The sequence below is a fragment of the Onychostruthus taczanowskii genome, unplaced genomic scaffold (genome assembly GCF_017590055.1).
Source record: "Onychostruthus taczanowskii isolate IOZ18803 unplaced genomic scaffold, ASM1759005v1 scaffold195, whole genome shotgun sequence".
Taxonomy (NCBI): domain Eukaryota; kingdom Metazoa; phylum Chordata; class Aves; order Passeriformes; family Passeridae; genus Onychostruthus; species Onychostruthus taczanowskii.
Window position 1 is genome coordinate 255,650 of NW_024499184.1, and position 218,618 is coordinate 474,267.

The 218,618-nt window shown below is 54.3% G+C and overlaps 14 protein-coding genes across 34 annotated transcripts; 9 read left to right on the top strand and 5 right to left on the bottom strand.

Annotated features, from left to right (window-relative positions):
- Positions 1–18,700, top strand: B4GALNT4 (beta-1,4-N-acetyl-galactosaminyltransferase 4). Its single transcript, XM_041402218.1, has 20 exons — positions 1–281; positions 7,010–7,116; positions 8,658–8,768; positions 8,839–8,934; positions 9,149–9,239; positions 9,566–9,666; positions 9,975–10,042; positions 10,380–10,458; positions 11,702–11,768; positions 13,374–13,517; positions 13,687–13,796; positions 14,047–14,147; positions 14,371–14,453; positions 15,073–16,258; positions 16,365–16,672; positions 16,821–16,974; positions 17,284–17,356; positions 17,448–17,601; positions 17,820–17,946; positions 18,447–18,700. The coding sequence occupies exons 1-20, from the start codon at positions 131–133 to the stop codon at positions 18,559–18,561; spliced, it is 3,426 nt and encodes a 1,141-aa protein (XP_041258152.1). The 5' UTR covers positions 1–130; the 3' UTR covers positions 18,562–18,700.
- Positions 18,701–24,269: 5,569 nt separating this feature from the next.
- PKP3 (plakophilin 3) lies at positions 24,270–30,284 on the top strand. The gene is made up of 13 exons (XM_041402237.1): positions 24,270–24,489; positions 25,463–25,539; positions 25,655–26,361; positions 26,740–26,863; positions 27,046–27,250; positions 27,449–27,623; positions 27,772–27,889; positions 28,129–28,296; positions 28,635–28,820; positions 28,965–29,118; positions 29,323–29,515; positions 29,906–29,993; positions 30,249–30,284. The coding sequence occupies exons 1-13, from the start codon at positions 24,270–24,272 to the stop codon at positions 30,282–30,284; spliced, it is 2,451 nt and encodes an 816-aa protein (XP_041258171.1).
- A 1,939-nt stretch (positions 30,285–32,223) lies between these two features.
- On the bottom strand, positions 32,224–35,287 carry SIGIRR (single Ig and TIR domain containing). Its single transcript, XM_041402234.1, has 9 exons — positions 35,033–35,287; positions 34,522–34,838; positions 34,300–34,430; positions 33,997–34,137; positions 33,759–33,902; positions 33,585–33,687; positions 33,355–33,505; positions 32,568–32,754; positions 32,224–32,426 (listed from the first exon to the last, which is right to left on the bottom strand). The coding sequence occupies exons 1-9, from the start codon at positions 35,285–35,287 to the stop codon at positions 32,224–32,226; spliced, it is 1,632 nt and encodes a 543-aa protein (XP_041258168.1).
- Positions 35,288–39,410: 4,123 nt separating this feature from the next.
- Positions 39,411–54,584, bottom strand: ANO9 (anoctamin 9). The gene is made up of 24 exons (XM_041402236.1): positions 54,579–54,584; positions 50,591–50,656; positions 50,279–50,395; positions 49,899–50,035; positions 49,566–49,615; positions 49,256–49,314; positions 48,959–49,041; positions 48,133–48,267; positions 47,936–48,032; positions 47,588–47,648; positions 46,625–46,707; positions 46,244–46,348; positions 45,143–45,307; positions 45,026–45,062; positions 44,425–44,536; positions 44,200–44,257; positions 43,938–44,035; positions 43,631–43,797; positions 43,071–43,223; positions 42,710–42,857; positions 42,163–42,273; positions 41,975–42,068; positions 41,766–41,878; positions 39,411–39,438 (listed from the first exon to the last, which is right to left on the bottom strand). The coding sequence occupies exons 1-24, from the start codon at positions 54,582–54,584 to the stop codon at positions 39,411–39,413; spliced, it is 2,283 nt and encodes a 760-aa protein (XP_041258170.1).
- A 5,132-nt stretch (positions 54,585–59,716) lies between these two features.
- Positions 59,717–88,815, top strand: PTDSS2 (phosphatidylserine synthase 2). Its single transcript, XM_041402265.1, has 12 exons — positions 59,717–60,198; positions 67,050–67,151; positions 71,774–71,856; positions 76,472–76,539; positions 78,095–78,229; positions 79,020–79,070; positions 80,533–80,646; positions 81,299–81,417; positions 82,090–82,204; positions 83,939–84,084; positions 86,956–87,141; positions 87,931–88,815. The coding sequence occupies exons 1-12, from the start codon at positions 60,188–60,190 to the stop codon at positions 88,073–88,075; spliced, it is 1,275 nt and encodes a 424-aa protein (XP_041258199.1). The 5' UTR covers positions 59,717–60,187; the 3' UTR covers positions 88,076–88,815.
- Positions 88,816–89,591: 776 nt separating this feature from the next.
- SYT12 (synaptotagmin 12) lies at positions 89,592–101,455 on the top strand. Of its 3 annotated transcripts, none has more exons than XM_041402232.1 (8): positions 89,592–90,092; positions 94,421–94,484; positions 95,779–95,972; positions 96,280–96,672; positions 98,885–99,100; positions 99,172–99,292; positions 99,463–99,596; positions 100,175–101,455. In XM_041402232.1, exons 2-8 carry the CDS (start codon positions 94,448–94,450, stop codon positions 100,346–100,348), a joined length of 1,269 nt encoding a protein of 422 aa, XP_041258166.1. In that variant the 5' UTR covers positions 89,592–90,092; positions 94,421–94,447; the 3' UTR covers positions 100,349–101,455. The 3 variants fall into 3 exon arrangements, with proteins under 3 accessions (XP_041258166.1, XP_041258165.1, XP_041258163.1); XM_041402231.1 differs by lacking the exon at positions 89,592–90,092 and adding an exon at positions 91,359–91,885; XM_041402229.1 differs by lacking the exon at positions 89,592–90,092 and adding an exon at positions 91,359–91,515.
- A 79-nt stretch (positions 101,456–101,534) lies between these two features.
- IGHMBP2 (immunoglobulin mu DNA binding protein 2) lies at positions 101,535–126,203 on the bottom strand. 5 transcript variants are annotated; one of them, XM_041402227.1, is made up of 17 exons: positions 126,111–126,203; positions 125,448–125,617; positions 125,010–125,202; positions 124,394–124,491; positions 119,694–119,857; positions 118,775–118,975; positions 116,660–116,807; positions 114,798–114,972; positions 110,044–110,226; positions 109,504–109,622; positions 108,475–108,569; positions 108,082–108,205; positions 105,355–106,170; positions 104,798–104,970; positions 103,150–103,297; positions 102,357–102,430; positions 101,535–102,238 (listed from the first exon to the last, which is right to left on the bottom strand). In XM_041402227.1, exons 1-17 carry the CDS (start codon positions 126,182–126,184, stop codon positions 102,179–102,181), a joined length of 3,015 nt encoding a protein of 1,004 aa, XP_041258161.1. In that variant the 5' UTR covers positions 126,185–126,203; the 3' UTR covers positions 101,535–102,178. The 5 variants fall into 5 exon arrangements, 3 of the variants coding, with proteins under 3 accessions (XP_041258161.1, XP_041258159.1, XP_041258162.1); XM_041402225.1 differs by having other exon boundaries at positions 101,535–102,430; XR_005952483.1 differs by having other exon boundaries at positions 102,174–102,238; positions 102,357–103,297.
- A 52-nt stretch (positions 126,204–126,255) lies between these two features.
- Positions 126,256–137,916, top strand: MRPL21 (mitochondrial ribosomal protein L21). 2 transcript variants are annotated; one of them, XM_041402188.1, is made up of 7 exons: positions 126,256–126,314; positions 127,811–127,871; positions 129,095–129,180; positions 131,420–131,583; positions 133,197–133,249; positions 137,132–137,235; positions 137,708–137,916. In XM_041402188.1, exons 1-7 carry the CDS (start codon positions 126,284–126,286, stop codon positions 137,770–137,772), a joined length of 564 nt encoding a protein of 187 aa, XP_041258122.1. In that variant the 5' UTR covers positions 126,256–126,283; the 3' UTR covers positions 137,773–137,916. The 2 variants fall into 2 exon arrangements, with proteins under 2 accessions (XP_041258122.1, XP_041258121.1); XM_041402187.1 differs by having other exon boundaries at positions 126,275–126,314; positions 131,417–131,583.
- A 6,454-nt stretch (positions 137,917–144,370) lies between these two features.
- Positions 144,371–150,847, top strand: LOC121334755 (ras-related and estrogen-regulated growth inhibitor-like). 6 transcript variants are annotated; one of them, XM_041402192.1, is made up of 7 exons: positions 144,430–144,582; positions 146,661–146,793; positions 148,135–148,191; positions 148,824–148,897; positions 149,544–150,025; positions 150,221–150,311; positions 150,506–150,847. In XM_041402192.1, exons 2-7 carry the CDS (start codon positions 146,694–146,696, stop codon positions 150,764–150,766), a joined length of 1,065 nt encoding a protein of 354 aa, XP_041258126.1. In that variant the 5' UTR covers positions 144,430–144,582; positions 146,661–146,693; the 3' UTR covers positions 150,767–150,847. The 6 variants fall into 6 exon arrangements, with proteins under 6 accessions (XP_041258125.1, XP_041258129.1, XP_041258126.1 ...); XM_041402189.1 differs by having other exon boundaries at positions 144,431–144,582; positions 150,221–150,847; XM_041402193.1 differs by lacking the exon at positions 150,221–150,311 and having other exon boundaries at positions 144,431–144,582.
- Positions 150,848–153,796: 2,949 nt separating this feature from the next.
- LOC121334772 (SITS-binding protein-like) lies at positions 153,797–167,395 on the top strand. The gene is made up of 12 exons (XM_041402217.1): positions 153,797–153,953; positions 157,145–157,304; positions 158,104–158,604; positions 160,521–160,692; positions 161,368–161,572; positions 161,662–161,812; positions 161,901–162,080; positions 162,479–162,747; positions 163,179–163,315; positions 164,319–164,440; positions 165,682–165,861; positions 166,649–167,395. Exons 3-12 carry the CDS (start codon positions 158,146–158,148, stop codon positions 166,820–166,822), a joined length of 2,049 nt encoding a protein of 682 aa, XP_041258151.1. The 5' UTR covers positions 153,797–153,953; positions 157,145–157,304; positions 158,104–158,145; the 3' UTR covers positions 166,823–167,395.
- Positions 167,396–171,193: 3,798 nt separating this feature from the next.
- On the top strand, positions 171,194–190,593 carry DNAJC17 (DnaJ heat shock protein family (Hsp40) member C17). 5 transcript variants are annotated; one of them, XM_041402247.1, is made up of 12 exons: positions 171,194–171,316; positions 172,877–172,946; positions 173,809–173,867; positions 174,603–174,690; positions 175,058–175,140; positions 175,532–175,628; positions 175,979–176,028; positions 176,538–176,615; positions 177,610–177,690; positions 178,562–178,690; positions 185,042–185,174; positions 190,424–190,593. In XM_041402247.1, exons 1-11 carry the CDS (start codon positions 171,239–171,241, stop codon positions 185,165–185,167), a joined length of 939 nt encoding a protein of 312 aa, XP_041258181.1. In that variant the 5' UTR covers positions 171,194–171,238; the 3' UTR covers positions 185,168–185,174; positions 190,424–190,593. The 5 variants fall into 5 exon arrangements, with proteins under 5 accessions (XP_041258181.1, XP_041258179.1, XP_041258180.1 ...); XM_041402245.1 differs by lacking the exon at positions 190,424–190,593 and adding an exon at positions 186,195–188,757; XM_041402246.1 differs by lacking the exon at positions 190,424–190,593 and adding an exon at positions 186,218–188,757.
- CUNH15orf62 (chromosome unknown C15orf62 homolog) lies at positions 181,984–183,091 on the bottom strand. The gene has a single exon (XM_041402249.1). The coding sequence runs from the start codon at positions 182,497–182,499 to the stop codon at positions 181,984–181,986; it is 516 nt and encodes a 171-aa protein (XP_041258183.1). The 5' UTR covers positions 182,500–183,091.
- Positions 185,268–191,027, bottom strand: GCHFR (GTP cyclohydrolase I feedback regulator). The gene is made up of 3 exons (XM_041402250.1): positions 190,881–191,027; positions 189,724–189,818; positions 185,268–186,353 (listed from the first exon to the last, which is right to left on the bottom strand). The coding sequence occupies exons 1-3, from the start codon at positions 190,914–190,916 to the stop codon at positions 186,230–186,232; spliced, it is 255 nt and encodes an 84-aa protein (XP_041258184.1). The 5' UTR covers positions 190,917–191,027; the 3' UTR covers positions 185,268–186,229.
- A 2,321-nt stretch (positions 191,028–193,348) lies between these two features.
- Positions 193,349–214,554, top strand: RMDN3 (regulator of microtubule dynamics 3). 5 transcript variants are annotated; one of them, XM_041402238.1, is made up of 13 exons: positions 193,349–193,530; positions 194,554–194,770; positions 196,139–196,285; positions 199,430–199,700; positions 200,362–200,464; positions 200,838–200,855; positions 201,255–201,315; positions 207,972–208,047; positions 208,819–208,896; positions 210,073–210,171; positions 211,634–211,687; positions 212,619–212,699; positions 213,278–214,554. In XM_041402238.1, the coding sequence occupies exons 1-13, from the start codon at positions 193,386–193,388 to the stop codon at positions 213,329–213,331; spliced, it is 1,404 nt and encodes a 467-aa protein (XP_041258172.1). In that variant the 5' UTR covers positions 193,349–193,385; the 3' UTR covers positions 213,332–214,554. The 5 variants fall into 5 exon arrangements, with proteins under 5 accessions (XP_041258172.1, XP_041258174.1, XP_041258175.1 ...); XM_041402240.1 differs by lacking the exon at positions 211,634–211,687; XM_041402241.1 differs by lacking the exon at positions 208,819–208,896.
- Positions 214,555–218,618: the final 4,064 nt, after the last annotated feature.

A 218,618-nucleotide genomic window follows, 5' to 3' on the forward strand; every position in this document is an offset into this window, starting at 1 on the left:
AGCCGCAGCCGCCCCGCGGCCGGCCCGGAGCGCGCGGGCTGGACGGGCGGGGGGCCCCATGGGCCGGGGTTAGCCCGGCGGTAGCGGCGGTGGTGGTGGCGGTAGCGGCGGGGGCGATGCGGGCGGCAGGATGCCGCGGCTCCCGGTGAAGAAGCTCCGGAAGCAGCTGAAGCTGCTGCTGCTGCTGGCGCTGCTCACCTCGGCCGCCTGGTTCACCTACCTGCACATCAGCCTGGTGCGCCAGGGCCGCGCCCTGCGCCTCCCCTTCGCCTACGGCAAAGGTAACGGGAGGGGGGGGGATGCCCCCGGCAGCGGGAGCGGGGCCTCGGGGGGCTCTGGGGGTCCCCAAGGCGTGGTGGGTCTCCCCCGGCACTCCGGAGCACTTGGGGTGTGGGGGTCCCCAGGGAGTGCCGGGGCTCCCCCCCGCGCTGTGCTCTCAGAGCACCTGGGGTTTGGGGGTCCCCCAGGGGTTTGGGGGTCCCCCTGCCACGCTGGGGACCCGGAGCACCCCCCCCCTTTCCAGCGCTGGGTTTCTGTCCCGCATCACCCGCGTGGGTTTGGGGCGAGCGGGACCCCTCGGTGGGCTCCGCGCCCCGGCGTTGGACCTTCGGGAGGAGGGGACACCCAGGAGGGCCCCCGAACCGGCCGGGACATTCACTGTCCCCCCTGGAGCCGCTCCGTCCTCATTTTTCCACCCGCTGCCTTGGCTGAGATGACAAAGAGGCCATTTATAGGCGCTCGCCCTGCTGGAAGGGACAATCTCTTCCTTCCCATCCCTTCCCAACGTTCCCATCCTTTCCAACCCTCCCCATCCCATCCCGACACTTTCTCAGCCTGAACTTCTCTACTGTAAAAATACCAAATTTCCTTTTTTCTCCCTCCCTCGGGCAGCGGCCGGGATGGGTTCCGGGATGCTCCGCAGGGACAGGTGCCCCGGGGCTCCGTTCGTGTCCCGGTTTTCCCGGGGCAGGTGTCCCGGGGCTGCCCGGGGAGGCACAAAGCCACTCGCAATATTTGCAGGGTGAAACTTGAGCCGTGGCGTTCTTGCTGGGACCGACCTCGCCCAGCGCGTTTTGTCCTAAAAAATGAGAAAGGGACGGGATTTAGAGCCTGTGCAGGGAGGGAAAGGCTTTCCCGAGGGGGTCCCAGCGGTCCCGGAGGCTGGCAAAGCCTCCAGGCTGGAAAACCCAAAGTTTCCGAACGGAGCAGCAGCATGAGCCTGCAAATTTTTGGGCCTTACGGTAAAATCGGGATAATGGGAAGGAGCGAGGCAGGAAATGAGGCTGGGAGGGAGGGGGGGCACCGGGGGCTGCCGCTTCCCTGCGGGATCCTCCGTGCCGGGAAAGCCGCAGGGGGCTGCCCGGTGATCCCGGGGGGTTTCCCTGTGCTCCCACCATCATCCCCAGGAGCTTCCGGGGAAAATGGCTCGGGATCGCTGTCGCCATCCCTGGGAACACCACGGATCGGGGTCCCCGCGGGTGCTGGGGGGCGAGCCGTGGTTTTGCTGCCGGCAGGATGCACAGGGATGTTCCCAGGTGCTGAGCCTGCCAGGAGCCCATCCCTGCTCTCCCTGCGTGCCCTGCATCCCGGCCGGCTCCTCGGGATGCTCCAGGGGGAAGCCAGAGGTTGTGCAGTGGAAAGGAAGGGGTGCAATGGCTGGGAATGCAAACTGGGAATGGGGGGAGCTGGGCTTTGGTGGAGAACGAGGTGCCTGGGAGGTGGAGAGACAGATGGGAAAGTACTTTGGGTGAAGAAATGTTGCCCCTTGCACCTTCCCTGGCTGAGATGTGGAGAGGTGGGGGATTCTCCAGGGAAAGCTGGATCCTGCTGGGATGCTCCTTGCACTGGGATTTTCCAGTGGGCTCCTAAAACCCAGGTGAAGGTGTGGGAAAGGCAGAGTTTAGGTTCCACTCAGCCTTTTTGGACACAAAAAGGTGGAAAGGGGTTGGATGGAGGCTGGGGAAGGGTTTGGCCGTCTCATCCTGCTGCTGTCAGAGTGGGAGAGGCAGGGAGTGTTTTAGGTGGAAAAACATGGAATGGAGTGAAGAAAAAAACAAAACAAAAAAATCCCAAATAGGTAATAGGAAATAAACCATATCAAGGAAAAAACTTGTTGCAGGGGTCTGGGGGAAGAGCATCACCCCAAGGGTCTGTGCACCAAAAGGAGTTTGGAGATGACTTTGGGATTTGGCCACCATGAACCAGGACCTGTCTGTCTGTGCCAGGGGTGCTGCCCGGTTAATTAACAAGGAAGAAGGTTAATTACTCATTAAACAGGATGTCTGGAGGCTGCAGGTGCAGGGCATGGGGATTTTAGGTAGTTTTGGGGGGTGTGAAGTGGGGAAGACCCAGCCAGGTGGGGTTGGGAGCACAGTGGGATTATCCCAGGGCTCCCCTTGGCCCAGCATTGGAGACACCTGGGGCATCCAGGGGCTGGGCTGGGAGCTGTGCTGGTCCCTGACAAAACACCCTGCCTTTTCCTCACCTTCTCCAAGTAGATAATTACCCTCCTCTGCCTAATTGAGCACGCGGATTCCTCACTGGAAATAATGAGGTCATTACGGTGCTCTCCCGGCTGGAAACTGCGAGGCAGCGGGCTGGAAAAGGGGATGCACCATGTGGGGAGGAAAAGGATGAAAAAGGAAAAAAGAACTGGGGGAAAAAGGATAATAAAGCCCTGAAGTGGCTGGCTGTGGGGCTATGGGGCTTGGGGTTTGCTGGGATGTAGCATGGAGTGAGGTTTGGGGGAGCATGGGATGGGTGCTCAAGGGGGATAAAGCCAGTTCAGGGATGAAGTGGGGCTGTCTGTGCCTGCTGGAGATGGCATGGCCTGGGTCACCCCTCTGCCATGGTCCAGAGGGCTCCCAAAGCCCCTGATCCCGAGGCAGCCGTGGGATGGATGCTCTGTGTCCTGTCCTTGGCTCTTCTCCCCCCGGGGAACCTGTCTTTGGGGAGAGCAGGAGGGAGAAGGCTTGGGATGGTGTGTCCCTCTGGGATCCATCTCTGCAGATCCTTTGATTTTAATTGGGAGCCTGGAATGCTGCAGCCTGCTGCGAGGCTCATCCTTTTTGTCAGGGATGCCGGGAGCAGGTAGGGAAGGGGATGAGAAGAGCCCTTTGAAGATGAAGGGCAGTGGGATTTGGGACTGGGAGCTGCTTTTTCTTCTGCTGGCCTCACCCCACTCTCCTATCCCTGCTGGGAAAGGCTGCTTTGGGTGTCACTGGGGTCCTTTTTCCATATGGGAGTCCCTTCCCAGGCTGCCCCAGGCTCCATGCCCTGCTCCTCTGGGGTGCCTGATGGGAAAAAATTGGCTACTGCCTGTTTTGGGTTTTTCCAAGGCACAAATGTGTCTCTTCAGAGGCATGAGTGGCTTTGAGCCACCCAGCCTGGCTGTGACCCGGCCCCCTTGGCACCTGGAGGGTCCCCAAAGCTGTCCCTTGGAGCCAGGGGAGGTGAGGGATGGCTTCTCCCAAGCACCAGGAGCTCTTTGTGTTAGTGTTTGGGATCTTTATCCTTCCCAGCACTGCCCTGGACCTCCCCTCCATCCCTTGCCTGTGCCTGCAGCTGGGGCTCTCCAGAGCTGCTCCTTGGGAAGGGCTGAGCAGCCCCCTGGGGTGTAGTGGCCTTGGCACTGGCAGGACACAGGGATTTTGGCTGGGTGAGGAGCCAGGTGGGAGCCAGCTGCTGGAAGAGCCTGGGAAGCTGGAACTGGGATGGTGACCCTACAGGCAACGCGGAGCTCAGAGGCTGGAATGTTTCTGGGGTGAAATGCACCCTAAAATTCCCAGCATTTCACGGTGACCTTCTCCAGAGGCCGCATCCCAGGAAGCCAGATCTTTGTGCTGAGGGCTGTGAGTTGAGCATCATCCCTGTTGGGATGGAGCAGGGTCTCGTGGGAGCTGCTCCAGTTCTCTTTGGGGCTGGAGCAGGTGGGGCTGGATGCACAGTCAGGGATTCTGGGAGCTGTCCAATCCTGGGAGGGATTTGAGATGCTGACTGTGAGCATGGAAGTGTCGGAGCCGCCTCTCCTGGTGGGTGTTTGTCAGCTGGAGTGGTCTCATGGCAGCTCCATCGGCAGCCAGAGCCATTCCGCATGGATTTCCGCGGCTCCAGCTGAGAGGGCTGCCACGGAGTGGGAACACAGCAGCGAAGCAATGGGGGAGGCAGCAAAAATCCCCCTCGCTGCTCCAGTTCCCTCAGCAAGGCAGCGGCAGGTGCCAGCGGGCAGCAGAGCCCGAGGGAGGCAGGGCAGGGCTGTCCAGGGACTGCTCCCGTGTCCCCACGGTGGTGACAAACCCCATTCCCCTCGGCCCCACTGGTGTCACCAGCTGTCACCCAGCCCCTGCCGCCACCCTCTGTCCGGGGGTTGTGGCAATCCCGTGTTTCTGTGGCACTCACAGGGGGATTTGTGGTATTGATTCCTTTCTGGCTAGTTATAATTACTTAACACCTCGTTAGGAGGCTCCTGCTGGGATGCTCCTGCTCCGAGGGGGAAATTTTGGGAATGGAACCTCTGGGTTTAAGGAAGGTGCTGCCACCACCTCTGCTGCAGCTGTGGCGGGGTTTAAATGTCACCTCCCCCCTCTGCATGTCGAAGGGCTTGGAAAAGGGCCAGGAGAAAGCCCGGCCTGGAAGAAAGGGGCTGTGTTTGGAGCTGGGGAGGAGGAGGCAGGAGGTGGGATGTGAAAGGCTCTCTGTGCTTCCCAGCGGAGTTACAGGGCTGGGATAACGGGATACACTTCTCCCATGGGAGGCATCGCTCCATACCCTGCCTGGGTCCCTCGTATCCGTGGCCTTCCTCCCCAGGATGAGGATCCTGGCTCCCTGTCTGGAGGCTGCTGTGACTCAGAGCTGCTTTGTGCCATGGTCTGTGCTTCCTGCCCCCTCCTCGCTGCTCCCAAATCATCGGTGTCGCTCCAGGGAAGAGCTTGGAGTGCTTCCATCCCTTCCCTGAGCATCCCCATCCCATAGGCAGCAGGTCCCTGCTTGTCCTCAGACCTTCCCGTATCCCTGTCCTGCCCTCTCTGGTCCTTGAGAGAGGCTGGCTGAGGGAATGGACCCAGCAGTGCTGCTGTGCATCCTGGTGGGATGCTGGGAGGAGCTGGAATCCCTCTTCCTCCTCTTCTCCTGCCTCTGAGCTGCTCCTCCCGCAGGGCTGTTTTTGGGACTGAAGTGGCTCGGGATTTTTGGGAGCAGTGATGTTCATTGACACAAGGCACTGCCCATCCCCACCCCTCATCCCCATGGCACTGGTTCCCAGGTCCCCACAGCCTGACCAGAAGCCACTTTCCAATATTTAAATTGCCAGGGAATTGCATGGAAGCCCAGAAGCCTTTTCTGGAATGCTGCTGGTGCTTTTGCTCCTCCCTGGATATGGGAGCCCCTTGGAAGGGATGGGGAGCAAGCAGGGGGCTTGTGGCTTTGGGACCTGAGAGCTCCAAGGATGAGCCTGCCCATCTTGGATCAACTCCTGGTTTTTACCCAATTTAAATCAAATAATCTCCCACCAGTCCACAGGCCTGACATGGAGGAGAGTGAAGCAGGATGGCCACATCCAGCCATCCCTGTGGGTGCAGCCAGGGACGCTGCTGGCTCAGGTTGCCATCCAGGGAATTTTGTCCGTGGCAAATCCCACGGGAGGCAGGTTTATCTCCTCCAAGGCCAGGAGAGACTCCCTGAGCAGGTACCACAGAGCCACTCCCAGCTCTGGGCAGGTCCCCTGGGAGCACTGAGCTCCTCCTGACGGTGGTGGATGCTCAGATCAGAGCGCTGGGAATGCGGGAATGCCGCTGTCCGTGTGTGCTGCGCTGGCTCCCATCACCCTCCTGCCCAGGGAAGAGGGATGGCTGCGGGAATGAGGCTGGGCGAGGGGAGGGAGCAGCCTGGGGAGCTGCCAGGAGCGAGCTGGGGCTGCCAGGGGCTGAAGAATGGCCGAGAGCAGAAGAAGGGGCTTTAGAGCTTAATTTCCTGTCCCTGCCGTGGGGATGGGATTTGTGCTGCCATCTCCAAGGAGACGCCGGCTGCGCGGCCGCTGGAATACTAATGGTGTGGGAGGCGTGTGCCGGGGGGCTCCGGGCACCCCCAGCCCCTCCCTGGCTCTGGCAGTCACTCAGTCTGTTCCATTTTGGGGAGTGGGAGCCCCCAGGACTTGCTGATGGTGGGAAGGAGGGTGTGGAGGCACAGGGACATCTTTCCGTACCCTTGGGAGTGGGTCCGTGATCCCTTTCCTGCAATTCCCATGCTGGGGTGTCACTGCTCGGTGCACCCTCATTGCCACGTGGGGGTGGCTGGTTTTTGGGGAGCCACAGGCGTTTGTGGAGGTGGTTCTTGGACACCCACCTCTCCAAGCATTGCCTTGAGCTTGCCTTGACTCTGGATTGAGCTGTGGATCCCCCTGGGTTTTGGGGATGGCACAAAAAGAGGATGTCCCCCCCAAAGTAACACTTTCCAAGTCTGCACCGTTGCTTTGGGGGAAGTGGGAGTAGTTTAAAATTCCCTGCCCAAGGAAAAGGAGCTGCAGAGGAGAGTCAAAAGTTGTGGATTATTAACTCAGAACAGTAACGAAGCTGATGGGTCTGGGAGCAAGGTTTTGATGTGAGTGTGATTTTAAAGAGGGACATGGTTTGAGGGGATGATATTTGGGGGGTTTGGGGCTGGTGTGCTCTTGGCAGAGCTGCGGGATGCTTCGGGAGACCTGGGATTTGGAGGGGCAGGAAGCAGGGATGCATCCCTGAGGATGGAAGAGGATCAAGACCCCAACAGCTTATCCCAGCACCTCTTATGTAAAGGGCTGGGAGCTGTGGGGGGGTGTAATTTAACCTGCTGCTGCAGAGCTGCTTAGTGCACATGGAATGAGGGGAATCGCAGCCAGGACCCCCCGTGTCACCCCCTTTCTGTGTCCCTGTCCCCCAGTGCCAGCACCTCCCCTTCCCGGTGCCGCGGAGAGGGGTGTCCCCAGAGGAGGTGCTGGGTGGGGGGCTGTGGTGTGACCCCTCTGCTCCCCTGGCAGATGGAGAGAGGCCGGGAGAGGTGACGGATCCCGCGAGGCGGCCGGCGGCCCCGGCGTGGCGCAGGAAGGCCGAGGATTCCAGTGAGAGCCACGAGGAAGATCCCATGGTAACGGGGTGGGAAGGGGCTTGGGGAGGTCACTGAGAGCAGAGTGCTCCAAGTCTTGTCCAGCTGAGGGGATCCAAGGGGGTACATCAGAACCTCTGGTTCTGCCCAGCAGCCCTCACAGTGGATAAACCCTCTAATATCCCATTGGAACTGGGTGGGATATCCCTCCAGTATCCCACACTGTGCTCCACGTGCCCTGTCACAGCTTCCCTGGGCAGGGCCCAGCTTCATCTGCTCTGCAGTTCCTGCTTTTCTGGGCAAAGCCACCTGCTCTTGTGTGTTCTGCTCTGTCCTGGACTGGAGAGCCACTAAACCCCCCTTGGAGCTCCAAGCAGGAAGCACTTGGAATTGTAGCCACAGGACAGCCTGCTGTCCCTGTCCAGCAGGTCACCAATGTCCTGCTGAAGTCCCTGCTGTCCCTGTCCAGCCTGTTGCCACCAAGAGGCCTCATAGCAGGGCAGCCAGCTGGGATGGCAGGAGGGAGAAGCCACAGGGTGTTCCCTGCCCTATCCCAGCAGTGGGTCACTCCTCAGAAATAAGGGACAGATGGACAAAGGAGGAACCTCAGGTGCCCAGAGGAGGCACAGGCTGGTGCTGGGTAAGGACAGAGGGCACAGCAGGAATTGCATCCTGGCTTTTCCTGGGAGGAGGGGGAATCCCTTCAGTGAGCCTGGCACAAAACTCTCCCTGTGAGGTCTTCCAAGGGCACTGCTCCCTCCTCCGGGGCTCTAATGAGTTTGTTTAGGCAGTTTGCTAATTATTTCCCTGGCACTGTGCATCCAAATGGGCTGTGCTGTGGTGACAGTGCTGTGCCTGCCCTGGGGCGGGGAGCAAGAGGGGGATGATGCTCTGAGGAAGAGGGGAATGCTCTGGAGGGGCCCCAGAAGTACCTGGCTCTTCCTTGTGACCCATGATCGAGCTGGAGACAGGTAAATGCTCACTTAATCTCTGAATTACGAGATACAAGCAATGGGATTAACCTAATCCCCTTTAAAGGAAGAGGGGGAGTGAAGAGGCATCCTGCTGCCTCTGCTCAGGGTGTAGAGATCACCTCTGTGCTTTTAGAGAGAGGGCCCAAAATTCCAGCAGCCCCCAAGACTGGCCAAACATTTTGGATGAACAGAAAACTCACTGTTTTGGAGCAGTTTTGGCAGAGGAAGGGAAACAAGTTTAGCTGGAACATTTTGAAACTGCTGCCTGGGACACCTTGCCAATATTTTTGTGCCTCCTCCTGCTTTCCTTTGCCGTGAGCCGTGAAATCTTTTGCCTTGGTTAGGCAAGGCTCAAAATGAGGTGTTTAGATCGTGGAATCCTGGAATGGTTTGGGTTGGAAGGGATCTTAAAGCCCCTCCAATTCCAGTGCCTGCCATGGGTAAGGACACCTTCCGCTAGCTCAGGTTGCTCCAGCCTGGCCTTGAGCTTTTCCAGGGATGGGCTTCTCTGGGCAGCCTGTGCCAGAGATGCACAGAGACATGCCACAAGCACAGGACGTGCTGCCCTGATCACCCACCCGTGCCATCTCTCCCTCCGTGCCTCCACAGAGCGACGGGCAGGACGCGGATGGCTGGTTTTCCAGAGGCCAGCGCTCCAACCCAGCCAGCACCCACCCCAAACTCAACCTGACCAAGCAGGCCTTGCCCTGGAACGAGCAGGTGGGTGTGGGCAGCAGCCCGGGAGGGGATGGAGGAGGAGCCCCACTCAGCTCCCTCTCTTCTCCCACAGTACAAAGGGAAGGCGAACCTGCACGTCTTCGAGGACTGGTGCGGCGGGGCCGTGAGGCACCTGAGGAAGAACCTCCACTTCCCGCTCTTCCCGCACGTGAGTCCCGGCACCGGTGCTCAGGGCTTGGTGGGAGGGTCCACCCGTCCCTCCCTGGGCCCCCACTGCTCCTCCTCAGGACCCTGGCTCGCAGGCTTTGGATTGGGGAGGTGATTCCCAGCTGGAGGAGAGGTGGGTGGTGGGGGGCCCGCTCTGTGGGCGTGGGAGGCCGGGATACCATGGAGGAGGTGATCCATGCCCGTCTCCTCGGCAGACCCGCACCACGGTGAAGAAGCTGGCTGTGTCCCCCAAGTGGAAGAACTATGGGCTGAGGATTTTTGGCTACATCCATCCCTTCAAGGATGGTGAGTGACAGAGTGTGGCGTTTCCCCTATGCAGCAATGTGGAGATGCTGTGTCCTTGCCCTTCTGGCCACAGGAGGACAGACAGGCTCTTGGAATGGCCCCCAAATCCTGGCTCCTGGGCAGGAGGGTCCTTCTGGAGCAAAGTCCCTTTCTCCTGTGGCTTTGAAGGGAGGCAAAGCCCTGATCCCATCCAGGACAGAGCCATGACATGAGGTCTGTGGGGGCCCCATCCATGTTTCCCACCTCACCACGAGGCAGCAGGACAGAGCCCATGCCACCAGGGTCCCTGTGTCCCTTGTGGTGACCCTCTCCATGGCTCTCTGCAGGGGATTTCCAGTTTTCTGTGGCATCGGATGACAACTCAGAGTTCTGGCTCAGCTCCGATGACAGTCCCTCCAATTCCCGACTGGCTGCATTTGTGGGCAAGGTATGGCACCACCTCTGCCTTGCCCTGCTCCAGGGGGAGGGATCCGTGTGTGGCTGTGCTGGGGACAGCTCTCCTGCCTCTCTGCTCCTTTGGGAATGCCAGGCTGTTTCAGCCTGCTCGCATCCCTGGCCAGGCCTGGCTTGGCTTCCAAAGGAGCCCTTTGGTCCCATCTTGCTTGGAGCTGCCAGAGACCAGGAGATTTAATATTTATTCCCGGATTTTCTCGGGGTTAATTCCTGCAATGGGAAGCTGGTAGGGTCTGGTGTGGTGTCCTGCTGCTCTCATGCTCCTCCTTCCTTCCTTCCCAGCTGGGCACCGAGTGGACGGCACCAGGAGAGTTCACCAAGTTCAGCTCGCAGGTGTCCAAGCCCCTGCGGTGAGTGTGTCCGTGGGGATCATCCCCTGGGGATGGAGTCTGACACATGCAGCTGCTGCCTCTGACCTCCCTGGGCCATGGTGCTTTCCCAAAAGGCACGTGGGGCTGGGCAGGACCCCAGATCCATGGTTTGAAGGGGCAGGTGATGAGATGGGGATAAAGATGTCACAATGTCCCCCCAGTCCCATAAAAGCCCTCAGCAGTGGGGTGGGGGAGCAGACATCCTCCTCAGCTCCCTGTTTCCTTGCCTCAGGAAGGTTTTACCCACCCGTGGGCAGGACAGGGAGGCTTTCCCAGGCTGGCCCTGGGCTCTGACAGCTGTGTCCCCTCCCTGCAGCCTCATGTCCTCCCGACGTTACTACTTTGAGCTGCTGCACAAGCAGGATGACCGGGGCTCGGACCACGTGGAAGTTGGGGTGAGTAAATGCTCACCCTCCCATGCCAGGCTCCTTCCAGGACCAGAGAGCCATGCCAGGGCTTTTCCCATGTGTGTCCCCCAGTGCTTTATCCTGGAGCAAAGCCAGGTTTCCCCCTCCAATGGCTGCCAGTGGGAACAAGTCAGTGTCACTGTTTTGCTGGTCATTGCAGCACTGGGATGCTTGGAGTGCTGTTCTTTCCTGCTGGTGGTCTTTGGGCAGCCGAAGGCCCTGCCATGGACTCCCATGGGCAAGAAGAGGCCAGACAGGCAGGTCCCACCTTGCTGGCTGCATCCCAGCAGTGGGAGAGAGGTGGCCGAGGCAGTGGAGCCATTCTGTGTTTCCTTCTTTTCCCCCTTGGAATTACCATGGGTTTCAAATCTGAACTTGCCTGCCTTGGCAGCACAGCCCTGGCAAAGCCTGGAGCGTGTGTCAGGGGCTCAGGCTGGCTGAGGGCAAGATGTTGGCTCGTTAGCAAAGGTTTCCTTTCTCCCAAGAACTCATTAATCACTGGAATCAAACTGGTGCCAGCAAAGCATCAGGGAGGCCAGCTACACCCCTTCCTCGCTGGCTGCCTCCCTCCCTCCTCCCCATCCCCTCCTCCCCATCCCCTCTCTCCGATAAGATCTGCGTTTCTTTGGGCAAAAACAAAAAGTGGGGAAAACAAATAGATGGGGGAGATGTTTCTGAGATGGGATATTTTTGCTGGAGGGAGGGAGGGAGTGAAGCCTTTCAGCCGTGCAGAAAAACCTCTCAGCTGTGCAGAGAGAGACAACAACAACATTCACAACAAAAGCAGGACCCTGCTGTGTCTCGCCCCGGGGGCATTCAAGGGCTTGTCCCGACAAGGGCTCCGGACTGGCTTTTAAAATGCTGCAGCTAAATCAGGGCAGGCAGCTCTGGAGACCCTCTTAAATCAAGGCAAACTCTTCTTTATAAAGCACTGGAGGGAGGAAAGGAGCCCTTTGGTCACAGGACTTGTGACAGTCCCAGAGGGAACCATCATGAGCCTGTATCCTACCCACAGGAGCCTTTCCCTCTCCAGCCCTGCAGGGGTCTCTGCTAATCCCAAACCCTGCAGGAAATGGGGCAGGATCAGCCCTCTCTCTTGCTCCTCTTCTGCAGGGAAGTTTGTGGGAGCTGTGCACAGGGAGGACCCATCCTGGGGTGCTGGGGTGGGCAGCTGCATCGTGACCCCTGCCACCCCCGTGCTCATTCCCCATCTCCTTTTATTTTTTCCCAGTGGCGAGTTTTCCTGCCCAGCCTGAAGTTTGAGGTGATTGATTCCTCCTACATCTCCCTGTACACAGGTAAGGGCCAGGTGTCTCCTGCAGCCACAGCCAGCGGGCTCTCCAGGGGCTGCATGTGCTGGGAGAGATGGGAAGGAAAGCAGAACCTGGGAATTTGGGACCTGGGGGGACATCTCAGCCTCTGAATCTCCCCCCTTGGATTTCTGTGTGGTGTAAGGAGGGATGCAGGGACTGCAGTGGGTAGGATTGATGCTGGGAGCAAGATGAGATGCTGCTAAAAATGGGACGTGGAGTCAAAACAGCGTGGAAGCGCAGCGCTGCTGGTGCTCCAGCCTCGTCCTGCCTGCCAAGACCCCTCAGGCTCCGGGGCCTGGCCCTGAGTTACGAGGAGCTGTCTTGGAAGCGGGGATGGATGGCAGAAGGTTTAATTAAATCTATAGATCTTCTGCTTCCTGCCCCTGCCCTGGCAGCAGGAAAGGCCGTGATGGATGGGTCCTGGCCTGGCGCTCCGCACGGAGCGGGAGCGGCCATCACTCCTGCTTGGGGAGGTGTCAATAACGAGGAGGGGGCAGGCAGCAGGCAGGACACGTGGGGAGAAGAGGGATGAGGGGTGCCAGTGGTGCTGATGCAGGTGCCCATGAGATGGATGACGTGCAGATAAATCCCTGTCCCTCAGCACCGGCTCTTCCTGCTCCTCCTTCCTGCTTCCCGGCTCCCTCAGACCCAGCAGCACCCTGAGGCAAAGCCCCTGGGGAGCCCCTCCCTGCTGGGGGCTGCCAGCAGCAGGCAGAGCTCCTTCCTTTCCCTTCCTTTCCCTTCCTTTCCCTTCCTTTCCCTTCCTTTCCCTTCCTTTCCCTTCCTTTCCCTTCCTTTCCCTTCCTTTCCCTTCCTTTCCCTTCCTTTCCCTTCCTTTCCCTTCCTTTCCCTTCCTTTCCCTTCCTTTCCCTTCCTTTCCCTTCCTTTCCCTTCCTTTCCCTTCCTTTCCCTTCCTTTCCCTTCCTTTCCCTTCCTTTCCCTTCCTTTCCCTTCCTTTCCCTTCCTTTCCCTTCCTTTCCCTTCCTTTCCCTTCCTTTCCCTTCCTTTCCCTTCCTTTCCCTTCCTTTCCCTTCCTTTCCCTTCCCTTCCTTTCCCCCCACCCCAGCCAGCTGCAGGGACACATTTGGGAAGCCTTTCCCTGCCACAAGAAGTAGAATTTGGGGCTTGGGAAGGGGGATCCTGCTTCCCTTTGGCTCTGCAGCAGGGAAGGGAGCACCCATGGGAAGCAGCTTGGAGCGTGGCCGAGGTGACAGGAGCAGGGTGACCTCCTGTGGGAGCCTGGGGGCTGGTTGGTGGCCAAGGGTGACATGCCATCCTCATCCCTGGGTAGGAGGCAAACCAGCTTGTGTTGCAGGTACCTGCAGGAAGGACATCCAAGGTTTAACCCCTGCGTGTCCTTGGGGGTTTTTGAGGCCGTGGTAATCAGAGCAAGAGGCCTGGCTGGGATCAGCCGTGCCCTCGTCGTGTCCTCATTAGTGGATGCAATAATCATTAGGCTGATTAGTCACAGGGTCTCCGAGGTGGCTGGGCGGGAAACATTGCCTTCCCTGGGAGCAGGAGGGATTGGGCAAGGCCCCTTGGGGGATGCTCCCGGTGTGCCCGGGGGCTCAGCCTGGCCCTGGCCCGCAGATGAGTCGTCCCTGAAGATGAACCACGTGGAGCACATCCCGCAGACCTTGGCCAGCCACAGCGGGAGCCACCTCTGGGAGGCCCAGCAGGACGAGCACGGGGCCGACATGCTGAAGGCCGACCCCAGGGACACGTTCTTCCTCAGTGAGTGCCTTAGGATGCATCCGTGCTGATCCCCGGCGGGGTCTGGGGGAGGAGAAAGGCTGCTGTGGGCACCTGGGCCGTCCCTGCCAGCCTCTGCCCATCTCTTGAGTGGAGGCATCTCTGCTGGGGTCTGTGGGGACACGTTGGGATGCTCTGGGCTTCTCCACAGCCCCTGCCATCGAGGCGTCCCGCGTGGAGAACGTGCTGGTGCCCTGTGCCTACAGCCCCACCTACGTGGTGAAGGACTTCCCCATCGCCCGCTACCAGGGCCTGCAGTTCGTAAGTGTCTCCCTGGGGACAGGGCCACGCTCCCACGGGGACATGGCAGAGCCCCAGGGCAGGGATGTTCCCTGGGTAAAATCCAGCAGGAAGCATCCCTTGCTGGAGGGTCGGGCTGAGCTTGCACGGCTCAGCCTGAGAGGGTTGGGGTTAATTCTCTGTGTTTGAGGTGCTGGGGGTCACTTTGGTGTTGGTGGTGGCCTCGGGTCCCCAACTCCTCGGGGTGACACGGCACCATTTTCCCCCCCAGGTCTACCTCTCGTTCGTGTATCCCAACGACTTCACACGCCTCACTCACATGGAGACAGAGAACAAGTGCTTCTACAGGGAGTCCCCCCTCTACCTGGAAAAGTAGGTTCTGGGGCCGGGATTTTGGGATGCTGTGCAGAGGGGGCTGATGTCAGCAGTGCTGACATGACATATGTCCCTGTCCCCCGTGGAAGTGCCACCCCAGGCTGGCTCTTTCCCCATCTCCCAGGCATGCAGCAGCTTGAGTGCTGGCAGTGCTCCTGGATTTGGGAACCTCCTCACACCTCTCTTCTCCCGAGCCCTCACCCTTCCTCTCCATCCCCAGGTTTGGGTTCTACAAGTACATGAAGATGGATGAGGAGGAGGAGGATCCGCGGCAGCGAGCGTTTCTCTTCCTTGGCCCTGACAGTGAGTCACCGGCATCGCTGGGCACGGGGCCGAGCTCCCGGCATCCTCGCTGCTGGCAGCTCATCCCCTCTGAGCCGTGGCTCATTGGAGTGACTCCAGCAGTGCCAGAGGCTGCAGGAGGGCTGGGCTGTGCAGAGCAGCATCCCTCAGAGCACCCCTCCAAGCATTCTGCTTGGCATGACAACAGGGCGGTGCGGGCTGTGGGAAGCAGGACACTGGATTGGGATTTGCTCTCCCTCCAACATCTCCTGGGTTGGCCTCGGCAGTGGGCAGCAGGAACCAGACCCAGTGTGGAGTCTGAGGATGTCCATGGAGCCTGGGGGTGCTCCTGGGGAACCAGAGGCTGTTCAGAGCCTGCCTTGGTCAATTTGCAGTTTGACAAAGCCCTGGCAGGTTGGGTTTGCACCTGGATTAATTGGAATTGGTGCAGAGATCTGAGGTGGGGATAAGTGGCAGCAACTGGAGCTGCCAGCCCTGGTGGGTGTCCCTGTGTGGGCATCCCCTGGTGCCTCCACTCTGCTCCCTCACCTCAGCCACTCACAGGTTCTTCTCCTGCTGGGATCAGGCTCTGCCTCCTTGTCTTGGCCTCAGGGTATTAATCTCTGCCTTCACTCTCTAGATTTCCTGGACGATGAGGAGGAGGAAGAGGAAGGAGTGGACAGCCCTGAGCCTACAGACGCCCGTCCTGAGGCCAAGGAGCAGAGCTTTGGGCCGGCACCCAGAGCCCAAGGGAAGGATCCCGCGCCGGTCACCGGGGCTTACGGAGATGACCTGGACTACTACAGCTTCCACCGGCAGCGGGGCCGGGCGCAGGCCGGGGCGGGCACCCCCGGGCAGCTGGGGACGTGGGGCACAGCCAGCCCGCCGGCCGCTCTCCTGGGGGATCCCACGCCGGAGCGGGGCCCGGCCCGGGCGCTCCGTTGGCTGCCCCAGGACGAGGGCGACGAGGATGAGCTGGGGCTGCCGGCGTCTCCAAAGCACCGGGGCCTCCAGCCCCACCTCTCCATGCCCATCTTTGGTGGTAAAGCCAAAACGCCGGGTCCCAGCAGGCCAGCAGCTCCCAGCGAGGACAAGAAGGCCCGGAAAACTCAGGAGAAGGTCTACGTGACCCGGCTGCAGCCCGGGAAGCGCAAAGCCCCGGCCCAGGAGCCGGCCTTCCAAGGCATTTTCCTGCATCCAAAGCCTGTGAAGAGAGTCCACCTCCGCTCCAGGACCCCGCAGAAGCATCCCATCGCCCCCAGCAAGCTCCGGGCTATCCCCGGCCGCCGGAGCCCCTGGCTCCTGAGCAACATCTCCAAGGAGAGGGACCCTGCCAGGCGGAAGAGCGGCAGGAGGTGGGAGCGGCCGCCCAAGCAGCGGGTGCTGCCCGGCCTCCTCGCCCTGGGGACCGAGGGGCTCTTCAGCCACGAGGACACGACCCCTGCTCCGGGCAGGACAGCAGCCACCGCCGACTACAACTCATCCGAGGCCACCCGCTCCGAGGGGACGAGGGTGACATCCTTTCTGAAGGTGTCGGAGACAACGGCATCGCAGCAGGAGGAGGGAAAGGGCCAGGAGGAGGAGGAGGATGAGGAGGAAGAGGTGTCGGACTATTCCTACGAGGCGGGGGAGCTGCAGCAGGGCTGGCTGGAGGACTCCATCAACTGGCAGCGGACGTTCAGCGTCAGCTCCGTGGACTTCGAGCTGCTGCGCTCCGACTGGAACGACCTGCGCTGCAATGTGTCGGGAAACCTGCAGCTGGCCGAGAGCGAGGTGGTGGACGTGGTGGCCCAGTACATGGAAAAGCTCAACGAGAAGAACGGGGGGTACGGAGGGAGCGGGACGCCGGCGAGAATTCCGGGGGTGGGTCCTGGATCGCGGGAAGCAGAGCTGAGGATGACGGCGATTTCAAGGCTTCTCTTTTCCCGACAGGATCTACACCCTCCTGAGGATCATCAACGTGGAGAAGCGGCGGGACACGGCGCGGGGGAACCGGTACCTGCTGGAGCTGGAGCTGGCGGAGCGGGGCCAGCGCACGGTGCGGCTCTCCGAGTACGTCTACGTCCTCCTGCACCAGGGCAAGCAGGACGACAGCGCCGAGGCCAATCCCGACGGGCTGGCCCTGGGGGCCACCGAGCCCCAGCCCAGTGCCTGGAGCATCCTCTATGGAAAATCTGTCCTGTGCCAGCCGCTGCGGCTCAGCTGGAGGCAGGACGTCATGGTGCACTTCGTGGTGCCGGGTAGGTGACAGCAGGACGCGGCTCTCCGGGGTCTGTGCCGCTCCATCCAGCGGGATGAGGGTGTCAGCTCGGCTCAGAAGGGATTGGTTTGGCTTGGGGGGAGGTGCCGAGGGTGCCCCCATGAGCCTGAGGGACATGTCTCCGGCAGTGAAGAACCAGGCCCGCTGGGTGCAGCAGTTCATCTCAGACATGGCCGGCCTCTACGGGGCCACGGGGGACGCCAACTTCAACGTCATCCTGGTGGACTTCGACAGCGAGGACATGGATGTGGAGAAGGCCCTGCGGGACGCCCGGCTGCCCCGGTAACTCCCAGCCTGCAGCCTCGGGGTTTGGGGGGCTCCCTGTGGTGGGACAGGTGCTCACACAACCTGCTGCTCCTTCGCCACCTGCACAGTCCCTTCCCTCCTCCTCCCTCATTTTTGAGGGTTTAAATTACTTTTCCATGTGGATTTGGGGATGCAGAAACTTGACTCTATGTGGGGACCTCAGTTTGAGCTGTAGCACCTGGGCCTTCCTGAGAAGGCATCTTTGCCCGTGCTGGTGGTTCCTGTCCCCTCCTGGCTGTGTCCCTGTCTGTCCCCAGTGCTACCTGCCCTGTCCTCTCTACCCAGGTTCCAGTACCTGCGGCGCACGGGGAATTTCGAGCGCTCTGCCGGGCTCCAGGCCGGTGTGGACATGGTGGAGGTGAGTGGGAACGGGGACCAGCTCTGGCTGTGGCTTCTCTCCCGGAGCTCTTCCTCTCTGATTCCCCTGACCTGTGTCTGTCCCCTCCCAGGACGAGCACAGCATCGTGTTCCTGTGCGACCTGCACATCCATTTCCCTGCCAACATCCTGGACAGCATCCGGAAGCACTGCGTGGAGGGGAAGCTGGCCTACGCTCCCATCGTCATGAGGCTGAGCTGTGGCAGCTCCCCTCGGGAGCCCAACGGTGAGCAGGGACCCCTTTCCAGCTGGGAGCACCCCAAAACCAGGCCACCACCTGGTGCACCTCTGCAGGAGGTGGCACAGATGGGATGGACCTGTGGTGGGAAGAGGGATTGGGATGGGGAATCCCTGTGGCTCCCAGGTGGTGGGGAGAGCACAGAGAGGATGAGATGGGCATTTGGGGGTGCCCCCACCCCTCACCTCATTGCTCCCCCCCTCCAGGCTACTGGGAGGTGAACGGCTTCGGCCTCTTCGGCATCTACAAGTCGGACTTTGACCGCGTGGGAGGGATGAACACGGAGGAGTTCCGGGACCGCTGGGGCGGGGAGGATTGGGAGCTCCTGGACAGGTGAGCCTGGGGGTCCTGCAGCCCCTAAACCCCCGGGAGCAGGGTTAGCCACATGGATTCGGGATATCCATCAAGCTGGCTGGGGGCTGGATGAGGGGGTAGTAAAGGGGAAAACTTCCCTTTGGGAAAGCCACGTCCATCTGTCCATCCATCTGGAGCTTTGTCCCTCTGTCCATTTCTTGAGCTCCACCACTTCATTTCTCCATTCCCTGAGCCATGTTCCTTTATCCCTCTGTCCCTTGAGCCCCCATCCCTCTTTCCTCCATCTGTAGGGAGCCCTCTCCCTCCATCCCTGATCCTTATCCATCCATCCCCTGAGCCCTGTCCATCCATCCCTGAGCCCTATCCCTCTATCCATCGCCCTGTCCCTCCATCCCTCCATCCCCTGAGCCCTATCCCTCTATCCATCCATCCCCTGAGCCCTATCCCTCTATCCATCCATCCCCTGAGCCCTGTCCCTCCATCCCTCCATCCCCTGAGCTCCGTCCCTCCATCCGCAGGGTGCTCCAGAGCGGGCTGGAGGTGGAGCGCTTGCGCCTCAGGAACTTTTACCACTACTACCACTCCAAGCGCGGCATGTGGAACACCCGCAGCAAGAAGCCCTCCAAGGACTAGTGCCCGAGCCCGGCCCGTAGCCACCGACCCCCGGCACCTGCCTGTCCCCCACCACCACGGCCACCGTGCCAGCACGGGGGGCACCCACGCCCGCCGCGCTTTCCTGGGGAGGGGGAGCGGGGAGGGCCACGGCGGTGGTTTTGTTCTTAAGGGTCTAATTTAGTCAGCAAGGAATTCATTAACTCCTTAGTGCCGGTGGGTCCAGAGGGCTTTGTTGGGTCCTGGAGGGCTGTGCCAGGCTGGGGACACCGGAGGTGGAGTTGTGACATCCAGGATCCCTCTGCAGCCCCTTTCCTGTGATGCCCCTCCATAAAATACCCAGTGCCTCATCCCCGTGTCAGGCTGGGGAGCTGAGCTTTGGGGGGGCTAAGAACCCACTGGTGCTGCCCAAACCCTCCTGTTCCCCTTCCAGGAGCCACACAGGGAAGGGGAGGTCTGGCACTGGAGACATGCTGTGGATGGGGGGCAGAGCCCTGAGGCTGGCACTGCCCGTGCCGGGGGGGGCTGGGCTGGGGGGGACAGGCAGAGCCTGGAGCAGGTACGGGCAGATGACATTTCCAAGCTAATTTCTGTGAAATTATGAGGTAGGAAGCTGTTTTCAGGAAGTTTTTGTCTGTTTGGTTTGGTCTTTTTTTTATTCTTAAAAAATTAAAATCAATGTCTTGGCTGAGATTTCCCTCTGCTCCATCACCCCCACACCTGGACAGGGATGCAGGGCATGGGAGCCAGGATGGCCTTTGTCGCCTGATCCCCGAGGGTCCCTTTTCTGGGGTGGGAGTGGGCAGCAGCATACCAGGCCTTTGTCGCCTGGTCCCCGAGGGTCCCTTTTCTGGGGTGGGAGTGGGCAGCAGCATTCCGTGCTGTTTCCATGGGAGGAGGAGGAGGCAGCACCCTGTTTGATGCCCGGCCACACGCCCGGGCTTGCTGAGCCTCCACCCCACGCCTGGGCTCCACCCAGCTCCAGGGGGGGCTGCCCCGGTTCCCTGTGCTCCTGCATGTCCTGGCACACTTGTCCCTGCCCGCCCCTGTCCCAGCCCTGTGCTGGTGCTTCCCCTCTCCTGTTTGTGGTGGGTGTCTCAAGGGTTCTGTCATGTCCCACCTGCCACGGGCTCCTGCTCCTCAGCCAGGCCCCCTGTCTCTCAAATCCCCTGGGCTCCTCCTTGAAATAACCTTGGAGTTTCCCCCCAGGTGTTTCATCCCCCAGGCTCACTCCCAGCATCCCGAGTTTGAGGTGAGGGTGGAAAAGGGGGGCTCAGCCACCCAGTGCCATCAGCAAACAGCCAAGCTGGGGGCTTTTTGTCCCAAACTTGGTAGCTGTGGCCCCAGGCTCTGTTGGGAAGGGACCATCCTGGCAGGCAGGAGTTGTTTCTCCCCTCTCCTTGCCCTGCTCCCTGGTTTTTTTGCAGCACTTTGGGAACGCTTTGTTGTGGGTGAGGGCTGTGCCCGCTGCTCTGGGAGCTGCTCTGTGGCTGGGCAGAGCGGGTGGCCTCACGGCCCCCGGGCCACCAGTCCTATCCCAAAACCAGCCTGGCCTTAGGCACAGCTTTTCCAGCAGCTTCCTAGCCGGGAGAGCTCCAAAAGCCACCACCATCGGAGCGGGCACCGGATCCAGCCAAATCCAGAGCTGCCGCTGGTGCTGGGAGGGACTGGTGCCAGCAGTGCCAGCCCCACTGGTGCTGGGGACAGTTTGGGGACAGCTGATGGTGTCTGCCTGGGACAGGGCCAGCAGCACAGCGCCAGAGGGTTTGTTTCTCCAGAGGTGGCTGAGCTGTGGCCACGGGTTGACACACAGGGATCATGGGGATTGCAGGAGCCACAGGGAGCCTCTCCCGGGACAGGTGTTGGAGCCCCAGGTGACAGCGGGGTACGGGCAGGTCCCCACTCCTGGAGGATCAGCCCTGGCCCTCCCTGCCCTGCAGGGACACTGCGAAGGTGTCGGGGCTTGTCTGGGGTGGTGGAGACGAGCTCCAGCCTGGAATTCCCTCGCTGAGGGGCTGCCCCAGCCATGGGCCTGAGAGGGGAGGTCATGGAGGCTGGGGGGAGCACAGGGAGCCCCTGACACCCCCGGGCTGAGAACAGGCCACACATGACAGCAGTGGCCATGTGGAGGGTCCTGGCACCTCCTGCCCTGTGCCGGGCTTTGCTGGGGGGCTCCCTCCTGGCATTCCCCGCTGAGTGTGGGGGTGTGGTGGGGGGCCTGGGTTAGTGGTGGTAGGAGCTAAGTGGTGACCCCCCCAAACTGGTTAGGCCCGTTTCGAACACTCCCTCTCAGCTTATCTGGCTTCAAAGGGCTCCTGCTCCTGCTCCATCCCACGCACATAAACACGCTCCCTGCGAACCAGGGGGAGCCCCCTGCATCCCAAAAAATGCCTGTGCCCCCCAAGCTCTGCCTCTCCTCCATCTTCTAGTTCTGACACCCCCAAACCCTCTCCGTTACATCTATGGGTGCCCCGAGATGGGTGTTCAGGGGGATGTGTTGGGAAGGACACATTGGATCCTGGCCATGGTGGCGGTGGGGATCCCTGGGGACTCTTTGCAGGCGGCCGAGATGTGGCTCCGCTGTGGGGGCTGGCCCCCCCCGGACCCCCGGCCGTGCTGAAGATTTTGAGGAGCCCCTGTGAGCCCCGAGGTGGCAGCCTCGGCGGGGAGGCGAGCGGGCTCCATGCAAAACCCCGGCGAGGAGACTGGTTGGGCGAGGTGCGGGGCGGGCCCGTGCGCCCCACGCCCGCCGCAGACGCCGGCGCCCACCCGCACCCCGCAGCACCCAGGGGTGCACCTGCCCGCCCGAGGATGCTGCAGGACAGCTGCCCTCCGGGGCCAGCCAGCCAGGTACGTGCCGGCCACTCCCGCGGCCGTCGTCGCCGCTGTCCCCACCGTCCCCACCCGCGGGTCCCCTGGGGGGAGCCGGTGTCACTCGCCCTGCCACGCAGCCTGTCCCCTTCCCCTGGTCCCGGGGTGGTGCCGGGGTCTGGTGGCTGCCCAACAGCGGCCGGCTATGGCCAGGAGGCTTTTCCCTCCCTCCTTCCCTCTCTCCCTGTGCCTCGGTGTCCCCAGCGTGGCTCCTGGCACGTGCGCGGTGTCCGGGCTGGTGCAGCCACCGCGGCCGCTCCCCGCCCCAGCACCGATGGCCCCGGCGGGCACGGCCAGCCCTGGGGACACGGGCGTGGGGACGGGCTCTCGGTGCTGCTCGGGGGGTGGGAGAGGACGCGGCGCTCCCAGGAGCCGGGGCTCCCCGGGAATGTGGCTCTGTCACCCCGCGGGAGAGTGACAGAGTTGCCTCCAGGCGGGGGGCGGTCAGCGGCTGCTTTAGGGACCCCGGATTGGGTTTATTTCAGTCTGTGTCATTCCAGCTGGGCTCGGATCCCCTCGGGAATCCCTCAATTTTGCTTCAAACGTTTTCTTTGTGCTGATTCGCTGTTTCTAAGCCCCCTGGTGTATCCCCCTCCTATCCGACCTTCCCCAATTAACAAACTGCTTGATGAGGCAAGCGCTGCCCATTCCAGCTCCAAGCAGCCCTTGAATCCCCCCGGACCCCCGAAATTCCAGTTGTCAGCTGGAATGCAGTGTTATGGTGGGGGAATGTGGGTTTGGGAGGGAGGAAGAGCTGGGGGAAGGTGGGGGTTCCAGTGGGCTCGGGGTTGTTGTCCCCGGAGCCCCTCTGTCCCCCGGAGCTGGGGGGCTGCTGGGATGGCCCCGATCCCCCGGGATCCTGGCACAGGGACGGCGGGCAAGCGTTGGCTTGCAGAGGGAGCGATCCACCCCCTCCGCCCGCCCGCTGCGGGGGAACCCGTGATTCATCCGGGCTCCGAGGGTTGGGAGCGCCCGCCGAGCTCTGCCAAACTCGGTGCGCCCGTGGGGTGGTGCCGCGGTGGGAGAAGAGGGGGGACCTCGGGGGTTTTCCTGGGTGCCGTACCCCAAAAGGCCCAGGCGTGGCCTCGGGCAAAAGGGGGCTCCCACAAACCCCGCAGTTTGAGGGGGTGGGTTGCCCCCACGTTGGTCCCACATCGGGATGGTGCCTCCAAGGGGGACTTGGGGAACCACGGGGGGACTGTCACCCCAAACTGCTGGCCCGCAGCTCTTGCCACCCCGCCCGTGCCGCGGCTCCTGCTGACGGCGGCACATTCCTCGGGGACAGCCGCCCTTTTCACCCCCGACCGAAGCGCACACGGTGTCACCGCCGGGCGTTGTAAACCCGGCCCAGCCCGCAACGCTGCTGTCGCTGCCGGGGCGGTGACGCCAAGCGCTGAGCCAGGGCTGGCCACAGAGCCAGCCCCGCGTGGCCACGCTCGCCCCAAAGCGCCCGGCCGGTGACACGGAGCCACCGTGACCCCGAGCGGGGCTGAGAACGGCCGCAGCTCGGGTCAGGAATGAGCCGCTCGGGCCAGCGCGACAGCGGCATGGCCTGGCAGCCGGGGGATTTCGGGAGCTGACCCCGAGCACAGCGGGCCGGGGGGACGTGGTGTCCCCGGTCTGAATGGATGGGGCGGCTCGGCAGGTGGGGCGAGGCTAATTAGTAGCTGTGGTGGCAGCGGGGCCTGAGTCACCGCGTTCGTCACCGCGGGCCCGCGGCGCTCAGCCGCCCCTTTTTTATTATTGTTGTTTTTTCATTCCCCGGCTGATTTGAAAAGCAAAGCAGGGAGGGCCCAGCCAGGAATTACTGCAGGGAGCCCCCAGTCCGGGCTGGACCCCTGTGCCAGATGGGGGTCCAGAGCGCTCCTGGAAAGTGGCTTGAGTGATCTGGGGGTCCCTGTGGAGGTGGCCTGGGCCTTTGTGGTCAGGGCTGGTTGAGGGGTCTCTCTGGTGGTCTGGGACACCTCTGGGACCCCACCTGGGGATGTGGAGCTCACTGGAGTGACAATCTGGGGGTCCAGAGCTGGACAGAGAGGTCATATGGGGGTCCAGAGCACTCTCCTCAGAGGTTTCCCGGGGGTCTTGAGCTCATTGGAGGGACACTGTTGTAGGGGTCTGGGGCTCAGTGGCAGGGCCGTGTGAGTCTCTGGAGGTCAACGGGAAGGTTCTCCAAGGGTCTGGGGCTCTCCTAGGAGGCCTCATGAGTCTCCAGGGCTCACTGGAGAAACAATGTCGGTGTCCAGGGTTCAGTGGGGGTCTTGAGCTCATTGGAGTGACACTGTAGGGGTCTGGGGCTCAGTGGCAGGGCCGTGTGAGTCTCTGGAGGTCAACGGGAAGGTTCTCCAAGGGTCTGGGGCTCTCCTAGGAGGCCTCATGAGTCTCCAGGGCTCACTGGAGAAACAATGTCGGTGTCCAGGGTTCAGTGGCAGAGATCAATGGGGAGGCTTTGTGGGGGGCCTGGGCTCTTCTGGGGGATTTCCTGGGGGTCTTGGGCTCATTGATGGGACAGTGTGGGGGTCTGGGGCTCACTGGTGTGGCTGCCCAGGAGTCAAGGGGTGACTGTCTGAAGGAATCCTGGCTTTTCCCAAGGGTAGGACCCCCAGACCCCTGGACCTCCCACCTCCCTCATCCCCGAGGTCGCCCTTGGGCACCTCCACCTGTGACGGTGACGATGGTGATGGTGTCAATAGTGACAGTGGCCCCGGTGGGGCCCCCTCCTTTTCCCGGCGAGGCGTGGCAGCGGGGCGGGACGGACGGGCCGGGACGGAGCCTCCCTACGGCTGGGGAACGCCGGAACGCCGCCACTGCCGCCGCTCACCTGCGCAGGGCGGCCGGGCTGGCCGCGGCCCCTCGGCACCATGCAGGAGACTAACGCCTTCCTGCTGTCGGCCCTGCAGCCCGAGGCCGGCGTCTGCTCCCTGGCCTTGCCCTCGGACCGGCAGCTGGACGAGCGTGGCCGGGAGGCGGCCGAGGCCCAGCGGCTGCGCAGCGCCCGTGTCCAGGAGCAGGTCCGCATCCGCATGATGCTGCGGGGGCAAGCGCCCGCCCGCCCCGAGGACCTCCCCGACGGCACCAGAGGTGGGAGACCCTCCGGGAGCCCCTGGGAACACGCGGTGGGACGGGGGGTGGGAGCCCCTCGGCCGGAACTGGGCTCTGGGTGCAGCTTGTCTGCGGGTTGGGGGGTGCCCCCCACCCCGACCGAGTCCCCCCAGTGCCCCCGAGCATCCCAAGTGCTGGGACCAGGGGTAGCTCAGCCCCAGCGTGGGCTTGTTTTACCCCACTCGGGGTCCTGCCTTCGTTCCCCCACCTGCCCTTGGCGGGCTTTGCGCTGCTGGGGTCCCACACCCCGCATTGGGCTGGCAGGGGGGAGGATTTTCCCGCCCTGGCAGAGCCCCCCCAGCCTTGAGCGGCGGCGCTGGCCGGGCTCCAGCTCCTCCATTTAACGTCTGCGCCGGCGGCCTCCGCCCTGCCGCCCCGCCCAGCACCGCCGGGATCCCCCGAGCCCCGACCCCCGCGCTGGGGACCCCGGTGCTGGGGACAGACCCCTCTGACACCCCGAGGGCTGCCCCAGGCGTGAGTCACGCTCCTGGCACCACAGCACTGGCGGCGTCCCCGTCCCGTCCCTGTCGTGTCCCGCCGGCAGCCCTGGGGCGGTGGCAGGGCAGATGGGCAGCGTGAGGTGCCATGGGGGCACCGGGGTTCCAGGTGCCGTTCCCAGAGCGGGGAGCCGGGACTGGCTGTGGGGAACGCCTGGGCTGCCGATCCAGCTGCGGCAGGGGGGACCGGGCTGAGCCGCGGCGTCCCCGCCAAGGTGGCAATTAGTGCCCTGGCCGTCGGGGCATGAGGCAGGGTGGAGAGGCCACTTCTGCTCCCCTTGGCCAGCGGGCAGGTGAAGGCGGCCCCCTCCCACCCCTCTGTCCCCCCAGCTCTGCTTGCGGTGCCACGGTTCCCGCAGCAGGTCCCCCTGGGATGAGCCGGGGCGATCTTTGATCTCCAGATCCCTTCCTGCCCTGCCCATGCTTACTGTGCCTCCTCTGTGGCTGTCCTGCAGGCGGTCAGTACAGCTCGACCCTGCGCTCCTCCTTCAGCTCCCGCTCCCAGAGCAATGGGGTGGACCCCAAGGCCTCGGTACGTACCGGGGCTCTGTCCCCTGCCCACCGCCTCGGCTGTGCTGAGGAGAGCTCCGGGCTCCCCTGGTGGAGGTGGAGGGATGGACTCCTAACCTTCCATTTCCTCCCTGCAGCTGTACCAGCCGCTGGCCAAGAAGGATTTCGGCACGCTGCGGGGCAGCGGCTGGTCCTCGCGCTCGGCCGTGGACCTCACCCCGCACAAGCGCATGGCCACCATCAGCAACGGGGGCCCGGCCAAGGGCCGCCCGTACGTGGCCGGCTACGCGGCCTCGCAGGCGGCCGCCGCCTCGCCGCGGCCCAGCTCCTTCCACGAGCGCAACTTCCGCAGCCGGCAGAACCTGGACACGCTGTCGCTGCGCTCCCTGCGCCTGGCCGACGGGCCCCTCCCGCTCGCCGACGACCGCTACAGCGTCCTGTCGGAGCAGCTGGACGCGCCGGGGCACCGGCAGCTCTACAAGAGCCAGGCCGCCGGCGGCTTCGGCCGCTCCTTCGCCTTCGAGCGGCAGCTGAGCGCCGGCACGGCCGCCAAGGCCGGCTGCGACTGGCTGGACGGCGCCGAGGGGCCGCCGAGCCGCACCATCCGCGCTCCCGCCATGCGCACGCTGCAGCGCTTCCAGAGCAACAACCGCTCGCGGCTGAGCGCCGGCTCCTTCGGCACGATGCCGGCGGGAGGCGGCGGCGCCTTCCTGGGGCTGGGGGAGCACAGCTCCCGCGCCCCCTCCGTGCGCAGCCTGGCCGAGTCCGGCCATCACCTCGCGGAGCCGCGCGCCATGGAGATGTACAACGGGCACGGCACGCTGCTCGGACACCACGCCGGCGGGTGAGGGCCGGGGCTGCTCCGGGGTGTCTTGGTCCTTGTCCCCACTGTGCGAAGAGCATGTCGCATGACGAGCCCCTCCAGCTCCCACTGGGCACAAGGGATGTTGGGAAGAGGGGTGGGATGGTGGGCGCAGCTTGGACCACAGCACAGGCTGATCTCCAAGCGTGTCCTGCTCCTGCCCCTGGCTCCTCCATGGACACATCCTGAGACATGGCAGGAGGATAATGCTTATCCCACTGGGAATGGAGTCCCATAACCAGAGCGCAGAGGGAAGGAGATGGGTTGGTGGGACTCCTTGGAGATGGGGGACATGGTGGGGCGCAGAGGTGGAGGATCCTGTGGGATGCTCTGCTGGGACTCACCTGGCTGTAATTCCAGGTTTGACGACATTGACCTGCCCTCGGCAGTGAAGTACCTGATTGCCAGCGACCCCAACCTGCAGGTGCTGGGCGCTGCCTACCTGCAGCACAAGTGCTACAGCGACAGCAGCGCCAAGAAGCAGGTGAGCCCCCGGAAGGGTGGGAGCAGGGGGTTTCCCAGCGGGAGCAGGGGGTTTCCCAGTGGGAGCAGGGGTTTCCCAGCGGGAGCAGGGGTTTCCCAGCCACTCTGACACCGCAGGCAGGTGCAGGGGCCTGAGGGAGCCCTGGGAGCGCAACATGTCTGACCCCCCGGGCCGTCCCCCAGGCCCGCAGCCTGCAGGCCATGCCCAAGCTGGTGAAGCTGTTCAACAGCCCGAACCAGGAGGTGCAGCGCCACGCCACCGGCGCCATGCGCAACCTCATCTACGACAACGCCGAGAACAAGCTGGCACTGGTGGAGGAGAACGGCATCTACGAGCTGATGCGCACCCTGCGGGAGCCCGACGACGAGCTCCGCAAGAACGTCACAGGTTGGGGACAGTGGTGGGGTGGGCAGGGGTGGCCTCTCCTCCCCCTTCCAGGGGTGGCCTCTACTCCCCCTCATGTGAGTGGAGCTCCACGGGGATGATCCCTTTGCTTGGTTGTCACCAGCATGAGCCCCCCGGGGAAGGGAGTTGGGGTGGATGTGCTCTCCAGCCATTCCGTACTGAGGGTCCCCCTCTGTGCAGGGATCCTGTGGAATCTGTCCTCCAGCGACAACCTGAAGGATCGCCTGGCCCGGGACACACTGGAGCAGCTCACAGACCTGGTCCTGGTCCCTCTTTCTGGGCTGGGGGCTTCGGGTGTCATCCAGCAGAACCCCTCAGAGGCAGAGATCTTTTACAACTCCACGGGCTTCCTCAGGTATCTCCTCCAGGTCCTCCCACTGGGAGCAAAGTTTTGGAGGGAGGAAGAGACAGGAGCGCTGTCTGCAGGGCTCTTTTTTGGGCTCAGGTAGGGATGGCTGTGGGCGATCCCCTTCTCTCCATGACAGAACCCCGTTCTCATGCAGGAACCTGAGCTCTGCCAGCCAGCAGACCCGGCAGAAGATGCGTGAGTGCCACGGGCTGGTGGACTCCATGATCCACTATGTGAACAGCTCCCTGGAGGTGGGGAAGTCGGAGGACAAGGTGAGCCTCCGAGCTGGTCCTACAGGGGCTAGAGGAGCTGAGGTGCTGCTCCCCCACCCTGTTGTGCAAAGGCACATCTTGATGTGGTGCTGGGAGAACCAGACCAGCTCCACGGAGTCCACCAGCTGGGCTCACTGGGCACACCCAGTGTCATGACTCTGCTATAGAGCCCCTGTGCCAGCTGGACACACCCTGCAGGTGGCTCAGGGATGACTCCCTTGTGTCCCTGTGCCCCCCAGAGTGTGGAGAACGCTGTGTGTGTCCTGCGCAACCTCTCCTACCGCTTGTACGACGAGATGCCCCCGTCCTCGCTGCAGCGCCTCGAGGGCCACCGGAGGAACGCCGGCGGCACGGTGACAGGGGAGCTGGTGGGCTGCTTCAGCCCCCAGAGCAAGAAAGCCCGGGAGGTCAGTGGGGGCACAGCACATCCTGGCCATGTCACCGGGGTGGGGCTGGCACTGGGAAGCGCTGGCAGCAGAGGTGATGCCAGGGCGGAGGTGGACGCTGGCCTTAGCTGGTGGGTGGGACACGCGGGTGAGCTCAGCGGAGGGTGAATCAGGTGTTTGGGGTGAATCAGGTGCTGAACCCCCGCTTTTCCACGCCATGGGGCATGGTGTAGCCAGGGTGACCTGCCAGCTCCCTGCTCAGCAGTTCAGGCCAGGCAGGTGTGGGAAAGGCCATGCTGGCAGTGAGGGACACTGAGGAGGGGACATCCCCGGAGTCTAACCATGCCCCTGTCCCTCAGCACTACCTGAACGCGGACATCGTCACCTTCACGGAGGTCTCCAAGGACCCCAAGGGCATGGAGTGGCTCTGGAACCCGCAGATCGTGGGCATCTACAACCGGCTGCTGCAGCGCTGCGAGCTCAACAAGCACACGACGGAGGCGGCCTCGGGAGCCCTGCAGAACATCACGGCCGGGGACCGCAGGGTGAGGCCCGGGGAACGCCGGGGCTCCCACCACAGCCGTGCTGGGAGGGGGGCACCTGGGCAGGGTTCACCCCAGCCTGCTCCCAGTGAGTGGGAGGAGGAGCAGGGAGCTGGCGGAGTCTCCAAGGGGATGTTTGCCTTGCAGTGGGCGGGTGTGCTGAGCCGGCTGGCGCTGGAGCAGGAGCGCATCCTGAATCCCGTGCTGGACCGTGTCCGCACTGCCGACCACCACCAGCTGCGCTCCCTCACCGGCCTCATCCGCAACCTGTCCCGCCACGCCCGCAACAAGGACGAGATGTGTGAGTGCCGGGGGTCGACCAGGGCTGGGGGGTGCTTCCCAACCTTTGCCTTTTCCTTCCATTTTCTCCAGCCACATCCCAACCCCATCCTGCCTGCTGCATCCCTGCATGCTGAGCCGGTGGGCTGCTCCATCCCCTGTTCCCGGACATGTCTCTGTGCCCTCCGGCTGTGGCCACCAGCCCTGATGTGCCCTTTGCCCACAGCCACCAAGGTGGTCAGCCACCTGATCGAGAAGCTGCCGGGGAGTGTCGGGGACAAGGCCCCGCCCGCCGACGTCATCGTGAACATCATCGCCGTGCTCAACAACCTGGTGGTGGAGAGCCCCATGGCCGCCCGCGACATCGTCTACTTCGACGGCCTCAGGAAGCTCTTCTTCATCAAGAAGCGACGGGACAGGTGGGAGCTGCGTGTCCCAGCTCACAGCCGGGCTCCTGTCCTGTTCTCCTCTCCCTCCCTGCTCCAGCACCCTGGAAGAGGGTCACAAGTTTCCCTTCCCAAATCTTGGTGTTGGGAGTCCCCAGACTAGCTCAGAGTGGCCTCGTGGCCACTTGCCAGCCCTTTGTCACCTCCTAAGGACACCCCACTATCACCATAGCTGCTTTTTCCCATCAGGGAACCTCTCCCTGCTCCTGCCTGTTATTGTGGGATCCAGCCATTCACCTCCTGCCTCTCCCCACCCTCAGCAAGCCCCCTCCAGACCCCTCTGGAGTGGTCTCCTTGGGCTGATGGGCACTGTCCCATGCTCAGTGGTCCCCAGAACCTCATTGCATCCTGTCCCTTTCCCAGCTCAGACAATGAGAAGTCCTCCCGAGCCGCCGCCAGCCTCCTGGGAAACATGTGGCAGTACACCAAGCTCCACCGGGACTTCAAGATGGTATGTACCCATTCCAGAGCCTCCCACAGCCACTAGGAGGGTCCCTAGGGAATCAAGGCCAGGGGATTCATTCTAGAGAGCCACACCACCCAAATGCTTCCCAGGATATGGTGGGGTCCCTCTCCACGCCTGCTTTTCCTCAGGTGTGGGGACATCCCACAGCGTTGTCCCTGTGTGGGTGGGGTGGGGACAGTATGGCCCATCAGTGCCGGGGCAGAGGGGCTCCATGGGCCTGATGGGGCTGTCTCCTTGCAGAAGGGGTACCGGAAGGAGGACTTCCTCAGCCTGTGAGGACACCCTGGGAGCTGGAATGCCTCGCTGGGATGCTCCGTGCTGCCAGCCATGCCGTGGGGAGGCTGCTCGCCGCCAGACCCCCACTCTGTAGCCTAATCCCTACATCCCATGTGCCTCCCCCCTCTGCCGGGTCCCCTTCCCTGTCTGGGGGACACTTGTCCTCCCTCCTGCCCGGCCTTACACCCAGCAGCTGCTTTTGGCTCTGCTGTGGGGCCCCACTGGGACCCCAGTTAGTGGGGGCCCGCCCCATGGCACCCCTTGGGGGCCCTCCCTGTGCTCAGGCAGCTGTCTGCAAAACTTGGCTTGTCCTGGCCTGACAGGGGGGCAGGAGCTGTAGGGATTTGGGAAGGCTCCTGTAGAGCAATTCTGGGGTAGGGGGGCTTCTGGGGGTGCTTCATCCCAGCTCCCTGAGCTGCGGGGCCGGGGATGTCTGTGCTCTGTGCCAGCGTGGGATGTGCAGCGGGTTACACTTTTGTTCTGCCCTGGCTGGGTGGGGATGGAGCTTTGCATGGCTTGGGGGCTTGGAGGGCTCTGAGGTGGCTTCCCACAGTTTACGGGGTGGCACAGCGGCTGCAGGGAGCCGGGAAGTGACGCTGTGACAGCGCTGCATTCCCCCTTTGCTGTGGAGGGTGGGCAGGGGGGCTGCCTGATGGGGCTCTGTGCCCTCCCTGCAGGAAGCCTGGGAGGGCCTCAGGGCTCCATGTGCCACCCTGTGGGGACTGTCCCAGTGTGGCAGAGCTGCTGCTGTCGTTCCTCACCAGCTGCTGCCAGGGCTGGGCCCTGCTGGCGCAGCAGGATCCGGGCAGGGCCGTCCGGGTCGTGTTTGCTGAGCAGTGTCACCCGTGGGTGGGGAGGTGCCCCCGGTGTCCCCGGCGCTGGGTGCAGATGGGTCCAAAGCTCTCTGTGCCACACTGGTGGCCGGGAGGGGACGCACGGGTGCGCTGGGGGTGGCTTTGGGCTGCCGGTGGATTTGGGGCTGGGGGAGCCCCCATGCTTGGGGGGCACAGGGCACCCGGGGGGGGACAGTGTAGAGTAGAGGGGTGGGAGGATGGGGGGAGCGGGCAGAGGGGCTGGAGCAGCCCCCACGGTGAGTGACGCCGGTGCGGTCCAGGCGCGGGGTCACGGGGTGTTTGGCTCTGATGCTCTCTGGGGAGGATGGGGGGAGCGGGCAGAGGGGCTGGAGCAGCCCCCACGGTGAGTGACGCCGGTGCGGTCCAGGCGCGGGGTCACGGGGTGTTTGGCTCTGATGCTCTCTGTGTACAACCCCCCCCGCCCTGTGTACCCCTGAAGTAAAAGCCTTGAGTGATGCTCACCTGCACCTGTGTTTCGATGGCACCTGGGAGGGGGGGACAGTGTCCTGGTGACACCAGTGCCATGGGGACACCAGCACAGGGTGAGCTCACCCCGCAGTGCCATGCCATGCTCTGTGCCTGGCTTGGCTCAGAGTTAGTGTGACAGGGACACTGGTGTGGGAAGGACAGATCAGAGCACTGCCTGTGGTGGAGAGACTCCCCCCCCATGTCACCTGTGTCCCCATCATGGACAGATGCAGTGGGTGCAGCAGCCTTTTATTGTCACGGGGCTTTCCATATGGGACAAAGGCGCTGCCACCGCTCCTGTCGGGCACTCCCTGGGGCTGGGGCACGCTGTTCCTCGGAGAGCATCACCCATCCCAGCAATTGTCCATCATGCAGGAAGAACGTACCTGCCACCCACGGCAAGGGACACAGCCCAGCCACCTGGGTGGCACCCAGGGGTGGCACTGAGGTATTACGGGCACGGTGCTCCTGGTGAGGGTTTTCCAGTTCTCCACTTTGGAGCCAGCTCCTGCTTTCCCAGCACGGCCATGGCTCTGATCCCATCATAACTCCTGGGCTCCTCGGCCCTGACCTGGTCCGTGTGTCCCCACAGGGCTGGGGGACACCTGTGGCCCTGCTCAGATGTCATCCTCTGTCACCAGGCAGTAGAAGTCCGTGCGGGCGCCGTAGTTGCGCGACCCCAGATCCGAGACGTCGAGCTCGGAGCGCTGCCCGTCCCGCAGCTGCGCGTCCTCCATCCCGCTGGATGCCGGAGCCCCGGGAGCGCTGCGCCCACCGAGGCGGGGTGGCGGGGGGCTTCCGAAGACGCGCCCTCGGAGGCCTGGCAGGAGCAGGGGGATGGGTTTAGGTGGAGGGGGAAGGGGGCTGGACCCACCCCGCCGCCACAGGAGCGGGAGGCAAAGCCCAGGAGTGAACTCCAGTGCGCATCTGTCCCCTCGGGAGAAGCAGCAGGGACACGGACCTGTGCCGAGGTCCCCGTCCGGGTCCAGGTCTCCCGCGCCGTCCAGGTAGCTGCTGTGCAGGATCAGCATGGGGTCCTTGTCCTCCTGCAGCTGGGTCTGCGGGTCCCCCACGCTCCTTCCCCCCGGGAAGGACACCTTGCGCGGCAGGGCCAGGCACAGCTCCTTCCAGAAGTCCGACGATGGGGTCTGCAGGGGTCCCGAGGGGATGAGCCGGGCCGGGACCACCGGAGCGCGGCCCCGCAGGGTTCCACGGGCTCGGCTCGCTCTCCCCGGTGCTGGGAGCTCGGCCAAGGTGAGGCTGTGCTCCGGCGTGGCACCGTGCCCGCGCGCCGGCGGAAAAACCGGCCCGACCTGCTGGAACGCTCCCCAGGGCTCCGGCTCCCAGCCTGGCCCCGAAATGGCCGGAGTGGCCCTGGGCCAAAACTCCGCTCGGGGAGCTGAGGCTGGGGAGGCCCTGCAGTGTCACGGGGTCCTCCTGACCGTGCAGGTTTGGGGGGTGAGCTCCCAGATCCGGGGCCCTTCTGGTTGGGTTTTTAAATGTCCTCCAAAAGGCGAGTGCCCCAGCCTGCTCTTTAGCACTGGAGCCCCGGGCACAGCCCCAGAGGGCAGCAGGGAGGCTGACCCAAAATGGGGAGCTGGGGATGGAAGGGGGTGCTGGTGGGATGGGTCCTGCTCTGCTCTCACCATGGGGCAGCCCCAAAGGGCAGCAGGAGGGCGGCTGGCACTGTGGGGTGCTGCGGAGGGAAAGGGGGCTCAGGGGGGGTCAGGATCCCGCTCGGCACTCACCATGGAGCCGGCTCTCCACACCAGCAGGGTCACTGTGCTTCGGTGCTGCTTCAGCAGGGTGATGGCGGGGTGGGTGATCTCCCGGTACTGGCTCTCGAAGACGATGAAGATGGGTTTCCTGGAAAGCTCCAGCAGCCTCCAGAGCCCTTCCCTGCGAGACAAGTGGGTGACAGGAGGGTGAGGGACCCCGCAGCCCCTCTCCTCTCCTGTGGGAGCTGCTCTGCTCCTACCTGAAGCTGCTGTTGCACCACTCCTGCTCCAGGTACGCGACGGAGAGCACCACGATGAGGCGCCGGCACCGGCTGACGTTCATGATGAGGTCAGCTGATGGCTCTGTGGGCAAAAAGGGTGTCAAGCCGCCAGGTCCCTGTGTCACCCCCTGCCCAGCCCTGCCTGGTGCCTACCTGAGTTGGGCAGGATGTTCTGCTCGTCCAGGAAGAGCTTGTAGCCGTGGCGGTTTTCCAGCTGCGGCTTCACGATGAAGTGGATGAACTTCCGGTCATCGGGGGCAGTGGCGTGGGAGACGTAGGCATCGTAGAGCTTCCCATCTGGGGAGATCCATGGAGCAGGGATAACGTGGGAAGGGCTGTGTGAGCCCCCAGACTAGCAGAGTGAGCGTGAGTGGGAACACCTTTGGCTCACCGTTGATCTCCAGCTCTCCGTAGCGGTCCCGGTACCAGAGGAGCGCGTTCAGGCGGCACTGGACATAGAGCACAGCCAGGAGCACCAGGAGCACCAGGACCAGGAGGGCTGCCAGCACCGCCGGCACGTGCCCCACCACCTCTGCCAGGACAGGAAGGGCACGGTGAGCAGCATACCTGGGTTTGGTGCAGGTCTGCACCCCGATGTGGGAGAAGCAGCAGGGTCCCTATCACTCTCCTCAATCCCCCTGTGCACCTGAGCTCTCTGTGGGATGCCCCCTCCCTGTCACCAGCAGGTCCCTACCGGCTCGCCGCAGGGTGAAGGTGGCTGTGGCATTGCTGATCCAGCAGGCAAACACCCCAAAATCAGCATCCTGGGTGAGGTTGAGCTGCAGGACGCTGGCCAGGAGCTGCTCCGAGGAGTTTTGGCCAGACCTGACAGGACATGGGGGATGCTGTGGGTCAGGCCGTGTGGTGACACCCCCCAAAAGCAGATAGATGGATGTCCCCGGGGCAGGCTCCTTACCAGACAGTGTCCTGGCTGCTCCCACTGCCCAGCCACTGCCCATCCTTGCTCCAGGTGGGAATGGGCTGGCAGTGCTCGGTGCCCGCCCAGCGCACGGTGCAGTTCAGCTCGACCTGGCTCCCCAGCACCAGGTCCAGCGTCTCGTTGGCAGCCGGCACCAGGAATTCGGGGGGCACGCTGCAAAGGTCTGGGGGCACAGAGGGGAGGGGGTTTGGATGGGAAAGCTGATCCAGCTCCCCCCAGGGCACGTGACTGCTGTAGCCATCCCGGACAAACAAGCTTTGCCTTGGGGGTCTGGCAGCGAGTGGTGTTCGTGGCTGTTTAGCAACATGCTGAGCCGGTTTGGGGGGCTGGGAAGGACCCTCGGCACCATAAGAGGTGACACCAGAGCAGGACCCCCAGCTGAGCTTGCACAGGGATCCTTCCCAGCTGAGAACAGGGGAGAAGTGGGATTTTGCCTACCTGCCATGGCGTGCTCAGGTGACAGGCGCGGGCGCTGCCAGCATCTCACGCGGCGTCTTCCGGGGGGGACAAAGTCCGCCTGCCTCTGCCACAGGGCGGGCTGGGCCTGGACACAGCGGGAGTAGCTCCGTGAGTGCTGGCACAGGGAGGGCCCGGCCACCCCCTTCGGCCCCCGCAGCGATTCCGACTGGGGGCGGTGGGTGCTGCTCTGCGGTAAAGCCAAAGCCACGTCCCACCCCCAGCCTGGTGGCCACTGTGTCACCTGCCCTCCCTGCACTGACTCCTGGCTTTCCCAACCGTGCATTTATGCGTGGGAGGTGATTAATGACCAGCTGGGGGTTGCAGGATTTCAAAAATATGGCTTCAGCCCAAATCCAAAATCAAGGCAGGGAACTGAGCTCAGCCATGGGAAACCCCAGCTTTGGGGGTCTCGGTGGTGCCTCCTTCACCTGCCAACCCCCTGCCTGGGCTGCAGAGCTGCCTCCAGCCTGACATGCCCTTGAACCTGCTAATTACCAGCGGTCTGGTTTGTTTATGGAAACGCAGCTCCCACCTGGAGAGCTCCCCGGCGGGTGCCGTGTTCCCGGCGTGTTGGGAGCCTTGGTGCGTTGCTACCCCGTGGCTTAGCCCAGGGATTGGCACAGCTGCACAGCATTCCAGGCAAGCAGGGAGCATAGGGATAGCACAGAGGGACCCCCTCAGCTGGTATCACTGCGATGGTCCCGTGGGAAGAGGTGGATACAGGGAGCAGAGCCTGGCAAGGCTGGGCTCTGTCCCCACACACCTGATGTGGGTGATGCGGGTGCTGGGGCTGAGGTGGGAGTCTCAGGGATGTCACGGTGCCTGTGTTTCCATGGTTAACTCCCAGACTGACTCTGGGAGTCAGGAGGGGTGAAAGCCTCTCCCAGGGCTCCTCTTTGCTGTGGAGTTTCAGCACTCCTGGCTGCACCCTGATTTTGTGGGGGAGCAGGGTTGGTCCCCCTGTGTTTGTTGGTGTGGAATGGGAAGGGGAGGTCTGTGGTGCTGCCTGGCTTGGAGCAGGGATGCAGGCATGGTGCTTCCCTCTGGAGCAGCCTAGTGCCAGGCGTGGGGTGAAATCAGGGATCAAGGTACGCCAGAGACGCCCAGTACGTGTTCAGCTTGACCGGCTGGAAGTGATTTATACCTAAAGGATTAACTGAGTTTCTCCATGGCTGGGGAAGGAAGAGGAAGGGGTGGAGATGAGCCAGCCCACCTGGACTTCACACGGAGAAAGGGTGGGAGACGCTCATGAGGGTGGCGTGGGGCTGTCTCTGCCTGGTGTGATGCTCCAGCTCTGCTCCTGGATGGGTCACTCCTAAGCCATTTCCTCTGATGGTCGGAATAAGGAAGCTCCAACAAGCTGCAGCCTAGCCAGGGGATGTGGGGAGGCTCCAAAAAATCCCCAGAGCCCTTTGGTCCAGGGAAGGACAGTGTTGGATGGCAGGGAGTGGGTGCTGGGGCTGCAGAGGGCCAGGGAGGGAGGAGCACCGGCCAACGGGCAGCAGCGGCTCCCATTTCCCACATCCTGGCCTGGAGACACCCCGGCTTTGAGGCAGAGCACCGTGTGGACGTTGTGGGGTGGTGAATGACGGCTGGGCACGGCATTCCCTGGAGCACAGCCATGGGGAAAGCGGGGAGGGCAGGGAGGCACCCTGGCCAGGGAGTTGTGGGGTGGGTGTGCCGAGGCAACAAGCGGGATGGAGAGCGAAGGAGAGCCAGAACGGGAATGCACAGGGAATGGGGTGAAGGTGAAACCCTGCTGACCTCATCTGGGGCGGCTTCAGCATGGAAAGAAAAGCAGAACAGAGCTGCATTTACCTTTGGAGCTTCCCCAGCCGTAGGCTTCCTGCTCCTCGCCTCCCGCTTGAGCCGACCCGACCGGCCAGATCAGTGCTTGGAATTTCTCTTTTTTTTTTTTCCCCCCCTTTCTGTTTTAATAGTTTATCTATTTCTCCTCCCAGTTCAGCCCCTGCCCTCGGCGGGCGCTCCCGCTGCCCCAATCCCCGGGCGCCAGGCCCGTGGGAAGGGCTGGCTGTCCCTCCCTCCCACTGCTCCACCTCCACCTGAACCTGCGGGGGAAGAATTCTACAACTCCGGCTTCAGGGGAGGGGAAGAGAAAAGAGAAAAGACAGCAACACACTCAGCAGGTGTCACAAGGCTTGGGGGCCAAGGAGGAGCCCCCGGTTTTCCAGGCTGGAGGAGCTCACAGAGGTGTCAGGGCGAGAAGAAACCTGCCATCAGCTGTGGGGGTCTCCTGTTTGTTTCCTTCTCCTCCCTTTCCTTCTCTCTGTGCCTTTAGAACCTTTTTGCCAGATGAAGCTGCTGCTGGAGGTGGTTGCTCCAGCTGGCACTGGCCGTGGGGAGCTGGTTCCGGCCGTGGCCACTGTGAACAGCAGATATTCCCTGTGCTAATTACCGTGGAGGGTGATTAGAGCCTCGGCACGCCCCAGGCATGGATCATGGATGTGGTCACAGCAGCAGCAGCAGCCCCTGGACAAACACCAGCCTGAGCCAGAAAAGCATTAACCAGCACGTGATTTGAGGCCAAGAAGAGAAGAGGTGCAGTGTATGTGTTTTCATATATATATATATAAATTATATTTTATAATACATAAATATATGTAGATGTATATTGGATAACTATGTATATATAAATAAACAGGCACAGGTCACAGGTAGGACTCTGAGCCTGTTCCCATGGAGAAACACCCTGACTCTGACTCCTCATTGTTTAGGATATAAGCTACCAGTGCTGTTGGCTTGTGGGAGGGAAAGGGACAGATCCCTGTTGGCATCTCTGGGGTGAATCCCCTGCTCCTGGGCCCCACAGCCACTGGCTGTCTGTGTTTGGGGCAGGAAGTATTGGAGCAGCCTTTTTTGAGGGCTGCCCACTTCTCATGGACACTGTGATCCCTCAGCTGGACAATCCAGTGTAAATCTGTTGGATTTGTGCAATGGTGAAGGGAGGCTTGGGAGCAAACCAGGAGCTGATAGATCTTTCTTGTCCATCAGGGTTATCCCTGTGGTAGGTAAATTACATGGAGGAGCAGATCTAGTTTTGGTCACAATGGTGCAAAAACGGGACAAGCCTGAAGGCTCAGCAAGTTGCTTTCCGTTCCCTATGGGGTTATTTGTGGTTTTCCATGCTCTTGGGAGCAAAGTTTTGAGGCTGAGTTAACCCTGGTGCCTTTCCCTGCAGTCCTGCTGGGGTGTGTCACCCTCAGGGCACAGCCCCCAGGACTGACACATTGGGAAGCGTCTGTGGCAGGACCCCTGTGGGACATGGGCAGTGCCAGGGTGGTGTCCTGCCAGGCTGGGGTCACTGTCTTTGGAAAAGGAGGGGGCTGCCCACAGTTCTGCTTCTGGAGTCCCCTGTCAGAGCCCCCTGAGCTGTGGCACCTGTCCAGTCCTGGGGTGTCACCCCATTCCTACTGCAGACAAACTCGTTCTGTGTGGAGTAGGTGGGCCAGCCAGTAGTGATGTCTCTAAAGGAACAGTTGGGATAACCCTATCATTTGGGATTTGCTGTGTTTTTCCCATTTCCCCCAGGTATTTCCGTTATCCTGGCATGTTTACCAGGGTGTGTTCCCACTGTGCATGGCCAAATCCTGGTGTCCCACCAGCCAGCTCCCACACAGCCCTCAGAGTGGCACTGCAGCTGCCACCTGCTGTGATTGTCCCCACTAAGACAAGGAAAGGTTTTGGGGATGATTGGGGATGGCAGAGGAGGAAGGCAGGAGCAATACCAGGCAGTTGTCCACGTGGGTGTTGTGTTTATTTACCGATGGCTGGTGGCAGCTGAGCCGGGAACAGCTCTCAGGACCAGGCTGAGCCCGGAGCTAAACGCGAGATAACAGCTGTATTTGGCATTTTCCCGTGGAGCCGCGTCCGTGGAGACAGCAGGGTGGAGCTGCAGCCATGTGGGAGCTGTGCCGGGGAGGAGTTTGGTGAAAGGGACTCAAGTGCCCCAGCGTGAGAGTGGAGGTCACGGAAGGCAGTGGAAAAAGAGGCCAAAGTGCAACAAAAGGGCTGGAGAGGGAGCCTGGAACGAGGTAAGTGGTGTCTCCTGTGCTTAAGGAAGTGAGTGACAAGGACCCAGGTGATCTCCTGCAGCACAGCACCCAGGTGCTGCCCTGGGTTTGTCCCCAGTGCCTCTGCTCTGTCCCAGCCGCTCCCCGTGCTGGGGAGGCACATCCCGGCTCTGCCACAGCATCCTTCCTTCCCAAGTCAGAAAGCAGCCTGCTCCTGTGAAGCCACTGTCTTGTCATCACTTCCCAGCTCAGGTACAGCTCGGTCCCAGATGGGACATGTGGCACCGTGTCCTGGGGTTCATCCGGCACCCCTGGCACTGCCAGGCTGGGAAAGGGGCTCGAGTCCGTGTTCTCCTTCTCCTTGGTGAGCGGTGGCTACACCTCGGTGGAGTATTCTGCCGTGCTGGGGAGAGAGGAGAGAGGCGTTGGGAAGGGAACTGTCTGCATTGGGAGGTGTGGAAAAACACTCCAAGCAGGAACAGGGCCTCTTCCCCAAAACAGATGGAGAAAGAATGGCAGGCTGTTTGTGGGAAAGCCCTGTTTTTGGGAAATCCCACAGTCAGTAGGAAGACAGAGATGGAAAGCTGTGACACTGTGGTGTTGGGTTGGTTTTGCACGGCTTGGTTTTTGGTGGCAGCGGGGCACAGAGGTGACTTCTGTGAGAAGCTGCTGGAAGCTTCCATCCTGTCTGGCAGAGCCAATCCCTGATGGCTCTGAAGATGGACATGCTGCCGGCAAGACTGGGACAATCAGAGGTGGAGATGTTGATAACATATGTAAGAAGAAAATCAAAACAAAAAGGGGCACGGTTTTTTTTGCAAGCCAAAGAAGAGGAGGAGGTGAGAACATGTGAAGGAAACAAGATGCAGACACCAAGGCCAGTGCAGAAGGAGGGGGAAGAGCTGCTCCAGGTGCTGGAGCTGAGATTCCTGTGCAGACTGTGGTGAGACCATGCTGAAGCAGCTGTGTCCCTGCAGCCCATGGGGATCCATGGGGGATGCAGGGATCCACCCACAGCCCATGGGGAATCATGGGGGATGCAGAGATCCACCCACAGCCCATGGGGGAGATGAGCAGATGAGTGCCTGGAGGAGGCTGTGATCCAGTGGGAGACCTGGTGGAGAGAGGTGGCCCTACTTCCAGGCTGGAGCAGCCTGTCCTTGTAGGATTGCACCCCATGGAAAAGTGACCCACACCGCAGCAGCTTTAGGAGGACTGTGTGCCCATGGGAGGGACTCACATTGCAGCAGTTTTGGGAGGATTCCTGCTTGTGGGATTGGAGCCGTGGTGGAGAGGGTTGCAGAGAACTCTCTCCTGTGGGGTAGCAGGGGAAGGACTCCTCTCCCTGAGCAGTGGAAGAAAACCTCGGGTGATGAACTGACCAAAAGCCCCAGGCCCTGTCCCCTGCACTGTTGGTGGGAAGGAGGGAAGGGTTGGGGGAAGCAAAGGTGTTTTAAGGGCTCATTTTACTGCTCATTATCCTCCTCTGAGTTTGTTAGTAATAAATTCACTTTGTAGTTCTAAGTTGAGCTTGTTTTGCCCTTGGAGTGTTTTCTCCCAGTCCTTATCTCAACTCATGAATTCTTTGCTAATTTTTTCTCTCCTCTATCCAGCTGTGGCAGCAGAGGGTGAGTGAGTGGCTTTTGTGCATGCCTGGAGTTTGCCCAGTGTCAAACCACGACAGGCTGTCTTAGGCTGAAAGATGTTAGTGGGGGTGTGTGTTCTATTTGCCATCTGTTAGAGGTGGGGCAGTTATCTTCTGTTAATTGGGCAGTTTTATCTCTTCCACAACCAATCCTCCCTCCGGGAAATACCTTCTGTTAATGGGCCATTGAGTGTCCCTGCACTGCTGATAAAATTACATCATCCATTGGGAGATGCTCCACCCAGAGGGAGGAGCCAAGCATTCCTACCAGGATATAATCAGAGATGTAGAACATCACAGCAGCCTTTCCCACTGGATTCCCAGAGGAGCAGCTTTCTTCTCCACTGGATTCCCAGAGGAAAACCAGGTCCATCTACCCCTGGAGCACCCCTGGAGCTTCAGAGGGAAACTCCACCCTTCTACAGGATCCCTGCTCCAGCAGAACCACAGCTGGCACTCCAGGAGGGCTGCAGCCAGCATTTAACGGGACTGCTGCCAACATCCTGACCCACAGGGTGTCAGGTTGTATTCTGACTCTGTCAGTGGTTTGTTTTCTTTTTTATACTCTGACATTTGTATTTTTAGTTTTCCTAGTAAAGAACTGTTATTCCTATTCCCACATCTTTGCCTGACACCCCCTTAATTTCAAAATTATAATAATTTGGAGGGGGGGGTTTGACATTTTCCATTTCAAGGAAGGCTCCTGCCTTCCTTAGCAGACACCTGTCTTTCCAAACCAAGACACAGGTGTTTCCTGAACCCCACTATCTGCTCCCATTGGGATTATGGGCAGCAGCTGGGACGGGGTGGCCATGGAGAGGGGTCAGGCTGAGCCCTTCCCAGAGCAGGGCTTAGTATGGGACAGCAGCACTGGGGCAGCTACAATGGTTCTGTTTCCTACTGAAATACTTAATCCTTTCTCTTTAAACAAAGTTTAGATGGAAAACCTGGACCAAGTCCTTCCTTGGGCAAAATCGCTTCTTGTTTTAACTTGAAGCTTTTCTTTTTCTGAAGGAAGAGGGGCTCCAGAGCAAGACAGATCCTGAAACCTGGCAACCCCTGGCACCTTCCAGGGCATCACCCACCTCAGTTCATTACGGAGATTGCTGTGTTTTTCCGTCAGAATTTTGTTCTTGACCTTCTGGGGGACATCGGGGATGTACCAGGCTGCGATCAGCTTCACGCACAGAGCCACGTGCTGCGGGAAGCAAAGGCAGTCAGGGACTCCCAGCCTGGGCACAAGGCACAGGTCCAACCCCTTTCCCAGCCCTCTCCTGCCTCCCTGGGTGCCCACCTCGAAGAGGATGAGGAAGGCGAGCCGGGCTGCGAAGATGTGCCAGAACTGGACGGTGTAGGTGTAGTCGTCAGCATTCCGGTAATCCCGGTACCTGCAGCACAGCTCCGTCCGTGCCAGCCCAGGCCATTCCTTTCTGGCCTGGATGTCACGGTGAGGGATATGGGGTGGCAGGGGGCTGCTCTTACCTGCACTCCTTGATCTGCTTCCCTTTAAATTCTGGCAGCACCTTGGTGTGGGGCTCGAAGTCCTGGATGTGGAATACGGAGAGGCTGTTGTTGATGTAGCCGGTGGAGCAGCTGTGGGGAAGGACCGGGTTTAGCATGGATTGTACCTCCTGCTCTGGGGAAGCAGAACGCACCTGGGGCTCTCACTGCCCACCTTCACAAAGCCTGGTGGAAATGGAGGGCTCAGAGGCTTCTGTCCAGTTTGAGTGAACTGGGTCAGTCAGCCAAGGCTTGGAGAAACAGGGGGAGGGCAGGAGAGAGCATGTGCCTGCATCCTGGGAATCCTATAGTGCTCCAGTGTTACACACTGCCCTTTCCATTCAGTTTACCCATCACAGGGATTGTGTGATGATGCCATGTGGGAATGTTCCCCTGCTCCCCTTTCCCCCCCACTTTGCTTTGGGGGACAGCTCAGCTGTCTTGTGCTCCTGCAGTGGTGGCACTGAGGCAGGGGGGGACAGGGCCGTGGGGATGCTGTGGGCAGGGACTGTCTCAGAACTGAACTCACTCCATGCTGGTGTGGTTCTCCCTCATGCAGGGGCTGTACATGTACTTGTAGACCTGCACGGGGATGAAGTCGGAGGTGATGGCGATCACCAGCCCGTTCCCAATGACAGCCAGGATGCCAATGGCCTCTAGGACCTGCAGCCAGATCCCTGTGGGAGAGGAGCAGCCGGTGAGGTCCCTCTGCCAGCTCACTGCCACCATGCCAGCTCAGGACAGGTCAAGGAAGGAGCCTCCAAGCTGCGCTTCAGCCTCTGGCAGAGTCTGAAGCAGCTTGTCCTTCCCCGACTCATGGCTCTCCCTGCACTGTCCCAAAGCCACGAGGGCTCAAGGGCTCAGCCTGGTGCTGGCAGGACCCCTCTCACCGATGTCCTTGGCCTTCCTGGGCACCATGCGCCGGCGCAGCCGCATCATCTTGATGGCGTCCATGTGGATCTCGATGACGTTGTTGATGAGGGCCAGCAGCGGGGCCAGGGGAAAGGCTGCCACGAAGATGGTGGTGAAGCTGTACTGGATCACTGGGGAGGGACAAACGCAGGGTGCTGGTGTGAAGCCACCGCAGAGGGGACATCCCCCTCTGCTTGGGTTTGTCCTGCTTGGTGGCTTGGGTCAGAGGAGATAGCCACATGCTGGGGACACCCAGCTCTCACAGGGCTGTCAGAGGGTGGGATCTGTGGGGACAGTTGAGCCAGCCAGCCACAGGCACACCCTGGGGTTACAGCTGTGGCCCTGGAAGGAGAGGAAGGTCCGAGGCAGGCCCCAAAAGCTAGCACAGTTGCTTGCTGTCTGTTGTGGGAATGATCCTGGTGTCCCAGGGGTCTCAGAGTGGGGCTGGGTGTGATGCTGTGGCTCCTTGCCTGTGTACGGACTCCTTAGCATCCATCACTCCCCAGCCAAGGAGCACACATGGATCTGTTCCACGTACCTATCTCCAAGTACTCGTTGAACAAGCTGAAGACGTTGACCTCGTTGAGTTCATAGTTATTCAGCCACTGCCTTTTGCAGGGGTCCTCTGCTTCCTCCTCCTCTCCTAACATCAAACTTCTCTTCTTGGGGTGCTTTTTCTTCTTCCGTAGCTGGTGGGATATCAAGCTGCAGGGGGAGAAAGGGATTTGTGTGGCTGCCTGCAGAGGACAGCAGGGTTGGGCTGCTGCCAGCACATCCCTGGAGGAAGGGGAAAGGAAGAAGACCAGGGTTCCTCTCTGTGTAAAGTGTCAGTGTGGGAAGCTTACGGGATGAGATACTCCATGATGTTGCTGATGGTCTGCTTGAGCACCATGATGACAGCCATCTGGATGAAGAGGTCAGTGATGCAGCCGCTAGGGTGGCACTGGAGGGGACGACAAGAGAGGGGTAGTGCCCTGCAAGCAGGGTAGGTGGGCCCGAGGGACCCTTTGGGAGGTGCTATGGGAGAAAGCTGAGCTTCCCAGAGGCTCCCTGGGCAGTAGGGAAAGGAAGAGGAGGAGCTGTTTGTGGGGTCAGGGGGTGCCTCACCTCCTCCAGCCTCCAGTGGCCAGCGATGCGCACGTAGTGCCCTGGGTGGCCATTGATCCTGAGCAAGGAAGCAACAGTGATAGCCATGGGGTCATGGCCCTCCTGAGTCCCAGCTGGGGTCCCTGTGCCTGGTGGGGAGGGCAGAGGGGCTGGGCTGTCCATATACCCTGGGGAGAGTCAGGAACACCCATCCCAAACCCTGGCTGCCCTGCGTTCTCCACTCACCGTCCCAGGAAGAAGGCAATGTAGATGAGCGAGGAGAAGTTTGTGAAGAACTGAAAGAGGAAGATCTTCACAGTGAAGTTGTTCTCCCGCTGGGAGAAGGTCCGTGGTTTCTCTAGGAAAGGGAGCAATGCCCAGGGGCTTGGTCAGAGTAGTGGGACGTTGCCCTGCTCCCCCATGGGTGCCACCACAGCTCTGAAGGTCCAAAGGGCATCTGCCACTCATTAAGCCTTCCCTGCCCTCCACCTGAGCCTCCACCTCTGATGGAGGTAAGTCCAGCCAAGCAGGAAGGTCCCTCAGAGCCATGAGATGAGGGAGAAGGGGCCTTAGAGCTGAGAGGAAATCCATGTTGTGACCTCTCCTGGAGCTGGGGTGGCTTCCTGCTCATGTCAGGTCTCAGCCCTGTAGGATGACTGTCCCTGCAAAGCTGGCTGTGGGACAGCAGGGGGGCCACACGTGAGTGTGTGCTGGGGGGCTGCTGCCCCCCTGTCTGGAGCTGCCTGGGAACTGCCTTGTGCTGGTGAAGGGAGGGAAGGGGATGGGAGGCTGGCTGTGCTCAGGGACAAAAGGGTGCTGCAGGCGGGACACACCCCATTTCCCTTACCCAGGTCGCAGAGGAAGAGGGCCACGTGCCAGTTGACCTGCAGGACAGAGGGACACGATGAGCGTGGGGGTGGTGTCCATGGGGAAATCCTGCCAGGCACGCCGTGTGGCTCCTCACCTTGGTCATGACGACGATGGTGATGTAGTGCAGCACGGCCCCCGTCATCACGGCGATGATGTCGGCGTGCTTGCTCAGCAGGCTGACGTCGCTCTGCGTGAACAGAGCCATGGCCACCGCCCGGTAGATGACGAGTGCGTGGGCGATGCCGATCAGCACCATGATCTGTGGGGAGGGAAGGGAGGGGTCGGGAGCCACCGAGGGCACGTGCTCCATCACACCTGATGGAGGGCCCTGGAGGTGGCCTCAAAGGCCAACCAGCACCCTTCGGTGGAGGCCGACAAGTTCGTGGGTGTAGTGATGGGAGAGGGGGTAACGAGTACAAACTGAAGGAGGGGAAATTTAGGCTGGATGTTAGGAAGAAATTCTTCCCTGTGAGAGTGGGGAGATAGTGGAACAGGCTCCCCAGGGATGTTGCAAATGTTCCAACACTGGCAGCGTTCAAGGCCAGATGGGACAAGGCTTTGAACCACCTGGAGTAGTGGGAGGTGTCCCTGCCCATGGCACAGGGCTTGGGACTAGATAAGGTCTCTTCCAACCCTTAACATTCTGTGATCCCAGGATTCTATGTCTCCACCTGAACCAGTCTCCAATGACCCACAGCAGGGATTGGGATACACAGCAGTGCATTGGGATTTGCCTCTTCCTGCTATCCATGTCACTGCCTTGATCCTCACTGCAAGAGCAGAGCCTTCAGCCCATGTTCCCAAAGGGTGGGAGGCCCCTGCCATCAGCACAGTGAGGGACTAGATAAGGTCCCTTCCAACCCTTAACATTCGGTGATTCCAGGATTCTATGTCTCCACCTGAACCAGTCTCCAATGACCCACAGCAGGGATTGGGATACACAGCAGTGCATTGGGATTTGCCTCTTCCTGCTATCCATGTCACTGCCTTGATCCTCACTGCAAGAGCAGAGCCTTCAGCCCATGTTCCCAAAGGGTGGGAGGCCCCTGCCATCAGCACAGTGAGGTGTGAGCATGAGGAAGCCCCAGGATCCTTGTGATGGGCATGGAACTGCCCTAAAGACCTGGTCTGTGCCTTTGCTCCTTTGGTCCATGTGCCCTTAAACCAAACGTCCCCATTGTCACCTGGCACCTACCATCAGCAGGGCCAAGATGAGGACGATGGTGCTGCGGATGTAGGAGTGCTGGTACAGCCGGGGCTCGTGCTGAGAGTTATTGATCAGCTGCAGAGCCAGCTCCTCCTTAAAAAAAAAAAAAAAATTAAAAAAAATATATGTATATAAAAGTTAAAAATGGGAAAGAAAGGACCCAGCAGCGTTTTGTGCCCCTTGTATCAATGGACATACAGGATGAGCAGTGCTGGAGAAGGACAGGGGTGAGCACCCAACCCACAAGAGCATGGCCAAGCCTGATTGAGTTCAGTCTGGGCAAGGGACCCCTCTGATGTGTCTTTTATAGACCCAGGTGACTCCTGCCCAGAAAGGGGAAGCACCGAGCATGAAAGATGATGTCCTCACCTCTTCCTCATCCCACCCGTACAGGTCCCAGCTGGTGGCCACATTGGCTCTCTCCCTCTTCCACAGCTCCAGGAATACAGTGGCTGGATTGGGAAGGAGAAAGTGAAGTGACACTTAGGAATGGCTCTGAAAGCCACCCCTCTGTCTCCCAGAGAGTCACATCACATCCAACCTGATGGCAAACCAGCCTGGACTGCCCTTGGCCTATGGACAGCAGTCCCCTCTGCACCTTGGTGACCTGGAAGGGCCCTGGACAGGCAGCACTGAGGCAACAGGGATGGTGCAGGTGAGATTTCACTGGCCTGGTCTAGTGTGTCCGAAGGGAATTTGGGATAAGTCACTTTTCAGGTGGAATGCATGTCCTGCACTGCACCCTGGCAAGGCTACACCTCTCCAACTCCAATTCCAACCACCCCTTATGTTAATTGGATTGATGCTCCTGATTGTGTCCCTGTGTGACCCAGGCCATGGACACACTCAGGACTGTGCCATGGCTTCCACAGGTGGGACACCCAGCCCACTCCCGAGGTGGCTGGTCAGGGAACAGGCTGTGGAAAAGCCAGATGACTGTGTAACTAAGGCACTGATGGGATCCCATCATTCCACAAATGGAGACGCCCTACAGTGATTTGGGAAGGTGGAGGTGGAGTCTGGAGGCCCCTCCTTCCTGTGGTTGTGGCTCTTTATAGGCAGCTGCTGGAAAATTGCTGGGTGCCTTTGGGGAGGCTATGTTGAGCAGAAGCTTCAGGTAGGACAAGCTTCAGGTAAGGAATATTTGGGGAGCTGGAGGATATCACCAGGGTGGTTTTGTCTCTTGCTGTGTCTGGAAGGGGAGCTGAAGGCTCTGGAAATGGAGGAGATATAAACCCCTCCCAAAGGGTGAAGCTATGTTGGTGTTCCTTTTTCCACCTTCTGCTCCCTTTCCCAACCACCTGTGCTGGGCACCCAGGCATGGACACCTACCCCAGATGGCCATGAACATGGCAAACACCACCGTGGCCTCGTTATCAATCATGTGAGTGACCTGGAAGAGATGAAGGACGAGTGTGATGGGGCACTGAGGTGCAGGGGCTGTGGTACCTCGGGGTCTTGGCATGCTCATCTCCCCTGAGACAGGTAAAGGTGCTACAGGAGGGCAAAATGCAGGAAGGTGATGGACACTGGGGCTTGTTACTGGTGAAATATTCCATGATGATGATGGAGACTGTGACCTGGGGTGGGGCTTCTTTTTAGTGGTGCGGGAGCAGCATGAGCTGGGAGTGTTTCCCCATCCTTTACCTTGAGCCTGCCCTGGAAAGGGGGATTCCCTACCTTGGCATAGGTGCAGGTGTCAGAGAGGACCCAGAACGAGCAGTTCTGGTCGCAGAGCGGGCACATGATGGTGTTGTTGGCATCACAGATCTCCTTGCTGGAAGAAAGGAGAAGAGAAACCAAGGGGGACAAGGGTGCCTCAGAGCCACCTGCAGAGCTGGATGGGATGTGCATTTTGGCATTCCCAAGGGCCTTACCTCACCTGGCTGGAACTGAAAACAGTAGCCCCAGCTGCGACAGTTGCCAGCCCAGCCAGGGCAGCGAAAATCAGCAGGTAGGTGTACCAGCCCAGCCAGGCAAAGTACAAGGCCACCTTCTCTCCAAAATAGCACCTAGGAGGAAAGGTGAGGTGGGAATTGCAGCCAGAAAGGAGATCTGATTTTGGGAGTCACTAGAAAATGCCCATGGTGGCAGTATCTCAGTTTTTGTGGTGTGAGGAGCATGTTGGAGTCATGGATAAGAAATGACTGACTGAGGGATTGGGAGCCCTGTATCCTGTGCCAGCTGTCAGAGGTGCACCTCTATTTTAAGATCTCCCCTCTCTACCTGAGCCCCCTGGCAGGTTTATAAAGTAACACGTTCTTTTTGCCCTCCTGCCCCTGCCCATGGAGTTAGTTTTCAAAAACAAGAGCTGTGCTCTTTCCTGGGATTTCATGTGGTTGTAGGAGCCCCATGTTGCCTTTACTGCCCCGAGTTCAGCCTCGGGCTGGCTGTGCAGCACTGATGCTCCATTCCCACCTCTTCTGCCTTCTGAATGTGGCTGAAAACCAAACAGGTTGATTACAGTCCTCACAGGGGGTTGTTTCATGCTGCAGGATTAGCAGATGGAGCTCGGAGCCAGAGGGATAACCCTCAGGCTAAGAACTTTGGAAGCTGCAGAGGCAGCCCAGTGCTTGTGAGAAGAGCCAGGTTTAAACTAATGATTTTTAAGACAATGCAGAAGCCTGGCAAAAGGAATTGAGCTCTCTGGGTTTCAGTTGGGACCTCTTGGTTAGAAAGCTCTGCCTCTTGTGCCCGTGTTACCTGATCTCCTCAATTGGCTGTTCCTTAAATAGAACTCTCCAGCGAGCCCACTTCTTCTTCAGTATTTCCCTTATCTCTTCTTGCTGGGGAGCAGAGAAGTTGGTTGGATGCAGGAACATCAGGGCACCCTTAGTGCCCTGCCCAGCTGCAGGGCAGCTGCCGGGAGCTTTGCTGTGCCCTTCACCCGGCGAGCTCCTGGTGCAGCTCCAGTCACTCCCAGGTCCCCCCTGCCCCACCCCATCCTGCTCCTCCATCTCTCCTGGATTTTCCTCCCGGGCACTGTATGCTCAGCCTCACCTTGTGCAGGGGAAAAGCTGCTTCAAACACCTTCTTCTTCATCAGGTCATGCAGCTTCTCTGAGAGCAGAGCAGAAGGGACAGGGTTAGGCTTACGGTTTTGGGGAGACAGAGCAGAGGAACTGCTGGTTCCTGCAGTCCAAATCTCCCAGCCTCTGGATGCAGCAGCAAATTAACTTGTCTGAGCTCCCCCCTTTTCTGTTCTCCCCAGAGTGGCAGGGCAACTGGGATGCCAGTGCCCAGGATTCTTGGGCAGGATTCTTCCTGCAGATCCAGGTTGAACATCACCCCTGTGATCCCCATTCCCTTACCTAAGTCAGACGTCACAGTGTTCTGGAGGATGAAGTGCACCACCCGTATCCTGAATGAGGAGAAATTCTGCTTAAAGGCTGCTCTGGGATACAGACTTGTGTTGTGTGGCTCAGGAAAATGGAGCACAGAAGGGAGAAGGTGTGCACTGAAATCCAGGGAAGCAAGGGAGGGAGAAATGTGGGCAGTGAGAAGCCATCTGCTTTGCACGTGGGAGGTGAAGGAAGGTTCTGTGGAAAGTGAAAAGGCTGGCACAGCTGTGAACTGAGCTGGAAAATGGATGCTGGTGTGGAGAACAGTGAGTGCAGGAGGCTGGAAATCAGCTCAGCACCCACCTGGTGGTCACTGGCACGTCCTGGTAGGCACTGAAGTTTTGCTGCCTGCTGTTGGGGTTTGTCAGGAGACACTGGTATTTCCAGAAGATGTGCTGCGGGGCACGGACTCCGTAAAAGAGCTTTGTGTCCTCAATTTTCTGGTGAAGGGAAGAGAAGGGCTGTTAAAACAGAGCCAGAGAGGCAGGGAAGGGCCTAAGCTGGAAGGGCTGGGGAGTTGTGTGTCCTGGGGCTGGGGTCTTTCTCTGCTGGTTGAGCAAGTGGGTCATTTTCCAGCTCTGATGTAGTGAACAGCTCAATGGTTTGGCCTCCCCCATTTCCTGGGATGCAGGAGCCCAAGTCAGGCCAAGTATCTGCTGCCTTTTCCTCCCACAGCCCCTCACCTTGATGGTGAAGCCCTTCTTGCTCAGCTCATCCAGGAACTTCTTCCTCTTGATCTCCTTCTCACTGCCCATTTCGTGGATGTCACTCACCAGGACAAAATCCCACTTCTCTTCATTCTGCCCACAAAACCAGCAGGGAATTATTAGGGATGGGAGGCAGAGAGCTCTCCTTCCCAGCCCCATCCTCTCAGAGGTTTGGATCCCCATTGTGGCTGTGTAGAGGGGAGCTGGGAATGAGCAAGGGAAATGAGGATTTGTCCCCTCTCTGAGCTGGGCTGGTCTTGCTGCAGATGCAGAAGGAGCAGAGCTTACCGGCGAGGCAAAGGAGTCCGTGTCCTCAGCAGGAAATTCCCTGCAGGGAGTCAGCAGAATTTCATCCTGGTGAAAAGAAAACCAGTGAAGGGAAGGCTTCAGCAGGCTCCCTGGGAGATCCTGTGTTTTCCTCTTCCAGCAGCCTCCAAGAGATGCACAGAGAGGAAGGTAAGAGCAGGCTTGTGGGAAACCTTCTCCCACATGCTCCTGATCACCAGTTTGGGGTCTTGCCAAGCCAGCCAGGGATTTGTGTTTAGGAATGCTGCAGGGACTGCTGCCCTGGGAGGGTGTGCAGCTTCCCCTAGAACTCATTGTGCTCAACTGTGCCCTGGGGCTGTGAGGGATCTGGACCAGGAGAAAAACCCTCCCTCAGCTCTTTCACCTGATGCTGTGACATTTGTACTGGGGAAATGTTTACCTTTCACCCTCTCTCTTCATGCTACAGTGGATTTTACAGACTTTAATCAGCCTTTTCTATTCGTCAGTTGTTCCTGTCAGATAGGGCACTGTTGGCTTTTTGGGGAGGGTGGGGAAGTAGTTTTAAATTCCAGTAAAGGGAGAGTGGAGCGGACATCTGAAGGCTGGCACAACCCTGCAGGAAAGCAGGTGAAAAAAAATTCCTTGGAAAATATGCTGGATGCCTCAGGCTGCAGCCAAGGGACAGAGAGGGGAGGATGAGCTACTGATCATAAAATCATAGAATATCCCAAGTTGGAAGGGACTCACAAGGATAATTGAGTCCAGCTCCTGGCCACGCACAGGACCACGCCAAACATCCATGTGCCTAGGAGTGTTGTCCAAACACTGCTTGAACTCTGGCTTTTGCCTGCTCCCCTCCTGTGTGTCAGTGGCTCTGGAGAGAACAGGTGATTACACTCAGACATCCAAGGGTGCAGATGTGGGGGAGCACAAAGCAAGCATCATGGAATGGTTTGTGTTGGAAAGGACCTTCATGCCCATCCAGTCCCCCCAAGGACACCTTCCACTAGACCAGGTTGCTCCAATCTGGTCTTGGACACTTCCAGGGATGGGGCAGCCACAGCTTCCCTGTGTACCCTGTGCCAGGGCCTCAGCACTCCCACAGGGAAGAATTTATTCCCAGTATTCTGTCTAACCCTGCTCTCCTTCAGCTGAAGCCATCAGCTGCCCCGTGGGGTTTTTTCCCACCCTTTGGTGTGATTTGTGGTGTGTCCCCACAATTATTCCGCTGTTCCTGAGGGAAGGTGACGCAGCACAGCAGCGGGAAGGGGAATGGCAATTCCCAGGGATAGGAATACTGTCACTTGGTGTCACCAGAGACACTGTGACCTAAAAGAGCAGCCAGCCAGACGAGTTCCTCCAGCTGTAATCTTGGCAGCAGAGCCATGGTGGTGCAACTGTGCCCTGATGTAAGATCTGCATCCCGAGCTTTCACTGGAGAATGAGGCCATGGGAGCAGAGAGGCCGGGATGAGGAAAGGCTGAGATATTCTGCCAGATGCTCACTCACGTGGATCAGCCAGAGCACAAGAGCTGTGAGGAGACTGACAAGAATGAGAGGCAGGAAGGCTTGAGGAGAGGGATGCTCTTCCCCTGAGGTGCTGTTGTAACAAGAGCCAGAACTTCTCTTGGATAAAAGATACCCCAGTTGGTAGCAAGAGGCAGGGGGAGGGTTCTGCTGGTGTCACCTGCTCTAGCCAGGTTTGGGGGGCAGGATTGGGTGCAGCAGTTCCCTGTATCCCGGTCTGAGCCCCTCTCTGGGCACAGGGGAGGGGGTGGGAGTCTCTCAGGGATCTGCCTACTGCCAGTCTCTGATGCTGGCATGGATCTGGCCTGGCACACTCTGCTGTTGTGTTGGCTCATTCCTGCCTGGCTGGTTTCTCTTAGCCTCCATGTGCACCAGCCTCATCCTGCAGCAATTCCCTGCCAGTGCCACCTGTGATCTTGCAGATGGATGTGGAGGGGAAGCCATCCTTTGGGTATGGGAGCGTTTTGAGGTGTTCCTAATGCCACCTTGGCACACTTTTCCTGCTGCTGCTGTCCCCAGTAAAGCTTAAGATGAGGTGAAGGGACCTGCTGGCATCACACCTTCTGTTCCCATGTGGCTGCCATCTCCAACACCTGTAGGGATGGTCCTCTTGGGCATCTAAGCATCCCAGCCAGCCCATCCACTTCCTTGGGAAGAGGCTGAGGGGTTACCAAGGTGGGCTCACAAACGGGATGTTGGATTCATCCTGGTGGCTGCTGGGGCTCAGGCTGCCATGCAGGTGCCCAGCTTGCTTTGGGGGCCATATGGGGTGTGTATAGAATCCCAGAATCCCAGAGTAGCTTGGGTGGAAGAGACCTTAAAGCCTGTCCAGTTCCACCTTCTGCCATGGGTGTGGACACCTTCCACTGGTCCAGGTTGCTCCAAGCCTTTCCAGCTTGGCTTTGGACGCTTCTAGGGATGGGACAGCCACAGCTTCTCTGGGAAATCCATTCCAGGGCCTCACCACCCTCCTGGGGAAGGATTTCTTCCCAATAACCCATCTAATCCTGCCCTCTGGCAGTTTGAAGCCATCCCCCTTGTCCTGCTGCTGCAGTTCCTGAAGGAAGGCAGGCAGGGATGTGTGGGCAGGGATAGCCTCACAGGGCAGGGACTTTGGATCACTGCTACCCTCACAACTAATTGTTTTTTCCTGGGAATTAGGGATGCTGTCTGACAGTGGCTGCTGTGCTCTGGCCTTGCAGGGCAGTGGGTGGGAAGGCAGGGATGTGTGGGCAGGGATAGCCTCACAGGGCAGGGACTTTGGATCACTGCTACCCTCACAACTAATTGTTTTTTCCTGGGAATTAGGGATGCTGTCTGACAGTGGCTGCTGTGCTCTGGCCTTGCAGGGCAGTGGGATCAGGTGCAGGTAAGGCCACCTGGGCTCTATCCCTGCTCTCGGGAAGGACAGTTTCAGTTTCACTCCTTCCTGCCCCGTGGTTGGAACAGGATGTGGAGGTGCCGCTGTGCAAAGGTGTAAAAGTGGCACAATGGGAAGCAGGAATTTCCATATTTCCGTGTTTGAAAAGGGTTTCTGTGCCTCCAAGGTGTACCATTGGTCCTTGTCCCCGGCCAGGTAACCCACTGCCCTGAGAGTCCCTTCTGGGAAATGGCCACAGGCGCCCTTGGGCTGTGTTCAGAGTCATCTGTGTGAGTAACTCAGGACAAGGACCTGGATGGGATCTGGCATCCTTGTTTTCCTTTCCAGTCATGGATTGGTGTGGGATTGGGTGGTTCCTATCACCCACACTGAGATGATCAAATTGGTCTTATCTCCAGGATGTTTCTTACGCAGCTTCCCTTGGAGCACTTCCACCTCAGCCATGGCTTGCTGAGAAGTGGGACAGCCTTTGCTTGCACAGACAGATCTCTACCTTTACTACGTGCCCTGACTTTGGAGAGTTTGTCTGACTTTTCCCAGGAAAAAAAACAAAAAACCCACATCTTTTCTTTCAAATTAAAGAAGAAAAAGATCACAGCTCCCCCTCTGCCCTTGCTGTATTCCAGGTGCTGCTGGAACACCTGGCTGCCCTGACTTTGGAGAGTTTGTCTGGCTTTTCCCAGGAAAAAAAAAAAACAACACATCTTTTCTTCCAAATTAGAGAAGAAAAAGATCACAGCTCCCCCTCTGCCCTTGCTGTATTCCAGGTGCTGCTGGAACACCTGGGGCTGTCACCTCTGCAGTGCTCATTCCTAGGTTTACATAAGCTCCATCCATACCATCATGCCCTGATCTGTGCCCTGGCACCTTTGAACTGTGGGGCCAGTGTGACCCCACTGCACCCTGGGATGGTGCATGGGACCGGCAGCACATCCTGCTTTCCCTGTCACACACTTGTGGTAGGAATTTTGTACCTTAAAGGCTAAAAGCAGGTGAGTGGTAGAGATTGGAGGTTAGTGTATCCCGTGTTTCCAAGGCACAGGTGCTCAGAGGTGCTGAAAAGCAGCATCCTGGGAATATCAGGGCAGTTTCTGTTCCTACCTGCATGGTGAAGCGGAGAGCCTTCCTGGGTGTCCCTCTCTCCCGGAGCCCCTCGGGGCAGATCCCTAAGGAGAGCGCTGGTGTGCAGGGTGGGCTGGAGGCTCCTGGGCTCTCTCACGCTGTGGTTTCCCTGCCCAGCTCCTTCGCCCGAGGTCTCAGAGGTCTCATGTGAACCGAGTGGTGCCGTGACTTCCGTGTGGCACTCGTGCCTGCCTTGGGAGGGAGCTGCCTCTGCCTAGCAGTGGGCTGATATCGGGAGGAGGTGAGGGAGCTGCCCTTCACCCTCGCCCAGAGGAGTGGCAAGCCCAGAACCGCCCCGTGCAGGTAGCAGTGCCGAGCTCCTCCTGCCAGCTCCAGGGCGCTGCTTTCCCCTCTGCCCCTCGTGGTGCCAGGGCTGTGTGCGGTACCCTGTGACATCCCCAAGAGGTGCTATAAACTGGCATAAACTGGCTATTAGCAGAAGCTCTGGAAAGCTCTAGAAGTCTCCTCTTGACGCCTCACTGGTTGGTAAAACAGCTGTGGGAGTCGTGTGCTGTTTTCTTCCCATGTGTAATGGTGCTGTCAGTCTGACCTTGAACACTTCCACAGCTTCTCTGGGCAACCTGTGCCAGGGCTCACCACCCTCACAGGGAAGAATTTCTTCCCAATATCCCATCTAACCCTGTCCTCTGGAAGCCATTCCTCCTTATCCTGTCACTCCAGGCCCTTGTCCAAAGCCCCTCTCCAGCTTCCTTGCAGGCTCCCTTCAGGTACTGGAAGGGGCAACCAGGTTACCCCGAAGCCTTCTGTTCTCCAGGCTGAGCAATCCCAATCCTCTCAGCCTTTCCTCATGGCAGAGCTGCTCCAGCCCTCTGATCAACTTGGTCTCCCTCTGGACTTTTCCCAACAGGTCCATGTCCTTCCTGTGATGGGGACCCTGGAGCTGGATGCAGAAGTTCAGGTAGGGTCTCACCTGAGCAGAGCAGAGGGAAAAAATCAACTCCCTACTGGACCTATGGCTTGGAACAGGGAATAACTCTTTTTATTAAAAAAGTGAGAGAAAATGTTACATGTAAGCCAGATCTTGCCTTACACCTGGTTTTGGGGGGGTGGGGGTGGGGGTGTTGCTTTCATTTGGAAATAAGAAGAGCATTTCCTGGGAATAACAGGGGGGTCAATAACTGCTCTGGATTCCCTTGTGCCCTCCAGTGGCATTCCTGTGGGCTGCTATAAAATAAACCAAGTCCTGGGGGTGGCAATCCAGCTGTGCTCTGCTAGGAATGGCAGCCAGCATTTCCAGAGTGGTGCTCCCAGTTAAGCCACCGTGACCCTGTGGTTTTGCCAAGTGCCTTGAACAGGTGCCAAACTAGACCTGGGAATTATTTGGGGGAAAAAAAGAGTTATCTTCCCAATATCCTGCTGTGTGTGAGACCAAGGTGTGGGCAGACCAGGGGTGATCCATGTCCTGGAAATGGAGAACAGGCTGTATCTCTGGGAGAGTGTGTGTGTTTACCCAGAGAGGTGCTTTCCACCTGACGGCGGGGCAAAGGCCTTTGCAATGGGAGCGCTGCCGTGTTCCAGGGAAACGGGGTTATCTGTGGGAGGAACAGCTGTGGCACTCCTCCCACGCTCCTGCTTCTCCTTCCCGAATAGGGCTCAGCTCTCTGGACAGCACAGGAGGTCATGCACCCGGCAGCAGTTCCCAAAGCCCATGGATGTCACAGCCAGTGGGGAAGGTGAGTCTGTGCCTGCAGGTCAGCTTTGGATGAGGTATATCCAGCCCCTGCAGGAGCTTTCATGGCACTCGGAGGAGACCATGCTGCTGCTCCTGTTTAGGGAGAAATTTGGGTTTGCCTGGGAGCTGCATTTGCAGCAAGGCAGGTGAGCAAGTTGATGCTGTCCCTCTTCCAGTGCTTCCCTCCCCTCCTGCATTTGCTGCTCTCGGGTGACTGGGGCTGAGCATGGCAGCAGGAAAAGCTGAAAGTGTGGAGGGAGCCACACGGACCCTGTGGAAGCAGAGGAAATTATTTAGGATGTGAACAGCTTTGTGGCTGCTGGGTTGGTCACACACCTGAACCCACTGGACTCCAGCTGATTTGGACAGCGATTTGGCCTGCACTGGGCATTGGCAGGGAAGCTCCAGGAGCACTCCCTGAGCTGTTAGTCCTGGCTGGATGTGGAGGTGGTAATTCCCACCTGAGGAGACTGCTGAAGGGTTTTGTGTGTGAAACCACTGCAGCTGGATAGAGGCTGCCTGTTCACCCCCTACCTGGCAACAGTGCTTTTGGACAGGGAGCCCCTCTTCTGAGGGTGCAAAGGCAGTGATTCGGGATGGTGCTAAAATGGCAGCAGCTGTCTGTGCGCTCTCATAAAGCTGGGGGTGTTTTCACCCAAATCCTGCTCTGTTTGGATGTGTGGGTATCCTTGGAGCTGCAGTCAGTGTTAGAACAGAGGGTGTGGCTTGGGGTGAAACCCTGCTTGTAATTAAAGTACTGGGTGCTCATTCTGAGCAGGGAAGGCTTAGACTGGACATGAGGAGAAGGTTCTTTCCCTGGGAGGGTGGTCGGGCACTGAGCAGGCTCCCCAGGGAATGGTCACGGCCCCAAGGCTGCCGGAGCTCAAGGAGCGTTCGGCAATGCTCTCAGGCACACAATGGGATTGTTGTGGTGCCTGGGCAGGGCAGGAGCTGGACTGGCTGATCCTTGTGGATCCCTGCCAGCTCGGGATATTCTGCGATCTCTTGGGACAAGGTGAGTGCCTCCAGCTCTCCTAAAGCACCGTGGGGTGCGCAGGAGAGTGTTTTAGGCTGGAGGGAGGGGTTGTGCCGCACACAGAAATGTCCTTTACCCGTCCCGGCGTTTGGCCGCTCCTCGCCCAGCCCGCTCCTGCCCTCCTGTGGCCAGCTCCGTAATTCCACAGAATCCCAGAATCCTGGAGTGCTTGGGATTGGAAGGGACATCAAAGCCTGTCCAGTGCCACCCCCTGCCATGGGCCCTGACACCTCCCACTAGCCCAGGTTGTTCCTTGTCCAGCCTGGCCTTGGACACTTCCAGGGATGGGGCAGCCACAGCTTCTCTGGGAAACCTGTGCCAGGGCCTCAGCACCCTCACAGGGAAGGATTTCTTCCCAATGTCCCATCTAACCCTGCTCCCTGTTCTATGTAATTCATAGAACCATGTGTGAAAAACACACACAAAAAAAGTTTTTAAAATTTTAAAAGTTTAATAGTATAAAATGGCTATAAAAATAGTAATATAATTAGAGTAATAAAAATTTGGACAGTTAGGACAATACGAGACAGTAAGAACAAAGAGTTACTGACGGTCCAGGTACCTTTTCTGGGCAAAATAAGCCCGAAAAAAGGACACACCATAACAGAGGATTAACCCTTAAAAGTAAAAGCCAGTTGCATCATCTTATATGATGCATAAATTCTATTCAAACAAAGGATTCTGTCTGATCAGTGTCAACTTCTTCCTCTTAATCCTAACAGCGTCTTCAGGGCTGAGCAAGGCGGGAAGAAATTAGTTTCTTTTGATAATGGAGCAATAAATTCTCTGAAAGATTTAGGTGTCTTGTGGCTGCTATCTGGTGCGGGTACCTCATTCCTTTCTTTAAAAAAAAAAAACATCCCACATACATAGTTTCTATTTTAACTACAAAAGTTACATTTTAACTACAAAACTACATTTACCATACTATTAAAATGTTAATAGAGCACTACTAATCAATACAGCATAATACATATAGTAAATATCTGCGTAGGGCCGTATAATATGCACTTTTCACACATGGAATAGCTTTGGGTGGGAAGGGACCTTTAAAGCTCATCTTGATTATTTGCCATCCTGTAAATGTTTCCTCTAATTTCCTTCTCTGTTTTGTTTCTCTGCTCCCACAGGGGTTTGCCTTCCCTGCACACAGTGTTGCTGGAGCTTGCTGCCATGCCAAGATCTTTCCAGAAAGCTGGAGCTCCCTGCCTGCCCTCCAGGCTCGGCGTGGCACATTCCGGATGAGGAGTCTGACCAAGGTAATTTGGGAAGGGCTGAGGAATTTTAGAATTCTTCAAATCCAAGGGCACAGGGGCACCCTTCAAGCACCCCCAGCCCTGGCCGGACCCTCCGGGTGGGAACAAAACCTTCCGCCAAGCAAAACACACGTATTTAACAGATATTTAACATTTCGTCGCACCAAGAGGCGGGAATCGGGGACAGCCACGGCGTCAGGGATGGGGTACCCAACGTGGGGTACTCGAGGGCCGCACGGCAGCCTGGCAAAGGACACTTTTGTTCCGCGGAACGGAGATTTTTTGTTTAATTGCCGCTCTCGGGCCGCCCTGCGGGGCTCGCCCTCCCGCCCTCAGCGGCGGCGGCGGCTCCTGCTCAGGGCGCCACCTGGCGGCCACGCGGGTGGGGAGGGGGGCAGGGAGGCCACGCGGTTGCCACGGCAACGGAGGGGGCGGGGCGCCCCGCCGCCCCGCGCAGGCGCCGGCGCGGGGTCGCGCGGCCGCCGCGTCATGGGGAATGGGATGTGGGGCATCCTTAAGGAATGGGATGTGGGTGTCCCTAAGGAATGGGATATGGAGGGGGCCCCAAGGCAAGGGATACCGAGGTGTCTGCTCCCCGTTATCTGCTGTTTACGTGCCTCTTCTGTTGCCGATACCGGTGGTGGAATCGGCTGCAAGTGTTTCCCTGGCGTGGCCCTGCCGCTAATTGTTTCCTGGCAATTTAACGGGAATTCAGGGCTGGCTTTTGGCTGCGGCACCTCTTTTCCCAGCCCTGGTCCCCACTTTTCCAGGAGCAGGACCTCTAGGACTGAGCCCGACGGCTCATCCTGCCTGGTGGTGCTTTGGAAGCGTTTTCCTGTAGCTTGGGAGCCCGCTGTGCTCGGGCAAGCATTCCTGCCCGATTCCAGTTATCAGCATGGTTTATATGGACTCCACCTCCTTCTCTCCTCTCCCTTAATCTTGGAAGGGGCTTTTTCCTCTTTTCCTCCCAGTTATCTGGCAGAAAGCTGAAGTTGTTGTGCCCCACTCCTGCTGGGCAGGCGTTGTGTATTTTTGTGTGTCCCAGTCCATAAAACGTGGGCAGAAACCCACGGCTGCTGGTGTTGGGCCAGCAGAGAAAATCAGCTTTGTTAAATTCAGTCCTTGCAGGAAGAGGTGTGTTCATACCTGGAAAAGTGCTCCTAAATCCCGGCCTTGCTGGAGTTGTTCCATAAATCCCCTCAGCAGCACGCGTGTGTGTAGGCAGAGGTGTTTTCCCGTGTGTTAAACACGCGTCCCTTTCCATGGAGAAAACCAAGCCGACACTGAAGACGTGCCTTTGGAATCCGAGCCGAGGGTGATGGGATTTGGCTGGAGCCTGGCGTGGAGGAGTGGGAGGGGAGGGCACTTGGCTCTCACCCTGCCAATCTGGGCAGCAGCGGAGCCGAGGGTGTTGATCCCGATGAAGGAGGTGACATTCCTGCCAGTGCAAGCCGCGGAGGAACACTGGGATGCTGCTGGATCCCGGCGGGATCCCTGCGGAGCCCTGCAGGGACGCTGTGGTCTCGGGGACAAAAGGACCTTTCCTGGCGGGCACACCTCGTGTAGGCTGAGCGAATCGCGGGATCCCGGTGCCAACCTTTAAATGGAAAATGGGTAAAGCTGTCCTTTCCTTACTGCCTCGTTAAGGTGGCTCCTGCCAGCTGTTTTGTGAAGCCTTAGAGTGCCTGGTTTTGCTGTAGAATCTCGCCTCCTTGCAGCTTTTGCTGGTGGTGACAGGGCTGTCACCCCAGAACAAACGCTGTAACGCAGTTAGTGCGGCCGTGTGGATTGTTCCTTTGGAAATCTGGATGTGTGCCTTGTTCTCTCAGGAGCTTCCCTGTGTCAGGTGGTCCCTTCCAGGAGGGCAGCGTGGACAAGCGTGTTTCTTAACTTCCCTATTTATCCAGTTTTCTTTTCCCTGGTAGCTTGTGCTGACAACTAGGAGTTTAAATGTCTGGAAAAGTCCCAAGGTTTTTCCTCCTGTTACTTTTGCCCTGTGTGTGTTAGAGTATCCTTTGGTAATGACTCAGTTCCTACCGTGTCCAAGAATAAAGATGATCCAGGGGAATGATTTTCTTCCTGTGACCCTTGGGTCTCGTCTCATGCTGTGGAGGTGGCCACAGGAAAGGGAAATTTTTAAGAGTGGTTGCCCTCTGACTTTGGGAAAACATGGAATGCACCTTCTCTTTGGAGTTCAGGAGTTAGGGATAAGGTTACTCTTGTGGTTCCCTCCTTTTGGGGAAAATGAGAGGATTTGGGATCTGTGGACACAGAAATCATTCCATGAGTAGTTTAATGTGCAGAGATTATTTTCCTGCTGTAAATGTGGTCCTTGGGAAAGGTGGAGCTTCCTAGCTGGCTTCCTGCTCTTTAAAATCGTGTTTGGAACTTTGGAAAACCAATTGTGTGTTAATATCTCTGGTCTTATTCCATATAAATGATTTGGAACTGGAAAATACTCCCTTGTGGGAACCTGCTCAGTCAGCCTAACCTGGCAGTTCCCTTTGCCATTAGGAAATGCCAAGGGAAGGGAACAGGAGGAAGCTTTCTGAGGCAGATCCGTGGTTTCTGTATCATTTATCCCTGAACTGATTTCCTAGTGGGGAGCTGGGAATGCCAAGCTTTCCTGGCAAGCCACTGGAACATGTTCCCTGTTGTTTCCAGCACCTTGGATTGTTCTTGTCTGCGTGCCTTCAGCAGGAGCTTTCACACAAAGCCCTGCTTATTCTGGGGTCATGTAGTTGGATATTGTGTATGATGTTCTCCTAAAATTTCTGCAGGTATTTCATAGCTTGTCTTTAGCCAAAGGAGATTTTCCAGGGAAATGTCCATCCAGTCTTGATTTGAGGGTGTTGGGAGGTGCCAGATGCACTTTTGCCACCACATTGTGACTCGGTGGGTTAATTGCTTTTTCGAAGCCTTACTTTAATTTGGATTTCATTAGCTTTAATGTCACCTTTTGATTATTAACGTGTTTTATCTCTCACACTAATAATCTCACGTTGCCAGCACGTGGATGTGATATTAATTCCCGAGGTCATGGTGTGGCAGCAGAGATCTGTGGAGCTCAGGATGTTAAAATTAATAAGAAAAGAACTAAAAAAGAGGGAATGGCAGCGACTCTGTAGGCTAGTGGCAGTGTTTGTAGGAATTATTCCCACCGTCTTGTGCAAAAAGTGTGGAATTTGCAGCTAAGGGAGAGGCAGTCCCTGCTGGCATGTTCCTCTCGGTGTGCTCAGTGTTGTGACTCTTCCCAGATGGCCTGGGAAATGAGGATATGCGTGGGCAAACCAGCTGGTGTTGGAAAGAAGGGATTGCTACTCAACCCAAAACATTCCTTACCCATTCCTTGTGGAGATTGCTCTTATCTCTGAAGTACCCGGGATTTGCTAAGGGCGGTCTGCAGGAAGAGGTGGGGATTTATCCAGAAGAAAGATAGGGGGGATGGAATATCCCCAGGCTGGCAGGAGCTGCTGTCTGTGCCCTCTGCTGAGGGGTGCCCGTGGCACTTCCAAGGCAGCATTCCTGGAGTTTGCTGGGAGCTGAACGTGGGATTTTTCCCTGCTTTAATGGCACCGTGCCGAGCCACGCTGCCTGCTTGGGATTCACTGCACTGGAGAAAAGGAATGTTGCTCCAGAGCCCTGGGTCACCCTGCCATGCTTTTCCAGCCTGTGGGAATGCCCTGGGCAGGGAGCAGGGGCATCCAGGCCTTGTGCAATCCCACTAAGCCACGTTTGCCAGCTGGTCATGGATGAGAGGGCCTGTGCCTTGGGAATTGTGCTGTGGGAATGGCATTGCCCTTTCCTCAAAGGAGGGGGCTGCACAGTTCTGCCAAGTAAGCTGGAAATGCAGAAGGAATATCTTTGTGGAGAGGGTCTGTCAGAGTTCAATGCCCCATCTGGATATCAGGTCTCTATAAACACATTCCCAAAGTTTTAAGGAGAGTAGGGAAAAATGTGCTCAAAGAATGTTACCTGTAATTCCCTGTCACTTGTCTCAGTAGAACTACCCTAGGCTATCTTCCAAGACACAACATTTCCATAGGTTTAACAAAAAAAATGTTTAATAATCAAAACTGGGCATTTGTGGAAGTTGCAAGCTCTGTGGAACTGATGGAAACCCCGGGAACTTTGGGAACTCAGTCTTTCCTCCTCAAAGGAAGGAAAACCCCAGATTTGCCAAAGCTTTGCTGTTGACCTGTGGTTCTGGGTCTCTGGAGGTCTGTGCTCCTGGGCTTCTTTGGGGAGATGGCAAGGAAAAGGCACGTTGCTATTTTGGAGTGTCACAAGTCCGTACGGAAATTTAATCGGCGTCGGGTGACTTCAGGGACGTGCCGAAGATGTGCGACTGCTCTAAGAATAGGGACTGTTTTATGGACTCTGAGGGTTTAAACAGACCTTAAAACTTAACTTAGAGCTTAAAACCAACAGGGATGTTTGTATGGTTGGGTTGGAATTGAAGTTTTCCAAATGGTCCCAACAGTTGGCCTGTTAGCTACAATTTTTATTTCAGATATGGTTGGTTTTAATTTGGTATTAATTTTTGTTGTGTTTTCTTGTGTCCTATTGTTGACACAACCCTGTGCTGCTGCTTTTGGAGGACAGGGTTTGTTGTACTGTTTGCTGTATTTTCTTAGAATTTGCAGGTGATGTGTTGGTTTATGGAGGGTACAGAGCTTTGACATCCATTTAAAAATCTCTTTCAGGAATGGTTTCATGAGTTTGCCATTATTTGGGATAAAGAAATAATGAAAAAGTCACTGACAAGTTTTTGGGTCTGCTGACAGATCCTTTCACCAGCAGCTGCAATTAATGCAACTTTTTTAACCCAAGGGGCAAACTGGACTGGCTCTCCTTTGGAATTTTGTTCCATTTAAGAGGACTGACCAAAATATTAATAAATAAATTCTTTGCATTGTGTTCCAGTGATTGTTATTGTGTTTAATGGAGTTGTTGCATCACTGGTGACAAACAAGCCATGGATAACAAGGGTGTGGTCCCTGCTTAAGCTGATTTTAATTTGTGGGAGATTGAATGAGGCCATGAGCTGCCTGCTCCTGGGTGTTACTCTCTCCTTTTCACCCAAGGATCTGCCAGAACCTCCCAAAAAAATGACATGTTTAGACAATTTCCTTGCATCGTTGCTGTCATAGACTTCAGCTGGAAAATAAAACCCTTATAGTGATTTCCTTGACAGACCTGCAGTGTCTCAGTGTGACAGGAGAATGACCTAGCATGAAAAAGAGAAGTTGGGATCAAACTTAATCCAATCAACTAGAGAAAAACCCTTTTTTTTTGTTATCTGCAGTGCGGGAGAGCTTCGCTTGCTCTCACTTGGTGTTTGAATTAGCAGGGCAAGGGCTTGTGTTAAAACAAACCTGATTTATTTCATTTCAGTCTCCCAGGGCTTGAGTGGGGAAAGAGCCAAATGTGTGGTGCAGAAAGGCAGGCAAATAAGCCACTTAATATTCCAGCTTTTTAACAGTTTGGGATTTGTGAGTTCTCTCCCTGGCCTTACAATTTTTGTGCTCAGGTATGTCAGGCACTGCTTTGCAGAGTTTTTGATGTGAAACCTCCCAGATCTGGCTGCAGTTTTTACCCCCTTAGCTTTGGTCATGTTGCCCAAGCTCCTGTGTGTAATTCTAAGGGGAAGATTCCCAACTTAGCTCTTTTCAGCCTCCCATGCTCCAGGCCAGGAGAACATAAGCCTTTCCATGTAATTCCTGCCTTGCTTACCTTGCTGGGTTGTTCTTAGCTCGCCTTCCCCTGGTGTGTTATTTTAAAGTGTGTGTGGAGATGAAAACAATCCCCTTGTGCCGTTAAATTCATCCTGGTCTCTCAGACGAGCCCTTCCTTTAAGGAGAGCTGCTCTTTTTTGTGGGATTTTATTTTGGTTTTAAACTCCTGAGCTGTGAGAAGACATGGTGTACATCCATTTTTCCTGGCTTGTTTTCCTCTCTGGAGTGGATTTGTGTGATGCTTTTCTCCTTCTCATTGCTGTGTCACTCCTCACAGCTCTCTGCCAGGGCTGCCAACTTGCTCTTTCCAGAAGTCAAGCCCATCTCCAGAGTCTTTCATCCCAGCTCCTGGCATTCATGCTGTGCTGGAAGCACCTTTACCTTGAAAACCTGCTAGGAGGGAATCTGGCAGCATCTGGAGATGAAAGCTGAGCCACAAGGGAAGTGATGAGAGAGCAGCCTCTTGTTTCTTCTTAAACAGGGCAGCTGGTTGGGCTTCAGGCTGGTGGCTGTGGCACCAAAAATAAGTGGGAAATGCACGGGGCTCCCCAGCACTGACCCTTCACTGTCCTACAAGATCCTCACAGCTGAATCATCTTTGTGCTGGTAGAGGGGTTCTCAAGGTGTTTGTCCCAGGGAGGACCTGCAGTAACTGATTTTTTGGCAATTTGTGGGGTCTGAATGCATTGAAAAAGCAGCTGACTCGGTGTGGGTGTTCAGGTGGTCAAACAGCAAGGTGGGATTCCAGATGTGTTTTTGTAGCCTCTTGAAAAATAAACAACAATGTAACAATTATATATAATACATAATATCTATAACTCTACAACAATATGTATAACTAGGTTGTATATAACAAAATAACAATATTGTATATATACACTATTGTATATATAGCAGTATAACAATGCAACAATAAGTGCCTGAGATACCCTGGAGTTCATGTAGCCTCTCTGGTGCTGGCTGTAGAATCCATTCATTCCATGCACATGTACCTGCAGCCAGCAGGAGTGGGGCGTGATTGCAGCGTGGGCTCCGTGCTGCTGTCCTGCCTCCTGGGAGAGGCTGGGTTTACTTCTCCAGCATCCAGGGCAGGCCCCACGTGAGCTCTGATGGCTGAATCACCTGTCCTGGCACCTGGGAAGATGCAGCTGCCCAGCAGGAGCTTGCAGCTCCCAAGCTTTGCCCTGGGTTTTGGCACACTGATTCCTTGCTGATTCTGGAAGTGCTCGTGGGTCCTCGTGTTTTTCTGCTGGAGCTGGTGGTCCGTGCCCTTGGGAGAGCCTTCAGTGCCAAGCTCTGTTCTGGCAGGGGCAGAAGAGCATTGTGTCTGCTTATGAGGTATTGCCTGTGTGGGATTGCAGGGATGCTGTGGAGAGCGTGGGGGTTTGCAGTAGGATGGAATTTTTGTTCACTAGCAGCCTTTCTTGGACTTTCAGAGCAGTTTGAGGTGGGTTACTGCAGGGTTGTTTCAAGGGAAGTCAGTGGATGGTTTGGAAATTCCAAGGTTTGTTGTGCAGCATGCAACCTGAATAGACAAACCTTGGAATGACTTGGAGATGGGATGTGAGCTGCTGTTACAAAAGAATATGTAAAGAAAATGGAAATAGAGCCAAATGTGTCACATACAGACACTTTCTTTTACAAGTTTTCTCCTCCCTTAAGCTTCTTCTTTATAGGTGTTTTTTATTAGTTTGTGTTAAGGGATGTTATCCTCTAAACCAAAACTCATGGTGTGTCCTTTGGCCTTGTTTGAGTTCCCATGCTTCCCACTGGGATCAGAGGAGTTTTCCAATGAAAACAGTAAGTGACTTCTCATTAGGAAGGGAATTTTCAACTTGGAGTAAGAAAAGATGCAGACATTGTAAGAATATTGTCTGTGTGGTGATCAGTGAGTGTAGGGTGGGGGTGTCACCTGGCTGGGTGTGCTCTGCTTGCTCTCCTTCCATAGAATCACAGAATCCTGGAATGATTTAGGCTAGAAGGGACCTTAAAGTTCATCCAGTCCCAAGGACAGGGACACCTTCCCCTGGCCCAGGTTGCTCCAAGCCCAGTCCAGCCTGGCCTTGAACACTTCCAGGGATAGGGCAGCCACAGCTTCTCTGGGCAAGCTGTGCCAGAAGAATTTCTCCCTGAGTGCTTCACAAAATCCATATAAACCTGTGGGCTCCCATGGATGAGGATGTTTTACTGCTGTGGAACAGCCACCCAGCTTTGCTCTCATGGTTGTTCCCACAGAATCCCCTTGTGCTAAGTGCACTGAAACTGTAGGAATATCCCTGGAAATCTGACATCTTGAGGTGCCATCAACAGCAACTGTTCTCCTTTAGAGATTTTATTTTTTAAAAATGTTTAATGACTAGTTTTTCTTGTGTAATTCCCACGTCTGGAGTGAATTCCCTTTGGTTGCTCTCAAAGGCCTGTTCCCTCAGCTGCAATTTTGATTAGCAGGCTGTGAAATAGGGCACTGTCAGGTGTGGACCTGTCAAACCTGGGGAGACACCTGGAGCTGTTTAGATGCGGGTGTTTGCACTGGGTGCTGGTTTTTTCCAAGCTGCTGCTGGTCACATGCAGTGCCACTGTAAGTTCTGCTCTCTGTGCTCTGCAGTACAGAAAACCTCAATATTCCTGACTGCTGGCCGTGGTTTTGGCCTCCTGAGGCTGCACTGGCAGGGTGAGATGTGAGTTTTCCTGCTGTTTAATGTCAGTTTTCTCTGTTCTGAATTTCAGGAGAGCTCATACCCTGACAGTCCTGTTCATCCTCACCTGTGCGCTGGGCTACGTAACCCTGCTGGAAGAGACTCCCCAGGATACAGCCTACAACACAAAGAGGTGAATATCTCAGCAATATCTGAATATTCCCGGGTGTGTTTTTGGAAAAGGGACCTCCAGTGACCCCTGCACTCCCTTGTGGAAGTGCCTGTTCCCTTAGGAAGTTACAGAACCAGTCATAAGTCTGTAAGCTTCTCTGATGCTGATCATTGAATTCAGTTTCCAATCAGTTTAGTGTCACTGTCAGGCCTGTGGCTGCTCTGTGGTGTGCTTTAAAGCAAAAAACAAAAAGCTTGCTAAAGCCTCCTGGCTGGGTTTCTTTGGCAAGGGTTCTGTTGCTGTTTCTTAAAATAGCCTTTTCTTAAAAATAACCTTTCCTTAAAATAACCATAATTTCAAAGTGCTGGGAGCTGTGACTAAATTTTTTCTGGCTCAAATGCTTTTTGTAAAATTCTCTTCAAGATTTCAATACAAATCCTTGTTTGTTGTTGAAAATTGCTGTGAGAACGTGTAGCCCAGAGGGAAGCTCTGGGGAAATAAGAATGAATCTTACACGTGTGGTCAGTTCCTACTGTAATTTAAACTGATCCAATGTGGTTGAATTTCTCCCCTTTTAAAATACAACAGGGAAGAAAAAGGAGCTAGGAAAGTGGTGTTTTAAAAAGCTGAGCATGTTTTAAAGATGTGCTGCAAAGTGTCATTGCTAGAAGCAAGAAAATAATTGTTTTCTACCAGTCTGGTTTCTTAATTATAATGAAAATTTTCCCCTTGCTGTTGAAGGGGTTTTTTCCTCTTTTTGTACATTTCTGAAGTGACTCAGGATATAGCATCCATTGTCCTGGAGATGCAGGAATTGTGGTATTTCCTGAGATAATCTTGGCTGTTGTTCTGGCAGTTACACAAATCCTGGGGGTAATGGAAGTCCCACTGTGCCCCACTGAGAGCTGGGATTTCACACGTGGGGGTGACGTGGGACAAGCTGGAAGGTGTCTGGAGCTGGGAAAGGTTCTGGAAGTTGCTGGGGAACAAATGCTGTTTTGTTCCCAGTCATAATGAGGGAGGCCAGGCTGGAGGGGTGGTGTGGCCTGGAATGGCCACTCAGAACTGGGAAGGGGAAAAGCTGAAAGAGAAGTGATGATGCATCCTTAGGGAGTAATACAGAGCTAAGGTGACTCAGTGGAATATCTTATTATTGAGCTTAGAGCCTCGGCTGCCTTAATCAAAACAAACCCAGGGAAGATTAGTCAGCAGGTGGATCTTTCTCTCAGGAAATACGAGTTTTTGTGTGCTTATCCAGTGCCCAGTTGTTAAAATCAATTTACAGCATCATGCCAGGAAAGGGGCAGCAAATGGGCTTTGCTCACTGCTGCAGCTCTGCAAGGTCTTGGCACAAAAATCCTTGAAAAGGAGCATCCTGAGGCTTGGACATGATCTTCCAAATATGCCAGGTTTCATGTATCTCTGGACAAATGAGGTATTTCAGAGCAGGGTAAGATGGGCACAGTGTGCATCAGTGTATCCACAGCCCGAATTATCACAGATTTTGTATTTTTGCTTTCATAATTTAAAATCCCTTGTCCTGCCCCGAGAGCTTTGGCAGTCCTGGTGTGGAGCTGTGTTGTGCTGCGGTTCCAAGCAGTTCCAAGCACGAGGCTGTCCCTGTGTGCTGGTATTCCTCGGGAACACTTGGTGCCTAATGACCAGGGGGGTTTTGTCACCAGGGAGCAGAGTCTGGAGCTGTCACGGGGTTTTATTTCCACCTCCTGCACACTGACAGTGGAGCAGTGTCTGGGGTAGGTGCAGAGCCTGAATGCACACTTCAGAAGGCTCCAGCCTCCTTTGTTTCCATGCCCTGGCTGAGGTGTCCTTGTGAGCTGCAATAGCTGCTCAGAGCAGCAAATTGAGGTGAATTTCCCAAATTTGCTGGCTCGGTGTTTCCCAGACTGGAGTCTTGGGATGGTCCCACCTTCCCCCCTATAAAATTAGGATTATGTCACCCTATAAGACGCTCCATGCAGTCACTGGCAGGAGCAGGGTGAGAGGTGGATTTGTGGGATCACTCACAGGAGAAGTGATGGACAAGAGCCGAGTGGGAGCAGGAACCTCTGAGCTCACCGGGTGTGGTCTCCGTGGCTGAGATTGGTGTTTGCATCTCTTACAGGACTTCTGTCCTGCAATAGGGCAGGGCGGTGAAACAATTGAAGGAGGATTGTTCGGGTTTGTTTTTTTTAAAGATAGGATTGCAGGAGCTTTTTATATGTAAATGTAGTAAGAGTTCATTGGGATCACACGCGGGGTCAGACTGCCCCTGGTATAAGAACAGTGGAACATTTCCTTTGTTAGGCAAGGAGAGGTGGTGCTGTGAACCTGTCTGATCCGTGAGAGCTTTATTCCTGCTGTTCTTCCAGCCATGGGGTAGCTCATCCTGGCTGACAGCTGGGACATTCTCCTCTGTTCAGCCTGGACTGAGCTCCAGCTCTCAGTGTAGCCAGATAAACACTGAGCACCTCCTCTGCGTACCACAGAAGAAATCCACAGCTCCCAAAGATTTAGAATTCTGGGCAGGGTGTCTTGGGGGAAAAAGAAGTTCTTTTGTTTCCCTAAAAACACATTCAGGTTTAAAAACACCGGTGTGCTTCAGGGTTGTATTTCCAGCTGGGAAATGTCTCTCCTGAGATGATTTTTCACACAGCTCTTGGCAATCCCTGCTTCCCATGGGGACAGATCCAGGGATGGGTGGGCTTGCATGCTGATCTCCTGCTGCTGTGGCTCAGCACCCACAGGGAAATGGAGGTGACAGGAGGCCAGAGCCCCCTTCTAGGGCTTGTGGTGCCCTGAGGGCGTTGTACCAGCTGTGCCAGCATGGATCCAGCCCGGGAAGGGACGGGGAGTGGGAGCTGGCTCCTTGAATCCCAGGACAAAGGGCCATACACAGCTCCTCATTGTCCTGTGTGTCTGCATCGACTCTCAGCGCAAACAAGAGTTTGTTTGTGCTGATGGAGCTGCTGCCAGGCTCTCCCTTTTTTTTTTTTTTTTTTTAATTTGGTTAAGTGCTAAAATGATTTTTGTGGGCACACTTTGCTGTTTTGTGCCTTCCTGATTAACTGCTCAGGAAAATCCATTGGCTGTGTCCAGCCAGGTGAGGAGAGGAGAGCCCCTCTCAGGTGCTGGAGCATTCCTGCCTCAGGCTAGGATGCTGCTTAGGCATTGGAAGCTTCCTAAGGAGGTAAATTAATGAGGATAACAGGGAAAATTTAGTTACCACTGAGGAAAAAAAAAAAAACAAAAAAAGAAATGGAGCTGGTGTGCTGATTTATGCAAATCTGCGATTTGCTTCCAAACTTCCTGTGGTGAACCTGAATTAAGTGAATGTATCTGGATCCCCAGCATATTTCAGCACTGCAGCTCTTGGGCCAAGAGTGGGTTTTAGAGGAAGGAGCACAGCTGAACCCCTGTGGTGATTTGGATCCAGGATTTGAATTCCAGCTTTGGGAAGACAACCCTCCCAAGCCCAGAGCAGTAGTCTGGAGACCTCAGTTCGTGGCTGAGCTGGGATGGGGTTGTCACACCACACAGGACTGGAGATTCCGGATTCAACCAGGGACTCAAAATGCAGAATATTCTCATTATTGGAGGTCAGCTGAAAGGGTTTTGCCCTCCAGATCTTTGGAAATCCCCATGGAACTGTCTATTCACAGATCCATTCAGCACCTGATTCTGGTGTGCTTCCCAGTGTTTAAAGCAAGCAAAATTACTGAGTTACATCTGCTAACTAAACCCCATTTTTGTTTTCAGGAAGCACAAACATTTATATTCAGAGGTGAATGTTACAAAATAGTTTTTGTAAATCCTTTAGTCTTCTGTTTTGAAAGGTTTTTTGACATGTTTAAAGCACAAACAGTCTCCTGTTGCTTCTGGTTTATAACATTTTCTCTCTGGCAGCAAAATTACTGGGTATTTTGTGTGATTTCTGGAGACTGAGCCATTTTATTTGCAGTCAGGGGTTGCATCATTTTCTGCAAACACGGAATGAGCTCTTTCCCAGTTGTCCATCCTTTCAGCTAGCTTTTAAGCAGGTGAAATGAGACAGCAAGTAGGATCCAGTGGGAGTTGAAGTGCAGTAAAAGGAGCACTTTTGGATTGCTTTATGCCATTTAATCCATTAAAACTAAAGGAATACGCCCAGGGTCGTAGGTCTTTGGTATATTTGGGCTTCTGGTCTGATAATTTATTTTTATTTAAAATCTCTGTTATGTTCCTTAGGCTCTGTGTTATGATTCCAGCTCTTGAAATAGCAGCAGTGCTGGTGTGGTCTGGAAGGTTCCTGCTTGTCTTTAATTGGTTAAGAAGCTGTTTTGGAGTGATGACAAGTCTGACAGCTCCTTTTTAAATTCCATGGAAATGTAGTGGAGCAGTGAGAGCTGTCTCACTGCTAAATCCTGTGTGTCTTTGTGAGCCAGTGGGAATAAAAGCTGCTCCCAGACACAGGGAAGTGTTTGACTTGCTGTGATCCTCAGCCTTCTTTTGGCTGTTTTTTCTGGATGGTGTCTGGATCCATTTCAGAGGGACACATTCAGCAGTTAAAGAACAAGGGCCAGACATTTCTTTCATCAGAGAACATAATTTGCAGTCTCAGGAGGAGGATGAGGCAATAAACCAGTGTGTTCTGTTTTCCCTTGCAGAGGAATCGTTGCCAGTATTTTGGTTTTCTTGTGTTTTGGGGTGACACAAGCTAAAGATGGACCATTCTCGAGGCCTCACCCAGGTAATTCACCTTGCTGGGCTCACTCAAATCCTCCTGAGCAAATCCTCCTCGCTCAAATCCTGCCTGGTCTGTGAGGGGGGTGCATGTTTGTGCTGCCTGGAGAGCAGGTAAGTTGTAATTTCAGTAATCACAGGTTCCTCAGCCCTGCACACTGATCATGGAGGCTCCTCCATAACCACCCTGCTGGGCTTCCATGGAGCCTGGAGATCTGTTTGCATCTCCCTGGTTTGGCTTCCTGTTGTTGCTAAAAAGCTCTGTCAGAACTGCCAGGTTCTTAAACCTGAACTTCCCCTGTTTATCCTCGTTTTTTTCTCCTCTGTGCTGGGACTGCACTTGTGACCTTGTCTCCAGTGCAGGAGCACTTCCTTAGCTCCATTTTCCACGGGAGATTAGAGGCTCTTGATTATGATTTTAAAGGTTTCTTGTAAGACTGGAAGTCTTGAAAGCATTTGAAAGCACAACACAAACCTCTTCCAGGTAATGAAATAGCAGGTGAAGCATGTAAATATTTAAATGGCTTTGATCCTTTGCCTATTTTTAGATGTGAATTGTTGAAAGAGGAAGAATTAAGGGAATTCGTATAGGCTTAAATAATATTCCTGAAAGCACTGGGCTCTCCTACAGCCAAATAAAGCTGGGTTTTATGCCAGAAATTTAACCCAGCAGCCACCCCACAGCCCTCAGCCAAAGCAGGCTTGGTTCCAGAGCGGTGCCCTCAGCACACCTCTGCAGACCTGGGCCTTTATTAAATTTGCCTTTCTTATTCAATAGCAGGTTTTAGTCTTTCCTTCTGTTCCAGTTAATTGTGGTTCCTTCTGTAAAATCAGTTGCTCCTTTTGAGGACACCAGTGACACTTGGGTGCACCCAGGTTTTGGAGGTTTGTCTGGGCTGGTTTTATTCCCTAGAACAAAGCAGGGAAGTTTGGCTTTTAGTCTTATCCTCACTGTAACATTTCCCCGTAACATTTTGGCTTTGTTTTGAGCTTTCTGCTTTCAAATGTCCTATCCAGAGCTGCAGGGTTATTTTGGGGATTTTTGTGATAATGTGATGCTTCCCAAATTCCTGATTCCTGAGCGTGAAGCTGTGTTAGGAACTCCTCTGTCACTCCAGTCCCTTGGGATCATCTTCTCTGCTGTCCCTGCCTTCCCTGCTGCTCCTGCTGTGTCTCATTAATCTCCTTTTCATTAAGGCCATTAAGGAAACTGATCCCAGCCACTACCTTAGTGGCACCTGTCCACACTGGTGGCTTTATTTCTTTTCTTGGTTGCCTTCTCAGCATTCCCAGCTTTAGCCAGGGGCTCATCCAGCTTTGCCATTTTCCTGATTTCACACAGGCCCCTGTTTTCTGCAGTTTAATAATTTTCTACATGGACAGACACCAGCTGCCTCCCTGTAATTCAGAAATGTAGGATTGTCATGGAAATGAGTAGGTATGACTGTTCAGACAAGACTTTACCAACTTGCCCTGCTTTTATCCCATTTTCCACTGGCTGTGGTTCTATCCAAGCCTTCACTGCTTTAGCCCCAGGGGAACAGTACAGTGCAAGGGACAGATCTTAAACTCTGCTTGAGGATCCATTTGTTTACTGGTGGGTGAACAGCCAAATTTGGGGAGCATTTCCTGATAGAATTAATCCTGGGTACAGCCAGCATCTGTAGCCTGTCTCCTTAGGACCTGCAGATAAATCTCCCTGCCAGCTCCTCCTCTGCTGCTGTAGGAGCCCAGGGATGCTTTATTGCCTGTCAAGATAACACGTCCACGCTGTCATTCCAAAGAAATTTTCCATGACAGTTCTTGATGCCTTGAGGAGCAGCTTTTAATATTCTCAGCCTTTGCCAGGAGTTATTTGATTTAATACAGGCTGTGTGACAGGATGAGCTGTTTGGGGAGTAAATTGTGAGGGTCTGGAGTAACCTGTGGGATTGAGGGCTGGGATAGCTGGGAATGTGCAGGCAGGGACCAGGCAAGGGCAGCACTGGTGACACTGGGAGGAGCAGCTCCAGGGCAGGTGTTTTCCTTGGGCAAGCAACCCAGATTTTTGTGTTTTTTACTCATTTAGCCCCTCAGGCAGAGTGGGCCAAACTCTGAACAGAAGTCGGGAAAGCGGCTGGTTGGATTCAGCTTGCTGGGATGTTCATGCCCTGTTCCCAAATCCCTGCAAGGCAGCAGTTTAATGTTTGATCACAGGGTTATCAGGTGTGTCAATGATTAGTGGAGACCTCCTTACTCAGGAGGAAAGCCCTGATTGGAGGGAGGCAAAATGGCAAGTGAATGAAAGGAAAACAAGTACTGGAGACGTGCCAAACATAACCTTACAGCTATAGCTGAGCCTGACCCAGCAGGAGAGACAACAGTGTTTGCACAGCCTTGAAAACATTTGGGGTGCAGGTACTGGGTGTGTTCAGAACCTCTGGGGGACCTCTGTGAGCTGGGCAGAGACCACAGCACTAAATCAGAACCAGATCTCAATTTTTAATATCTTTTTTTGCTGAGCCTGCTCAGCAGCTGCCACAGCCTTGTGTACAGAGGGAAATAGAAGCTCAGACAAGGATTTAAATTTCTCTGCTTTCTGTGTCTACATCACTTTCAGGACCAATCTGTCACTTTGCTGACTGTGAGCAGTGTAAAATCTCTGGTGCGAGGTTTATGGGTTAGAAAAAAAGACATTTTTGGTATCTGGCAGTGACATTTAAAGGTGTGGTGATGAAAGGTTAATTCTCCCTGCTGGCTTGAATGTGGTGCCAGTCTGGGGAGAGGCTCCTCTCTTCCAAATAATCCTGTGACAATGGAAGATTTTTTTTTTTGCTGTTTGTTTTTTCCTAAGATGCATACGTGGTTGGAAGCTTTCACAGAGCTCTGAACTGCTGTTCTGCAGGCCACACCTGCCTTTTTTCTTTTCCCTTTTTCTTTTTTTGTTTCCCAGAAATGTAAAATAGGTGATTCTGATGAAGTTAATTTAGCAGGTTTGTTGCAAAAAGGTTTCACCTTCCACATTGTGGTCTCTTTTAACGATGTCCTGCTTTTAAAAATGTGTGGAGTTTGTTAGTATTTTTGGTTTAGTTTTTTTTTTAATCATTGTTTCTTTGGTTTGGTTTGGTTTTTATATATTTTTTTTTAATAATTTATTTCCTACTTGAGGCTGAGCTGGATAAAGACATGTTTTGGGAGAAAACGTCTCCTGAGGAGCTCTGTGGGGAGTTGATTTGGGGTTCTGAGCTGATAGCTCTGTTTGTAATTCTCTGTTTGCTTCGTTCTTGTGTAATTTATGCCTGGCCCTGCTTTGAACATCAAAGTGCCTACATTGCCTTGGAATTAACAGAGAGAAATTCCAAGGCAGACCTTAGGGTCTTGGTTTCCTGGCAAACCCTGCTGGGATTCCTCTCCGTCTCCCCCATGGACATGAGGAAGGAGAACTCCATTTATAACCGGGAAACACCTGAAGGCAGGTCGCATCCCAAGAGTGCTGTGTGGCTTTTCTGAAATTTCAGTGTCCACTCAGAATATTGTGAGTTTTCCTGAATTCCCTTGTGTGGAGTCTTTGGGTAGGGAAAACTGCAGGAGTTGTGTCTGTACCCACCCTGGCTCTGCATCAGCCTCTCAGGGCAGGAGACAAATATTGATGGAGTTCAGAGCCCAGAAGTCACTGCATGGAACAACAACCAGGCTCTGGATAGATCAGGGGCATGGATGAGCCCATGGGGCACAAAACCCCCATCCAGGATGGGCTGTGACCCAGGGCTGAGCCTGGCAGGAGAGCTGGGAGTGACAGACACTGCAATTTGGGCACCCTTTGCATTCAGGTGTCACTGGGTGTGTGCACATCTGTGATCACACGTCTGGGGAGGGCTCCCAGCAGCTGAGCCTTGCATGGCATTTCTTATGGACAGGCCTGGCACCCAGCACCTGCTGAACCTTTGGTCTGCTTGTTTTTAATTTCATTGCAAGTAGAAGTGGAGTTATCTTTGGGGGTTTGAAATGCTTTCTGCCCCGTGGGGACACGACCTTGTCCTCAGGCCAAAGCTGGGCTGCCTCGGGTGTGTCTGGTGCAGCCAAGGCTGGACAGGTCAGGTCACCTGAGAGCAGGGAGAAAGCTCAGGAAGGAGCAGGTTCTCCTCCAAGAACTGCTGGAAAGCATTGCAGGAGGCACGTTCCTTTCCTTCTGCTTCTTAACTGCTGAGTTTGTTGGGTTGGAGTGTTCTAGACCTGCATCCCTTCTCCCAGATCCAGGTCAGTGCCTGAGCAATTCCAGCAAACTTACACAGCAGCCTGTGTGGGAGTTGAAGATCCTTTCTGGCTGTAGCCCTGAGGGAGGGTGGGGAGCACTGTGCTTGGGAGCTGGGAATTAGAATTCCGTGGTGGGAGCATCTCTTGGAATGGAATTGGTTTCCTGTGGCTGTGGCTGCCCCATCCCTGGAAGTGTTCCAGGCCAGCTTGGGTGTGGAGCAGCCTGGGACAGTGGAAGGTGTCCCTGCCCATGGCAGGGGGTGGAATGAGATGGGCTTTCAGGTCCCTGCCAACACAAAGCATTCCAGGATTCTGTGATATTGAAATAAATGAAGAATTAATTTATGGCTTGCTCCAGAGCTGCTGACATCCCCTGTGTCTCTCTGCAGCTTACTGGAGGTTTTGGCTGTGTGTCAGCGTGGTCTATGAGCTCTTCCTCATCTTCATCCTCTTCCAGGTAAGTGACTGACACCACCAGCTCCTAAATGCCACTTCCATGTGGGAATCAACTCCTCTGTAGTGTTTTTTTTTTCCTGCTGACTACAGGAGATGCTTGTTTTTGTGAGATGGAATCATTAGGCTGTTTAATAAGACTATGAGGCTGAGGGAAATGATAATATAAAAATATTTCACCTGCTCTGACCTCCAGTCACCCTCAGCCCGGGGTAGACACCATGTTGAAGTGGTTTTAGATGAGCTGGTGAGGGAGTTCAGGTTCAGCAGCTGGTGTTTCACAGTCCTGTCTCTGCCCTGCTGGGCCATGTGTGACTCAGGGGGAATTCACCTGGTTTCACCTTTGGAAATATCTTTTACCTGGAGTGACAGGTTCTTTGTAGGTGTAGGGGTTTTGCAATAAACCAAAACTTCACACCCAGCTTTGTGTGGTGGCAGGAGCTGAGGAGCAGGCTTTTCGTAGAAAGATGTGCCTTTGGTGCTCCCAAATTAAACATTTTACCATATCTTGTCCTTTAGTAAACTGAGAACTCCCCCCTGACTTGTACAATTCTCAGAAGCTAAAATTAAATATTTTGAGACAATATACTCATCAGGCAGCTCTAAAAATCATCTTATCTGAAAGAAGGCTGGGGGATGCTTTTTTTTTTTAAAGTTTTGCTTCTAGAGGCCATGTGAGCTTGAGGAAGTGGGACTGGTCACCCTGGTCTTTTCCAGCCGTCCTTGAGCATGATATTCCTGAGTAGCTGCAGTCAGACTGAGTGATTTTTATTGGTTGCACTGGTGTAGTTCTGAATTCCAGCAGACAAGCCTGGAGTGGCTTTGCTTCCCTGTGGCAGCGTGTGGTGTCAGCAGAGATTTAGTGGTTAAGGAACTCCTTGCTGTTGCTCAGCTCTTCACTAAAAATACATCAATGCCTTGCCCAGGTTTAAATAAGGTTAAATTCTGCTGAGTCTGCAGATGGCTGAACTTCCTGACAGCAAATCCAAGCTTGCTCATGGCTGAAACTTATCCCAGAGTTCAGCAGTTTATTCTGTAATTTTATTATTACTCTCTTAATTAATTTTGGCTTTGTCCAGCTTTGCTGTCTGTCACAGATGTTCCAGGGTTGAGCCTGGACCACAACACTGAGTGATTCCACTGGGAAATAAATGCTCAGCAAATGTGTGGCTGATTTAGTGACAAATTGGTCATTTTGATAATTCCTTTTTGCTGTTTGCATGGGAGCTTACTGGAAATGGGTGTTGGGAAGGATGAGCTGTGTGAAGCTTCTGGGAGAAGTGGGGAGCACAGAGGAGTGGCTTGGGGTAAAGCATTAAAGATCACTGATTTTTCATATTTAAGGTCATTCTGTAGCCATTTTCCCCCTTGATATTTAAGACTAGAGGCTCCAAGTCAGGTGTGTGTGTAGGGTGCTCAAGGCCTGGCTTTTATTTCAAGACTTGTTCCTGCAGGAATGTGAAAAAGGGTTGATTTGGAGATCAGTGTTGGCCTTAGTGGTGTTGGTGGCTCGTGTGTGTGAGTGCCTCAGGGGATGCTGGTTCTGTGTTCCCCTGCAGACCGTGCAGGACGGGAGGCAGTTCATGAAGTACATCGACCCCCATTTAGGGGTTCCTCTGCCAGAGAGAGACTACGGGGGCAACTGCCTGATTTATGACCCTGGCAATGGAACTGATCCCTTCCACAACATCTGGGTAAGGAACAAACCCGCTCACGGGGCTGGCTTTGGGTAAAAAGCTGCTTGATTGAACTCTTCAGAGCGCAGTGGTGAGTCTGGCTGAGCGCTGAATCAGAGCACCGCCTGTGACTGACTCTCCAGCCTCTTTATTTCTCTTCTCCTGACCTTTCCTGTCCATCAGATGGGGGTGTGTCTCTCTGGATCCCAATTACCTGATGGCCCAGGGCTGAACTCTTCAGCAGCTCTTCTTTCTCAGCTCGTTGGTGTCAAATTTTCCCCTCAGAGTTTGGATTTCTTGGTGTGCTTGAGGAGTCTTCTCCTCAGTCACCCTCGGCCACAAAGCCCTAAAGCTGCACCTCAGAATCCCAGAATGGGTTGGGTTGGAAAGGTGATCTAACCCCCTCCCCTGCCATGGGCAAGGACACCTTCCACTAGTGCAGGACTTTTCCGAGTCCTGAAAGCCATCAGGTTTCTCACTGGCAGAAATTCCAGGGCAAAGGAATGATGGTTGTTTACAGCTCCCTGATTGCATGGAGCGAGGAGCACCCAAATCCTTTGGGTCTATCCTGTAAATCTTCAGTGCATCAAAAACTGGAATAACTGGGGTCTGATAAAAGTAGGGGGAAAGGCACTGTGTCCAGGGACTGGCAGGGCTGGTAAGATTTAAGAAGCTCTCCTAAATTCCTTCCTGATGAAGGAGTGAAAGTATTCATATGTGGTAAAAACAGGCGCTTGTTGCTGCATTTTTCTTGGCGGAAAAAAAAAATAAAAAAGGCTGTGACCTTCACTCTCTTTTTGGTTTTCAGGACAAGCTGGATGGATTTGTTCCTGCTCACTTTTTTGGGTGGTACCTGAAGGTAAGAATGGCTCATTTCACCCTGGGAACTCTGCTCCTCTGTTCCCAAAGCCTCACTGCTGCTGCTTTTGTGGTGCCAGGCCTTGGTCAGTTAATCCAGGCTGTTTGTAATACATGAAAATACATGTCAATATGTGAAAAGCCTTTTTTCCCCTTTTTTTTTTTTCTGTCTCCTGCCCATGTTAGGCCATCTCACTTCTTTCCAGAGCCTTGTTACGTCAGCAGGCTGCTTCCTTCCTCCTCAGGGATTCATCCTGGGGTCAGATCAATAAAGAACTTAATTCCTGTAGCAACAGAAATGCTGGAATAACCTTTGGAAGTGGTGTGTGGGGCTGGCAGTGACAGTGATATTCCCAAAGGCAGATGCTGCTGCTGCTTTCCCAATGGCATCAGATCAGGATTTTAAACCATTAAATGGGCAGTGGTTTAATTCTTGGTACTTCTTAGTTGGTATCAAGCAACTGCAGAAGGAATTCCAGCTGTGCCTGTCTCTGGCAGAACATTCAGCAGTGTTTTGCTGATTACTTTGGTCTAAATATTACCTTTTTTAACACAAGCAGACTGACTGACTCAGGAGATTTTGCCCCCTGCAGACCTTGTTTGGGTTTGCTATTTAAATAACAAACTGACAGAGCTTGGCTGTTCTAAAACAAGCTGGAACTGTTGGTTTGTATTTTCATGTAAAAGTGCAGATGTGTTCTGTGAGTGGTTCACCTCAAAACCAGAGGTGAATTTGCTGGGCATGGGGAGACCTGGACTTCAGCTTGTTCTGTTAATGAACTGAATTCTAAATTTAGAAAACTTGGATCCTTTTTTTTTTTCCAAGAGAATTGCATTAGAAACTGGGCTGCCCAGCTGGAAGAAGGCTGGCTGCTGGATTTTCTCAGGGCCATAGCATATTTTTCTCTTAAATATGTTAAATATTAACCTATTTCTCTTTTAAAAAGCTGGAGGTTGAGTGTGTTGTCTCAATAAACAGAGATGGGCTTATGTTTGGATTTTTTCCCCCAAATCTCAAAGCACCAGGGTGGCAATATTGTGAATGAATGGGCCTCATTCATCAGAAATGATTGTGGCTTTGGAGTCGTTTAGAGCCCATAAAAGGCTCTGAAAAACCTTTTCTGAGCACTGTAAGAGCAATGCTGCCTGTGGTGGTTGAGCACCCAGTAATTCCATGCATTTAACTCATTTCCCTCCTGCTGAATCCCATTTTACCAGAATTTATCATAATCTGTATTCCTGTGCTGGTTTTGGCTGGCGTGGAGGTGATTTTCTTCAGTGTCATTCCTGTCTCTTGTGCAGGTAATGGTGATAAGTTGAGGGGCCTGTGAGCATTTGGACCATCATCTCACAAAAATGAAATTGTCCTGAGTTTCCTGATCCCTTTCTGGATACTGGAGACAAGATCTACACCTGTAGATGTTTTTTTAGCAGCTGTTTAAAAGGCTTTTTTCTCCCTTCAGACTCTGATGATTCGGGACTGGTGGATGTGCATGATCATCAGTGTCATGTTTGAGTTCCTGGAGTACAGCCTGGAGCACCAGCTCCCAAACTTCAGTGAATGCTGGTGGGATCACGTACGTACTGCAGGGATCAGGGTTTATTTGGGAATACAGATGTTAGAGGGAGGGCTGGGAAGTGAGGGGAGCTGAGCTGTATCCTGTGTGTGCCTGCTCCCTGTTGAATTTGTGACGTGCTTGTTGTCACTGTTTCTGTAGTGCTGTGTGTTAGAAACAGTTGGATGTGGTTAAATATTTGTTTGGGTTTGTTTCACACCACAGGGAGGATCTAAAGCTGTACCTGAACGTTTTCAAATATTTGCTGATAAAGCAAATAAAAACAATAAAGCAGTAAAGTCTGAAATTCAGAGAAAGGCAAAACTTGGTGTGAGCTTAAAGGGACACCCTTTTAAAGTTGTGTTTTGTTTTCCTGTGAGGTGTAAGTTGGTGCCAGAGCAATCAGAATTCCTTGCAGTCAGGGAATACAGCTCTGGGTCTGGGTTTGGATGGATTTTGGGAAGGACCCAAGCTTGGAGTCATTTGCTCCATGGTTGTATTATCAAAAGTCAGTGCATTATTAGAGACATCAAGCCAAGCTATTTAGCCTTCAGAAAACCTGTGGAATTAACACTGTCCCACTCCCTGGAATGCAGGGGTGTGCCTGTAGTGATTCCCTTTCCCAAGCTCTAGTGTTCCTTCCCCAGCATCATTCCTGTGTTTCTCCTTCCAGTGGATAATGGATGTGATCTTATGTAACGGGTTAGGAATTTACTGTGGGATGAAGACCCTGTCCTGGCTTTCCTTGAAAACCTACAAGTGGCAAGGGCTCTGGAACATTCCAACCTACAAGTAAGTTGGGGAGGAGGCAACTCCACAGGCACAGCACAAAGGCTGGGCCTCTGTTCAAGAGCTTGGTTGTTCTGTTTGGGTTAATAGGGATTAAAGAACTCCCAGGTGTGACTTCAGGATCCAGGGACTGATTGCTGCAGGGAGGTTTGTTGGAGAAGGTGAATAAAACCTTGTGAGTGGGATTGTTGGAAATACCCCTGTGTGTGTCCCAAACATTGCCTGATGGCTGGGAGTGAGGGCATCCTGTGGAAGTGAGCTTATTTGATGAAATGGTTTAAGGAGGTGCAGGAATGCAAGCTGGCATCATACTCCCATTCACAGCAAGGATCTCTTTGGTCTTTTTGCATTCCCTAGTAACCAGAACTTCACAGGAACTGGGACACTGGGAATTAAAATTTAATAAATCCCTTGTAGTTGTGTACCAGTAATGACCCATCATGCTCTGTAGTGTCTTTGCTGAGCAGAGCTGCTTACAACAGCGGGTGTAGTATATTAAAGCTTAAATTGATAATTAAAATAACAAGCTCAGAGCTAATCTCATTAAGTTGTGATTTTAATGGAGTAAACGGAGGCATTTTGCATATCTGAACTGGTGTCTCAAATGCAAACGCTGCCAGATGCCTCTTGCCTGCTTTCCCTTCAGGCTGCAGAGGTTATTTTGCTTTTTTCCAGAGGCAAGATGAAGAGGATCGTGTTCCAGTTCACCCCCTACAGCTGGGTGAAGTTCGAGTGGAAGCCGGCCTCCAGCCTGCGCAGGTGGCTCGCCGTCTGTGGCATCATCTTCGTGGTGAGGACACCTCTCTGGCCCTTCTGTCCCCTGGTTCTGTCACTCAGGCTGCAGCTCTGGGGGTGTTCCTGAAGCTGAGGCCAGGAGGGATCCCTTCCCAGTGCTGCAGAACAGGGGGCTGTGTCCGTGTCTCTGGGACAGGTGACAGATTCACTGCAGAAGGGGCTGTCCTTGCTTGCTGACCCCTGTTGCTGGCAATGGGAGCAGTATGAGCTGGGATCTTCGTGTTCTCAGCAAGCTGCTGCTCCCCAAAGCACTGGCTGTGGGTGAAAGTAGCTCAGATCCTTCAGTTTTTTGCAGGTACAGGTCACATTACAGCTGGAAGGGGCTGTATCCAAGGCCTCAGGCTCCTCTGAGCTCACTCCTGAAGCACAGATCTGCTTAAATCATTCAATTCTCCTAGAATTTTTTTTTTTTTTTTTTACATTTCACAGCACACACAGCACCTGAGTGGGTGGAATTGTTTTATGCTGGGAATGCAGCATCTGAAATTCATACCAGTGCCTGTGAAACTGAACTTGTCACCCACGTGACACTGATAGGGAGGGTAAACTGGGCAGTTTAAATGCCTTTTTCCCACTTCTGCCTCTTTGCCAGCCAGGGGACTTTGGCCTTTGTGCCATCCATGGGATGTCACTTTGCTCTGAGCAATTGAAACTTATCTCAGCCCAGCAGCTGTGAAATTTAACTAAATCCATGCCGCTGACACTCGTGGTGATCCAGGGGCACTGGGCATGACCCAGGTTCAGTGGCACAGGACAGAACTCTTGTTTTTTGCCAGAACAAACTCCCAGCACCTGATTCCTGCTGCAGGACACATTGGCCAAACTCATGTGGCACACCAGGCCTGCTCTGTGGGAGGCCTAAAAGAGTATAAATAAAATGGATGTTTCCCCCAAAAGGTTGCTGGTTGCACCCTGGAGAAATGGGGTGTCACAGAGATCCCAGTGAGTTCATACTGGACTGTGGGATTATGCTTAAAACAGTGTAAATAAAATAGATGTTTCCCCAAAACGTTGCTGGTTGCAACCTGGAGAAAAGGGGTGCCACAGAGATCCCAGTGAGTTCATACTGGACTGTGGGATTATGCTTCTTTTAGCACATCCCAGCTTCAGCTGACAGGTTCTGAGCAGCTTTAGGTTCTGGCTCACTCCTTGGGTTTCAGCAAGGCTTAATGCCCTTTGTTGTCACTTCTTTTGAAGTGACAGTCTGGTGTCTCTCTGCTCCCTTAAGCACATTGCCAGGGCAGCTGCTCCAGAGAACGTTTTGCTCTTAATTTATAATCAACTTTCCCAAGCTGGCTTTGAGGGTGAGTTTGCGTAACTGAGGAGGAACAACCCAGCCCAGCCCCCCAGGATGTGCAGCTCGTGCCTCTTGTTATGGTGGGGCTCCCTCAGCTGGATTTTGAAGGACAGGGAGAGGAAAAGCTGTGCTTTTAGGATTGGCCCTCAGTGTTTGTGCGGGTAGTTTGGGCTCTTTGTTTGAAGTTCAAAACCTTGCTTGAAATTTGAGGTACTGCTTGTCCAGTTTTTTGTTGTGATTTTTAGTGCCTCTTCCAGAGTAGAGGAAATGTTTAGAAACCCATTTGGTTTTGGGTTGGTGCTGGTGGTTCACTCAGTGATACTGAGCAGGGCTGAGAAATGCACAGGGGGAGCCATCCAGGGAGAGGGGGGGGCACTCCAGGCTGCATCCCGTGGTATTTTCCAAATGTAATTCCAGTGTCCCTCCTCCCAGTTTTTATTGGCAGAGCTGAACACGTTTTACCTGAAGTTCGTGCTGTGGATGCCCCCTGAACACTACTTGGTGCTGCTACGCCTCGTGTTTTTTGTCAACGTGGGAGGAGTGGCCATGAGGGAGATCTACGACTTCATGGACGACCCGTAAGCCCCACCTCTCTGTACTTCCCATGTCGAGCTCCACGTGCTTTGTTTTGAACTTGCTCCAGCTTGCTGGCATCCATCTCGGGCACCAGTTCAGTTCAGCTTGTCAGGGACAAAAAAGGCCTAATCCCAAAGCATCCGCTTCGTGTTCCTTTGTTTTGGAGGTACCACTCTCACTCCCCCTGGTCAGAGAGCAGCTGTTGTTGAGGGCATTGTGTGTGTGCGCTGTGTTAACCTCGGTGTCTGGTAAATGATCTCTCTGTGGAGAAGGGAATGTGGAAATGAGCTGGAGTGCCCCTGGCTCGTGGGCAGGGGAGCGCTGCGCTCCAATTCCAGACCGAGAGCCAGGAACTGCAGTCCTTGGATGTGCCCTCTGGGGACATCGGGGCCCAGACTAAAAAAATGTCGTTCTTAAAGGCACTTCTTTCCTTGAGCCTTCTTCCCCCTGCCCCTCTGGAGCTCTCCTGGCATCCTCTTGCAGGTCAGAGGCCCTCAGCAGCAGGATGTGCTGCAGGTGAGGCACCACACACAGCAGTGCATGTACTTGAGACTGTTCCCACCTCAGCATCATATTTGTCCTTGCTGCTTTTGTTTCTGCAGACCATGTGAGAGCTGAGAAAGCTTTGTTCTCAAAATCACCTTTTCTTTTAATGTCACAACCTGCCTGAGCCCACATCCTCAGCCTAAGGCACCGCCTGGCTTCCAGGGGTGTTCATTGTCTGTCGCTGACCAACACAAAAAAGTGTCTGTGTTCAGAATTTAGGGTTCCAACATGGTCTGAAGATCAGTTTCCCTTGCAAGGCTTTGACTCCTAGAAGTGGGAAGAAGGGCCAGCCCACATTGCTTAGTCGGAATTCAGGACATTCCGCAGGGGCAGGATGCCCTGCCCTTGGTGTTGGACCTACTGGTTTGGGACGTGCCTCCAACTCACAGGTAAGAAGAGTCTCTGCCTTGCTGCTGAGCTCCTCTCCTTAGCACCATTCATCTTCTTGTGTCGGGGTTGCAAAAGCTCCTTTGCCCTCTGTCCAACCACGTGGCATAACACTGGAATTGGGGAGAGCCATCCCTGGCCAGTGCCTTATCTATCCCTGGCTCCGATTGTCACTGTTCTTTCCACGAGCCGGAGCGGCTGATCCCGAGCTGCGCATCCCTGGCACTGCCACCACCTCCCGCCGTGTTCCCTGCTGGGGGAGGTGACTGTCCTCACATCCTGGGGTTCCTGGCTCTGCTTGAATGCCCCCCAGAGCTGACATTAGGCTACTCCTGCAGAAGGGCAGAGCTGAGCTGAGCTCTTACCTGGTACCTTCTCTGCGGAGGGTTTTGTGAGTCCTTCCTGCATTCCAGGCCATCCAGGCAGAGAGGATCTGCCCCCATTTACCAGCTTCACTTTGCACATCATTTCAAGCCAAGGATCCTTCGGGATTCTTCCTATGGTGTTGTAGGGGAAGAGCAGGGGAAGTGTGATTTGCTCCATGGTTGTATTTACAAAAGTCAGTGCATTATTCCTGCTGGGAAGAGCAGGCTGTACCAGAGGCTCCTGGCTTACATTGCATGGGAAACCTTGCTGACCTTTTCCTTTTGGAAACTCTTAATGCTCAAAGATTGGAAACTTCCATTGCCCTTCCTTGACAGAAGTGTGGCTCACTGCCTTGTCTGGTGGTGCTGGGATTATCTGGGATGAACTGAGGAGGTCTCTTCAGCCAGCCCTGCAATGCTGGGTCTAGAAAGCAGTGGAATTCCAACGTGAAGAATTCTTTTTCTCATTCAGCATTCTGAGTATCAGCAGGCAGTTCTGGGGCTTTGCTTGCAGGACCTTGGGCTGAGCATGGTGACAATGTAGTGCCTGGAATTGTGGTAGTCCCAGAAGAGGGATGAAGCCTTGTCCAGCCCTCACACACCACACGTTGCCTCTGAGTTCCCAAGGACTGGGTGTGTGAAATGTTCCTGACCAGGAGTGTCTTGATGCATTTGTAGCATTTGACCTAGTCACACATTCCTAATGGAGCCTTCCTCTCACCTCCAAGGACTCTGCATCAAGGCCATGAATTTTTATCTCCTTCATCAAAAGAAAAATCTTTCACATCTTTCCTGAGTATTAGGGCAGGAAACCAGCTCTCTTCCTCGGCAGCCTTAGGGGCTGCCCAGCTCTTGTGTTGGGGTTATCTTTGATTCTGTTGTCAGAGAAAGGATGGCAGAGGAGGAAGCAGCCCAGCAGAGCAGAAAGCTGTCCTTACCATCCCAGCAACTGGAATTCCCTGTGAGAGATCTGCTGCTTCTCTTTTCATCTCTCTGCCTGTGGGTTAGGGCTGGTCTCTGCCCATTTAATCTGTCACCACCTGGAGCAGTTTCTGCAGCCCTTTCATCCGAGCTGATCCAGGCAGGATACCTTTTAAGAAGGAATGCACTCATCCCTTCTGATCAGCACTCACCTACATTTGATTTATTCTGTATTTTTTTCCCAGTGTATTTGGATGGTTTGGTGTAGCTTGACCTACACTTTGGTCTCAAATATGGCTCTGGGTGCCATGTGTGAGAAGCTCCTGTTTGGAGCCATACCCTGGACATCAGCTGATCTCAGGCTGGTCAGAGAATGGTTTCATGTGGATTTACCTGGCAATGGGGACACTTTGCTGCATTGTGTGGTGGTGAAGTTTAACTTGTCTCGCTTTTAGAGCCTCTGAGAGGAAACTGAATTAACACAGACGTGAAAGTGTCATCCTGCAGAGCCTTAGTGCATGTGTGATCTGAACCAGACTTGTAGGACTGTGCCAAGCTGAATGAAATCACTGTCCCAGCTGTCTTTTTGTGCAGATTTCTCCACATCCCAAATTTTACAGCAATGAGATGTTTTTGTCTGTGTTTCTCCTGCAGGAAGTTCCACAAGAAGCTGGGCCAGCAGGCCTGGCTGGTTGCTGCTATTACTGCCACGGAGTTCCTGATCGTCGTCAAGTACGATCCCTACACGCTCACCCTCTCCCTGCCCTTCTACATCACCCAGTGCTGGATCCTGGGGATTATCCTGGTGCTCACCTGGACAGCCTGGCGCTTCTTCATCCGGTGAGTGGGGCTGCATTTGGGGCTGCCCAGGGTTTTAGCAGGATTTGTTCAACCCCTGTCCTCAAATGTGCTCCCTGAGACTGGCTGGGGAGAGAGCACGGCTCTCCTGGGTGGGTGCAAGTTCTGAAATAAACAGGGAGCTCCCTGGGGCTGATCCTGGCAGTTTCCTGTCTGGATCATGGAAAGCAGCTGCACAGGGCCTAGGGAATTAGCAGCCTTCCAGTTTTGGAAGGGACCCACAAGGAAGCTGGAGACGGACTCTGCATATCAGGGGCTGGAGGGACAGGACAAGGGGGAATGGCTCTGCACTGACAGAGAGCAGAGTTAGGTGTGGTCTGGGGAAAAATAAGGGTAGTGAGACCTTGGCACAGGGTGCCCAGAGAAGCTGTGGCTGCCCCTGGATCCCTGGCAGTGTCCAAGGCCAGGCTGGACAGGGCTTGGAGCAGCCTGGGACAGTGGAAGGTGTCCCTACCCATGACAGGAGGTGGAATGGGATGGGCTTTAGGATCCCTTTTAACCCAAAGCATTGCACAGTTGTTTGAGGTGCAGTGCTGTGTGGAGGGGGCAGCAGTGGCTTCTCCTGCAGGATTGGCTGTTGTGCTCTGGCAGTGGTGGGAAGAGCCAGGACACCAGGCAGAAGCACAAACTGCCAGTGAATCAGTGCCATCAGCAATTGCAGAAATGCCCAGCCAGAGGCTCCAGTGAGTTGTTATCCCCAGGAAGCTCGCGCAGAGGGGTTCCCGTGCCGTTCCTCCTGCAGGCTGGAGCTGTGTGCCGTGTGTGTTGCAGGGACATCACCCTGCGGTACAAGGAGATCCGGCGGCAGAAGCAGGAGCACAGGCACGACAGGGACAAATGCCTGAGCAACGGGGATGGACACTCAGCCCTGCTGGATGAGCCCAACGGGAGCAAGCTCCGGGAGAGGAAGCTCTGAGCACGGACACGGGGCTGACAGGAACTCATGGTGCCCGAGCGGGCCTGGTGCACGGTCCCAACCTTATCCTACCTAACTCCTCATTGTCCTTGTTAGCGTTCCAGCGTGTGGGAATCCTCGCGGGGAGGATGGCACTGACACAGCCCCCCTCTCTCCTTGTGTCACCAGGGCAGGGCCAGAGGAAGCCTGTGTGGAGGGAGGTCAGTGCTGACCCCGCACAGGTGCTGTGTGTCTTCCTGGGAACCAGGTGTGGAGATGGGGCTCAGAGCACGGCACACAGGGATCTGCTGCTCCGCTCCCAGGGAACCCAGAGCTCCGTGGGGCGTTTGGGCATTAGCAACACTTGTTCTGGAGTGAACAGAGACCAGGCACGGGAAATGAATTCTGCTCTTCCTGCTGGAACTACCTGGGGCTGTGGAGGAGGATTGGGTGAAGCGTTCGGCGAGGTGACCGCGGGCACCCGGGGACGTGTGGCCAAGCTGCGTTCCTTGCACAGGATGTACCACGCTGCGCTGCTGTTCCAGCCCCTCCGCGGGGCATCCCTCTGACTTCCAACATCCTGGAGCGGCCTGCGGCACGTGGGTGGTGTGTCCCAGCTCTGGGGAGACTGACAGCTTCTCCTTAGCTCTTATTTTTAATTTCTCTTTTAGTCTCGGTCATCTCTTAAATGTAAGGGAAGGTGAAGTGGGAAAGGTCAACCTGCCTTCGCTCTGCGGAGTAAAACGTGTCACAAGCAGAAACCGGGAGTGTCCCGTCAGTCTGGAGTTCTTTGCTTTATCCTCTGCTGGGTTTGTGTCCTCACTGCTGGGGGTTTGTTTTGGGGTCTGACAGGGGCACGTCAGGCTCTGCCACCCTTTGTCACTGCCCTATTCCCTCCAGGATAGCTCCAGAGTGAGCTGATCCCTGCAGTGTCACACCCCCATCCCTGTCCCCCTGCCACCAGCAAGCCCAGGCCAAGCGTGTCCCTGGCACAGCACAGCCAGGGAGCATCCTGAGCCAGGCACTGTTTCTGCTGGTGACTCAGCATCCTGGAGAGGGAATTGGAAGCCTGGGCAGCTTTGTTTCCCCAGGTCATTATTCCAAAATGTGAGAGCTCCACTAATCCACATGGATTCTGTACCCTCTGCTCCGAGCCCTCGCGTCGCTGTCCCGGGCATTGACGTCACCCTGTCACTGCTTAATCCAATCTGGCCGTGTTTCAGGGAAGTGTTTATCCAGAAGAAAATGACACAAACACCACAGTACAATTCCGAGTGCAACCCCAAACTTCTGAAGTGGCAGGGGCTTGCAGAGCTGCTGCCCAGCACAATGTGGGTTTTTAATCTGGTTTTGTCTCGTACGGGAATGACAGCCAACATCTATCTGCATTTCTCCCAGCTTTAGTTGGTCAAATGCTTTCCACCTATAAAAAGTGGGCGGTGGGAAGTTGGGAATCCCCAGTTGGGGAGGTGGCCAGGTGACACAGGGAGACTTGTCACTGCACCCCCTCCCAAAGGGCCACTTACCTGCGCTGGCAGCACCTGGTGAGGAATGTCCAGAAAGATCGGGGAGCTTTGACCTCATACGCGAACCACTGACTCGTCTGTCTGCATCCAAGGGATCCCAGGGACAGTCTGGATCCTGTCCATGTAGTTCTGTGTGCTAGTGTGTCCTTCAGGGCAATGTGTGCCTGTGAGTCCTCTCTTGTCACCTCACACACAGAGCCAGGGGGCTGAGGGGGAGCTTGGGCCGTGTCCAAGTTTTCAGGGAAAAAGGTGGGCTTTTGTCATTGCATACCCACCTGGCTTTAGGAATCCTTTTGTGATTGTCTGGGAGCAGTGCTCAAAGCAGCCTCCTAGGGAGGAGGTGGAAGGAAGCCAAGATTCCTCATGGGAATAACGTTTGGTGTGGCTAAAATGGGATGCTGTGAGAGGGCAGAGGTGGCCAGCTCCTGCTTCCACACACAGGAGTGTCCAGCTCACCTGGAGCAGGTCTCCCACCTGTGGTCACACCAGTTTCATGGAGAGCTTGGCCAAAGGTAAGTGTTGGCTTTAAAAAGGAGGAGTTTTTAATAGGTGAGTTGGTGTCTGTGTGAGGCTGGATGAATCCAGGTGCCCACCTTGGGAATTTCCAGACCTCAGCCTGATCCAATCCCATCTGAAGCAGCCTTAGGGGTCACTTTTGCCCAGAGTCTGGAGTGGTGAGCAGGAGGGTGCTGGGTCCTGAGCTGTCCTGTAGAGGGACATCCTGCCACATCCCTGGGGATGCAGAGGAGCTTTGGGAAGTGGGCAAGGACCATGGCCTGCTCTTTTCCAGCTGTACCCAGAGGAAGAGCCAGGAAGCCTCATGGAAAGGAGCCTTGGCTGCTCTCCCACCCAGGCAGCATTTTTTTTGTACAAAACTTGTGTTTTCTCCCTGAAAATGAACTTCTACCAGGAAATCATGGGAGCATCTCCCACTGCTGCCCTCCCTGGGTCTTTCCAGAGCAGGGAGCCTGCAGCCAGCACTGAGCTGGCCCCGTGGCTGGATGTGGGTGTTCCTGGGAATTACAGGTCCTCTGGAATGTCACAATGCTCCATGGCCTCTGGCCCCACCTTTTCTCAGGTTGTGTGGGTGGTTTTTTTCCCCCCAAAATCATAATTATTCCATTTTATCCAAGGAAAGTGTTTCTCCTGTTGTCTGAAATGCTCCTTGCTGCCCTGGAAGTCTCCTGACATGAAGGTGAGGTGGCTGAAACCATGGGTGTGAGGGCAGGGAAAGGGAAGATCCCACAGGAGGGTGTGAAGGCACAGTCTTCCAGTGGTTGTGGTGTGGTGGGCATGGAGCCAAACTGTCCAAGGGGCTTTTGGGACCAGACCCCAAAAGGTTCCACTTTCTGCTGTGGAGGGAGAGGGATCTGATGTTTTTTTAGGAAGATCCAAAGCCAAGACCTTGCTGGACAGCCCTAGGTGTCCCCATGGCAGGAGGGACACAGCTGGAAGCTGTTTGGGACAAGGGAGAACCCAAGGATTCAGCTTTGGGGTGGTGATCCAGAGAACCCAAGGGGCTCTGCAGCCTTTGAGGGACAAGGGGAGGGGATGTGGGACCCCATGGAGAGAAACACTCATCAGAGTCCATGGGAAGGAGCAGCTGGAGATGCAGAGGGGTGGACCAGGGAGTCCCTGGGAGGTGGGATTTGGGGAAGCCTGGTATGGCCAAGCACACAGCAGAGGGTCTCTGGTGTGGGATGAGGGATCTGGCATCGTCCCTCCTCACTCATGGCTGGGATTTGGGGTGCGTTTGCAGGGGTTTGAGGTGAATTTTGTTGGTGTTTTTTTATGGCAACTTCCTCAGGGAAGCTGGGAGCCTGGCAGGCAAACCAGAGCGAGAGAGCCCAGGCTGTGCCGGGGGCTTCGGGCTGGGCTGGGCCAAGCCCCGGGGAGGGTCTGGCGAGCGCAGAGACCGCCCAGCTCATGGCACGGGTGAGCGGCGGCTCCGCCCCGGGCTGGGCTGGGCGAGGGAGCGGAGCCGCTCCCGGTCCCGCACCGCCGGGAAGCATCCCGGATCCATCCCGGGTCCATCCCGGGTCCCGGGGCTGCCCTCTGGACCCGCAGGGACCCCCGGGCAGCGGCGGGGGGCCGGGAGCATCGCGGGCTTGGGGAGACCCGTGGATCCCGGGGCTGAGTGGGGACCCCCGGGCGGCGCGGGGGGCTCTGCCCGGTCCCCACCGCCGGCCGGGCGGGCCCCGGGGGTCGCAGGGTCCCCCCTGCCCCGTGGGAGCGGACAGAGCTCGGCGGATGCCGGGGCCGCCCGGGGGTCCCCGCAGATCCCTGAGGATTTGTACCTGTGCAGGTAAAGCGCGGGGGGCGCCGGTTTGGGTGGGATGTGTCCCCTGTGGGGGGGGCTGGGGAGGCGATGGGTGAGAGCAGAGCCCAAATCCTTCTGTTCTGGCAAGTTTGGGATGCGTCTTTATCGGTGCCAGGAGCAAACTCCATCCCGGTTGTGTGCCCTGCGGATGGAGGGCGGGCAGGGCTGGAAGGGGCTGGCAGAGCAGCGCTGCAGGAGCGGCACCAGCGCGGAGCTGAGCTCAGCCCTGGGGCAGGACAGGGAGGCAGGATGAGCAGGGAGATCGCTGGAACCTGGGCTGGGACGTTTGGGGACTGCAGCGTGCTCGGGGGGTCACAGCCAGGCTGCTCCAGGCGCTTTGGGAACAGCAGTTGGGGTTTCTGTGCCTGTGGCCTTGGCAGCAGCGAGGTGACAACCCCATGAGTACTGGGGGACCCCCTTTTCCGGGGGGACAGGTGGCTTTGATGCTGTTTTTCTCTCCCTCGTTGAGCTGTTTCATTGTCCCTCCAAGCAGGAAAAGGGACCTGAGCTCTGCAGCAGCTCCCAGGGAAAATGAAGCTGCCCTGGCTCTGGGGTGTTGGGATGGATGGAGAGGGCTCTGCACCCCAAAGCTGGGACTCTGCACCCCTTTCTGGGGCTCTGCACTCCAAACCAGGGCTCTGCAGCCTGTCTTGAGGTCTGGAGGTGAAAAACCCATCAATCCCTGTGCTGGCAGCAGCAGGAGAGCGGTGCCCCTTCCCTTCCCAATGCCTCAGGCTTGATTTCCCAGGGATTTGAGCAGCAGGTCAGGGGGATGTCAGAGCAGCTCGGTGCAACGCTCCAGGGAAGAGCTCAGTTAACAAAAAAAAGCCATAAATCCTTCCCCGAGCACTTCCACCCCCGTTTCCTCGCTCAGGAGTGATTGATGCTGTTTTCCTAATAGGAAAATACCTCTGGGTTTCATCCCAGTGCTGAGCACTGCAGTCTCTTTCCAGGTGATGCCTTGGAAATCTGCTTAACTTGCTGCTTAGAGCTCATTAGAGAGGGAGGTTTTGGGGAGAGAAGCTCTGAAAGGAAAGAAAAACTAGAAATTCCTTTTTATTTCTAGAAGAAATTGGGAAGAGATTGAGGGGGTTTAAAGGGGATGTTTGTCCTCCTGCAGGGAAAGTCAGTCCTGAAAACTTTGCAGTTCTCATATTAAAAATAACTGGGAATCAGGGACAGGATCAGAGCACCTTGCTTGGGCACAGGGGCTTTTTGGGGCAGAAAAAGAGGCAGTTTAGGCTAAATTTCCATCATGTTGCTCTGTTAAGATGTCAGTTTTCAGCACTCAACAGCAAAGTGGGCCTTGAGCTGAGCTGAGCCCATGGCATGAGCTCAGCACGTTCCCAGCCAGGGCAGGACGTTTTATCCATTGCACAGGAGATTTGTGCCAGAGGGGGGAGGTGGGGAGGACCTGGGCATGTCCCAGCCCCATCCCAGCATCCCTGTCACTTTGGGGTACATTCAGGGCTCCCCTTCCTCCATCTCCATCCCAAGGATGGGCCACGTGCCCATGCAGAGGGGGCCAGGCCAGCACAGCTGATATTCCATGCCATGAAATTCCCACTTTTGCCTGTTAAAATGCAAGCCTGGATGGTTTTGGGGGGAGTTGATCACCCCCACCCAGTGCCTGAGAGCACCCAAGGGAGCTGGAAGGTGGGGCCCAAACATTGCAGAACCCTCTGGCTGAGGCCAGTCCAGCTCTGAGCGGGCTTTGGGAATTCTGGAGAAGGGCTGGGGGGCTCTCAGGGAGGTGTGGGGGGGTTTGGGTGCAGTGCTGAGGTTGTGTCCCCAGGGGCTTCTCACCAGCTCTCCATGGTCTGTGATTCCCCGGCATGGATGCCAGGGAAGAGGGGGTGCTGGTCAGTTCCCGTCGGATTTGCTTGTGGGTGTTTTTGGGGATCCCAAACTCCCCTTTTCATAGCAGGAGTAGCTGGCTCGGATAAATCCCCCTCAGCATCCATGGTGCCTGTGCTGGGATCTGCCTGGGAGAGCAGCTTCCTTTCGACTTGACTGGGAAAAACCTCTTTTGAGGGGGAAGGCAACAGGGCTTTCCTACTGCAGGAGCTGATTCCTGGGGAAGAACATCCCCTAAACCCCACAGTGACCCCAAAATGGGAGAATGGGGCTGCCCCTCCTCGGCTGGGCCCAGGGCAAAGCCTCGGGAGAGGCTGGGAAACTGCAGGAGGCAAAGGAAGATTTCAGCTGGAAAAGCAGCAGAGGGCTTTGAGGGCTCCTGGAGGGGGGATTCCGCACACAGAGAGGTTGGGAATGCGGCCTGTTTAAAGGATGCCGTGGTCAATGGAGCGGCTCTGCCCCTTCCCGAGGGCTCCCGTCCCTCCTTCAGCTCCTGCCGGTGGCTGAGAGGCTTCAGCGCGTTTGCTCGGCGCCTGCGAGGGGAGCCAAGGCCGGGAGCGATGGAGGGGGAGAAGTGATGGAGCGTCCCTGCTGGAAAATCACAAGGCGTTCGGTTTTTGGCTTCTCCCCCTTCGTGCTAACGCTGTGTCTCGCGCATTCCAGGCTGTCCCCTCGCAGGGAGCGTTTGCCATGGACGCTGGGCACGTGAGCAGATCCCGCTTCAGTGGTGAGTCCTCCCCAGGGAGCCGGGAAGGGTTTGGGGCAGAGCTGCTGGCGCTCACACCGAGGTTGTTTTGGGGAAGGGTTGGCTGGTCCTCGCTGCTTTCCATGGGGAGAACCCTCTGCTCCGTGTGCCAGCTAGATATTTTTCCCTAAAGCGAGGGTAAAACCCTTAAAACCTCCAAGTTTTCCAACATGAGTGCTCAGCCCTCAGAAACCGGCAGGAATGAGGGGGATGCAGGTTCCAGTTCAGCTGGGATTTGCACTCGGAGTTCCTCAGAGGTAGGAGCCAGTAAAAGACTATTCTGCTATTTTTATTTTCATTCCAAATTTTGCCCCTCCGCCACAGCAGGAGCCTGGGAGCTCTGGCACGGGAAGCCTCCAACTGCTTCCCACAGCATCCTTGGCCGGGATGCAGGGATAGAGCGGAGCCCTTTGGGGGTTTGGATGAAGCAGGACCCGGGTCCCATCCCAATGTTTAACCTCGGAGACCCCTGTGGGCCGCTCCCGGGATCCAATTCCCAGCTTTGGCTGGGAATACTCAGTTCCTCCTGCTGTTCCGGCTGGAGGAGGGCTGGGGAGAGAGCAGCAGGTTGTCCCTGCGCTCGGATGCCATGTGGGAGTTCAGCCTGGCTTTGGGCTTTTTCCGGCTCCGAAGGAGGGAGCGCTGCGGCGTGGCGGTGCCGGAGGGCTCGGCGGCAGCGCTCCGGGATGAGGAATCCTCTCTTCTCCCCTTCTCCGTGCGGCTCGGGGCGCTCGGTGCCGGTTCGGCGCGGCGGCGATGGAGGGAGGCTCTGCAATGCAGCACGATCCGCTCGCAGCCGAGCCCGCCGCTCCCTCCCCGCCCGCTCCGGCGGCGCCCGCGGGGCTCTGCCGCTTTCCAGCAGCTTTTCCGTTTGGTTTTTCCCTTCTCCCGGCTTTTCCTGGCATCCCCGGGCAGCAGCCGAGCCGAGGGCGATGCAGATGTGCGCTGGGCACATCTGTCAGTGGGACAGAGCAAAGGCACCCCCGGCACCTGGGGGATGACACAGCCACTCGCTGGGAAGCGGGGCTGGGACACGGGAGAACTTCGTGTCCCGGGAAAGCCGAGCCGGGGCTGTCGTTTTCTGGCTGGCAGAGCCTCTGCCCGACGCCTTTGCAGCCAGCCGGGTGGGAGCTGCGGTTTGCCCGCTGCCCGGCCCATCCCATCCTCGGAGCTTGGAGCCGAGTTCCCGAGCCGAGGCTGAAGGCTCCTTCCCGGGGCTGTCACCAGCTCCTTCCCGGGGCTGTCACCAGCTCACGGAGCCCCCTGTCCCCTGCAGTGGCCTCCAGCCCGCCGCGGTGGGAGATCGGGCTCTACGCCGCCGGCGCCTTGGCGCTGCTGGGAATCGCAGCCATCAACCTGTGGAAGCTCTGGCGCTCCGGGAGCTACCCGGCCCCTTCCCCCTTCCCGAACTATGACTACCGGTACCTGGAGCAGAAGTACGGAGCGGCGTGCCCGGACATCAGGAACAAGGTAAGGGGGGAAGCCGCGTCTGTCTCCTTCCCTTTGCGGGATGCTGGAGGGGTGGGAATGTCTCCTGGATCCCCTCGCGGGGTGGAACAGCCACAGGCAGCAACCTGGTGCTGCTGGAGCTTTTTGGGGGGATCGCTGGAGCTGGGAGCTGCGGGAAGCTCTGGGCTCGCTGCCGCGGCAGCTTGAGGCCAGGCAGGGGCCGGGATGTATCCAAGGAGGCGCCGGAGAAGCCCAGCTGTCCGGCTCGGCACGGAGGGATGGGGTGGAATGGGATGGATGGCAGCGCCTGCTCTCCTTTCCCTGGCAGCGAGGGCTGGCCCCGGGCTCGCAGCGGGCACCAGGCCGGAGCTCTTCATCCCGAAAGAGCAGCCTGAGGGCAGAGGACACCTTGGAGAGCATCCAGGAGCTGGGCAGCCTGGAGCTGATGGGCAGAGACCTGGGCCTGGCCCACTACGGCCCCCTGCGGAAATCCATCTCGGCCGACTCCCTCAACTCCATCTCGTCCATCGGGAACAACTTCGGGCAGGATTTCACGGTGGGGCAGGTGGAGGTGTCCATGGAGTACGACGGGAGGGCGGCCGCCCTGCACGTCATGCTGCTGCAGGGCAAGGACCTGCTGGAGAAGGAGGACGCGCGCTTCGAGTCCTGCTTCATGCGGATCAGCCTCCTCCCGGCCGAGCAGATCGTCGGCATCTCCCGGGTGAGCCCCCCCTCCCCAGCCAGAGCCCCCCAGAGCCCTGTGCACACCTGGGTTGTCCGGGGGTTTTGGGCAGCAGCGTCCCTTGGCCTCATTCCCCAAGGAAGTGGTGGGGTTTGGGAGCAGGGAGCCACAGGCATGCCCGGATCAGGAATGGCTGGCACAGGATCTGGGGGATATCAGCTCCCCAAGGCAGCTGTGGGGTTTGGGAGCAGGGAGCCACAGGCATGCCCGGATCAGGAATGGCTGGCACAGGATCTGGGGGATATCAGCTCCCCAAGGCAGCTGTGGGGTTTGGGAGCAGGGAGCCACAGGCATGCCCGGATCAGGAATGGCTGGCACAGGATCTGGGGGATATCAGCTCCCCAAGGCAGTCGTGGGGTTTGGGTGCATGAAATTCCAGGCTGGATGTGGTTGATATGAGGTTTTGGGGTGGGTCTCAGCTCCCCACAGCAGTGATGGGATTTGGGAGCAGAGAGCTCTGGATTGGCACAGGACTTTGAGGGTTTGCACATCAGAAATTTGGCAGAGGCAGGAATGTCTCCCTTTGGCTGGGATTTGGGCTGACTTTGTCATCTCCGCGTGTGGCTGGTGGCAAGTTTTCCTGCTTGGCTGACCCTGCTGGGCAAAGGGTGCTGTGGCATGTGGAGGAAGGGGCCTGGGGTGGGATTTGGGTGGCAGTGGCAATTTGGGCAGGTGCTGCTGGTGTCTTCCCATGCCCCACAGTCCCCTGAGTCCCCACAGCAGCCCCAACGCTTTTCCCTCCTCACAAAGGACACAGCAGTGGAAAATCCATGTGGCAGCACTGACAGCCACAATCAGGGTTGGATCTGGTGCAAAACCTCCCTTTTTAAGTGCCTCAAAAGCTGCTTTTGGAAAGCAGGAGCCTCAGTTTTCTTCTAGCAGCTCCTCTATTGCAGAGTCAGTTTGGTTTAATCAGAATATGCCAGCAAGGAGTGGGAATTTGCACCCCATTTGCATCCCACTGGGATGGAGGTGCCTCCATCCCCACAAACTGGCTGCTGCCTCCAAAATATTTCCACAGTGCCCTTTTAGACCATTTTTCCATCCAAATCTCTGGTTCTTTATTTATGCTCTGGAGATATTTATTATTTAGTGTCATTATTTATAATTCACCAGCACAATTTACCTCCTCGGCTGCCCCAAGGCCATGGATAAAGGCCCAGCTGCTTTTTTTCCCAGTGCTTCTGGAGGGTTTTTAAATAGCAGCTCCTGTTTGGTTGTACTTGATCCAGAGCTCCCAAAATGCAGCGTGGGCTGCAGACAGACAGTCTGTAAAATCTGTAGGGCTTTAAAATCTGCTCTTCACACAGAGGAACTTCATTCCCCTGGGAACTCTGGAGGTTGGTGGTATCCAGTGGGAGAGCATGGACTAAGAAGGCAGGAATGGCAGGTGCTGCTTTTGTGTCCTTTATCCCAGGGATGGAGCAGGGCTAGGAGCAGACTGAGACAGGAGAGAGTCCTTGGAGGAGATGAACCCTCTCCTGGGGGGCTTTTGGGGTGACAGAGCCCCACAGAGAGGTCCATACTGCACCCAGATTTGGGTGGCTTTGGGGAGCTGGTGGTTCCACTTTGCTCCAATGCTATCCAGGGCTACAGCTTTCCATCCCATGGGACAAACCCCTGGTTTGCCTGTGACATCTTGGGTGCTGAAACAGGGCTGGAGTAGGGGGGAAAAATCCCTAAATCCATGACTTCAGAGCATTTCCTCTCAGCCAGTTCTTTGGGATCAGCACCCAAATCAGGATGAGCCATGGGAGCTGCTGCTGCCTCTGCTCCCAGGGAATGACCTGACACAGGGACAAGGTCAGCCAAACAGCTCCATTCCCACTGGGCACATTCAGGAATTGGTTCTGCTTGGAGAAGGGCTGGGGGTTACACCTTGTAGCCACAAATCCTGTTGTGTGATATGGCCAAGCTGGATGTGCATCCGCACTCCCAGGGGCTTGGGATATATCTGGGAGCACTGGGCCAACACTGATTCTCTAATTAACAGAATTAACAGGCACTGGGGCAGGTCACAGCCCTGACTTTCACCCCAATGGCCGAGCAGTTGCTGCAGTCAGGTTGGGAATAAATCATCCCAAATGGATGGGGCGTGCCCTGGGGATGCCTCCCTGCAATCCCCACGAGATGGGGCAGAGCAGGGATGCAGCTCCAGGGGTGGCAGGGCTATCCCCCCTTCCCACGGCAGATCCAGAGGAGCTCCTACTCCGTGGCCTTCGACGAGCGCTTCTCGGTGCCGCTGGATCCGGCGGCGCTGGAGGAGAACAGCCTGCGCTTCTCCGTCTTCGGCGTGGACGAGGACGAGCGCAGCGTCAGCACCGGCGTGGCCGAGCTCAAGCTCTCCGACCTGGACCTGGCCACGCGCCCCTTCAACGCCTGGCTCTACCTGCAGGACACCAACAAGGTGAGCCAGGAGCGTCCCGTCTCCCAGCTGGGTTTTGGGACGTTGTGTGCTGACTGTCGTGTGTCCCGCAGGCGGTGGACACGGTGGGGGAGATCCTGCTCTCCCTGAGTTACCTGCCCACGGCCGAGCGGCTCACGGTGGTGGTGGTCAAAGCCAAGAACCTGGTGTGGAGCAATGGGAAGGTGACTGCAGGTGAGGGGGGCTGCAAGGTGGGGTTTGTCCTGATTTATCCCATTTGCTACACGGGGAGTGGCTCCCCGTGAGGACAGACCTGCTGGGAAGGGCCGTCAGAAAGGGTCCCCCCATTTTCTCCACACCGCTGGGGACACGTGGGACTGATCCCTCTACTGCCCTCCGAGCAGATCCCTTCGTCAAGGTGTACCTGCTGCAGGACGGGAGGAAGATCAGCAAGAAGAAGACAGCGGTGAAGAGGGGAGACACCAACCCCGTGTTCAACGAGGCCATGATCTTCTCCGTGCCCGCCATCGTGCTCCAGGTCTGGCGCAGCCCGGGGGTCTGGGGAGGGGGGCACATCCCAGTGCTCCTCAGGCTCCCCAAACCCACTAGTGGGGAGAACCTGGGGGTGTGGGGTTCTGGGGGGTGATCCTGGGAGCTGTGGGTGGGTCTGGTTTGGGATGGATGTGTGGGCGTTGCTGTGGGGTATGTGGATGTGTGGGGGCTGTTTGGAGAGGTGTGGATGTGTGCAAATGGCTGCTGGAGGGGGGATGCGTGTGGGGTGGAACTCTTGGGGAGGATATGGATGTGTGGGTTGGGATACAGCAGGGTGCACAGGTCTGTGGACAGGGCTAAGATGGGTTTGGGGGATGTGGGGTAAAAAGAGGAGGATGTGTAAGTGTGGTGGGTGGGTATTTAGGGATTTGGGGGGCCTTCAAGGACAGGGGGTGGGTTTGAGCAGGGCGGGGGCACAGAGGGCCGTGTGTACGTGGGGTATGGCGGGCTGGGTGATGATGCACGGATGAGCTGGCCTCGTGGGTGCACATCCCATGGAGAGGGCACAGGGACACGCGTCTGGCTGGGTGTGTGTGTGTGTGGTGACAGCCCCGCGCCCGCCAGGAGCTGTCCCTGCGCGTGACGGTGGCCGAGAGCGGCGAGGACGGGCGCGGTGACAACACGGGCCACGTGCTCATCGGGCCGGCGGCCAGCGGCATGGGCACCACGCACTGGAACCAGATGCTGGCCACGCTCCGCAAGCCCGTCTCCATGTGGCACCCGCTCCGCAGGAACTAGGCCGCATCCTGGGGACAGCGGGCCCGCAGCAGGGACTCGGTGACACCCACAAGGCCGAGCTGCCGAGGGGCCCAGAGCACCCGGAGCACGGAGAGAGCGGCTCCGTGGGCACGTTCCGGGTCACCCCCGCACGCGCGGGGCCAGAGCTGCCGGGAAGGAGCCAAATGGACCAAAAGCGGCAGGAACGCCCCCAAACCGCGGCTCCCGAGCGTTCCGCGTGCTCCCAACGGCCTCGAAATCCGCGGAATCCTCAGACGGGGACTCTGAGAGAGGGAGAGGGGGGGATTCCTTTGGAAGGTGGATTTTGGGTGGGAATCGTGAGGGCGGTGACAAAAGCCAGCCTGGCGTGGGTGGTGATCCTGAGGGGATCTTTTGCAGTGACTTTGGTGCGCTGTGCCAGGGTTGGAATGTTTCCAGTGAGAATGGAAAAAGGGAGCAATAAGAGCAGAAAATCAATTGTTACATACGGCTTCTCCTCCCATCTGTTCCCCCACACAGTGAATCCCTGCCCATCTCCACTGCCTGGGATTGGTTTCCAACCACTTGGTTTCCAACTTCTTGGGTTTGAGGTCAGATCCATGCTGGGAATCATCCCCCAAAGGGCCAGTAGGGCCAGGGGCAGCTTTTCCCACCCCAGTCACTTTTCCAACCCAAATTCTCCCTCAGAGTGCTCAGCACAGCACTCCAAATTCCTGCTACTTAACACAACTCTCACAACTGGGGATTGTTTTTTCCAGCCCCAAATCCTGGACTTGGGCTGTGACTTACCCTAGAACTCATTTTATCCAGAATTCAGGCATAGAGAGGAACATTTTAGCCTTGTGGCCCAAGGCAGGTGAGAAAAGTCCCTCATTTTATAATTTTTAAGCCCAACTCCTGTTTCAGAAGGAAGGCAGAGGAAAAGCCTGTGTGGATCCTGTCTGCTGCTGGGCTCTGGCCCAAGCCAGGCTTGGGATTTTTTGGGAGCTAATTCCCACTCTGGTTTGTGGAGGGTGATGGAGCCCCTCATGGCACAGGCTGGAGAGCAGAGGATGCACTGGGGCCACATCCCTCCTTGCCTGGAGCCTTGGCTTTTCCCTGTCTGCAGGATGCTGGTGAGAAGCCAGGCTGGGACTCTGTGCCATGGAATTGGCACCATGGGATGAGCATGGGCTGGGATGTGGCCCTGCAGGATGCTGGTGGGAAGCCAGGCTGGGAAATCTGGGGGTGTCTGGGACTCTGTGCCGTGGAATTGGCACCATGGGATGAGCATGGGCTGGGATGTGGCTGCTTGAATGATCTGAGCAGGGAAAAAGCTGTGAATGATCCATTTATCTGTTTTTCCCTGACTAAAAAGTAACTCCAAGGTGAGTTATCCCCTGAGCTGGTGGCACTTTTGCCTTCCCATCTGTGCTGCCTGACCTTCCCTTAGGGACACGGCTGTGATGTCCCTGTTCCATCATCCCCCTCTGCTCTGGCTCCTCCCCACTTCTCCCTGTCCCACCTGCTGCCAGGGGAGCCAGTGCCATCCCTCCATGGGTGATGCACAGCACCAAGGCACGAGCCGAGGATGGAGGGGTTTGAAGGATGAGATTTTCTGAAGGATGAGGAAGTTTTTGTGGGAAGTTGTTCACAGCCAGTACTCACAGCCCACAAGGTTTGGGGGAAAATTTGCTTATTAGCTATCCCAGCCAAGTATTTGGGAAGAGATGGACACAGAAATCCTTGGCTGTCTGGCAGCTCCTGCCATCTGCTGAGCTTTACTTGGGATGAGGTGAGTGACTTCCACAGGTGCTGGAATCTGTGATGTTTAGCCCCAAAAAGAATGAGGAATATGTGGGTTAGGCATTTTTAAAGTGCTCCTCTCCAGCCATTCCTATTTGGAGGCACCTTTGCAACTTCTCCTTTATCCTGGGGACAAAAAAATGCTGCTGGAGCTATTTTGGGGGTGGGATAGATGGACCCTGTGTGAAGTATTAGGAAAATGTCCAGGATGGACACCAGGATCCCTACCACCTGCAAAGCTCACCTGGTTGCTGTCAGTGTGGGCTTTCCCAGTGGGAATCAGCCTCCAAGGAGCTCTGTGGGAAGGGCAGGACAGATCTGGGAAGGGACAGGCAGCAGTAAGGAGGGAGAGACCTCCCAGTGGCACAGGAAGGCTCTCCCAGGGAAATGGTTCCATGTGCTGGAGCAGCTCCTCGTGGTGCCAGCACCGTTTGGGCTGGAGGCCTCCCTTTCCCCATCTCCATTCCCATCCCCAGGCACACCTGGAGCAGGGCTGAGCCCCTGGCCCCGGTGGGGAGGGAATGGCTGCAGTGTGCTCAGGCTGGGTCCCTCCAGCTCTGAGCAGAGCCAGGGGATCGCTGGGCTGGGACACATCCGTTTCCTCAGCCATCCTCCCTGGAGCACAGGGTCACCCAGGGTTTTCCGTGCCTCCCACGTCCCTGTTCCCGGGCATCCATCATGTGCTGCCGCGGGGACCGATGTGACAGTGACAGCTTTGGGTGTTTAATGCCCGTTTTACCAGCGTGCTCTGGCCCCTGAGTGCATCCATCACCGTGTCCATACGGATAACCAGGACAATGCAGCAGCTCTCCCTCCCCTGCCTCGGCCCTGCACCTCAGGAAGGCTCCCAGCTCCAGGTTTTCCCCCCACAATGGAGCCCCCTATTCCACCATGGAGCCCCCTATTCCACACAGGCCCAGCACAGCAGCTTTGCCCTGGTGGGGCTGAGCTGTGGCTTTGAGGTTAAAAAAGCAGGATTCGGGTCCCTCATTTCTCCTTGTCTTTCTTTTTGCCCTTCCTCTGGCTCGTCAGCTCACTGAGCTTCTGGTCCAGGCGCCGCTGGAGGTGGGCTCGCCTGGCGGGATCCAGGGATTTGTCCTTGGAGCCGCTCCCGGGGTACAGGATCCCTTCCCGGCTGATCCGCTGCCGTGCCTGCGCCTTGGCCTTCTCCCCACAGCCATGGACCTGCGGAGAGAACGGGCACGGGGGCACGGATCAGCCACGTGGGAGCCAGGGGCTTGAGCCTGGAATTCTTTTTTGTCCTGCTTTGCATCCCCCTAAAATCACCTCCCATCATTTACAGCCATTATTATCATTACCTTATATATTATTGTGATATTATATTAATTTATATACTTACATATTTTTATAATTTAAATTCATTGTTATCATTGTTTACTATTCTATTTATTTTCGTTTTATTTTTATTTAGTTTCATTTTATATTTTGATCCTATATTTTTATAGATTTATTCTTATACTTATTGTTTAAAATTAATAATTCATATTTATTATTTTGTGTTTTGTTAAATCATTTTTTATAGCTCCTCTCACACAGAATGAAATATAAAGATCCAGGTCCTGGGCTCTGAATACCATCCTTTGGGATGGTTCAAGTGGCTCCTTCCACCTCATTTCTAGTGAACTGGGAAAGGAGTTTTGGGGAATGGGAGACGTTTTTTAGCCATCAATCTGATGCTTTAATGAGCTAAGTCCAACACTGGAATTATCCCTCTCAGGTGAGATCCTAAAATCCGATCCCTTTTCTTGGCCCATCCCAAAGTCATTTATGTTTCCATGGAGTGAGGTCCCAGCCTGTTCCCTCAGAGCTGTGACAGCCCTTCCTGGGACTGACATGGATTTGAATCCCCACAATTGTTGCAGCTTTGTTACAATTCAGCAGGGAGAGGCCATTCTTCAGGGAATAAATCTCCATCCCCCGGGATGTGAGTGACCATAAATACAACTATTCCTTGCCATGGAAACAGATAGCTCTTGACAGAGGGAAAAGCTTGCCAAGGATTTATAGGGCTGCTGAGCTCCCAGGGGTTCCACAGGGTGAGGACACACAATTCAGGGAGAGGCCATTCTTCACGGAATAAATCTCCATCCCCCTGGATGTGAGTGACCATAAATACAACTATTCCTTGCCATGGAAACAGATAGCTCTTGACAGAGGGAAAAGCTTGCCAAGGATTTATAGGGCTGCTGAGCTCCCAGGGGTTCCACAGGGTGAGGAACAAGGACACAGGGAATTCTGAATTGCTGGCCAGGCAGCACTGCACTGTGCCTGACCTGTCCCCAGGATGCAGAGACAATCTGCAAAGGGCTGGGATCATCCTCAGAATGCAGAGGGAACGTGCAAAGAGCTGGGAAATGAGTCCAGCTTCACTTCAGCCTGAAACTTGTGCTTCCCCATTTCTGCTCTCTGCCTCACTTTATTCACAGGGCCCCAGAGTGTAAGTGCCAGAAAATGGTAAAGAAGGGCACAAAATGGGAGGAAAACAGAAAAGCCCTCAGGAAGAGGTGAGCAGAGCCCAGGTGTCAGCACCTGCCAGCCCCGTGCACCTGAGCTCAGCACAGGCTCTGACAGGGAGGGCTCCGCTCAAACTCCCTGCAAGGAAACGCTGCCGGGGGAGCTCCACAGGGAAAATTCCCAGGCTGAGCCTGTCCTGCCCCTCCTTACCTCGGGGATGTGGTGGCTGAGGCAGAAGAGCCGCTGGCAGTGGTGGCAGAGCTGGCCCAGGGTGGTGACAGAGGCCTTGCAGCGGGGGAAGCCACAGGTCCTGTCAGCTTCCATGGCAGCGGAGATCAGAGCGTCGAAATCCTCTCCGGCCGCGCTCCCGATGGCCGGTTTTCCTGGGAAAGGTGAGCACACACCTGGGTTGGGGCCTGGGAACAAACCCACCCTCCTGCAGCCACAGGGCAGCCTCTGCCTTTACATCCTTCCGTGTGGGCCAGGTACTCCCCTCAGCTCCTCTCCCCACTCTTGGGAGCCTCCCACGTGATTCCTGAGACTCTCCTGGGAAAGGGTCTCCAGTGTTTTTCCTCTCACTTACAGAATGTGCCTCCAGGTATCCAAAACCCTCTGCCTGGATGCTGCAGCCAGTTCCCACCTCCCTGTAGCTTTCCAAGAGCCACATGTTCCACACCCAAATCCCCAAGTCTGGAACAAACCCACCAGGATTAAGATCCATTCAAGGAAGAGCACTAATTGTGCTGGTTACAAAAAGCTTCACCCACCTTTGGCTTCACTCTTCTCCTTTTTCCTTTTGCCACTCTTGGGCTCCTGCACCTTCCTGGCTGCCTCCTCCCGCCTGGCTTTCTCCCTCTGGACTCTCTCCAGGTGCAGGGATTTCAGGTCCACTTTCCCCGAGCCCTCGCCGCTTTCCCCCGGCTCCGCAGGGTCAGGGATGTTCCCGTGGGGATGCTGAGGCTCGGGAAGGGGCTCAGGAAGGGGCTCAGGAAGGGGCTGAGAGGGCAGCGGGGGCTGCTTGGGGAGTCTCTTGCGGACGCTGATGTACCTGTCCTGGCCCTCCCCGGAGCTCAGGTGCTGCAGCCCGTACTCCTCTGCCAGCACGTGGACCAGCATCCTCTCGTGGGAATTCAGGGATGTCGGGAAATCCAGCTGCGCCTCGCTGCTCGCCAGGAAGGCCACCAGCATGGCCCTGAACCTGTCCCCACCCTCCTTTGACCCTGAGGCGTCCCTCCCAGCTGCGGCAGCGCTCGGGGAGCTCCGTGCTCCCGGTTTCTGGCTCCCCGCTCCGGCTGCCGCCGCCTTGAGCTTCCCAGCCGGAGCCGGCCGCGCTTTGGGGCCCGGCGCTTTGGGGCCCTGCTGGCGCTGTGCCCCTCCCTCCCCGGGGTAGTTTTGGGGCACGAGGTCATCCAGGTACTCGAAGGCGGAGCGCACGAGGCCGTGCTGGGACAGGTGGTCCAGCAGGCGCCGCAGGAAGGGGCGGCTGCCCACGGTGTGGCTGTCACACACCACGGCCACCTGGCGCCGCGCCCGCGTCACCGCCACGTTGATCCGCCGCTCCTCGGCCAGGAAGCCCACCTCACCTGGGGAAACAGCAGGGAAGGCATGCCAGAGGGGACGGGGACCCAGACAGGTAAGGAGACCCCACCTCCTCCAAGCAGGGGTTTGGTCCAAGGAATTTTTGGCTGGAGGGTGAGAGTGGGCTTTTATGGGGCTCCGCTCGCAGCTGTTCCTCTCCCTAGCTGTGTTGCACAGGCTCCACGCTGAGCTCCTGGCATTGGGAAGAGGATGGAAGGCTCACAGGAAGGGGAAATGTCTCCCTGCCTGGCCCACGACACAAGCTCAGCTTGGAGCTGGGAGCAAACACAAGATGGAGCAGTGTGGAAAAGGCTCACCTTGCAACAGAGGAGGGACTGCAGGTGAAGAGCTCCCCCCTGTCCTACAGAGCTCCCCCCTGCTCCCAAATTCCCTGAGGTCTGTAGGAACAGCCATTTGGGAGCTCAGGGAGGTTTTGCTCTGCTCACAGACAGCACGAGAGCCGGCAGTGCTGGGATGACTCAGGCAGGATCAGGCAGCGAGAGCGGAGCGTGGGTGGCTGCGAGCTCCCAGCTCCAGGGAACAGCGAGGAGGCCAGGCAGGAAGAGATTAATGCCTGTGCCAGAGCAGTGCCCAGCCTGGCTCTGCCTCAGCAGCCTCATCTGTGCTGCCTTTGAGGGGCAGGCTGAGGGGGAGCCCCTCTCCCTGCTCTGCAGCTCGGAGAACAATTCCCAGTTTCTCTGATGAGGTTTAACCCAGCTGCAGGGGCAAATCCAACTCCTTTGAATCCTGGAATGGTTTGGGTTGGGAAGGACCTTAAGGCCCATCTAGTTCCACCCCCTGCCAGAGACACCTTCCATTATCCCAGACTCCAAGCCCTGTCCAACCTGGCCATGGACATTTCCAGGGATGGGGCAGCCACAGCTTCTCTGGGCAAGCTGTGCCAGGGCCTCAGCACCCTCAGAGGGAAAAATTTCCTCTTAAATGAAGGTTTCCTGCTGGATCAGGAATGGCTGCAGAGGGACAGGTCAAGGAGAAGCCTCCCTGTGTCCCAAAAAAAGCAATTTCTGCCCCACACCTGAGCTTTGGCCTCTCCCTGTGCAGGAGAAGGGGCTGTGGGACACTCACCCTCCCAGGGCCACCAGCTCCCTCCAGCACAGGGGTGAGTCACTCCTGGATCAGGACTATTCTTAGTGCTGTCCCCACCTCCATTCTCCCCACAAGGCTGCTTTTCCTCCTCTAGGCTTGGAAAAAGAGGCATCTCCTCCTTCTGTGTATATTTCCCCCTTTTTTATCCCCTTCCAGCCCTCAGCATTTCACCTCCAGCAGCACAGGTAGGGCCACAGGACCGTGGGTTTGGAAAGGGAATTGATCCCAGCATGGAACAGAGGTGATCACAGAGCAATCCTGCTGAGCCAGCTCCATCAAACCTTTCAGTTCCCTGCAGAGGAGCCTTGCCCCCAGGGCAGCAGCTTTTTTCCAGCTATTAACTTCCACTGCAGCTGCTGATAGCAAAGAACTTGATTTTCCGCTCTAGATTTTGCTCCCCAAAGCAGCATTTTCCGTGCATGGATTGGGATGCCAGCTCCTGCTCACTTTCTGCAGGGAACTCACCCAAAATGGGCTCAAAAGCCAAGAAATTACCCCCCAACTCCCCTAAAAGTGGGGCTAATGAAATGTGACATTCTTAGGGTGCTGGTTTAAATAATTTCTGAAGCCTCAGGGGCCAGGGAGCCTTCCAAGTGAGCAGTCCTGGACCTGCTGTAGCACGGGAGCCTCCTCTGCAGCCCTGACAGCACATACATTCATTAATTAAACAAAAAAGCCTGAAAAGGGGGGGTTTGCCAGTAAATCCATCCAGAGCCACGTGTTAGAGCACTGCAATTAAACCACAGCACTTGGCTCCACGACTTCCTCCTGGTTCCCAGGGGAGCAACGCTCCAGCAGCCAGGTCTTACCTTTCCTGTTGGATCTGACAAAGGACAGGATCACTGCCTCCTTCTCCCTTCCCTGGAAACCATCCACTGATTTAATTTCCAGCTCGGGGTGGCTGTGGCAGAGGTGCTGTCGGAGCATGTCCACCTGAGAAACAGGCCAAGGGTAGCTTTTAAAGGAAATACATGGGTGAAAAGGATTAAAATGGCGGGGTTTTGGGGGAAATCCCTCCCTCCCAAACCCACAAGGATGAGCATCTCCTGAGGCTGTGAGTGGAACACCTCCATGGCCCCAGGCTGCTCAGAGGTGCAGGAGTTGGTCCCAAATGCTGGTTAAATTTGGCTGTGTGGGTCTCTGGGGTCTTGTGGTGCTCTGTGTGCAGGGACAGGGGGGATGCCAGCACAGGGACAGCTCACCTGGAGGTTGTAGGGGGCCACCACAGCGATGTCCTTGGCCTTCACACCAGCATCCACCAAGGCCTGGACGTGCATCCCCACCAGCTGGACCTCCCCTGGGACAGGAACAGAGTGTGACAGGGGACAAAGGCCAGAGGAATGCGCCCACCTCCCCCAAAACAGCAGGCAAGGCTGCCATGAACTGCTTATCCAAAATGGTGCCTGGTTCAGAGAGATCTAAGGGGAAAAATGAAATCCTGTATGAATTTTTTTCATGGTTCATTGGCCGGGAGGCTTCTTTGCAGCAAAACACAGCAATAAACATCAAGACTCTACAGTGAGCTGTGCCAAAAGGCTGCCTCCCAAATTTGGGAATATGTGCCTCTAATCCTCTGCTTCAAATCCCTGAGTTCTCTCAGACCAGGCTTTGTGGCTCTCCACAAGAGCCTGTTGTGTTCAGCAGGGCTCTGGGAATGCTGGATGGAAAAATGAGGCACTCAAATGATGGTGGGGGTCAAAGAGAAGGTAAGATATTTAAACTGGTAGAAACTGCCCTTGTGTTTTCCAGACTGACTTTGCACTCAATTTCTGTAATGAAATCTACTTTTTCAGGTGAAAAGCAGCAGAACTCAGTGTCCTAGGAAAATCCATGCAGAAGAACCAGACAGGATTTCATGGAAAGAAGCAGACTGGGAGGCAGTTCTGAGCCTTATCCACTGTCTTCCCAAAACAGGCCTGTGCTCTGCCTGCTGCTATTTGTCCTTCCTTGCTGTAAAGCACCTGCCACAGGGATTCTCCACCCTGCCCCAGCCCTCAGCACGGAGAAATGTCCCTGCAAGGGGACACGGCAGCAGGAGAGGCCACCCACAAGCTGGACGCTGTCACCAGAGCTCCAACACAGCTCAGAGTCCCTGGAGGTTGAGGATTTATGGAGGGAAGATCTCTCAGCTAAGCAAGGCTCTCTGGGACCCCACCTTCCCCAGGGAGACATCTCTGGGATGTGGCCAAGCCCGTGGTGGGCTGAGCACCTCAGTCCATCCATTCTGGTACCTGGATTCCCCTTGGACTGTTCATCCTCCACTTCCAGCTCAAACAGGCCACAGCCAGCGGTGTCTATGAGCAACAAGGGGATGCTGGTCTCTTCTGTGTCAGAGACACCTGGCAGGTCCCTGCACAAGGTATGTGGGAAAGGGCCAGTTACCAACGCTGCTGTTACAGCAATATCCACTCAAGCTGTGGCTGCCCCGTCCCTGGAAGAGCCAGGCTGGATGGGATATGGAGCAGTCTGGTATAGTGGAAGGTGTCCCTGCCTATGGCATGGGACTGGGCGGGCTTCCAGCCATCCAGCCCAAACAATTCTGGGATTCCACGACTATCATAGCAAAGGAGGACACAGAAGACAACTGTGCATCACTTCTGGTTACAGAGCCAAAAGGACAAAGCCCCCCAGTAACGTCTCCCCGACGAAACAACGGCCGAATCAAAACCAGGAAAATCCTCTCAGGAGGAGCGGCAAACTCCGCAGGGAAGGGACAAACGGGGATGAAAAGAACATTTCGGCTCCTGCAGCGGCGGAGAGCAGGAACCCACCTGAGCAGGTGCTGTGCCACGGAGGGGTGTGCGCTGAGCCGGCCGCCGTAGAGCTCCGCGGACGCCCATTCCATGATGTGCCGGTGCATGCGGTACTGCACGGTCAGCATCCGCACCGCCCGCTCCCCGTAGTGCCCCGCCAGCCGCTCCATCAGGCTCAGGGACAGCCCCTCGGCCGCCGCCCTGCACGGAGAAGCACCTCAGAGTGGGAGTGTCCATCCCCAGGGCGGGATGGGGCTCAGCCAGCCCCTCCCGGCACACGGGGTGCCGACGGTGTCAGTGGGAATGCTCTGGGAGCAGCCGCGCTCCAGCCCTGCTCAGCACCTCCGTGTGGCTCCCCTGGGGTGGCACTGTCACCCCTGCTCCACCCGGGTGCCAACAGGGCTGCCTGTCAGACCCTCAGGGACAGACTCAGAGAGGCTTGGACACGGATCCTGCCCCTGTAGTTCAAGCAATGGACTCTGGAGTCACCACCCTGGGGGTGTTCAAGGAACAACTGGATGTGGAACTCAGTGCTCTGGTCTGGTTGACAAGGTGGGGATCGATCACAGGGTGGACTCGGTGGTCTTGGAGGTCATTCTCAGCCTCAGTGATTCCATGATTCCGTGATCCATCAGTCTAAGGCTACAGTGGTGTTACTGCAAGCTCAGCCACAGCATCAGCATCACCCAGTGCAACAGGATCAGAGCTTCACCCCCAATTCTGGAATGCCTGGTGCCCGCACAGCCAACCCTTGCTGCTTTCATCAAGACCCCTGCTGCTCCAGCATTTCCATCCTTCCCTGGCCACTCACCCTGGACTGAGGCACGGATGCACTGCACTCATTGCTTTTTCACCCACTAAACCCCCATCACATCCAGCAGCGCTCCTTGTTCATATATGTGGCACAAATGAATCAAATTCCTACAGAATTCAGCCTTTCAGGAGCCTGTTTGCTTCCTCCTGGCCTCACAGAGGGTTTGCTGGGAGGCACCATCTGAGGAAGAAGGATGGAAGTTGTTGCCTTTGGATTCTGTGAGTGTACAGAGATTTTTCATACTGAGGCTGACACTGAGGGTGCTGGTGGCTGCCAGACACAGGGAAGCAGCATGAAGATGATGGAATGATGACAGGGAACAGCTCAGGAAAACGCTCTCCATCGAGCTCTGGGGCACAGCACACGTCTAATCCCTGCTGGGGGAATTCCAGCGCTACACGGCCCCACAGCAGGCGGATTGTTGTGGCACCAGCCAGCCCTGCCACGCTCACCACAGGCACTTGGGAAATGTGACAAGAGACTGCCAAGTCATTAAACCTGCAGAAGGGACAATTAAGGACAACTCTTTCCAAGAAGCCGGGCCTTATTAGCTCTCCTCCTCGCTGAATCATAGGATGCAGCACACAGGCAAAACAAGGGGAATAACCTCTGGATGCACAGGGCTGCAGGACATGGGAGGCAGAAGTTTGCCAGAGTGGGGCTGGGGTAGATGGGATGAGGGGACACAGCAAGATGTGGGGTTGGAGGATGCATTCCAGACATCAGGAATTAACTGGATTCTCTCAGCTCTGCTCTCTGCCCACGGAGCCTGGATGTCCTGGACAGAAAGGAAATTGAGCAGGGAGAGCTGTTGGCACTCAGGTGCAAGCACATGCCTGAAACAGCCATTAAAGCTCAGAGCAAGCCTCAGGAATGCTGCTGTTCCCTACCCTTCCAGCAGCATTCCCACCGCAGGGATCTGCAGGAGGTTATATGCTGAATTAATAATGAGGAATTAATCTGCTCGGGAATATTTCACCTGTTAATAACTTTCTGTTATTTTACCACTCAATTAATTCCTATGGTGGTTGATTTCTCTGCCAACAAAATCCCGAGTGCCCTGAGCAGATGTTTTTTACCTATTGATTGCTTTAGAGAAATAAAATTGGGATAAGAGGTTGGACAGACAGAACCATGCATGAGATGCTTGGGAATATCTACTTGAAAGTACCTAAAGTACAGCTGGGAAAGGCAGAATTCCCAAACCCAGCCCACAGCAAGCAGGATTTGTTGCTAACATGGTTTCACCTTGTTCTGCCTGCAGGAAATGCTGTGCTCGGCCAGCCTGCACTGTACGTGCCCAGAATGATCAGTACTAGGAGAAAACCAGGAATTGTTTCCCATGGAAGGCTGGGGCTGTGTCTTTACCCATGGCATATTTTTTTTTACCCATCCCTGAGAAAGGGGATGCTGGTGTGACTGATCCCTGCAGTGCACACTGGATTTGGCTGGAAAAGCTTGGAGAAGGAGATCACTGTGTTTTCACAGCTCAGGGACTCCACATTAATGGAGTTAATTCATGGATGTGCACCAGTACATTCCAGCTGTGGAGGCTCCAGAGAAACCCAAGGCCTGGCACTTCAGAGACGAAGTGAAAGGAAGCCCATTGAGACCTGCCATGGGAATCAGCACATGGATTTGGGATGGTGCAGACATCCAGACTGACCACGGACAAACAAGATGGCAAAACATCCCTGTGTTTGTTGAGAGCAAGAGGTTTGATAAGCATCTGCCAGCATCTGAGGGGAGCAAAACCAAATTAATACATCAGAGCCCTGATGTGGAGAGGAATTCATCGGGAAAAGGATGGAATGAGGGCTCCACCAAGGCAAACAAATGTTCCTGACAGACTGCAGGGTGTGCCCTGGCATGGAGATGCCCACAGGGACAAGGACAAATAGAAGGAGGAGAACCTCCAAGGTGGAAGCTGCTGCCTGTGAGCCTGGGCTGGAGCTGCTGAGGGGGAATTGGAGGGGGCTGGAATTTGCCAGCATGGACTGGAAGGTGTGTGTGGGGATGCCCTCTGCACCCTGGGACAGCTCCAGGGGTGTCAGAAAGCAGGGAAGAGGAGCAGCTTCAGACCCTCTGTCAAACATTCCCTAGGCCTCACGGGGTCACTGATGGTAGGAACAGGTAAATGCTGATTCCATGGAGGAACAAGCAGGTAACAGCAAGGTGGATAGAGTCCCACAGCATTCCTGCTGCTGGACAGAGGCTTCCTGCCTGAGCAGGGCTGACTTCCTCTGCTGTAGTAACAGCCGAGCCTCCTGCCAGCCTGGATTCATCCCAGATAACTTCAGACCCTTCCCCGTGGCCCCAAAAATAGGAGCCCACCCACTCCAGGCCCGCTGTCATCAATGGAGAAGGGGAAGGTGGGCGGAAGGGTTGGAGTCCTCCGCATGAATCATCCCTGGAAATAGCTCCTTGCTTCCCCTGAACCACAGAGGAGCTGCCAGGTGATTTGGGGCCTTTGTGGGAGCTCTGGAAATACCCACGGAAGGAGGTGGAAGAGATCTGCCACTGTGCTGCTTCCTGGGCCTGCAGGGAATGTGGAAAGCCCAAAACAGGGCTCTCCAGCATCCCATTTATTTCTATCAGTTGCTCAGGATGGAAAAGATCTTTAAGATCATGGAGTCTGATGTTCCCCCAGCACTGCCAGGGCCACCAGTCAAAGCTGAAGGAGAGAAAAGCACAACTCCTCAAGCAGGAGGAGATCCAGGAGGAGCTTTTTGCCTCCAGCTCCAGCCAAGGCTTGTGGCAGCAGCCACCCTGACAGAGCAGAGAAAAAAAAAAAAGCAGCTGCTGTAATGTTTCTGGAGTGAAGAAACACTGCTTTTGTCTCAAAAGAGGGAGCCAAAAGTGACACCAGCTGTGTCAGCCCTGTTCCAGAGTAACAGAGCTGGGATTTTTACTGTGTTTTGCCCTTAATCTGATAGTCTGGGGAAAAGCCAGGCTGAGGCTGCTGAGGTGGATCCAGCTGGATGGGCACTGTGGAGCATTATGGAGCTATCATGAAGTTTCTCTGGGAGAAAACAGGAACTTTATGCACTATTCACAGAAAATAATAAGAACTCTGAAATTAGAAGGACCAAATGGCCAATTTCTTCTTGCTACCAACAAGATACTACTCCAAAAAGTGCCTTGCTTGGAAAATCCAGGCACAGAGAGCCAGCCTGCAAATTCCCAGGGAATAAACAGCAGGACACCAGGAGTGGAGGGCTCTGGAGAGGCTTTTGGAGCTCACCAGCCTGGACACTTCCAGGCAGTTCAGCATGTGTTTATCACCCACCAAGATCTGCAGAACAGCAAGCTTTTGGGCATCTGAGAGAGGTAAAATGAGAGGATGCTGCAGCCCCTGAATGCTGTTCCCACTGTCTCTTGGCCGTGTGCTGGGGGCTGCTGCCTGCCTTGGATCTTTCATTTCCTGTGCTCAAAATCCAAGTGAGGTGGCAGATGTGTCTTGTTCATTATTTTCTGGAAGCAGGAGAGGATGTTTATGAAGTCAAGCCTATTTTTCTGCTTCTGTGGTTCAGTAATTCCAGATCTGGAGCTGCCTAAACCAGATAAACATGAGCACATTTATGTTTTAAATTACTCAAAGATTCCTCAGTACTCTTTGCAGCATCCCTCTGGAAGCACAGGCAATTTGCACTATCCACAGATCTTTTCCACAAACTAACTGTTCTTATTATCCCCGTTGTAGGGACTGAGAGGTTTTATAATCCCCGAGGTGTGCGAAAATGCAGCATCTCACTGGGCCAATTCACACATTAATACATTAAATAAATAAATCTGGAAACCACAGAAGCAGAATTAAAGGAAAGACTTGGATTAGCCTGAGGATGAGCCCAAATGCATTCCACAGAGCCTGCAGGCAGCACAGATCTCCATCATGAAATGTCTCCAATCACCAGGATTCGGAAGCTGCACAAAGAAAGGGAGGATCTGGGATTTTTACCTGTGGGAGATGATGGTGGGGGGCAGCTGCTTGTGATCCCCAGCCAGGATGCACTTGGGAGCCTTCAGCAGAGGGATCCAGCAGCTGGCTTCCAGAGCCTGGGCACACTCATCAATCACCACCAGGTCAAAGTGGGTTTCAGGCAGCAGCTTCAGGGGGCCGTCCGAGGAAGCACCTGGTGGAAGGAGAAGGTTCCCAAGTGAGCAGGGGAGCAAGGAAGAGTGAGGAACCTGCTCTGGAAACAAACCTCACAAGCTGCAATAGTGATTGAGGTAAGTGAAATAATGTTTCCTTGCAGAGATGTAGGAATTCAGCCCTGCCAAACACGTATCCATTGATATGTGTAAGTCAGGCTTGTTTTTGCCAGCTCCTCTTTGTCCTTTTTTTCCCCTGGCATCTGGGCCCAGAAGCTTCCAAGTAGCTTTGGGAACAGCAGTGAAGCCCAGATGCCATCTGGGAGCTTCATCTGGAGCAGAGCAAGGAACACCCACCTTCCTGCTGCCCCCCAGTGCCAACAAAACTCCTCATGCCCAGCACTCAGAGGGTGAGGGACTGGGGATTCACCTGTCTGGTAAGTGAGGGACACCCTGAGAGGGGGAATGGCCTTGTGACACTGGGAAGAGGGAAAGGAGACTAGAACCACACAGCCACATCAAGGGCTCATTTTTAACATCAGAAGTCCATTTGTAACATTTGTCTCCTTACAGACATCCTGCTCTAACCCAGACCTACTGATACTGATCCATACATTGATCAGAAAGCTGAATTCCAGGGGCATCCAAATCTTCCTGCAGTTCACAAAGAAGAAGGATGCAAAAGGAGGAGGGCAGGGTGAAGAAGCCAGTCTCCCAGACCAGGAGATTTTTATTTGCAGAAATGTTTTTTTCCAAAGCTCCTGTGCTATTGCAGCTGAGAGCAGGGATTTGGCTTTGCCAGTGTAAATCCTGGTGCCTCTGCAGCTCTGCATCACTTCAGACATTCCAGTTTCCCACCAAAGACACTGTTTTCCTTCCAAAACTGTTTTCCAGCCTGTATGAATTTGCTCTGGTGAGCTGTACAGTCATAACTCAACTTTTGCCACTTGCACAGACCCCCAGCTGGCTGGGAAGCTCCAGTTCCAGGGAGAATCACAGCTGATCAACAAAAAGACCAGTTTTACTGGGAGAAGGAAATCTCCCTCTTTCTTTCAGGCAAGTAAAAAGAAGTGAGAGGCCAACTCCCAGGGACTAAGACATGGAAGGATTTATCTGTGCACTAATCTTCATTCCAGTAACTTGCTGTTTTATGACCTAAAATTATTGATGTTTCCTTTCAACTAATGACCCTTGAGCAACCAGATCTGAAGATTGTGAGTATGAAAAGCCTGAGCCAGTAAAGCCCTTCCACACCTGCCAAACCTTCCCAGCTGCAGCTGCCTGATGGACACCTGGACCTGCTCCCTAAAATCCTGTGTCACATCATTTGGGTGAGTGCAGAAGCAGCCACATGCAGCCTGGGAGCAGGCTCTGCAAACACGTGTTGGGTTTCATCAGTCCTGGCAAGGGTCCAAGCAGGGAAGCTATCCCATGTGATTTATGCAATGGGGAGCAGATTGTACACCTCCAGCAGCACTTGTTTACTCACTGCACTCCCAGCTCCTACTCAGAGCTGACGGGGGCCCTTCCAGATCCATCTTCTGTGCTCAGCAACATCCTGTGCCACAGTGGAAGCTGGGAGAATCCCACTGGGGAGGGGTTTGGGAGGCTTTGCTGAGCTCCCAGGAGCTGGGAGCAAGTGTGCCAGCCATCCCAGGATAGCTGCCTTGCAGAGCAGGTGGTTTAGCTGGCAAAGGGAGGGGAAACATGAGCAGGAGGATGTCACACCTGTGTTGGTGGCAAGGACAACGCTGGCCTGGCTGAGGGCTGCAGCCATGGCAGCCTCTTCTCTCTCCTTCAGCTCCTTCCTCAGGGTCTTGATCTCACCCAGAAAATGGCTGCGCTCTCCCTTGTCTTGGGCCTTTTTGGTTTTGGCCTAGAAAATAGAAAAATTTGGATAGAGCCAACTGCTGCTACTCAGTTCTGACCATGTCTGTGATCAGTCAAAACATCTGGGCATGGAGCAGGGACAAATGTTTGGGAAGAGGGGTTTTGTTCCTCTGCTGGGGAGGGACTGGGATTTCCTAGCTTGTTCTCAGGAAGCAGAGCCCTTCTGGAAGCAGGAGGGCTCCCCAAGCCCCAGCAGCAGCTCTGCCACCCCAAACTGGCCTCTATGAGCTGCTGGAAAGGATCCAGAGCAGCATCCAGACAGGCCCAGGGCTTTTTTTAGCAGATATTAAATGTATCTACCACCCCAACCCACCAGCAATGGGCACCAGCACTGCCAGAGCAGCAGCCATGGGACCACAGCTCAGCTACAGCTCACTGAGCAAACCCAGATGGAAATTGGGATTATTTCCCTGGAGGTAAGGCTGATGACTTGGGAAGGATGCAAAGGCTGCAGACAAAAGCTCTTCTAGGCAGCCAAAAGAGTAGGACAGGCTGGTTCCTATAGTCATGCCATGGATGGATGGATGCATTTTCCAGGGTCTAACATGGATCAGCTCAGGCCCCTGCTTTGGCTGAATTCATGGGTATTTAAAACTGTGAATCCTCCATGTGTCTGTCAGGTGTCATCACAATGGGTTCAGGAATTCCAGGTGTGGGATGACAGGCCCTAAGGATGAGGTCAGTCTGGATGTCACCCATTCCTAATTAGGGATTAGGAATATCAACTCTAATCATCCCCACCTGCCTCCCATGAGCTCTCTCATCCCCTCACTGGTCTGGGAGTCTGTTTAAGGCCAGCTCATGGTGTGAGCCTGGTTTCTTTCCTGCATTCCCTGCCTCATCCTCCTGGACTGCTCCCTGACCCTGCTCAGCATCCCTGGAGCTGGACTGGCCCTGGATCTGTGCTACATTTCTTTCTCAGGTACTGTGGGGCTGAAACTTTGCTGGGGCAAGGAGTATCCAGAAGCTGAGGTCCTGAGAATCTCAAAGCCAGGTGAGGGAAGGAAGCACAAAGGAGTAGGAAATGCCTCAAGGTTTTCTTTTCTGCTATTGCTCCTTCTGTGGGCTGGGGAGAAGGGAAGGAGAGAGGAGTCAAAACATGGAGCAATTGCTCCAGGGAAAAGTAGGGAATGTGGCAGTGGAGAAACAGAGGCAGGAGGAAGAAAAGATGGGTCAGGACCTTGGAGATGAGCTCTCTGCAGCCAAGGGCAGCTTCTGTGACACACTCCTCCCAAGGAGATGAAAGTGAAAACTAATCACCAGCCAGAAAGATGGAAAATAAATTAAGAAGCAAAAAAAAAAAAAAAGGCTTTTGGACAGTGCTGCCACCAGAAAAGGGAAAGAAAATAACCTAATTGGCATCAAATCCTCACCCCAAGTACCAGAGCTACGTTATAAGGGAATGTTAGGAAAATTAGGGTGAGAAGGAAGAAATTAAGGATGCATTTTAAAATGTGCTCTGCTTTCTACTTGAGGTGGCTGAGAGTGGGAGGGAGTATCAGGACAGGCAGACAGCTTGTTAGGAAGTGAATTAATGAAGGGAATGTTTCCCTGCTAAAGAGGAGGGCATGGATCAGGGCAGGCAGGTGATGTGAGGGGCAGCAGCTCCCCACACACCAGCAGGGACTGGAATTTTCCCACTTCCATGAGGGATTCATGGAAGGAAGTTCTGCCCTCCAGCACATGAAGATAAGAGAATCCCAAAACGGTTTGGGTTAGAAGAGACCTTATGGATCATCTCCTAAGGGCAGGAACACCTTCCACTAGCCCAGGCTGCTCCAAACCCTGTCTAACCTGGCCCTGGACACTCCCAGGGATGGGGCAGCCATAGTTTCTCTGAGACATCCATTCCAGGGCCTCCCCACCCCCACAGGGAAGAGCTTCCCCCCGATATCTGCCCTTCTCATGGGATCACTCCGGGCTGCACGCACTGCCCCCGGGCAGGGCCCGTACCCAGGCGCGGTCGATGTCCCTCCTGATGTCAGCCACGACGTGGGCGTTGTCCCCGCGGGCCAGCACGGCGTCCAGGGAGTGCTGCTGGATGGGCTGGAGCAGGCGGGCGGGGTGGCCCAGCCGCAGCAGCCGCGCCCTGCAGCCGGCCAGCCGCTCCACCAGGTTATCCACGGCCACGTTGGACGGGGCACAGCACAGCACCTGCGGGGACAAACTCCTTGGCACCTCTGAGGGCACCCGCAGGCTGCAGCAGGGGGTGTCCGAGCAGAGAGAGGGAGAGCTGTGTGCTTCTGTCGGGAATAAAGCGCTGGCATCACCACAGGTGATGGCCTCCTTGCTTTGCAGCACTTCTGTAGGGTCCCCAGTGAACCCCAAACCTGAGCTCTGCCAGCACCTCCCTGGAGCTGGTGGGGAAGTCCCTGGACCCTGCAAGCCAAGGCAGGCTCTGGATTAGCACAGATCCGGCAGGAGCTGCTCTGGGTGCCACAAAGCCCAGGAGTGTGCAAAATAATCACAGAAACCTGGAATGGTTTGGGTGGGACCTTAAAGCCCATCCAGTACCCCCCTGCCAGGGGCAGAGACACCTTTCTCTAGGCCAGGCTGCTCCAAGCCCTATCCAGCCTGGCACTGGACACTTCCAGGGATGGGGCAACCACAGCTTCTCTGAGCAACCTGTGCCAGGGCCCCACCACCCTCACAGGGAAGGATTTCTTCCCAATATCCAACCTAAATTTCCCCTCTTCCCATTTGAAGCCCTTGTGGTACCACCCCAGTTCCTGATGAAGAATCCCTGTAAAGCTTCCCTGTAGCCCACTCCCATGACTGCAAGGCTGCTCTGAGGTCTTCACACAAGGAGAGGTGGTCACTGGTGGCCACCTGAGGTGGTCCCTGTCACCAGAGCCCTGGCAGTGAGCCTCACCTTCAGGCCCTGCTGCACAGCCTGCAGGATGATCTCCACCAGGGTCGTGGTTTTCCCAGTGCCTGGAGGCCCGTGGATGATGGCCAGCTCCCTCTGAGCCAGGGAGAAGGACACAGCTTCCCTCTGAGACTCATCCAGGGAGGCATTGAAGAACTCCAGAGGCTCTGGGGAGACAGCAGGAGAGTCACTGGGACCTCAGCCCCAGCTGGGAAGAGGCTGAGAAGCACAAATCCAGAAATACATGGCGCTCTCTACAGCCGGCCCAAACCCATTTGATAATGAGGAAAACCTTGGGAAGAAAGCCCTGAGGGGGCTGGAAGACTCCAGAAGGTAAAAATAAGCTTTTTATGCTTCCAAAACAAACAGCCTCCCTCCCCATCCTGCACCCATGCTTCCCCATCCCCCCCCCAGCCCTGATACTTGGCCTTTGACCAGTCAGTGGTGCAATTCCCAGAATTTAAGAGGCATTTAGCTTCCCCAGCATCAAACAGGTAGGTTTTCCTGGCTCTGGAGGGAGCTCTGGGATTGTTTTGCAGGAGAACCAGCATCTTTAGTGAAATCTTCAGTGAAAATTGGGGAGGAAGTAGCAGATCTGGCAAATAAATCCCTGCCAGTGAGCAAACCCAGTGCAGCAACAGTGAAAAATCAGAAAAACCTACAGAGGCTGTGAGCAGAACAGAGCAGCCCTGTGGTGGTCAGCCAAGACTGGGTATGAAGGCAGGAAAAGATACAAAGAACAATTTAAATGATAAAGCTAAAATTCATTTCTGCTTTAATAAGGGAGGAAAAAAGAGAAAAGAATATGCAAATCACATTAGAAGAGAATTGGTTTCACTGCAGAGACTGAATTCTCTAAAGCTGCTTTTTAACCTCCCAGATTGATCTCATTTAGGCCCAAATTTATTCTCATCCCCCCTCTAATCCTAATGCTAATCTCCTTGTTCATTATGGGAGTTAATTACAGCAGGGATGATGACTCATTACACCGAGGTTTCCCGAAAATAACGTTCCCACAAAAGCTTATATAAGACACATCTCTGGGCATCCTTCCCTGCTGGGCATCATGTGCTTCATCCTTCCCTTTGCACTAAGGGCTGGATTAAAAACACGGGGATTTCTTCTGGTTTTAGGCAGGTGATCCTGTGTGTGGCTTCTGAAGCAGCACCACCAAAGGAGGTAAAACAAAAGAGTCTCATTGAGAAGGCCATGGTGAAGAGAGAAATGGGGCTGGAGGTGCTTTTTGCTGTCACTCTGCCTCTTGGTTCATATGTAAATTTTGGGTGAGTGTGTTAATGACTAAGACAAAACAAGAAGCATCCCATGGGCTGGGGAAAAAAAGCAGGAATAGCTTCAAACCTGAGAGGCATTTCCCACAGTGAGGAACAGCTGGGATGTGGGAGTCATTGATGCTTCCTTGCTCAAGGATGAGCAGAGGAGCTTCTCCAGGCCTGTGCCCACCCTCATCCCTGCCAACCACAGGCTGCCAGGAGCTGCTGTGTGGGAAGGCTGGCACTGTGCCTCTCCTGGGCTGGCCACGCTGCTGGGGAGGAGGGAAGAGCCTCTAATGGGATGCTGTGGTTCCTCCAAACTTCTCCCTGCAGCAGCTGGGCTCCAGGTATCCTCACCTGAAGAAATCCCTGGAATGTGTCTCACTGGTGGCCAGATAACTGTGCCCTGATGCACACCTCCGTTTATCAGAGTTGAAAACCGAATTTCCTTGGCCATCCAGGTTGGTGCCCCAACATTCCCAGGGACTGAGATGCTTTTCTGCACAGTTCCAGCAGCTCTGCTGAGGCAGTGGGTTGGGGGGAATGACATCCAGGCCCAGGAAAGGAGTCTCTGCACCAAAAATGGATGGAAACAGCCCTTCCTAGGAGGAAGAGCCCAGGTTTTCCAGAGCTGGAAGCCCTTTCCAAGGTATATTTCTGACCAAGAGCAATTCAGATCCCCTATCCCAGCAGCTCCTCCCTGGTGCAACCTCACTGCAGCCAACGCTGCTGGACAAAATCCAGCTGGGTACATCAGCCTGGATCAGAACTTCCCCTGTTCTCCAGAGGAAATACCTGGCAGCTGAGTTGTCTGGACTGCTTAGTCTTCCCCAGGAATCCCAGAGGCCTCTCCATGGCCCCTGTGATGGCAAGAGGTGTCACAGGGCAGAGGGATGGAGGAGCATTTCAGGTTATTTTTGCAAGTGACTTGTGCCAAAAAGCCAAGAAAGTCTTGCTGGAAATCCCTGGTGCTTCCCCAGTGCTCTGCTGCCAGCTTGGCTTTTTCTGGGGACATTCCTGCCTTTTCACCAGGATTGCTTCTTTCCCTTTACAAATCTTTTGACAGCCACGGGCAGAGTTGGACACAAGCCAGGCCTTCTGGAGCCAGGAACAAAAAGGAGCATTCCTGACTTTCTCCAGCCCAGCAGCACAGGAGAGAGCTGGCAGCTATCAGTGACCTGCACAGGTACAGCAGAACCTGCTTTCCAAAGGGAAAAGGGACATGTCCCTCTTGGATGGCCAGGAGAACAGCAAGCAGAGCAATGCTGGCCTCTGCTGGCAAGAAAAGCCTCTCCACTCCCCCCATTCCCAAAATGTAGGGGTACAGGGATCCCACAGGGATGCTGGGAGCAGGGGAGAATTGTTTGGAGGAGATTTCAGGTGTGGAAGATCCAGCAGGGCCACGGGTGCAGATCAAAGTGGAAGGGAGACAAGGAGGGCATTTTTGATGGGAGAGCACCTGGATTCTGCTTCCCAGGGAGTCTGATAAGGGCAAAATTCCTGCTCAGTTCAGAGTCTGCCCTTTCTGGAAAAATTGTTCTCCCCCTTGGAGCCTTCCTGGAGGCAGCAAGGTGAGGTGTGGAAGTGTTTTGTGCCAGTCCCAGTCTTTGCTGCAGATCCCAGCTACCCACTGGAGACCTCTTCCTCTCCTTTTGGCTATTCCTTAGGCTATTCTTTCCACAGCCTGTCTCATGTTTTTGTCTTATGCCAAAAGGGTATTTATTGTTGCATATTTAAGTGTTTTGAAAGGATCTGGGCTCTGATGTGTTGTGTTGGGCTGCTGATGTCTGGTAATTAATTACTGAAATGCACAGCGGCGTCACAACCCACCTACAAGATTCCCTGATTGAAAAATTAGGATTCTCATCTTGTCCCCCACAAAAAAAAAAAAAAAAAAAAAAAAAAAAAAACAGGGATGGATGGCACGAGGGGGGAGAGCAGCCCTGAGCTCTGTACATGGCTTAGACACAGCCCACCCTGCTGGGCAGCCCAGCCCACCCTCAGCCCTCACTCCCTGATTTTTGCACCCTTCCCTTCTGTCAAAAAAAAAAGAAAAAAAAAATCAGATTCAGGCTTCTGCTGCTGCACATTGCACCTGCTGAGTGGATTTTGCCCTGGCTCCCAGCTGTGGCTCCCTGGTTTCTGAGGGAAGCGAGCTCGCCTCACGGTGTTGACACAGATGTGTGTCTAGACAGCCAATTTCAGGAGCTGTCCAGGGCTTATTGACTCAGCCTGCTGCTGATGGGTTTGTTTGAAACCAGGTAATGGATGGGATGAGACAGATCCCCAAAGAAACCAGGCTAATGGGTGCTTGGTCATGGAAGTAGAGGCTGTGACATGGAAAAGCTGCCTGAGGTTGGTCTGGCAGAGCCCTTGAGCACAGGGCAGGCTTATTCCAAGTTATTAGCCCTTAATTCCTGGCTGGCACAACATCTCTCTAGGTGGGCAGAAAACTCTGAAGGGAGGAGGTAACTGCAAGGCCTTTGAGTCCATATTGCACCTCCTCTGTCTGTCTAACGTGCCTCCATCTATCCATCAATACTCCCAGTGCTGAGCAGATGGAAAATTCATCTCTGCCCAGCCTGGCACAGCTGAGTGATGGGGTAAAAAGGAGCTTTCCTTCATTAGAAGCAGTTCTGCTCCCTCAGGGGTAAAAGCACTGTTGAGGGAAGTTGATTGATTAAAATTTAATTCTTTTATTTAATGTTAAAACCTTGAGTGCACCAAGGTCCCTGGGCAGCCAAAGGGCTAAAAGGTTTGACTCAGACTGGGATCAGTGCTTAGAGAAATGGGGACAGGACTCATTAACACCCATTTTTTGTCCCTAGCACATCCTATCAGGATGGAGGGCTGGAGGGGATGGGAGAGAGGCAAACCATGGTGGGCAGCCAAATCCAGGACTCCAAGCAAGACAGTGCAGGGAGCTGTGGAGGGGAGGAAAAGGGGCAGAACCCTGGCAGGGATGGATGGCACGAGGGGGGAGAGCAGCCCTGAGCTCTGTACATGACTTAGACACAGCCCACCCTGCTGGGCAGCCCAGCCCACCCTCAGCCCTCACTCCCTGATTTTTGCACCCTTCCCTTCTGTCAAGGGATAATATCCATTAGCAGGTATTGATATCTGACACAGCTGTTGATCAGAGGCTTTGCTCTCCCCAAAAGGTGAAGCTGTGTAATTTAATCTTTGTTTCTTCCAAAGAAGCACAGCAGAGTGGATACTACTTATATCCAAGATTTTGTCCAGGCTCTCTCCATGAGGAAAGTGTGCCCAGCACAAACAATGCTACCAGTTGCAGCACCACTGATGACGTGCATTGAACATTGGGGTCTTTTCTGGAGCATGTGTGGGTAAAAACAGGGATCAGAGCTATCTGTGCTCTCGTGGGCAATTCCCAAGGATGCCCATCAAGCCTGATAAAAAAAGGATCCTTACTTGTTTCAGGGAACGCCCTGGGAGCAGAGGCAAAGAAGAGGACGTCGATCAGGTCGGAGGCTGGGCCACCCCGGTACTGCTTGAGTGCAGTTAGAGCTCTGCCAAAGAAGGGAAGATCCAGGTTACAGGCACAGCAGGAATTCTCTAGAGACTCCCAAGTGCCCAGAGACAAGCTGTGAGTAAGGACTGAACTATTCCAAAGCTGAACAATGCTACACCACAAGACTAATCCCACACAATTCCTGCATCTCCCAACCCTTGCACACACACCCTTGTGCTGGTCAGGCTTCCACTGTCTTCCCATTGTCCCTGTTTGGCACAGCCAAATGTGCTTTTTTGGGATGTTTATCTAGCAAGGAGCTGTTCACTCCTCCTGCCAGGATGGAAAAGGCCCCAGAGAGAACCGAGAGTATTCCAGAGGCGATGCAACGGGACCAAACCACAGCCTGGAGGGGGAAAGGGAAGAGCAGGACCAGCCAGCAGGTGGGTAAACTGAGGCTGTTGTGAGGCTCTAGAATGACAAATCCAAACTGGGAAGGGACTGGGAAGAGCTTTTCCAGGCTAAACTTGTCACTCCTCATCCCGCTGGGCCGAGTGAGCCGGGGTGAGCCCTCACCTTTTGAGCCTGTTGTAGGTGACATCGTTGGCCAGCTTGAGCAGGCGGAAGGAGCGCTCGTGGTCCACGGCCAGCTCCCCATCCCGGGGCTCCTCCAGGGCCACTGTCACTGCCTTGGGGGTGACACGTGTCACCACGCCCGTGCACAGCGGGTCCCCCTGCCCGGCCGACTCATAGAGCCCCACGATGTCCCCTGCAGAGGATGGAAGGGAGAGAGTGAGGTGGGGCAAATGTGTCACCGTGCAGGGAAGCTGTGGCTGCCCCATCCCTGGAAGTGTCCAGTGCCAGGCTGGATGGGGCTTGGAGCACCCAGGGCTAGGGGAAGGTGTCCCTGCCCATGGCTGAGGGCCAGACTGGATGGACTTTGAGGTCCTTTCCAACCCAAACCATTTTAGCCCGTGTGATCTCTTTCTTTGGAAAGACAGGAGTGTCACTGACCAGGCCCAAAGCTGTTGGAGGGCAGCTCGGTGTCCGAGTCCCGCTTCCTGGGCTGGAATGTCACGAGGAGACGCCCGTAGAGGCCGGTTCTCTGGCTGCTGACCTGGAGCTTGAGCAAGCAGACACCTCTCCGCTGCAATTCCTTCAGGGAGACGCTCTCCTGCCATGCCCTGGGAACCACACACAGGTGGGAACACCACGGGGTGAGGCTGAGGGTCGCAGCTCCAGGGGACAGAGCAGAATGACCTTATCCTGGCTGCTGGCACCTCCATCCTCCTGGCTGGGTAGGGGTCTGTGCCCCTCATCTGAGAGGATGACTCGGTCCTGTGGGGGCGAGCCCAGCAGGATTCCCCATGGATCAGAGAGCCCTGTGGGGCGAGGTTCCTATCGGGGTGGGCTGCTTACAACAGTGGCACTGCAGCAGCGTTCCCACCGGCGCCAGGAGGGTCTCCTAGAGAAAACAGGGGGTCCCAGGGGAGGATCCCTCTGGGTTTCCATAGGTGACAGCGGGTCCCAGGGGAGGGTCCCTCAGTGTTCCCCAGGGCTGACAGCGCTCCTGCCCAGCCCAGCCGCACGTGTCCCCGGCTGTGGCCGCCCCGTAACCCCCCCGTAACAGTGGTGCCGTGTCCCCGGCGGCCGCTGCCGGTGCCTCGTGTGCCGCACCTGCTCTGGGCCAGCTCGGCCTCCCGCTCGTCCCGCAGCAGCCCCAGGTGCCGCTCCGCCGCCTCGGCCGCCATGGCCCCGCGCAGGCCCCGCCCCTCGGCCGCGCAGGCCCCGCCCCCTCCGCGCGACAGGCCCAGCCCCCGCGGTTCCGCGTCCGGCGCGAGGTCACCGCGATGGCGGCGGCGCGAGCGCGGCGGGCGGGAGGTGAGCGGGGACCGGGAACGGGAAACAGGGACAGAAAACAGGGACAGCCTCTGCCCCTGCCGCTGGGAGGGAAAGCTAGGGGGAAAGAAGGAGCTCCGCCTGCTGCTGGGAGGTGGGGAAGAAGGAAAAGGAAGGAGCTCTGATTGCTGCTGGAAAGGAGGAATGGATGGATGGAGGGATGGACTGGGCTATTGCTGCTGCTGGGGGAAAAGGAAGGGAGGAATGAAGGAAAGAAGGAAAGGAAAATGCTCTGGCTGCTGCTGGGATGGAGGAGAGGAAGGAGCTCTGCCTGCTGCCTGGCTGGGAAGGAAGGAAAGAAAGACAGGAGGAAGGTGCTCTGCCAGCTGCTGGATGGAAAGGAGGGATGGAAAGGAGGGATGGAAGGGCTGGGCTCTGCCTGCTGCTGGGGGGAAAGGAGGGATGGAAAGGAGGGATGGAAGGGCTGGGCTCTGCCTGCTGCTGGGGGGAAAGGAGGGATGGAAAGGAGGGATGGAAGGGCTGGGCTCTGCCTGCTGCTGGGGGGAAAGGAGGGATGGAAAGGAGGGATGGAAGGGCTGGGCTCTGCCTGCTGCTGGGGGGAAAGGAGGGATGGAAAGGAGGGATGGAAGGACTGTGCTCTGCCTGCTGCTGGATGGAAGGAGGCTGGCAGTAGTCAGGGTCCCCACTGCTGCCTCCCGGCCCCTTGGTGTCCCTGCCCTGCACCTGCAGGACGAGCCCTGGAGCTCTTCCCAGAGGTGGAAGGGATCCGGGTCTTTCCAGCATCAGTCTCGGAGCATCCCAAAAGTCAGGGAGTGATAACAGAAAGGAGAATGAGCTTTACACATCCTTTCCTATCCTTGGCATAATGATCCGGGTCTTTCCAGCATCAGCCTCGGAGCATCCCAAACACAGGGAGTGATAACAGAAAGGAGAATGAGCTTTACACATCCTTTCCTATCCTTGGCATAAACCCTTCATAAATCCGTGGAAAGGAAGGATGGAAAGGCTGTGCTCTGCCTGCTGCTGGATGGAAGGAGGCTGGCAGTAGTCAGGGTCCCCACTGCTGCCTCCCGGCCCCTCGGTGTCCCTGCGCTGCACCTGCAGGACGAGCCCTGGAGTTCTTCCCAGAGGTGGAAGGGATCCGGGTCTTTCCAGCATCAGCCTCGGAGCATCCCAAACACAGGGAGTGATAACAGAAAGGAGAATGAGCTTTACACATCCTTTCCTATCCTTGGCATAAACCCTTCATAAATCCAGTGGATAGGAGAGAGTAGGGACTTTTTTCCTTCCTGGGCTGGGAAGGGGCTGCTCAGGGAGGTGGTGGAGTTCCCATCCCTGGAGGTTCCCAGGAATGCCTGGATGTGGCACTCAGTGCTCTGGGCCGGGTGACAACACGGTGACCAGTCACAGGTTGGACTCGATGGTCTCGGAGGACTTTTCCAGCCTGAATGATTCTGGAATTCTGCAAAAGCCCAGCAGCTGCTGCCTGTGTTTAATTCTCTTTTTCTCCCTTTCAGCCTCGCTGCTTTCGGCTGCGGTCCGGCACCGGAGCTCCCAGAGCTCATCCCCACAGCCAGGGTAATGTCACACATCCGTCACTTTGCCTCTTCCCCCTGGAATGCTGGCCTGCTTCCAGGCTGGGAGGGCAGCTGGCTTTCCTCTGAGAAGGAAACTTGGCTGCCCCTTGGTCACTCCTCAGCGTTTTGGGCTCTGCCTGCCTTCAGTCACCTTTCCCAGAAGGATGCTTCCCTTCATTTTTTGGGGGTCTTTTTGTCCCATCCCTGGAAAAGTTCAAGGCCTGGTTGAATGGGACTTGGAACAACCTGGTCTGGTATAAATTGTCCCTGCCTTGGGTTGTGACTGGATGAGCTTTAACATCCCTTCCAAGGCAAACCATTCAGGAATCCTGTGACCCCTCCTCCAGTGGCACCTTCAGGCTTTCCTTTTTCCAGCCCTTTGGGACCTCTTGCTGTGCCTTTATTCCATTCCCTGTGCCGGGATCTCCTGCAGGACTGAGGAGCTGCTGCAGCCTGTGACCAGGAGGGGACACTGCAGGAGCAGAGAGTTCCTGCCAGGGAGGATGGCAGGATGTACTGTTCCCTCTTCCTGCTCATCCTCAAGGATCAGAGATCCTTGGATCTCTGCCTGGCTGATGCAGCACCCAGAATGCTCACCAAACCCCGGGAGGCCTCGGTGCCTGTGGTTGTGTACTCACAGGTGCTTGCAGTTCCTCTTGAATTAAAGCCCTTTGGGATGTTTGGCTCGGGGTTACAGAGTAAATCAAGCATTGCAAAGGATTTTGAGTAAATCAAGAGTTGCAAAGGATTTTGAGTAAATCAAGAGTAAATCAAGCATTGCAAAGGATTTTGAGTCCATTTTGCTTTTCTCCACTACGTCTCATGTTTATTCCTGGATATTTTGTGCATTTGGTGCATCCTGTGTTGCTTAGGAAAAGTATGGATTTCTGCATGCAGGAAAGCCTGAACTGCCCACTGCTGAGGGGGATGGTATTTGCTTTTTATTTTGGGATGGTGTTTACAAAATCTGAATTTTCAGATTTCAGAAACCACGACCTTTCATGTTCACCTCATGGAGTTTTCCTTCCTCTTTGTATCTAAGATTGCTTTTGTGCTACTGTAGATTCTTGCCTAATTGCTAACTGCAATCTGATGCCTTTTGGTGGGGTGTTTGTGGGTAACATCCAGTTCTACTCCATCTCCTTTTTCCTTCGTTCTTCTCCCTGTTTTCCATCTCGTGGCAGTATCTGTTTGCTGCAGTGAATTTTACCTTGTCCTTCACAGACTTGTTGCCAAAACTTCCCTGACCTCGCCCCCATGGCCTGAGGTGAAACTTCCAGATCCAGTGGAAGAAGCCAAGTATCATGCAGGTAAAGGTCTCAAATCTGGTCTTCCAGCACTGCCTCGAGGCCTGATTGAGCATAAATGTCTTCAGCTGGAAGTTTGTGTTCTTCACTTCTTTTTTTTTTTATAAATTTCATTTCTCACGTGTTTCAGTGTCGCTGGAATTGTGCTCCAGCTGCTCTCCAGGTTTGGGAGATTTGGGTACCATGTGATTTCTCCTTAGTTTAGGGCAGCTTGTCACGCTCCCAGAGGAACCTTGCCTGCTACAAAACACTGTATTAAAAAAAATTAAAGCATGAGAGAAGCATTGTGGGCAGGAGAAACGAGTTATTTTCCATTCACTGGCTAAATCAAAGCCAGCAGGAGCAGTTGGATGGTGGGCACACGGAGAGCTGGTGTATTTTGGTGCATGAGACAGAACATCCAGGCAGCAGGAGCAGTTGGATGGTGGGCACAGGACAGACCTGCAGAGGTGGGACAGAGCGTGACAGAACACTGGGGGTCGTGTCCCTGTCCCCTCAGCTTGTCAGGACTGCTGGGTGAGAGGAAACAGCCTCAAGCTGTGCCAGGGAAGAGGCAAGTTGGACATCAGGAGGAATTTCTTCCTGGAAAGGGCTGTCAGGCACTGGGAGGGGCTGCCCAGGAAGGTTTGGAGTCCCCATCCATGGGGGTGTTCAAGGAATGACCCGATGTGGCACTCAGTGCTCTGGGCTGGTGGCCAAGGAATGACCAGACGTGGCACTCAGTGCTCTGGGCGAGGTTGACGAGAGGAGCTGAGCCCACCTTCCTGCAGCTGGAGTGTGGCTGGAGTGTGTCCCTGACTGAGGGTGTGCTTTGGAGAGAGCTCCTGCTCCACACTCCTGCTGGCCTGTTCTGATCCTGCTTTTTCTCTGCTCTGTGATAAAATCCCCATATCAACATTCCCTCAGGTGACAGATGGGTGCCTGTCCCTGTGTGTGGAATAACCCAGCAGTGAACCACAGAGTGCTCCCTGCCAGCCCTGTGGGGAGCAGGGTCCCATCCTCAGGGATTGGTGCCATCCTGCTCCCATGCCATTGCCTCCTGCTGCTGCTGAGCAATTGCATCCTTGTCTGCTGGCTGTGCTTATCCAAAGGGAACAGCAGCAGGAGCTTTTCAGTTCTGCCTCCTGCCTCCCGCTGGCCGTGGAAACAGCCCTGGATATTTTAGGATGGGTCTCTCCACATGGTGCTCAGATCCAAGCCAGCAATCACTTGGTGTTTCCTGGCACTGAAGGTGTTGGAAGAGTTATCAACAACTCTTTATCCTGGTGGGAATTGCAGCAGCTCCTGCCCTGCAAATAATTTGTGTTCCTATCTGTGCCTTTAAGTTTGAATCCTAGGGCTTGAAGACCTTTTCTGAGCATTCCTGTAAGGATTGGGTTGGGTTTGCCTGGCTGCTGGATTCCTGTCTGTCCCAAAGGGATGTTCTGTTTGCATTCCAAGGAAAAAAAACCAAAAATGATTCAGCCACTTTTTAATGTGTTTTTCTGAGCAGCTTGGGAGGGTGGGAAGCTGCTGTTTGGCAGTGGGATGGTGTCAGGGAGCAGCACCTTTTGGTGTTCCCATAAAAACTGGGGTTGGATTCACCGCCCAGCAAGCTGATCACAGGGAATGGAGCTTGTCCATGTGCAGGACCTGATCTCTGGGATCCGTCCTGCTCCTGGCACCACTCTGCGTGCCCGTGGGAAGAGGTTTTTCTGGGAAAGGGCAAGGGACAGGTCTGTCTTGTCCTTGCTGCAGGTACAAGTTCTGGGGCCAGGCTCTGCCACGTGCTGGAGGCCTCTTCCTTGGTACTCTGCCAAGCTCTTCCCGATGTTCCTGTGTGCCTTAGGCACCGCTCAGAGCCCTGGGCTCTCTGCATGTGACTTGGAAATGGAGGGAATTTCCTACAAACACAGGGTGCATGGACAAGAGCTCTTTTCTGGAATGCTTTATATCCAAGTACAGTGTATTTTGGGATGCCTGAGGAATGGGCTGAAAGTCAGCAGCGTAGAGAAGCTGCACAGTGTATACAAGTTGTTTACTTATGCGTGGCTTTGCCAGCACCTAAAATACAAATAAATCATTAATTTTAAAGAAAGGGAGGCTCACGCATCTGGGAAGCAACGCTGCTGTTGATCCTTGCTTAAAGATTCCCAGGAGATAAGAGTGCTGGGGGGAGAGCAGGGTGGCTGGGTGAGTTTTCCCAGCCCTTGCCAGCTCTCTGGCTGTGCTGCCCTGATCCTGGCCCGCTGTTTGCCAGCAGAGGTGGTGCGGAAGGTGAACGGGCTGATCTCGGCGGGGCAGTACGGGCGCCTCTTCGCCGTCGTCCACTTCGCCAGCAAGCAGTGGAAAATCACCAGCGAGGACCTCATCATGATGGACAATGTCCTGGAGGCTGAGTGTGGAGACCGAATCCGCATGGAAAAGGTGAAAAAAACAGAGCAGATTCCCTGAAAAGCTTCCTGGAGGCAAAACCCGTCACTGGTTTTAACGCCACGTCCCAAAGTGCTCCTGGGGGTCTCCCACCTTCATTCCAGCCCTTTGTTTTGTTCCAATTGCCTTAGTTTTGTTCCAGTTTCAGATATTATTGTGATTTCTGTTCAACAGGGCTGGAGTGAGTCTTGCCAGACTCTGTGGGGAGACAGATTTTTGTTGTCCTAACTCCTTCCAAAAAAAGAAAATGACAGTTGTTGTTTCCAGAGCCGGCAGCGAAAGCCTGTGTTTGCCTTGAGACTCCAGCACCCCGGATCACAGAATCATTTAGGCTGGAAAAGACCTCTAAGATCATCTTGTCCAGCCTCTTAAATCCTTGCAGGTCTCCCAGAGGGATTGTAAACTCCTCAGGGCTCTGCAAGATCCTTATCATGCTGGGCCGGGTGGAGGCAGAGGGATGGGGCACGGAGGGGAGACTTGCCAAGATCCAATTAATATCTTTGTCCTCAGCCTTGGACAACCAGCAGGGACTTGCAGAGGCTCATTAATCCAGGCTGAAGGGAAATATTATGGAGTGGGATTCTGTTGGCTTCACCTTCGTGTTGTTTGTTAGAGCTAAGCAAGTAATTAAATAAGAGCTGAGGAGTTTTTGTGCCTGTCCATTGCTTTTGAAGCCCAGTTTTGAAGCAGCTTTTTAGGGATGTCCTCAGCTGTGTCCCACATCCCTGTGTGCAGCAGAGAGGAGGGATTTCTGTGGTGTAGCCAGCTCAGAATGCAAAGGTCTAGATGGGAGTGAAGGAGGAAATTTGCCTGAACACCAGAGCCCTTTAGGGTTTTTTTTTTCTGTCTAAAACAAAAGCCAGGATTTCTCGTGACCATTTCTGTGTGGTTTGTAAGTGCTGCCAGAGGATTTGTGAGGCAGCCCTGGGAGAAGTGGCTCCAGATGTGGCACTTGGGGGACATGGTTTAGGGAAGATTATGGTAGTGCTGGCTTTGAGGGTTGGACTCCATGAACTTGAAGGTTTCTTCCAAACCCGATGATTTCAGTGAAATGCAGCCTCTTCCTACTGTATCCTCTCTTATCCTGCCTGTTCCTTTAGATGTGGCTGAAATGCCCCAAAACAGCAGGGGCTGGTGAACCCCCAGACGTTCATTTCTTTATTCCCCATCTGGAGGCCTTACAGAGGAGGATGAGGGAGTTGTTTCTCCACTGGGATTTGTAGCAATTGCTGTAAAAAGGGTTTAGGAGCTGCCATTTGTCCAGATCCCACACGAGGCAGGTTATTCTTCTTCCCTGATTGCTTTTCATATTTTTTTTTTATGGCTGCTGGTAAGCCAGGACAGAGAGGTTCAGTGTGTTCTGATCATGGAGGAAGATACTTCTGCAGCCTGTTTGAGTGGGATGAGCTCTCTGGAAGAGTAATGGCTCTGTCTGCAGCCTGTTAGCAGCTCTCCTCACTACCCCTCCGGTTAGTGTCAGGTTTGAAATGTGGGAAGGCCTGGCTTGAAGCAGTTTGACTCCTTTATGGCTGTAGAATTTGAAAGGTCTTGTTTGCATTTCTGCCAGGACAATGAGCAGTGATTTGTGGCTGATTTATTTCCCCCAGGTTTTGCTGGTTGGTGCTGATGACTTCACGCTCATTGGAAGGCCGCTGCTGGGGTAAGATGCTTCATAAAGGAGTTATATGACATTTTTGTACTTAATTGTGGCTTCAGGGCCCTGCAGTCCCTGAAACTGGGATTTATCAGCACTGACTTTGATCCCAGCCTCGTGGCTTTTGGAAGAACCACCAGTAAAAGAGCTCATCAGCCTCTGGTGAGGCTCGCCCACCCCAGGGCTGGGAGGGCAGCAGGTCTCAGTTCTGAGGTAGCTCGTGGGTATTCACCTCAGCTGGATCTTTTCCTCCTTGCACAGACTAGCAGGACATGTTGCTCTTCAGCATCTCTACCCTCTTATCCTGATTTTGGTGCTAGTCATCCTTTTCCTTAGTCCCTTAAGTTGGGTTTTTAACCCTTTTCCCTTTGCCATTGACTTACTCCAGCAGGCCTTAACCCTAATTTCAGTGTTCCTGATTTTTCCCTTCCTCTTAATCACATAATCCAGCAGTCAGATTCTACCAGTTCTCCCAGAACTTGGGAGAAGTTGATCCCTTGGCACTGCCTCCATCCCACTGCTGCAGGACTTGCTGTACAGAGCCCCTGGTTCCTCAGCTTTTTCCTTCCCAGAAGGAAGGGGGTGTGGGCCAGGTGTTACTGCTGGTGGTATTTAGGAATTGTTTGTGCAGTGATAACATGGCTCCAGTGGCACTGGTGGTACCTGCCTCAGGTCCCTGTGTTGGACAGGATTTTGGGAGCTGCCAGTCCTTGTAGCAGCACTGCAAGTGGATCTGGAATAGCAGATCATCAGGATTCTCTGAGTTACTGCCAGGTAATGCCTGTGGGGAAGGCTTTAGGATGGAGAATTTCATTTTTAGGACTGGTAAGGGGCTTTTAGTTTTGGGATGTGCCATGTCAGGCAGCTGAGGAGCAGCTTCCTTCCCCAGCTGATCCAGGGGCCCTGGGGTGGTTGTTGTCTCTTTGTGCTGGATTTGGCAGGGGATAGCCAGGAGCTCCAGGACAGGAAGAAAACAGCTGTTGGCTCCTGCAGGTGCTCTGAGGCTGTGGGAGGTGTTGGCAGCTGCTTGAGGCAGACCAGGCTGCACATCTGGCCTGGCCTCCAGGGCCTGCGGCTGGAAGGGGATAGTGGGAGGAGGAAGAGGCTGGCCAGGAAGAGTGAAGGCTCAGGGGGAGATGCCATGACCCTCTGAGCTGCAGGGAGCCACCCAAATCCCAGCTCTCCGATAGGGGATGAGAGAAGGGGGAAGGGGAAAGGGTGTCAACAGCAACATGCACTGCAGTTCTCTCACACAACCCCCCAGCCCACAGACATTCTGGGGAGGGGAGGAGAGGCTGGATGAGAAGAGAGACAGTTCTGTGTTCCTGTTGTTGTATCAATAAATACCCAGTGAGCACTCACAGCCTGAGCCGCTTCCTGTGGGCTCCCAAACGTGTCCTGTTTGGTACAGCTGGCAGGCTTTTTTCCTCTGATACCTCTTGGGATGACACTTCTTTAAATCCCAACACACCCCATCTGCATGCTGGAGGCTATTCTGGGAGCTTCTGGCTGGCTCCTGCTCTGGAATCTCTTGGGCTCCGTGTTTGTCCAAGTCGCTGCCAGCCCCGGCTGGCACAAGGGCTGGAGCCTGCCTTAGGCACGAGTGCAGGGAAAGTTTGGCTTATTTCTAGACAAAACACAGCTGATGGGAATTTTCCCTCTAGGAAAGCTCGCTGTTTCTCCTGCTACCTGCCCTTTTTTGCAGTGGAAGTGCCAAAGGCTTTGGACCTGTTCTTGTCCCAGGCGGCCGGGCTGGGATTCAGTCCTGCAGGGAGCGGGCCTGGCAGCTGGAGCTGTGATCCAGGAGTTAGCATCCTGAGGCCTCGTAGCTTGCCTGCATCTTTTTCTCTGCCTCTTGACAGCACTTTTCAGCCCAGCTCAGAGCCATGAGGTTCCAGCCTGAGTTTTTCCCACCTCCTGCTAAAATCCAATCCGTGGAGCATTTTGCTGCTGAAGGCTGCAGGCCCAGCAGTGTCGGGCTCTGGGAAACCTGTGACCCCCTTCTTATTTTTATGGACATTCCAGTCATACCTAAAACGTTTGATAGAGATTTTTATTTCTTTCCTTGGGCTCTGTTTTGCTGAGGACTTGTCCTGCCCACGAGCTCTTCCCCGGCAAGTCGGTTTCTGTTGTGCTTCAGCCTCCTGCCAGCAGTTCCTAGAGCTGAGTCCCACAGAGAAGCCATCAGGGCCTCGAATCCAGGAAGTTTGGTCCCAGATTAGTGGTAAACCACGGCTGGAGTGCAGTTTGCTTTCTGGTTTCTCCTCCCTCAGGGTTGCAGGGTTTCTGTGTGCTTCAGTGGTGCTGGATCTGGAGTGAATCCTGCAGCTGGGATGTCGGGGTCACACAGTGGTTTCTTAAAATCTGTATTTTTCTATGCCTCTTTTCTTCTGGGCTGGTCACTAACTGCAGATAAATCAGTTTCCTCTGGGATCCAATCTCTGATTTAATCACACCCCCAGGGTGGATTTTAAGAGATGATGGCTGTCTGAAGCCTTTGGCCTCCCAGTGACCTTGCTGGAACGATTTCAGCTGGATGGGCTTCCCCCTCTGCCCCCCTCAAGTGCAGACAGAGCCGTTTGTCAGCAAAATGGTCTTTAAATGTCTTCCTGTGGCAAAGTTAACGAGCTTTTAATGGAATTCTGCAGTGCTGTGCATGGAAGAGCAGCTCCTCCTCCTTCCCTGTGGCTGCTGACTAAAAACCCCCTTATCCAAAGCTCCTGGCTGGATCCTGCCTGGGGGTTCTCACCTTCTGAGACCCTTGAAGCATATCAAGGTTGATTGCAGTTGTTTTAGCTTAAAAACTTAGTAATTTAATGTAATTTCCCCCAAAACCGTGTTCCCAGAGCAGCAGCAGCTTATGGCAAGCCTTGCCAAACACTGGCTGCAGTGGAAAATAGCTTATGGTTCATTAAAACAATTAATTAAAAATTATTGGGAAAGTTGTAGCGTTTCCAGCAAGGTAAGGTTTTCTTCCAGCTATCTGTGATGCTTTAGAGGGAGAGGAAGGATTTCTTGGTGACCAGGAGCAGGGATGGGCTCATCCTGTGCCAAAACCAAAGCAGGGCACATGAGATCACCTGGAGGTGCCAGGGGAATTTATCTTGCCTCAGTCTTACAAGTTCCTGCAGGTCCCTGTGTCTGCTGCCTGCTCTGGTGGAATGATCTCATCCCTCTCATGCCAGGGGAGTTGTGACCTGTCACACCTGAGCCAGCTGCAGCACCTGGAGCCTTTTGGCTGTGCCTGGGCAGGTGGCCCTCCTCCCACGGAGGAGCTGGAATTCCCAGGATTGCTATCCCTTTGTCTCTTCTCTCAGAAACGTGCTGCCCAAGAGTAGGACACTGTGGGAATCAGAAAAACAGAAACTTCCACAGACACTAAAAGTTTTGATCTACAGCCTTGAAAGAAGCTTAGGTTGATGTGAAAAAAATCATAAACTTATATTTCTGTAGTTGTAGGTGAGAATATACCTTAAGTAAGTGAGAAACTGTACTGATAAGATAGTGAGGAGTTTCTAATAAAAGGGGTGTAGTTGTTAAAAGTTACAATAAAAACATATCTGTACCTGTAAATTAGAAACCCATTGGATAAAAGTATCTGCAGTGCAGCAGAAGTAAGTAAAGGTGATAAGTTAGGAAAGTAAAATAAACCCTGTGGCAACTGTCTGTTGAGTTAGGAAGTTAATATATTGCCTTGTAACAAAGAAATTTGTCACTGTTCTTGAGCTATGGCCGAACACTTACTCCTCTAAAATCTCACAGCCTCTGAGGTTGGTGTTGATCTGAGCAATAAATCATTCTTAGCTTGAAGCAGTCCCTTCATTTCTAGCAGTGACAGTGGCAGGATGTGAGTAACTAAAAGCTGGTGCTTCTGACCCTCCCTTGAAGGAAGGAGCTGGTCCGTGTGGAGGCCACGGTGATCGAGAAGACGGAGTCGTGGCCCAAGGTCAACATGCGCTTCTGGAGGAGGCACAACTTCCAGAGGAAGAAAAGTAAGGGGGAAAGGACACCTTTCCTTCCCTGCTGGATGTGGGAGGGGAGGTATCCCAGCACAAGGACCTGAGCAAGGGGCTTGTTCTCCGTGTCCCCAGAGCCCCTCAGGGCCAGCCCCTCTCCCAGGTGCACCCACAGGGGATTTAATATTCCTGGGCAGGAGAGCATTCCCAGTTTCTCCCCAAAGCCTTGAACACTGGATGTGTCATCACAGCTCTCAGCAAGCCCAAACAGGGTCCTGCCCAGGTTTTGGTTGCAAAATTTCTCTTCCTTCTCTGAGAGAGGGAAGAATTATGGCTATTTTTACATGGGATGGATGGTAAAGCCTTAACCAGGCTGCCCTCTGGGACCTGCTGTCCTTGGCATCCCCATGGAATGCTGCTGTCTGCCAGCAGGAGCACTGGCATGAGGCAGGCACCAGGTTTATGCTGTTACCTGATCCTTTTTTTCCCCCTTTTCCTTCTTTTTCAGTCATTGCAAACCCCCAGACTGTCCTTCGGATCAACACCATCGAAATCTACCCCTGCTTGTCCTGACTGGGGAGGTGTTCCTGGGAATCATTGCTGCTCCAGGCAATTGTGGAAATAAAACTGCCTTGGCACTGGACTTGTTGCTGTGGTGGGAAATGGAAGTCTCTATGTGCTTTCTTTTTAAAATAATGAAATATTTTTTAAAGTGTTGCTTCAGCCTTGCTGGTGTTTATTTACCAGGAGTTTTAAACTACCCAGGATCCATTGCTGGTTGTCCAGCCTTTTCATGCCTAATGGATATTTTTGCCTCCATACTGCCTGAATTTTAGGAATCCTGGTCATGTAATTCCTGGCATTGTGTGGCTCCAGGGAATATCCTGGGGTACAGCATGACCCTCAGCATGTGGGACTGAAGAGAGCAGTGAAACCAGGTGACTGCAGGGTGTCAAATCTACTCCCAGGTCGTGCCAAGGGGTGAAAATCCTTCTTAAGCATTAGCATTGGGAAGTGGATCTGAAAAATTCCCCTCTTGAAGGTGAGCAGCAATAAACTGTGTGTGTGTGTGTATAACACCATCAAAATGAGACACTGGTGGCTCAGCAGGGATTTTGAGCCTATTTCAGAGCTGAGTTTTGGCCTGCTGAGTGTATTCCATGTCTAGGTGCTGGTCTTTTCCCTCTTCTGTGGCTGCACGTTGAGCACTGTCCTTCCCTGAGCAGCACATACAAGGCCTGCTGGATCCAGCTGAGGTCTGCTGGTGTTTCTGGGCTGGATATCCATCAGGAGGAGAGTTTCCTGAAGTTTCCTGGGGTTTGTTGTACTATGGGGTTCCTAATAGCCACCATGGGAAGGGATAACGGGCTCTGCTCACCCTGCACTTCCCTAGGGAGTAGCTTGCTTCACATTGGGAATAAAACCACATTTGGGTGTCCTTTGCACTCCCACCATGGCCCCTTCTGGGACAAAGGTTGCCAGAGCCCTGTGCTGAGGGAAATGGGAGTTTTGTTCCATCTGGAGCTGGCCCTGGCTGTCCAGTCCCACAATTCCTTTGGGAGATCACTTCAGGCACCGCTGTGGTGGCTCTGGCTGCTGGAAAAGGATCCAGGTGTGCCAGGGTTGAGCTGGTTCTTCAGCCACTGGAGACAGCTGGATCTGCAGGGGTGGACTCAGCCCTCCCCATTTCAGGTCCTCTGGCACAAACAGCCCTTGGGAATTCTGCTGTTTCCCTGCTGCTGAGGTTAAACATAGTTTTAGCAGCTGATGGAATGTGAAGGCAGGGACAGCCTGGATCCTCGCATCCTCATTCCCAACCTTTTCCAAATTGAAACGGTGGGGAGACCCCTCCAAAAACCATCTCCCACCTCCTCCCCTTCTCCCACAGGTGACTGCAGGTCCATGCTGGGACCAGCAGCTCCCAGCAGCAGGCAGAGTGTGCCGTGGGCTGGCACAGGGACCACAGGCTCCGGATGCAGGCTGTTCCCGGTGCACAGCGGAAGCGGCGCTGCCAGCCGAAGGAATTGGACTGGAAACCCTCAGTCCCTCTGTGTTTGAGTGCTGGGGCTAAGAAACAGCATGTCTTGGCTTTCAGGGGATGTAGCAGGAATGTTCTGTCCTTCCCAAATAGGAAGAAACACTTGGAAATAACACGGGATTCTGGGCTCAACAATACGGAGGGCAGAGGCTGCTGTGGAGTCAAGGGAAAAGCAAAGGGCTTAAGTTCTGTAAGTCTGTTCCCCCAAAAAGCCCTTGGGAATGTAGATCTGATCCAAGTGAGATACTACACCAAATTAGGGTGGTTTCACTGCATTTTGGGGGGGCAAAAATTCAGGAAGGGAAAATCCATTCAGTATCAGGAAGTTTTTGGCTTAAAAATGTTTATGATGCAAAATAGGCAGGTTTTGTTGGATTTATTCAGACCGAGGTAAAAAAGGGATTATTTTGATGCTTTCTTCAGGAGAATTTGAATCAAAAGCTTCTTGTTATTCCAAGTGGAAGCAGGAATGCCCAGCTCTCAGGGATGAAGTCACAGGTCTCCGTGGGGCTTCAGGGGGGTGATCCTTGTCACCCTTCCTGGTGCTAAATAGCACTGAAATAGGCTGAGAGCAGGAATTTCTCAAGAAAACCGGTTTGGGATTTTTTTTTTTTCCTTTAAGCACTGATCCGTGGTGGAAATATCTCTGCCAGGACCAAACAGATCCGGGTGGAATTTGAGATGCTTTGCCCAGAGCTGAAGATCCACGTGGGTCGGACAAGAAGCAGGCCTGGGCTCCGGCCACCCCTGTGGCGTCTGTCCCCCCCGGGAGGGAGGCTGGAGAGCCGAGCAGAGGGCATGTGCTGGGAATTGGGAGTGAATTCCAGCGCTGATCCCTGCCCGCTGGCCACAAAGCCGCTGCCTGTGCCGCTCCTGCTGTGCTTTCCAAGAATGCCGGCAGGGCTCGGCGGCAGCAGGACAGCTGGCTCCGCAGCCCTGACATTTCCCATCATAAGGAAGCGTTGTTTTCTCGCCAGCTGCAAGGTTTGCTCGGGAATGGCTGGCGGGAATGATTCGGGAGGTGCCCTCGCTGCTCCCTCGGCTCCCCATGGCGTCCCTTGTTCGGGGCAGGAACGCCAAGAGCATCCTTGGCCCTGCTCCTCCCTGGATCCCAGGTGTGTGTCCCCCGAGACCCCTCCTCGCTCTCCCCTCTCCGGGATCCCTGATTTCTGTGTGCCGTGCACTGAGTCCAGCCCTGACCTTCTCTACCCTTTCAAGAGTGGCCTATGGCACCGGAATTCCTTTGTGGCACCAGAATTTCTTTGTGGCTCCAGGTTTTTCCCTCCCCCTTAGCTCCAGCTGCTTTTAGGAGCGAGTTTTCCATCATTTCAAAGGCTGGTGCTGTTCCAAACCCCTCCAGTGCTCTGGTTGTTGCAGCTTCAAGGGGCTTGGAGCTGTGTTTCACATAAAATCCTACTTGTGGTTGAAGGTAAAACAGCCCCGCCCTGGTCATCCCACAGGACTGCTTTTTGCAGCGTTTCTGGTGGTTTAAGTTACTTCCACTATGGGATTTGTCTTCCTTCCCTCAGCACAGTGTGCTGTGTTCTAAAATCAGCTTCCCAAGCAAAGCCGTTCCCGCAGCGGGAAGCTTCCCGCCGTGAGGAGCTGTTTGTGGAGTCTGATGGAGCCTGACAGACGGGGTCTGTGGCTGTGTCCTCCTTCCCAACAGCCAGCTCCTGCGGGAAAACAAAGTGCAGGACACTCTCTTTGGAAGCCACGGGGCAGCAGGGGGATTTAGCAGCTCCCTCAGGACATTTGGATCGCGCGCTCTGCCAGCCGTGAGCTGCCGGTGTTTATCCAAAGCTCTCGGGACATGTTGTTCAGGCCCTGGGGTGGGAGGGAAGTGCTGTTGATTTGCCCCTTCTCTGTGTTTTTTATCCCTACAGCTTTGGGAAGGAGTCTTTGAGCTCTGACGTGGAACCAGTCTTGTTTTCTCAGCGTGATCCAGCCGCGTGTCGGAATCCGCTTCAGCGGCAGACGGGAACGGGACATCAGGAAACTCTGTTGGTTGGATTTCTCTTGCACTAGAGGTTTTATTATCTCCTGTGACCTAAAAAACAGCCTTTTATTAAAAAAAAGAAAGGGAACGTGTTCCCAGTGGGTCCGTGTTGATGCAAATCCCACACGGAGGAGTCCAGCAGTGGCCAGCATGCCTGGACATGGGGCCTTTCATCTGTTTTCCCTCTCTCCATTTATAGCAAATGGAGAAGCAGCTGGGATCTGTGTCCTTGTGCCTTGGATGTGAATGCACAGGTTTCACAGCAGGATTGGTGTCAGAAGGAACAGAGTGAGTGAAGGAAGGTGAGGGGCTGAAGGCTGGGAGGATTCTTGGGTGTGCTGGGTTTGCTGCAGCAACCCAAAATGTGTTTATGGACAGGGCAGTGTGGCTCTGGTTATATCCTTGGAGAGCATTCCCTGATGGAGCTGCACAAGGGAATGTCTGTGCAGTAATTAACGAGTGGCAATTTAATGTGGTGGGTGAGCTGGAAAAGGGTTTGAGCCCTTCAAATGGGGGCTTGGGAGAGGAGCTAAGCCTTGGGGAACCAAAGTTTGAGATACCTCAATCATTTTTGAACTGGAGTTGGCTCCTGCATGGATCATTTGGCATTCCATGCCTTTGCATCATATCATGGAGAGAAGAAGGACTGGTGTTATTTTCTCTTTCTTTCCTAAGTAAGAAAACACCATGGCCCAGTTTCAAAAGCCTCAAAGTTCAGTTTCTGGGCAGCTCTCAAAATGGCTGACAATCCAGCAGGGAAGTGGTTTAGACCATGGAATGGGATCCCCCCGATCTGGGGCTATGACCTGTGGAGGTTTGGCTCTTGCTCTAGGTCAGCTTTTCATTTCAGCTGATTTCTGTTTGCAGGGCTGTGATTCATGGGAGCCTCTGGCTTGGTTCCCAGATCAGACTCCTTGTGTCTTGAAGGACCGGCAAGTATGGAGGAGCCTGACCACAAATATTTCACCAGGACTCAATATCTCCTGCACCTTTCCCACTGGGCTCAGCTGCAGAGCACTGGAGGTGGATCATTCAGCGATCACTGGTGATAAAGTCCTGTTTCCATTGCCAAATATTCCCTGGCAAACGTGGGACGTGGCGCTGAGTGCTCCTGTGGGGACTCGCATGTGGTTTCCACCTCGCCAAGGAGAGCTGTGCCTGAGGAGCAGGAGTTTCTCCCAGTTGTGCTGTCAGGGACACAAACTCCCCAGCTCTGGGACTCGCACTGACCCTTCTCCTAAAGAATCCAGGCATACATTTTTCTGGAGCAGCTGGTATTGGATTGGAAGGTCATAGTGGTGATGGAGGTGGTGGGAAGGGAGCTGATTTTCCCAAGGTGACGTTGGAAGTCTGTGGCATGAGTGCAGCTGTGCTTCCATCTTAATTCCATCCTTCTTGTCCCTTTGTTCCCTCATCCCCAAGAATCCATGAATCCATGTGCTGTTAACACACTCAGAATTAAGGCAAATGTGACTGCCCAGCTGCCAGGGCTGTGCTGCCAAGGTGCTGCACCTGAGGCAAGCACAGCAGGAACCTGGAGCAGCAGGAATTGTTACTCTGCATTCCCCCAGCCAGTTTCTGCCTTCCCAAGTGCAAGGGTCGATTTTCCATGAAATTTGCCCGTTTGTTGTCACACAACTCACAGGAAAAGGGTTTTCTCTGTGGCTTCTCCCTCGTTTGCCTGGAATCAGGAATGTATTAGAACTGGTCTTGCAGAGGATCAGGCAAGAAGAGGACTTGATTGCAGACATCTCATTTCCGTAGGAAATGGGGCTAAAAATAGGGAAGGAATGTAAAGGAGACTTCTTTTTCTTGACACCCCCCCGTTCCCCAGCTGGGAATCAGCTTTTGTCCCAAAATCTGTTTATTGCCTCGCTGTTGTTTTCTGGGCCCCAGATGTAGCAATGAGCTTGATTTTTGCTTTGGAGAAGCCGGAGCAGGGCTGTTTCCAGGGGCTGATGCACAAGGAGGACACACGTGATGGCAAGATGGGTTTCTGGGAGAGGTCTGCTGGCTCTCCAGGCCTCCCCACGACAGTCCCTGTGTTATCCAGAGGCCTCCCTCCAGCACTGATCCCGCTGGCAGCAGCTGTGATCCCGATAACCCTGTGGCTGGTTGAGAGCTGATGTCCCTGTAGGCATCAGGACGTTCCCTTTGGACACCTGATAGGGGCTATAAATACCAGGTGGGTTCATGTTCCCTCAAGCACAGAGTGGGCTGTGCCAAGTCACCCCAGATGGTCAGGCTGAGAGATCCCTGTGCCAGAGAAATGACTGCAGCCTTTAGAAAAGGGACCGAGCCCCTGATGTGGGCATTTGAAGGCTCCACATCCTTGGCCAGGTCCCTTCTCCCAGTTTCTTTTTTTGCAGCACTGGTGTCACCCTGGGATCTGTGTCCCACGGGTCAGAAGTGTTCTGGGGTCTGATGGAGAGAGTCAAGAATGCTGCTCAAGGTGTTGCCAGGCTTGTCCCTTCTTCCCAGGATGCCCAAGGCACATCCATGCCAGCTCCAGGTACTGCTCTGAGCTGTTACACATTCCCTGCACACCTGGGTACACCCCACGCTGCTGCCCCAAAACACACAAAGTTTAGTTTCAGGCCTGGTGTGGAGTCCCTGCTCTTGGATATCCATGGGGATTTAGTGGCTGGTTTGTGCTGAGCCAGGATTCACTCCTTGCCCTGCTCGTGGGACAAGGGGGAAGGCTGGAGCTAAGTCAGCTCCTCTTGTCTCTACTGACTTGTCTGGTGCACAGTCACGGGGACAATTATGATTTCAGGCAGCGCTTTGGGGGCAGGCAGCACTCTGGCTGTGTTGCTCTGGCTGGGGAGGTGTTGCACCACTTCCCTCTTTCCTCACTCTTATAGACTCAGGGAACGCCAGGAGGGTTTGGGATGGGAGGGACCTCACAGCCCATCCAGTGCCACCCCCTGCCATGCACAGGGACACCTTCCACAGCCCAGGTGGCTCCGTCCAGCAGTGCCTTTGCCCCTTTGGGGGGAGCACCTTTCCTGTCCGGGAAGCGCTGCCCGGCGCTGCTGCCTGCGGGGAAACTGAGGCACGGCTCCCGAACCGCCTCCGGGACGGGATGACGACCGCCTCTGCTGGCCAGGAGAGAGGAGGAGGAGGAGGAGGGCATCAGCCGGCCCGCCCGGGGCTGAGCCCAGCCCGGCCCCCGGGGCGGAGCCGGCGGAGCAGCGCCCGGCGGAGCGGGGAGCGGCGGATCCCGGGGCAGCCCGGGCCGGCTCCGGGATGAGCTTCCCGCGGCCCCTGCGCCGCTCCGTGAGCCTCAGCCCGGCCCGCACCCTGCGCCTCGTCGTGCTGGGACAGAGCGCCGTGGGCAAGACAGGTAGGACGGGGCTCCCCGGAATCCCCCCGGTGTCCCTCGGTGTCCCCCGCATCCCTCTGGCATCTTCCTGCATCCCTCTGCTATGCCCTGGCACCCCCCGGTATTCTCCCTCCCGGCCAGAGGGACCAACCTTCCCATGTCCCTTAGGAAGCCGGGACGAGGGACATTCTTCCGGTGCCCCCCAGCCCGTGGGGTTTAAGGGCACTGAGTTTCCTTCCCATCGAGTTTCCCACATGGACACTTTGCACCGGCGCTCCTTTCCCTTGCCCGAGGGGTCTCCGGCTGCCTGGGGACCGGGGGTGGACGTCACTGACCGGGAGGACTTTCCTAAAAGCCGGGCTCGGGATTGGGTTTTCCCGGGTGTGAGGAGTTGGCTGCTCATTCCCAGCGCCCCCAGCAGCTGTGCGGAGCCTCCTCTGCAGCATCGGGCTGTTTTCCCTCAGGAAAACTCCCTTTCCCTGTGCTTTGTTCAGCGCTCTCCGTCTGCGCCGGCTGAGGTGGGGGTTTGGGATACTGTGCTGCGAGCACCTCAGCTCCCATTCCTTCCTGGGGATCATCCTTCCCTGCTTCCCACTCCTCCATCCCGAGCTGTGACCACCTGGGGGCAAAGGTGTCCCCGGCAGCACTCGGAGTGCCAGGACTGGGGTCAGAGGCAGGGAAAAATGTGGATCAACATTGCAGTGATCCATGATCCATGCAAAACATGGTAGGACACAGCTGTGCTGCCTGGGGACAGGGAATGTCCTGCCTCTCTGGCAAAGGGAAGGCACCGCAGCAGTGGCACCTGTGCCGGGCTGTCGGAGCCACTGGAATTGTGTTTCCATGGACAGCAGCCGGCATTAACGAAAAATCCTCATTCCCTGATTAAACTAAGGAAGCAACTCCCAGCTCTCCCTGAGCGATGCTGGAGCACGGGATGGGGCTCAGCTCCGGGGTACCCGGAGCCCCGGGGGTTCCCTGGAGGCGTTTGGCCCCGATGGAGCAGACGGGTGTACGGGGCGTACGCAGCCCTTGGCTCGCCCCCACCCCAAACACGTGTGTCTCCCTGCTGCTGGGCATCCCACCCGGCACGCAGCAGATTCCTGGCAGCTTTGGAACCCTCCTGTGGGCAGGTGTGGGGGTTTTGTGCCTCCCCCTTAGGGTGGGATGGTGCCAAGGGTCTTTAAAAGCTCCTCCAGTTAGGGCTGGCTGTCAGCATGTGTGCCTTGCAGCAGCGGGGCTTGTGACAGTGGGACAGTGACACAGGCCGTGGGGCACAGGGGGGTAATTGATCTGTGGCTCGTGCAGAGGAGAGCTGGAGCGTGCCAGGAACAGGGAGCAGCCCCTGGGAGCGGCAGGCACGCAGCCCCCTGAGTGTGTCCCTCCCCGTCTGTGTCCCCTGGGCGCTGTTCCACACGTCCTCTCCTGCCAGGGGACATTGTGTCACCTTCCCCGGGCGCTGTGCCCCAGCTGCCAGGTCCTGCTTCCCGCCAGCCCCTGCGCTGGGGATGAGGACACCTGTCCTGCTGTCCCTGCCCAGCTGGCAGGTGACATCCCAGGTGATGCATGGGGAGTGTGGGAGAGGCGAGGAAGGAGCCAAGAGCAGCAGCACCATTGCTTCAGCTCCTGTGGGGAGGACGGGGGAGGCAGCTGTGCCCCAAGGTGGGGGTGACACCTCTCCTGGCCAGGGTGTGAAGCAGAGGAGGCTGGAGGTGGATTTCATCCCCGAGCTGCCAAGCTCCCATCCTGGCAGGGCCCCACTCCGGAGCATCCCCAGGACGAGCTGCTGCAACCATGGGATACAAGAGCCCGGTTGGGAGAGTTGAGGGGTGGGAACAAATCCCACGTGGGCAGCTGCAAAAGAGAAAAATAACCCTTGATTCTCAGCAGGAGTTTGGTTTTTTGGAGCAGTTTGGAAACCTTCAGGATCTGGAGACCCGAGGTCCCAGACCCTCCAAGCAGGAGTGGGTTTGGGTGCAGCCGTGCGGTTTAAGGATCAGGGCTGTGTGGATCAGCAGCAGGGGCTGGAAATCCAGCCCAGCTGGGGCTTGTGCTATCCTCTGCTGCTGCTGCCCAGCGTAAACTCTGCCATAATCCAGAGCAGAGCTCTGCCTGCAGCACGTGGAGCGAAGATGGATCGGCGCTGGGGCCGTTCCGCAGCGGCACAAACAGGGCAGCACGTGGGCACGCGCCTGCTGCGATCCCGAGGTGCCCAGCCTGACTGCGTGGCAGGTAAATCACCCCTTGAGCCCCCACCCCACATTTAAAGCATAATTAACCCTTCCAGCTCCAAGGAAAACCCTTCCCGAGGTGACTGATGTTCAGGATGGGGAGAAAAAGCTCCTTATAAGGCTGGGTGGCCGCGGCCGCTCCGCCTGCGGCCGCTTCCCCCACTGGCAGCTCCCCTCGTGTTCCTGCGCTCCAGCCAATTTTTAATCAATCTAATTGGCTCCTCTTCTCATCCCACACCATGTGCTCCAGCTTTGGGTGGCTGCCTGACATATGACACACAATCAGGTGCTTTCTGGAGACCGTGCCTGCCTCGTCCCGCTCCCCCCGATAACTCCGTTGCCTCTTTGAAGGTGCCTGTAGGTGCCTCCTGCAGGATCCCTGGTTATCTCCTCAGAGCAGTTTGGCTAAATTACCTGCTTTTTTCTTCAAATCCCTTCCCTGCTGTGCAGGTTTCAAACCCAGAGACACACTGGGGGTGGGGGGGTGAGTGGATGGTGAAGCACCCAAAGAGGAGCCAAGCAGGTGTGAGAGGCAGGAGAAGTTCCTGCATCCCTCTTTCCCTTTCTGTGGTTATTTAAGCCTGGCCCATCTGGGGTGCCACATTCCTGGGACAAACACACAGATCCTGATCAGCTTGGTGTGGATCTGTGAGGGCAGGACACCAGCAACATCTGCTGGTGGGCAGCTGGGACAAACTGACCCTGGGTTGCAGGGGAAAGGGAGCTCCAAGTGTTGCTCCAGTGTTGTTCCAGCTTGGTGGCTTTTCATTTCCACTTTTGTTTCTGGAAGGATTTTTATCACATCCTGATTCTGGTGCGGTTTATCCTCCTGTCACACTCCTGGTCTGTTTTCCCTTCCTCCTCTCCCTCCTGGCTCTGTGCTCCTGCCTAGCTCTTTCGGGGTTTTTCCCTCCCCCTGTTTTTTTCCCCCTATTCCACTAATTTCACTTTCCACTCCCGTTGCCTTTCCAAGCCAGCTCTCAGCCTCTCCACCACCTTTCACTCCCATCTCCATTATTATCATCATCATCAACACCTTGAAGGGCTCAAGCACTACTTCCACTTTCCACTCCTGCACTCTCTTCACCCTCCCAACCATAGCTTTGTCCAGAAATTCCCTCTCCAGGCATCAGCACTGCATTTCCAAAGCAGCTTCCTGGAAAAGATGTTAGGGCTAAAGGCTTTGCCTCGCCGGGCTCTGGTGCAGGGAGATGTTTAATCAGATGAGGGGGTTTAATTGCCTGAGCTGTGGCTGCTCCTGCTGCTCCTTTGCCCTTGCAAGGAGGAAAAATTAGTCCAGAGGACTGACAGCTCCAACAGGGTTCGTTGTGTTTTTTTCCAGCGCTGACCGTGCGATTCATCACCAGGAGATTCATTGGAGACTATGACCCAACCCTAGGTAGGAAAACTCCTTTTCCTTTCCATGGCAGAGCCAACTCTGCTCCCAAATTCACCATATTCCCTCTTCTTCCTCCTCAACCAGACAGGCAGCCCATGGACATCCTGACACCTCCCTGGGTCCTGCATGCCTTTTTCCCTTTCTGGTGTCATTTAGGCAAAATCTGTTGGGACAAACCATCAGATTGCACAGGGAAGTGCTGCAGGCTCAGTCATGGGGTTGTGGAATCATGCAGAATCATAGGATCACAGAATCATTTAGGTTGGCAAAGACCTCTGAGAGTCCTACCATCAAACCAACAGTTCCTCCTCAGTTCCTTGAATTCCTTCCCAATCTGCTGGGAGGTGGCTTTTAAATGACAGGAGGCATCTAAGCCCCTGGAGCCTGTGCTCTCCTGAATGCTAGGATTTTGGGGTTTGGTTTTTTTCTTGTTTTTGGGTTGTTTTTTGAGCACTGAAGCCATGTCCCTGCTGGAATGTCCCAGAAATATCCCCTCCTCCCTCTCTCCTGTGGAGACCCTCTCCCTCCCCTGTTGCTCCCACACTTTGGTCACTGCTGCCCTCTCCACCAGCCTGGGCTGTGGCTGCTCCCTGGGGGTTCTCTCACACACCTTCCCTGTGTGTCCTGCCCAGAAATGATCTACAGGCACGTGGCTGTCATCGATGGGGAGATGGTGCACTTCGAGATCCTCGACACAGCCGGACAGGTGAGCTCAGCCTGCCAGGGAAGGCAGCCCCCTGCTCTTCCACTGGCCTAATTCCTGGTGTCTGGAACATCATGGTGGTTACCTCAGGAAAAGGGTGTTTTGGTGAATTTTTGTCTAACCTCAGTTACAGTGTAATATATTCCTCCATTCCTATTCCCTTCAGGTAAATATTCCCCCATTCGCATGCAGGGCATTGCTGTGCTTCCTGTGCCAGTGGAGCCTCCTGGCAGCTCAAGGGAGCACTGATTCCCCCAGTATCCATGCCAGGACAGGGCTGATGGTGTCCCCACCTGCCACACTGCCTAAGCCACCCCATCCCTGCCCCGGGCTGCCGGTGTTACCACTGCTGTCCCTTTTCCCTCCTACAGCTCCAGAGGTGTTTCCTGGTGCTGCTTGTGTCTCTCCAAAGGGTTTCCCTTCAAGGGAGGGGATTCATTATATTCCATTTCTCTTCATACACCCATGTTCTCCTGGGGTGGGAGGGGCTGCGAAATGAGCCCCATCAAAGGGCTGTGCCAGGAAAGCAATTTGGGGCTGCTCCTTGTCAGCCTTCACGGGGACGGCGCCCTCGGGAGGTTCTCCGGGGCTGCATGCCAGCAGTGCCGGCATTCCAGCGGTGCTAACGGGAGCCTGTGTGCCCCGGCAGGAGGAGGACTCCCTGCAGATCGAGGAGAAGATCAAGTGGGGCGATGGCTTTGCCGTGGTCTACTCGGTGACCGACCGCTGCAGCTTCGACGAGGTGATGCGGCTCTGCTTCCTCATCAACCACCTGCACGCCAGCCCCAAGCGCAGCGGCCCCGCCGAGCAGCCCCCCGTGGTCATCGTGGGCAACAAGAAGGACCTGCAGTTCGACAGGATGGTGTCCACCGAGGACGGGGAGAACCTCTCCAAAGCCCTCAAGATTCCCTTCTACGAGATCTCCACCCGGGACAGCTACGAGGAGCCGGTGGCGGTGTTCAGCAGCCTCTACCAGGAGCTGCTCAGGCAGGGCCACTTCTCGCCGGGCTCCTTCAAGAGGAGGACAGTGTCCAAGCTCATGGAGAAGATTCCCAAAATGCAAGCCAGCTCCACCCTGAACTCCGCGGGCCGGAGCCTCAGCTTTAACTCCTTCAGGGACTACATTCCCGAGTGAGCGCCCGGCTCCAGCCCGGGATGGGGGCGGCTGCTGGGGCTGTGCCGGCTCTCCGGAGGGGAAGGGCAGGAGTGGGGAGGGTGGCACTGGGTGCAAAAGCCTGTGGGTTCTTCTTACAGGGGGCTTTGTGCCAGCAGGGAAGGTTTTCTTCATCCGTCTGATCCCTTTGTTCCCTCCTCTCCCTCTGGCAGAGCTGAGGTGGCCCTGGTGACTCCAGGGGTGTTGGGACAACCCTTGGAGGGAGACTCAGCCGTGTTTTGGTGGGGCTCAGACCCAGCACAGGCACGTCTGGGGGGGCTTTCCCCCTCCCCTGAGCTGGCTGGGTGTGTCTGCACCCCAAACCCAGCACCCACCATGCTGGGTGACCCCGAGGGCTGTGCTGGCTCCCGGGCTGGCAGCAGCCATTCCCTGGGGATGGAGCCTGATTCCTCAGCGTGGCTGGTGAGTAAAACCCCTGTATCCTCAAACCCTTCCAGCCCATCCAGGCTGTGCTCAGTGGTACGGACACAACGGAGCCGATTCCAGAAGCTGCTTGCAGGTCCCCCTCTGTCTGCTCATCTGCTGCCCCGTTCCCAGAGGGAAAACCACTGTGGCCTGAGGAGTTGTTGTTTTGCACAGGGATGGGGCAGGAAAGGTGTGGGAAGGAGCTGGGCTCGTGGCTCATATTCCTTCCCTCCCTCTGGGTGTTGGGGCTGTGTGGCTGGTCGGGGTGGCTGTGCTGGGACCCTGTGGTGTGACTCCCCTGTCCCCTCTGTTGTGACCGACCCCATTGTCTGCTGCCGTGTCCTGTGACAATAAAAGCCGAGTTCCCAACCGCCTGTGGCACTCCCAGGACAGGTTATTTTAGGGAGCTTAAGGAAAGGAGTGCATGGTGTGGGATCACCCTTAAATTAGGGCTGGGCATGCCTCTTATCCTCCCCCCGAGCCCTGGCACCATGCACCCTCCTGGCTCCCTCCACCCCTAAAAGGATTCCCTGGAGGATCACAGCCTGGGAAGCCACTTATCCCAACTCCTCAGCCTGCTCCAGGCACCCTTTGCCCTCCTACAGCTCCCAGAGGTGTTTCCTGGTGCTGCTTGTGTCTCTCCAAGGGGTTTCAAGCATTCCTTATATTCCATTTCTCTTCATACACACATTCTTCTGTGCGGAGGGAAAATGAGCCCCATCAAAGAGTTGGGCCGGGAAAGCAATTTGGGGCTGCTCCTTCTCAGCACCTTGATTAAAATCCAATTTCACTGAATGAAATTTAATTTAGTGAATTAAAATTCACTCAGGGCTCTGTGTATGGGCAGAGCCCAAATGGGGCTAAAATGCCTCAGGGGGCTGGACAAGGAGGGGGTTTTGTTTATTTTTAGGGGGTTTATGGCATTCCCAAGGGAGTTGAACATGGAGCTGGGCTGGGGGTTTGTTTTCAAGCAGTTGGGGTGGGTTTTGCTGCCCTGGCTGGAGAAGAGCCGGTTTGGGGAATGCTGGGATGGGCAGAGAAGAGCTCAGGAGGGATTAAACTCCATGGGACACACTGAACACACACTTGAGCCTGACAAATGAAGGATTTGGGTGCCCTCATTCCACGTTGCTCAGCTCCCAAATATCCCCAGGGCTGGTCCAAGGGGATGGATTTAGCTGCTGGCTGGAGCCGGGCATGGCGGAATCCCGCAATATTCAGCAGGAATTATTCCAAGTGATGGATGAGACAGGAGCAGCTGATGAGCAGGAGGCCAGGCCAGCCCTGGAACAGCATCCCCAGCGCTCCTGGCAGTGGAGGAGCACTCGGCAGGGCCGGGATCGCTGTCCTGGAGTAACCCCGGCCCTTTTTTATATCCCAAGGAATCCAGAAGGCTCCGTGTGGTCGCTGCCGCGGCCCCTCACCAGGGCTCCTGGCCCTGCCTGCTATAATTAGCACCAAACCTCATTAGGAGAGGCAGGGGCAGCTCTTCAGGACTGGTAATTGCTAATTACTGGAAGCCTCTAATGGCTCTCCAGGGGCAGTTTCCTCTCCCTTATAAAGGAAGGTCTTGAGGATGCAGCATTCATTGGAGTGGGGAGAGGTTTTTGGGGGGGGAATTCTGGGGGGCATAAATCCTAAATTCCTGTGGTGAGAGGTCTGCAGGGGCTGGGCAGGGGAGAAGGAGGAGGTGGAAGAACAAAAACAAGAAGAAAAAGAAGAGGAAGAAGATGAGGAAGAAGGGGAAGGTCTAAGCCTTACTGGGAGCAGAGCCTGGAGTTTCAGAGCCCTGGGCAGGTGAGTCCAGGCCAGGTCCCTGGAAAGGAGGTGCCCAGAGCCTCCTTGGAGGCTCCCATGATCCCGTGGGGATGTGGGACCTGCAGCCTCCTCCCTGCCCAGCAGGGCAGTGCTCCTAAAACAACATTCAGGGGAGTTTGGGAATGGAAGCTGGGAGTGAGGGCTGGGATTTGATTTGCCTTGGAGTCCCTGGTATCCCATGCTGAACCCCTGGGTGGATGTCCCTGTGTGTGGCTGGGAAGTGCCACCTCTCTGGGGACAGCTGAGTGTCCTGAGGGTTGTCCTGCACCTTTCCAGCCTGCCGTGGCTCAGCTCCACGGAGATGAGCTGAAGAATTTTTGTCTCATCCTTATCCAAACAGCATCTCCAGGGCCGGGATTGAGTTTGGCAGCAGGCGGGCTGCAAATCTGCTCACCAGATTTCTGGGAAGCTTGGGAGAGGCAGATGAAGCAGAAAGGTCCTTTCCAAGAGCTCCCTCGCTGTGCTCACCCCCAGCAGCTCCCTGGCACGCCAAGCCCCCCATTATCCCCCTTTGTCCCCTCTGCCAAGGGCTTTCCTGGAAAACCAAAATCGTGGGCTGAGCTCGTGTGGTGCAGCTGCTCTCTCTTTGCAGCCACAGCTTTTATCACCGGTTGTGCCTTGTTTTAATTTATAAAATAGAGGTTTGGGGCTTTTTGAAGGCTTCTTCTTGTGGAGGAGCAGCCCATGGATGTGGGCTCACCACAGCTCCTGGGAGTGGTGAGGACACTGGAATTGCCAACAGCCCTTTCCAAGCAGGTGCTGCCTTCAGAGATCCCAAATCAGCAGCCTCACCCCACTCAGAGGGATTTGAGCTCAGAGCAGGAACACTGAGGCTGGCTGGGTGCTGCAACATTCCCTGGATTTGAGGTACCTGGGCTGGCCGCGGGGGTGCAGGGGGGTGAGTGCCCCATGAGGGGGGTTTTCCTCAGCACAGGGGGCTCCTCTCTGTCCAGATTAGAAATGTTATGGAATATTGTGCATTAGGAACTTGGGTTTGGTGTCCCCAAAATATCAGACTTTGCCTGAAGGGAAAAGGGGGGCAAAGGGCACACAGGGGCTGTTTCCATCCCAAAACTGGCAGCTGGAGCTGGCGACTTTCCAGCTGGAAAATTATCCCTCCGTGGATTATTTCAGGTGCTCCGGGCTGTTCCCCAGCCCAAAATCTGCTGCTTGCCATGAGACCCTCCTGAATACCCAGGTGGGCTGTGGATGGACTCAAGGAGCTCCCAAATCCAGGCATTCCTGGCTCAGGGCACACAGCTGGGATGGGAAGGGACAATGGTGGCTTCCAAGGGCTGATGATGTTTATAAGGCCACGTTGTCAGTGCAAGTCCTGCTGCTTGTTTTTTCCTTTATAAATAGCTGTGGAGTTCATGGAAATCTGGGATTGCTTTCCAGGAGGAAATCTGGGCTGAGATTTTGGGAATTTAGGAACCAGATCACTCATTTTGCTTTTTTTTTTTTTTTTTTCCTTTTCCTTTTAAACTGAGCTGGGGCTTAATAAGGAGCCCAAAGCTCTCTAAGGCACGGAGAATTCCAGCACAGCCGAAGGCTTTTGCTGGCCCTGAAAGGCAAGGTTGGGAACTGCAAGGAGAAGGAAAACCCAAGGAGAACATCCACCATGGCACATCAGCTGGTTTATTCCCAGGATGAATTCTGAAGGTATCTTTTCCCTTTGGATAAACTCTGGGAGGGCAGGAAGGTGGGATATCCATGTCCATCCATGCTGCCAGCTTCAGGGAATCCACTCTGGCTCATCACTGTGTCTCCCAGCTTAGAGATACCACGTTTAAATGGATAAAAATGAGAGTTTGGTGTAGGCTTTTGAGGTACTGTGGGATCTATCCCACAGGGAGAGTTTCGGGGTGAGGCTGCTCCCCACTGGGGAAAATGGAGGAGAAATGGCAAGTCCTGGAGACAGTTTGCTACTCACACCAGTTTTCCTTTGCTCTTGGCCAACCCACACACCTTTCCTGTATTTTTTTTTTTAAATAATAATATTTAAGAAATCCCAAACCAGAAACCTCAGGAGGGTCTGGCTGGGAAGCTGTGGCTGTAATTGCTGGTGCTTAAAGGCTGTAGGAAAATATTGATGGAAAGGGCTGTGCCTTCCCAAGTGCAACCCCACAAAAGTGGAAAATCCCTGTGGCACTCTGTGCTCTCCCTTTTTCCAGCCAGCCTGCAAGGTGAGGACAGAACTGGAAAGGAGCATGATCCACAGGGTTTGTAGTGATGGAAGCCTCTCTTAGGGGACAGTGATCCTAAATCCCAGTGGGAATAAACCTTAGTCCCTGTTTTCTGGGTGTTTCACCAAAAAGCCAGATTCTCAAACTCTGGTTATGGATGCTGGTGAGTTCAATGTGTTCCCAGCCTCCCACTCCTTCCCTTCCCTGGGCATTGTCCACCCATTGTCCACATCCCACAGAGCCCAGCAAACCTGGAGCCTTGGCAAATCCCTCAGTCCTGGAATGGTTTGGGTTGGAAGGGGCTTAAAGCCCATCCAGTTCCACATCCCTGCCACGGGAAGGGACACCTGCCACCACATCAAGGTCCCTCAGCAACCTTGGAGCCTGGAAAGCCCCACTGGAGATAAAAAAGCAATCTCAAGGTCTTTTCAACCATGAAAAGTCATGGAGAGGGAAAAGATGCTCCATTCTCCATAGGAGGAGATTTAAAATGTTTTAAAAAAAAACTCTTTGGAAGCAGAGGGGCAGGACACCCTTCTGGAATCCAGGGAGCCACCCCGAAATATTTTTTTTCCCTGTGGCCAGTCAAGGCTAAGTGGTTTTTGTTGGCAGTGGGAGGAAGATGAAGGGAGGTTTCACTCTGCTCATGGGAGCCAGTTCATGCTGAGATTTGTGATGGGCAGGAAAACTCACAGAACCATTCCTCCTCCCAAAAACCAGGAGTTTTGGGAGGGTGGGAGCAGGCTCAGCCCAAACCCCCCAGACCACGTGCAGAGTTGGGGGGGCCCAAACTTGGCCAAATATTGAGTTGTTAAAAGCTCCAGCAGGATTTTTCTCTGGGATTTGAGCTGCTTTTTAAGAAAAGGTTTTTCAAACCACCCCCATTTCCTGCTATCCCTCCTAGGCACAGCCCCCTGTTCCCGCTTATCCCACTGCACCCGTGGCACCGGACGCCATCCCGGGCTTTCCCTAATCCCACCTTGGGGGCCCCTCTGCCATTCCATGGGTGTGATTTAATCTTGTGCCATGTGACAGAGCTTTGCCTTCAGCTGCTGCAGCCAAACAACCTCATCAGCTGCCCCCCTCCCAGCCTATTTTGTGGTGGGAAAGAGGGAATTGCCAATCCTTGGATTGGCACTTTTGGGTGCTGCTGCCGTGTCCCTTTCTCTCCCTTGGACAGAGCATTAAACCTTCCTGGTGTACCAGGATCCCAGACCATCCCAAAGATCCCTTTTTTTCCCTCCGTGTTTGGTGCTGCTGCCACGTCCCTTTCTCTCCTTGGACAGAGCATTAAACCTTCCTGTGTACCAGGATCCCAGACCATCCCAAAGATCCCTTTTTTTCCCTCCTCTGCCCTTTTTCTGCAGGTTTTGCAGCCAAGCTGAGCTCTCTCTGAGGCACATGGATCTGTAAAGCCTCACAAATAATTCCATCGGCTCGGGGGTGCGCAGCTCTGAATCACCTCAGGGTTTATTCGCTTCTCCTTGTCCCCCCTTTCCAGGCCATGGGGAGTGTTGGGCCCCTCAAGTGCCTCTGACACCCCTGGTGGAAGGAATACTCCTCCTTCCTTACTTTAAAAAAAAATTTCCCTTTATTTTATGTAGATTTGGGGTCCCATGAGTCCATCATCTACATAAAATAAAGGGAATTTCCTACAGCTTTGCTATAACCACTCCTCACTCCATTCCCAGGGGATGCCCACCCATTTGAGATGGACATCACAGTCTCCTGGCTCATATCTGAGTTTTTTTCATCCTTTCTCTTTATCCTGGATCCACCCCCTCTCCCACTCTGGAGCTCCTTCTTGTCCTGACACAATCCACCATTATTCCCTCCATCACTGGATGTTGCCCCACCTGCAATGAAAAATTAATCCTGGAGAGGAAAGGCCCCATCCACAGGCTTATTTGGGCTACAGATGATAATTTTCCTGGTGGATTTGGCTGTCCTGGGACTCTCCTGAAGTCTGGGGTGAACAGAAGAACTTTGCCTTGGGATTGCTGGGGTTTTGCCTGGATGCAGGATGGGGAAACATTTTTAAATCCCAAGTTTTTTTATATCTTGGGAGCCAACAGGCTGTAATATCACTTGGAAAATCCAGGTATTCCCTGATCACCTGTAGATATGGTGAGATGGCTGTGAGTGGGGACTGGAGCATGGAAAAGTTGATGGAAATCTCAGATTTCCAGATTTTTGCACCAGTGGGGATTGCAAGTGTCCTGGAAAGTGGCTTCCCTGCGGTTTTGGGTGCAGGCAGCACCCTCAGCTGCAGCACCCATTTTGGCAGCCCTGGAGTTAATCTAAGGGAGGGTCCAGTGGCTCATGTGAAGTAGGAACAGGGATTAAATCCCCCAAAATTGGATACTAACAGCAACAAAAGCTAAAGCAGGAGAACAAGGAGGCTCAGCACTGCCAGGGCTTCACGTGTGGATTCACAGGTGTGGGGCAAACACTCAACCGGTGCCACCTCAGCAAGCTGAGGGTTAAAAAAAAAAAACAAAAACCTTTAAAATTATTCCCCTATAGGTAAAAGCCTTTAAAAAGGAATGTTTTTAATGTCCTGCCCCTGCTGGGGATGCAGCCACCTGTGGCTACGTGCGGGCTGCAGGGGAGCAGGCGGGAGGGACAGAGGGAGGGAGCTTGGCTTAAGTAACGCTCCTGGGTTAGTCTGGATCAAGTTCCTTCGGCTCCACGGGTCTGAGACGCGGCCAGCAGGGAAAACTGCCCTGGGAAAGAGGAGGAAAACCTGCTCGTGGTGGGAAAACCGCTGGGCAAAACATCGAGGACACTTCGGGGGCTGTGACAGCATCTCCGAACCTGCTTTTAGGTAAGAGGTGACAGGGGGTGTCGGGGTGGCTGTGCTGTGCCAGGGGAGGTGGCACCATTCCCAGCCTGCCATCGGGCAATGGGATGGGGCCTGGGATACAGGGGCAAGCCCATGCCACGCCATGAAGCTGTCCCCACAGGTGACCCCTCACCTGGAGGAACAGTAGTCCCATTCCCTTGGGCTCAGCCAGCGCCCAGACCGTTCTCAGAGGCAGTTTTGCTCTGTGCATCATCCAAACGCTTTTCCAGGGAAAAGAGAGAGGAGATGGAAGGAGGATGTTGCATCCCCTCCTTTCTCAACCCACCCTGGGATGTTTTCCTGCACCCCTGGCTATTTGCTGCTGCTTCCAAACCGAGCAGGGAAGCGATGCCAAACCCCATGGAGCAGCAGAGGCTGGAGCGTGGCCCCAATTCCCACTGTCCATGGCCCCATCTCCTCCCGGGCTCTGGGCCACGTGTGACACCTCCTCCTTCTCCTCCTCGGTGTCACTGGGTGCTGCTGGCTGTGCCAAGGGGCTGAGCCCCTGGCTTTGGGGGCTGAGCCACCGTCACCGAGCCCAGCAGTGGGATTTGCTGTGGAGGAGCTGTGGAAAGGACTCCCCTTACCTCGGGATCAGTGCAGAGAGAACAGAGTGGCAGCTTTCCCTCTTTTAAACTATTTTTAAAATTTAGTTCTATATACATTATATTAATTCGGTTTCTGTGCGTGCTTTTGGAGCTATCCCAGAGGATCTTTTGGAGCTATCCCAGAAGATCTTTTGCAGCTATCCCAGAGAGTTTTCTTTCCTGTGCCGCTGCAGGAGGGGAGAGCAGCGGAGCCGCCGCATCCCCGCGCTCGCACCATGCCCCTCTCCCGCCACACCGGCCAAATCCCGGAGTCCACCTGGACCTTGGGCTTCAGGGAGATGACGGAGCCCTGGAAAGGCGCCGTGGGCTGCCTCGGCGTGGCCGTCTTCTTCGCCATGACCATCGGCATCATCTCGTGGCAGGCGCTGGAGCAGTCCCCGGAGGAGTGGGTGCTGCGGGGCCGGGACGCGGGGATGCTGTGGGAGCGCGGCCGCGGGGCGCTGCTGCTGCGGGCGCTGCCGGCCGGCCGGCCCGTGCTGGCCATCGCCGTGGGCAGCGTGCCGGCCAGCGAGCCCCCGCCGCCCCGCGACCGCTGCTGGCACGACGGCCGCCAGTTCTGCTACTCCTGGGAGGAGGACGCCGAGCTCCGGCTCTCCCTGGAGCCGCCGGCGGCCCCCGGAACGGAGTGCTACGGCGTCCGCTGGACCCCGCTGCGCCCCGACGTGACCCTGAAGGTAACGGGGACCCCTCCGCCCGGCCCCGGCCCTTTGGGATCCAACGGGAGCGGCCGCGGGCTGGCCATCATCCTCCTGCTCAGTTATGGGGTCGCATATACCGGGTGGGGAAAACCTTTTGGATGCAGCGCGCTCTGAAGCTGAGCCCCAAAATCCCGCGGCGGTGACCCCGGGTGGGAGAGCTGTGTTTATATGGAGACGGAGTAAATACCCACTGGAGATGACAATGCTGGCGAGAGCCTCGGGAAGGTCTCTTCCAACACAGACACAATGGGCAGCTCCCGCGGGATGGGAATAATCCGTGTATGCTGCTGCAAACATTTTTGGTACCATTCCCTGCTTTCTCACTCAGTTAAATGAAAGCAGACTCTGGGAAGGAGCCTTGGGAGGGGAAGGAGACACGCCATCAGAGCAAGGTGTCTAGCTGTGGGGAGCCCTCAGAACAGGGAGGGAAGTGGGATGGGATTCTCTGGGATGGAGGATTGTTCCCCTTTAGCCACAAATCACCTGCTGGCACCGCTCTGGGTGGGTGGAAGGTGTTGCCCGAGCACAAACCCTTGGTCTCCTCCACTGACATTGGCATTTGAGAGGATGAGTGAGACAGAATAGGCTTTCCCCCACTTTTTTTAAAAAAACCCAAACCGTTGGAAAATATGATCCAGCGAAATCTGAGTTCAGAACAGACTGTTTTCCCTCTTTCCCAGCTGGTGTAACGAGTTCAGCTGACACCTGGTACAGCTATTCCGAGCCTCCAGGGTTTCCACTTTAATAATTTACATGTCCTCTCCCCACCCCTTGGAGAGACTTAACCTCTCTGCGCCCCCGAGCTCAGGACTCCAGGAGGCTCTGAAGCCTTGGGATTGGGAATAAACGTGGGGTGGGTTGAGTGGGGGTGTCTCTGGGTCCCTTCTGCCAGCCCAGGCCCCCTTCACGGCCCCAGATCTCTGGGCTTTCGGGGAAGCCCATCCTGCCTGGGAAGTCACGAGGACGCTAAGTCCTGCTGATCCCTCGATTTGGCAGAAAGGGGAAAGCTTGAGGAGCTTTGAAGTGAAAACTGATGATTTCTGGCAGGAGGCAGGTCAGGGATGGGGATGTCCCCCATCCCAGGGCCCTGTCAGGCCTATGAGAAGTGCCCAAACCTCCAAACTGAATCTCTTGAGGGAAATTCTTGTTATCAGCCCTCGGGAAAGAGGGAAGCTGTACCTCGGGAGGGAGGATGTGTCACCTTCAGGGCACTGGTGCCATCGAGGTGAGGGCTCAAGATGGGGCTAAAAGCTCTCTGTGAGAGCTCAGGTACGGACAGCTGCACTTGCAGATTTAGTCCAGAAACCCTGGAGAAGGCAGCTGGAGAGCGTAATGTGTTTTTAAAGTAAAACAGAGGGGTGTTTTTAAAGTAAAACAGGGAAAAAAAAACCAAAGGAAAAAACCACTAAACAAAAAATAAACAAATAAAAAACCTGACCAAACCAAAAAAACCCCAAACAAACCAACACACCAAAGTATATACATTTTCCAGCTGGGTTTCTGAAAGTGCCCTCCGTGCATTTTAAAGCTGTTTCCTTGAATCTCCCCCTCCGTTGTCCTGTCCCACACAGGACAGGACACAATTATCACACCTGCAGAGTCTCTTCGCTCACACCTTTGCAGCATCTTTTCACCTGCAGCTCAGAGGTGTCTGATAACTGTGGTGGGGTGCAGAAGTGTGATTGCTGCGGCAGTTTGGTTTTATTTGTGCTCCTCCAGCAAAAACTGGCAGGTTTCAGGAAGCACGTCCTGCTTTTCCTTTGTTTTTAAACGAAACCATAATTTTACGCTGTAAAAGGGGACACCTGCCACCAGCACAGTTTACTCCAAGTCTGGCTCTCCTGCTCCCCCTGAGTATTCCTCGCTCTTTGATGATGCTTTCCTGGCTGCAGGATTGTTTTTCCATGGCCAATGTCTCCTGGTACGGAGGGCCGAGCATCCGTGCCCAGCGCTGGCCCCTCAATGGCGCCGAGAGCCCCGCGCAGCCCTTGGTGAGCGGCGACCTCAGCGCACACCCCGATGGCTTCGGGCCCGTCCTGGAGAGGTACTTCCTGGGATCCACAGGTAAACACCTCCTTCCCTGGCCAGCGTCCAAGAGCTTCAATCCCTGTGCTTCTCTCCTCACCTCTAAAAAGGCTGGTTTAAGGGCAGCACAGGTGTCTCTGGGAATTAAATATCCTGCAAATGTAGCAGCAACAGGGAAAGTGGGATGGATCCCGCACCGCCTCATCCCGGTGGGAAAGCTGATACTGAAGCTGAGTGCCTGAGGATGGGGTGGCCCGAGTCACTCCTGGGACATCCCGTGCTCTTGTTGTGCCTGGTTTGTTTTTAAGCCCAGATCTGTGCCCATTGCTGCATCCCCAGCTCCACTCGAGCGGTTTTGTGGCTCCCTGATGCTGCTGTGGGATGCTGGTGTCATTTTTTGGGGTATGTTTGGATTATTCTGCAGAACACCAAACTTCAGGCATTACCCCAAATTAATCCAATTGACCTGCAGCTGCCCTGCACTGCTGAGGCCGCTGAATGCTGAGCAAAAAGACCAGGAATGGGAGAAATCCAGCCCTTGAAAGGTGTTTTGGACTCTGCAAGGGAATAGCAGGAGCAGGGTGGGGATGGTGGGATCAGCCCAGATCAACCTTGGCAGCAGTCAGGCTGGGCCCCGCTCATCCCTGCGGCTCCCAGGACCGGTAGCAGCCGGCTGCTTGCCGAGACACCGTTTTCCCCCTTTTCCCCCCAAAGGAGTGACGGTGACAGTGGCTCCCGACGTGTCCCTGCTCCTGTCTCTGGAGAGCCACCGGCAGTTCTGCCTGGAGACGCCGGCGGGACGAGCGGAGCCCCTGCACTACCAGCTCTGTGTCAGCGCCGACGTGGCGGCCGCCCGCCGGCACAGGGCCAGCGCTCCGGCGGGAGCAGCTCGGACACCGCCGGACACCGCGCTCCTGGGGTGAGCACTCCTCGCCCCGGCGGTGGGAACCCTTCCCAACGTCCTGCTCGCTCTCCCAAGCACCTCATGAGGGATTTCCCACCCTGCAGGTCTCCGATCTGGCGCTACCACGGCCCGGAGGGTTCCGCCGCCAAAATCAAGCGAGGCCTGAGGTCGCTGGTGAGGAGGCTGAAGCGGCATCGCCTTCAGGAGGGCGTCGTGGCCCTGGGGGAGCGCGGCACCGCCGTCCTCGCCGCCGCGGTACGGCCGTCCTGCCACCCTCCGGGCACGTGGGGAGCGTGGTGCTCCTCTCCCACAAGCCCCTCATTCCTGTCCTTCCCGCCCGCAGGACCTCGTGCCCTCGGAGCGCAGGAAGAGGCAGGCCCCGGCGCTGGTGGAACCTCTGGAGCTCTCCATCACGCTGTCCCCATACGCTGGCGTCACCTCCCCGCTCTTCCTGCGCTCCCTGCGTGGCGGCGAGGCCACGGGATACTGGCTCAGCCGCCAGCCCCGACCCGGGGCCGGCTCGGTATGGGACCCCCTCAGCCCCCAAACCAAAATTAAAGCTGAATAAACCCCCTCAGGTTTATTATTTTATCAAGGGACACAGCCCGATCCCACTGTGCTGGGACACAGCAGTGCTGGGGGAAGCAGAGTCTTTCCTCATTCCTATGGAAGCGACTTTAAAATTTCCACTTCCAGTGTTGAGAAGATTACCCAGCTCCACTTTGTGTGGTCATTTTAATGATCCTTTTGCCACCAGCTCGGGGATATTTGTAGGGTTGAGGGAGAGTTTACACCTTGATGCGCTGCACCACGACAGTGCACGTGGGATGGGGGCAGCATGGCATTCCCCCAGCCTTGCACCCCGGAATCAGCGGGACATTCTATGGATCTGACAGGGATTTCCATCCTCCCCCTCCGCAGATCCCGCTGCTGACCACCTGGAAGGGGCAGCTCTGTGCCCGCCTGAACGTCACCAGCGAGGCAGCGCTGGGCTGGTACCTGGCTCGTGCCCGGCGCCTGCGGCAGGCGCTGGGGGCCACCTACGTGGCCTTCGAGGGAGTGGAGGGCAATTCCTTCCTGGAGCAGGATGTCCCTGCTCCCGCCGGGCTGGAGGGTGACGGATACACCGAGGTGCTGGCGGCAGCGCTGGCGACGCTGGGCAATGGCACCATCATCAGCGCCGGGAGCAGGTGGGCACCGGGGAGAGGCCTCGCTGCAGCTGACGGGCACAAGAGCTTGCTGGGGGATGGTGGAACTGGTGCTTGGAATTCCTTCTTGGTATTCCCAGATGTTTCTTGGCACCCAGGGAAGTGAAGTGGTGAGGAAGTGGGCTAGGGCAGAGTGTTGGAGTCCTTGTGGGATCTGAGCATAGTGCGGCCCTGGCACAGGGTGCCCAGAGAAGCTGTGGCTGCCCCATCCCTGGAAGTGTCCAAGACCAGCTTGGATGGGGCTTGGAGCAACCTGGGATAGTGGAAGGTGTCCCTGGGGGTGGCACTGGATGGGCTTTAACGTCTCTTCCCACCCAAACCATTCTGGGGCTACAAGTGACTGGCCCTAGCAACTCCAAAGCCAACTGGGCATCATGGAATTTCACCTTGAATGGTTTGTGTTGTTTCTCCAGATCCAGTCACCTCCCGCTCTTTGTCCAGATGAGCCCCCTGCGCTCCGACTGGAGCCACGCCGGGCTGAAGGGGCTCATCCCCTCCGTGCTGCACTACAGCCTCCTGGGCTACAACTTCTTCATCCCTGATACAGTAGGTAAGGATTGGTTTTCTATTTTTTCCCCTATTTCTGGCTTCTCTGCAGCGAATTTTGCAGCCTTTGTCCAGGCACAGGAGGTACATTGCACCTGGGAACTCTTGGAGCATTTTGCTCCCCAGTTTTCTGTTGTGCTGGCTTGATTGTTGATGAATGTTACCAGGGGAAAAAAGTGAGGAGTTAAAACCAAAAGAATATGCTGTAAACATTGCCAGGCAGCTCCAGCAGCAGCTGGGTCTCTGGGGATGCCCTTCCCAGAGTTCCACCACAGCCCACCCCTGTGGGGCTTGGCTTGGGATAAATCCCACCTGGCACAGGCAGGATCTGCATCCCCGGGCTCCTGGCTGGATGTTCCTAAAACCCCAGCAGCTCTGCTCCAAGTCTGCATTTCTGCTCCAAAGCAAAATGGCTGCAGAAATCCTGAAATAAAAGCGTTATAAAAGGGCAAGAAACACCCTTTAATCAGGGCCAAGTGGATCCATTTCCCTTTTTCCTGGAGCTGATGGAGTTAGTGGTGGTTAAAACATGCCCTGAGTGTGCAGGGGCTGTGCAGAAGTGTCAAACATGGAGAGCTGAGCTAAACAACAGCCCTAAAATAGGGGTTGAGAGCAATATTTCAATCTGGCCTCTATTTTTAGCCTGTTTTCCTTAGAAAATGAGGCTCAAGCAATCCCAACATGGGAGTTTGCTTCCCAAAGAGGTGCTGGAGCCCCTGGCTTGCGTGGATGGGAGCGCAGATCTTCCTGCACAGAGAGAGCTGGGCAGGAGGTTGTGTCCCAACAGCCTGGGAGCCGCAAGAGCTGGGAAAAGCCTCTGGAGGAAACAGGAATTTGTGGATGGCTGGGCGAGCCCTCGGTGCTGGGGGGTTTGTGCCATTTCCAGCGAAGCTGTGCCAGGTTTTCAGAGCGATGGTGACGCTTTAGGCACTGGGAGGAGCTCTGAGGTTTCCCCAGAACCTTTCCATGCCATGGGAGACCCTCACTCCAGCCCCGTGTTCCTGCAGGAGGGAGCGTGGCTGGAGCCACCCCAGGGGACCCGGAGCTGTTTGTGAGGTGGCTGCAGATTGTGACATTCCTGCCCGTGATGGCCTTTGGGACCCCGCCCTGGCTCTGCTGTGACACCTGGGTAGGTATCCCAGCTCCAGAGGGGAGGACACCGGGATTCTGATGTGGGCATTGCCCCCAAAAGCCATGGAAGGCCTGGCAGGGATCTCCTGCCAGCTGCTGTCCTCAGCTTTCCACTGAAGTGGGAATAAATCCGTTATCAATGGGTTTAGATTCACGTACCAATGAATTTAAATCCAATGGATTTGTGTCCGTTATCAATGGATTTAATTATATTTCAATTCAGTGGATTCATATGCATTACCAGTGGAATTGAAATAAAATTTATTAAGGTCCTTTATTAATGGATGTAAATCTATTTAAATACAATTAATTACTATCCATTACCAATAGATGTAAATGCATTTAAATCCATGGGTTTATATGCATTGTCAATGGATCTAAATTCACTTAAATCCAATGGACTCAAATTTGTTTGACTCAAATCAGTGGGTTCCAATCTATTTAAATCCAATGGGTTTATAATCATTATCAATAGACTTAAATCTATTTATATCCAATTGATTCATGTTCAATATAAATCAACTGAAATACATTTAAATCTAGTGGATTTATGTTCAATAGAACTGGACAGAAATACATTTAAATCTAATATATTAATATCTATTATCAGCGTATTTAAATCCACTGAATCCACAACTATTTTTTTGTGTTTTTAAATAAATTTAAATCCAATGGATTTACATTCATTAACAACAGATTTAAATCTCTTCAAATCCAATGTGTTCATATCTGCCATCAATAGATTTAAATCCAGCTGATTTATAACAATCACCAATGGATTTAAAGTCATCTAAGTCCAATTGTTTTAACTCCATTATCAATGGATTTAAATGTATTACCAATGGATTTATATCCAAATCAATTAATATCCACATATATACAATATATCAAATTAATCCAATTAATATCCATATCAATTTATATTCAAATCAATTAATATCCAATATCAACCCCATTTGCACCATAACTTTATCAGGACATTCCAATTCATTAATTTCTCTTCCCAATGGAACACATGTTTTACATTTACGTTTTCAATTATTTATTTTTGGTTTTTTTTTCCCCTGCCTTCCCTGTTTTGCTGTTTCCTGGATGTTGGGGTAATTTCTCTTCCCAAGGGAACACATGTTTTACATTTACATTTTTAATTATTTATTTTTGGGGTTTTTTTCCCCTGCCTTCCCTGTTTTGCTCTTTCCTGGATGTTGGGCTCCTCATGGATTTGTCCCCCACCTGCAGGTCCTGAATCTGACCCGCCAGTGCATCCAGAGGCACCGGGACTTTGTAGTGCCACTGCTCCTAAAATACAGCGAGGAGTGGCAGAGTTTGGGATACCCCATCTTCCGTCCTGCCTGGTGGCTCAGCCCCACGGATCCAGTTGCATTCAGCATAGAGGATGAGTTTCTCATTGGAGATGAGGTGGGAATTCCGCATTATTCCTGCAAATCCAGCGCTGCCCAAGTACAAACCGGGACTTGGATTTGAGCAGATTTAAATCCAAGCCAAAGCAGCGGATTTTTGTGGGTTTTGGGGTTTTTGCTTTTCAGAAAAGCTTAGCTTTCCTCATGAAACTCTTATTTAGGGCCCCAAAACCCTCTATCAGCTTTGGAAGTGAAATGATTTAGCAGGAATAAAAAGTCTCGGAATGTTGGGAACTGCTTTTGGGAACTGCTTTTCCCATAAAACAGGGGGGAGAATGCTCCCTGAAGGTGGGATTACATTGGTTCTATCACTGGAGAGGAGGTTTTGCAAGAAACACACAATTCTGATGGGTTTTTTTCTGTTCTGGTTTTCAAAAATATAAATTGGATGGAATCTTGGGGCAGCTGCAGGCAGGGGTGATCCCAATCAAAGGAATGTCACTGCACTGCATTAATATTTCTAAACTAACAGAAGGCAGGGATAGATGGGATTGGGAAGGAATTCCCAGTGAGGGTGCTGAGGCCCTGTCACAGGGTGCCCAGAGAAGCTATGGCTGCTCCATCCCTGGCAGTGTCCAAGGCAGGTTGGATGGGGCTTGGAGCAACCTGGGCTAGTGGAAGGTGTCCCTGCCCATGGCAGGGGGTGGTACTGGATGCTTTTTAAGGTCTCTTCCCACCCATACCATTCCAGGATTCCCTGATGACCATCTCATCCCCACACGCACACCCTGGCTAATCCTCCCTCTGCTGAAGTTCTTTTTTCTTTCTTTTTCTTCTCCCTGCAGGTCCTGGTTGCTCCAATAACAGAAAAGGGACAAACGTGGAGGGATATCTACCTGCCAGGAGAGGGGCAGCTCTGGCTGGACACCAACACTGCCCGAGTGTTTGATGGTGGCACCACACTCAGGAATTACTCTGCCAGCCTGGCCGAGGTGCCCGTGTTCGTAAAGACCTCCTGAATCCAGGCTGGGCAGCTCTGGGACAGACACCTCCGAGGGCAGCACTCCCCTCAGACTTCCAGCCTCTTTGCACTTTTCCCAGATCCTTTTTTGTTTTTTGTTTTGTTTTTTACTTCAGCAGAAATTGTCTGCATTTTCTTACTCGTTGTTACCCTGAAGCAGTGGCTCTGCCACCAGCATCCATCCACATGGAATGCTGCATTTTTTCCCAGGATTTTCCTGGTGAAATATTTGTGTATGTTCAAGTGGGAATGTCCAGCATTTCCAGGTCCCTGGCACCATGCTCAGAGAGGCAGGGAGAGGATTTTCCAGGAGATAAAAAAACCATCAGCTTATACCTGAGGAGAAGTTTTGTATTTAATGAAAAAATTAAATCTAGGGGTAAACTACCAGGATAGTTTTGGTGCTGTGTGTGGCCACCTCCTGTGCTGAGCAGTGCTTCTCCCACCTGAGGCTGTGTCTGGTCTCCAGGTAGCAAGAGCCCACCTTCTGAGTAAATCTGGGGAAATGAATGAATTCCAGGTGCTTTTAAAGCAGGTTTCTGTGGAAGAAAAATAAACTTGATCAAGCAGAGGAGTGGCTCTACCAGAGCATGATGTGGATATTGAGGATCCTTGCCCACCTCCTGTGTGCCCAGGCTCCTGCTTTTCACCATTTGTTGAATTTTTATGGCTTTTTTTCCAATTATTTCTTGCAGTTCAAGAGGGATCCAGTGTGACCAGGCTCCTTCCATCCAGCAGAGACTGTATCCATAGGCAAAATCCACATCCCACATGCTGAATATGCATCTAGGGGGATGATCAGCTATGCTGACACCCCAAATTGGAGGTCAGTGGGACACTGCAGGTTAGTGAGGTGATTCCAAAGGCTGGCATCTGGGGACAGGGGCTGGGTGACAGCTGGGAGAGAAGGTCAGGGCAAGTTTTGGCCCTGGAGCTGGGCTTGGGCACCTCCAGCACTGATTTGTGTCAGCCACACTGTAGGTTTTTGGGGAAAACATTCCTGTACTGAGCTGTGGCTCTGCTGAAAAAATCCTACGGGGTACTAACTTCTTCTAAGGGGTACTAACTTCTCCCAGCAAAGCTTCCCTGAATAAAACTGAAGGGAAAGCAAAGGCAAAAGCCAAGTCAGGTTTCCATGGAAAGGCTGTGAGGGCATGGAGAGGGGAAGAGCCCCTCAGCTCCTTGATTCACAGATCCACTCAATGATGCTGGGGGAGATCACAGAGCGAAAGGATGAAACTCATGAGGGCAACCCAAGGGCGTGGGATGCTCCAAAATATCTGTGGAGGCTCCTGAGGTGGCAAAAACACAACAAGAAGAAAGGGAGTGCTGGCTCAAGTGGCATTTGTTTATTTGCAGCAAGTCAAGCCCTGGAACAGGATGTCCGGGGGAGATCTGGTGGCTCCATTGTGGGAGATCACCAAAGCCTGCCGGGACACCCTGGGCTGAGCCTCAGCGTGGCAATTCCCATTTTGGGAGGGTGGGCTATGTGTCCCTGCGCCGGTGCCGGCTCCTCCTTGAGGAGCCCGGGACGTCCTGCTGGGACCTTGGAGCTTGTTCCCGGTCATCATTCCAGCTCCTCCACTGCCTCTGACCCGTGGAGTGGTGGCGGCGCGCTGTTCCCTGGGAGGCTCTCTGGGAGTTCTGGCTTCTGTAGGATCTGCCCTGGGTTCTGCTCGTTGTCGCGTGCTGTTGCCTGGAGGAATCCCGCTCTTCCCGCTGGTGTCTCTCGCTCCTCCTCAAGGGGGTGTCATGTTGGGGCCTTGGAGTGTGTCTGTCAGCAGCGTTCCAGCTCCTCCAGCGCCTCTGGGTTGTGGAGCGCGCGTGGGGCACCGTTCTCTGGGAGCCTGCCTGGGAGTTCTGGCCTCTCCTGAGGGATCTGCCCCGGCTTTGCCTCCTTCTTGTGTGCTGCTGTCCGGAGGAATCGGAGTCTTCCGACTGGTGTGTCTCGCTCCTCTCTGAGGGGTCATCGTGCTGGGGCCCTGGAGTGTGTCTGTCGTCAGCATTCCAGCTCCTCCAGCGCCTCTGCCGTGCCGAGTGCTCGGGGGAGTCTGTCTGGGTCTCCTGCTCTCTCCTGGAGGACCCGTCCCAGCCACGGGAACGCTCCCTGCCCCTGCTCCACCCGCGGCGGCCCCGGGACCGCTCCTGCTGGCTCCATGACCTGCGGGACCTGCGCTGGGATTGCCGTGCCTGCGAGGAGGCCGGCACGGTCCATTCAAACCTCGGAGTTTGTCCCTCCTCAGGCGTGTCCTCCCAAGCCCTTCTCTGCTGCTGCCACCACCTCCTCCTCGGGGAGTCGCTGCCTCGGGTGTGCCGAGACTGCCGGCGGCCATCGCGGGGCCACCTCACGGATCTCCTTGACCTCCTCTCCCAGGGCCCGACGTGCCCGGAGCAGCTCCGCGCGGAGTGGCCGCGCCACCTCCGCTTCCCGTCGTAGACCCGCTCCTGCACCTCGTGGTACAGGGCCACGTGCTGGGGGTAGGGGTGGCGCGTGGGCCGCTGGCACCGCGGGCACGTGGCCTCGCCCAGGCTCCAGTCCCACAGGCACAGCTGGCAGAAGCAGTGCCGGCAGGAGCTGGAGCACGCCGTGCTGATGTGCCGGCACTCCGGGCACGCGGCGTCCTCCCGGTTGTCGTCCCGCGGCGCGGCCGGGGCCGCCTGGCTGGTGCCGGCAGCAGAGGTGCTCGGCTCCGGAGTGTCCTCCCTCGATGACATCTCGCCCTGCAAGAGGCACAAAGCGTTTGCAGGTAGCTCTCCCCGAAACCCCGCGGCTCCTCGTCCCTCCGGGGCCGCCCCACGCCTCACCAGCGGGGCCGTGGTGGGGCTGGAATAGCGGTGTTTGCATCCCACGGGTCTCCCCGTGGGATTGCGGCTCTGGGGCCCCTGTCCTGCTTTTGTGACGCGTCCCGTGGCTGCTGTGATGTCACTGATGGCGCTGTCACAAAGGGCCGCTGTTGGGGCGTGGCACAGCCCCGAAGGGCTGTGCTTGGCTTTAGGGACAGGCGTCGGGGGATAAATTTTGTGTCTTGTAGGGCAAGAAGGTGTCACAGGAGTGGGACCCAAAAGGGATCCTCAGGGGGAGGCCACAGGAGGTGCCCATGGTGGCCCCATGATGGCTGCAGGTGGCCTCAGCATGGCCAGGGCTACAACCCATCAGGAACTGCCGGGTTAGGACAAGGGGAATGGCTCCAAAATGGAAAAGGGGAGATTTAGGTGGAATAAATCGTGGAATAGGGAAGAAATCGTTCCCTGTTCAGGGGTGAGGCCCTGGCACAAGTTGACCAGAGCAGCTGTGCCTGTCCCATCCCTGGCAGCATTCCAGGTCAGGCTGGACAGGGATGCATTCCAGGTCAGGGTTTGTAGCAGCCTGGGATAGTGGAAGATGTCCCTGCCCATGGCAGGGGGTGGAACTGGATGCTCTTCAAGCTCCCTTTGAGCACAAACCACTCCAGGATTCTCATCAAGGAGGTGGCAGTGGAGCAGGGATTGAAGCAACACGACAATGGCTTGGGGCTGCACCCGGAGAGCTGAGGCTGTGCTCGGGCGAGGATCCATGGAGACACACCAGGAACCTTTCAGTTTGTTGCACTACCGGCTAAGAACGGCTCTCCTGAAGCAATTAATTTTGCTGGAATCGTGGCTATCCAGTTTTCTTCATGATCTCAGGTTGATCTCATGTTTGTTGCTATTGTTGACAAAGTAAGTTAAGTAACCTTCAGCCACGAGGACACAAATCCTGCTAAAATAAAGGAGTAAGGGCTGAAAAATTCCGTCTCCTGCATTATGGAAATAATTGGATAGGCTTTCTTCTACAGTGCTCCCTTCTTAGAGCAGTGTGGGGGGGAGGGAGGTATCAATAAGAAGACAATAATCAATAAGAAGACAAGATCAATAAGAAGACAAGAATTTCCCAAGGATCTGTGCCTTGGGCTGAGATGGATGTTTTTTGGGGACAACAAAAACAACTGTGTTTTTGGGAAGAGGGTGCAGCTGGGCTCACACCACTCCCCACTGCCACAGGCTTCCCGAGGAGGTGGTGGAGTGCCATCCCCGGAGGGATTTAGCGCGTGGATGTGGATCCGTCTGTGGCACTTGGAGACACGGTCAGCGGTGACCTTGGCGGACAGCAGGACCCACGTGCCGTTTCCCCTAAGGACTCAGTGCCCGCGCACGGCCCCACGGGACTTGTAGTTTTCATCTAGTTTCGCCCCGCTCTCAGCCGCCACTAAAGAACTACAACACCCAACATGCCCAGCAGGGCGCTGCGCACCCTGACGGTTGCCATCCTCTGCGGTCGCGTGGTGCATCACGGTGCTTGTAGTCCACCTTCCCGGGTGGCGCGTGGTGAGGCGACGTGCGGGGACTACATTTCCCAGCCACCGCCGCGCCAGGAGCGGAACCGGGAAGCGCGAAGATGGCGGTGGATAAGGAGCTGCTGGAGAGGGACCTCTACGGGCTGCTGGGGATCGGCGAGAAAGCGTCCGAGAAGGAGGTGAGGGGCGCGGGCGGCTCGGGACGGGCTCCTTCTCTCCCCTCCATCCCTTTCCCGGTCTCCCTGGGAGCGGCGCGTTCCCGGCGCGGCGCTGAGCTGAGGGGCTGCTCCAAGCGCTGCTGCGGGACCGGGGCTGTCGGACGGAAAAAATCCCGTTTTTACTGACATTGCGTTGTCATATCCCGGTTTTACTGGAATTGGCCTCGTTCCCCCAGTTCACCCCTCAATCCTGCGGGGCGGAACCCGCCTGTGGAGGAGGGGAGAACTGCGGGGTCGGTCCGGGACATGTTCTCGCTTTGTTTATGTGCTTCAGAAGGGAAATTCCCGTGTTGATCCAAAAATCCTGCTGTCAGGCGTTTGTCCGAGCGCCCAAAAGTCACGTAGTTAATTTCGTGGGCTTGGTTTTGAATCGAGTTTCGTTGGTTAGTCAGTGCTAAACACAGGAGGGAAGCTGCAGAGGGGCTCGGGCCGAGGGCCTGGAATAACGGGATAACAAGGGAATGGCTGCCCTGTGGGCTTGGGATGAGTCGTTGGCGGTTTTGAATCGAGTTTCCTTGGTTAGTCAGTGCTAAACACAGGAGGGAAGCTGCAGAGGGGCTCGGGCCGAGGGCCTGGAATAACGGGATAACAAGGGAATGGCTGCCCGCTGCCAGGGAGCGGGGTTAGGCGGGACAGTGCGGGCAATTCTTGCCTGAAATGGGAGGTTGGAGGATGGAGCCCGGCGAGGAGATCCCTCTCCTTCAGCTGGACTCTTATGCGGGAGGTGGGGTCATCCGCAGGGCTTTTCCTGCACATTCCCAATCCCGGGAGCTTTGTCCACCAGGTGGGGCCGGGACACAACTTTTTCCACTTGTTATAGCAGGGAATTGGTTGGGAGTGGGATACAGTGGCTTCCTTTTTTCCTTCTCCCCCCCTTTTGTTTTCCTTGTCCCCCCCTTTTTGTTTTCCACTTTTTTTCCCCTCCATTTCCCCATTTTTCGTTCTCTTTACCTCTTCTATTTTTCTTTTCCACTTCTCTTCCTTTCCCCATTTCTTTTCCTTTCCCTCTTTCTTTCCTTTCCCCTTTTTGGTTCCCTTTCCCTATTTTTGGTTCTCTTTCTGTTTTTTTTCCCTTCCCCCATTTTTTATCATCTCCCCCTTTTTTTCTCCCTCTCGTTTTCCTTTCCTTTCCCCTTTTTGGTTTCTTTCCTCCATATTTTTTTCCTCTCCCCCTTTCCCCCCTCTCTCCGTTTTTTTTCCTCTTCTCCATATTTTTTTCTTCTCTCCTTTTTTTTTCTCCCCCTTTTCCTTCTCCCCTTTTTTCTTTTCTCCTTTTTTTTTCTTTTGTCCTTCTCTCCTTTTCCCCTCTCCCATTTTTTTTAACCTGAGGTTTAACTGCTGCAACGCAAGACACCTGGAAGCCAAAACAGCTTTTGAAAGCTCCAGCTCCTCCCAGACACATTCATGTCCCGGGCCCAGCGGATTGCCCTTGAACAGAGGGATTATTTTGGGTTTCCAGGGTGCTTTTTTTGGCAGAGACCAAGCAGTTCTCCCCAGTAACCCCCAGTGTGGCCCCTGCAGGTGAAGACAGCGTTCCGGCAGAAGGCTCTCACCTGCCACCCGGACAAGAACCCCGACAACCCCCGGGCAGGTGAGGTGGGGCAGCTCTTCCTGCATGAGTTTTCCCTTCTCCAGCCTCCTGGAAGTGGCTCTGCTTCCCTGAGTGCTGAGGGAATGGCTGGGTGTGTGTCCCTGGGCTGGGAGTTGCTCCTGTTGGTGTTAACTCTGATTTTTTTAAGGCTGAACGATCCCTGCTGGGTTTAGAAACAGGTTTTAGTAAGGCAGTGCTGGAGTTACAGCTGCACCTCTCCAAACCTTCCCAGCCTTTGCCTGTTTGGACACTGCTTTGATCTGTATCTCTCACAGTTCAAACTTCACCAGCAGTCCATAAATCCTTTTATCTGCGGCAGGGCAAGGGGGAATTTGAGCTGCCTGCAGCGAGGGGTTGCTGTGGATGGAGGTTGTAGAATTAGCAGTTGCTTTGTGTGTCAAGACCGATAATTCACCTTTATAAAAAATAAATACAATTTGCCAATGCTTGTAATGGGACAAGAGGAAAGACTTTTTTAAAGGATAAGCAATACAACATTTCCTTCTTGTTGAAGGAAAAGGACAAAGAGGGAGAAGGAAATTGTGAAGCTCCAGCTAAATGTGGCATGAAGGAGATGTTGCCACCCAAAGTGAAAAGAATCAATAAGAAAAATTAAGTTTGTGTATTCCAAGTTTTCTCTTAAAATGAAACAATCCCAGTTTTTTCTTTCTTTATTTACTCTCAAGTTTGGGTAACACCTTTGAGTTGAGGTGGCCCTGGCTAGAGGTTGGCTTACAAATCTCTTGGAGAGGTGATTTTTGTTCCTTGGAGAGACCTTCCTGCAGGAATTGTCTTTCCTGGTTCTTCCCCAGGTCCCTCACCTGGCTTCCCTCATCTTGCCCTTATTTCTTCTCGTTCCCAGCGGAAATTTTCCACCAGCTGTCCCAGGCCTTGGCCGTGCTCACAGATGCAGCAGCCAGGGTAAGGATGTTCCCTGGGCAAGGGTGGGATTTTGGGGTGGTGCTGGGAACTCTAATCCTGCCTGTCCTGCTCTCTGCTGCAACAGAGGCTCCATGAATACAAATCTCAGCTGTTATTCCCCCTGGTTCTCCATGAGATCAGATCTCAGGTGCCAGGTAACAGCTTGGAGGAATGTGGTGTTTGGGATTTGCTGCTGGGAGCAGCTCTGCCCTGAGATTCTGCCTTTAATAACGTGCTGGACTGGGGCATATCCCATTTAACAACACCATCCCTGGTTCAGGAACACCAAATTCCCATGGCAACATCTGCCATTCCTGTTGAGTCAGGGGCTGACAAATGAGTAATACTTGGATGCAATTCCTGAGGCTCCAGGCTTTGCTGTCTGAGGGACACAGGAGGGCTTGGATCCTTCTGAGGCTGTGGGGAAGTGGCTGAGAACCCACTGCCCAAGGCCTAAAAGAACCTGGAAATGTCCCTGGAAAGAATAAAACCAAAAAATGAGCGAGGAACTCTCTCCAGATTATCTCAGGAGAGGGAAAACCGTTGATTCCAGGTGACAGAAGCTAAAAACACGAGCTCCTCTTCTCAGGTACTGGCAAAGCTTGTCATCCAAGAAGCAGCAGATGCTCCAGCCCTGCTGACAGGGTTTCAGTCCCTGATGTCGTTGTGTTCCCTGTTTTCCAGTTTCTCTCCTGGTTTCTGTAGTTTCCCACTGTTGTGCTGGTTCCTTGGCAGGCAGCCTATGACAGGGTGAGGAGGGCGAAGAAGGAGGCTGCAGCAAGGACACAGAAACTCGATGAGAAGAGGAAGAAAGTAAAGCTTGGTGAGAAAATCAAACCCTCATGTTCTCCTGAGGTCTCCCCTAGCTGGCTGTTTGCATTTCTCCTTCCATGGGGTATGACTCTGGTTTCTTCATCCCTGTTACAGTCCAGTAGACCTGGAATCTTCTCCCACAGCCATAGTTGGGGTGGTCCTGCTCTGGGAAGGAGGGAATTAGGTCCTGCAGTGGGAATTAGGGGATTGAGAATTGTTAAGGTTCCTTTGGTGTGTGGGACCAGAGGAGAGGCAGCAGAGCTGTCAGGACATGGGTGTAGCTGCAGCCGAGTTTGTGATCTATCCATCTTCCTCTGGGCAGCAGGGAAAACTCAAGTTCTCTTTGGATTGTTTTAATTTTGCTTCTTTCTCTGCAGATCTTGAAGCCAGAGAACGGGAAGCCCAGTCCCAGGAGAATGAAGAGGAGGAAATCAGGATAACGAGATCATTAGAAGAAGAAGTAAGGATAAATTCTTAGTTCCCTCTGCTATTTTTGAGAAGAATTGCTGGAATTATTTCCATTCCTGATGAAATCCATGGGATGAGGTGCAGAAAAATCTCTGGAGAGCAGTCCTTCAACCTTTGGGATTAAAAGGCTCTGTGAATCAGAGAATCCTGGAATGGTTTGAGTGGGAAGGAGCCTTAAAGCCCATCCAGTTCCAGCCCCTGCCATGCTCAGGGACCCCTCCACCAGACCAGGCTGCTCCTTTTGGAGCTGTCCCAGGGCAACTGGCAGGAGGGGTGTCCCAGGAGATGGGTGTGATGCCCAGGCTGTCCTTGGAAGCCTCCAGGTGACATTCCAGCCCTGGCTGTGTGCCTCAGGTGCCCGTGCTGTGTTCCCTGTGCCGTAGATAATCCGCCTGCGTGAGGAGGGCTCCCGGCAGCTGGAGGAGCAGCAGAGGCTGGTCAGGGAGCAGATCCGCCTGGAAAGGGAGCAGCACAGCCGAGGTGAGCACGGGGAGCACCTGCAGCTGGCCTCGGGCTCTTTGGCAGCTGTCCACCCTGAGTTTTTCCAACCTTCTTGCAGGGAAAAATGCCTCAGAACATGTCTGCTGCTTGTGTTTTTGCTGACCTGTTTGTAGCCTTGATCGTGGCAAGTCTGTGCTTCCTAAAAGGAAAAGTGCTGCCATGGAGTGTTCAGTCTGTGCTGCAGTTCCTGTTGCACGAGATTTTTGGGACTGCAATGGTCCACTGGAAATCCCAAAGTGTTTCATCATGTGTATGTTCTCAGGGAAAAAAATTGTGCAAAATGCTGAGGAATTTTCACCCGTGTCCTTTCCTTTGATTTTTTTTTTTAGGCAGGCAGGAAAGAAATGGAGCAGAAGGCAAAATAACTCCTAAGCTCAAGGTAAGACATCCTTAAAAAGCTGTGTTTTGGTGAAAACTGATAGAACATGGTGGAAAACAGAAGGGACATTTCAACCCTGCTAAGCTGGCACATCCTTTTTTGTACTGGAGATGAAATTCCTTCATGGAATGTGCATCATCAGGTGAACAGCTCCTGTCCTTGCTGTTAGAATTCCTTCCTCACTCCCCTTTTCTTTGTCTGCTCCAGATTTCTGAGCCTGGGATTGAGTTGTCTGTGCTTTAAGCACAGGGAAACAGCTGCTAATTACCCTGACAGAGCCATTAGCATCCTTTCAAGTGCGATCTTTTTTTATTCCAGCGAGCAGCGTTTCTCCCTGTTCCCCAAACAGTTTGTTCCCTGTGCTCACTCCCATGCTGAGATCACTGTCTTGGCAGGCCTGGGAGTGTGGCTGGAAATAGCAAACGTGGTGAATGTTCAGGGGGGTGGGAGCTGCTTGAGCAGGCAGCACATCCAAACGGGAAAAATTAACTCCTGCCGTTTGTTTCCAGCTCAGGTGGAAATGCAGGAAGGAAGATGAGACTGGAGGGGGATACTCCAAAGATGTGCTGCTGAAGATCCTACAGAAGGTCCTGTCTGACACTCTTCCCTTTGTATTACTGGGTCTTCCCCTGATCCAAGTGCTGTAAGAATAGCTGGGAAGCTGCATATCACAGAATCATGGAATGGTTTGGGTAGGAAGGGACCTTAAAAATAATTCAGTTCCACCCCTTGCCACAGGCAGAGACACCTTCCACTAGACCAAGTTGCTCCAAGGCCTGTCCAGTCTGGCCTTGGACACTTCCAGGGATGGGGCAGCCTCAGCTCCTCTGGGCAACCTGTGCCAGGGCCTCAGCACCTGCACAGGGAAGGATTTTATCCTAATAATCTAATCTGAACAGGTAATCTCATCTGAACAGCTGGTTTGAAGTTATTCCCTGTGTCCTGTCACTCCATGCCTTTGTAAGCTATAAACTGGAGTGGCTCATTTCCTTCCTTGTTCAGCTTTCTTATGCAGTTTTCAGAGCTCATCAGCATGATCGTGGAGTCATTAAGGTTGGAAAAGATCTCTTAAATCATCAAATCCAACCTTTGAACCAAGTTGGATCCTTTGATCCCTGAGCTGGGAGCTGTTTCCCAGCTAACAGCTCTGGCTGAAACAGCAACTGCAGACTCTTCCCACTGGATGCTTCCTGCCCACTATGTCTGGCTCTGTGCTTGTGGTGCAGCCATCCTTCACTTCAAGCACTCCACATCCCTGCTGTGGGAAGTGCAGAGACAGGCACAGACAAGCCTTTGATCTGATCAATCCCACCCTGGCATCTTTCTTTTCCCTCTGAGCTCTGACTCTGAGCTCAGCAGCCCTCTTGCATAGAGGAGCCAAGTGTGCAGCTCCATGCCTTCCCAGATTATTTCCTGGAGGGACAGAAATGGTGGGATCAGTGGAAGCAGGACAGAAGTGGTGACAGCTCAAGCCTCACGTCTGTGAAAACACACGTTTTCTCTTTGTGTTCATTTGATAACTGAACTTGACATCTCTCCTGGCTCTGTAATTAACTTTCCTTCCTTTCTTTCTTCCCACAGTATGGTGATGTGCTCAATTTGTTGATCTCCAGCAGGAAGACTGGGAGTGCAGTGGTGGAATTTGCCACGGTGAAGGCAGCTGTGAGTGTGCAGAGCCCCTGCTGGGTGTGCTGGGGGTGGCACAGCACAGGTGACAGCCAGGACACTGCCCTGTCATTAAGGCAGTGGAGAAGGGTAATGAGAGTCAAAAGGCACAAAGGGTGTGGCACAGCTGGAGGCACAAACCCAGAGATCAGGCACATAAACAGGTTGTGCGTGGAACAGGCTGAGGGAAGAGGCACTGCCTTAGAAATCAGGCACTGAGCACTTACTCAGCTCTCTCTGGAGGTGAAATGCCTTGGAGTTGGGCTTATGTGTTTTGGAGGTGATACCAGGCATTTGCAGTGAAAAACAACCTAAAATGTCTTGACTCACTGTGAGTTATAATAACTCAGGTGGCTGTGGGAGCAGAAGTCATCAGTTACCCTGAGTTTTATAGTTCCATCAGCTTGGGCTGTATGAGACTTTCCTTGTTAGCTTTTCTTTCACTCATATCCAAATGATAAAAACCCCCAGAACTGTGTGTGACCTGTATATCAAAAGTGCTGGCAGGGGTATGGACCATAGAGGTGCTTCTCATGTAGGGCAGCTGTGAAATCTGAGAGTCATGGAATGGTTTGGGTTTGAAAGATCCTTAAAATCTTACAGAGTGGAATAATAGAATAGTTTGGATTTGAAGGGGCCTTAAAAGACCATCCATTTCAAGCCCCCAGCCATGGGCAGGGACACCATCCACTAGCCCAGCTTGCTCCAAGCCCCATCCAGCCTGTCCTGGGACACTTCCAGGGATAGGTCTTGTTTGTGCCTTACTTGGCCTTGAGGCCATTCTGAGATGGGAGCATGATTCTTAGGGACTCGTGAGGGAGCAGGGTCTGAAATTCAGGTGATGATGGAAGGGTGTTTTCCCTGCCAGGAGATGGCTGTGAAGAATGAGGTTGGCCTGCTAAATAACCCCCTGAAGATTTCCTGGCTGGAGGGCCAGCCCCAGAGCCGCCCCAGCACCGTCCTCCCTGACAGCACCAGCCAGCCCAGGAGCTCACAGGTAAGGAGATGGAAATCTGGTGCTGTAACAACCTAAATCTCAGAGTGCTGTCAGGAAGAAGCTTTTTGGGCCAGGCCTTGCTTTTCCTTTCTGTGCTGGATCAGTGGCCTTCTAAAGGACCTCCTGCCTGGGCAGCAGCACACTGGGAGCTGTTTGGGTCTTCACACATTCCCTTTCTCTCAAGTGAAGAACAAGGATGTTCCCTGCACAGCCCAAAGCCTCCAGTGCCATTCTGATGGGATTTTTTAATATGTTCTTGACTGTTGGAATCCTCTGAGTGACAGCTGCTGAAAGGTTCCTTAGAGAGCCATGGTTGCTCACTGCATTCCCAGGAGGAGGAAGTTTCAGTGCTGGAAGCAAACCTCTATTCTTAGAGGTCTGCAGGAGGGAGGGGACAGCAATATCAAGTTAAATATCCTTTTGTGTGTTCACTCCCTAAATATTTTAAGCTTGTGAGATTGTTCAGTGCATTCTTGATGTTTTATTAAGTATTTTATTTATATTGCTTGTAATTATACATCAAAACCCCTGATTGTTATCCTGTCCATATAGGACCAGGGAGAGTCCTGCAGGCACAGGTGATTCACCACAGGAGTGGTGAACCACAGGAGTGTTAGGAAGGGAACTGGTGAGAAATTCTCAAATAACAAACCATGTTATTTGAGAATTTCTCACTGGCAGAGAGTGAGAAGTGGCTCATTCCTACCAAAGGGGTTGCTGGTGCAGTTGGAGCTTGGTAGTGGATTCCAGCCTCTGTGGGTTCAGATCCCTGAGTTTGTCTTGGCCTGTTTCCATGCCATGAGCTTGTTAGTGTGGAAGTGCAGCGTCTGCCTGCGGTGCAGGATTAGTGTGGTGGGGCAGCAGGGAGAGCAGGAAAGCAGCACATGGTGCTGGTGACTCACCTGTGCCCAGCACAGCCTCCTCAATCCCACCTGGCTCTGGGAATGCTGAGGAGCTGCTGCCAGGGTCCTGCATCCTGCCCAGGAGCTGCACAGCTGATGCTTTGCTGTCCTTTCTGCTGCTTTTAGCTGTAAGGAGCTGCACTGTCTGGGATTGAACTGCAGCCTGGCATCTCCAAGCTGCTCTCTTTCCTGTTTTCCCTTGTTCCCACTCCAGACCCTCCCCAAATCCTCCTGCTGCATCCACTAGGATGCTTCTAAAACCTGCAATGTGTTCACAGTTCCTCTTGGCTGATCTGCTTCCAGCTGACTTAGCTCACGCTCTCCAGTTCAAGAGTGTACAGGGTGAGCTCCCAGATCCCTGTTCCCTCTGCCTCTTCCCTTCACACCCAGCCTGGCTTCCCAGCCACCAGGCTCCACGTTCTTGCTTCCAGGCTGCACTTACCTCATTCTGATTTAAGCTGCCCTTGCTTCCTATTCGCTTCCCCCCTCTGTTTTTGTCTGAATCCGCCCCCGTTTTGTTCCCACTCTGTGCAAAAGCAGCTCCTCTGCTGCTCTGCTTCAGGAAACAGCCCAAGCCTGCAGCGTTCTCATGGCAACACGCTCACTACTCATCCTCTGCTCCCTGTCTGGGACAAGCAGCCAGTACTCCCTGCCTGGGAGAGCCAGCTAGGACCTGAGTGCCAAAATCCACAGGTAAAGGACAGCCAGACCCCAGCCAGGGGGTTTGGGAGCAGTTCCCAGGTGGAAGCTGCTCATCTTCCACAGCCTTGTCTCCTACAGCAACAGGTGCACGTTTGACCAGCAGTTCCTGGAGAGCTGCTGCAGCCAAGCAGGCTCCAGTTCCCCTTGGAATTCAAAAGCTGTGGCTTGGACAGTATTCCTCCAGGCCATTGAGAGCAGTGGCTGTGTGATGGTTCAGAGCACACAGTGGCTGCAGAGAGCTTGTTTTGCCATTCCAACAGCATGCAATGCTCAGTTTTGGAAAGACTTTCCCTGCTCCTGCAGTGGAATCTCCCTGTCAGGGCTCCTCATCCATTCAGCCCTGAGAAAAGCCTCCTGCCTGGAGTTCTTGTGCCTGTTCTAAGCTCCTTCAGAGGGTTTAGTTCCTATTATTTAACTTTGGGAGGTGAATCTCGCAGGGTAAGAGGCAGCTGTGCCTTCCCTGGAGTGTCCCTGCACTTTGCTGTGGCCACTTCCAAAGCTCCTGGTGATCTGGGGGCATGGAGGTTTTATTATTGTTGTTTTTTAAAAGAGCCCTAATAGTCAAAAAGGTAATAACTGGTAGTTTGTTTTAGCAATTTGTCCTGGTGCTGCCCAAAACGTTCTCAGCCTGGCAGAGCCTTTCCCACTATCCAGCTCAGGTGGTAGTTTCTTTTAGCAGTTTGTCCTGGCAGAGCCTTTCCCACTTTCTCAGCCTGGCAGAGCCTTTCCCACTATCCAGCTCAGGCTGGGCAGCTGTTCCTGTCTTGCCCCAAGCTGTGTGAGCTCTCCTCAGAGGAAAATCAAGTCCCAGCAGCTCTGTCCTTCCCTCAGAGCCACACAAGTGTCCCTCCCCCATCATAAAACTCTGCAGTGCCAGGGAGGATGGACCTGGGCCCCTCCAGATACCCTGTGCTCCTGGTGCCTGGGATTTCTGTGGCTTGTTCCCAATGAAATGAGGCAACCAGACACTTCCAGTCACAGATACATTTATTCTTCTATGTCTGTACAGCTGGGAGCTCAGTGCATGCGTGAGGCAGCAGTGTCAGAGACATCTCTTCTCCTGCCAGGAGGATAAATCCACTGCTGGTGCTGTATCAGGAGCCTACTTGGATGCTTACCTCTTTCCAGGCTGGGAGTGCCACCTGCACTGGAGTTAAGGGAAAAGAAACCCACAAGGAGGAAGAGAAAAAACGGCGGAACAGCTTTGAGCTTTCACATCCAAACACGGTGGGAGGAGAAGCCCCAGTTCCCGTCTCTCAGCCCTCAAAGCTTTGGCTTCGGGGTGCAGTGCTGCTGCCTCCTTGCAGGCTGCCTGCCGTTCCACAAGCAGTCCATGACAAATCCCTGTGTGTCCCTGCCCCACAGTGTCACATCCCCAAAATAAGTCTTTCCGAAAAAATGCCAGTCTTCCCTGAGGATGGGACGCGCAGTCCGGAGTGGGAAATTCCCGGGGTGGAGAGCAGAAAGTTGCCCACGAGACAGCAGACGGTGCTCTCACCTGAGCACAGAGCCGTGAGCTCTGCTCCAGAGGATTCCTTGGCAAGGACAGGGATGGCCTGTGGTGGGCAAGGCGAGGACAACGAAACAGACCACGCGCAACAGGCATGCTCCAGTATCCTTCCTCCTGCTGGAATCGGAGGAACTGGCAGCAGCAGTGAGTAACTGGGATGTGGTGGACAATGAATACCTTCAAATGGCGTAATCCCTCGGGTTCTGTTTCCTGAGGGTCTGCAGCACATCCTCGAGGAGCGATAGCCCCAGATCCACTTTGAAGGACAGGAAGGGGTCAGCCAGGTCGGGAAGAGTGGTGCTGTTTGGGAGACCTGCCTCTGAGGTGCCGAGGTCCGTAGCCTGGTCCTTATGCGTCGGAGTGGCTTTGTGGTACGGAGCAGCATCAGAAAAGGAGAGGTCGGAGTGGGAATCTGTGTGATCGATGATGTTGGGGCAGCTGGAGCTGTCCAGGTACAGCCGGGGAGGCTTGGGAGGGGCTTGTGCCTTGGCCAGGTTCTGCTCGCTCTGACAGGACAGGTACTCAGACTTGTCCTTCAGATCCCTCAAGCATTCCCTCTTCTGGCCGTCCTTGTCCAGAGTGTGGCTGTTCTGGTTCAGGATGATGACTTGGTTGCCCAGCTTTTTGTGCCTCCTGAGGGAGAAGCGTCGGAAGAAGGTGGTGGACTTGATGGACCCCCTGCGCCAAGTATCCATGGTGAGGAAAGGCAGCGAGGAGCAGGAATGCTGGCTCCTCACAGGCGGGAGCCGAGGGATCAGCAGAGAGCCACGCAACAGGATCAACCTCTTCCTGCCCCGTTCCCGGAGCTGCAACGAACACAGAGAGGCTGGTAGTGCAGGAAATGCAAACTCCACGCCGCGGCAAGGAGCACTTGGCTTGTCTTGGATCTGAAGGAGTCTCCCCCTGGAGTGGAGAGGAGCGGCGGTGTGCGAGCGAGCTCGTTAAACGTGTGCTGCGGCTCCGGGCTGGTGGGGAACAGCAGAGGCACAGTCACCATGAGAACAGATCTAATCTGGCATCTAGAACAGAAGGGCACTCGGGTGCCATGGTAACCAGGCACCTTCTGCGGAGGGGCACCGCCGGAAAAGCGCCGTGGGTGGCTGGGAACGAGACGGTGACTCAGTCCCACCGAAGGAAGGAACCCGGGGAGTACGGGAGAAGGGGGATGTAGAAAGCGACAGTGCAGGAGACAACGCTGGGAGAACGGAGTGCAGGAGAGACTTACAAGGAGAAGCTGCTGGAGCACTCGGAGAGCAGGATGAAGAAGCAAGTGCAGGAATTCAGCCAGGTTGGACCCAAAATGCCAAAACTCCACAGTGCTGCCGCTGCCGTCCCTTCATGTGCCACCCGTCGCTGCTTCCCGGGCTGCGGCTCCCTGCGTGGATGTGTGGATGTGTTTGTTTTGAGCCAAGCCCTTGCTGAGTCAGCCACGTCAGAAACTGGGTTTCACTCCATTGGTAATTGCCAGGATTGCAGGAAGTAGGTGTGTGCAGTGGTGGAGCCTCAGCCCACGCTCAGGCACCCGGGAGCACGTGCTGGGAGCCCACCTGGATCAGGCTGCTCTTCCTCCTGCCACTCCGAGGGCTCCTCGTGTCAGCAGAGCTCCCAAACCAGGCTGCAAATCATCTCCTGGCTGTTTTAAATTTCAATCCCAGTGTGAGGTGGGGCTTCAGGTTTGTGTGGGTGATTCATCTGCATGAGTCTCAGGCAGGCTCTTCCATCCAGCCCAGCAAATTCCTGGGGCTGGTGGATGGGACTTGGAAGGATCCCGGCTGAGGGCTGATAGCATCGGTGCTTTCTCAGACACTGCTGCTGCCAGTACCCAAAGGTCATTTTGCTCAGGTGTCTCCTAAGACACCAATTAGACTCTTAATTTCCCTCTTGATGTTCCTTATCTGTTGTGGGCTTTCATTGTGTCCTTGCAGCCGGAGGAACCACTTTGCTGGCACAGGATAAGGAATTGCACTCGCCCATGTTTCCGTGCAGAGACTTATTTAGGCGTTCTATTGTCTTTGTATCCCTTCTGCTTCCTAAGAAATCCTTCAACATCTGGAGAAGCTGTGGCTTCCCCATCCCTGGAATTGTCCAAAACCAGGTTGGAGCAGCCTGGGCTGGTGGAAAGTGTCCCTGCCCATAGCACGAGGTTGGAACCAAATGATGTTTGAGATCCCTTCCCACCCAAACCATTCTGGGATTCCCTGATTCTCTGTGATCACCACTTAACCCACTTCCTAGAAAAAGGAATACCAAGGGGTTTTTTTTTCCATTCACCTTCTGTCAAGAAACTCTTATTTCCACCTGAACTGTCAAGGAATGAGCTGGATGTTTCCAAGCCTTGCAGTGCTTTCATACATCCAAAATAGCACGGCCACCTACTAGTGTGGAATGGCTTTGGAAGCAGCGCCAAAGCACCGGAGCAGCTGTCATCTGCTGCCCACGTTCATTAGGCAGAGTCTGCAATCAACTGCCTTGACGTGACAGTTGCTGCCACACGCAGCAGGGAGGCTCTGGGAGCTTTGGAAAACTGTTCCAGTCCTGTGTCAGGTTTGGGAACATCCCTGGTGGTTTTCTTTCTGCAGCTGTTTAGAATCAGGGAGTTGTTTGTGGTGGAAAAGACCTTCAAGGTCATTGATTGCAGCTGTTAGAATCATGGAATGGATTGGGTGGGAAGGGACCTTAAAGTTTATCCCAGGGCAGGGACACCTTCCACTATCCTAGGTTGTTCCAAGTCCTGTCCAACCTGGCTTGGAACACTTCCAGGGATCCAGGGGCAGCCACAGCTTCTCTGGGCAACCTGTGCCAAGGCCTCAGCACGGTCAGACAGTTGGAAGTTAGTCACTTCCATGACTCATCCACAAAGGTTTGATTTTTTTATGGCATTAGCCTTTGTAACAGGTGAAGTGTATGCAGTGTATGCTGGACTTCAGGCACCAACGCTGTAGGTGCAGGGTGATCTTGTCATCCAAAATAATGCCCCGTCCAGCCTCATGGAATGCTGGCTCTGTGTCTGTCCTGCTTTCCTCACCAACCACACTCATTGCTGGTTATTTTTAATAACCATTTTAATAACAATTCCTGGTTATTTCCTGTAGCCAGGCAGCTTTCACCCGCCTCACCCAGTTTCCGTGGGCTCAAACCATTTCCTGCCCAGAATGCTGGTGTTGTGAGGGGGATTTGGGCAAGTCTGGGAGTCTGTGCTGCCCCTGACAGGTTGTTTGTGTTTCCTGCTCCTTCCAGGCGTCGGTGGTGTCGGAGCGGGACTACGAGAGCCTGGTGATGATGAGGATGCGCCAGGCGGCCGAGAGGCAGCAGCTCATCGAGCAGCTCCAGCGGGAAGATGAGGAGGAAAAGTCTCACACTTAGCATGAGAGTATGGATTCTTCCCACCCCTCCGTCCCTTCAGAGCTGTTTCTTTATTTAAGTCAATAAACCTCCTTTTTTCTAAAGGTATTGTGGGAATAGAAACTCCCAGGGACTGCGGCCCTTATCCCTTTCCAGGTCTGGGGAAGGAATGGCTGCCTGAGGTTCACAGAGTGCAGGTGTTACCCTGTCAGTGTGTGTGCCCAGAACAGCTGCCCCATCCCATGGGACAAGGTGTGAGAGGTGCCATCAGAACACCAAACCTTGGAGCTTTTAATTCCTGAAAGCTTGTTCAGGAGCCATGCATCCAGAGGGATCTGGCAACAGCTTTAAACAACCCACAGAAGGACATTGGTCTCTTTGGAGCAATGTTTTATTGGTGTTACCCCCACAGCAGAATCCATGCACAGTCCCAAACATTCCAGCAGTGCTGGGATTAGAGCCTGCACCTGGAATAGTCACACAAGAACACTTTCTGTGTAATTTTGGGAATCCTGTGTTAGGCTTGGAAGGCAGTCTGGGATCTGAAAGTTTGGTGGTGCTGCTGAGATGGAAGCAGGCCTTGCTGCCAAGGGAAGGGATTCTCAAAGCACTGGAAGTAGGCTTAGTGGTTCCCTCTTGGATTTCAGGGATGAGATGGGATGGTGTCCATGCTTGCTGTCCCTCCCTAACCCCCTGGCCCAGGAGAAGGCATGGAGCTCTCCAGGGCACCCTGGGCAGGAGGCAAACAGGGCTGTTACTGAGCTTCCTCCAGGGCATGCTGAATACGTGATTAAAATGTAAAAAGATGGAATTTGCCAGACTGCCATCCCACTGAAGGCAGAGCTGGAGCCATCTGTCCCCTCTGCTAGATTCTGGGCATACCTTCCTCCCCCTGCTCTTGGGAAACAGAACAGGGATGGCAAAATTCCACTGGGTCCAGCTCTGCCTCTGCGCCATTCCTCCCCCTGCCTGAGTGCCTGGAGTCTGGGGCAGGAAGGAATTAAGGGGGGAAAGTTTGCTGCCAGTCCTGTAAGATGATCTCCAGCAGGATGTTGTCCGGGTGGAACGCAGGATTCTCCCTGGCTATTCCCTGTGGAGGCACCAGACCAGGGTCTGGCCCACGCCGGTCATGCTGACCACGCGGTAGCCGAGGCTCTCCAGCTTGTCCAGGACCACGCGCGGAGCGTCGTTCACGTAGTACTCACAGCTGCACCCGGGAAAGATGGGAATAAGGTGAGCTGGGGAGGAAGAGATGGGAATTCCCTGGTGGAAGTGAGCCTGCCTCACTGCTGCTGATCCCTCTAAGGCCAGCAGCCCCACCTGGCACAGGCGTGTGTGACACAGGGCCTTGGTTAATCCCTAAGGCACAGCCCGAGGTGCCAAACCACAGGAATCCTGTCCAGGAGGGAAGGATCAGGTTGAATGGGAATGTGGCTCAGGGGCTGGTGTCCAGAGCCACATGCTGCTCGGTGACTGGGCTGACACTGCAGCAGAGGGCTCACAGGTAAACACAGTGAGCACGTTTTTAGCATACCTGAGAATTCATGGAGGAGGAGAGGAATGATTCAGGTGTTTCTAAGGAATGAAATCCCAGTGTCCTACCCATGTCAGAGTATGTCTGTGAGATGGGTGGGTTTGAGGGACTGTTAGAATTTGGGGATTGGAACAAAGTGCTGCTTTCAGCCAGGTGGGAAACCTTTGGAAAGCCAGTAGCCTTCATCCTGCATGAGGTGCCAGGCAAGGTGGAGCCCAGGCTCCTCTACTCCAGCAGTGCCTGGGAGCTGACACTGGGATCCTTGTCCAGCTCTGATTCCCTGCTGGTTTGTTCTGGCTCTAGGCTTGGAGCACATTCCCACATTCCTACCCCTCAATCCCAGAAGCTGCAGGGCTGTGACACTGCTCCCCAGTGAAGGGACCAGGCACAGACTGGGCTGAATTGGCCTGGGACAGCTGAGCTGAGCTGGCCAGTGGGACCTTTGGATGTGCCAGCCTCTCCTCTGACATGACTTTTGGGATAAGGCTCAGAGCAGCTCAGCTGCAGCTGACTCACAGTGCTGGATAAGAGCAGATAATGATGGGCTGCAGGATCACTGGGGATCCTGTTTGGGCACCTGAACAAAGCTTCTCCTGCTTTTCCTACTAATAATGATAAAAAAAGATCCAAAAGCCTTTCCAAAGCTTCTCCTGCTTGCATTTCAGACCCGTGCTGGAGCTGGGAGTGTTTTAAAGCACAAAATAACCTGAGATGTGAGAGATTTTCCAGTTTCTCAAGACAGACTGTACTTGGCTGTAATTATAGATGTGGTGTAAAGATAATGTGCATTATTATAAGTGTCTTTGAAGTCTGTTCTTCCTCCAGGAGGGTTGCCACATACCCTTCAGATTTGCAGTGGGAGCTGGTAAATATTATTCCCACTATTCAGAGGAAGTAGCAGAGGCAGGGATTTGTAGAAACCTAAAAAACTGAGTAGCTGAGCTAAAAGCAGGAGGCAAGAGCTCCCAGGGCTTTATCCCAGCTGTGTGTTGAGAGAAATGAAGATTGCACACTCCGGGTATCAGATCTGCTGCCATCTCCATGTGCATCCAGTCGGGACGGAGGGGCTGGGATACCTGCAAAGCCTTTTCTTCCAGGTAAACCGACCCCACCCCTTGCCCCACCTGGCTGCCCCAAGGACTCTGACCCCGAGTGAGAGGGCAGGGACCACATCCCTGCTCCCCACACCTTGTGGGACTTAATGAGGGGCTGTGTGTCTGTGCAGCTCCCTCATTACAGGGATTTCAGCTTCACCTACATCCCAGTTTCCCAGCAGGTCTGTGCTGCTTGGGGTTTTCTTTTCCTAGGCTCCCTACAAGGTCATGGCTAAATTTCTGAGGCCCAACGTGCTGCAGGAAGGGGGTTTGCAGCATCCACAGCCAGGCTCTGCTCATGAAGGAATTGGGGATGGAAAATCCTGCTCGGCCTGCGGATCCCGGAGCTCCCAGCCCTGGCTGGGATTCCGGAGGAGGCGGCTGGGCTGGCACGTGGCTGTGCTCCCGGGGGTGCCAGCAGCCACATTCCAGCCAGGGGACTTTCCCCACTGCTCAGGCACACACGGGGAGGACGTGCTGTGCCGCAGGGATGTGCCGCAGGGATGTGTCCCCACCCCACAGCGGAGTTCCCAGCTGTGACACAGACCATGCCAAGGAGCAGGTGGGGCAAGAGGAGCTCAAAACGCTCCGGGCCACAGGGAGAGGAGAAAGGTGGTGAATCCACCAGGGAGATCCCATAGGAAGCTCACATCCCTTCCCCAAAACAGGCAGAATGTGGTGCTTCTTTTCCTTGTAGTGCTGAGGCTCCCCCAGCTGCCGGGGCAGGCACCACAGAGGCTTTTATCTGTCTTTGCCTTCCTTTTCCACCCGAATCCCAGGGATCCTCGCCCAAATCTCTCAGGATCCAGTTCCTTCTTGGAGCCTGTTGTGTTTCTCTGTCTCCCATCCCGTTTCGTAACTCCGGGCTCCGCACGGCGGGTGGCAGCACGACTCTGGCGCTGCTGCCAATCTCTGCCCCACCCACGGGCTTGGGAAAAGCAGCACGGAGAGGGATCAGCCCGGCAAACCCCCCAGGAAAGCAGGTGGGATGGGGCAGCCCTCTATGCTTATATTTTATCTCCTTACTATTGACATTTCCCAGCCCACTGAGATTTTTAACGCTGCAGCAGCTGAGGATCCAACCCTTGGTGTTGGCCAGGCTGGTGCTGAGTAGGAGGGTTTTCCCAGCTCCATGGATGGAAGCTTGGGAACATTTGGGATGAGATGCACCTTCTGTTTTAATGCCTTCTCCTCCTACTCCACACCACAGCACATGGAACACAGCAGGAATCGAGCTGCTCCTCTCTGTCAAGTTCTTTTGCATTTGGGGGTTTGTTTTGCTTTGCCATTGTTGTTTTGGGTTTTTTTTTTTCCCCACCCCAGGGAAAACCAGGAAGTGTGATATCAAGTGAGGAAAAAAAAAGTGAGCCAAACCATGAGGAGGATGCTGGTCACATCTCTGAGTGGCGCTTGGCCAAAGGCTGGGGTCAAACTCAGTGTGGTCAGAGGTGGGGACATGGAGAAGTGTCAAATATCCACGGCTTGGGAACACACCAGTGGTCCAGTCGGAGTCAGGGGTGACACAATGGGAAGCAGCTCCAACCTCAGGGCTCAGCTGCCCATGGAAAAGATTTAGGAGCTGTTGGGAAGGGCTGGCTCAGGTGAAGCCTTGAGCTGCACTGGAGAGGGGGATGGGATGGACAAACAGACTGCAGCTGGGAGGGATGGGAGGGACAGAACCAGGTGAGCATTCTGGTGTCTCAGCGCCAATAAAGGCACAGGCAGAGCAAGGCAGGAATGGCACCAAGAGAAGGAAAGGGGGGTCAGGTGCTAAAACAGGGTCAGAGCAAAGGAAAGTAAAGAACCAAGTGAAATATCAGGCAGCATATGCAGCTGGAAGGTGCTGTGGGGAGTCCTGGGATTAACTGTACAGCTGGAAGGTGCTGTGGGGAATTCCAGGAGTGAAAATGTTCTGCATTTCTTGGGAAAATAAGGAGAGGAGGACTTACAAGTTGTTCCCCAGCGTGCTCCTCTTTGTGGCCCCCAGGATACTCATCAGGTGGGGATCTGAGTGCTCGTCGCCCACCATGGTGGGCCCAGCCTCCTGTGGGACAGGCACAGAGTGGTGAGTGACACATGGTGGCACAGCCACCCCCTGTCCCAGCCACTGCCAGGAAGGTGCAGCTGCTCACCCAGGAAGGTTCCAGCCTCAGCTCAATGCCAGGTTTCACACTGGAAATGTTTGCTTTTCCCCTCTGGCAAAGAGCACAGCTTCCAAAGTCTCTGGAGGGCAGACTGAGCCCTGCTGCTCCAGGCTGTTCCCTCCAGTGCCATAATCCATGTGTCCCTTCCTGTACCTCATCCATAATCACTCAATCAACTTGTACGACCCCAAATGCCACTGCCAGCAGATGCTTTGGTGCTGCAGCATCCCCACAAATCCCCATTCCCAACCCACGGCTGCTTCCTCTGGGACATCTCCAGTGGCAGCAGCAGCAGTGTCCATCACAACTCCCTCCCTTTGCTCATTTGCTGTTTTCACTGCCCCTGCTTCCTGCCCCAAAGCACACCAGGATATCCAGGCTTCTGGATGCCGGGAAAAGGGAAACCCCAGATAAACACACAGCTGTGGGCTCCTAGAGAGTCCTGCAGGATGTGGGCGCTGCCAGTGCCGGGGAGCAACGTTTGCTTTGTGGCTTTATTTGACAGGGACAGCCAGCAATCCCACCGGTGCTCCTGGACATTGATCCCAACCACTGCCCGGCTCCCGTCTGCCCCAGCCGTGCCCACTCCCTTGGCCGCGTTTTCCACCCTGGAATGGCTTTTTGGGGACGAGGGAAAACCAGCTGCGAGGGCGTTCGTGGGATCTCGCCGCAAGTTTCCCAAGTGAGTCGCTGTTTGGGACAGGAGGGTTTGGGGCAGCAGAGCCGGGGTGGGGGCACGGGGACCCCTCACCGGCCTCTGGGCACAGCCTGGCCGTGCTGGGGTCCCCCAAAGCTGCGTCACCCCCGACCCCCCAGCAGCAGCAGGGCCAGCCCACGCCGGGATCGCACCGGAGGCACCGGTGACGGTGGCACCGCGGGCTGAGCGGGTCTCTCGGCTCGCCCCGGTCGGTTCCTGCCCGCCCCCCGGAATTCCCCACCCCCGGGGGTCCCCCGGGACTCACCAGGCGGATTTGGGTGCTAATGAGCAGGTACGGCATCTCCGCTCCGCCGCTCCCGCCGCCGCTCCAGGGGGACCTGCCCGGGGCCGCCCCTGGTCCCGCCCCGCCACCACCGCCCCCGGGCGGCGGGGGGAAAAGGCTCCCGGAGGGCTCGGGAGCGGGAGGAACCCGGGGGGCTCCGATGGATCCCTCGGGATCTCGGCACTGCCCTCCCAACACGGGATGGGCAGGAGGTGACGGGCTGGAAGGTGATGGAGCAGGAGGGGACAGAAGGTGAGGAGCAGGAGGAGATGGAGCAGGAGATGATGGACCGGGAGACAGAGGATGGGAGAGGATGGAGCAGGAGATGATGGACTGTGAGACAGAGGATGGGAGAGGATGGAGCAGGAGATGATGGACCGGGAGACAGAGGATGGGAGAGGATGGAGCAGGAGATAATGGACTGTGAGACAGAGGACAGGAGATGATGAGCAGGGAGAGGATGGAGCAGGAGAGGAGATACAGGGAGATGCAGGACAGGAGATGACGAGCGGGGAGGCAGTGAACTGGGAGATGATGGACAGGGAGATGGAGGATAAGGGAGACGAAGAGAACGGAAATTAATAGCAGGGAGATAAAGGACCAGGAAATAACAGCAGGGAGGTGAGGACTGGGAGATGGTGGAGCAGGAGCCAGGCAGGTGGGCCCTGCAGAGCATTCCCACTCCCAGCCCGCAGTCTGACCAAACATTCCCCTGAAGCAGAATGTTCAGCATTACCAACGTTTTTTGGGAAAAATCTCTTTTTATACTGGCTGCTATTGTCTGAGAACATGGGGGATTTAAATTCCTTCGTAATTGGAGAAGTTCAATTTCCTGAGACTGGGAGGCAGAGGCGCTGCATATCCGTTATTATTGATGTGTTATTAATTATTAATTGTTGTTGTTGCTATAATTATTATTGTTGTTGTTGTTAATTGTTATTATTGACATTGTCACTGACCCCTTGGTTGGGTTTGGTGACACACAAGAAACCCCAGAGGCTGATGGTCTCTTCCTAAAGCACGTCCCACAAATCCCAGTATGTCCATTAGGAGTTCCCTGTGGGATACCTCCCCCCAGGGTTAAACATCAGCTTGTTTTGATCATTCCCATCCTCAGCAGAGCCTCTTCCCCAAGTCCTGGAACAGCTGGAATGTTTGCTCATTGCTCTCCTGTCCCAGTGCAAACCTGTTGCCCAATGAACCAAGGGCACATTTCACCCAGTTGGGCTGGATTTTGACAGAATTCCCATAATGCATGACCACTCTGGACCTCTGCTGGGCACGTGTGCTCTGTGGTTATGCAGGGAATTACATGGATATGAAACCCAGACCTTTCCAGAAATTAAAGGAAAACTAGCCAGGGTTCTGGCAGCCTGCCCAGCTCTGGGTCTGACTCTTATGTGGCTCTTTCCTGGGGAAAAAAGATAGGAAGGAAAAAAGAGGGAAATGAGAGCAGAGCTATACATAACATTTTAATATTGAATTTCTTGAGGAGATACCAAAATCTGGGAGGCAGCCAGATCTCATCCATCATCCCAAAGCAGCTTATCACCCTGTGGCTCCCAGCTGGCTGCTCCCAGCTCTGCTTGCACTGGGCTGGCTCGGAATTGCTCCCAATAATTCAGATGAAGGGAAGCAGAAGGTTCTTTGGCTCTGCCCAAATCCTGCTGTCACCCAAACCCCCAGGAGCAGGGAGCACACACAGAGGGTTTTCCCTCTCCTGAGTGGCACCTTTCCCTAAGGAATCCTTTGCTCTTCCAGAAAAAGGTATTTTTAGTTTCAATGATTCTGGGATAAATGAATTCTTCCTGGGGGATCCCACCACATTTCCTGTAGAAGGGAGAATTCCAGCCCCACATGCTTGGGATGATTGTTTGGCCATTCCTGTCTCCTTGGCCTATTCCACCTCAAATCCATTGTCTCATCCCAAAACCCGCTGGCTCTGTGCCCACAATCCCCGTGCCCAGCTCCCTCACTGCAATAACCCGGTCCCGCTCAGCTTCCCAGATCTGGGCACCCCAAATTCCCATTTTTTGGGGCACGGTTGTCCCTCACTGCTGGAAGCTGAACCCCAAACCCAGCGGGGGGAGCGCCCGCAGAGCGTGGGGCTGTGTGAGGGCACCTGGCCTGTCCCCTGCCCAGGCGGGCCGAGGTGCTGTCACCCCGGCGGGACAGCTGCCGAGGTGGCAGCAGGGGACAGCCGGCGGCCTTGGGGGTTTTTTCCCGGGCCATCCCGCGGATCCAGGGCCTGGGGGCCGGCGGTGACACCGGCGGAGGGCGGCCCGGCTCCAGCTCCGGCTCCGCGTCCCCGTCCCTGTGGCGGTGCCACCTCACGCGCGCGCCGCCGTGGGCGTGGCCTCGCCGCCCCGCGCGCCCATGACGTCACGCGCCCCTAGACCACCCCTCCCTTCCCCCCCCACCCCGTAGTCGCCTCTCCGTGACGCCATCGCGCCGCGCCGCGGGCGGTGCCGCGCGGCCCGAGCGGCCATGGTGGTGCCGGTGGCGGAGCCGGCCCGGGCCGGGCCCCGGCTGGGGATGGCGCTGGGGCTGGCGGCGGGCGCCGGCCTCTGCCTCGGCGTGATCTGGGTCATGCGCCGCCGCTCCAAGGAGGCGGCGGGGCCGCCGTGCCGCGGTACGAGCGGGGTCGAGCGGCGGGGAAGCCGGGTCGGGATGCGGGGAATGGGGTTGGGATAGAGAGGAACGTGGCTGGAGCTGGGGTTGGAATAGAGGGAATGGGGCTGGAATGGGCAAATGGGATAGGGAGGCAGGAGCTGGAATGGAGGAGATGGAATGGGGTTCGAATAGACACGAGTGGGGTTGGAATACGAAGGGTGGAAAACGCACTTGGAGTTGGAAGAATGGGGTAGAAACGGGAGGAGTGGGGTTGTAATGCGGGAAATGGGGCTGGGAAAGGAAGAATGGGGCTGGAGTAGGGGAGAATAGGGATTGAATGGGGGAGCAGGGCTGGAATAGGGGGAAATGGGGCCGGGATAGGGGGAAGTGAGCTTTGGGGGGTTGCGCTTTTAGAAGTGCTGGTTCGGAACCCTGAACTTCCTGAATGTCATCCACATCTGTGCAAAACTTTGGGAACAGAAAATGAAACCGTGTTTTTACAGTGATCACAGGATAATGGGGTCCTGGAGTGGTTTGGTGGGAAGGGGCATTAAAGCCCATCCAGTGCCACCCCCTGCCATGGGCAGGGACACCTTCCACTATGCCAGGCTGCTCCAAACCCCAGCCAGCCTGGCCTGGGACACTTCCAGGGATCCAGGGGCAGCCACAGCTTCCCTGGGCAGCCTGTGCCAGGGCCTCAGCACCCTCACAGGGAAAGATTCCTTCCAGTATCCCTTCTAAATCTCCTCTTTTCTAGTTTGGAGTTACTCCCCTTTGTCCTGTCACTCCAGGCCCTTGCAAAGAGCTGCTTTTCCATTTTTCCTTCAGGCTCCTTCAAGGGCCAGTTGGGTCACTGCAGAGCCTTGGCTTTTCCAGGCTGAACAATCCCATCTGTCCCAGCCTTTCCCTGCAGCAGAGCTGCTGCTCCCCTCTGTCCCCATCCACAGCAAGCCTCCTGTCCCCTGCCAGCGGAGCCGTGCACGTTCCCCTCCCCCCGGAATCCTTTCCCGCTGGGATCTGACTGTGCTGTGCTGTGCTGCAGGCCAGGCCGTGCCCGTGCCGGTGCCCCGGGCGCTGCTCCCGGCGGCGGGAGATGGAGATGGAGCCGTGCCCAGCCCCCTGCTGAGGCAGGAGGAGCAGCTGGAGCTGCTGGAGCGCCTGGACTTCGTGGTGAGCAATGTGGCCGAGCTGAGGAAGGAGGTGGAGGAGCTGCGGAGCAGCCTGCAGGACCTGGCCGCGGGGATCGTGGGGGAAATCAGGTACTGCCCCTCTCTCCTGGGACACAGCCGCTGCATCCCAGAGCTGGGAGGGACCTCGGAGCCCTCCCGCCCACCTTCCAGCGGCCCAGGCTGCTCCAAGCCCGTCCAGCCTGGCCTGGAGCACTCCCAGGGGATGGGGCAGCCACAGCTTCCCTGGGAAATCCATTCCAGTGCTGCACCACCCTCACAGGGAAAGTTCCAGTCCCTGTAGCCAACCTAAATTTCCCCTCTTCACTCCAGTTCCTTTTGCAGGGGCTGGATGGATTCCGTAAGGGTTGGCTGTGGGCTGTCCATGGAGAGGGATTTGCTTTACCTGCAGATAGATTATGTTATATGTTACATATTATATAAAATTATATATATGTAATATAAACCATTATATATTGCATATTATATTATTATGTATTATACGTAAAATATATATTATATAACTTATACATATTGTTGTATAATATGCATATTATATATTATGTAATAGACAGTATATATTATGTATTATATGTGAATACATTAATATGTAATACATAATATAATAATATAATAATTCATTCTATTATATGATATATATTATATAACGATCATTATATATTGTACATTATATATTATATAATTATATTATATAACGATCATTATATATTTTACATTATATATTATATAATTATATTATATAACGATCATTATATATTATACATTATATATTATATAATTATATTGTATAACGATCATTATATATTACACATTATATATTATATAATTATATACTATTCATTGTATATAACATAATATAGCATATGTAATATATAATCCAACATATCTAATAAATTATATTAGATACATTATATTATATATTATATCATTATACATATATGTAAAATATATTATATAACTATATATAATATAGTTATATAATATATACATTATATATTATGTACAATAATATATAATAATGTATAATATATACATTATGTCATATATACATTATATATGACATAATATAACAACACAATAATAATACATTAATACATAATACATAATGTAGCAATACATTACATGATGTGACATATTATATAACTGTAATTTTATATATATAATACATTATATCTATTATCTAATTGTGTGTATCTATTATATATGATATAAAATAACACCTAATACATTATATTAGATACATTGTATTGTATAATATATATTATATATCATACAGAACACAACATCAGCTCCATTTGAGTTTGTACAAACAGGAGTGAGCCACCTGGTGAATTCTGTGCTTAGAAAGGGAATTGTCTGAAGGCTGCTGGAGAGGAGAAGGGGAATAGCAGACATTTCACTGCCAAATATTTATTTCTCTTCCTTTTTCTTTCCCTCCAGGACCCACCTGGAGGAAACCCAGCGCGTGGCTCGCCGGAGGAAGTTCCCCTTCTCCAGGGAGAGAAGTGACTCCACAGGCTCCAGCTCCATTTATTTCACAGCCAGCTCAGGGAAACTCAACACAGATGATGGAGAGAGTGAAGGGGGGTAAGCAGAGCACTGGGACAGATGTTTTAGGGGATTTGGTGCCACATCTGGGCAGTTTGGAAGATAAAGAAGGGAATTTGCTTCCCCTACAGCCTGTTTTAATTTGCTTTTGTTACAGTGTGTTACTGCCAGGGCCAGACTGAGAGACCTGAAATGATCCTTTAAGAGAAAGGAAAAAAAAAATTGAGGGGTTTTAAAAAAACAATTTGATTAAGGAACCTTGCTGAAGGAAGGGAAGTACGAGTCCAGCCTGGCAATGGAGTGTAAGAGAGTTTGGAAATCAAATTTCCAGACAATATATTTTCTATTATATTAAAATGATCAAATCATCAGATCAGCAAACATCCTGAGGTGAAAGGGACCCAGGAGGATGATCCAAGCCCAGCTCCTGGCCCTGCACACGACAGAAAGTTCTGTGTGGTGTAAGAACATCATTAAAAATGCCAGTAGAGCTGCAGGTTTATTCCTGTTGGACAGGTAAAAAGTTCTCCTGCACCTCTGAGTGCTGATTTTCTGAGGAAATGCTGCTCCCTTGTGCCTGAATCTGACCACTTCTGTAGCTTTTGGGGTATGGAAGTGTGTCCCAAAACAGCTGGTGCTGCTATATACATTTTCCCAGAGCAGTTGGGATGAAATATCATTTAAAGAGGGATTTTAGAGCAGTGGGAGTATTTCATTTTTAGAGCAGTGGGGGAATTTGGGCAGCCAAATGGCCTGAGGGCTGGTGCCAGCTGGCATTTCAGCGGGGATTTGTCCTGCCAGGACAAAGGACAGGGATCTGGGACTGCCTTAAGCTCCTGTTTGTCTCTAATAACTAGAGCTGGTGAGGGTGATCTCATTGGGGTTGTAGAACTTCATTCAGCTCAAGTGGGTGTTGGGATGAGAGGGAAATTAGGGAGGGAGTGATTCATGGTGGTGTAATAGGTAACGAGGCTGCAGAACACATTTTGGAGCTGTGGAGTTGGTTCTGAAGGCAGGGCTTGGGTGTTTGGGTAACAGCAGATGCACTGAGTCACCAGAGGGCAAGGGTTTGTTTAAAAGTGCTGGAAAAGAGGATTTTGGCCACACATCCCAGCCCTGGCTGTTCTCAGATCATGGAAAAGTGTGAGTTGTGACAGAGGCCAAGAATTCAGGGTTACAGAAAAGGCACATCCTGAGGGGACAGGGGTGTATTTCACTGCAAAACCTCATTAATTTATTGGGAATCCAGTGGTGGTTGGTGGAGTCCTCACCTTTTAATTAACATCTGGAATTAGCTGTAATCACCAGTGTGGGGATCGGTGGATTAGCAGCTCTCACCTGATGTAAAACTGGAATCCCAGGTATTCCTCACTTTGGTGCTACACAGAGAGGTGTAAAAATAGCAGTCAGGCCAGGACCAGTGCCTGTAGTGCGCAGTGTTATAAAAGTGCTTGAAAAGTAACATTTTCAGGGTAGGAAATGCAAATTTTGGAAAAATTTATTGACGTTTTGGAACATGCACTGGGAGGAGGATGAGCCTGTTGCCAACAGATGGATTTCAGCTGGGTGTTCCTTGCTGAATTCTTTCAGTGGAACCCCCAATTTCAGCTTCATTTTGTGAACCATGTGGGCATGAGCAGCTTCTCCAATTTCAGACACAATTCTCAAAAATCTCCCAAGATTTTTCAGGGGGGTTGTGCTGCTTAATTTCCCTGTGTGGCTTTGGGTTTTGGGATTCTTCACCTCCTCTTCCCACGGGTTCTGTTTTCCTTCAGGATTGCCATATTAAAGCATTCCAGAGCTTTCCATCATTGTAAACTGAGGAAGACAGGCTGATAACACCTAAATCCCCATATCTCCCTGAAAACTTTGGGCTTCCTTGTCTTTTTGAGCTGGCAGAATCTTGTAGGGGCTGTCTGGCAGAAAACACGGCTGGATTTTGAGCTGAAGGGCTGAAATCTTGGCAGCTGCCAGTAAAGTGTGGGGCTTAGGATGGGGAAGTCAGGGAATTTGAGGAGTTTGTGTTTAATTCCTAGAAATGAGGTGGTCTAGAGAACTAATAATGCCATTAATATTAAGAAATGTAAATAAGTGAGGGTTTTAATCTGAGGCAGAGCCATGCCAGTGTCATCTACCTTGTGTTGGTTATCCATTAATTCAGTGTCATCTCCAGCATGGCATCCTTGCTTTCCTGCCTTTGCAGTGTGAGGCTGGTGCTTTATTTCTCACCTTAAAATGTTTCAGGACAGCATGGTGGGGTTTTGAAAGTCTGGGTGAGGGTTGGAGGCTGCAGTGAAGGAGCAGAGAAGGGAATTCCTGAGAATTAGGGCTGGTTCTCAGGAAGCTTTGATAGCCAAATGTGTCTTGTTATCTGTGTGTGGGCAAAGCCCTGTCACTGCCTCCTTCAGATAGGGGCTGTGGTCACATATCTGTGTCCCCAGACAAAGGCAGGGCCTCAGGGCTGTCCCTGGGAGGAGCAATCAGCCAGGACAGAGGGAAGCACAGCTGGAGGTACCCAGTGCCCCAGAGTGCAGGGAACTCGGATCCAGCAGAGCTGCTGAAGTTCTCTTGGGCAGTTACTGACTTAAATCAACAAATTCCCTGTGTTCAAGTGCACATTTTGAAGTGACTGGCTGATTTGTGCCTGTTCTGTAGTTAAAAGCTTGCAGGTGAAAGTGAGAATTGGATTCCTTTCCAGACAAGACAGATAGTCTTGTTTGAAAAGGAATCAGCTCTGTAAGTAGACTCCCTCCTGCTGTGGTACCACTGTGTAACCCTGGTTTAAATTTAAATTTTTAAATTCCCAGCTTCAGTGCTGGGTGAGCTTAATTTTCTCCATTCTCAGGAGCTCTGATCTGAGCGTTACAAGATCACTGGGGTTAGGAGGAGCTGGCAGGGTGTGCAGGGGAGGTGGGGACAGTTAGAATACTGGAATGGTTTGGGTGGGAAGGGACCTTAAAGCTCATCCAGTGCCACCCCTGCCCTGGGCAGGGACACCTTCCATAGGGCAGGTTGCTCAAAGGTTGTCACCCTTCACCCTTCATCTTTCTGAGGGTGATACGAGAAATGAGGTTGTGTGGGACACTCGGGTTGTGCAGTTTTCTCCGGGGTAAGCTGAGATAGCGTTCTTCTCCCGAGGAACAGCTCCTCAAACTGCTTTGGTGATGTTTGTTTCCCCCAAAGTTACACCACGGCCAACGCCGAGTCCGACTACGAGCGGGAGTCGGAGCGGGAGTCGGAGCGGGAGAGCGAGGACGAAGTGAGCTGTGACACCGTGAGGACCATGCGCAGGGACTCCCTGGAGCTGGCCCCCGAGGATGAGAGCCCCCTGCTGCTGGAGGCCTCGCTGGACGAGGGGCTGGGCCAGCTCCTGGAGCAGGCTGACCGCCTGCACAGCGGGGATGAGCAGGACAGGAGAGAGGGCTTCCAGCTGCTCCTCAACAACAAGCTGGCGGTATAGGTGCCTTGTCGTATTTTCCAGCACCGGGGGAGGGTCAGCTTGGATGTCAGGAGGGATTTCTTCGCTCAGAGTCCAACCTGGAACTGATCCCAACCTTGTCACCCAGCGCAGAGCACTGAGTGCCATGTCCAGTCATTCCTTGGACACCTCCAGAGATGGGGACTCTACCACCTCCCTGGGCAGCCCCTTCCGTTGCCTGACCACCCTTTCCAGGAAGAAATTCCTTCTGGTGTCCAGCCTGAACCTGCCCTGGCACAATTTGAGGCCATTTCCTCTTGTCCTATCCCTTGTTCCTTGGGAGCAGAGCCCAGTTCCCCCTGACTGCCCCTTCATGTCAGGAAGTTGTAGAGAGGGAAAAGGTCCCTCCTGAGCCTCCTTTTCTCCAGGCTGCGTCCCCCCAGCTCTGTTCCCTTCCCTGGACATGCCCCATCCCCTCCCTCACTGCCTTTCCTGACTTGAGAAGCCCAGAGCTGGGCACAGCACTGGAGGTGCCCCTACAGTTCCCAGCACAGGGAACACCTCTGCAGCGCTGAGCTCCAAACTCACCCTGCCTGTGAGGTGTGTTCTTCCTTTGGGATTGGGGCGTTTTAAGGCTTAGACAAACCCCTGTGGCAGCGCTGAGGCGGGCCCTGGGGGCTGTTTGTGTTCCCTGCAGTACGCGGGGCAGCGCGAGTTCCTGTGGCGCCTGGCGCGGGCGCACTGCGACATGTGGGAGCTGACGGAGGACAAGGACGAGAGGAGGTCCTATGCCACGGGGGGTAAGGAGTTCCCTGCTGCCACTCGGCTGCACAGCCCCTCCACCTGCCAGCAGGGCCGTGGGTTCACTGGTTTTCCCGAGAATTTGGTTTTTAGGAGGGGTGGGAAGCAGCGTTTTAAATGGGGGTTTTTTTTGTGTTTAAAAATTGAGCTTTCTGAAGGAGTCTAAATAGTGTACTTGGAGCTGGGAAAGTTGTTTCTCAAAGCTGTCATCCGTTTCTCTGTGATACTAAAATAAACCATAAATATAAAATAAACAAGCTTTGATGTAGCACACTGGATTTTCTCTGTCCCAGCACGTGCAGATATGAAAACAATACCTATTTTTAAATTCGCTTTAACTTCATTCCCTCTTTGTTCCTTACCACCTCAAAGGTGTCTGCAAGATTTTAGGTGAGTCACAATAGGAAAAAAATAATCTCTATTACAGTTATGATGTGCAATAAAAGATACTAATCTAAATAATTTCTGTCTTGTTTATTATGCACAAAACAAAATAAAGTTAGTTAATACTGTAGCTAATGTAATTACTCTTTTTCTAGGAATCAGTGCAGCCATTTAAACATGGAATTCTGAGTTTTATATTGTTCTTTTAGCCATCAATAGTTGCTTAGTTTTCAGCTTTTTGAACGTGCCAGAAGATAAAATGATGGGATGTTTCCAAGCCAAATGCATTATCAAATTGACAAATATATGACTTTTATGCTGTTCTGTTGCTCTGACAGCCTGAGAGAAAGAAACTGGGAGAGAAAGCAACTGAATTTCTTACCTCTGACTACTTTTTTGTTCCAGGGAAGGAAGAGCTGGAACTTGCCTTACACAAATGGGATCAAAGTGCTGAGTGCCACCAGTGGTAAGTGACTTTTTACTTCTTGTTTTTAAGTAGCATAGGAAAAGGACCTGGAGGATTTTGTGAGCTGAGCTGCAGTTAAAAAAAAAAAAATACAAACCCCCTACAAACTTCTTTGCTGTTGCTTGCACTGTGCCACACTGGTGGTGTTTTTCCATAAAAAGCCATTTTTAACAGCTTTGCTTACTTGGTGTAGGGAATAACTCGACAGACAGTAGGTTTGGTTGTGATGGTAGGAATAAATCTGGGGTATCTTGCAGAACTTAATTATGAATTTCTGTCTGAAGAGTTCTGGAGGAAAAGCTCCCAGGTGGAGCTGCTTTTGAGGCAAGAGGGGATGTGTTTGACTCCATCAGCCAGGTCTGGGAGTGTGGGCTTGGTGCTGTGCCAAATTCCCTATTTTCCACTGAGTTCTGGAGGAAGGAAATCCATCACTCTCATCAGACAGGCTTTTAGAGTCTCCTGGAAGTGTTTTCTGCCACTGCTGGCTCTGCTCTCATCACCCTGCAGGGCCCTTGGCTTGGACATGAAGGGACACAGCAGCACGTGGCTCTTTTTTATTTAAACACAGATATTTTATGTATTTGTTCCATGCTAAAAGAAGAGGTGATCTGCAGTTCAGCCAGGCAGTGGTGACCAACATTTCTGCCCAGGGTTTCAGGGAGGAGGCAGGAGAGGGGGCAGGACCTGGCTCCCTTCAGCAGCCTGGAGGAGCAGGCTGTGCTTCCAGCTCGTGTGGGGGATTTTTAAATGTCCTTTGTAAAAATTACTCCAAAAGAGAGTTTGTGGAGTGGCACAGGTACTTGGAGATAAGGGAATGTGCTTTTCTGTTGCTCTGGTGAATTCCTCTGTGAATGGTGTTTGTCAGCAGTTGCACTGAAGGATTGACAGCACTTCAATTAGAATAAAAGGGATTTTTTTTTCTTCTTTAATGAAAATTATTGGGAAAAGAGGTTGCTGAGTGTCTTTGCCAAACAAGATCTGTGCTCTTGCAATGAGTAAATTTGCTTGAAGGATTCTTTTGAACTACTGGCATCTGAATAAATGCCTTTATCATCTTAAACTGTGTTTCATCTGTTGGTAATGAATTACTGCTCTCAATTAAAGCTTTGATTGGAAGCAGGAATTTGGGAGCAGGAAAATCTCCAGCAGATCATGGTGCTGGGCTCTTGTCTGCTGGCTTAACATCTTTGAATGAATGGGGTTTAGTTGCCAGAGTGAATCTTAGAATTTGTGTTTTACAAAGCCAGGTTCCACTCCCATGTCCAAATATTGACAGTTTTGCCTTGGAATTCCAAGTTTTGGAATTTTGACAATTCTTGGCCCCTCAGACCCCTTTCCCAAACAGGGGTAAGGCTCCTTCCTGCACAGCTACATCTTGCTTCCAGTTCTCCAGGGCAGCTGGGGGAAGGAAGCAGCAGAGCAGCATGTGGGAGGTGTGGGATTTCTTGGGAATGAATATGTAACTCCCTTTATCAGCACACAAATTACTATTTTCTGCCACGAATAGAACAGGAAATTATTCCCTTCCCAGCTCTGAAGTGGTCACAAGCTGACTTAATTGCAGTCTTTCTTTATGGTAATTGAATTTACCCTGGGGAGAAAAAGCAGCAGAGGTTTTAAAGCCTTTTTGGGGTGGATTTGATGTCCCAGCTCTTGGGGGAAGTGATCAGAGAGCTTTGTTCACATTTATTTAAATTACAGTTTTGTTCTGTCATATTTCTCTCTAGTGACTAATTTCCTTGCTGAAGAATCCTTTATTATCTTCTGTCACAGGGGAATAATTTATTATCTCTCACCACCCATGTTGTCTTTCCAATATTCTTCTCCCTCTTACAGTTTTTCAGACAAAAAGTGGATGGATTCAGTGCAGGACACAAGCTGGGAGAGTGGCATGGCTTTGTGCTGGTGTGATGGTCCTTTGCATTCTTCCTTCTACACACAGCAGCACACACCAGCATCTTTCTCTTTCCCACTTTAACAGAACTATTCCCAGTTATTTAGCTGCCTCTCCACACGGGCTGTGTGAAGCCTGATGGTGCAGGTCTCCTGGGCTGAGTTTTTTCTCTGTGTGTGAGCATCATTTGATGTTGATTTTCTCTTTTATCAGTTGCCTCTTGAAAGTTTGTGGATTCCTTCAGATGAAATTGTGCTGGTTTTTGGTGCTTATTCATTGTCTTTTGTGCTTGTTATTTCCTCCTGCTGCCCACATCATTCCCAGTTTTTGAGGTGCTGGGGAAGGCAAGAGGTACTTTGCCTATAGTTACCATTGCAAGGAAAGATTTCTCCCCTCAGTGCCTCGTTGTTGTTCAGTCATCGCTGACATTTTAAAGAAACAAAGAAAGAAAATAAGTGGGGAAGGGAAGGATTTCTGCTGGGGAATCAGTGCTGGCTACAGCTCCTTTCAGGGCTGGAAGGATTTGACAGCAGGAGGAAAAGTGGTTTCTCAGGAGTGCCAGGGAGAGCAGTAAGTGTGTGGGGCTGTGTCTGGCCTGGCTTTGGGATCTGCCCAAGCACAAAGGAGAGGCTTTCATGGCTCTGCTCTGGCCGTGGGGTGTGGGACAAAGCTCTCCTTGTAGCTGCTGTGTTGGAAGCCAGCTGGTCCCAAGGGAGCCATCTCGGGCAGGATGGAGCAGGAGTTTGGTCAGGGCTGCACAGACAAGCCAGCCTTGTGCAGGGGGCTGATCTCTGCCCCTGCTGCCCTTGGGATGTTCCCTTGGGAAACGTGGCAGTTGTGTTGGGCACTAAATGCATTTAGTGCCTTCAGATGGGATCTGTGTGTGGGAGGGGAGGGATTCACAGGGAATGATCCTAGAGCCTCTCTGCTCCTGACTTACAATTACCTGGTTCTTACCTTGGGTTTAGACACCAGAGTTGCCTCTGCTTTGGTTGTCAAAGCTCCCTGAGCAGGTGGAACTTTTGTCCATTTAAACTGATTTCTCCATGAGCTCATTTCAGCTCTTGAGTAGGACAGAGCAAGTTCCCAAGTGTGGTTTTGCTTGGATGGATGGATGGATGGATGGATGGATGGATGGATGGATGGATGGATGGATGGAGCATCAGTGGCTGCACAGACCTGTCAGAAATTAATTGAGAAACAACTGTGGCCTTCTGGAATTCCCAGCCCATTCCCTGTGGGTCTTTGCAGCACAGCTGCAAGCTCGAGGCAGCAGCTTTAGGGATCAGGAAAGGAGAGCGAGCTGTGGATTTGCCTTGGCTTCCATTCCTCTTGCTAAAAGTAATACTGGAAGTGCAACCAGAGGGATTTCAGAGAAACCTGAGGAAAATGGTGCAGGTGCTGTGTCAGGAGCTGGAGTTGGACATTTAGCCCTGGAAATGAAGCACTGCCTGCTGAAAGCCCTCGCTGTGGGAGGAATAATAAGCTCCAGCCCCCTTGGGGTTGTCCTGTGTGTTATGGAGAAGTGGGATTGGTTTGGCTGAGTCTCCAGAATGTGCCCTTTCTTCTGGAGAGTCTGGTGGAACATCTTGATCACCAGCCCTTTTCAGTTCCGTGGGTACATCTGGCTGGCCGTGGGCAGATCCTGGATTTTTGAAAAGTCACAGCATTCCGGATGTTCCTGGGAGATGGCTTTGATTTAACACCTGGCAGTGCTTCAGGATTTCACTCCTGCTGCGTCACTGCCCAAATCTGGCCAATTCTGAGCCAGAGTCTGGATTTATGAACCGAGCATTTTCTGTTCTGCAGGCAGATTAAACAGGGAATCTGCTGTCAGCGTGGTATGGAGCAGGAGCAGCTGTAGCAATAGGTGTTAGTTCAGAATGTAGTGGAGGGAAAATAACATGGAATTAGAGCTGTCTGAGGGCAGCCCCCTGATTTGTCTGCCCTGGAAGGTGAACTCAGAAACGTGAACATCCAGAGTACGGGAGCGCTCCCATATTGGTGTTTGTGGGCTGTAAGGAGCAGGGAACATCAGCCTTCCCCACTTTTTCCTTCCATCTTGTCTCTCCTTGGAAGAGCCAAAGTTGTTTTCCCCAATCTCTTCAGGATCAGCTGGTCATTAATTTCAGGTGGAGTCACTGGGAATTCTGCTGTCTCTCCCAAAACACTAATTCCCAAATAAATTCTTATTTTAATTTTTGGTTGTTGCAGTCTAAAGACCTGCCTGCTAATTCCCTGTCCCCTTACTCAAGTGCAGGGACTCACATACATCTACCCAGTGCATAGGAAGGTAAAAAACTGGGAATGCTCACAAAATACTGGGAAAACTCTCTATGAGGTGGTTGAAAGAGCTAAGAGCTGTCTTTGGGCTAGCAGAGCTCCCTGACTGTGGAGGGGAAGTGCTGGAGGCTCTGTATTCCATAGCAGAGTCCTGCTTCCAGGGAAGTCAGAGTGCAGAACCCAAAAACTCCTTAAATCCTGGAGATTTAAGCTGGAAGATCAGGCTCTCTCAGCTGGGGGTTCCTGCTTTCACAGAGTTTATTTTCTAATAAATGGGGAAATCCTGAGCTGAGATTCCTGAGGGAAGTGGTGTGTCAGCAGCTTAATGGGAGCTCTGGCTGCTAATTAATCAAGGGATATCTTAAGGAAAGCTCTGGATGGATCTGAGCAGTAATGCACAGGGCACCCACTGGTTGCAGGGGATGAAAACCCCCATCATCATTATTTTTTTCTCTCCTGGTGCTGCTGCTCAGCCCTCCTGCACCTCCACAGTGCTCTGGTGATGCTCATCCCGAGGCATCCCATGGAATGAGCTGGAATAAATGACTCCATCCTGCCCAGCTGAGCAAGCAGGGGAGAGAACAGCAGAAAGGAGAGCCTAAAATCCCAGAAGTGCAGAGTTGTGGGTGTGAAAATCCCCCACAGTCCAGAACCTGGGATCAGCAAAGCTGGGTTGGGAAGAATTATCTTTCCTGGGTGTCTCTTCCCATATATTTATTTTTTTTAATTTATTTCATGGCACTAAAATATGACTGAAGTTTAATTTATTGCTGCTTTTATGGGTTTTTCATCAACATTTCACCAGGCTGTTAAAAAAAACCCTGGAATTTATATTTGGCATGAGACAACTGTGTGATTTATTGTCTAGGAGTATTTTATCTCATGATCTTAGAAAATAAGCTTTTTATTGGCTTGTATTTCTCAACCCCTGTCATGTTGTGGTTAGGGATGTTTAGTTCAGGCTGGTGTTTGTTGGGAAACAAACTGGAGAAGATCCTAAAAACACTTACTCCATCATCTGCACGCAACAGAGTGGGGCTGTGGAGCCCCAGCAGCAGGGAAAGATTTTTTTCCAGCTGGCAGGAAAAGATGTTATGTCCCATAACCCACTGATTTGATAATCCTTACCTTTACCACGAAAATTAAGAATTTTAGAGCTGATCCAAGAGCTTTTCCACAAGAAAGGTAATAAAGGAGGAGATTTAAGGCAAAATGCTAAATTGTTGAGAAATCGTGACTTTGTGCTGTAAGTTACACACTGGAAATGGAGCAGTGAGGTGTGAGGGGATTTGTGGGATTTTGTGACTCTGAGGAAAGTGTAATTGGAGATTTAAAGGTCTCCTGACAGATTCCTGCACATCTGCTGTGGTTAATCATCCCAAAGGATGCTTTGGGATACCGGGATCTGTGGCAGCACTGGGGTGTGGGTGTAGGGACGGGGATTTTTATTTGCATCTTTCTGCTTTTCAGCTTTATTTTTTGCAAGAACTAGCCGTGTTATTGATTTGTCTCTCTGTTCCACCTGATATTTCTTGAACCAAGCTCAGAGCAGGGATGGAAATGTCCTCCACTCCCAGAGCTCTCACCCAAGCAGGATAGGAGAGGCCAAACTTCCATCTGCATGTTCTGTCCCACTTGAGAGCTCTCTGAGCTCTTGTTTCTTGGGAAGTGATGCAGGGAGGGAGGATTTGATCCGCTGTGGTGCAGGGAGGTGAGGTGGGAGGGTGCAAATCCACAGGGAATTAATCTTGAATTTCGTGCAGTGACTGCTTTTGCTGGGGCCTTGCTTCTCAGGCTCACAGCTCAAGGTCTCTTACTGGACTAAACTAAATGTCTTGGCACTTTCAACACTGAGCACGTGTCATTCTGTTTGCCAGCTGCAGGATGTAGGTAGGTGTTCCAGGTGTTTCCCTGGGAGCAGAGCCCTGTGTGCTGCTGCTGTGTAAGGGGGTGGCTGTGCACTTAGTTCTTTAGAGCTGCTCTTAGTCTGCCTCTTGCTGCAGCAACTTCACTCTGCCCTGCTCTGGGTTCTGGCACAGCTTTGCCTGCTCAGAGAAGCAATTCCAGCTGTGCAAGTGTGCTGCTCCTGGTTTTAGGCATCAGTGCAGTGAGTTTGTGTCGCGCCCAACCCCTCTGGCCGCCTCTTCCTTCCAGCTCCTTCCTCCCTGGGTGCTACAGTTTTGCTGCTTGTGTCTCTTCCTGTGGGGGATGTGCTGTATTCCTTGTTTTCCCCACTAAGGTGTGAAGCTTTAATGCGCTTCACAGAATCTTGGGATGGTTTGGGTTGGAAGGAACATTAAAGCTTTTCCACCCCTGCCATGGGCAGGCCCACCTTCCACTATCCCAGGCTGCTCCAAGCTCTGTCCAGCCTGGCTTTGGGCACTTGTAGATTTTCCTTGTGCAGCCATGGACAGCAGGTAAATGTGGATTCAATGTGGATTCAGTCCCAGCTGGCTCATGCAGGTGTCTCCCCATGCAGGTTTGCCATCCTTTGTGGGCAGGTGTCGGAGCAGGAGAGCATTCCCAAGCGCATCCAGGCTGGATATGTTTTCAAGGTGAGTGGCCAGGAGGTGCTGGCCTTTGTGTGAGTATCAAACAACACTCATTTCTGCGGCAGGAAATTGGGAAAATTGGCTCCACTTCTTAGGGAAGCAGTGGATTTCAGAGATGCCGTGAGTGGGTGGTTTGGGGTGAGGAGACTGATTCCAGCCGTGCCTTTAGGGAGTGACCAGGCTGACTCTGCAGTTTTACACACTGTAATTGCAGAAAAGAAAAGAAATCTTGCAAATTAATTTAGGTAAAGGATGAGACTTAGAGCTTGAAACATGGAATTATTGTGTGGTGACAACACACAGCACCAGCTTGTCTGCAATATGTGCCCGTGAGCAACCTGCACCCTCCCAGGAAGCAGTTTCTGCTCAAAGAGGATTTAATTTGCCTCAAATTCCCGTGGTTTTTTTTTATTCCTAGTATTATTGCTGTTGTTATGATGCCTTGTGGATGCTCCAGGGGAAAAGGATATGCATGGAACAGGCCACAGGTTACTGTTTCCCCATCAGCCTTTGGCATGATCAGTGAGGTTATGGCAAAGCTCTGGAGCAGCAATAAAATGCAGGGCAGCTTCTTTGTATGTGTGTGTGCAGCAATTCCTGTCCCTGAGGCTGGAGAAATGCTGCTTTGCCTTGCTCACTGAATCCAGTCTCATTTTACTGTCTGTGACACTTAAATTGTGGATTCCTTCCTTTCCTCTTTCTCCCCCTGCTCTGGAGGGTATTTTACTTGCTTTTGACAAAGAAGTGACACGTGCTGGTGATGCTTTCCCACAGGAACACATTGAAAAAGCCATTGCCCTGAAGCCACAGGACCCACAGCTCTACTATCTGCTGGGCAGGTGGTGTTACCAGGTAACAGAGTTCATTCTCAGCCCCTCTGAAGGGTTCAGAGCTCCAGCCTGGGGTGTTAGTCACTGCTGCTGGCATGGGAGGGGAAATGGCAAAGGCTGGTCAGGAAAACCCCCAGCTGCAAACTCCTTTCCTGTTCCCAGTGCTTTGCTTGGTAAAAACAACCTTCCTTCCGTGCTCTGAGCACACAGGGATGTGGTCAAGGCCATCTGAGGGGCTTCTGCTCACCCTGTTGGTGTGTGATGTGTTGCATGTGTCCCCCTGCCACACACAGAATTGGAGGCACTGGCAGCACCTGCCAGCTGCTTTATGCTTCCTGACAGGGAAAAGCTTGGAGGCAGATGCCAGGCTCTCAATCAGATTTAGAGCCTAAAAATGGAATAAAAGTCTTCAGTGACTGCTGCTGTTCCATTGGAAAGCACTTTGTTGGGAATGGAGCCACAATGCAGACATTGTAACTGGGATAATTGAGGGTGGGAATTACAGAGCAGTCCTGAGCTGAACTTCTGGGAGCTCCTGGCTCTTTTCCTGGAAAAAGAACCTTCCTTCATGCTCAGCCTGGAGCTGCTGAAACTGTGGAATAAAACCACAGGTGGAGGAGTATGGTTGTGCTTCATCTAGTCTGCATGGTTGGAATTATACAGGATCAAACAGGGTATTGTCAGAGGGAGGTGGTGGAACCCCCATCCCTGGAGGTGTTCAGGGAATGCCTGGAGGTGGCACTCAGTGCTCTGGGCTGGGTGACAGCGTGGGGACACGTTGGCCTCCATGGGCTGGGAGGGTTTTGCCAGCCTAAATGATCCCATGATTATCTGGTGGGAAGGCTTCAGCCTGCCTCTCCCATGGAATCACAGGGTGGAGGGAACAGGTTCTTGTGGAAGGTTTAGGCTGGGAGATGGCAGAGCACAGCTGGGGACTGGTGTGCCTGCACCATGGCAGGTTGGGATTTGAGGCCATCCAAATCCCAGATGTGTGGAACTGCGAAAAGTGACCTGGGACAAGGGAAAGCAAATGGGGTTGAATTCTGTGGCCGGACTTGGATACTCCATGGGAATATTCCGACACTGCCGAGGGGTTTGACTCCTCCCTGCTGCAGGAGCAGCTCCCAGGGACTGGGCAGGCCCTTGTTCCCGTGCTGGTGTCGGATGGACGGGCCACGTTGCCCTTGTGTCTGTGCAGGTTGCCCACCTGGGCTGGCTGGAGAAGAGGACGATGTCGGCGCTGTTCGAGGCCCCCCTGACGGCCACGGTGCAGGACGCGCTCCAGAACTTCCTGCGGGTGAGGAAATGGGAATGTGCCAGGGAGGGCATCACTGACTGCACCACTGACTGCACCACTGCTCAGCTCTCAGCCAAGGGCATCACTGACTGCACCACTGACTGCACCACTGCTCAGCTCTCAGCCAAGGGCATCACTGACTGCACCACTGACTGCACCACTGCTCAGCTCTCAGCCAAGGGCATCACTGACTGCACCACTGACTGCACCACTGCTCAGCTCTCAGCCAAGGGCATCACTGACTGCACCACTGACTGCACCACTGCTCAGCTCTCAGCCAAGGGCATCACTGACTGCACCACTGACTGCACCACTGCTCAGCTCTCAGCCAAGGGCATCACTGACTGCACCACTGACTGCACCACTGCTCAGCTCTCAGCCAAGGGCATCACTGACTGCACCACTGACTGCACCACTGCTCAGCTCTCAGCCAAGGGCATCACTGACTGCACCACTGACTGCACCACTGCTCAGCTCTCAGCCAAGGGCATCACTGACTGCACCACTGACTGCACCACTGCTCAGCTCTCAGCCAAGGGCATCACTGACTGCACCACTGACTGCACCACTGCTCAGCTCTCAGCCAAGGGCATCACTGACTGCACCACTGACTGCACCACTGCTCAGCTCTCAGCCAAGGGCATCACTGACTGCACCACTGACTGCACCACTGCTCAGCTCTCAGCCAAGGGCATCACTGACTGCACCACTGACTGCACCACTGCTCAGCTCTCAGCCAAGGGCATCACTGACTGCACCACTGACTGCACCACTGCTCAGCTCTCAGCCAAGGGCATCACTGACTGCACCACTGACTGCACCACTGCTCAGCTCTCAGCCAAGGGCATCACTGACTGCACCACTGACTGCACCACTGCTCAGCTCTCAGCCAAGGGCATCACTGACTGCACCACTGACTGCACCACTGCTCAGCTCACAGCAAGGGCATCACTGACTGCACAGCTCACAGGGATGGCACTGGGCCACTTGGATCCCTCCTGGTGCCTCCCCACTGCCTGGGGCCTGGGTGAAGGAAAGCTGGTGAGAAGTGTCCATTCCAGAATGGCCAGAGAAAAGAATGGGATGTTGCAGATGTCAGAATTGCAGCCCAAAGTGCTGGGAATCGTTTTAGGGGGGTTGGTTTTCCTTTCTAAGGCTGCACAGCGATTCCTTGCTCTGTGCTGGATGCATCTGGGATGTGCTTCCAGGGTCTGGGAGCTGGCAGCTCCTCCCTCAGAATGTTTCACTTAAAGCCTGGCTGACTCTTCCATTTCAAACTTTTCCAAACAACTGCTTGAAGGTTTCAGGGGCATGGTGCTTTATGTATTTATTAGGATTCTCCTTCCTGCCATCTATTTTTTTTCCTTTAAAAGCTGCAGTGAGCCTGATGTAAGAATTGACTGTGTCCTTGCATATCCTAAAGTCTGCTCTTCCCTGTGACACCCTGCCTCTGTTCCTGTAGGTCGAGGAGCTGAGCCCAGGGTTTTCCAAAGCAGGAAGAGTTTACATTGCCAAGGTAACCACTCACTTCTTGTTTGTTCAGAGGATAAGAAATATTTGTATTAAAAATCACCTTTGGCTGTAAAGTGCTGACTAGGTGGAAAATACTCCATGCAGGAGCAAAATTTTATAGGATGATAATATTTCCTTTTATCCTTTACATCTTTTTAGACCAAATCACCTCATGCAGATGCTTTAAAGTTCAGGGATTTTACCTTTGAGTCACCCAGTGGAGCATCCCTGGTTTTTAACAGATGAAATTCTGTACAAAGCAGGCGTGGTGGCTTGGCAGCTGTGGGCTGGAGGTTTAATCCTTCCCCACCACCACTTCTGTGGTGATAAAACCAGAGAATCATGGGGAGAAGTAAAGGATAAAGGATTTCTCTTTCCAGCATGGGAGTCTTGAGCCCTCTTGCTGAGGGGTTTTTAGCACCCACTTCCTTTTCCTGAGTCTATTTCATGGTCTCCAAATACCTCCAAGACTCTCTGGGCACCCAAAATCTTCCTGTTCCCAGAGGGATCACTGTGCCTCAGCTGCTGGTCACATGGAGAATATTTCATACCTATTTTGGGACCTGAGACTCCTGTAGATAATATTTATTACATTTTCAATAGACTGGGGAGTGATGTGCTCCCAGGAGAGAGGTTTTGTGTGAGGAAGAGGGGAAACAGCAACTGAAAATCAAAGTAGAGCTTTGAAAAGGATGAAAACCACAGAGACACCTTAAAATGTCCAGACAAAACCCAATCTCCTTCATGAAAGAGCATATATTTAGTATTCCAAGATCTGGTGGTGCTTCTGAGGCCTTGTGGCTGAGGGATACTGCAGGAGATGCCAGTGCAAAGGGTGAAGAGGCAGAACCAGCTGTTTTTAGCAGCTGCCCCGTTGCATTTGCTGCCTGTTTTCCCCCATGTAACCCCTGTGCCGTGGCCATTTCCCTTGCCAGTGCTACAGGGACCTGGGGAACGCCTCGGCGGCGGTGCTGTGGATGGACCTGGCCGCGGAGCTGCCCGGCTACACCAAAGAGGTAACGCTCAGCAGGGAGCAAAAATGGCCTCTGCACCTCTGCTCCACTCCTGAGATCCCAGCTGGGCCACTGCATCCAGGCTGGTTGGGGGGATGGAGCACCTGTGCCTTGAGGAAAGGCTGAGGGAATTGGGATTGTTCAGCCTGGAATAAAGAAGTTCGTGGTGCCCTAATTGTGGCCTTCCAGTGACAGGAAAGAAGGGAGAGAGACAATTTACGAGGGTCTGGAATGACAGGAAAAGGGGGAATGGCCTCCAACTGAAAGAGATGATGCTTGGATCAGGGATTAGGAGGAAATCCTTCCCTGTGAGGGTGCTGAGGCCCTGGCACAGGTTGGCCAGAGAAGCTGTGGCTGCCCCATCCCTGGAAGTGGCCAAGGCTTGGAGCAACCTGGGCTAGTGGAAGGTGTGCCTGCCCAGGAACTGCATGGGCTTTAAGGTCCTTTTCAAGCCAAACCATTCCAGGACTCCATAATATGCTTAAAAGCCAGTTTGGGGTTGGAGAAGAAGAAGGGAAAAGCTATTTTTTATTTGTTTTAATCGAGCTGTACATTTATCTGTTTCCTTCTGGCATTTCCAGGATGCAGAAAGCGAGAGGGAACTTGAGGAGATGCGCTCAGTCTGTGAGGAATAATTTTGGAAAAACTCATCCCATTACAGAGACAGTAAAATTCCAAATGGATTTCATGATCCTGACAACTACAAGTACACTTCATGGATAAGCCACAAGAGCTTACAGGAAAACACCCAGCAGCACATCCAGGAAAACATCTTGGAATTAATGGGATAAAATTGTGATTTATTTTCCTTTGCAGAGCACTGCATGTGTTTGATTTTAGGATCCCTAAAAATGTTACATTCCTGAAAAAAAGGTGGGAATGTTTATAGGTAGAGTTTGTGATACAAAAACATTTTTGGTTATAAATATATATATGTGTATATATATATATGGCAGATATATGTGAGATAGATACTTTGTGATATAAATATGTATTATATATTTTTATATGTGTGTGTATAAATATATATATATATTTATTTATATATTATATATATATATGCACATATATGTTTTGTATCACACTCTCTACCTGTCAGAAATCCTTGCTGGTGAGCTCCCAATTCATTCCTGAGGAGAAGTTGAGCCAAACTTTCTCCAGTTTATTTGTATTGTCTTTTCCATAGTAATTAATGGAATGAGTTGTAATAACTATTTATTGGCTTATGTGGATGTTTTGGGGAGATCAATTTCCAGGTGGGACCAAGGAACTTTTCTGCACAATCCAGACTGGATTTTAAGAGGTTCATTAGTCAAAGAAGTGAGGAATAGGATTTTAAACTTCAGGATTTTCTCCCAGTGGTGGTTCTGTCTTCCTTCACACGAGGCTGAAAACTTCTGTCCCTCCAAACTGTGCTGCTGTGGTTTAGATGGAATGACTGAGTTTGGGAAGTAGTTCTTGACCAGAGAACAGGCCACAGGGGTGGGAATATCCTGTGGCAAGGAGGATGTTTGGCTGTGATGATCTTCTGCCGCTGACCAGATTAATTCTCTTCGCATTAATTATCTTCTGGACTAACGAGGCGACACCAAGGAGGTGAAGCTGACATTCCTGATGACTGACATTCCTCTTGCAGCTCCTGGGGACCAAACAGCAACAGGGAATTGTGCTGGATGCTGACACAGATGGGCAAGGAAAACATGTTGTGGACTGCCCCACATACTTATCAAGGCTTCATTGATATCCCTTAAAATTCCAGTGGCAGCTACTGAACACTAATTCCTGAATGTCTGTTTCATGCTGGGGTGGCTGTGAGGGGTAAAGTGAGGAGTGTGTGAGTAAAACATTCCTTAATTGACCTTTTTTTCCCCTTGCACTGTGGTGGTTTGTTACTTCCTGAAAATAACACTGAAGGGGAGAAGTGCAGCAAACTCCAGCATTAAAACTTCTGGATTGCAGGTCGGGATGTTGCAGGGCTGGGTGACAGCCTCGGGGCAGGCACTGGCCAAAGCACAGACGGGGAGGTTTGGGAGGATTTGGAGGACCTGGATGGAGTGATGGGGCTGTGCTGGTGCCAGTGCAGGTGTGCCTTGGGCTCCTTGTCAGGAATGTGGGGCAGCCCCGGGAGCAGGGGCAGCTGAGAACTGGGGCAGGGTGTGGGGCTGGTCCAGGGCAGCTCAGTGTTCCCTGGGGCTGGCCCCACACGCTGAGTTTCAGCAGGCTCAGGGGCACAGGTGCTGCATTTTGTGCACCCTGAGAGTTTCTGTCCCCTGGGGATTTCCTGCCGGGATGTGGCAGCGCAGGGAGCGGAATTAAACCCGCAGCTCCCGTGGCACTGCTGGCCTTTGGCTCTCTGTGCTGCCATCAGACTGTGGGAATTTGCTGCTGTCACTGCCACTGCCACCCCACCTGGGGGCTGTGTCCTCCTGGCAGCCCTTCCCAGCCCCAGCACGAGCTCCAGTGGTGCCTCTGTGCCGTGTTGGGAGCGTTTGCTGGGAATGGGCCTCACCCCTGGGAGTATCCTTTTGTTCCAGAGCAGACTGCAGAGCTTTTGGGCTTTGATTGCAGAAGTCCCTGGAAGGAAGAAGGACAATGGGGTTTGTCCAAGTGGTGCTTTCAGACCCCACCTGACACTCTGTGCTTTGTGCTGGAGGCTGTTGTGCATTTGCACTGCAGGGAATGAATGTCCCCTTCCCCATTCAGCCCAGCAGATCCCAGAGGCTCTTACAGGAATATTTATCCTTTACTTCCCTCTGTGATAACTTAATCTCTAAAAATTATATGGAATAATCTGTAGAGTGAACATTTTGAAGTAAAAATTAGATACACATGGAAATTTTGGGGGTAAATCTTGACAAAAGCTACATGGTAGAAAGCAAATAATATTGAAGGAAAAATGAGGGAATCAGTAGTGGACAGGGAATTTTGGGGGGCAAAACCTGAAATAATCTAAAGGTTGAGAATTAATATTTTTAGGTAAAAATGAGGTAATAAGTTGTGGACAGTTAAGGAAGATTTTGGGGGTTAAATCTCTAGGGGGAGTGTGAACACTGAAAAATTGAGGCAGTTACTGGGAGTAGGCAAGGAAGTTTTGGGGGTAAAACTTGGGAAGATCTGTAGGGCATGGAATAAACACATTGAGGTAGAACTGAAGTGATCAGTAGTAAACACTAGGTAGAATTTGGGTGGCAAACCCTGAGGTAATTAAGTAAGAACAATAAGGGGTTTTGGGAAAAAATAATCTGACATAATTTGCAGGGGACAGAATGAACATTTGGGGGATAAGAGACATAACCTGTGTGGTTTTGGTTTTGAAATCTAGTTAGTATAAACAGGATGGACATTTTGGTAACAAAATCTGAGTTAATCTGTAGAGGAAACAATGGATATTTGGAGGTGAAAGGAGGTAATCAGTACTGGGCAGGTAGGGAAAGCTGACAGAGTAAATTGTGAGGTAATCTGGAGGAGAGAGCAGGAGCATCCTGAGGTAAACTGAGGGAATTGCTGTGGACAGGTGGGTAGATCTGGGGAGAAAGCTTGAGGGAATCTCCATGGCAGAAAATGAATATTTTGAGGTAAAAATGAGGTACTCAGAGGTGGAGAGTTAGGGAAAGTTTCTGGGGTAAAATCTGAGGTGATCTGCAGCAGAGAGGATGCACTTGATGGGGTAAACTGAGGTAATCTGTTATGGACAGGTAGGGAAACTATTGGGGGGTAAAAACTGAAAGCATCTGTAGGGTAAGGAATGAAAATATTGATGTGGAAATGGGGAGTGGACAGGTAGGGAAATAATGGGAGTAAAGCTTGTGGTAATCTTGAGTGTAGAGAAAGAATGCTTTCTTGTAAAAAGTGAGGAAATCAGAAGGGGACAGACAGGGAAAATTTGGAGGGAAAATCTCAGATAATTTCAAGGTGAGGGAAGGACTGTTCAAAGATAAACTCGGGACTTGCTGTGTCCTCCTTCCTTGGCAGCAGCCGGCAGGGAAGGGAGAAGAGGCCTCAGGCTGGAGAGGGGCAGGAGAAAGGCACTGGGGCAGAGGAACCCCCCTGGTGTCACCAGGGCACCCGTGGGGAACAGAATGGACACTCTGGGAGCAAATGGAAGTGTTTGGATCATCCCTTTGGGGGTTGCTGGCATTTAGATCATTCCATCCATTTGGCTGCTGAAATTTCCCAGCCCAGGGGCTTTGGCTGCCAGGGCAGCACCAAGATTGTTCCCTGTGTGGTGCCCAGATTTGGGGTTCAGCTTTGCTGTTGAGATGAATTGTAGCTGTAGCCCTGAATTCCCTGCTGAATTCCTGCTGGAATGACCTCACAGTGCCTCATGCAGCATGGATATTCCCACACAGAGCTGCCTGTTGAATATTTAACAGCAGCTGTGCCAGGAGCCAGCAGAGGTTCCAAGGAAGCTCAGTGGGATCAGGACGAGGACAGGCTGATATTCCAGAGCATTTGCTGTTTGTAGCCCTTTGCTGGTTACTCACCCCCAGCCCTGTCCCTGGGGGCACGGGACAGAGTTCCCTGGAATGCAGGGACTGCACCCCGAGCTGGCTCCAGCTGATGTTTGGAAGCAGCAGAGGGCGGTGCCGGGCGCGCTCCCGGCCGTGCTGGGGCAGCCCCTGTGCCCGGGGGAGGACATCTCTCCCTGCAGCAGCCGAGCCCATTCCAGAGCCTCGGGAGCGCCTCTGGGCACATCCCTGCCCTCAGGGCACCTGCACTGGGACCCACCTGTGGAAGCTTCCCATCAGTTCTGCAGTTCCAGCTGGCTCCCTGAAAACTCCAAACTTCATCCAAACAGAACTTCACCTAACTCCAACCTTTCATTTTAAGGCATCTCCGAGGGCACTGCTTGGGATGGAATTTCTGTGAGGGAAATTCCTTGGCTTTAAGGCTGCCGATGGAGGATGTCCCCAGGCTGGCAGGGAAGGGACTGGGGGTGGCTGGGACACACCCGGTGGGCGTGTGGCAGCTCCCGGAGGCGGCACCGGGAATTGCTGTCGGAGCTCCTCTGCAAACCCCGCGTGCCGGCACTCCCAGGCAATGCCAGCTGTTCCTCGGGCTGTTTTTGGGATGGCAGCGGGCTCTGTCCGGGCTGCAGCATCTCCGGGGCCTGTTCAGAGCAGCCCCTGGCCGAGGAGCCGCGGGCAGCCCTGGATCCGTGTCCATCCCAGCGCCCGGCCCGGGATGTGCTGGGCACGCTGCCTGCCGCGGGCAGGACACTGAGGCACGGCTCCGCCCCTGCAGACACCCAGGACTGAGGGGCCGGGCCCTCCCTGGGGCTCCCGGCCGGCTGGGACACACGGAGGGAGCACCGGGAACGCTCCTGGCGGCCAGCAGGAGTCCCCGAGGGCTCCGTGCAGCTCCGGGCCTGAGCAGCAGCCCCGGGCTCAGCCCCGCCGTGATTTTGGGCTGTGAGCACTCACCTGCGGGAAACGCCCCTCTGCCGGCGGGACCAGCCCTGGCACTCTCCAGAAGAACTCGGGGCTTGGACCAAGGGAACCCTCAGGGCTCATCTTGCTCCTTTCTCCCTGGAAAGGGACATGGCACAAGCACCACAAGCACCCTTACGGCCATCAGGGAAATGCTGGAAAAAACAGAAAATCAGGATTATGGGAAGAGTTTTGTGCTGTCATGTCAGATCGCAGCCAGTTCTGCCCTAGAGCTGTTCCAGAGACTGGTGCTTAAAGCAGTATTAGCACAACATTTGCTAATTCGCATAGGAATTTCCTTGCTGGCAAGGGCCATTCCCATCCCAGGCAGGACCTTACATTCCAGGGGCTGGTGTGTAAAGCAGCATTGGCAGAAAAGAAGGAGCTGCATTGGCATAGGAATTCCCTTGCTGGCACTTGGCATTCCCATCCCAGGCAGGACATTGCCGTGACCTGAGACTGGCTTGGGTGGAGCAGGGTGCCAAAAATGCCC

Excerpts from the sequence above, each read along its gene's own strand:
- ANO9 (XM_041402236.1), bottom strand. Across the intron at positions 50,036-50,278 it reads AGAAGGGCTTCACCATCAAG|AAAATTGAGGACACAAAGCT; the intron begins GTGAGGGGCTGT and ends TCCCTTCACCAG. Across the intron at positions 49,616-49,898 it reads GACGTGCCAGTGACCACCAG|GATACGGGTGGTGCACTTCA; the intron begins GTGGGTGCTGAG and ends CTCCTCATTCAG.
- DNAJC17 (XM_041402247.1), top strand. The coding sequence starts at position 171,239 with ATGGCGGTGGATAAGGAGCTGCTGGAGAGGGACCTCTACGGGCTGCTG. Across the intron at positions 173,868-174,602 it reads TCACAGATGCAGCAGCCAGG|GCAGCCTATGACAGGGTGAG; the intron begins GTAAGGATGTTC and ends GTTCCTTGGCAG. Across the intron at positions 177,691-178,561 it reads TTGCCACGGTGAAGGCAGCT|GAGATGGCTGTGAAGAATGA; the intron begins GTGAGTGTGCAG and ends TTTCCCTGCCAG.
- SYT12 (XM_041402229.1), top strand. The coding sequence starts at position 91,372 with ATGGCAACTTCCTCAGGGAAGCTGGGAGCCTGGCAGGCAAACCAGAGC. Across the intron at positions 95,973-96,279 it reads GCCCGGACATCAGGAACAAG|CGAGGGCTGGCCCCGGGCTC; the intron begins GTAAGGGGGGAA and ends TTTCCCTGGCAG. Across the intron at positions 99,597-100,174 it reads TGCCCGCCATCGTGCTCCAG|GAGCTGTCCCTGCGCGTGAC; the intron begins GTCTGGCGCAGC and ends CGCGCCCGCCAG.
- GCHFR (XM_041402250.1), bottom strand. The coding sequence starts at position 190,916 with ATGCCGTACCTGCTCATTAGCACCCAAATCCGCCTG. Across the intron at positions 189,819-190,880 it reads TTAGCACCCAAATCCGCCTG|GAGGCTGGGCCCACCATGGT; the intron begins GTGAGTCCCGGG and ends CCTGTCCCACAG. Across the intron at positions 186,354-189,723 it reads AGCACGCTGGGGAACAACTT|CTGTGAGTACTACGTGAACG; the intron begins GTAAGTCCTCCT and ends TCCCGGGTGCAG.
- RMDN3 (XM_041402238.1), top strand. The coding sequence starts at position 193,386 with ATGGTGGTGCCGGTGGCGGAGCCGGCCCGGGCCGGGCCCCGGCTGGGG. Across the intron at positions 201,316-207,971 it reads AGTGCTGAGTGCCACCAGTG|GTTTGCCATCCTTTGTGGGC; the intron begins GTAAGTGACTTT and ends CTCCCCATGCAG. Across the intron at positions 210,172-211,633 it reads CGCTCCAGAACTTCCTGCGG|GTCGAGGAGCTGAGCCCAGG; the intron begins GTGAGGAAATGG and ends CTGTTCCTGTAG.
- LOC121334772 (XM_041402217.1), top strand. The coding sequence starts at position 158,146 with ATGCCCCTCTCCCGCCACACCGGCCAAATCCCGGAGTCCACCTGGACC. Across the intron at positions 158,605-160,520 it reads GCCCCGACGTGACCCTGAAG|GATTGTTTTTCCATGGCCAA; the intron begins GTAACGGGGACC and ends TCCTGGCTGCAG. Across the intron at positions 161,573-161,661 it reads CCGGACACCGCGCTCCTGGG|GTCTCCGATCTGGCGCTACC; the intron begins GTGAGCACTCCT and ends CCCACCCTGCAG.
- SIGIRR (XM_041402234.1), bottom strand. The coding sequence starts at position 35,287 with ATGCACGGTTGGGAAAGCCAGGAGTCAGTGCAGGGAGGGCAGGTGACA. Across the intron at positions 34,138-34,299 it reads CTTCACCCTGCGGCGAGCCG|AGGTGGTGGGGCACGTGCCG; the intron begins GTAGGGACCTGC and ends CTGTCCTGGCAG. Across the intron at positions 32,755-33,354 it reads TGTGGAGAGCCGGCTCCATG|ACCCCATCGTCGGACTTCTG; the intron begins GTGAGTGCCGAG and ends GGACCCCTGCAG.
- PTDSS2 (XM_041402265.1), top strand. Across the intron at positions 79,071-80,532 it reads TTTTTGGGTGGTACCTGAAG|ACTCTGATGATTCGGGACTG; the intron begins GTAAGAATGGCT and ends TTCTCCCTTCAG. Across the intron at positions 82,205-83,938 it reads TCTGTGGCATCATCTTCGTG|TTTTTATTGGCAGAGCTGAA; the intron begins GTGAGGACACCT and ends CCCTCCTCCCAG.
- CUNH15orf62 (XM_041402249.1), bottom strand. The coding sequence starts at position 182,499 with ATGGATACTTGGCGCAGGGGGTCCATCAAGTCCACCACCTTCTTCCGA.
- LOC121334755 (XM_041402189.1), top strand. The coding sequence starts at position 146,694 with ATGGATCGGCGCTGGGGCCGTTCCGCAGCGGCACAAACAGGGCAGCAC. Across the intron at positions 148,192-148,823 it reads AGACTATGACCCAACCCTAG|AAATGATCTACAGGCACGTG; the intron begins GTAGGAAAACTC and ends TGTCCTGCCCAG. Across the intron at positions 148,898-149,543 it reads TCCTCGACACAGCCGGACAG|GAGGAGGACTCCCTGCAGAT; the intron begins GTGAGCTCAGCC and ends GTGCCCCGGCAG.
- MRPL21 (XM_041402187.1), top strand. The coding sequence starts at position 126,284 with ATGGCGGCGGCGCGAGCGCGGCGGGCGGGAG. Across the intron at positions 126,315-127,810 it reads GCGAGCGCGGCGGGCGGGAG|CCTCGCTGCTTTCGGCTGCG; the intron begins GTGAGCGGGGAC and ends TCTCCCTTTCAG. Across the intron at positions 137,236-137,707 it reads CAACTTCCAGAGGAAGAAAA|TCATTGCAAACCCCCAGACT; the intron begins GTAAGGGGGAAA and ends CTTCTTTTTCAG.
- IGHMBP2 (XM_041402225.1), bottom strand. The coding sequence starts at position 126,184 with ATGGCGGCCGAGGCGGCGGAGCGGCACCTGGGGCTGCTGCGGGACGAG. Across the intron at positions 116,808-118,774 it reads GGGACATCGACCGCGCCTGG|GCCAAAACCAAAAAGGCCCA; the intron begins GTACGGGCCCTG and ends TCTATTTTCTAG. Across the intron at positions 110,227-114,797 it reads CCCACCATCATCTCCCACAG|GGCGGCGGCCGAGGGGCTGT; the intron begins GTAAAAATCCCA and ends TTCTCCGTGCAG.
- PKP3 (XM_041402237.1), top strand. The coding sequence starts at position 24,270 with ATGCAGGAGACTAACGCCTTCCTGCTGTCGGCCCTGCAGCCCGAGGCC. Across the intron at positions 27,251-27,448 it reads GCTCCGCAAGAACGTCACAG|GGATCCTGTGGAATCTGTCC; the intron begins GTTGGGGACAGT and ends CCCTCTGTGCAG. Across the intron at positions 28,297-28,634 it reads AGAGCAAGAAAGCCCGGGAG|CACTACCTGAACGCGGACAT; the intron begins GTCAGTGGGGGC and ends CCTGTCCCTCAG.
- B4GALNT4 (XM_041402218.1), top strand. The coding sequence starts at position 131 with ATGCCGCGGCTCCCGGTGAAGAAGCTCCGGAAGCAGCTGAAGCTGCTG. Across the intron at positions 11,769-13,373 it reads CTACATCTCCCTGTACACAG|ATGAGTCGTCCCTGAAGATG; the intron begins GTAAGGGCCAGG and ends CCTGGCCCGCAG. Across the intron at positions 16,975-17,283 it reads CGGGACGCCCGGCTGCCCCG|GTTCCAGTACCTGCGGCGCA; the intron begins GTAACTCCCAGC and ends CTCTCTACCCAG.